Source organism: Fistularia commersonii, chromosome 26, assembly GCF_037954325.1.
Source record: "Fistularia commersonii isolate RoL2024-O1a breed Wild chromosome 26, RoL_Fcom_v1.0, whole genome shotgun sequence".
NCBI lineage: Eukaryota > Metazoa > Chordata > Actinopteri > Syngnathiformes > Fistulariidae > Fistularia > Fistularia commersonii.
In genome coordinates, this window is record NC_141309.1 from 13002789 (window position 1) to 13291146 (window position 288358).

General features: G+C 39.2%; 5 protein-coding genes across 9 annotated transcripts; 3 read left to right on the plus strand and 2 right to left on the minus strand.

Moving 5' to 3' along the window:
• Positions 1–1585: 1585 nt before the first annotated feature.
• Positions 1586–138526, plus strand: LOC147218673 (transmembrane protein 132C). The gene is made up of 9 exons (XM_086174143.1): positions 1586–2397; positions 30776–31664; positions 66872–67018; positions 94205–94391; positions 112153–112296; positions 126889–127097; positions 131126–131399; positions 133156–133347; positions 135970–138526. The coding sequence occupies exons 1-9, from the start codon at positions 2352–2354 to the stop codon at positions 137134–137136; spliced, it is 3255 nt and encodes a 1084-aa protein (XP_086030269.1). The 5' UTR covers positions 1586–2351; the 3' UTR covers positions 137137–138526.
• A 10399-nt stretch (positions 138527–148925) lies between these two features.
• slc15a4 (solute carrier family 15 member 4) lies at positions 148926–177059 on the minus strand. 2 transcript variants are annotated; one of them, XM_086173613.1, is made up of 9 exons: positions 176763–177059; positions 175967–176581; positions 172488–172780; positions 171425–171566; positions 171106–171186; positions 168466–168646; positions 165318–165476; positions 161183–161341; positions 148926–150721 (listed from the first exon to the last, which is right to left on the minus strand). In XM_086173613.1, the coding sequence occupies exons 2-9, from the start codon at positions 176543–176545 to the stop codon at positions 150567–150569; spliced, it is 1749 nt and encodes a 582-aa protein (XP_086029739.1). In that variant the 5' UTR covers positions 176546–176581; positions 176763–177059; the 3' UTR covers positions 148926–150566. The 2 variants fall into 2 exon arrangements, with proteins under 2 accessions (XP_086029739.1, XP_086029740.1); XM_086173614.1 differs by having other exon boundaries at positions 176820–176958.
• Positions 177060–177273: 214 nt separating this feature from the next.
• On the plus strand, positions 177274–196179 carry glt1d1 (glycosyltransferase 1 domain containing 1). Of its 4 annotated transcripts, none has more exons than XM_086173615.1 (12): positions 177274–177487; positions 179540–179691; positions 180346–180451; positions 182679–182727; positions 183558–183594; positions 185326–185382; positions 189402–189500; positions 190147–190196; positions 192824–192867; positions 193174–193456; positions 194024–194122; positions 195694–196179. In XM_086173615.1, the coding sequence occupies exons 1-12, from the start codon at positions 177420–177422 to the stop codon at positions 195844–195846; spliced, it is 1197 nt and encodes a 398-aa protein (XP_086029741.1). In that variant the 5' UTR covers positions 177274–177419; the 3' UTR covers positions 195847–196179. The 4 variants fall into 4 exon arrangements, with proteins under 4 accessions (XP_086029741.1, XP_086029742.1, XP_086029745.1 ...); XM_086173616.1 differs by having other exon boundaries at positions 193336–193456; XM_086173619.1 differs by lacking the exon at positions 180346–180451 and having other exon boundaries at positions 177275–177487; positions 193336–193456.
• Positions 196180–197161: 982 nt separating this feature from the next.
• On the minus strand, positions 197162–228575 carry LOC147218676 (transmembrane protein 132D). Its single transcript, XM_086174256.1, has 9 exons — positions 228103–228575; positions 221589–222465; positions 214730–214867; positions 208214–208406; positions 203857–204000; positions 201073–201278; positions 200553–200817; positions 199091–199282; positions 197162–199010 (listed from the first exon to the last, which is right to left on the minus strand). Exons 1-9 carry the CDS (start codon positions 228173–228175, stop codon positions 197682–197684), a joined length of 3417 nt encoding a protein of 1138 aa, XP_086030382.1. The 5' UTR covers positions 228176–228575; the 3' UTR covers positions 197162–197681.
• Positions 228576–262826: 34251 nt separating this feature from the next.
• fzd10 (frizzled class receptor 10) lies at positions 262827–266134 on the plus strand. Its single transcript, XM_086174221.1, has one exon. The coding sequence runs from the start codon at positions 263646–263648 to the stop codon at positions 265395–265397; it is 1752 nt and encodes a 583-aa protein (XP_086030347.1). The 5' UTR covers positions 262827–263645; the 3' UTR covers positions 265398–266134.
• Positions 266135–288358: the final 22224 nt, after the last annotated feature.

The following is a 288358-nucleotide window of genomic DNA, read 5'->3' on the forward strand; positions in this document are numbered from 1 at the left end:
GTTGTGTAAGTTATGTTCCAGCCCACCATAGCTCAGAAAGTGACTGCTCTACATCAACACACTCAGTCTCTCCTCCCACCTCTAATGTGTTTTGCAGCAAATTTGTTTCCAGGATCAAATTGCACACATTTAGCAAAATGTTGAGCTTCGTACAGAAATCAAGTAGAGAAAAATGTAAAAAAGAACAGAAAAGACTACATACACTTTAGTGGTCATAATTTTACATTTTCTTCCACCACGCTGCCAAACATTTCCACTAGCAGCTGCAGAAGAACCTTCCGGTGCTTCTTTTGTCTTTTCCAGAACTTATTAGACCCAATTGCTGGTGGCTCTACAGAGACAAGAATTGTCTGTGACTAAGTCATCAGCTAGCTTTGCTTAAAGCAAGAAGTGACATATATAACGTACTGACTGACAATACATGAAATCAGTTGCGCTCTTTTTACCATAATAAATGCGAATTGTAGTCAAACATCGATTATACAACTGCATGACCGTACTGTAAAATAGGATAAAACAAAAGCTTTGAACAACAAATGATTGTGTTACGCCTGAAATATAAATGCGTTGCAGAGTATATAATTTGTGTAGATTTGAATGAATTACAGAAATACGCTGTTGTGAGATGCCAATGAATATTTACAAGTGTTAATGTAACTGCAAAACCACTCAAGGTCAGTATGGCTGTCTATGTCACTTTCAGCAGAGGTGAAAGGACTACAGTCATTGTCCGTCCATGGGATTTCTGTATTAAGGAGCTCATATTATAATTACATTGGCAAATGAGTATATTGGATTATACGCTTTTGTTCCTTAATGTGCTAAACAGTGATGCTCCTATGCGAGATGTAAATGAATTATGACTCCCAAGGGTAGATGTTAGGAGACAGTATTAAAAATTTAAAACATACTTAAACACACTGTATGATTGCATGATCTCTATCATTAATTACTGCATATTTCACCCATCTATCAGTATCCAGAAGGTTAAATGTCTTACATTTTTTATCCCGCCTGAGTAGGACGGATTGGACTTTCAGTTCTTTTTTCGAGCCACATGGGGACGCTGGTGCCTTCCAAGTGGCACGTACGCACAGTCAGGGTGACACGTCTCATGCACACTTGTGTCGCCCCCTCTTCTAAGGAACCGGGGTCGGTAACATACTATTAGAATATTCTGCAAGGAAATCCAAAGGTTTAAAAGTACAGAACTCCAGCAGATACTAAAGGTAGTTGATCAAACAGTGTTCTGATTGCTCCCAAACCCACTATGTATGTGTGTGTGTGTGTGTGTGTGTGTGTGTGTGTGCGTGTGTGTGTGTGTGTGCGTGTGTGTGTGTGTGTGTATGTGTGTGTGTGTGTGTGCGCTGCCGGAGCCCCACACGTCCTCCCCTGTGTGTGCCCGTGCCAGTTATTGTCACTGCCACGGGGCTGCCTCTCTTCCCTGCGCTTGACGCGCATTGGATGGACTGAGTGCGCGTAAGCTCCTCCGCAACAGTAGCCTATTGTGTTCCAGTATAAACATAAAAAATGATGAATTGAAGTCGGACTCAGAAGATTTGAGCCGCCAGGTGCCAAAGTCTCACCGGAGCTGGGAGCTGAACGCTTGACTCCCGAGAAGAGCGAAGTGGTTTGCAGCTGGAGTTGCGCTCATCGGGACTTCACGAAAGGTTGCCAAGGATTACTGCGAAGTGTTAGGACTAACTTCTGCGCTTTTTTACATCGCATCTGCACGACGGCGACATGATGCAGGACCGAAGCTTTTCATCCTTCGTCCGAAAGTGTCAGACTTTACACGCCGCGCAGCAGCCAATGTCAAGAAGCTGTTGATGCGGAGGAGACAGAGAAAATTGTCTCGCCAAACGAGGAGAAGCTATTCAACAATTTCGCCCAACTACCTTGGATAGACCTGCTCGGGAAAGTCTGGAATCAGGCGACAATGTACCGCGATCGAAAGTTCACCGTCATCCCGCACATGAAACCGGCCGCGTAAAGGTTTCACCCCCAAACATGCAGGAAAGAGGCGCAAGGCAGCGCGCAACTTCCATTTCTTGAATTCCTTTATTTCCTTGAGAAGGACGACGAACACGTAGATAAGGCTTGAGATTATTATTTGTCTGAGGTTTGGATTGAATAAGCAGACTTTTATTTTTTTGTTTTTTTGTCATTATGAATCAATTTTTCCAACCATAACCATTTTTTTAAGAAAACAACAACAACAAAACACAAAACAAAAAACAAACAAACAAAAAAACAATGAACCAAGAAGGGGGATTCCCTTGAATTAAGCCACTTGTGCTTCCATAAATATCTTGTGGGGGGATCCTCGTTCCCCCGACGGCTCAAGAAACATGTTGCATATTCTTGTGCTTCAGTCGGCAGTGTTACTTTTGGGAGGTAAGCTCAATTTTAAGCACATTGGCGTGGTTTCTTTTCAGGACACTTTCATTCTCTTTTTAACCGAATGTAGTAGAAACAGGCAATCGCATAAAAGTTAGACAGGCTTCAGATAAGATTGAGAGTCTAAAATACACAAGGAATGTCTGATTTCATCTGGCTGCAGCATGAACAGTGTTCACTTTGATTTCACACATATACTAGTATTATACTAGTGTAACATCCTCGGAACATCTGTGGACTTAAATAACATTTATGTTATTAATATTTCAACCTGACAGTGATTCGCTTTTGCAGTGCCAGCTGTGTAGTTTATTACCACTAGACTTGTTAAGTTACTATTCGCAAAGCCCATATTTATTTTATGGGAAAAGTTATAGAGACCTGCAGTACTGGAGGATCCACCTGCTCAAAAACACTGCATGACATGAAAAGCGTCATTGCAAACTGTGGAAGAAAAAAAGCAAAAACAAAACATTTATGTAGGGGGATTCTTTTGGAAGGATTCTTGCTGAAACAATGAAAATGTAAATTTCTCTTTCTGTTCATGACATTGCATCAGTCATGTGAAGTCACAAGCAGGAGAGCACATACACAACCTTGCAGTCAGAGTGTTGGTGTCTAAGTGAAAGTGGTGGTCTAATAAAGCCCCCCTACCTAAACTTAAATTGATTTTAGAAAATACATACAGTGCCATATTTTAAATGGTCTCCGATGCCAATGCCCATTTCTTTTTGCAGGCGGAAATTTTTGAAACACCTCTTTTGGTTTGCAGCTGTTCATTAAATGTGACTTGACACATTATCGGTTAATATGTATATTTTCTTCCTTTTCAACTGAAATATTCTTCCTGTTCACCTGAGAAGAAGACCTTCTAATAATTGCATTTTGAAACTGGATCTGACATGTCCATTGAGCACCTTGATGATGCTTTATTTTTGAAGCAAGGAGACCTTTATCCTGGGTGCTGACTCACTGTCTTGAAGTGGCCAGTAATGATGTTTGCAATATGCCAAGGCCTTCTCAGTAACCATACCCAGTGTGATCCTAATTGAGCGGTGCGTCCCATGAAGCTGCAGGACACAGGTTCTCACTGTGAGAAGTGAAAAAAATTGATAGCATATTGGAGGAAATTGAAGGATCAAATTGTGAAATTGAGCCACAATTATATGGAGAATCTGTAGTGACAAGCCTCAAAGCAAAACAAAAGATCCAGATGATATTTTCCTTTTCCCCCTTTAGATCATTCATTTTTTAAAAGTTTTATGAACTTAGGTGTTCCAGAGAGATGTCTCATGGGACTCCTGAGAGGAATATTCAGGCTTATGTCACTTTCTCTTATCCTTGAGCTCAGAAAGATCCAAAAAGGGATCAAGCATGGACAGCCGCCAGTCTACATCATTAAGCGCTCAGCAAACAACCCATGCTGTCACTTGTCTCTGTCCTCATGCATTTGTGTCTCTGCCAAGGATTGCAGCGCATCCTTTAGGTTTCTTCAGCAGCATTTCATATAGATGAAGAGATTCTCAGGCTGCCTCTCAGCTGAGGATTTTCTCTAATTGTGAAACAACACGCAGCTGTGGTCTTGCTCTCCACTGATGTGGCACAAAGCAGTGTCTCTTCTTTGCCCCTGGCAGACCTTTAAACAATGCAGCTCGTGCCCTTGAGCAAGAAATGAGAGGGGGTATGACCAACTTCATTCACTGACTTACAAAGGCTAGTATGCCGCCAGTAAGTTATCCAATATGGTGGAATTGGTGTAAAAGAAAATGTGCCTTCATTTCAACAAGACTACCTCCAACCTATACAGAAAAACTGTCTGCGGCCGCTGTCACGGATCTCTGGATGTCTGGTGTGAAATGTTTGCCTGTATCTCAGTGTGTGCGTGCGTGAGTGTGTGTTATTTAGGCTGTCAAATGTCCAAGTGAAATTAGTTGAATTAAACACAAACAGGTTTTGAACAACAAGCCTGATTTCATCACTAGTCCTGTGAAATTACAATCTTTACTCTGTTACAGTGGATTTTTGTCAGTGAATCTCCCAAGGAAGCACTAATCTCAAATTTAATTTGAATGCATTGACAGCTCATGAATTATACTTGCGTCAGGAGCATATGGCTGTTAGGATTTAAATTAGTCTCTCTTGTAATGGAGCTTGCGTTGGACAAAGATGTGTAATGTCATTTGGCTGGTTTGTCAGTGTTAACACAGTTATGGTGTTTATATAGATTAGAGGATCTGAAAACAGCAGCCAAAGTCCCCGGCTTGGTTTACTTATTTTTTTTCTAAATCAAGCCTGTTTTAGGGCAGCGCCTTGAGCACACTGTGCTTCACCTCATAGATTTTTGATGATTGTAAAGATGGGCAGAGTTTTACTTCTCCCGGATCCTATTAAGTAGACCTTGGGTGTTGTTGAAAAGAAAAATAATCACTGTAACTTATAAGTAGTACCGTGCAAGAGGGGGTTTGAACCCTGCTGTGCAATTACTAACCATCGCAAATGATTTAGGTCGCAGGTTTGTATGTCAAGCTGCATGCCTTACTTTAATGATTTCACGAGACACTGAGGAGGTGGACTCTCATCTAAATCCCCTCTGCTGCTCTTTCATGCTCGTCGTGTAAGTGTGAGTAGGAGGCATACATTGTAGTCAGCCAATCATTGAGTGAAATGAGGGTTTTTGCCCCCATAAATTCATATATCATCAGTATGATGTCCCATAGTATCTCCACAGAAGCCCATCTGCCCTGTGTTAATTTGTACTTTATAACTGTGACTTCTCATCCAATTTAATCAAATTTCGTGATCAGGGAACAAATGTGTGAAAGCTCGAAATGGAAGACTTGTATGTATGGGGTTTGGGAGGATTTGTTGACAAACATGCTGATGCAGTGTTTGTGCACTCTTGTCAGAGGATAGTTGTGTCTGAACAGAGGACCCCGTTCTCATAAATCTGTCGAGAAGCTCACGGCCAGACAGTGTATTTCAGTCACGGATGTGCAGATGAAATGTGGTGTAAGGGAGCGGGGGGGTACAAACACATGCAACAATTTCAGATTGCAATTTACATCAATAATTTCATCATCTTTCAATTAATTGGATAATGTCATCTCATTTAAAATTCTGAAAGAAAATCAAATTGTAAATATAAGTTATCTTGTGTTTGGAATGACATTTATTGTTGGATGTCACATCTTGTAGTTAACTGAATGAGGATGCTGGGTGCTGGATGCTGAGTTATGTGCTGAATATGCAAAAGAATATCCTAACTGATATTTTCTGTTCATGACATATGCCTAAGACTTGAAAAATCCAAGACAGAAAATAACAGGTGAGAAAACCGATCTGTTTATCAGCCCTCATTTAGCAAGTAATAATATAAATCCCTTTTGCCAGGTATTATAAATATCCACAATGGACTATCAAATTTAGATTGGGTTGCTGCATCTCATTGTTTGAGTTGTATGGCCAAATATGATATAAAGAAAAGCACTATTAACTGATTTCAATTGGCTGTATGCATCCCGGTTGTAAACATTGAATTCCTGAAAACAAACAAACAAAACCAAACCTCATTTTCTCTTTTTCTTTCAAAATGACTATCGGTACATACTGATCAGGCAATCAACCCCTTCCTAGCTGGTGCTGAAAGTTGTTGCAGGTTGTGTCCGTATTATTTAAAGGATTTATTTTTTTATTAAAGATAGCAGAGCTGTAGTCTAATTAGTATATTAATAATTAATGAAAAAGGAACAGTTCAATATTTTGTGTTTCTTATTTATGCTGTTCCATCCCAAACCTACAAAGAGCCAAACTGATCTGAATCTTTAAAGCTGTAGTTTATTCATGCAAAATGTAAAAGCTTTGTCAAACACATAGAAGCATTACAATTGACCTCTAGAACACATAAGAGCAAGTAAAAGTTAATTGTCTACAATGTTATCCTTATTTGAAGGCTTAATAAACTACAGGTGTGTCCCTTTTTAATGGAATATGGCAATATGGCTTCATTTTGCCACCTCAGACTACCTTGGAATTTACATTTCTGTATGCGTGCTGGCGTGATGGTTTGCACAATTTTTAATTTACTGGATTTTGGGTTTGGAATATCTGATAAAGATGGGAGTGGCATCTTTTTTATGGCAGTATTGCAGTCCCTTTCTTTTTGTTACAACTTTTGTTTCACAGCCAAAGATTCCTGATAAGCAAAAATTACCTAAAATTGGTGTTTTGAGCTAAAACCAAACATCAGCAGACCATCTCACATACAATTGCCAATATGCCGATGAATGCGTTGGTCAAATACGTCTTCCTATGTTAAAATTTATAAATCCAACTCCAGGATGTTTTATTTTGATGGCGTGTTGTCTGGATGGTAGGAATGGGTGCAGTTTTTAAACATTATTTCCACTTTCATATAAGAAATGCATTCCAATTCACTCACCCTGCGGTCGGATTATGACACGTATACGAATTTCTGTTGGCATTTTCAAAAGATATTTGATTTGCAAATTTATACCAGCCCAATACATATTACGTGTAATTTTAATATTTCCATCACATAGGTGGCAAAGACGGACTAGCACGTATGATGTTCCTGTGCTAACATCATTTTCATGTAAATATATATTAAGTGTTATTGAAGTACAGACTGATGCAATTAATTTCTTAAAAGTCAGGAGTATGCTAAAATAATTTAAGTTATTGTCTGGTGTCTGTTGCACAGTTTGAGCCAATCAATTCAATAATTAAAGCCACATCTGTTCCACTACCGTTAGAGTCAATGTGCCATCATCCAGCTGCACTCGAAATTTAAATTCTCTTTTGTCACTTAATATGCCAAAGCTGAAGTTCTCTGGTTGATGTGATTATATTTTAAAATGTCAATTTCCAGTGGTTACATTAGCGAGAATCAAATTCATGTTTTAACCACCAACTGATGCAACGTCTCTGCAACGGAAAAAAAAAAAACTACCACTGAGGCCAGCTCGTGCATGAAAAGGGAAAACCAGGCAGATTTTGTGCCCTTGTGAGAGAATAGATTTAAGCAATCATCCTTTCTAACAGCCAGCAGGGGGCGAAACTACTAGATGCAGTAAAAAAAAAAAGGATCTTAGTCTTTCACAAGGTTTTCTGTCTGTTTCTGTGGATATAATTTGAACAAATCAGAAGACAAAACCACCTGGTAGTGAGGTAAAAATCATCTTTTCACGAATTCAGTGAAAAATAACATCCAGTCTTTATAATACCAGTGCTACAGCAGATAATCCTTTTTTGTGGAAATACCCTTTGTTTAGGTCTTTTCTACAGATGCTTCTTTCTGTAGTCACAGCTCAAACTGATGCAGACTTGCTGAAGCACCTAAGTCTAAACCTGGGAACATGAGATGGTGTGAATCAAACTGCCGCACCATGGCATTGTATTGATTTCTTCTATATATTTTTCAAATACTTAGTGACAAGTTTAGCATTCAACATTTATGAGACATTTTAAAGACAGTGCTGGTCAGCCAGTCACTTCAAAAACATGAAAAACATTTGTATCTCCGGGAAATAGATTGCAAGTGAAAAGTGTATGAATGTGTAAAGTATCTAATATTTTTTGATATGCAATATTTGTGCATGGTAATTAATAATGTATTGTGGGGGCTCTGGAGATTCCAATCCTCCACGCTGACCATGTCATTGGGAAGTTGCTAACAAAGTAATCGGGTTCAGAGGTGTTCCCATATGGTCACTCCAATGGCGAGACGTCAAGATAGCTACACCAAAAAATGTCATTATTGTCAAGGCTACAAAATAAATGGAAATTGTCACACTGACTTTAGTCAATCCTTTTATAGATAGTGATAAACTGGAATGCACTTTTTGTCAGCAGAAAATCTTTCAAACATCTACATTGTTTTTTCAAGTTATTCGGTAATGTTTAACACCTCAAACTAATGTAAATACATTGCACTTTACAGGATTTTTTTGACATAAATTGTTAAAAATCAAAGTTTATTTTTTTCCGTGGCATCTTTTATCTATAATGTTCTATTTATTGTTATTCTTATGCTTGTATACTATTTATTTGCTTCTCATTTTATTTGTTGTTGTTTTGTTTTTTATGCTGTGTAAAACAGTAAAACAGATTACCTTTCGAATGAATTGTGTTTTATCGATAAATCCTCCCCTTAAAAATCTGAATTTACAGCAATGTAGTATATTGGCTGTATATATAGATATTTGATATATGTATATATGCATTATGTGTGTGTGCGCGTGTGTGTGTGTGTGTGTGTGTGTCTGTGTGTGTATAATTCTGTCTCCTGACGGTAAATTTTACTTTGTTTGACACTTGTATATTGCGTTTGGAAATCCCTAATTAATGGGATGTCAGCAAAACAGCATAAATAAAGAATCCTTCCCTATGGCAGACATATTCTCTGTTTCTCCTGCCAGTTGCAGGATTTGAATTTAGGCTGTTATGTGGCTCTTGCTTCCTTTGGTCAGCAGTGCTGCATCTAAACTGTATTTTTGTCTGGAGCATTCACAGGCAAGTAGCTGGTCAAAGAGCTGTTTCTACACCTGAGAGACTGAAGTACTTGCTTGTGTGCAGAGATGTCACTGTCTATCAGAGGCATTAGAGCCTAATGCATTCGAGGCAATGATCTGACAGGTACATATTGTCAAGGCCCATTGACTTCTTTGTGGTGAGGTGATTGATTGTTGAGATTATGTTGAAAAGGGAGTTGTGCGCCTCTTTGTGATTCAGAGTGTCATGCTCATGGTGTAGAATTCTGATCAGTAGAACTGAAACTATCCATGAATTTTAATTTTGAAATATATTAGTTCTTTCCCTTGAGCAGTTTGTTTGTGAATAATCGCTATTGTGTGCTGTAGACCAAAGAGTTTGTTGTGGGCTCTCATCTGTGATGGTAAGTTGACGCACAAAGCATAAAGAATGACTTATGGCAGATGCAAAGGTGCTTCTGACACAGCACATTTTAGAATTTCAAACAAGAGAATTGCCTAAACATAAGTGCATGAAATGAACATATTTATTGCCAGTGGCGCAGCGAAGAAATTACTTCCATGTGACATCACAGATAAAAGTTTTAGTCCTGTGACTGTTCGGATGAAAATATTAACAATGTGAGTATAATATCTTTGAAAACGTATCCAATTATTAACCACAACAGGAAATTTATTTATTTGGTTGGGACAGTGCATGTTAATGAACACACATGAGACATGCATGTAAACACACCACTCCAGGTTGTAGCCATAGGCCAATTTGCATCCGTTGTCCCACAGTTGCGCTCACAAACACACTCTCATTCATCCTGACCTATTGTACATGTTTTTAGTGGTAGGGGAAACCGGAGTACCCCAAGGAAACATACGCAGACACGGGGAGAACATGCAAACTCCACACGTGGGAATCAAACCCACGAGCACTATCCGCTGCGCTGCCGTGCTAGAGAGATACCAGTTGGCTGGCATTTAGTTAAATGTAAATTGTTCAGTGTCAGGATATCCAATGCTAACCATTTCACCTGTTAATATGGCAATTACGGTAGTTGGTCAAATGGTCATTTTCAATGAAAGTTTAGTGTCATTCTGACATCTTTCTGATGTCATTTCTTATTGTCAGATGGTGATTTCAAATTTTCCTAATATTAACTTGATAGATTTTTGACATTTATGAATTCAATTGGTGCTGTTTGTGATAGATTATTCATTTTTTTTCTTACATTACCTATGATGTAGCATTTACATGAATCAATATCAGATGATTCATTAAGTCAGTTTAATTCTCCTGAATATTGTAATTATATTGACTCATCAGTTATTTTATTTTTAGTTCTTTGATGTAATGTTATTTGTGTGTTTCCATGCTGCCTTTAATATTAATACTCATCAGAAATACCACTTACACCTATTCATAATCAATGTCATCCCCCCGATTTATTGATTGAAACTGATTGAAGTACATATTTGCAATCGACGCAATGTTACATGTGTTACTTGGTGTCTTTGAATATTTGTGTGTGTGTGTTGGTGCGCAGTGATAACACAAGGGCGGGCCATGTTCTAATTTGTGTAAATCAGTGATTTTCTCAGGAGTGTATCCAACTTTTCTGGACATTGAAGGAGAAACTCAGAGAGTTAGTGTGGAACTATTCATAGTGAGAGTGCATAAATGTTAATGTCTCTAACTGAAAAACATTTTCTTTCTGTGGATTTAAAATACATGATGTGAAAATGGTTGCATGCTCTTATTGTTGAGCACCCTCTGGTCCTCAGTTTTTGGCAGCGGCCAGGAGTGTTCATGCTGCTTTGTCGCAGACCAGAAGATTGGGAGCTGATGACGAGGGACTAGAGTCGCAACGCACACAGCGGCAACAGTGAATCAATGGTTGTATAACGCTTTGCGAAGCCACCATGGGCTGGAGGGCCAACGCTGCGAGTAAGCACATCCTACCCCAGCCTGCTCTGAATCGCTATCTGGTCCTGCAGATTCCCTTCTTAACCTCGAGGCCCTCAATTTCACACAAATTGGGCAGAGCCACACCAGGCTGAGAGGGAATGACCCTGATGATAATGAAGGATTAACTGAAAAATATTACAGTTTTATTCAAATTGGGAATAAAACTGTAAAAGAATGTTAATGCAAGACTGAATCCCATCATTTGCCACATGTTCAGAATTGTAATCGGACTGAAACATGGTTATTAATATTGAAAAGGTAAAGAAGTATACCAATAAATGTTCCACTAAAACAACAAATCTGATACAAAACGTGTCTCTGCTCCTAAGACAAAGACATGATGCAAACTAAGATATTCATGTTTTCTGCTTTTTCCTCTCGTGGATTGTATCTAAATTAGACAATTTTAATAATTAAAAGTGTAATAATAATAACGTATTGTTATGCAAGTACAATGAAATAAGAAAGTCACAAAATTATTATTTGAAGGCCCCTACATCTCATAACATCATGGATAATTTCTTAATATAAGATTGAAGGCACTGTTTTTAATGTAGTTCCCATGATGACAACATAGTAAATGCAGTGTGACTCAGATTTTTTAGTACCACTTACAACCAACAGCATTGTAGATTGTCTAGGCCTGACTAGTTGCACTTATATATTGTTTGCAGTTGTCATTTGCAAGTATTTTTAACCCCAAAATAATTTTGCAGGGATACACAGAATAATCATCATCTTCACTCTGGTTCTTGTTTTCCATATTCTTTTCCTTTCGGCTACTCCTCTCAGGTTTCGCCACTCCAAATCATCCTCTTCCATCTAACCTTGTTTTCCGCATTCTCGTCTCTCTCACCGACTAACTCTGTGTCCTGTTTCTCTCCATCCAGAATTCTGTTTTTTGTGTCTTCCTCCTGACAGTTCCAACCTCTGCATCCTTCGACCAATATATTTATGTTGCCTCCTGTTGTACCTGTTCAAACCCTTCAGTATAGCCTCTCTGACTACCTCCCTCTGCTGGACTCATTCCTCAGACTAACCATCTTCCTCACCCAAAAAGAGAACCTCTATTTTTATATCTTCTATCTGCAGCTCTGCTTCTTGTCTTTTCCTCAATGCCACTGTCTCTAAATCACACAACATCACTGGTCTAACCACCGTCATGTACAACTTTCCTCTCATTCTGGCTGATATTCTTTTATCACACATCCCATTTGACACTTTTCTCCATCTGCTCCAACCTGCTTGCACACATCTCTTCACTTTTATCCATATTTTCCTTTGGTCTAGACCAGGGGTCCCCAAATTTCCTGTAGTTAGATATTCTGGGACTGGTGTAACTACTGGAATATAAATTGATGCAATCTGTGCTCGGTCCTAATTGCATATGGCATTTGTAGAATGGCTAACTTCTCCCACTTTAACCTGGTTGAAACTTTCCAAATTCTGTCCAGATATTGGATTTGTCTGTCATACTGTATTTTCCAGAGCCTGTCTGGAAATACAAGTTTATAATGCCTTAACGGAGCAGTAAATGTGCTAACAGGCTTCCACAAGGTAAGCACCAATATCTGTGCAAAAGGATAGAAAACAGGAGTAAGAAAAAGTATTGTAGATAAAGGACATATAAAACAACCGAGCATGTCAGGTGTTGTATTTATCTGGTCTCTTCAGAGGTGGAAGCCAGTGTACTTTATCCTAAGAAATGTGCATGATCTGACCTGCATGTCAAGAAGGCTGCTTGTGTCCAAATGGGAAATGTGTCTGGAAATACACTGTGAGTGGACAAGCAGGGGGAGTTGGGTTGATCTGAGACAGCAGCCTCCTGTGAATAAAATCAGATCAGAAGTGAAAAATTATTTTTTGCTTTAGAGCAGCACAGTAAACTCAGCCCAGGAAAAAATAAGAAAAGAATAAAAGATGCGTAAAACATACGTACAGATCCAGCAAAAGCATACAAATGACCTGAAATATGAAAACATTCTAGATAGAGGGATTCCATCAATTATTTGATAGTGATCTGGAGTCGCACACAATTTTAAAGGGGGAAGTTGGAAGTGAACTCATGATTTAATTTGGTATATATCTTCTGGAAATAGAAGAAGGTCATTTGGGCAGTGGATATGCAGTAAGGACTGGAAATCCTGTCCAAAGTGCATTTAACGACATTTGACAATGAAGCTACAAAACATTTTCCACAAACAGTTATTTTTAACCACTTCTGTGACATAATGGGTTCACCTGAGTAAACGGTGTGTAAATAGAGATACAACCAACTCAATTGTTACTGCCTCATTTCTGCATTTATTGCAGTCCATCCAATCCGATGGAGCAAATCATGGCTGCTTTCTCATGTTATCTTGCACTTATAGCATGATATCACATGTCCTACCACCTTCTCCTGCAGGCAATGACATTGCTAATATAAATGAGGGGAACATGTTGTTATACAATATACAATACAATCCGTGTGTGTGTTTCATATGGCATTCGGTGTGGAAAATTTGATCAAAAACGGTATATTCCTAAATCAACAGATTGCTGCTCTGTATTGCAGTAGCAAACATCGCAGTGAGCACTGGTAAACTAGGCCTTGATAAGCCAATGGAGAATGTAGCATATATCATTTTACAATTAATCTGATACAGTAATTTTATATCCCTTTAGATAATTAGCACATTATAATAACCACTAACTGATTATATGCTATCCTCAGCAGTCTGCAGAAGTCTTTATTGTACTTATACTGCATTGTATCGCTGTGCAGCCCTGTGATACAGTAGACAAATGCATGGTTCAGGTCCAACCCCAAATCTTACCAAATGACAACACCCATGTGTCCCTGTGTAAAAGATAAGTGGGGGAAATGATAAAAAAAAATTGTACCAGATACAGCAACAAACTGACTTTTCCTGTGTAAAATATTGGAAAGAGTCATAGGTCCATTGCATTGTATATCTTCAAAAATCATCCAGTTATATTCACAATGTCTACTTTCGTTTTCTATTATGTCTGTCATGTGGTGAAATAAGACGCAAATCAAGTGTCTTTATTTTTTAATTGGCTGTTTATATCCACAGAATGGAGCCTTATTACTAATGCAGGGATGAACAATGTGCTCCCAGTTTTGTTTTTCCCGCAGGAAAGTATGTTACAATGAAATACAGCCACCAAAGCACCAATAACTAAGCTACTAGTCAGTCCATGTGATTTCATGCTTTGGTTGTTAATGATCAAGCACTTGTGAACTATGATTGCATTTACCTGCATTCTGGGGTCTGGAGGGAAGGAAATGAATATAGGCCAGAGGGTTTATTGAATATAAGAAGGAAATGTTCTTGTGTAGTAGCTGAATTTTCTACACCTCTCCATTAGCAACTGATTCAGAAATGGTTTTAATAAGATACCAGGAGCCATGGATTTTTTGACAACTTTGTGAATGTGTTTTTGTAGCATATTTTACAGTGCATCACCTAAAGGAAGCAGCTGTGTCAAAATTATATTGTCAGACATATTTTACCTCTGCATGGAAGCACTTTAACCCTGGCTGAATGACTTCACTGGAGCAATAAAAAGTTGATAAGGAAAGGATGATAGCATATTCTCCCACCTGAATATTTACTGTTCCTGAAAATAATGACAGGGTGTAAAAGATGTCTGGAGATTCAGAGGCCTGGTGGTCTATACTATCAGCAAAAAAACATTTTTTACCTTTTTTTTTCAGTAATCTATTTTGAACATGGACAAAACATTTCTGGTTATATTTAACCTCCACAAAGTGAGTTGATTTTTTCCATTCCACTGAATTATCTGAAACATCTATATATGTATATATATATATATATACACACACACACATAGTAGGTGGAGGGTTAATTCCATTCCATTTATTTTCTAGTCTGTGGTTGGCAAAAACAATTCTGGTTCATGACATTAATGCAAAACAATGAGATAAATACAAAAGTCTATTATTTTATATCTACATGTTACAATAGGTTCTTGAAATCTTTCTTTTAATTTTGGTCAGATTGAGGTTGCTGCTCATTTTTTTTAGATCTAATTCTTGACATTACAATTGAAATACTGTAGAATTTGTGCTTTTTTTATTGTGTTACTGAACTCATTAAGTAACTTCTTGTACAGACTGGACATTTTTGGAGCATGTTAGAAGCAAGGAGGATTTAACAGTTAAAAAATAAATATAGAAAATCGCAGTGCAATAGAGCTGGTTCCTCTACTGCAACTGAATGTGGGAGATTGTCTTGGGACTGTAACTGTCTTGGACTAATAGAACCATCTGTTTTTGCAGGCCCCACAAACACACATTGATATGCATATTTTCCCATCAGAATGCCTCTGGAATTATCATGTATGGAGTTCTTTGTCATGAATTACGAAAGGATCATTGCCTAAACATAAGTCTCTCACTATGTGCCCATGGCACCCCTTATGGTCAGATATAGGTGACTGCAGGTCGGTACCGCAGAAAGCTTGATAAACATAATCATCTCACCAGACTCCTGACAGGGACAGATTGGTTTGACACAAAGTATAACACAGTTGGAGCAGGGGAAGAAAAAACTAACAGTAGAGAGAAAAAACAATATTCCACAATACAATTATTGCAGATAAATTTAAATTTAAATGGTATCCACTGTAATTCCAAGAATATCCTTGCACTTGCCTAATATTGGTTTATCCAGTGTGTTGACTTTTCAAATGAATGAATGGGGTAAAAAATATGAAGGTACTCTTTTGCAGTCACAAGCCCATGCACACACAAACTGCTGGGACACAACTCTCAAAGAGAAAGAACAAATTTACGGCCTGTCTCTGCACTAAAAGCTAAATGAATGAAAAACAAATCATATTAATTACCCAGACCACTCATTAGGAAAAGCATAAATGTATAGTAAAGACTATTTGTTCATTACATTTTATCATGAATCTGAATAAAGTAGCCTAAACTCAGAGTTTAGGCTAGTTTGGCCAAACTTGAGTTGGCTAAATTGTTTTAAACATGTATTCTTACATATTGAATAAACACTGGTTTTGAGAAAAAAAAAAAGTAAAATTGCTCTATTGCTCTTCTATTGCCCAGTTTAACCAGGCACATGAAAACCTTATACATCTATAGGCGGTATCCAGAACTTTACTTTGCTCTCTTCCCTAAATGTTTCATTCCAAGTCTCTGCTGATGCGAACCACAACCTTGACATTGAACTAAGATGTCGTAACCTCATTGCAAGTCATTGCAATGGGTATCATTGCAAGTAGCAAAGAAGACAGTCTCTTCCCCCATCTCTCCTCTCCAGGGCCTTGCCATGGTTGTTTGTACTGTGTCATTTGCAAATCAAGTCAAAACTAAAATTTCTGACAGGGGTTTCCAAATGAATCAGACACAACCATGCCAAGATAAATTGAAGTACTTAATCATCTCTCTGTATGATCCCCAGACTCAGTGCGTCTACATTATTGTCACAATGATGTGGCCGTGGCTCAGTCTAGAGGGCATCCCTCCTATGTAAAGGTTGGTGGTTTGATTCCTGGCTCCTCCTTTCTGCTTGCTTAAGTGGAATTGGGCAAGTCGCTAAATCCCAAGTTGCTATCAATGACCCAATTAGCCCCTTGCATGGCATTTCGCTGCCATTGATGTGTGTGTTAGAATGGATGAATGCAGTCGAGTGTAAGACGCTGTGAAACCACAAAGTTGGACCATGTGGTTGAATTTTACTAACCTCATTGAACGACTTCAGCCACGTTACTGGAGTCAGTTTTGAGCCAGAGGGATGCAGTCATTGCAGGATCCTTAAAAAGTTCGGAGTGTATGTTGGCGATCGCAAAGATGGAGTAGATACTGGCAATTCAAGAATGACTCAGAGAGGTACAGTTTACAGCTGTAAGGGATATCAAGATGCGTTACTGAGTCCAAGAATTATTTTGTTGCGCAAAAGAGAGCCTTGAGTGTGTAAGTATAATGTGGATGAGGGTCTGCCACAGTTTTCTTATGTGAAGGTGGTTAATGTTATGTTTGGAGTGTTAGAACAGTTTATTGAAAGGTCTTTCAGGCTGGCACTTCTTGGATGTCATTTGTCATAGTTCATAATTATGTGAGGCAGCTTATTGAATGAATGTGAATGAAATAAAATAAAAAAATATATGAGCTCACCAAGCATTGCACATGTTAAGTATACTGGAGCTCAGCCATTGGAAAACAGAATGAAAAATCCACGTTTCTCAAACTAGAAAGTAATGGCCTCTATTCTGACTTTCACTTGTACAGCAAAGAAATACAAGCCATCTCGACAAAGTACTGGTTTGGTCCTTGCAATGAAAGGTCCCTCTCTGCCAAACAGTGCAAAAACCTGATAGTCTGAAAGGGATGCTACTGACAAACTGTCATACTTTTTTTTAGACCTACCACAAAAAATTCATGGCCAATGATCTGGACTCATTCCAACATTATTTGTACATTTGCCTTTTCCAAGAAGAGTGTGAACAGAATCTTTTAATATCTGACAAAGGAAATGCAGAAATAATGACATAAGGAGGGAAAAAAAAAACGATTATTTAACTATTTTATGAATCACTGCATTTCCAGAATAATCCTGTCACATCTTTCATTCGGGATATTCACTGTTTTTGGCATGTATGAGTAAAATGATGAAACAACACTGCTTATATTGCCAGAGTTGAATGTTTTGTTAAAATGTCATCAAGCAGCTCAGTTCTTTCATCCTTTTTCTGAATTTCTTCTGGCTTTTCTCGACCCACCCCAACCCCCACATTTCTTCTCCACACAAACTAACTGATAATTTCTGCTAAATGAAGAAAAACACATGCTGAAGAAGCCTCAGTTCATAAGAGCCGAAAAATGGGTCGGTTATCTGTCGATGTTAGAAATTTGGAGATGGTTTGGATTTACATTTTGAAATATGCACTTGATATATTTTATCTGCCGAGAACGCCATTAGCAGTGCCATAAACGGCAATACGAGGGAACCTAACTAGTCAGCACACAGCAGGGGTACTGGAAGATCTGTTTTCTGTATTGCAGAGGCAAAATGGGACTATCTTTAACAGCTCCACCCTTTTACAAGATGGATAGAGAATAAAACCATAAAACTATCTGAAGACGTCAGCAGTGCTAGTATAGGAAAACTCTTAACAGTTGTTTCTGCTTATGGCTTCAATGTCCTGATGAAAATCCCTTAAACTGCAAATTGTTATTTTCTCTAATTAAATTTGTAGACATTGTGCCCATAGTTGTAACACCCCCCCCGAAAAAGTGGCCACTTGTTTAACTTAAAGCTGAGACTACCGTGTAAATGGCAGTGATTTGAATGTAAGGCGTCTTCTTTGCCCATCAGATTGTTTTGCCAAGAGTGGAGATGCACCCTTTTTTTTCCTGTTATCCTCATCCGTCCCATTTGGAATAGATTCATGCAACTTCTAGATTTTATTGGAAAACCAGAATTATTCCATTCTTTTTAAAAGATAGCATCCATTTGAAACATTTATAATCTAATTGCACAGAGTGATATTTTCCAATCAAGCCCATTATTTATGTAATTATGACATTTGAACTGAATAGACCTCCTGCTGTTACTGATTATAAAGGAGAAACTCACAAAAAATCTATACTGAATTCACAAACACTGTGGTTTCATATAATTTCAGTCTTGCCAGCAGACCTACAGGAAGAATTTTCCAAGGCTTGTTGGTGACAACCAGTATTTTGAAAGGATGGGCTACAAAAAAAGGCACTTGGGAAAGTGACGATTCTCTGTTACAGAAACCTCAATTTACAATCTCCTTTTTTTTTTTTTTCCCACACCGAGCTATAAATATAGGGATTTGGGGGAAAATTTCTCTGTACTTGCTATAAAAAGTGATTCAATTAACTAAATAATTTTACAACTGTCATCTTCCACTTCAATAGTATCTGAAGAAAAAGCCTCGCTATTTTGGCTTTAAAATACTGTTGGTAACAAGAGTTAAATGCAATACATTTTTATTTGAAATTTAGTCCAAGGCGTATGCCTTTTTTATTGACATTCCTTGAACCAAAGAGGAAGAAAAATGCCTTGGTTTTTAGTCACTCATAACTTTCATTATAAAGCCGCGTCAGACATATTGGAGTGGAACAGCACTTAATTTCCAAGCATTAGAAGCACAGGCACAACCAGTCATCGTCAATTTTATATTTTCCTAATTTGGTTTTCTCTGGGTTCCTGATTAAGAGTAGTTTTACCTTAACATCCTGGTGATCACAAATTGAGAGGATGAATGGAGTAGTACAAAATAACAAATTATGGAATGATATGACAAATATAAATTTTAATCATTCTGCGATATACTGATTATTCATGCTCAAGACTTTTAATTTAGCCTGTTGGATAAGATCATTGTGGGCTATTTTAACAGGGCAGATAGTAGGCATCAGATTGAATGTATCTTAGTGTAATATTCTAAAAGTGGTACCAATTTTCCATTTAGTTTTAAATGCTTCTTTTAACGTATAAGGTCACAAATATTTTACTAGGAGTCTTATCATCCAATGATGCCAACGTAACAATTTTGCCCACAATTTCAGCATATTTTACTACATTTGCCAGCATGTCAAATTAGGAACACTTTTCCAGTTATTTTTGGTTAAAAAGATAGTGTTTATGCAAGACCAATATTTCATTACTGTCTATCCTAAATCAATATAGACACTTAATCAATCAGTCATAATATCTTAAAAAATACAAAGTACCTTTGGGAATACTCGCCCTAAAATGTAAATTATTAGTCAATAATGCAGATGTAATCAATCACTTATTGACTGACTAAATGAATAAATACATAAATAAATAAGAATATGGAGAAAAATGTCTCCATATATACTGTAATGCAAAGTTCAGGCATTTTAAATCATCTTTCAAATATGTAATTCACACTCTGTTTGAGCGGCACATAATATAGCCCCTTAGATCATGGCTTATAGAAAATCCACAAACATCACAAATTGTTGCACAAACAGCGCATGACTAGATCAAGACAAAGTCGCAATATTTATTACATTTGAAAATAGGTTACCTTTGACTTTAGCTGTTCGGGAGACGGCTGCAATCCTTTATTCCTATGACACTGGAGTGATGTGAAGACTTAAAAGGTTCACCTCTTTCTCAGCATGAGAAAGAGTATTTAATAAGTGAGACACAGAGTAAAAAGGCACGCATGCACGCACACACACACACACACACACACACACACACACACACACACACACACACACACACACAGAAATTCTTTGAAACTGCTGATGTTAGGAGACATGCCTTTACAATAAGCCTGGAAGGACAGTCTCTCACTTTGGGAAAATCTAACTTGTGTCCTCTGACAGTAGATCATGTAGTGTTTTTTGTTTGTCTGTTTTGTTTTTTTAAGCATTGAAAATCAGTGGACAGAAGAAGACATAGGGTATTTCCAAATTAAAATTATGGCACAATTTTTGGGATGGTATGGTGGCGCAGTGGTAAGCACTTTGGCCTCACAGCATTAAGGACACTGTTTAGATTCCAGCAGGCCTCCCTGTGTCTTCGTTGGTTTCCTGCTGCTTCTCCCGTTTCCCCCCACAGACTGAAAACATGCAGCAGGTTAATATGTGAATGGTTGTCGGTCTGTATATGTACAGCCAATCTGCGATCCATTGGTGACCGGTCCTGGGCTCCAGCATCCCTGAGCAGGATAAGTGATAGACAATGGATGGATAGATGGTACAATTTTTGGGTGAGCTTTTATCCCAATGCCAAAATCCACATTAGGTTGATATATATGGAGAGGAGTGGTAGGATGAAACCTGATGTAACTTTTCTACTGCTGCTGGTTGTGTCACCAGTGGTGCCATAATCCAATTCTGACTGATGGAAAAATCTTTTAACACAAATTAATGGAAAATTTACCCATCACAACAGAGCTTAGTCACAAATTAACATCCAATCAAAACGTGGCTAACTGACTCTTGTTGCGAAAGTCTCCGTATTTATCCTGATTTACAACATCAGGGCCCGTGTGAGGAGAGGAGATTCATTTAGGAGGCCAGTTTATGTTTCAGAGAAGTCCGGAGGGGCCACGAGAATACTGATTGGCACACAGAAATGAGCTTGTCTTGACCATGCAATTCAAGCCAAGTGCCCTCAGCCCTTTTCCCCCCTAGCCATGTGCATTAGATGGCACAAAGGGTGTTTTGTGGGCCCACAACATGCCCAGAATGCTGAGGGTTCTTGCCACTCACTCTACAGTACTCTGCTGTGATAACACTGTTTCAGACGCATCAAGCTTCCTTAGAGCACCTGGAGGCTCTTCTCAGGCCCCTGCAATGGCATTCCAACTGACCTTCCCAGCTGCTAACAGCCACGCCTATCTTAGTCTCGGTTTTTAATCCGTAAATTTACCAAATAGGTTAGGGGCACAGCACTGCAGTATTTACTCTTCAATGGTCGATCCTTCTTAATTCCCAAGATGATGCTTTCTCTCATGATCTCAAAATAGCTTTTTCCCCCTCCCAGTGTAACCACAGGCCCATTAGTCTTTATTAGCTCTTAGTGTGTTAAATGTGGCCATCCATTAGAGGTGAGGCAACAAACACCCCCAGCAGGTCTCTCCATAGCCTCTCAGCAAGCACACATACACACACACACACATACGTACACACAAAAATTCATAGTGAACTGTGATCAAGAGCGATAATTGTGCATTGAATTTGACTCGTGTCAAAGATGAAGGACTCCCTTATGTAGCATGTTCCCGTTTTTGAACTTTTATCATGGTGCTACCTTCCTCTTTGATGACTCTTACTTATCAGTGAGGCCGACTCCACAGACCTCTATCTGCCTGAATGATTCCTTTTCTATGGAGGCTGGCATGAAGTAATACCGTACTGTGTTGTGTATTGATTTTTTTTTTTCCAGTGCCTCTTTCTTGAATTTCTCTGAGCTTCGAAAGCATAAATCATCCAAAAATGATCCTTGAAGGAAATATTGTATTTATTATTCTTGACGCATGGTCACAAATTCAATAGCTTTTATTAATAGAACATGGTGAGAAATATGGTGTGGGTAATTCAATGGGACGAGAAAGCTTTCTCTCATCCCTCATGTTTAAAGCTGAATGATTCAGAGTCTGGGTGAGGGTTAATGGGGTTTCATTGTACCATTCTGTACCCAGTAAACCTTAATAATCCTACAGATGTTGAAAGAAAGCCCTTTTCTATATATAAGTTCATTAAGGATATTAAGGAAAATAAATGCCGAGATAGAATGCGATGATACTCCTCCTTTCTTCCAAAATGTATACATATATAATGATACAGTGGGGAGAACAAGTATTTGATACAGTGCTGATTTTTCAGCTTTTCCCACTTGCAAAGCATGTAGAGGTCTGTCATTTTTATTATAAGTATTCTTCAACTGTGAGTGACAGAATTTAAGACAAAAATTCAGAACAACACATTGATTTTTAAGCAGTGAATTTGCTTTTTATTGCACGACATGAGTATTTGATACATCAGAAAGACAGAACTTAATATTTGGTATAGAAACCTTTGTTGGCAATTACAGAGATCAGACGTTTCCTGTAGTTCAGGTATGCAGATAGTACTGCAGGGATTCTGGCCCGCTTCTCCAGATCTTCTCCAGATGCTTCAGGTTCTGGGGCAGTCGCTGGGCAATATGGACTTTCAGCTTCCTCCGAAGATATTCTATTGGGTTCAGGTGTGGAGACTGACAAGGCCACTCCAGAACCTTGCGATGCTTCTTACAGAGCTCCTCCCGAGTTGCCCTTGCTGTGTGTTTCGGGTCGTCATGCTGAAAGACCCAGCCACGACGCATCTTCAAGGCTCTCACTGAGGGAAGGAAGTTGTCGGCCAAGGTCTTGCGATACATGGCTCCATCCATCCTACCCTCAATACGGTGCAGTCGTCCTGTCCCCTTTGCAGGAAAGGATCCCCAAAGAATGATGGCTTCCACCTCCATGCTTCAAGGTTGGGATGATGTTCTTGGGGTTGCATTCATCCTTCTTCTTCCGCCAAACACAGGGAGTGGAATATAGACCAAAAACCTATATTTTTCATCAGACCAGATGACCTTCTTCTATTCCTCCTCTGGATCATCCAGATGGTCTTTGGCAAACTTCAGGTGGGTCTGAACATGTGTTGGCTTGAGCAAGGTGACCTTGCGTACGCTGCAGGATTTTAATCTATTACGGCATAGTGTGTTATTAATGGTTTTCTTTGAGACTGTGGTCCCAGCTCTATTAAGGTCATTTACCTGGTCCAGATGTAGTTCTGGGCTCACCTTCTCACCCTCCTCATGATCACTGATGCCCTATGAGGTGAGATCTTGCATAGAGCCCCAGACCAAGGGAGGTTGACCGTCATCTTGAAATTCTTCCATTTTCTAATAATTGTGCCAACAGTTGTTGCTTTCGCACCAAGCTGCTTGCCTATTGTCCTGCAGCCCATCCCAGCCTTGTGCAGGTCTACAATTTTATTCCTGATGTCCTTACACAGGTCTCTGGTCTTGGCCATTGTGGAGAGGTTGGAGTTTGTTTGAGTGTGTGGACAGGTGTCTCTTATACAGGTACTGAGTTCAAACTGGTGCAGTTAATCCAGGTAATGAGTGGAGAACAGTTGGGCCCCTTAAAGAAGTAATAGATCTGGGAGAGCTGCAACTTTTATTGGTTGGTAGGTGCTCTAATACTTAACTCATGTAATACAATGCAAAATAATTTCTTAAAAATCATATACTGTTTTTCTCTGGATTTTTGTTTTAGACTTCATCACTCACAGTTGAAGAATACCTATGATAAAAATTACAGACCTCTAATGCTAATGTGGGACAAGCTGAAAAACCAGCAGTCTATCAAATACTTGCTCTCCCTACTGTATATCTGATGCAATGTAGATAATCTTAACATTTTCTGCTATTCATCTAATGCTTTCTTGTCTGCTCTTTTTTTGGTTGCTTTCGGGGATTAACCTCGGAATATTCAGGTGATTTCATCGAAAAATTAGATAATTTAATACTTTTCATTAGTTCATGGTTTGGTGTTTTGAAAAGCGGACAAATCTACATACTGCATTTACCCACATCTTAGAAAACAATTAACTGGTTACACTGAACAAGGAGGAAAAAATTAACCTAATGAACTTGATAAACCATCCAAGACCTCTCAGAAATAAAACCTAAGATGATCTGGATGGATACAGTAAAAATTATCCATAATAGGTTAAACAAAAAATAAAACAACAAAAAAAGGTGTAACTGCAGTATTATGGTATACAGTAGTCCATATAATTGCACATCCCTACATCAATCACTCATTATAATGTAATCTCCCTGGAGCATCAAGTAATTCACTCATCCTTCTCCCTTTGACTGCTATTTCCTACTTAGTTTTCTATCCTTGTATCTCCCATCCACCTTGATGTGCATCTGTGCGTGTTCGCCATCCATTTACTTCTCTGTCCAGCCATATTATTGCAGGTGTGGACAGCAGGAACATGGCCCCACTTTCCCTGGTGTCCCCTATTGGTGCTGGCCATTTATTCAGCTTCTCTTTAGGTTTAAAAGCTGCTCTACGCTCTGCCGGCCCTATTCCAGCTCTACATAACCTTTTGTGGAGCCCTTTTGGTGGGATGACAGGGTCTATATGAGGGTGGGTATAAAAGGTGTGCTGCTTGGCTAGTTAGGACTCATTTAGGCTCCACCTCCCCTCTTCACCTCTACCCAGCCTTGACTGACAAGAAACTTCTGCTTGGTCACATCTGAGAAGCTTGCATTTAATATGTAAGTGAGCATGGCATCAGATGTCATGAACTTGATGACCAAATTAATTGGATGTACAAGGTTTTGCGAAGCTATTAAACACGGCACTTTGCATATTGTTCAACTTGTAGGATACAGTGGCAACTGACAGAGGTTTGCAAATATTCCCCGAAATACAAATATCTGGTAAATCTGGCAGGAACAAGTAAACAGGAAGTAACCCCCCCATCCCTTGCCCCCCATTAATTACTGTAAGTTGGCCTTTTAGATTAAGCTTTATCCACAACTGCTATATCAGAGCAGTGTTATGTCCAGCACTTAAATCTATGTTTAATTCCCAGCGTGACTTTATGAACAGCACGAGGATGTTCTGGATCGTTCAAGTGCAACTTACAATAAGGTTAGAACTAAAAAATAGTAAAAGCAGAAGTCAGAACACAATTTTCCCACAACAGTTTCTACATGACTAAATTGTGCAGCCAAAAAAAGTAGCATTTTAACTGACCAAAGGCACGATGACACTTGGATCTCAGGATTGCCCTCGGTGGCAGCGCCGATATAAAGTGGGTATTGATTTGCATCATGGGTGTGAATGTTGTATTTGAAATGCTTTCCCTCATTTCATCTGCTTTACACAAGCTAGAGCTTAGATTGGGTGAGACATTCTGATTTTAAGTGCACTGATATACACTGGCCTTAATATGATTTTGTCAAAAAATATTTTTAGATATATTAATATTTCATTGCTTTATTCAGCTCATACTACTGATAAGTAAAAAAAAGATGATTTGATGAGAGAGTGAAAAAAACACATGGAGTATCAAAGAAAATAAACCTAGAAATGTTGCTGTATTGCAAATTTTGCTCTAAATATATTATTTCTCATAACTCCACACAGAGACAACATACTAGTCAGGGGAATATAACAACCTTTACGTTTCAATTGGGCAGCACGGCGATACCGAAGTTAGCGCTTCCGCCTCACAGCGCGAGGTCCAATTCCAACACGGGGCCTTTCTTTGTGGAGTTTGCATGTTTTCCCTGTGTCTGTGTGATTTAACTCCACGTTCTTGGGTTTCCTCTCACATTCCATAAACATGCAGTAGTTTCATTGGAGACCCTAAATTGCCCAGATGTGTGAATGAGAGAGTGAATGGTTGTATTTATATGTGGTCCTGCGATCATCTTGTTCAGGGTGTGTCCCGCCCGTCACTCAATGACAGCTGGGACAGGCTTCAGCTTTTACCCGTGACCCTCAGTGTAGGAAAAAAGGTATAGAAAATGAATGAATTAATAAGTCTAATATTATCTAGACCAGTTTTGACAGCGTATAATGTCCCTTTTGAGAATATCATACTTTGTGCACCACTTTAGCCCGAGGGGCTGTGAAAAATGTTACAAAACTTATGAGCTTTAGCTGTTAAATTTTTGGATGACGAGCTTCATTGAGATGTGAATCAAGGATGGGATGAATTCACAATTAAAAATACTGTCATTGCTGCTAAATTCACAACACAGGTTCTGGAAATGAAAGTGAACTCATATCTGTAGAAGGCCTTAAAATACATTTTCACAAGAGTGTAATCTTCACCTTGTCTTATGGGGCACAAATGACATGACTTGAAGTCCTGGGTTTTGGTTAGCAAGTTGCCAGACAATTTTTGTGGACTGTCGTCTGTAATGCTGGTCTGCGAACTTCAAGTCAATTAAAATTGTCAGTGTTAAAAAGTAATGGGATCTTTACTTCAGTGGCAATGAGAACCCAAAATAGCTCTCCCTATGTCTCAGCTCTGTAAAGTAGATTCACTATTCCCTTTCACATACAGTATGTCACATTTTCATCTACTACACTTTTGTAATTATGCCACAGCTAGTGCTCTTACTTTCTGAGGTGATGTTCAAAATGAAATAACTGACAATATCTTGACACAAGTCAAGTAATCACCCAAGTAATTACAATTCCTCCGTTGCCCCATGAGGATGAATATACGTCCTCAATATACATCCCCTTTACTTATATACCGTCTGGTGCTATGTGCTATGTTATAATTGGATCTTTACTAACGTAATGTGCGATTTAAAATAATTTTTGACTGGTACTATTATGTATAAATTGATCTATTTTAAGATATCTTAAAGATATTTCAGATATCTTCAATGGTAAGAAAGGGAAATTTTGTTGCCCCTAATCAAATGGCCAGGTGCAGTGCAATACAAGTGAATTACACATATAGCCATCTTTTTCTGTATTTCTTTAAAATATGAATCCAAATTCTGTAGGTATATATATAGCTAAATAGATCTATCTATCTATCTATCTATCTATCTATCTATCTATCTATCTATCTATCTATCTATCTATCTATCTATCTATCTATCTATCTATCTATCTATCTATCTATCTATCTATCTATCTATCTATCGATCTATCTATCTATCTATCTATCTATCTATCTATCATTTTTCCCCTTATCCTTTTCAATTTGATTTTTCAAATTTCTGATTTCTGTCCATTTTAATTTCCTCTTTGTTTTAATTTATGAAAGTATATATTTAGATTCCTTATATATTCTGATGTATTCTATATAGCATGAGAATCCCTGCACAATACAATAGGTGAATTTGTGCTTGGACTTTTACGGAATTATTCTTCAGCAATCACATTTGAACAAATTGTGGTTGCAGTATTAGTCTGCCACAAATTAACAGAGGCATTATGACTGAACTTCTGTTCATTGGATCCTTTTTTTTGCATTGAATTTGATGAGCCATTTCTTGGATAAATGTTTATGTCTGTGTTGTTCTCCAGATGGTGTGAAGTCATCAAAAATATGTTTTTTTCATACAACTATTTTTATGTTGTTGTTGCAAAAATTGCCACAAAATATTGTGATGCAATTTCAAATCAATATTACCCCCCCTTTACTTTTCGCCAATAACATTTAATGAGGCAACCCATTCCCATGGTTTGTGGGGAGGAAAACAGCCTTGACAGTATTTCAATATATAGAGAGACATTCTTTTTATTAAAACTTGGAGATAAACAGACTCAAACATTTGAATTTATCTTGCTCAGCATAATGATGGCTATTCTATTACCATAAAATTTCACACAACAGAGGAATTTAATTATACATGATGTGGATCGTAATGTGTGTGCTGAAACAGACATTTTTCTCAGTTGAATTATCTTTTTCTTTTGTCTCTGCCAGGAGAGAGGACTGTGTATTTCTCCTTGCAGAATGGAAATAGAACCAACCCATGTGTTATCTTTTAACATGGCTTTCAGATACAGTTCAACTTGAATTCACAGTGCTCTTCTCTATTGTTGCTTTGCTACTTAAAACAATGCGAATGGTGATATATCTGGAGTTGTTATAGTTGTTAGAATTCTGGGCAAGTCACTAAAAAAAGGAGGTTACTCAGTACATTTGTCAAATCATCCACTGTTATGCCGAAAATTCAGAAACAGAAATGAATGTAATACTGTTGATAAGAAGTGGCATGCATTTTCTATATTCTACTGCCCCTAAGCAGTTAGTTCAACAGTCCTTCAGATCTTATCCTCCCTCACAGCCACATCACAAGAGTCCTAGGAGTAGGGACTCAAAATAGAGAGATGCATTTCCTCTGCCAAGCTGATATTCGACTACTCAGTACACTTAACTGAGAGAGACTGATTGATTACCAAACCAATTGTCATGATTAGTGGTGGCACGGACTCAAGTGCAACAAAAGACTCTGCACCAACAGAGAATTAAAATAAATGCTTGTTCTGTCATTGTCTGATTTTTTACATTTTTATCCACAATTCAGGTTTGTATATTTTGATTTGGTTGGATTTTGGTTTTTGAGATTTCTAGGTTCCCTTTTGAGTTGAAAGGGATAATATGTAGTTTATTAAGTCAACATTATTTTCTCAGGAAGCAGTTTTTAGCAAAGTTTGTCCCCTGATGTTTGGTGAAGTGGTTTTCAACTGTATTGGGACATCCATTCCTCTGTGGACAGTGGAGTTACGCTGTCTGAATTGATGATGTTCATGAAGAAAAAGCATGTATCACCAAAGGTTTACAGCTACCCTAATTAATAGTAGTCTGCACATTTTTTTTTTCCATTAGTGTGATATGTTCTAAAGTAACCACTGAAAGCATAATCATTTGGAGAAAGTGTCCCAATTCAAGATGCATTTTCGATTATCTGTTCAATTTCGTGTTTTTTGCTTTAACACTTTGTGTTGCCTATTGCTTACTTGATACTTTGTAGCTCGATAAAACTATTTTTCGAGTTTTTCCCCAATTTTTTTCCCAAGGTGCTACCTCCAGCTTAATTTACTTCAGCTTAAATAATGTGACGCTCATTTATCTTTTGTCTTTCCTGTGCCGGAAGATATCTTTATTATCAGAGCATTACCCGAACAGCCTTCCTCCCAACTTTCAAGAATTTCATTACTTGTGATAATGATTTTTTTTTTTTATAACATCCTGAGTAACAACCTCAAAATGTAATTTGTTTTTCCCACTTTTGATCTGAAAATACAATATGCCATTTGCAAGTTGGAGCTGCACGGTGTAAAATATGTCATAACACATGGGTGTTTCTTAGAAAGTAAGACATTTAAATGTGCACTTTTTAATGATTCACTGATAAGCGGTGAACACACTCATGAGCCTGTATGCATAAGAGTCAATGTGAACACACATTCATTCCTTTTTTTGTCAGCTATGAAGAGAACAAATTAGGGGTGCAGTGCAGGGGGCTTTGCAGGGAGCTTTTCGCTTTAGGAAGACACAGGCATGATCAGTACTGTCATTACCCAGGGATTGGGTCAAACTTTGTCCCTTTCCGCTTTTCTGGATTTGCTGTTACCTGTATTTGCTGGCAGTATCACGTCTACTACAATGCCATTTGCCAACACACAAAACAAAGCTTTTGCTTGTTTGTAAAAAATGCACAGTGCTATTTAGTGCTCTGTTGTTTCTATGTCTGTCTTCCCTGTCATTTAGGATCCAGACAGTAGTATCTGATATGAAGCAGCTTACTAATGCTTTAGGAAGGAACAATAATACATCTGGGTTAAGGGTTGAAGATTGCCTGTGTCCCTGCATCTCTCAGTGGGACAGCCCTGAGGTCAAGAGGGGCACAATGAATCAAAAATCCAGTCCGATTTGTCGGGACATTGATTTACCGAGATGATCAGAGGGAAGAAATCATCCGGTGGCCTGCATGAAGATGGGAGAGGGCTGTGGGAGTATCATAACACCACCAATTGCTCTTAGGAAGAAGGTCAAAGCTGACTCTCACTGTGATCAAAACACTCCTTTATGCGCGGCACACAGTCTTTAACAAGTGGAGACAATTTATGACAAAGAAACAATCAATCTGTTTAGTTATATTATTAGAACTGCTCTCGAATCCTGAGTGGGATGAAAATGTACATTATTAGCCACATCTTTAAAATTTGCTGTGATTCAATCATCAGTGTTGCCAAATTGTTATTTGTTTTAACTTTCAAAAGACAAATCAAATCAAACAAAAAAAAAACACAGATGCAAACAACAACAAAATTTCATTTTTTGGCATAAAATCATAAACTAAGTTATTATAGTAAACTAACAGCTGTTTACTTATTCTGCCATTCATTTGAGTGTAAGGTTTCTAATCCTATGGTGAATTAGTCAGTTTTAAGTCTGTTTTGGTCAACATTAGCTAATACAGTGTCACAATTTTGCCAACCAGTTTTCTGTTTCTTTTCTTGTTTTAGTCATGAGAAGTTTTCAGTGAAGTAGAAAATGTTTTTACCTTAAATGGTTCATCATCAGGACTCAAGCGTATGTAAATGTATTTGAACAAACAATGTAGAAAGATATAGAGATGTTAGATGAAAGATTCAAGATGTAGAAACGCATGACAACATACTTAGCGGATTACCATATGAACGAAAATAGATGTAATGAAAATCAAAAGAAAATGTGTCTCTTCTGACCGATTTTCTTCTTTTGAAACTGCTGTCAATCACAATGAGGTCTTACTATTGCTGAGAGCCTTTATACAGTATGCCTGTCCTGACTCAGCTCTTCTCTTCTCTCTTGCAGTAGGCGACTGCCGAGTCTTAGAGGGATTGCAGAGATATCCCTCGATCCCTACATATCTGCCTGTCAACTATCAGGTGCTCAACGCTGACTTGGCATTCTTTCTTAAAGAAACAAATCAAGATTTCATGAGGAACTCTAGCCTGGTGTCCCGGACTGAGCCTTTCTTCATTTACCAGGCTCGAAGTTTGCCCTCAGTGAACTCCAGCTATGGGCCGCTATCTGTGGAGCAGCCTGTCCCATTAGAGCTCCTGCAAAGCCCAGGCACCTTTCCTGCCTCCTCAGTGTTCACATTCAACTGGAAAGTTCAGACCTTTGTCATGAATAACAAAATTCATCTGGCCAAGCCAAAAGTCCAGGTTCTGTTCTATGTTGCAGGCAGGGACTGGGATGACTACAGTGCCATTAACAGTCTGCCCTGTGTGCACATGTTTGCGTTTCACGAGACCCAAGAAGTGCGTGGCACTTGCCAGCTGAAGGGGGACCTGGGACTGTGTGTAGCTGAGCTGGAGCCTTTGGCCAGCTGGTTCAGCCCCCCCAGTGTGGTGCCAGGACGCCAGAGGAACCTTGAATGGTCTGAGGGTACCCCGGTGGAGCTGTACTACATGCTCCAATTCACAGAATCAGGGGAGTGCCACTCAGAGGAGGCCAGGAAAGAAAATGTTATCCGATCAAGCCAGGAAGGGTTGTTTGGCTCCTTTACCTCCACACCGCTGAGAAGGATCGGGGGTGTGAGACTCTACCAGAACCCTATGCCTCCCCAGCTGGCTGAACATAGACTGGATAATAATTTTATGGTCCTGGTGCCAGCCACACCCATGAGACAAAGAGAGACCGTGTCAGCTTTCATCACTGTGTCAGCCTTCTCTCCTGTAGATATGTTCACCCTCAGGTAAGAATGCATTTTCCCCTCTTTCAGATTATGAACAACAAAGTGCATTCTCATTGTCAATTTCACAATTTGGTGCACGTAACAGGGAGAGTCTTACAGCTTCACATATGCAGGCTTTATTTTGATAATATATATGTATATCTGGAGATACAGAGAATGGGGTTAAATGGAAAAGGTTGATTTGCTGTTGCGACCCCTGAAGGGAAAAGCCCAAAGGAGAAGAAGATTTGTGTTTCTTGTATTTACTACTGTTATTTTAAACATAATCATATCATGCATTTTTTTTACAGTCAGATTCTCAGCTGAACACAAAAAAAGTGTTTTGGGCTCATGAAGGACACAAAATTAATGTCAAGATACGCAACCTTTAACTTTCACTAATTTTACGCTTTCCTCCCCTGATGATAAGGTTTGTGACATTTTCACTCCTGCCTGGCTCCTGTCTGCTAGACTTAATCACTGTTGTTTATTTTGTTTGTTGTAAAACCGCCAGTTCCAGTCAAGGGAGGACAGAATAAGGTTGACCCAGCCCTTGTTGTTCTATTGACCTTGCAGTTTGAAAACACTTCAAAAATTGAGTATAATTCTGTTAAGCAAAATTGCCACCCAGGGTTCAGCTAAACCACTTTAACCAATATAAATCTGCACAACAACAAAAAAAGAACAAAAACAGTTATGACTAAGTACCAAGTACTTTAGATCAATGACATATAGTTACTGAATTTACTTTTTTCCCTTTTCCTTTTACAGGTCTGTTTAGTCCGAATTAATCTGAATCTGTACACATTTGCATTTTTTCTCTCTTTTTTCCCTGATGGTTAGTTAATCCAAAGCACAGCTTCCTGGGTTTTTGACCTTGATGTATATGGAACTGATGTACTGTCACCTGCGCATTGCTATGTGATAATTTATCCCCTGAGATCATGTTGAAATATTTTTATTTGATATCACTGAAACGTAAAATATTAAAATAAAGGCATGTTCAGTTAAACTAGCTAATGTGCTTTTATGTATGTATATGTACTGTACATTAGCATTCTAGTAAAAGTTATTTATTTTCTCCCTCTTTAAATGTTTGGTAATTATGCTTGTCTTCCATGGTGAAATAGTAGAGACAGTGCAGGCGAATTGCATGGAAATGGCTTGATTCAGTGAAGCTGCTGATAGGTTGTAATTACTGTGCACAGATGAGACAAAATGATCTGGATAATTAACATACAATGTAAATTAGGGTGTCATTAAATAAAAAGCGTGTCCTATAGAGAAATGGGTGATGCTGATCTTAATCATTCTGGGTAAGTACATTTCTAAAGTCGGGAAATGGTCCAACAGAAGGGTCAATACAATGTATCCCAAATGTTTGAAGAAAAGAAAGCTCTTAAAAAATAAGATAGTATACCGCTCCGGCAAATTGAAAAGAACAAACAGAATGTCAGTGCTAGATGTAGAGATATACATTTTTTCAAGGGTAAGGCACTGTACAATCATTTTGTCGCCCACGATATAATCAAAATCTGAGTTTGCTTTGCCTTCAAGTTTACAGTCAATGTAAATTGGAGAAGTTGACAAGCAGGACAAATGAGACAGAATTCTGTTTTTCCCCTGTTTCATTTAATTACTGACGAGTTGTCTTGGAGTGATTAGGCATTTAAAACTTTTTTTTTTCATTTTTTTCCAAAAGTTAACCTACTGAATGACTTCTTTCATCAGTCAAATGAGCTGGTTGGCCACATGGGCAATGCCCGCGGTGTTTCTTATTTGGCAGCATAGCACATGGCATGCACAGGTTGGCCATCTGAGAGCCACAGATATGCAAAGGCCTCTGTGTGGTCCTAAGTGATAAGGCTGTCCTCATATATGCATTTGTTAGAACACTTAATCACCAGAACAAGAAGACTTTGATCTGTACATTCACAACATCATTATCATCTGTGTACGACACACTTCTGTATCAACCGTTGTTGGCTACGAAGGCCGTGGATTTTGGGGGGAAATGATGATCTTTCTGTTTGCAGACTCTGTCTGTCCTTCTGTTCAGACTTGTTTTACTGCATAATCGAATCAAATCATTTTTTTATTTATTACCTAGTCAGAATAAGTATAAACTACATACTCAGTCAAGTCAGTATTTCCTCCATAGTTAGAGATGAAGTATTTTGGATTTGAAAGAATATCAGTATGGCTAGTCAGTCCCTCTGAAATGCTTCCCCTCTGAGTTTTCACCTTCATCTCATCAATTATGCTAAAAGGCTCAAGCTGCGTTAGATGCCATGAAAGCTAATTTCACATATTTTAATAGCCAATCATCTGGCAAATTTGTTTCTTTGTGGAAGCCCAGCATGGCATGCCTTGCTGGGGTATTTCTGTCTTGACAAGCTACTTTTAATTTGATGGGCTCTAATTTTGATGTGACCTCCTCTCTGTTAATAGGTTGTGCCACTCAGAAACAGGAAGTTCTTTACTAAGTTTTTATGTTGTTTCCCTTGATTCGGGTAGTTTGGTGTAAAAGTTCATTCATTTACATAGCTTTGGTTTTTGTTCCTTCATGATGCCTTTATTTATTTGAGAAGATGAGTACATTTAGAATCATATATTTAGAGGGATTTGTCTCGACGATTTCATTAAATGCCACAAAATGCCACTTAAAAACACACTTGTGATTGCAAAGAGGACTGCTTTCTTATGATGAAAAATAATTTATCCGAATAAACATTCGAATGATGAGTATTATTCTTTTGATTATATATTCCCTAATTGAAAAAGGTAATTAGAATAAACGCTTCCTAATCAACTTTGTTTAATTCTGTTTAGAAAATCTATTTCAATTTCATCATTCATTTACTGGATGGCCTTTCCTGTTACCTTGACCTTTTGATGTATATTGAATTCATTATTCCCTCTATGTATTCAATGTATTCATGTATTGTCAGTGTAGAAACGTGTTTCCTAGAACATTGAAATTCTTACTTTGCTGTCTGCAGTGCATTTAGATGAATATTAATAATACATAATGTTAGTGATAAATGTACTGTTATAATCTATAAATGATAAATTATGGTAGTGATAAACATACCGGTACTGTTATAATCTATAAATGGTGGAGAGAAATGAAAATGATAATGCAGGAGAATTTAAACATATGCAGAGATGTGAACATTATTATAAATATGAATAGTGTTGGTAGTGCACATGGTACTTGGCAGTGCTCATGACAATGAACATGGGCCAGATATTGGTGCAGCCATATGTGGTTGAACCTTTAAGCATTTGAGCTTTTCAGCAACAACATTAAAATTAAATAACTTTCAATAATAATAATAATAATAATAATAATAATAATAATAATAATAATAACAATAATAATAATAATAATAATAATAATAATAATAATACGTGTAATTTTTCATATTTCTGGCAGGCTTGAATAAACATGTTGACCTGCAGCTTCTGAATTAAAAGACAGTTTTGATCGACAGGAGTGAAGTTGTGAAATGTAAGGTATTAACATTATCATTCCAAATTCTTATATATAAAGCCACATTGGCAGGCGTTTTAAAACATCAAAATATTTCATTTTACATATAAGAGCACAGCCATTTAATTTACGATGGTCATTAAATCTTGTAGAGATCGAAGAAACTTCATACTTATATTGCTTCATAGTATTGTCAGTGTCAAACGTATCATCACAGTGTATTTTATTGGGAACAACACATGAGTGGGAAAGGTGTATGTATTGATTGCAGTGTGTTCCTTTCGTGCCGTTCGAACGGTCCTTTTCTGTTCATTCTTTGATATTTTCTTGCTTTGTTGTGTTTGATGAAAGGCATTATTAAAACACTCTATTGCTGCAGAACTGTTTTATCATGAGCGCCAGTTACTTCTTGTAATGGCTTCAAGAGAAGGGATTTCTACTCCCCAGCATATTCTCCACAGTTGCGGGAGTCAAATGAAGGAAAAGACATTGAAAAGGCACTTAAGACTTTAAGACTATTAAATTTAATATGCAAGTAATGTATATGCCAGAGTCATTATCATAACATGTTTTTGTCTATCACTATGTGAGCAATTCCAATTGTTATTTGTCATAGATAATTCATTATTATCTCTTGGTGGTAGATGGTTCATATGCAAATGAAATGCAATAAAGGAAATCATATCATAAGACTTTCCTCTTGCAGTCTCTAGTGACATAAAAAGTGAAAAAAAAAAAAAACTCAAAAAGACATTGCTCCATTTTCAATCTTGTGCTGCTCAAACTGCGTGTTTGCAAAGAGAGGTTTGTTACCTGTGCAACACCTCACAGAAGTGATCCAACATTCACACACCTCTGCTGATGGAGGCTTGTGTGAACAACTAAAAACCTTAACTGCACTATGGATCAAATTAAGGTTGTTGTCAATTTTCTCCTCGCGAGGAAAAAATACATAGAGTTTGTTAGCGGTGTGGGTGATGTATTTACTTGGCAGATACTCGGGATGTCACTAACTCCTCCAGGCCCTGTAATGTGAGTTCTTAAAAGGCTGAAGTTAGATAGTTACAGAGTACATCATGGCTGTTGATGAGGATTCAATCACAACCCGCTGCTACCTTTTACAATGCTCATGCATGTGTGTTATATTTGGGTTGTTGATATGTGACCCCCGACTTGACCAAAGGGAGTAATTCTGCATTGAATGTTTCTTGGTAAAGTAGTTTTCATTTGTATTAGCCAACATGTTACATGTTTTTCCAAGAAGATAAACACCGCCGGCCCACTGCATGTGTTCCTAATTGTTTGCTTCCCACAGAGAACATCCTACCAAACATTTGCCTTCACACAGATGTCAATGAAGTGTCAGCCTTTTGCAGTCACTTGTTATATACATGATACATGTTTGTCGTCTGTGTGTACAGACGAGTTTATGCACACGTCCGTGCGTCGCACACTGTTTGTGCTTGTGTGCTGCCATATCTGAGTGCACTGCTCTGCTCCCACTGAATACCAAAAGTACTTCACGAGCATTTGTGAAAAATCAATTTGCCTTGTCTTTAAATGGCAGTGCAACAGTGAACAAATTTTCTTCCATTACTCTCTCATTATGTGTTCTCATCGACAACAGTGGCTAATTCAAGAAGCAGCCTAAAAGTCAGTGAGCATGATAGCATGGGACTTTTGGCAGAAGGTTAGAATATGATTTTCCTTTCATGTCAGTTTTTTAGGCACTTAAAATCATGCTTTCATAATTGTAGCAGAAAACCTTTTTACATTTCTCATCATGATCTCTTCCTTTTCACTGGTTGTATACTGTTGATGAAGAAAATTTACACCGATCTGTACAGGAGTATTTTTTGTTTCGTTTTTTCCGAGTCAGAAGGATTATTCATGAAAATGTGTTGCAATTTTAGTTTCAGTTATTATTCTAAACGAGAATTCCCCACATCCAATCAGTTCAAAGGCTGGAGAATGATGATATGACATTTGATCTAATAGTGGAGGGTCATGTGTGTTTCCAGTGATTAACCTATGTAGTCATAATTTTTGCTTTATTTACACAGAGACAAGGATTTGAAGACCCCAATTTTTTAAATTTTTTTTTAACAGAATGGTGAACTATATGCCCTGTTTTCTTACTTATTGGGACGGCTTCTTTTTACAGTGCCTTCCATTGGACATTGCTTTGACTTCCATTGACTGTCATCACCTGAACTCTAACATCACCTCACCTTTATCCATAGCTTTAGAAATTATATTTTGTCACATTTGACAGAAAAAATGTCCTTTCAAGGTGCTCTAGGCAAGGTCAGCATTTATACCAGAAATGTGAGAAAACACACAGACACGTGCATGCACATGCACACACGCATGCACACATGCACGCACACACACACACACACAAACACATGCAGTCACGCATCCTGTAGCCTATGGTCTATAATATGCTACTGTCTATTAATTGGTGTGTTAATTGTTTATTTTAAAATATACTGTTTTTCTCGCAGGATGCACCGACCTAAATGCTGGACAAAAAAAGCTAAATATACTAACCTGCTTATGATGACAAGTGGAAGGAGAGAGACAGATTAGTTTATCTTACTCTAAATGCTGGATCCTCTCTCTTCCAGCAAAATCACAGAAAAAAATGATCAACTCACTAGTCACACTTGTATCCAATTTATTATAGTCAGCATGCCCTTGGGTGTTTCTGCAGGGGAGAAGATGAAAGACTGAGAAAATGCCTTGCCATTATTGACAGGTGTTGAAGTCATGATCAATTTCATGGAAACTGCTAAGACATTAGAATGCAGGAAAAAAAAAGCAAGTCTTGTGACCAGTTAAAGATGGTTAAGACCAAACAAGCTTTTTGTGTGTTATAATCCACCTTGTCAGGAGACTTAGGCACGAATAACTTCTACATGGTTTGATTTTTTTCTCCCTTTTTTCTTGATAGTCGATGACAAATTTTAGTGAGATTTAGCAGCCTGAATCATGCTGCTTATACGTCTGTAAAAGAGCCCCCTTTCCCATTAAATAATGTCAAGAACAGACATTTTATAAAGTTGTTGATGCGATGCAATGAGACACTCCTGTGCAGGATAGCAACAGCTTGTGAATGTAGCCGAGGGTTTTTTGCTGTTTTTTTCCCCCTTTATGAAGTCTACTCACGTCTACGTTAAAGCAGTAGCTGCACGGTGTCAAACTGTGGCATCTATGATGCTGAGTTGACCGATTTTAATTTGTCCTATTATGTTTGCTACATTTTTATCGGCTGGCAGATGTGTGGCCTTGCCAGTGGCTGACTGATGTTATGTTAGCTAGTGCTGCTGCCAAAATTTGAGCACACAAAGAGTTATATATTCTGTTACGAAGCATAATGTCAAATCCACATTAACCCCAATCCTTCCATTCGGGATCGAAGCACCTCAGCTCTGCGTGGATGTGCTCTCAAACCTCTCTCAGACATAGGATCAGACAGGCTTTTTAAGAGGAACAATCCTAATTTACGTCAGACTCATGATATTAGTTCAGCTGGTATTATTGAAAATTCCAGATTAGAATATTTGGATTACAATTAGAGAACAAAACATACTTGTTACATGAGGATTTTGGAAATTAAAAAAAAAAAACGTTCATGCAATACAGTAATTGTGGCATTTTCAGTCCAGAGATAACAAATAATGCATAGACAATAAATACTGACTATTCAAGTTAGATATCCACACATGCTATCTGTAATACATTTTAACACCATTGTCAGGTTTCTGACAAAAGTTGAATTTGCCCACATATTTGTTCCTTAGAATTATACAGTCAATAATGACTGAGTTTAGTCTATTAGTCTAAACAAATACTTTTTAAGCAAGCAGTTAAAGCAAGAAAACTCTGCACTCTGGCAGCTCAAAGGAGCCCTCAGTCCAGAATGGGACAGGGCTTTGCTGTGCAGAATTTTCATATTGTCTCTGTACTCATGTGCTGTTCCTTTGGAGGTGACATTTTCTGTCACTATAAAAAACATGGCCATCAGGTTAATTCTCCTTTCATTGTCCATTACCAAAGCACTCGCAGAGAAGTGGATATAGTCCTGAGACACGATGGCAAAGCTGTTGAGATGGGTCCGATAGAGGGACTAAATAACTATACATGTCAACGCATGGCTGCAGATGTACCTTCTAAGAAGTAAAATCATTCATACTTGTTTTTCACTTAATAGTTTATAAATAGACTGTCTCTGGACTTATACTCAGATTATCTTCAACTATTGATGATGTGCCAGTAAGAGAAGCATCATTTAAGAGAATTATTAAAGTCAACTGAATCACAATCACATTATAATGTTAATAGAGGTCAACCCCATTTGTCATGAATACATTGACAAAAAAGATACTTATATCCCATTAAGGTTCCTTCTAACCATTTATCTGTAAATAATTACGATGTATGATGTATCTGCTGTTGTGTGTTAATTATTGGGTCATATTATTGAGCCTCCCAATATTTTACTTAAACTACGTTGTACCATGGGTTTATTACCCTCTATGCACAATATGATAATAACTCATTTGATAAAATGTTATGAAATTACTTTTAGTAATATTGTGGAATTATCTTGTGTAATCCTAATAATTCCCCATTTCTTGAAACAATTCAATATACCCTGACTTTTAATATCTATAACTTTTAAGGATAAGGATCTTACAAACACACATGCACATGCAAATGCACACACACACATGCACAAACACAAAAGAGACATGTGATAATAAATCATGCTGATGTTATGGTAAGTGAATAACTTGATTCTAGGCCATAAACAGATTTTCGTCTTCATGAGAGGATGTAAATTATTTTTAACTGTGTGTAGAGCTCATGTTGATGGTTTCTCTCCAGTGAAAAATAGATCTCTTCAGTAGAATTTGTACTATTTTCGACAACAAGACATTATTGTTGAGGCATAGCCACTTGTAAATAATGTCTGCTGTAATTCCTTGCATCAAAACAAAACTTTGCAGATTTGTTTATTACCCATCTGTTCTTCATGCAAATAAATTACATTTTACGTCGTGTTTTCCTCAAGTGGCAAATCCAGCAGATGGCCTTAAGCTCAGTACCTCCTTTTTAAGCTCTTAAAGTTGGCAAGAGACATGATGTGGCTATTTATTATATTTGGATAACAAATGTCAAAATTTCCTTTCATATTTGATTTTAAACGCCAATACTCTCCAGTGTATATATGACTGTACTGGTGCAGCAATTAGCACTAGTTAAGCCTCAGCACATTGTGACTAGCTTGGATTTAGCAAAGGTTTAGTTTAAGTCAATAATTACTTGTTCTCAGGATTAGCTCTTTAGATGGTTTTGGTTCACACTTCCATTAACAGTGGAAACCCTGGTGTGGTCTTTCTCAGCGCTAACAGTTAGACTGAGGGTGCACCTCCCTGTTACGAAACTAACCTGTTCTGTTAGTTTCACACATCAAGCACAACATCGTACAGCTGTTCAACAATGGAGTTCTGTAACACAGAACTACGAAAAGCGCCAAACAGTCATCATAACTCACAAAGGATTCTGGAGTTCCGCCGACCAGTCTCCCCACCACATGCTACAATATTATCCTACAATATTTCATTGATGTATCATTCATAATTGCGCTGTAGTTTCCACTGTCACTGAAGGAAGACGGTGAAGGATTTCATCCTGCATTCTCCCCGGTGCCTTCCTTCTGTCCCCTCTCTTTGGATGTTCTGGTTATTTAAAGACTGCATGATTAAATTGAAAAATACATAGGTGGTGTCTTAATGTTATTCAAGTGACAAAGTGATGACCAGTCCAATGTGTAACCCCACATTCCCCCGAATTTGAGCTGGGATTGACTTCAGCTATTGTGAAGGATAGGCATTGTTTAATAAAAGATGGCTAGTTGAATGGACAGAAAGAAGACCCTTCATAAGCAGCTCCATAATGTGTGCTCAGACTGCTTTTAAGCCCACAGGGATGAACAATGGGTCTAAATTAATAAATGAATAAATTAAAAGGATGAGACACCATAAGACTGTCCCTAAAATTTCAGGTTTACTGACAATACCAGTACATAAAAACTATGACCCAAATATCGTACTTCATTATAATTACACAGGCCATCTAAAGGTTGAGATACATAATAACACGCATCAGTTTATGGAAACAATGAAAATGTATATACATTACATGTAAATCTATATGTTTCATTTTTACTGCGACAGAGGTACAACTATAATTGTTTGAATTTGTATTTTTGGCCTTACATGATGCTCAATAGTGTACTGTGTGAGAAAAACCCAAGGACAGAGGTTCCTCTGGGAACAATGCAATCAGTATTTTTACTTTGATTTAAAATTCTCAAAGTCTAGTCAAAGTCTAAAGGCAAAGTAGGGCACACTTTATTCTCTTTAGCTGCTCTAACCTCTGTATGATTACTGTATTTCTATGACTGATAAAGCATATGTCCACATTCTGTTCCCTGACAGTTAATTTTGCAAGTTTGTGTCACAGATCTAGTTTTGTATTGCTGAGGCAGGAATTATGTTGCATCTAGAGGTGAGCTTCCTTTCTCACTTTTTCATAATCCTCCTGTTAGATTTCTTTGCCCTACAGGTTGCCTTGCCAATATAACACTGAATACTGAATCTGTTTTGGTTCTGATGACCTCACTGCCACTGTTGTATCCTCCATTTATCTCTACTTTGTGTGTCAGCAATATTCCTGGCTTCATTCTTGGATCGAGAGACTAAAATATAAACCTAATGTAGTAACGCAGCTGCTTTGCATAGAAAGGGCAAGAGTTTTACAGCCCGATGCGATGGCATGTCCCCCGAAATATATTCAGTGCAATAATTAATTGGTTTTAATTAGTCTATGAGGATGTATGTGTTGTACGTGTGGTTTTGTATGCAAGGACGGGAGGTGTGTCAGCATAAAGTAATCACTTTCCAAAATGTAACCAAATGTCAGCGGAAGGTTAGATTTATTAAAGCAAACACTTGTCTTAGTCTGAGACAGCTTTTGCGAATGTGTTACCTCTCTCTCTGACACAATTCCATAGTGTTAAATAAGTAAGGCATACAGTTTAGTAAACATCTGTAAGTCAGGAAATGATAACTGTCAACCCATTCTTTGATTGTTATGTAGGATTACTTATTATTTTGCTTTAAGGATCAATGTCTTGAAGCTTAATTCTATTTACTGGCATTCCAGGCGGCGTTCCTCCACATGTTCACACAGTATAGATTAACATTACTCATCATACACCAGTCCAATACATTCCAGCCTCCTCTGTTGTGCTGTACTGATTCAACCTAAACACCAGCCTGTCCCTATGTAGGAACACATTTTCTATGATGTTAACATGTACTTTTATTAATGGAAAGGTTTGTCTGGGAGGGTCTATGGATGGTATCCAACCTGGGTATGTATTATCTGCAGCGACAAACTGTGTCCTTGCGGACATTTTATGGTGGAGCACTCAAAGATGTGGAATGAGAATATCTTAACACTTTGGTGTTCTACTTAAAAAAAAAAGGTGAAATCGCACATTTTCTTGACCTATTTTTGAGAAATCTATTTCATTTTTGTCAAGTATGCTATTTTGATGAACAATTTTCGCTTTCACCTGGTCCCCAGATGGAAATTGAACAGAGCTCTACATTATCAAATTGCAGCTTCCTCCTTTAAATTTCATCCTCTTCTTCCTGTAATAATCTTTGGAAGAAACTGTTATTAACCCAAGGTGACCCTGCTTTCGTAAAAGGAATATGGAGATAGGATGTGAAACTACTTAAAGATAAGATTATATGCCAGGAATTTGCTGAGAAATAATGTAACATTTGGCTTTAACTTACACTGTGGCAGTCAGTTTCCTTTTTTCAATGGAAGATATAAAGGAAATACTGTACCCCATGATGATTTGCTTGATCTTAATAGTATTAATATACATCGACTATGTATCAAACCTTGCTATGCATTTTTTTGCTAGAGTGTATTTTCACCTTCCTGCTAAACATTTCCACCACCCACACCTTAGGATTTTAACAACTGAACCACCATTGCATGGCATTTTGCATGCACTGCCAAATTTGGTTATGTTATCTAACTATCTGGCATTTTCAAAGGTCACAACCTTTGCTTTTTTATTTGGTGTCTTCAATGTCAGTACTCCTATGTTCAACATGACTTTTTCAGGGTGGAAGCCAGAGGTCTAGGCCTTATTAGAACTGCAAAAGGGGCTTCTTCAAGATTCAAAGTGTTTATTGTCACATGTAGAGTGTAGAAATGTGTTTCCATGTACAGTGAAATTCCCACTTTGCTGTCCGCAGTCACAATCAATTTTCTGCAGGTCCTCTGTGGTCTTTTCTGCCCATCAGTCCCAGGCTTAATCAATGTTTTTACAGTTCACCCAACAGGTTGCAAGCGTACAGTTATAATATATCTGCTAGAGGATACGCTGGCGCAAAGTCGGAACTCACTGACTTGACATAAGAAATGCAAGAAAAGCAGACTGTAAATTTCAAGTTCCAATTAATTGCACTTCACAGCTTTACATAGCACTCTCCAGGAAGGAGAGGACGACTGCCCTCTGCAGTTAATTTTGCACATGTACTGTGTATATCTTAAATCAACATTAGTCAAATACCAGCTCCTATTGCAGCCTTATGTAGTATCTGACAATGGGCAGAGACAAACCAAGCAATGAGGTTGGTCTGAATGGCTAAAGATTGAAAGAGATGAACCATAGTGGCTTCTTTCAGCCCTGTGAGGGGATCTTACAGGCCCATCATGCAGCGGGAAGGTTAGGGATTCATCACTGACTAGAAAATTCAAGTGTGTGTGTGATCAGGGTGGCTGGCCCGGCATAGGGCTAAATGGAAGACTAATGAGTAGTGGGAGCAGGTCCGACTTGCTCTCAGGAGCCCTGCTCCCTCTCCCACCACATGTTATCCATCACATCTCTCGGTGATACTGGGAGATAGCTGTCCCAGACTGGCGGGAGGTGGCCATAGGAGCCGAGCAGGTGTTGGGAACCTGGCTGGCGGTGGATCGAATATGTTTCGGAGCAGTCATTGTTTAGAAGCCTTTTTCATCCCCAGAATGAAACTGTCTGGGTCAAAATGATGCTGCGGGCTGTGCTCAGAATATAAGTGCTCTAAAGGAACATGTCGCCAATGCACATCTTTGAAAGGAAATAGAGGTCTGCAAGTATTAATGAGGTACTCTTATTTTATTATCCAACATCAAAGGGATGAAAGAGGGATGGAAAGGCTGACAGTAATAGAGAAGTCAAGGAATGGCTTAATGGCAGTCGTGATCAGCACCGGAGCTTACTTAAGTAGATTAGAGTATTTTGTCTCATTGTCAGTACAAAAGACATAATGGTTTTCATGCAGTGTGAGGGTTTAGCTGTTTTTGTCCTTGTGAGAAGGCTTCAGAGGAACCTTTTCACATTATCATGTGTGCTTCTTTTCTCTGTAGGACAGAGGACACCAGGGGATCTTCCTCATAAAGACAAGCACACACCCACGTGCACAAATATACTAACTCACAAACATTGAACAAAAGCCATTTAAATGGCTTTTGAAGCCGCCTTTTTACTTTGGCTTAGATAAGAGTTCTTTTCAGACAAATGTCACCTTGAGGCCAAAGAAAAGAGAATATGGATTTTTTTGGATCGCCTCTTTACTAGGAGTCCTTTAACATGGCAAAACATCCTCACTCCCCCAGGCAATATAGTCCTTAAAATGAGCAATAGTGAGAGACGATGTTTCGAACTTCAGCTGTTACTTTGCCTGCTTGAATAAAATGTGAAATATGTCACGCAAAAACCATTGTCAAATGAAAAGCCGAGAGGTATAGCAGGCTGTGCTATTAAAATGAAAATGCAGAGCACTGGTAGCTTGGGAGTAATTGTAGAAACTTATAATAGTCGTCATCATATGCTGTGATGTTTCGTATGATATTTAGATTGATTTTGAACCAGAAGCAAACTAATTTTTGTGCTGCTTTTGTCTCTTGTGCTAAGAATTTAAATAAAATGTCAGTCTTAGTGGTGGCTGGTTGGACCGAATGTTCCTTGTGGTTTTCAGGCTGTTGCCAACAGGTGTTCTTTAAAGCAGTAGATCTCCAAGTCGTTTTGCATTTTTGATAATGTCATTACGTTAAGATTTTCTATAGTTACTTACATGGGTTTCATGGGTTTTCCCTTGCTGTTCATCTGCCTGGTCCTTTCTTCTTTCCAAATGCAGCGTATCCTGAACAAAGAATCATGAAGAGAATGCTGGGAATCCCAGTTGAAATTAACGATGCTCAAACCTCAAATCTTTTATTGTTGTCCTTGTCTCTCACAATGAGAACATCATGCTTCCAGAAGCTTTGATGAGTTTGATGATAACGTCAAAATAGTTTATGCGCAACTGCTCTGCAGGATGTTTAGGTATTAAAATAATGCATATTGCCTGAAGGGTTATTACAACGAGGGATCAAAGGGAAAATTGTGTGTTTACATGAAGTTCAAGGAGGTTATATCTCATTTCCATTTTATTTTCCTGTCTTAGTAGACTAACTAAAGACAACTCCACGACAGAGACATCGAAATATCCCATTTGATCATAATCCTACCATCTACCTGTCAAAAGGCAGGTTATGAAAAAAGTGCTGAATAATTTGTCCAACATTTTGCAACCAAATCACTATAAATTGGTGATACACAGTCATTTTTCAATTGAAATATGTGTAGGTGTCAGATAAATGGCCCGAGGAAACTAATTACAGTGGGTTACTCACTTTCTGAATATGCACAAGCACATTATGCCATTGTGCTGTTTCGAAAGAATACAGCATAGAATTTGGATTTGGAAACATGTAGCTTAATAGAGGCTAGATGGCTTTGGATAAAATATAATTTATTAATTTTCTACAATCTCCAAAAGTTCAGAGTATTACTGAGTAATGATTAAAGATTTATTGCTGACTGAAGATTTTCAAAAAAGCTGTCAACCGGCTTTTTCTTAACCAAATGACTTGATCTTTCAAAAGCCTTTAAATATGTTCTTCTTTGACTAGCTGGACATAGACTGTGTCAAAAGATTGTACACACTTCTTTCTCTGAAACAAAAAAAAAGGTTGTAACAGATGAAGGTTGCACCTTCATCTGTTGCTTCAAAAACACTGGAACTCTGGTCAGCCAGACACACTTTCAAGATAGAAAGAAGAGGAAATGACATCATTTTGCATTTTCAAATAGAATTCAGAGATAAAATTGAGATTTTTTGGGAATTTTAAATTCACCAGTCTGTTTTATCATTTCAAATGTGTTTGTGTCTGGGTTGCAGTGCATTTGAGGGTCAGTTCCATAATGCCAGCTTATTCTGCCAAATATCAAGGGGTTAGTTAGCTGGTATCTGGTATTATTATTAAGATCGCAGTCTTCTGTGGTGATAACACAGATTACCAGTGTCAGTGGTGTAGAAATGGTTAACGCACCTGATCAGCTATACAGTATATATGATAAAAAAAGCTCTTAGGGTCTTAATTTTTTAGCTGAGGCGTCCTGCTAAACAGTTTTTTGATATATTTCGACATTCGCTGGCTTACTGTCATTACATTTAGAGGGGATTTACTTGAACACGGGTATAAATACTTCTATGATCTGCTCCTGCTAACAAGTCATTTTTACCACTTTCAAGAATCCCTTCATTTACTGTATCTCTTCTCTTAGTTCTTTTAAATTTTTGGTGTAATCCATTTGGATGGCAGAGAATCCTGACACATTTGTTTACTTCCGTTGTTAAAAAGCAACTTTTAATATGTTTTAACTTTTCTGTTCTGTTGGTAATTCACTGTCTGACATACCCATCCTCTTGCCACTGAGCAGAGAAAAGCTATATTCATTCTCAGAGGCACTGGTAAAATTCCATGAAATACCGCAATTTGCTCAAACTGCTGTCTGCCTTCGCAAAACATAATGAGCTGTGCAAGACCAGAACATTATAAGCAACTTGCTCTCATCTTTTTGTTATAAATGTTTTAAGTTCACGGCAGTCAAAGGACCTGAAACTGTGTTGTTACTTAAGTGTGAGCAGAGTCTGATAGCTCAAGGTAGACTTCAAATATCCATGTATAAAAAGTGAGATTGAGCCACTGCTTTGGAAGTACCAGGTAAGTGCATACAATCAAGCCCCTTAGTCTTTTCCAGAGTAAGGACAAATTTGAGTTTCAAAAAGTCAAAGGTCTTAATATGTGAGGTTCAAGCTATAAAAGGTCATGATGCATGATGCTTTTTTTTATTATAATGCAGATTAACTGTGATTGGTTAACAAAAGGACCCAACATTTGCTTAGGGACGTATGCAGGGCGCATTAAGTATTTTATGAAATAAGGCTCAAGTCCGAGGTATCAAACCCCAATTACATGTGTTTTATGTTTTTGTCAACGGTAATAGAATTGAGAGGCTTAAGAATTCCAATCCAGGCATGTGAATCAAATTGACCCCTCACATACATTATGTGATAGTGCCCGGAAAATCCTTTACACTGATGTAAGGGAAGATTGAAATCAAATTAAAAGGCTACATAAGTGCAGATTATGGCACACACTCAAGTGTGTAGTGTGGGAAAACAAGCATTATTTTGAAGTCATAATCTTTATGACAGAATAGAAAATGCCCTTTGCGCATTACCTTCAATGTACTGTGAACATTTCCGATTACTATAAATGTCTGAAAATTTTATGCAGGTCTTTATCCACGCCGACACACTTCATGAATACCTCTTTCTTTGTAGTGTTCACTGTTGCAACTGTAAAGAATTCATCACCCTCATTTTAGCAACAACATCGACAGTTTGTAAACAAGTGGCATTAATTGTCACTGTCTCATTAGCTCTCAGTGCTGCAGAGTAAACAGCCTTAGCTAAGGTGAAATGAAGCATACTGCAACTAATGTGCACTTAGCAGTCAGAGAGGGGGGGTTGTATTTATGTGTGCTTTGGGGTCTGGAGTATGCATACCTAAAATGGTTAAACTCAAGGTTGTTTCTGCATGACAAGTAGTAATAAAAATTGAATGTCAGAGACAGGAGATTGGCTTTGAGAATTGATAAATTACAAACAAGAAAAAGACAGAGAAATTGAATGTCATCATTTTGAATCTACTCCTTTCCTTCTGTCTTTCCAGTCCTTTGCTTAGGTCAAAACATCAGAGACAACAGACGATAAATCATCCTCTTATCATCCTATATGGTTAATACGCTTCCAGCAGAAAGTATTAATTATTGCACATCATCAATCCTCATACAACATGACATCCTCATACTGACAGCCGATGCTGGCTGCCACATTGAGAGTGCATGGGTGTGTCATTCGGTTTCTGTCGCATGGTATTTCAGTCGGACTCGTAGATGAAAAATGTTGTGTCTCTACCAGGGCTGTAATTTTTAGCTCCGTTGACGTGTTGTTATTTACTGCCACTTGGTGGCCACAGAAATAAGCTATAAACACAACGTTGACAAATAACCACCTTTGAATGCCAATATTGCAAATCTTTTAGCAAACGGTTAGCTATTTACAATAACAGGAGATGAAGACCATTTGTTTGGGGCTTCTTAGAACACGATAATCAACAGCCCAATATCTAATATTTATTGTTTTATTTTCATTTAGCTATCAACAATACTTGAACAAATTAGGTTCTATAGTTGCTAAATGCTATCTTATAATGCTAAAATAAATATTCATTTCACATGCTTTTATGAGCATAATCTTGATACCGTGCAACTATCGATTTGTCTCATTCTACTTCATGTTTGATACAGTTCCAAAAGGAAAAAAAAACATCATATACATGATGTATGATAAAAGATAGCACATCTCATTCCAAGACATCAATGTGTGTCAGAGTGCCGTTGTTATACGAGAAAATTCTGTTTCAGTCAGACAGCCCTGTCCATTGATTGAGTTTTTATATTATGCCTTTTCAACATCTTTGAAAACCTGGCGGAGAGATTATTTTAATTTCTTTTATTATATTTTATTATATTTTATTAGTAAGATCTCACTCGTTTTGACAATCATTTTTTGTGGAACTGATAATTAAAAATTTACATGTGTGTAAATGCTGGTAAGCACATATTGATGTTGTGATAAAGCTGCAGCATCAGTATCATCACAGCAGCCTGTTGTCTCTGTGTTTGTGCATGTCTGTTTGTAAAGCTCTATGTTGGAATGAGAATGTGGAACCTGAAGGACACTTGTCCCTGGTGAAATGGAAAAGAGCCTTGTGCCATTAGGGCTCCAGGACAGCTGCTCAGACATGCATCTCTATCAGGTCTGCACAGTTCTTTGACCAAAGATACAGGACAAGGACACAACCTCCACAGTCCAATTCAATACAGTGTCACCTGGACTGTCATGGGCTCTGCCATCTGCCAGTCACAGCTGTGAAATATACTGTCAAGTGCACAGGTCAAGGGTGCTGTCAGTTGCGGCAGTAATTCATACAATACCTACCTGCACCAATTGCAGGTGGTTCATCGCAGACCCGATACTGCCCGGGCATATGAGCAAGGGAGTATGTGTCCATATGATGTGTGAATTAGACGGTAAATGGTTGCATGTCTTTGTATGTGGGTCTGTGATCAACTGGCGACTGGTCCATGGTGAACTTTGCCTCTTGCTCAAAGACAATTGGGATAGGCAATTTTATACATATATATGTGGAAATACCGTTCCACACTGTACACATGACAATAAATGCTTTGAATCTTGAATATATATATGTATATATTGTAGCGTTTTAGTCAGAGAAAACACCCGGTTGACGGTAAAACATCCGTTTAATAAGCAATAGCTGTTGTTGGCCACAGCCATGCCACACAAGCCTGCAATACAACTAAATATATATCCAGGTAAAAAAAAACACAATTCCTTGCACCCCAAACCACACACACAAAATTCCCAGCGACCTCAAAATCACATAGAAAACAAGCATCAACATAAACCCCTACAGTCGTGACTCGCTACAATATATATATATGTATATATATATATGTAAAGAGAGAAAGAGAGAGAGAGAGAGGGAGAGAGAGAGAGAAGAAGCAATCACAAGATGTCTTGCATAATGTTATTCTGATTGCTGTAGTTTTCATATTTTCCTTTTTATTTATGCATTTGCTTATTTATAAATAGTTTCTAGCATATGAGAATAACCACAACTCATCTAGTTGGCTATGCAGATAAGCACTGGATGACTGAGTCTTAATTCCAAGGAAATGGACAGTCTTTAATCGACCATGATGTTGAGTTTGCTTTTGAATGTAAGTGCCTCGCCGTGGTTTTGCATGATTTAGAAAGTTGTGTCATTACATTGGTACAGTCAAGGTTGCAGAGCAGGCAGTTCATGCTGCATGAAAAATATTCCTCTTTCAGTTGAAGTCACATATTGCAAAAGAAAGTAGCCTAAAGGATCAAGTGCAATTGACATTTAAAGAAGCGACAAAAATGAGTGTGTAATCTTTTTTTAAGTCTCCAACTGTGTACCTCTTATCTTTAGTTTTACCAGGGATGCAAACAAACATGCTCCACTCCAAAGCACAAAATAACAGACATTACTGTTCCTACCACTCTGCTGGTTTTGTTCCTGTCATGTCTTTCTTTAAAGGTGCAGACTAAAAGTAGCGTACATTCCAGTGAACTTGTTTCAAGAAAATAAAAAGTGAATCTGGTCCACTGGTGTCTGTGTTTCCCTAAGTTCCTAAAATTCTGTGAACATTATGTAAATCCTTTTGATGTCATGTGGAGAAGCAACACAAAGTAGCACAATAGAAGGTGTAGAGCTCCTTTCACGCTGCTGTTGCTGTTTCCCAGCGGAATCACTACGTTCTCATGTGATTACTGTTTTTTTTTTTGTTTCATTTCTTTTCATAGGTGACTTGGGATGCATCAGAGAGTTGGGAACTATTTAAATGATCACGAATCAAGCACTTACCTTTTTTAATGCACATGTTGGCTCTCATACTTTTGAATGACATTTTCAAACATCCAAAGTCAAATTACATAGTCAGGTACTGAGAACCTTGTTGAAACAAACTGGGTGAAGATGTGTGGGAGATTTCTTATTCTAAGTGTTGGCTGATTGATTTGAAGATTGGTTCAGAGACTTTGAAAATCCACAGTCTTGATGTCTAAATTGCAACAACAAGTTTTACAGTTTGGGTAGCTCGGTAGTGCCATTAGTCTGCATGGGAAATCTGACATTTTTTCCATGAATTCGGAAAATAAGCAATTTTTTCGTTCACAAATTTGGTACTTAATGTCTGTAGGATATGCGGCTTACACCTCACAGTTTTCTTTTGGCAGACTTAAAACTGGCACTCGTAAGGAAATCATAAGGAAATCTTAAGAGTCATAGTGGATTCGCAGCGCATTCCCCTTCATGTGTGAGCTGGTGGTCTTAACTCTTAAGCCCAGTTGTAGCTCAGTCTTTTCTTTGTTTTTCCAAGTCTTAGCATTATAATACTGGAAAGAATCAACAACCAGATGAGCTCCAACAAAACTGGAAGAAGGAAACCTGGTAGACAAACAATTGGCATGTCACAGTGTCAGTATCAACAACAAAAACTGCAATAATAATAAGAATAATAATACATTTTATTTAAGAAACCTTATTGATGTTGTAGCTATTATTTTATCTTTGTTTAATATATGTATATTTTAAACAGATTTTTAGATGCTATGCTATACCTTGTGCCCTCTAATTGCCTGTCAGGGTCAAATAAAGTTTCTCTGATTGTGATTCTGATTGAATATGGTTTCCTATAAGTCTTTTCAAAATCTTTGCAACGTTTTCAGATATGGGACCCACAGTCTTTGACTACACTAAGACTGAAGACAGACTCTAAGTAGTCTTCAGATGTGAGCTGGTGTGAGTTGATAGTTTTACTCGAGTCTTAAATCTTCAGACTTAAGGTTTAAGGTATAACCCCAACCTAAGCTAATGAATGAATGGGCAAATGGATGGGTCAATGCAAATGAAATGGTCTTTGAGAGGTGCAGCTCTATTGATGCACCACCAGAATTCTCAAAGTTTGGATTGTAATATCTCTTATTTTTTTAGGTGCCTTGTCAGGGTGGGTGGGCTTCTTTGATAAAGATCAGTGAGTCATAGATGAAGTTATGTCAGCGAGGTGACTCACTAGTGTGGGGGGATGGGGATGGTGTCAGTAGCCTGCTTCATTGTCTCTCTTCTCTTATTCCTTGCTGATTACTGACACTTATTGATGAACTGTTTAGAGGTACGTCTCGCAGTACACTTGTACCCTAGTTCACTATGCCGTGGAGACAGACGATGGAAAAAAAAAACACTGAAGTGCTATAGCATTTTCATTACTGGAATAGTCTTGTCAGGTGATCAGAATCTGCTAGTGTCTGTTTTCCCTCTGAGTTCTTCTTTGTAGTTTTCCAAACATTGTTTACAGTGATGTATTCTCCATCACCAATCAAAAGGCAATTTTGCTTGCATTAGAGTTAGATATGCTGGAGGCTGCTCACTGCGGCAGGCCATTCATTACTTCATTCTGTCAGTTTCTGTGAAAAGTATGCCAACTTCTTTTTTGGAGTGTCTCCTTTTTTTCTTAGTTCAAATGTGACTGCATATGTATATACACTATACAAACATTTACCAGTTCCTTCACGATTAGGTATCGGCAGGCGGACTGGTATGTGTTTCAGAGATTCTCTGCACGTGTTTGGCGTTAGTTTGCTGCTTCCGGGCTAAATCCTTATGTTGTTCAGGCGAAGCAGCTGCCTCTGCCACAACACAAAGCTTATCTTTAACCAACTCCTGTAGCCCCTTGGGAAGGGGAGACAGGGGGGTGAAGCATGGAACAAGGGGATGTGTGAAAGACAGCTAAATGCTACAGACTGGTGCAAATAACTCTGGGCTCAGACAGAAGGTTATGAAGTCAGTTTCATCTGGAATACTAAGTGTTATCCCTGAAGGACCCGTACTTTCACCCTTTAATTTAATGTACAATGAAAATGGTAAACAAATAGCTGATTGAAACTTATTTTGAAAGATTGAAGATGAAAATGATTGTAAGATAAACAATCCTTTTAGAGTTAGAGTAAAACAAAACAAACACAAAAATCTCCAATAACATTATAATGTGAATGATACCTGTTTTGCCTGTATAGATCATGATAATTCTATGAAGAGTAACTTGAATGATGGGGCCAGGTGGTATATTTCTTTCTTTCTTTCTTTCTTTCTTTCTTTCTTTCTTTCTTTCTTTCTTTCTTTCTTTCTTTCTTTCTTTCTTTCAACAGCTGTTCACTTGACACTTTAAATATCGGGAACAACAGCAATAGGGCAATAAATAATATAAATATACATGTACCTTTAAAAATGTAAAATATCCTACAACACCAATGAAGGCTCAACCTACAATTTTTTTGTAATTGAGCATGTTATGGTTCTCTCTATCCAGAAAAAGAATAAAATAGAATTGAAAGAAAATTTATTGTCATTATGCCTAGGACAAATTCTCGGTTTATATATTTTTTCCTGTTAACTTTTTGGGATATGGAGTTTTTTTTTAAATTATTTTTACCCCTATACATGCAACATGTTTTGTTTTAGGCCTCTTATTTTTCTTATAGATTCTGTCTTATCTTAATGTTGCTTTTTTTCTCCCCTTGTATTTGTTGCTTTCACCTGTCAGCCAATATGTTATACTTTTATAATAGGTTCTTGGGGAGCACATACAGTTAGTTTCCTCCCTTTCTCCACTACTATTCACCTATAATTTGTTCAATTTTATGCTTTAGAGCTTTTCTATAAATACAATTATTACCATTGTTAAGTACGCGCTTTTTGTCAGTGAAAAGTAGGCTTTTGGATATTATGTTACTTTCCCATATCACCCAGTCCTGGTAAGAACAGTATGCATGCATTTAAACTCAAACACAGTTGATTTTAGGGTTTTTTGGTGATTGTGAGACTGCTGCAGGAGCATGAAGAGAGCTATGATTTTGCCAAGACAAATCTCATATCATGGTTTGATGACTTTACTTCTTGCGTACATCCACCTGTTGTGGCGGGAGTTTTATAAATGCCATAGCTCTTGAGACAGTAAGCCAGTAACTGTCTGGGACATTTTGATGAAATGTGTTGCTTGACATTAGCCTTAAAAGTGACAATCATTGACTGTTTATTTGACCGTTAGGGAAATTTAGTGTTGAGATCACTTTCAAAAAATTGCTGCACAAGTTTTTTAATAAACTATGTTCTAGAAAAATGACAAATGTTGCATAAGCAGGCAATAATAGTAGGCTGCCATCCATCAGCACCTCAATCAATGACACTTTGACACACTAGGAGGAGCCAGGAATCAAACCAGGAATTTTTGGTTCCAAAGACAATTGCTCTACTTCCTGTGCCATACCGTCCCCAAATGAAGTTCCCAGACTGGGAATTGAACCTAGGCCATGGTGGTGGGAGCACTGAAGCCTAACCACTAGACGACATTGAAACATCTGTGTTTTTTATTGAGTAGGAATTGATTAGGTTTTTTTCTAGACCTTCTAAACATTACCCATATAACTTCTATTTTTCCTCCTCCCCTTCATGAGGGGAATTTATCTATTTTATTTTTTCAAATTAAATATTTCTTTGAGGTCATTTTCTCCTTCAGCTATCCTCATCTTTCAGACAAGTTAAGCATAGTTTCACCGTCTAAGTCTAAATCTAACTTATATTGGCACTTATTGTGATGGTTTCATACTTTCATTTATTGTATAATAATAATAATAATAATAATAATTATTATTATTATTATTATCATTATTTAATGATGTGCATATAATATGCATTAGTTGTGTTGTTGACGGTTGCAAACCAAATTCTAGAAAAAAGCAGTTTCCAAATTAATCCTCTAAAAAATTGGTTTGCTTGGTTATAAGTAAACAGCAATTGTACAGATCCCCCGGCTCAGTCCTTCTGGGGCGGTTTGGTTCAGATGTGGCAGGGAACATAATCAGCCAACCAAACAAAACAAGGCAATCATGTTTTGCATTATTATGATTCAAATAAGTGAGAGAACTAGCCAAAAGACAGACATTCTGTGCATAGTGTGTGGAATGGTCTGATGGTTAATGATGAAATTGTAATAAACACAGCTGTAGCTGTGGTACAAGTATGCGATACAGCAAAACATACTCTCATCAAAAATACCTTTAGGCAGCATAACCTTATATTTGAGTAGGCAAAACAAACACAATTGGTGTGAAAAACTGAAAATGCACTCTACTCATCCTCTGTCGGAAAGTGACACTGTTAACATTGTATCTGAGTTTCAGTTTATAATGTTTGTGTTTATGATATATGTTATGATTCTCTGTCCTCGAGGAGGACTACAAAATACTGCCGGTATTCAATAAGAACAGTATTCAAGTAATCGCCCTTAACCACTGACTTTTCTTAAGAAGATAAGAAGAGAAGTATCATCAAATCTTTTATGTAACCATCTTTCCTCTTGACTTTCTGCTACTGCTATGATGTCTACTATTTAATATGTATAAAAAAAATGTTTGAATACTAGCCTGGAGCAATTACATTGTGCATAGCATAATGTGATACGTTTTTATATCGGTTTTAATCATCCAAAAGTAACTATGGTAATCTATTGTCGTGTTGAAGCAAGGAAAAATGCCTTTCAGCTTTTCCAACATTTATAAAAGTTGTCTGTACAAGTTATTTTTCACAAAAAGCATTCAAAGTAACCCTGTGAATTGCATTCATCACCTGAGTCATCTTCCTGTAATGCACCCTCAGGCATTAACTATAATATCCCATGAAGCCTGGAATGAGACATCCATGTCAGAACTGCATGAGCTTTCAGTGTAGCTGTTCACTTATTAACAATTTCCTCGAGGCTTGAAACTATTAAATCCACCCATTCTTAAATGTGGAAATTTAATTTAAGGAGTGAAAAACAGAATAAAAAAAATGAAAATCTCTCTTGCCATAGGCACCGCTAGACATATTATCTCTTTGCCACAACTGAGAAGGGCCTGTTATTATAAATATTTAGAGACATGCGCTGTACAATCCACATATGTATGCATTTATAATGAATTTTTACTCCAGTCTTCATCTGCTCACATACACTTTTGTAAAATATATTTTTACTTGTGCTTCTAATGAAGGCACCATCTTTCAATTTCTATAAGTTTAGCTCTTGGGCTGCCTCCCTCCCTCAATATACAATCCACTGCAAATATTTTCCAACAGCTTTGGTTGTTTTCCATTACCTGGTATTAAAGAACCTTTAATATGTGAGTGAAAATATTGCTGGAACTATTTTCATTTCTCTGTTATTTTGTTTTCCAATTCCCTCCATATTTTATCTCTCACTTGGATGTCAAGGAAATCCAATTACGTGGACACATTCTGTGACAACGCCACAAAAACACACTCCATGATAGCAATCATATGAATTCCTGAAATGGGATTTTCAGTGTCCTCACTCATTGCTTAGGCCATGTCTACACAAAGGTAATTGGCAAACAGATCTCCATACAATGTGTTTTCCTCCTTTCTTTTATGTCCACTCAGCATAACAATGTGTACTTCTGTAATCTCTGCTGAGCAACTAAGAGCTGAAAAGCAAAAGGAACATGCCTCCTGGCATATGGGAAAAATGACTGTCACTTTAGAGGACCGGCACTCAGCAGCTTCCAAAATGACACGAGCAAGAGGCAAATCCTGATCTATTTCATATTGTTCTTGAATGTTTTGGCAAGCCTTAGCACTTGCCCTACAACAACCTTGTTATATCACAGTTACAGTCTCAGTATGCTTCTCTGTACATACTGTGATTAAATCTGATAATTACATAGTCACATGTGTTGAATCCTAAATGCTCTCTTATCTATCATGGTTGCATTGTGCTGCTGAAAGAGCGTAAGTCCATTAATAATTCAAAGGTTGATTGTGTGAGAGTGTTGTATTTACCTCACAAGAGTAAATGTGTACCCTACTACTGGCATTCCTTTCCTGCATTGTAATGCCAGCATTGCATTACAACTGTCTGTGTATGACAATGTACAATTTTATAGATTATTTCTAAGAACCAATTACTCATTTTAATTATGTTGCCATTTAAAATCATGGACAACTTCGACTCTGCATACAGTAGTTGTTATGATGTCTGCATTGTTTTCCTCCTCTGCTGGGTAATGGTGATGAGGAGCAAAAACCGACGGATTCCAGAAACTGCAGGCTGCATTGTCAGGCTCTTCGCCCGCAAGCACACTGAGATAGTCACTCATCTTTCTCCCCAACGATCCTCTGCTTTATCATTTTTTGTTCTCCTCCCCTGAAACCTAACCAAGGTCTTATATATAGTTTGGTTCTTTTCTCTTCCTTTAAAAAAATAAGATTAGAATTAATACAGCAGTAGTGACACTGGCAGCATCAACTCTGACATATCTTCTGCTTCGACATTGTTGGCATGTGGAATTTAACTGGATGCTGTGCTTACCATGTTTAGCTTCTAAATTTTGTTTGTTATGTATGCAGACTTGTTACCTTTGCACAGGGGACACAACTAGGATCAAATTTGTTGGTATTTAGTTTTTAATTGAAGTATTTGAAATAACAAGTTGATGTCAGGATACCAGTGATAATAATGTGGCAGATGAGTTTTGAAATATTGCTTTGCTCACCAAATCCCCCTGGAGACCATCATTATAGACTAAGAGATACCAGTGTATCAAAAACAAGGTACAATGCACTGATAACACAAAAACTTTTTAATTACAGCACTTTCACAAACTTCTAAAACATTTTTGTTATAGAAATTTTACATACATTGCTGATCAGTTCATGTATATATTACATTTCTGTATGATTTGAAATATGGCATATTTCCATGTCCTTTTTTGTGATGGCTTTTGTGATGGCTTTGCAAGTTCTTGAGTTTTGCCGTTTTGCCATTCCCCATAATTTTAAAATCAAACTGGGAAAATATTGTGCAGACACACACACACACACACACACACATGTAACATTCGTTGTTGAGACACTTTAAATCACAGGAAAAGGACGTGTGCAGTAGCATTGTCATTCCGTGAGTCACATTATAGGCTTAACTGAAATCTGTCAGCATAAACAGTCATTCACCTAAAATCACAATCAAGCAGAGGTTGCCTAATAAGGGAGGCAGGTGGCTGAATGCATTAGGAATAATACAATATAAGAATAAGAGATGCCCTTTGGATGTAGACACACAGAGATTTATACTGACAGTGTCTTCTTCTTTTCCTTTTCTTCTTTTCCCGTCAAGGGTCACCACAGCAAATAAGCCTTCTCCATCTAACCCTATTCTCTGTATCCTTCTCTCTCACACCAATTACCTCTCTCACTACGTCCATTAATCTTCTCTTTGGTCTTCCTCTGGACCTCCTGCCTGGCAGCTCCAATTCCAGAATCCGTCTACCAATATATTCACTATCCCTCCTGTGTACATGACCAAACCATCTCGGTCTGGCTTTTCTGACCTTCTTTTCAAAACATCTAACATGTTCTGTTCCTCTGATAGACTCATTCCTGATCCCATCCATTCTGATCACTCCTAAAGAGAACCTTAGCATCTACATCTCCGGCTCTGCCTCCTGTCTTTTCGTCATTGTCTCTGTTTCTATACCATTGGTCTCACCACTGTCTTGTACACCTTTCCTTTCATTCTGGCTGATAGTCTTCTATCTCATAGTACGCCAGACACTTTTCTCTACCCATTCCACCTTGCATGTATCTATTTATTTACCTCCTTTCCACACTCTCCAATGCTCTGGACTGTTGACCTGAAGTACTTGAAATCCTCCAGCTTCTTGATCTCCACTCCCTGAAGCCTCACAATTCCACCTGGGTTCCCCTCATTCATACACATATATTCTGTCTTGCTGCGACTAACCTTCATTCATCTCCTTTCAAGAACATACCTCCACCTCTCAAGATTTTCCTCAACCTGGGGTAGCAGAGTTGGGGGACTCTGGAGTGGACACAACTATTTTCGGGGCTGAAATTAATGAAGCTGTCAAAAAGCTCTTCAGAAGTGGGGCCCTGGGGGCTGTCCTTGCTGACACGCCTGTGCCGCATTGTGTGGATGTTGGGGACAGTGCCGTAGGAGTGGTAGACGGGGGTGGTGATCCCCCTTTTCAAAAAGGGGAATCGGAGGGTGTGCTCCAACTTCAGGGAGACCAGACTTCTCAGCCTCCCTGGTAAAGTCCATTCAGCAGAGCTGGAGAAGAGGGTCTGCCAGATTGTTGAACCTTGGATCCAGGAGGTTTTTGTCCTTGCTGTGGAACAGTGGACCAGCTCCATACCCCCAGCAGGGTCCTCGAGGGGGCATCGGAGTTTGCCCAAGCAGTCGACATGTGTTTTGTGGATCTGGAGAGGGCAGTGACAGTTGGACTCCGCCAGGGCTGCCATTTGTCATTGACTCTGTTCATAACTTTTATGGACAGAATTTCTAGGCGCAGAGCTGTGGGGTCTGGTTTGGTGGACACAGGCTCGAGTCTCTGCTTTTTGAAAATGATGTGGTTCTGTTGACTTCAACAGGCCATGACCTCCAGCTCTCACTGGAGCTGTTCCGAGCCGAGTGTGAAGCGGCCGGGCTGAGGATCAGCACCTCCAAATCCAAGACCATGGGGCTCAACCGGAAACGGATGGAATGCCCACTCTGGGTTGGGCAAGAGGTCCTGCCCCAGGTGGAGGAGTTCAAGTATCTTGGGTGAGGGAAGGATAGAGCGGTAGACTGACAGGCGGATCAGTGTGGCATCTGCAGCGATGCGGACTTTGTACCGGTCTGTCAGGGTGAAAAAGGAGCTGAGCCAAAAGGCAACCGGTTGATCTACATTCCCACCCTCACCTATGATCATGAGCTGTGGGTAGTGACCGAAAGAATGAGATGGCGGATACAAGTGGCTAAAATGAGTTTCCTCTGCAGGGTGGCCAGTCTCTCCCTAAGAGATAGGGTGAGAAGTTCAGTCATCCAGGAGGAGCTTGGAGTAGAGTCACTGCTCCTCTGCATATAGAGGAGTCAGATGAGGTGGCTTGGGCATCTGGTCAGGATGCCTCCTAGACTATGTCTCAGGCTGGCCTGGGAACACCTTGGGGTACCCCCAGAGCCCAGAGGAGCCGGACCATGTGGCGGGGGGAGAGGGAAGTCTGGGCCTCACTGCTCCGGCTGCTGCTCCCAGTCGTCAGTCCTCGCAGTGTCCCACTTCTTCTTTGTTAACCACTTTTTCTCTATATACTCCTGTAGTTCCTCTTTCCACCACCAAGTCTCCTTATCTACTTTCCTTCCAGATGACACACCAAGTACCCTCCTCCTTGTCTACTTGATCACATTAGCTCTAGTTGTCCAGTCATCTTGAAGTCTTCTTGACCACCCACAGCCTTTCTCAACCCCTCCCTGAAAACCATACACCACTCCCCCATTTTCAGCTTCCACTACTTAGTCCTCTGCTCTGCCTTGTCATCCTACAAACCACCATCCTATGCTGTCTGGCTACACTCTCACCTATCACTACTTTGCAGTGACTGATCTCTTTCAGGTTACCTTGTCTATACAAGATGTAGTCTACCTGCATGCTCCTACCTCTGCTCTTATAAGTTACCTCATGTTCCTGTCTTTTCTGGAAAAAAAAATGATATTCTGCATCACTTCATCTCACTCATTCCAGAACTTCTTCTCCTCCTCTAACTCAAATCCCACCTGTGGGGCATAGCCACTAACAACACTGTGCATCACACCTTCAATTTCCAGTTTCAGCCTCATAAGTCTGTCTGGCATTCTTTTCACCTCCAGAATATTTCCAACAAACTCCTCCTTCAGGTATCACTCCTACTCCATTTGTCTTCCTGTCAGTACCATGCTAGGACAACTTGAAATCTGTCCCTAAGCTTCTAGCCTTACTACCTTTCCACCTGGTCTCCTGGACACACAGTATATCCACCTCCCTTCTCTGCATCATGTCAACCAACACTCTGCCTTTTCCTGTTATCGTCCTAATATTCAAATTCCCAGACTCTTGCCTTTCCTCTTCTCTCTCTGCTTCCAACACGCCTTCCTCCTTCGTTCTCCTTCGTTGTTCACCCCACAGTAGCCCAACTTCCACTGGTACCCTGTAGGTTATTGGCGTCATTGACGTTGTTGTTGTTAACCCAGGCCTCGACTGATCCGGTATGAGATTCTTATGTTTGATTTATGTTTGATTCGTATATTTGGTTTTGGCAAAAGTTTTACGCCGGATGCCCTTCCTGACACAATCCTCTGCATTTTTCTGGGCTTGGGACCGGCTCAGGGAGACACTCGCCTGTTCCCCCTTGAGGCTGCATTTCATACTGACAATCTCACGATAAACTTGATCTGTAACGTTGGGAATGGAGAAGAGACATTTGGCTGGGCATAGTTGAGTTGTGTGTATGTGTGTCTCCTGTGTGTGCGATTTCAGTGGTAGTTTTTATAGCAGCTGAATTCTACAAAAGCTTTAGTCTCATAGATGATCACAGTGTTTTACACAATTTCATTAGCTGGTGAACAGTTACAAAGGGCTGCCCCAACTGCTGACTCACTCTTTCCTTTTGACACTGCTGCTTCTTTTCCCCCTTTCCCTCTTAAATTGCACATTCACTGCTCAATGTTTATGCAGAGCGGATGGCACAGTAAAATAGGGATTTCTTTATCAGGTAGCTTGAAGGTATGGATTACAGTCGCCAGAGGAGACAGCACAGGGAAAAATGCTTGAGAATAGGTCGAAAAACCCCATGATGCACACGTGTTGCTCGATAGAGATGGAAACTGGCCACAGGGGTAACTGGAGAGCTGCCTGGTTTGCAGGATATAGACCACTGGCTGGGGACTCCCATTATCTTCCACCCTTATCATTATTGGATTTCCCTGGAAATGTTTATTTCTTTTAGTGCTCTGCTGACAAGCAGCTCTCTTACTTATCTCATTACTATTTATTAAGGAGCCTGAGCATGCTTTCGGGTGAGACTCATGATGCTTGGTAGAGGGATCGAGAATGTCGAGAGAGTTAAAGTATGAAGGTATGAATAAACAGTCACTGCAGGTGGCTTTTCCTAGATTTTTTTTCACCACAGAAAGGATTGTGATGACATGAAATAGCTTTCAAATCAGGAATGAACCCCCTGCTCCCTGATTGCCTCAGCAGTGCATGCATTCCATGTCTTTGTACGGCTCAGTTTGGCTCAGGCTTGCAATGGTGCAGATGAAACCTCATCTGGTTCTCTTATGATTGCTGACAGTTTTACAAAGTTGGATTGTGTGTGACTTTAAAGGTTCAAGTTAAAACTCTTACATATTCACACTTCTCTCATTCCTTTGGGAAATTCATTGTTATTGTGTCTTCATTACTTCAAGGGTCAGTGCAATATTTGGTATTCTGGACTTTCACTCTTAATGTGCGTACTGGTTTAGAATGTGCAATACTTTGGATTAATTTTGCAGTCTATTTGAATCTTTTTCTATTGTTTTGAGAGATGACATTACATCTCAAATATCAAGAGTAGGTTTTGAAACTTTTTTTCTGGCGTTATTTTTACTAGGCTTTAAATCATAGGAGGAATCTAACTTTTGTCTAATGAAACAAAGTTGAGATGAATGTCAGAAAGAACTCCATAACAGATTTTGCTATTGTCTCAGTTAATTGCCTCTGCACAACACCTGTTTTTCTTTGAGAGATTCCTTCCAAAAAAGAAAAAGATTTTTTTCATAACAGAAACACAAAAAATAACAATCTTTCCTGTGTAGACTATAAACATCTGGTGAGTATTGAGTGACTTTTACTTAACCTACTAGGGGTGACTGGTTGCAGAGCCAGATTGATCCTTAGGTCAATATAAGATACTGCAAACACACTAACGGATATGGTCAGAAGACTAATGACTGGTTCCCCTCTGTAATTCTGTTTATAGCATTCAGCACTGTAAAATGTTGTGATTATCAAATTGTATGCTTCAGCTAGAGGCTTTCAAACACTTCATAAGGGGTTGATAAATTATAGTTGCCTGCCTTCTCAGCACTTTCATTTGAGATGAATTTGTGTTGTGGCTCACTCTTTTTATTGGAATGTTGGGTCATACAGCAAACCTCTCTTTGGGATGTTCCGAGTATTTTGGACCCTCCCTTGAGTAAAGATAGTTAGGGGTAGAGGGAGACCCCTACACTATGCTTCAGACATGACAGTGATTTATTTACAGCAACCAGACACAAATATACCAATTCTTTCAATTTAGATATATTTGGGGTTTTGTTGTGCTTTTGTCGGCATCCCTTGAACAAATTACTTTGAAGTTTTCATTCTTCCAGGTCATGATTGATCCTTGTTTGACATTCCACTGAGCTTCTTCACTTGAAGACATTTCACCGCTCATCTAAGAGTTGCTTTGCAGAAACAAGTGTGAATGGAGTTGCTATGATAATAGGAGTGTTGCTAGTCTGAGACTGCTCAAGTGATCTAACTGGTTCCTCTCTTTGGATTCACACAATCTGAATTTATCTGTACCTATTAGAATTTTAACTCAAGGAAGTCCAGAGAAGGTCTACCTTTGTTATCCCTAACAATGCCACGGAGTTATATATGGAAACTTGCCACCATCCATTTGAACTGAAGAAGCCTCTTGAATGAGAGAGATTCAAGTCCAATTGACACAAAAAGATTTCAACAATAATTACTTTTTTAACCTTGCATGTCTTTTTATTTCACTGCAGTCAGAACATATAATAATCATCCACAGTTATACTGTGCATCCATGGGAAGAAGCTGTTTAATTAGATACCATTTACTGTCTGATCTAACTTCTGGCCTTTTTGCGCACAAATACATCTCCTCTGTGTGATATCAGGATAATTTGATGTGTACATTGCAGAGAGGGGATTTACATTTCCCATAATACAGGTACTGATGTGATTTCAGTTGACCCTCTCGATTGCAAATATCCTCTGTACAATAAGGTTATCTGATATAATCCTCCTGTCTTCGACATGATATTAGTTGTAACTTCAGCTCTGATTCTGGTGGAGTCCAATCATATAAGTGCTAAGGTTGGGGTGATCTTGGTTGAATGGGGTTTGTTATGTATATGAGTGTGTTGTTTGGAAACAAATGGGTCGAGTGGTGAAATGTCTATGACAAAACTGAACAAGCCAAATTGCTCCAACAACGTTTGACTACAAACACCATGGCCTGGATGACAAAGAACCTTCACAGACTCATAGTTGTAACAATATCATTTTGTTATCATTATCATTACATGTGTTCTTATCTTTGTTTGTGTTTGTGTATGTTTCGTATTTGTTACGTAGATTCCACAACTACAAAACGTAGCTGTGCTTTCCTGTGGAGAAAAACTCAAATGTGATAAAAGACGCAGAAACTATAAATGTATACATACATACAGTACATACATAAAAAGAAGGATGTACATTTTGTGTTCACCTGGGAGATAGAAGTGGTTAGTCATGGAGGAGTAAAACAAACAAACACACACACACACACACACACACACACACACACACACACACACACACACACACACACATATATATACTGTGTGTATATATATATATATATATATATATATATATATACAGAGAGAGAGAGAAAGAGAGAGAGAGAGAGAGAGAGAGAGAGAGAGAGAGAGAGAGAGAGAATATTTCATATTTTCACGTTGAACACAACCCCAACACAACATGATAAGGCATCACATCAAAGAAAGAGACTTGTCTGGAGAGGGCAGATATATTCATTGCCACTCAGACAAGCAATCTCATAGTGCATGTTGAAGTGCAGCAACAAATTCAAGATGAAAGCACAGTACTATCTTTGGTCTAACCTGTCATCTTGGTATGGATTGGATAGGTAAAGTGATTTGCTCCTGTTGTAATTTACTTTTGTATTCTATCCCAGAACTTTGCTATCAGACAAAGTCACTCAGAAGCCTTTTACAAGGGTTGGTTCTCTTTTATGGGTTAACGGCACTGATCATATATATATAGCTGTAGTGTTGAAGGTTGAGGAAAATGTACACTGAGTGCTGAAAATGTGTGTATCTACTTTGCACAACATACACTACGTTGTATGTTCACCATAAGCTAATGTGTTAAATGCTATTACTAAGGTGTAAAATGATACATGGGAACATAAGATGCTCTGCCCTGTGGATGTGAAAATGCTTTGTGAAACTAGGTTGGAAAAAAATGGATAATAAATGAGGCTGAATGCAAGGGGGTTCATGAATGCAATGAAAGCATCATTGTCTGTGGATCTGACAAATTGAGTCGGGTATCTAATCCCTCTTCTCTTTCTCTGTGTGCAGAAGTTTTAGTTTTTATATTTTTAATTTTTTTTATATTTTCATATCAGTTATTTTACTCTAATTTACAGTATTCCTGGACCTCTAAATAGTCATAGGTTTATTGAAATGTGTTTGCTGGGGAAAAATTAAAGGATCATAGAACATTCAGAAATACTCTCATATTTGTCAGCATTAGCACTTTAAGGATCTTGTGTCATAGCAGGTAACCTTTTCTTTTACAGTCCGGTTTACTTTTTAGCTTTTATGAACTGTATCTCGAGATTGTTACCATTTATTAGCACCGTTTCCTCAAAAATAATCAAGCAAACAGGAAAGAGTGTATGAATGCTAAGGGCTCTAGCGCATGTCCTCTTTCAATAACGTTCTTTTTACAAGTCCATTATGCCCTCCAGCTTTTACATCATCAATTTGTCCTGCACTACAAAACAGTCACGACTCAAACTGAATATCCTCCCATAATTTAAAAGACATTATATGATACATTACTGAGAAAAAGTGTGGGCGATTGTGTTATGAGTCTCCGAGCGAAAGGACAGGTTTGAAAAAACAGAAAAGCCACATCCTACATAAATGATTAATCTCACTTTTTCTCCTTGTTCCACATTTTCTCCTTTTTGTGTTTACGCATATAGCGGACTTTCAGATATCCCCCATCAAAAAAAATTACATATAACATATATGTAATTTATGTGTGTGGGCGTGTATTTGTATGTGTGTTTTTGTGTGTGCGTGTGTGTGTGATAAGATTTAAAAAAACATTGAAACAATAGATGTGAATCAATGCAGTTGCCCTATAGAAAGTGACTATTATACACCTTGGAACATTTTTTTTTCATTTTTTACATTAAGTAATGATGAAATTCATAGTAAGAGAAATAATTTAAGGGACTGCAGTTGGATATTTAAGTTGTGGAAAGGGGAAGAGTGTTTTTAGCTTTTTAATTCACAAAATGGCTTGATTTGATCAAAAATATACCAAAACCAGAATGTTTATAAAGCCAAAGTGCATTGAATTGCCCCTATTTATTAATGTGGTCATGTGTGTGTTTTAAATAGGTGTCTCAGGAAACAAATGGTGTGATTCAAACCAAGATGACATCTCTTGAATGCAAGATATTGCTATAAACCATCTGAATAATATGTTGTTTGACAGAATGACAGGGAAAATCATTGCCTTTCTGTACGCAGCTGTCATATACAGCTCAGCAAGGTGCATTCAATGAGTCACTTTCCTGTTAGTAAAAGAAAAAAAAAAAAATTCTTTCTTTCTTATACAAAACATGCTTCTCTTTCTCCACAGAGTCAAATTAAAAGAAGGATTGACGTTTCTCGGGGCTCGTCCCAGCAACCCCACACAGTGGATTGTGAGCCAGGATGTGAGAAGTGAAGGCCACAGAGTTGTAACTCTTCATTGCCGTCGGAAGGAGCCCGGCTACGATCAGCAAAGGTCAGCAGATGAATTACAATATGAGCAATATGAGAGAAGCTTCATATTGTTGCACCGTGTTACCTAATTAATGTAATAACCTGGGTTCGCAGTATATTTGACCAGAAGCAGCAGCAGCACAATGGCATACCATAACAGAACAGTTAAAAGTTTAGTCACAAACATGAAAATAATCTCAAATTATCCGGCATGGTCTCTGCTTTGCTGTTCTTTGGTTCTTCACCAACTCCTTTAGAAAATATCTGGATTTTATCAGTAAAATCCACTCTGCCCACCACATAATCTTCACAAAGCTGCCGACGTTTTCCAATCGGCAACCTATTTGAGAAAATGCCAGGTTTTCCATGAATTTTGGATCATATCTGCCTGGGATTGAAATACGAATTTTTTTTTTTTTTTTTTCTGACATAAAATTTTTGATATGGTCAAATTTGAGACATGTGAGGAGAAGCACATCAGATCTGTTCCAGAGGTGACCACCCACACTCAAAAGCCACACCCAACTGCATTAATACCAGGAGGGGTGTGGGTAGGGGAGTCTTCATCTTTTTCAGGCTAACTTTATCACTTTATATATTCCCTGATTCATATTCATATCAATTCCCATAGTTTTTAGTTTGTAATAGAAAACAAAACAAAACGGATGCTAACCTGATGGTATCTGCACCTCCATCCAAATAAAAAGCACCAGATCATTTCATGGCTCACCAAAATAAAATCTATGTATTCATATTATGGATGTCCCCTCTTGGAAATAGTCTTGGAAATAAAAAAGAAAAAAAAAACTGTTTGGGCTCCTTTCAAGTTTTAATGAGATCTGTGCCCTTGGTGAGATGTGTCCATTGAGACCACTGCGGTCTGATAGACGACTGTAATACCTGCTCATTTTCTTCAGTTATTCTATCTTATCTTATTTGCATATACTTATTCGCCATCATTGCTGTATTGTCTAATTTATTTTGGCCATATCAGATCAATGTTCGAGTCCTTAAAAATAATCCGACAGATTCTGAAGTGATTTCCAGCACGAGTAATAGGTTACTGTGTTAATTAAATGCTGAGAGAAGGCTGTTTTGATTTTAATTTTTTTTTCTCTCTGAGAGCCAAAAGTACTTTCAATAAATGAAACTTTCCAATGACATGCATGATTTTGTATTTGTGGTTAGTGGGACTATATATTTATTTTTTTTCCACTTTGGACATTCTAAATTTTGGGTGCAAGAAACACAGACACTTTAAATATGCAATTTTTCATGGAATTTTCTCAAAGTTTTCAAGCACAGAGAGGTATATAAAAAACTGTGCACATATTAATATATACATACTGTATGTATGTGTGTATATACACACACGCATATATACTCCAAATCCAAGAAATACAGAAAACTCTTTATCCAATGAAGGCAAATGAAATGTTTTCGTATAATTATGATGCGTGCATCGTGCCCGAGCACACCTTTTGACTTTATTTAAATATGTTTACCTTAGTTATAGTATGAGGTAGTGACTAAACAAGGAGCTTGGTCATAAATGTTAGTGCTAGTTACTTTAAACAATTTTGAATTAGCAGTATAAACATATATAAAGTGTAAATATATGAAAAAGAGTTATCATCGAACTGCAGCAGTGAGCGGCAAAGCTTGGCAGCTGCCTCCTCTTGGCCTTTTAAGTCAGGAATTATCCGGGAAGTATTATTCTGTCTTGCAGCATCACCTTCCCCCCTCACACCTGTGCACCAAAGTGCAGTGATTTCATGTTTTATTGATTTATTAATTGCAGAAGCTAGAGTCATGAGTGAGCATATTTAGTCTAATCCCTGCTGTTTGGGCCATATACAATGGACTGCTCCTTAACCCCCACAACTGTCAAAGTGACTTCAGATAGAACCCAAAGATGTGATGGGAATAAAATATACAATGCCCCAATTTTTCCTTTCTCTTGTCCACCATGGTCCAAGTCATTTCAATGAAGATCCTTTAGAGGGGGATTAGATGTAGCTATCTCATCTCTTGAGCTGTCAGTCAGCCTGCTTTCCTCCCTTTCCTCCTTCCTTGAGGCTGTGAGGATGATGAGGTGTGTGAATGCTGGATGGGTTAAACAAATGCTGATCCTATCTCTTATTCTGCTTTGGTTTTTTACAGCAGGGTAAACATTATTATCCTTTTTTGTTGTTCATCTGAGGCAAACTGTAGAACTCAGCAGTTTTTGCCATTCACATAATCTCCACTTTCTAAATCATGGACCTTTTTTTCTTTTTTATCATTTTAAAGACTAGACTGCTCTGCAATGCATCCCGGCACCATTGATAAAACGTTTGAAGAGAATGTGGCGTGCCGTGTTTGCTCATTACTTTAAGTAATGAGCGAACGCGTTGTAGCTCAGGGAGTAAGAGCGGTCGTCCTTGAACCCTAACATTTGATTTCTGCATTCCTCCTAGCCAGTCGAAGTGTTGTTGAGCAAGACACTGAACCCTTAACTGCTCTTCTGGCGCTGCCGTAAAGGTATCTCTAAATTGTCAGTTTGCCTACTCAGTTCAAACAAGGGTCATCGGGCTCAATGTGCTGGACGAGAAAAGGGAAAACAAACTTGGTATAACACAAAGAATTATTCTCCAACTGCATAGTATAGTATTGTGTCTTTATATCTCTTCAGGAACACCTTTCTACAATATTGGCATATTTTAGGAATAGTATAAAAATGTGCAGCCATCTATTTTTTGGGGTTGAAATGTGAGTGTCCCCAAATTGTTGGTTTAGCCATGTTCAGCCAGATTGCGTTTGCGTTGTTTAGCGGCGTGCCTATCAATCATGATATTTCTGGAAAGCCGCACTATCTGTTGTGTCAAGAGTTCTCCCTGTGGATGCACCATGCCTCTTTTTCTTAACACTCACTGTTTTCTACTTAATACTATCAAAAATCTAAATAAACCTGTATGCAATTATGCCCCTGACAATTAATCTATGGTTATGTTGATGAAAATGAGCTTCCTTCTTTCCCTGCTCACTCAAACTATGATCATATCAAATAATTTCATTAGCGCTTGTCTTGTCTCTATTATGCATCATTATGACCCATTCCCATAGAGCATGTTTAGTTGTACATGGATGGTAGAATGATTTGGACAAGTACATAACTGCTAATCCCCGGCACCTGTACAACTGAATATCCCAGGGTAACAACAATAGCTTTGTTTGGACATTTTCACGCATGGCTCAGGACCTCGAAGTGTATTGGATTTCTATTAATTCTAAGAGGGGTTAATTCAACTTATACCAGACGCATGGTTTGCAGGGGTAGTCTAATCTCTTCTGTTTATTTATGAGAATATCATGGGCCGTATGAGTTGGACTCGCAACATCCCCCTCTCCAAAAGCTGATGAGCAGTGAATTTATTCATATTTTGGGATACTGTCAATAAACAAAATGAAAAAGTATCATTTACAACAAAAAACCCTCCTATGCAATATATCTCTCCCACATACTCAGAATAGAAACACGGTTCATTATCATCAAGCATACTGAAGAGTTAGATATGATATCCAGATACACCGTTGATGTGAACAGCAAACATAGACCAAATTCACCTTTTTTATTAGTTACAAAATGCTTTTGCTGTTAACAACTGTTAGAAATTCTCAATACTCATAAAGATGTTCATATAGATCTTCAGTATATAAAAAAACCTTTAAAATGGATTATTGTTGGCAGATCCTGTTGTGGCAAATATGCCGTAATCTCCAGACTATTGAGCGCATCTGAATAAAAGCTGCAAAAGTTAAAAATAAATGAATAAAACATTGTGTCCATATATAGGCTGCACTCGTCTATAAGCCACATGTGTCCACATTGTGACATGAGATATTCACAAGAAAAATATGTTACACAGAAACATCTTTTAAAACTTTTAATCAAATACATACTGGTTACTTTCACAAATATGCACTGGAAATGATTATTTTCTGAATAGTGCCCGTAAGACGGTTGATGAAAAAATTTAATGATAAGTAACACAAGGCAGGCAGCAAGGGGGCGCAGTGGTTAGCGCTTCGATCTCACAACACGAAGGACCCTGGCTTGATTCCGACAGCTGGGCCTTTCTGTGTGGAGTTTGCATGTTCTCACTGTGTTTGGATGAGTTTCCTCCGGGTTCTCCCACAGTCCAAAACCATGTGGCACGTTAATTGGACAAAAATGTTGTCTGTCTTTGTATGTGGCCCCGCGCCTCTCGGGCGAAGACAGCCTGGATAGGCTCCAGCCTCCCACGCAACCGTGAGTGCAGGATAAGTGGTAGAAGATGGATGGAAATAACACAAGGAAAAGTCCATCCATCTATTTTCTATCCCCGCTTGGTCCTCCTCCAGCTGATCACTATCTCTGTCTTCCTCCTGCGCATTAAAATCATTAAAGTCCTCTTCTTCAATGACGGTATTGAACGGCCTCAGAATTTCACGGTAATTTCATTGGTCCGTGTGATGAGGCTAAATGTTTGGCAGCATGGAGCTCGTTAGCCCTAAAAAAAATCCATAAATTAGCCGCATCATTGTTTCAAGCCGTAGTGTTCAAAGCGTGTGAAAAATGTAGAGTTACCTTTGTTTCCCAAATGAGATACAGATAACGATGCTCACATTAACACAGCAACCCTATCCAGCCCAATTGCTCCTCAACTACACACTCATTAACATAATAAACCCCGTAATTGCCCACCCCCATCTCGAGCAGTCATATGCCGGATACTCCCTGCAGTATTTTAGAAACAACGAAGCCTCTCAGCTGGTAGGAGAAATGTCTTCAAGGAAATAAACTAAGTCAAGTTGCCACAACAAGATGTGACAATCATAGACCATGGCCTGGGAGACTGAGAACGGTCAAAGATGTTCAAATATATTAGAGGTGATTATGTGTTTTAATGGCGACATTTCAGATTTTTTTTTTGTTTATTTTTGAGATGCCAAAAATTGGTGGAAAGTAACAAGTGTGTTCTGCTGAATGACTCACTTTTCAGTCTTTCTCGAACATTCTTGGTTTTGTTAGGGTTTTCCTGTGTCTTTGTCCTTTATTTTTAGTTAGCTGTATGTGTTATTCCAGACCTGCAAGCGTTGTTTAAGAGGGAGTGTTAATAGTTACCAGTAGGTATTTCTGATTCTGATTCTGACACTTTTAGTCTTAGTTTTCCCTTGTCCTTGGGCTTATCTTATTTTTGTCAGCTAATCAGTTCTTGTCAGCCCTGGTCTTCTCCTCGGGCTTCTTCTCCATGAAGCTTCCTACCTGCCATCATGTTGAGAATCTGACATATGTTGTGTTATATCTGCAGCTTTTATTTTAGTTATTCACCATCTTTGTCTTTGTCTTTGTCTGGTCTGTTTTGTTTCGCTTGCAGTTAGGTAAATGCCCTTTTCCTGGAATATTCCTCTGGTTTCTTTTCATTTTATTTGTTTTCAGATAGTTATTCAGTTTCCAGTTTTAGCACTTTTTTCAGTTGTGCCACTGAGCCCTGTTTTTGTTGAATACATTTAACATCACATTCTTAGATAGCTGCCTGAGAACTGTTGTGTTCTATTTTGGGGCATTCAGCCTGTTTTCGATTTGAACGTCACTAGATTTTGACTGGTTACTTTTATTGTTTTTTTTTTACTGTAGTGTTATCCCTCCACAGTTTTATTTACTCGACCAGAGTCTAATCCAGTGTGTGCATCATCCTCACATCAAGGGAGCCTTTTACGAGCCCTGCCAGCTTGCAGATGGTAGCAGCTGAACTAATGACACAAGCACAATATTATTATCAGTCACCGCGCTCATGATCACAGCAAGATTGGATGCATACAGATACTTTTCAAGAGAAAATAGGAATCCAAGGTTCAACTGTCAGCTATGTAGCAGGTGAACTGTTGGTACTGTCTCTGAATTTTGAATTTTAGACATACTGTATGTGTTGTTACTGAATAATGGCTTGGCTAGGGAGTGCATATACAAGCCTCTGTGTAGCCTTGAAGTGAGTTCCCCCCTCCTCCCACTGAGGATAAAAGAGCAGGGGAACCAATGGGTCAGGTGCACAGTGTGCAGCTTCAGTCACTCAGTTTAAGCTGTTTACTCTGGCCAGCTGAACCAGCCATTTCCTCTTGTTCACAGCTAATGCTCCAGCCACACCTCCTCTTCACCAATTTGCATTAAAATATAAATAAAATTGTCATGCGTGTTCGTTCTTTCTGCTTGCTCATGCTCGTACGGATAGAGTACTTGCCTCACAGCTAAAAATAACAGAATAGAATACAACACAGATATTGAAAATATTGACCAAATAGCATTTCTTTTGCCCCTGCTTTGCATTAAATTTCTTTCTTGGAATGATCCAAAGGTAAATGCAGACGAATATCCTAAAAGCATTACAGGGGTGACTGTTTTGCTGCCAGTAAATAGGGATGAGTTTGACCAACATCTTATATTGGAAAAAAAAAACATAAGAAACAAAATAAAACTGCATTCTTTATATTCTGTGCAGTGGACCTGCGATGTTGAATGTTGTATGTGATAAACCAATGAACAGGGAAAATGTAATGATGTGAATATATTGAGGAAGCGGTGAAAAGCACAAGAGACCAAGGAGGTAATTCTAAAACTGCCTGTATGTAACTGTTTTCAACTGTAATGTCCCCACTTGTAACTCTGAGTCAACGGTGTTTTCCATTTACTACTGACATTTAAAATATCACCATGAAATGCACATAACCTTCAGGAGGTGGTAACTTAAAACAAATTATTTTCTTTTCCTCACTTAGTTTTTTTTTTTTCCCAAACCAACCCAAACAAAAGCTTAAACATAGTGTTAGCATCGCCTCATTTTTCTTGTCCACCCTCTGTGCAGTGTATCTAAAAGAGCACTGCAAAGCACAGTATTGAGTGCCTACAGAAGTGAAAACATAAGGCGTGTGAATTTTTTTAATAACTGTAACAAGTACCAAACTTTTTGTACATGGATCGGTAAAAAATGGGTTTGATACCAAATGATGCAAATCTAATAGAAAATGAATAAATCCACCAACATTTGAGTGACTGTACAGCACTCCAGGAGCTTCCAATACACAAATGATTTAATCAAAGTAGAGATTTTTAGGCTGGCATTTAATTTTAATCTTAGAAATTACATAATTTTATTCCGTTACTGCACAACTTTCAATATTTGAGGGAAGGTGAGACTCTTTGTGTGACATGCTGGGAGTTTTAGAGAGAGTTTGTCAAGAGTTCACAGTGAGTCTCTATAGAAATGGGGCAAAATTGCCATTTGGAGCATACATTAAATTGGCTGAAGAGCACTTTGGTAGATTGAAAAGTTCACTTTGTCACTGTTAAATGCAAGCCCATTCAAAACAAAGGCAGTCTTGCCTCCTCAGCATGTCGTAAGCCATAAATGGAGACCTCAGTAAAAAGTGTCTTTGCAGTTCAATAAGATAGTTTTGGGGGCAGATGAGTTTCCCAGTTTCTCTGTCAGCTGCCACTTAATAAATCTTCCACACCACACCAAGAAGAGGGACGGGAGGGTAGTTCCCTAAGTACAATAATTGCTGTATTTTTTGCATACCGTCTTTTCTGACTACGGGCAACAACGCTATTACGATGTCTAAATAATCTACAAAGAATTAGCACAAATGTAATGACTTGATACATTTGATATACATTTTTTTTTAGCAAGATTTTTTTTTCTAGTTAATTTCACAGATATCGTGTATTAGTAAGAAGTGTGGATCAACAGGTGAAATGTTGCAGTATCGATTTCTAATCCCTTTTTTTTACATTTTTAATGGTATATCATTTTGGGCTTCTAACATGAATTACCAAGCCCTTGTGTAGAAACATTTATTCATGCAAATTTTCCCTGTAAAAAAACACAAATGTGCATCAAGCGAGGCATCAAAAATCAGATTTATCATGAGCCACTTGTAGACAGGCTGTTTAATTCAGCATTAACAAAGGCAGAAATAAAATTGCTTGGTTGTATCACAGGCAAACAGGACCATTTACTTGCTAACTTGACAATGTTATTGCTGACACGATTAATTATGAATCTGCCCTATCCCCTGTGGCCTACTTCTGACAAAAACAACCTCAATGGAAGAACACTGACAGTATATACCAATAAACGACTGTCTCCGTTCCTTGATTTTTGCTTATTTCTCAGTAACAGAAATGTTGTGCAGTCAGCGCTTTTGTGCGTGAGCAGACGTGTCACTGCTTTTTTAACACTTATTTTTCCAAAACTCTTTGATACATGTTATGATATGGTGTGAGCCAGAAGTGATAACTATACAAATCGAATTGAATGTAATTGTAATCTGAGGTGGAGAAGAGACATGTGATATTTTTTTGTCCCTCCCATAATACAAAAGTATGAACATGGGATGTCTTTGTGATAAGATATCACCCCCTCTATTGCCAAGGAAACAAAATGGGTCATGATTTTTTTTTTACAGATGTTTCATTGTACTTTCCCACCATCTTACCAATTACAGAGTAAAACATGCTGATCTGGTCTGTGTGTTATACAACAGGTGGACAAGATATTGCTGTGGGAATACCTTGTCAACAAATGAAACCTACTCATATATTTATTATCTGTGCAGTGTGTTCTCAGCGGCTTTAAAATGAAAATGCTGGATTGCATGTAGCAGACTTCCGCTTAAATCAGAGCACAGCGGATGCTGTCCGTCAAAATAGATTCGCGGTCAGCACCATGTGGTAAATGGTGTCTGTGTAGACAGCTCTGTACAGTGGGGGGAGACAGATTGAGGCTTGCATGTGTCCCAGAGAATTCATGTGTTTCAGATTTATAAAGGGTTTATGGGCGCATATCCTGCTCTTAGAGGTTAATCTGCCTGGGGGATTAGATTCTTGCCGCCAGTGTTTGTGGGATTGCATGACAGAGAATGGATTTCTTTTCATACTTAAAGTAAAAGATTGTAATAGACAATTCGAATCTAATTTAACGTAAATTGCTGTTTTTTTCCACTCTTCTTGTAGATTTTTTTTCCTTTTTTCCAAAAGCCAAACCAGGAACTTTGCCAGCTCTGTCTAGCCCTAACTTTGGATTATTTTAGTCTCCACAGCCCAAAGAAAACTTGAGTTAATAATGAGAAAAATAATTAAATAGTGAAACAGAAACGTTTCAGTTCCTTCCTTGACATCAGCTTATTAAAAATTTAAGATTCAGGTTATTATTTTCAACAGTGATAAAATTTCTGAGATAAATCACCCCTCCTTCTTGTTTTGTATTAATTTTGTTTGCTTTCAGTGAATGTGCATGTCTGGAAAAATGTGAATTGCAGCCCCTGGATACTCAGACTATGGTTTAGAGTAACAGCTGGTCCAGTCAGTAGGACAAGTAGGTCAATATTTGGGTTTGTTTCCCTGTAGAAAAAAAGAAGTGAGTGAGAGAGAGAGAGAGAGAGAGAGAGAGAGAGAGAGAGAGAGAGAGAGAGAGAGAGAGAGAGAGAGAGAGAGATACTTGACTGAGATGATGTCTTTTAAAGTAGTGAGGTAACACTGCTCAAACATTTCATCAAATCCTGCCTTTTCTGCACTAAAATTGAGGAGGATCTTAGATCCATGGCTATAAAGAGATTTACATCAATTGGCTACTCAGGATGGTTACATTACTCTAAAAATGAATAAAGCCATAAAACTAACATTTTCAAGAAGACAAATATAAATTTGGTATGTAAAATAGGCGACCCATTGAAACTATACTGTATATAAATTTCAGTATGACATCTGTCCCCTTTTGTTTTCAGTTTTTCATTGCCACTTGCTGAAACTGAAGATTGGCCACTATACCAGGCACACACGTGTCCAGACAGGGGTTGTTTTTCTTTCCAGATAGTCTTCCTGGGCATTGCTATTCTGAATATTAATGCTCTGTTGGCCAGGGCAACAGAGCATGTACCCAAGCTTTGCTCACAGTCTTTGCAGTAATCACAATGTATATATATATATATATATATGTATATACTGGACTTTTTGTTATATTGGGCCCAAGGAAACTGAGACAGGAGGAAAATTAGAAATATGTTGATAATTTGATGTTGATGAGATTGATGATGATTCAAACATTCACAGACTGACTTCCTGAGCTAACTGTTAACTAAAGACTATTGCACACGACAGCCAATCTGGTTTATCCACCAGTTAAGTGGCTTGTTACACCTCCAAGGTTAAAACGTATCATTAAAACAACTCTTATCTCTCAACTCAATCACTACCCTATCACACAGGTGAGCAGTAGGACTATGCTCTGATGCAATTACTTGAGATATGTCTGCAAACTTTGGTGTTGTAAGTGGGGTAACTGTTGCATTTTAAAAACAGGTTAGTAATTTAAGCAGACTGGAACTTAATATTTTCCATTCCCTCATACCATATTGTTTTCATATAGTCTTTGGATAACATTGTCTTTTGCAAGAGTCTTGTATATTTTGAACTCATTTTGGGCCCGTATTACTCAATAACATTGCAAGCAAAGCAATTGTAGGTGCTCACCAGTACCCAGATGATCTTTTTCTGTCTAGTAATATACTAGAATACATAATACTGGTGACCTCTTGGTATTCCCATCCTCCTGCCTTGAACCACCAAAACAAACACACCAGATATTTGGATCACGTCAGTCAGTAAAAGCTTTTTACTGGCAGTAACCCAAGCTACCACTTTTATTATCTAGTGTCAATGTTTTATTGTGTCTTAAGGCAGGAAAACATGCCATCCGCTATGTATCAATTTATTCATATTTTTTAGAGGAGGTTCCATCACTCATCATTTTTACACAGTAATATTATGTTATTGTCTTTCAAACATTCAATAAATCATTAAATTATTGTTCAGTTTACAGCGTAAATTGAATAGCTAAAGATCAAAAGACGTATTGTTACACAACTACGCCAATATATTTTATTGCTTCCTCTTTTTTAATCTCATCATATGTTACTATGATGCTGCTTTTTTGGTGACACAGCTAATTACGTTTATTCAATAAACGACAAAATCACATACTCATGGCTGAGCCAAAAAAAGAAGAGGAATAATGACTATACTGTATATACTGTATATACTGACTATACTAATATGTTTTACATTTTCAAACAGACCTTTACATGATTTAGCTTTACAACTGTTATCTTTTGCCTCACCTCCCTGGGCCTGGTTGAGATGAAGGTAAACTTAATGGGTCAACCGAGGCTTTCCTTTCCCCCAAGACACGCTCAAACTCCCCCTGGGGACCTCAAGATGTTACCAGGCTAGACTGGATATATAATCCCTCCAGCGAGTTCTGGGTCCACTACAGGGCTTCCTTCCAGGTGGATGTGCTTAGAACATCTCTAACGGGAGGCGCCCTTGAGGCATTCTTGTCAGGAGCCCAAACCACCTCAACTGACTCGTCCTTTCCCTGTTCCCCCTGGACTTCTGTGCATCTTCCCCTATCTCCAAGGCTAAGCCCAGCCACCTTGCAGGGGAAACATGTTTCAGCTACTTGTGGTTACGACTACATTTTTTTGGTTGGGATCCAAAGTTTACGTTCATGAGTGAGAGTTGGAGCACAATCAGTGACAAAGTGCAGTCATGGCACTGGAAATTTGTTACACTTTGTGCTGCGATTGTTGACACAGTGATTGTTATGCTTTCTACAGAGACGATTGCAAGTTGTTTATGCTTCTTATTTATGATTAAAGTGGGGCGGGGGGGGGGGGGGGGCAATACTGAGGCCTTAGAATGTGAAACTAATGTTCAAACCACAAACAGGTCTTTTTGAGCTCTGATGTCACTGGGCCATAAACAATACATTTCAATCAAAACTAATGCAGTTAAACAATATTTAGCAACAGTTTGACTAATACGGCAGAAAACTGAATGTTGGGGGACTCTTGCTCTCATTTAAAATATCGCTTCACACATATATTGTAGTCCCTTAAATGTAACTTAACTGCTTTACACACTTTCTACCTCACAATCCTTTCCTTGCTTAATCTTCTCTAGTAATGCATGATGAGATCTTTTTCGGAAATGTTATTATATAGCATTTCACCTTTTATTAACTACATCACAAAGGAATAAATAACTTTACAATGTAAATACTATAAATAGTTTTGACACCCTTACTGCTCCTTTTCATAAGTAAACACAGCTCTCATTTGAGTTGGATTTGACAGATTGTCTTTTTGGTTTACGCCCTGCTGCTGTCAAGCATCACACATATTCAGTTGTGTTCAGTGGAGTGAATTAAAGGCCACCATGAATTTTCCTTCTGTGCTTCCCAACCTTCATCCGGTCAACATGAAGTCTCATCAATGCATAACCATCATCCATACAAATATTTTTACACGCTTTGAACAGGCAGCTAAAATGTGAATTTAAACTGTTCTGTGGTCAATACAAGTGTCTGTCATTCAAAGTGGATTGAGATGCAGGCATGCAATTGTCTACAGGCATTCTGACAGACAATAATAGTTGTTTCTCTTCTAATCGTAGGTATTTAACAAGTGTCAGATTGGTATAGCAAGACTTTGGCTGTAACAGCCTGGAGGACAATCACATTCCACTGGAAACAGAGACTTTTACTTCCTTCTGAATGAAAAATTACACATTACTATAATATTTTGATAATCTTGGAACTTGGCAACTGATTCAGCACAAACGTAGGAGTTTACAAAATATCCTCATCATAACTTTTATTTAAGTGAATTTTCTTTATTTTCTCATTTAATCAAGCATTCTTCTTGAGTAGCATAACTTACGGTTTAATTTCCAAATTTTATAGGTAAAACAGGAAATTTAGTATAAATACATTTTTATCTTTTAGTCATATGCTTTTTCATAAGCACACACAAAAACACACATGCACACACAACCTTGTGTTTTGATTAATTTTCCATTCTGTAATGTTTGTCTTCATTCTGCTTTCTGCCTGTGTGTTAAACAACAGCAGGGGAGTGAGTACAAGTTCAAACTATTTACTTGCCAAAGGAATTTGAGTTCACATTCTGCCTACACATTGATCTAAGTGTTGAAAGTTAAAGAAATCTTGGCCTGAAGTTGGCTCCAATTAACCTAAGTTAAAATTGGTCTCCAAAAAATTGTTCTGTCCCCACAGCTGTTCCATTTTCCTAACCTGCACATCAGAAATATTCAAATTAGACTGTTAGGGTGGGCTGCAGACAGAAGACAAAGGTACAGAAGTGCCATTTGGTGGCAATGTGTAGGACAGAAGCTAGCAAATCTGCTCTAAAGCACTTGTGTAAACACTTACAATCCATCTTCTTCTATCATCTCTCTTCCTTTTTCCATTCTAGTCTTACAGGCAGATTTCTGTGAGATACCACAGTGGACACTCCTTTGATACCACCCAACACCTGCTTATCAGGACATACCAATTCTGACATGCAATCAGGCCATGTTTTGATGTAAGTTGCCTAGAACAGACCCTAGCAGGTGGATCTTGAATGTCTAAACAGAGCAGGACCAGGTGATACGCCTTCCCTCTAGATGAGATGTCACAGTTTGTACATGTCACCCCTTCAGCATGGAACTGTGCATGTAACCCTTTACAGTTAAAACCTCACATTGGAATCAGTCACATCTCTCCTTGACTTTTGGAGGTCCCTCTGAAAAGGTCTTCAAAAGGTCCCCCATGACGTCAAAAGCGTTTCTACCTAGACCGGACTTATCAGACCTCTGCATTTTCCGACTGCATGTTTTCCTCAGCTAATGTATCCGTCAAGAGTCAACGCAATTTTCTTGTGTTCATTTTGTGATGGCTGAGGCGCTATGATGTTTTCTGTTGATCGTCTATCACTGATATCAAAAAATTTTAGCTCCTCCTCAGATCAATCCTCCATCTCTCACAGGCGGTAGTGGATGTGCAGCATTGGATCTGTGCTGAATATGTAAATGTAAGCCGTTAACAGCTTTCTTTGTTTAATTAGTCTTTAGATTTCATGAGTGAGTGCTTCCAATTATGGATCAATGTCTCATTTCTGCATACAGACCCATGGGTGCATGGAGCCTTTTTTCATTACAAAATGCTTTATAATTTTGCCTCTGCCAAGATGAGAGCCAGCATCTCTGTCCCTAACTGCTGATCAATGAGAAATTCTGCTCCTGTATGGCTGATATGTGCATTATGTCCTTGCACAATCACATTTCAACAAATATGCAGTTTTCTTTATGGAATGGACTGTCTGAATTTGCACTGCAGTTGATGTAGCGTGCCGTGAGATGCAGGGCTGATGATTGTATAATTGCTCTTGAGGTAATTTAGCTTTGAGCTCGTTAAGTGGAGCATGAGAGGCCTCTAAATTCTGCTTAAATACACTCTTGACTGCTAGTTTGGTGTATACTGGCAAGTGGTCCTGGCATGATGCATTGTGACTATAAAATTAAACGCTTATGCTTTAAAAAGTTACCACAAGGTGTCCTTGATTCAGTTGCTAGAGCCATTGCTTTAAAGGGTTTGTATTACTCAAACATGCTACCCTTATCTTAATATTTGTTGTCTTCTGACGAACAGCATGGACACATTAATGCTTTTTTGGCTGGTTATATAACTACACATTACAACTCCTCTAAGGTCATGCAACACATTTTGAAATACTTTGATACCTGGTTTAGATGGTTTAGCAAAGAAAAAAAAAAATGAATTAATGACTAAATAATCATGCAATTGTAATTTGATGCCTCAAAATTCAACTCGTGTGCAAAAATGTTCTCTACTTCTGTACAAAGTCTACATCTTAGGTTTCTGTGCTGAGGCCCTTTGATTTTATGTCTTCTTTCAGCTGAATTGTGGATGAAAGCAATCTGTGCTTTCACAAATAATGTCTGTAAGTGCAGATGTTATAAGCTGTTTCTCATTAAGAGCAGATAAGCTTTACTTTCAAAACACTGGCATTGATAACATCAGTATTTGACATGATTACTGATTTAGTACTATGATAGGAAATATAACACTTCCCAGCCTTCCCAAAAGCATTAAAATGTTGAAAACAGGCAGCCAAAATAAATGGTTTTCATTCATATTTGTACTGAACATAAGCATTTTAATTAGTATCATAAAAATGTTTATTTTCCTATAAAGCAAAGTGACGTTGTCTTTTTTTATTCTAGTCTTTAAGTAAAAATACATTTTTTTCCATTTCAAAAATAATAAATAAATGCTGCCTTGACAAAGCCTGAGAGAACTGTCATAAAGAGGAACATATTATTGTTTGGTGTGATCCCTGTCAGAATCACTGGATTGTTTCTGAAAATGTCCTAGAAAAGTCATGGCGAATGATTTCTAGAAACGAGTGGGAGACCTGAATTCATGAAAGATATATTCGCCTCCCATTCATAATCCAGTCTTAATATCTAGTTTGAGAAATGAATAATACCCCTATACTGTATAAATCCTTGGAAATTGCATATAGCCCCTGTATTACACAAACTGAAATGAGGAGAAGCACAACTCTTGTTTAAATATTTTAATAAAAAAAAACCAAAAACAAGTGTGTGTGCATACTTGTTTGTACATTAGTATTGGTAATAATTTGTGTTGTTAGAGCCCAAAAAGTTTTAAGATGTTTCCAGGGATCTCTGAAGTATGTATATGAGGTCTTCCCCATTTTTTATCTCTGTCTGCGCTTCATTTATTGGTGTCACAGCTTTACTGTAGCCACAAGTTAGACCTTTTGCTCTACCGTCCTTATTTCATGCTGATCTGTTTGCAAAGGGCATGCTATAATTGAATCAGATCCTCTATGTGACGCTTTTAGCCCTTTTGTGTTTTAAAAAGCCAGGACTTAACCTTTCAAATCCTGTAAGCAGCAGGTATAAAGTCTAGATTGCAAAAGCGTACCATTGATCTGATAATCTTGGCCCTTCTGGTCAATGACTGGTGTGTTCTTCAGTTTCTGTTGCCATGCAACAGTGGTGGAACTGAAAAGACCCGGGTTTTGTGAGTATTAAAGGACTTTCCCAAGAAGGATGGGCACTTATAGTGTCACGGGACCTGCAGGTGCAATGGCAGGCACGGGTGGTCACATGACATCGACTGCAGCTCAACCATGACCAGCCTAAGACCAGCGGGATCCCTTTTTCTGCAACATCATTTTCATCACAGCTTCAGGACTCAGTGTCTGCTGCCCCCTAGTGTGTGTGTGTGTGTGTGTGTGTGTGTGTGTGTGTGTGTGTGTGTGTGTGTGTGTGTGTATGTGTGTGTGTGTGTGTGTGTGTGTGTGTGTGTGTGTGTTTGTGTGTGTGTGTTTGGGTGAATTATCAATGGCTACCGGTGTTTAATGTCTGTTAATCAGCTTTGAGATAAGTGCCATGTTGCAGGGAAACCATTGTAACTATCGTTTATTCACAATTTGTTATTTGTAATTGGCTATTCGGATACCTTTCCTGCAAATGAGGCAGATACAGATTGCAGCTGACTGGGAAGTGATGCAAAAAGGTCTGAGGTCACAAGTGATGATAACTACTGTCATTAAGGACCCATTACACAGTGGAATCCACTTCAGCTGATTGACTTCAATGTTACAGAGGAGAGAAGCATTTAGTTTGGATTAGACAACTGTTGGCAGAGTGTATTTCATTAACTCTACAATGAAATGTTGTTCTCAGGGATTTGATAGGCCCTCATTTTAGAATGGGCTAACACAAGCATGCCCAAGCTTCCCTCAAGGTAATCTGGATCAATGCTGAATAGAAAATGATCAACCACGGTCTCGATTAGGGGTAGTTGGACAAATGGATGAAAGGCTTTTAAGGTGCAGTAGGTACTGCTCAGTTTCACAGTAGCTCAGGTGGGTTCTGTTGCAGGTTAATTAGATGTGAATGCAAGTATACAACTGTCAAACACAGGCGCGCGCGCACACACACACACACACACACACACACACACACATAGACACACACACATACAGCTATTTTGATGCCATTTCTCTTACACATTCCAGTGAGCCTTACCATGTGTCTTTACTATGATATGCTAATAAATAACAAGCCTAGTGACTTTTGTGATATTGGCAATCGTGGTGTTATAAAATTAATACACTCCTTACATAAATGGTGTGTGAAAAAAGCAAACAGTTTTACCTATATGAGGGTTCATAGGTTCTGGTCAAGATAGTCTTTGCATAAAATTTCCCAGCCACACAGTCTTCACATAAAAAAGCCCTAGACATGAAGACTTAGTCTTAATATAAATTATAATGAAGGGCAGTTCATCATCATTTTTCCTAAAGTAAACATTTCCAGCAGCTTGTATTCATCACATTTAATATAACCTTCTTCCTGTAGTAGCCTGCTTGTAGTATCAGCCAGTTTAGAAAGCTGCGAAAATGAAAGTCAGTTGCCGAGCCATAAATCAAAGGTATTGGTTTAGTATCTTGCAGGAAGTGATACTGACATGAGGGATGCTCCAGACTTGTAGCACAATTCTTACTTTTGTGTATGAATTTCAAGTTCAAAATACAATAATCCAACAAATATAACACACACACAGAGTGAGAGAGAAGTAAAAATAAAATATGTAATATAATATAATATAATATAATATAATATAATGTAATATAATATAATATAATATAATATAATATAATATAATATAATATAATATAATATAATATAATATAATATAATATAATATAATATAATATATATATATAATATGATAAAAATAAACACAGACAACATATTTTGCCTCATATTCACATGTTAATTTTGGGCAATGGTGGTTCCTGTCACTTGGACCTTTGCACAGAAGGGTCGTTATAACATACAATCTGGAGAATCTAGAAACATTGAACACAGTCAGCTGGAAATATTGCCCTGTGAAGGAAAAAAAAAACAACAAACATATAGAATAATTTGTTTTGAAAGTTGCAAAACAAGATCTGGCACCGATATAGAGCCATTATAACTGTTACAACTTCATTACACATATAAACATTGGCTTGTTGGAGCCTATCCCAGCTATCATTTGGCAAGTGGTGGGCCCCTTGGACCAGCCACCATATATAGACATACAACCCTTCCCTCTCTTATTCACATGTCTGGGCAGGACTCCAATTAACCTGCTGCATAGCTCCATAGCTGTCTTACACACATGTTGCCACAGATTAAAGAATATTTTTATCTCAATAAATTGAACTGCTGAATTGCTGAACTATTATTCTCTCATCATTTGAAGCTACTAATGTTTTGTTTTTGTTGTTTTGTTTTCAATGATTTTCTTTTATTACTTTCTCAGCCTTTTCTTCATTTGCTTGTTAGTATTTGTTTCTGTTTCCGGTTCATATCATTTTGGGTGGTATGACGAAAATTTGTTCTGTTTTGATTACTCTAAATTGCCAGTAAAGAGGTTGAAATCACTTTCCCCAGTTAAGAGCCAATCCTCCATGAACAAGATTCGCCTTCTTCTTCTTGGTCTTCTTCGGGTGCGGGTGTGCATGAGGGAAGCAGAGACTGAAAGCGTCTTTTTGGCCCATTTGGGTCATTTTTTTCCACTCATCTTTATCCGTATATGTGCTTCGTTTTTTTTTAGTTTATCTCTGTCTGTGTTTTTTCTGTTCATGCTCGCAATTTTTGGATTGCTTTGCTTGATTGTTTGGTTTGGGAGGTGTGCCCACACATCTGCCTGGTGATGCCAGCTAATCGCAGACATGGCTTCCTCCGAGCCCCCCCTCCGTCTTTCCGCCACGGAGTACAGATAATGTTGCCTGACAGCCTGGTGTCCGTGGAGGGAATACTGCTTGCAGTCAGCGAGCAGGTAGGACACGAAAATCTGACATACGCTTCCAGAGTGAACCAAGCTGTGTTTCCCTTCCTGAAGTCGGAAGCGCTCGTGCATCAGCTGATAACTAACGGCATAGTCATCCGTGATACCTTTGTGCAGGTGTCCCCCCTGTCCGCACCCTCGACGTGGATTACCGTCTCCCATGTGCCGCTGTTCATTCCAAAGTTCTGGAGCCTGGGGTGCAAGGATCCTAGGATGAAGTATGTTCAGTCCCTGAGGAGGCAGGTCTTCATGTTTTTGGAGGCACCGTCACAAACCCTGGAGGTCTCATTCAGGGTGAAGTATGGACGTGCCTCATATCTGGTGTATGCCAGTTCAGGGCAGATGAAATGTTTTGAATGTGGCGATGTGGGCCACAAACGAGACACAAGAAGCACAAGAAGCCGGAATCGGAGAGCGATTCAGTTAATGATGGCGGAGTGACGGCACTACAGGCTTCTGCTGCGCTTCCCGCGGGGGCTGCATTTGCGCCTGTGAGGTAGATGTCCAGGGGCAGCGCCTGCGCTGGCGGGGTTGGCTGCTGCGCTGGATCGGCGCCCATTGCAGCTGTGTCGGCCAGTGCTGCAGGGCAGCACAGGGCTGAGCCGGCCGATCACCTTTAGACATGGAATAAACAAGGCTGCCCCATTTCCGGGCAGCTCTATGCTCTCACGACTTGGGAACCGGCTCCACGGCTTCCCCTTACAGGGGCCAAGGGGACAGGAGCACTCTTTTAGTCTGTGTGCTTATACTGCATGTGTTTGTTTCCAACCAGGATGATGTCCAACACCTTGTGAATGCTCTCTATTTGAGAGGGCAAGCTCAGCAAAGGTGACCTGGGAAAAGAGTAAAGCTCTATTGCTGGGCCAATGGAGTGGCCACATATTGCCCACCCTGCTCTGTGGCCTCAGCTGGGAGAGGGAAGGCCGTAACATGCTTGGGGGTACCGAGGGACTGAGGCCTTCAGGAGAAATAACTGGGAAGGCGTGAAAGAAAAGGTTAGTGCACGGCTGTCAAAGTGGAAGTGGCTACTGCCTCAGCTGTTCTATAGGGGAAGGGCGCTAGTTAGCAATAATGTGATTACCTCGATGGTTGTGCACAATCTTATTGCGCTAGCGCCACCAAGGGGCTTGTTAGAGGAGATCCAGAGGCTCATCCTGGACTTTTACTGGTCTGGAAAACGCTGGATCAGAGCGGCAGTCCACTGTCTTCCGGTCACTGAGGGAGGCCAAAGCCTCACTTACATCTCTATCAAGGTTTGAGTGAGTGAGTGAGTGAATTTTTTCCAATTAACCTTCCGCATGTTTTTGGACTGTGGGAGGAAACCGGAGAACCCAAGGAAACCCACACAGACACGGGCAGAACGTGCAAACTCCACACAGAAAGGTCATCTTGTCCGAATCAAACCAGGGTCCTTCGTGCCGTGAGGCCGAAGCGCTAACCACAGCAATCAAGAACAATGCATATAGTTTTCTTTTAGATGAGAAATTTTTTATGTGATTCAGAATATTAAACTTGTGTGTGTGTTTGTGTGTGTATGTATGTATGTGTCTGTGTTTTTGAGATAGCAGTATACTTGTAACCACATACAGTGAGCCTGCAGTAGTGCACTCTTGCGCTACTGTGGAAATTAAAGGTACCTATTAGATCTTAAAAGCAATGTGACCATCTATTCAATTACCTTAATCGACACCAGCACAACTACACAAACATCACATGCCACAATATACCACACAATACAACTCTTACTCAAGCCCATAACAAACCAAAGAAAAAAAGATTGGCAGACAACAATTGCTTGGAGAGGCTAAACAGCAGGGTTTCCGCCATCGGTGACCATCACTCACTTGTGTTTGGTAAAATGGTAAAAATAAAATCTGTCAACAAGCTGTGGGAAGAGAACTACTCTTTAAGCATTTGGACAACAAGGCTTTGACGTTATTATCAAACTTTTTTGAAGTGAGAGAGACACTTCCTGTTCCAAAAAACAATACAACTGGGGATTTTGTCATTGTTGGATATCCTGTCGATAATCCAGCTGACAGCTCTTGTCCTTCAATTTCATCCTATAATCCCAAATTACTACTTACAGTGTCCATACTGCGTTTTCTTCCAGGATACAGTAAGCACTATTATTACATGGGAGATATTTCTGTGAGATTTGAGTCTTGTTTTGAAAATTTTTCATCTGAAACCAGTCAGAAATAGTGTGGCCTCATATATGAAATGTGAGTATCAGAATGTGTCTTGATGTATGTAAACATAACATCCTCAAACACCTTCTGCACGTACAAGACTGTCACAGAAAATTTAGAATATTGTGATAAAGTTCTTTATCTTCTGTAATGTAATTCCAAAACAAAAATTTCATACATTCTGGATTCATTACAAAGCAACCGAAATATTGCAAGCCTTTTTTTATTTTGATATTGCTGATTATGGCTAACATCTTAGGAAAACTCAAAAATCATATCTCAAAATATTAGAATATCATAAAAAAGTAATTTTTGTTTTTTTAATTGCATTACAGAAGATAAAGAACTTTATCACAATATTAAATACAATATTGACTACCGGTAATTGCATTTACAAAACACAGTGTAAATCGCAGTCCTGACGGACTAAGGGTGGTGCAGGCAATTGAGGGAATTGAATATTCCAAGATGTAGCTCTTTATGAGTTTTTTAAATATAAATTTGGCTTTAAACTGTCAACTCAGTATAAATTGTATACCTATGTAATGGTAGTATAAGTTATAGTATCTGCATTCACAAATGTCTGATTACACAGCAAACTCGAGAAGAGATGGGCCAAAGGAACACAAGAGATGCTGCTTCCGTTTCACGATGGTAACTTCTGAACAAATGTTTTTCAAGACTGATATCCAGATGTAGAGATATCGGAATAGTGCTTCATTAAGATTAGAAAAATGCCATTTAAAAAAGTTTGTGCCTTCATGAAATTAATCTAAAAATGTCTAATGATGATGAAAAGGCCTAAACTGGAATAAAATGCCAGCTCACTCCAGTTTGAGCAACTGATCAGACAGACTTTTACATCTTCTATTATTTCAAGTTTTCTATGCTTTCCTTTACTATAAACTGTGCACAAAGAGCCTCAGAAGAAATTACATGATAGTTTTGCAGTGCTGCCTAAAAGGAAACTGTTAATACAACTCACCAACACATGATTTAGTTCATGTACATAACTGGTATAATTCATTTGACAGCTAATTGATCCTGCTGGCCATACTGTGTTTTACTTGCCCTAAATATAAGCGCACACAAAATACAGAAAGGCCTGAATATTTAATCAAAAAATGAAATTCTGAATTTCCGCATTCTGACATTTGTTTTTCAATATTCCCGACATGTCTGCCCTGTGTTGTTTTTCAAAGAGCTTTTTGTCCTATCCACTTTCTTAGTTATCAATTTACTTCCAAATCAACATCAGTGAACAAAGAAAATCAACTTTTACTGCAAGAACTTTGCTATAGTCTTTTAATTTTTGGGTGATTTCTGAATTTTATTTGCTGCTGCTTGAAACTCTCTCACCAAAAAAGATTTGATGTAGAACAAAAAACCGAGGCCTGGTTAAACTATTTTTAATAATCTACAAGACCAGTCCAACACCACTAATACACGGGCAGCATCTACAGTACTTTATTGCTTTTGTTGTATGCATTTGTCAGAATAAAGTCTGCTACTATACAATGGGACATTGTGGAATATGTCTGTGGAGGTTCTCAGTCATCCAGGTCACGGTTAATTGTTGTCAAATCTTCAAAATCGTGGCAAATGGAATTGATTTTCTTCCCTTCGAGCAGCTTCTTTGGTTCGAATGGACTGCAGCGATATCCTGCATACAACACCATGGTTGGGGGTCAAAATCAAAACCAAAATTATGTTAATTTGGCACGAGAAGATTTTGACAATGATATTATAGAATATCATAGGACAGTGTTACGAAACAGTTTTTAGAAGTCAGTTACCAGATCAGACAATTAGACACTTTAATTTTATGGAATTTGATCCAGATGTCGTTACAAAAGACAGACTTTGATGAGCCTCGATTTCTCCTGGGCTAAAGATATCTGCTATTGACAAGAGCATAATTATGTTTGGTTCTCTGAAAGAATGCTTTAAAGCAAAAGTAGCCCACGCAAATAAGCTTATTAGTCAAGGATGGTTGGAGTTAAAATTTTTCTTGAACAGAAAGCTTTTTAGTGTTTTGCTTTCAGGTGAAATTACATTTTTTCTGTGCGGCAAAAGGCTTTTGCTATCATTTTCATGCAAAATATACTGGAAAATGCTCTCAGTGAAAAGACAGTTCTGAAGCTACAAGTAGCATGAATTGGAATTAATCAGTTATTTGAACTTCACTCTGTGATTACATGCACAATTTGCAATACAGCCACAGGACATCTACAGCTAAAGATTGAGCAGCATATTAGATCAACTGCTTCTTATGTAAGGAATTAAGTCATCCAATTACCTACCTACCTGAGTCTAAACCATAGTTTTTCTTAAAAAGTCATATTGTGAATGCAAATTTAACAAACATTGCAATTGCTCAGATTCTTCAGTGTCTTGTTCATGTACATATGTAGAACTGTGGCAGGATAACACTAACTGGTTTGTTACTGTTTTAGGTGACGAGGCGTGAGAAAAACAGAGTTTCAAGCACCACTGAAGCTATAAATTTGCTTTTTTTTCCTCAGAAGGAGCTTAGATTTTGCACATGCACAAACCACCATCCAGGATCCCTTTGGACAGCTTGACTTCAGTTTTCACTATCTTGCAAATTATGAAACTGCCATTGCTGTTCACTTTCCATTCAACATTTCTTGTTTTATTGACTCAGTTACATTACATGATACTGGGCTGGGGTTTGTCATAGCCCTCTGTGGGCCCACACACACACACACACACACACAGACACACACACACACACACACACACACACACACACACACACACACACACACACATAGTGGGTTTCATCATGGGAAATGGAACAAAAGCACCTCTTTTAGATATAGCTTTTGCTCTGGAGAAATCTGTTATAATGGAACATTTCCATTTTCTTCATCCTTTGTTTGACCTTTAATTTTATTTTTAACCTTTTTTTGTCCAAATTCATGGACAACTAAAGTTAACCTGAATAACCTCCAAGAAGATCAATTAGAATATATAATGGATATAATGTTGCTCTACCCCCTGCGCTATCCCCCCAATTATTATAATTGCAGTGCAGCATCATTTTAATAGTGCACCCTTCTTTATGATATGTGGCTAGTTTTTTGTCTCAATGTAGCTCACACAGCGGCGCTGAGAATGATTTGCCATTAAAAAAATTAGACAAAAAAAAAAAAAAATTCAAAAGGCACCTTAAAATACAACTACACCTGAAGGGATTTTACTTATCCTTCACTTGGATGTCACTGGGTATCTTAAATATCTTTAAACAGCATTTTCATTGTGCTTTTCTCACTTGTCAGCCATCTTTGGCAGCATCTTGTCATGTCCAATTTCCTCTGGTGTGATCTCTGAAGCCAGAGGGCCAGCTGCCCCCAACTGTAGGGCCTGTTATCTACAGAGCCTGTCTGTCGCCGTTGGCTGTCCCGTCTGGCTTTAGATTTCGTCAAAAAAGATCACCAGTTTGCAGATAATTATCGGGCCGGGGCCAGCTATGTTGCATGCGTCCACGGGCCCTTTGTTAGTAATTGAATCAGACCCCATGCTGGAAGTGACAGTGAACATGAGCAGTTTCCCCCAGCGAGCAATCTGATTAGCAAACTTCAAGAGAAGCCATGCCTGCGTTTCAACATTGAGTCTGATTCAGCCTGGCATGATTTTTCTGTCAGCTTTTATTTTATGACACCTGTCACTAAGGGTCAAGTGCATCAGACAATCACAAATGAACAGCTCCAGAATTTGTGTCGAGGTTGAAGGATATGTTAACAATTTCCCAACGGCCACCATTAGTCCGACTAGTAGCAAATGATGATATATTTGTGAATGCAATGAGCTGAGCAGCAGTGCGGTGTCTGAGAACTGCGTCTGTTACAGCAGCTGCTTCCATGTGTGTCCTGGTGTAGAGTAATATAACCGTGCTACACAGCTCCACTCTTCTAATGGCTGTAAATGGCTACAAATTAAAGAGCGGCTTTGCATATTATTATGAATAATGACATTTTATCAGGGGCTGTCTTGAGCAGAGCAACAATGATGCATTGTTGAAGTACGCCTGACGAAGCCATTTCTTTTTGATGTATCTTTTGGTGAAGTCTAAGTTTTTAGTTTAGTTTAATTTAGCTTAGTTTAGGTTAGTTTAATTGTCATTTACATGAAAAAGTATTGTGTGCAGTCAAAAATTTGATAAATAAAATCCTACTTGAATATTGCCTAAAAAATACAAATTAAAGTTAAGCTGAATGAAAAAAAAAAAAGTTTTTTGTTGTTGTTGGAAAATCACAACTTAACTAAATCTCCATATTTTTGCATGTTTTCACCCTTTGTATTCCATTTCCCAAGCACATGTGTTCTCTTGTCGATCTCCTATGAAATATAATATTTCTGTCACAACCACATGTCTGGATTCCAATTATTAGGACTCCATACTGTACATGCTCATAACTTCAATAATTCTTTGGCATTTTTATTGTTGGAAGAAATATGAAAATCTCATAAATTTCATAACATCTGCAGCCGCTATTAAAATTTTCCAAATGAATCATGGGAATGAGGGAAATAATTGACATCTCCAGTATTTGGTGGTGACGCTGAGTACAATCAAACGGTTTTGCTGCACAGTCAGTTTTATTCTTTCATTCTGTCTCGCAGGCTGCCTTGGGCATGTGATGCTTAATGCAGAAACCATTATGCAATTGAAGTCTGCTTGTGCTCTAGAAAGTAGGCCATTTTAGCCAATAGCTGACACAGGTCCTCTATGGAGAACTCAAGAGGTTCATTTCTGGACGATCGGTGCATCATCTCTTATCTCTGTTTGCCTGACACAAAAAGCTGGATTTTATTACTGTGTGAACAGAAATTTGCATCTGTTACTTTTACGTCATTGCTCAGCAGTTATTTAAGGTCACAATGTCACACAGCACCAATAACCACTTGGCACTCAAATACACTGTTGTGACACAGAATATTTTCTTGTCATCTCAATTATTTATACGCTCCTCCACTTAATGTGACTCTTACTGTGCTGCATAGCAAATATGCCATTTTCTCACAATACACCTGTGAGAATCATTTTAAAATACTGTCTGACACATGCAAATACATAAGAACAAAGCATTCTCCATAATTTAGACATATTTGTTCTTTTCCATTTCATATTTATAATTTAAGATGTGTCATAGTACATTTTTGAGGTTGTCTTTCCAGGATGTATCAGGTTTGTAACTTCTGTCTCCTGAAAATTTACCAACCAGAAATGAGGTGTATCGCTTCTTTTGTGCTTGCTGTAAATGTTTTCGTATCTCTGTGTCTTTATAATATATTCCACATGTTGCATGTGTACGTGCACTCTTTTCCTAGCAAAGCAGATTTATTCAGACTCCAGCTCTCTATTTTTCTCTCCTCCTTGCTATGCTCAAATTACAAGATGCTGTTTTGTGCCAGAAAGCCACATAGGCCATGCATGAAATTTATTGGCCTCAAGTCCCTCCATTTGACATGGCTAACAGATCTTGTGCCATTTCCCATCTCCTCCATTTCCCGTGTAAAGCTGACCTTTTCTGCCTCTAGGCTATATTTAAACGCTGAGCACCAGAGACTTATAGCACCATGGGAAATTTTATTATCAACACTCTCCATTTGTCTGACTTAATTCAGCCCTGTCATAGATTGTACCAAAGAATCCTGTATGTATACACTCTCCTGTGGCAAACAGGGCCACCGGTGTGAAACCTCAACATCAACATCGTAGCAGGGGTGATCCCTGTAGAAACATTCTTTTGAACTGTTTTGCATAACAGCCAGAAGATATAGATTCTATTTACAGTGCACCTCACTTAAAGTAACTTGTGAAAGAAATAAAGAGAATTGAAGTGATATAATTTCATGAGGCAAAGGGTGGACCAGAGACAAACACAAAGGGACTTGACATTTTAAAGAATCTCAGTTGGTGAAATGTCATAGATTCCTCCCTCAGACACATTCATCAGCCTTTCCTGTCTGTTGCCTTTATAGCATACAAAGGTAGAATGAGCTAAGTAACACATTCACACACACACACACACACACACACACACACACACACACACACACACACACACACACACACACACGGACTTAACACACACAGACTTTCCCACTTTTCTTCTTGTATACATACTTTGCCAGCCATCACAAACAGTTTTTCCTGTACTCTGGCAGGCTTGAAATGGGTGTTCAGAAGGTGCTCCAGGTGGACCTGAAAATGGAAAGCTTCCCAGAGCTGCTAGGTAGCCGCTGGACGGCCTGGCAGGTAGAATACCCTGCGAGCCACATCGTAACACAAGAGGCCGAGACTGAGATCCGACTGGCACAAGAGGACATCGCAGGCATCGTGCCCCTGGCTATGGTGAGTAATGGCACGCCCCCATCTCAGTGGAACACCGAAAAACTTAAAATTCTGCATATTGATAAAGGACACGGTTATCTGAGAAAATGAAGAAAACCTTTTTCTTTATGTACTTCTCTGTCAAGATAGTTTTGGCATCGACTTTCAGGTTCAATGGCCGAGGAGCTGCTACTGCCTCATAAATAAAATGTGAAAAAGTGAAATCTTAAAAAATAATTCTCCTTTAAGACATTATGGTCTCTTAATTTAAGCTTATAAACAGACTCTAGTGAGAGCAGCTTCATTTAGTAGGAATAGTGGTATTTAGCTCAAAACAAAATAGTCCTCCATGAAATTGCTGCCAACAAGGTTTCAGTCAGCCTTTGTAACTCAGTATGTTATTTTCAAGAGAGTCTCTGCTCTTAATTCTTTTCTCAAGTTACTATTGGGCACATTGAGTACTGTTAGATCAGGCCATCCTATTCCATTATGTTTAAGTAAACCATTCTACCAATATCTGATGTTATCAGCCCCTGTCGATGAATAGATATAAAAATAAACACTTTTTAGGAAAGGGTGACATGAACTGTCTGTGATTTTACAGGTCATGTAATTGAAGTGACTTACACTAAACAATTAGATGCTTCAGACTGCACATAGCATTGACACTCACAAAGGCACACAGTGGGTTTATTCTTACACCTCTTGCATCTTCAAATGAAAATCTGAAAATCAAAAACATATTCAAATCACATTCAGTGCAATAGCTTTTTCATCTTCTGGCACATATTTTTGTACTATGTAAACAATGTCATACTTTTTAATTGCTTCGGAACAGACGGAAGAGGGCTATTGTAGATTTTCGGCCTACAGAGTGTATTTAAGAGCAAATGAGCGAGATAGCATCTTTCGCTCCCTGCAGACCTCACGTAGGGACTGGAGGCTTTCTCTGGCCTCAGGCTAAGCCTGCAGCTATGTGTCTCCCTCAGCACAGTGAAGGAACTGTGTAGACTGACCAAAAATCTCTCGTATCAAATCTAGCGTAGAAATCGCTTCAACCACAGCTTCAATCAGCAACCAAGAGACCAAGGCCTCCCATTTGGATCATGGACACCTTTGTTAAAAATGAGCCGCATCAATGGTGTAGACGAAATAGAAAGACGGTGTCATATCAGTGCTGATTACCAAAACAAAGATTGGATTCATTTCTATTTCTGTGCTTCTGATCTACATGATACAGACCTGACTGCTGTGTCAGTGTTATTCTCTAAGTATTGCCTGTAGCTGTATAGACGATAGATGCCTGTGGGTGGCATTTCCTGGATGCAGAAAAATGTGGCTCCTCTGATCTGCTCTCAGGATAATTGAAGCTATGGGTTTAATGCAGCAATATTATTTGAGTCTCTTCTCTCACGTTCTTTTCATGTCACTGATCTATCACCAGTCAGCTTGCCTTGCTCTGGGAACATAGTTTGCACCCACCACCTTCTTCTGTCGAAAAAGGCAAGGATGATTTGCATGATTATCTAGCAAAAGGCTATGCAATTCTTTATTTAAATTTGAAAAAAAGGAGCAAAAAAAAATCAACAAAGCTTTTGCCTGCTTGTGGAGGAGAAAGCCACACCCTGTTTAAAATAGGTATTGAACTGATTCGATTTGGCTGTTGTATAAGCCCCTTTGAAGCACTAATCCCTCTATTTTCTTGTCTAATTGTATTCTGTGAATAAGTGTTCTACCCTCCAACTCTTAAACATACAGTCATCAATCAATTCTATCTTTATTCTTTTTTTTCACTGTAATTATTCTGCTCATTTTACATCGAAGAGAGATTTTATGCCTCCTCATAAATCATGTGGCTGTTACCACAGTGGCAAAAATCCATCTCAATTAACCTGATATTACAAATAATTTGCTCAACGGGCAAAATCAATTAAGGACAGAATCATTTAGTCACCAGTTTCAAAACAGATAAGGATGAATGGCGTCCCATGTGTTTGATATCAGATATTACAAGTGTGTGTGATTTTACTGATACGCAGTCAGTGAATCCATTGCTATCACGTCAGAGAGCATGTGTATTGAAGTGGATCGAGTTCACTGATCTGCATGCACCTTTAAAACTCATTTCAAACACTTTCATTATTGGAAATCAATTTAAAAAAATGATTTGGGCAATTGTATTTGCCTCACCATGTGAATGCACACATTCTCTTCAGTTTTCTATTTCATTTTCTCCCCGTTGCTTCACCCACACAACTTCCAAAGGTGCACGACATCTCCATCCACCACATGGTACTTAACACACAACGCAAATACTTATACATGCAGACACATTCAAAACCCATTAGGTGTGTCCGTCTCCTGCTGTACCCTTTGCTTGCTCGTGTCTTCCTCCTCCCATATATACACACTCACACCCATACTGAGAAGCACATAGGGCTTTCGCAATCAACATGCACCAATATGAGAGAGGCACACAAGCGAGGAAAGGACAGGCTGAATTAGATTACTTGGGATCACTGTGCCATGAAAGGCCCACAGATAAGTTGGTCTCCCTCCCCTGCGACACTCCTTGCTGATAGAAAAAAGGAAGTAAGGCAATGTAAGAGCCGTGCCGTCCTCCCTCTTACATACACACACCACATACTACTGCCACCTTCCGCCTTCCCAAAAATCTCAGGGATTCAAACAGAAAACGGACCTCTGCACATTCAACCGGAGCCAATGTAATAGAGTGAAAATGGAGATGTTGGAGAGCTTGTGCATGGAATATTTGTGGACAGCATATACTCTATTATAATCTGATGCATGATAATGGTAAATGTCAATAGAAGAGAGTGACCCGGAGGGCCTTGACTTCATTTTAGTGCAACAAATTGTGGAAAAGGGAAAGAATGACTGATTGTCATGAAACTGAGAAAATGTTGTGTTTGTATTGTTTACAGATGTTTCTAGTTCAGAGAACTAATTAAAGCTAACATAGGATTATATGATTTTTAAGATAATTGTGGTATGTCAGTCATAAGCAAGAAACCAAGAATGTGTAAAATTTCCCCATGAGACAGCACACAGTGTTTTATTTCTTTGTTTTGGTTTTGTCAAATAATAGATTAATAGATAAAGTAAAAAAGAAAAAAGGCTCACAACATTTTGATTTATGGGATAGCTTATTTAGAATCTCTCAATTAATACGTTTCTATTTATCCTGATGAAATGTTTTAGCTGTTTGTAGGTCTATATCTTGGCTCTCCCCCACTCTAACTACCGGTAAATGGCTATTGCTCCAGTATCTTAAGTGCATTCTGTGACCCACTTTTGAAATATGATATTATGAATGTATAAGGGAAGAACAAAATTTAAGTTTACTGTCTAGAGTCCTCTTATCTTGTAAGTGTTTCTATCAAAGCAGAGGGAAGTAAATAGCAATTATACCTCTACGAACCGACTCTACGAGCCTTCAAGAGAATGCTGGGTTGAATGCGGGTCAAAATCAACACAAATCGGCTTTCTAAGGATGGTTTGCAGTGCTCCCTTCTCCAGCATTATGTGTTACAGCTCATTCATAAGTCTGCTTTAAAATGACATAATAGGCTGTGACTTAACATGTGCCGTGTCCCTAATTAAACCTTGATGTCCACCTCTCTGGAAATGTTACCTGGCTTTGTGGGGAAGCAGGGCTTGATTCACATTTTTAAATATGATTTGTTTTTAATTTATTTCATGAATACATACTAATTCCTGGAAATTGCTTTCCACATTTTATTTGCCATGGGTGAACGATGAGGGTGGGCAGGCACTGAGGGGCATCCGGAAACAATTCGGGGTTCATTTTCAGTAACAGTTTAGGAGGTGCTTGAATCCAATGAAGAACTTTTGATACAAATGTAATGATGGACTATGAATGCCTGTGTCTGATCCAGTTTGTAAAATGAAATTTCCTCCAACAAATTTTCATTCTCATGTCGCATGAATTGCCAGCATTTCAGTTGTTTGAATTAATTGAAGACACTAGATTTTGTCGCATTAGCTCTTAAGTCATTCACTTTGGTTTAAGAAACATCAGTGGTAGTAACCCACACGGTGCCAGTTAACATAGCCCATTTGTAATTTGCAAGGGACTAACCCCATATATTACATACTGGTATATAGAAAAATAAATCAGTAAAATGCTATTTTTCTTTATCACTTAATTCCACAGAATCATTTATCTGAAACGTGAACAAATAGTTCACTGTTGGAATTGTGCTGAGGGTTGTGAAGTTGTTATTATTGCTTTACCAACCGTCAACAGAGAACTTTTTGTCACATGTAGTAAACTCACATCCAGAAATATATTAAAGGTCTAGTTCTGGTCTTAATTCAGAAAACTGACAGCCAGAGAGATGAGAAATTCTGCAGTTTGATTAGACCGACAAACTTCATGGTTGTGATTGGCAGATGATATAAAGAGTGTTATTTGTAATAACTATGCAACTAATCTGACTGCCTGACACGGGTCATCCTCCGGCTGAAGCTGACCTAACGAATACTGTCTTCAATCAGATGAGGAATATAATCCCTGGGGTAACATTATTACTGTAACTTCTAATTTGTGTCCGAAAATTTTACAGATGACCATTTTATCTTATAAACCAATTTATCCTGTGAGACGTTTTGAGATTTTTATGGTTTAAAAATAAAGAATGTCAATCTCTTTATCCGTGCCTCCCTTTTGAGATTATAAAATCTAAAAAAATGTTTCTGTAATACATATCTATATTTACACACACACACACACACACACACACACACACACACACAGGGAGATATAAATGTGTGTGTTTGTTGGAAACACATACATATGCGTATACATACATAAATATTAGTTGCAGAAATAAAAGAAACAGCTCATTGCAGTTTTCTCTACTTGGTTCCTTTCCTCACGTTTTCCTTTCCGAGTCCCTTCTCCTCTTTTAACATACCTTCTTTACTTTTGCCGTCTTTCGTCACTCCTCCCACTCCCCACAGGTTTTATCCTTCCTTCTTCCCTCTCACCCTCTGCAACAAAGAATGGAGTCTGAGATTGCACTTCATTGGATGCCGGCTTGCTCTTTTTGTCAGTTACGGTAGTCACCTATGATTGACAGCCTCGCTGCGCTTTCCAAAGCCATGCAAGTCAAACATGGTTTATAATGTTTCAATATGGTAACAGCTTTTACTCTGTTCAAGTTAGATGGACTAGGGAGAAATGATACAAAGTTTAAATTAATTTGAAAAACCCAAAGCTTCAGTGTTAGAGCTCAAAAAGACAAAATATGTATAGTATTCTTGCAAAAAATTAGAATTGAATTATATATATATAGACAGGACTTTCTCAGAAAATTAGAATATATTGATAAAGTGATAAAGTTCTTTATCTTCTGTAATGCAATTACAAAAACCAAAACGTTATACATTCTGAATTCATTACAAATCAAGTGAAATATTGCAAGCGTTTTATTATTTTAATATTGCTGATTATGGCTTACATCTTAAGAAAACTCAAAAATCCTATCTCAAAATATTAGATTATCATGAAAAAGTTTTTTTTTTTTTTTTATTCATTACTGAAGATAAAGAACTTTATCACAAAATTCTAATTTTCTGAAACAGTCCTGTATATATGTACGTACATATTTAAACCTTGTAGAACCTTATTTAGTAAATGGAGAGGTTGAAAGGAGAAAAAGAGTAGTCAAAAGAATAAAGAAAAATGGGAGTGATAATGGAGAGGGAGAGGTTACAATTTTTTCCGGTCTTTTTTAATCAATTTTGAGAGGGAATCCTGTTGAAGGCATCTGTTGCTGCAACATTTTTGTGGTTCTGGTCCTTTCATGTGTGATTAGCAATAATTAGTCTAATAAGGTAGACTGCATTTTATCATAATGGAAGAACGGGTTGTAATTGTGTTTTGACCAGAAATAATCTCATAAACTCAACTGACAGTGTCTCTTCAGGTTATAATGTAATAAGGCTAATGACTATTAGCAATGGAAAGGTTGATTATGGGCTATTACTTCAATAGCTACTCAGACCTCTTCCCTCTTAGTTTATGGCACAGTCCAAATTACCGCTGGAGTTGATTATATGTTTTTTTGTTTTTTTTTCCCCAAATTTTCCCAGTCAAGTGATGGGTTCTGTCATGCGGTAATACCTCTGGGGAAGCAAGAATACTACTTGTTTTCAACAACTCGCTGTTTTCTGTTCCCTTTGAAGAGAGCTCCTCCTGTGTGTTGTCACAGACTCACCTGCACTGGGAGGACTCACAGCACCGCTCACTACTTTGTCACCAATTTCAAACTATGAGGCAGGAGCTCTACAAATGCAGCAATTATTCAAAGAAAGAGAAGGAAAATGAGGTGTATTCAGAAGTTTTCTGTGAGCTTAGGAGTAAATGTCTCAGAACTTGCTCTGTCAACTATAATTTCTCTCTTTCTTCATATCTTTTTCTGCTTACATTGGGACAAACATACGCTAATATATTAATCCTGCAGATTAATCATATCCCTTGGTCTCCCTGCCATATGCTGGTATCTTCTATTTCACTTAAAGGATGAAAGACATATTTTTTGGGTCATTTTCAGGTGATCTCAAAGGCAGTAATTGGATGTCAAAGCATATTCGACTGCACAGTAGGAGGCTGGTCCATTATCTTTTACTATTGTGAAGTAATATGCTCCTGTCCAGGCTGCCCTCATCATCATTACCCATGCTGTGCAAGCTTGGTGATGGAGAGGGTGCAGGAGGACAGGGCATACATCATATTGCAAGTCATCCGTCTTCCTGTTCCAGCTGAGACGCCAAACTGTGCTCACTCATACGAGCATTTGCAGGCACAGAGTTGGGGAGAAATGAAAGCAGCCGTTTGTATTCACGTACCACTCCAATGTATCGTTAAACAATACATCATCACTCCGGCCTTCTCTGGCCACTTCTACTCTCACATGATAAAGTCATCTATCAACATCCCCCAATGAATGTCTCATTTTACTCTTTTCAATTCCATTCCCTCTGTTGCAATGCACATCCTCTCTGCTCGGCAAGAGAAATCCGGCAAACGATTTATCAAGCGCTCAGGAGGACATAAAGACAGTTGTATCCCAGCTAATCCGGCACAACCTGAAGATGTAAGCTAATACGATGCAAGCTGTTTATGTTTTGAAGCTTTTCTTTAACACTACGCACCACGGAAAAGTGCCTGATTCCAGTCAATCTTTTTACCACAGCCACTTAGTCTCATAGTTAGAGTGTACCTGCTGTCAGGCTAAGCTATTTCAATAATAAGATTGGAATACCATTCTTCATAATTGAGTGAGTTATATGGCATATAATACGGGCTCCAAGTGTGCGAACCTTTAGCAGATCAGAGACATCCGATGAGGTGGTGGCAATAATTGAGACAGCTGAATATGCACATGTGGCAGAGTACATGCAATGCCAATTAGGTCAACACACTGAGACAAATGTTCATCCAATACACTGCACTGTTATAGTCCTTCTCATTGTGTTCTGTGTTCCTTTACCTATCCGTCATAACAGAATGCTAAAGGTTCTCATTTGACCCAAGTAACAGCCGAGGAGGTATGAATGTGAACTACTTCAAATTAACATAAAAAAAAAAAAGCATGTTGCAGTTTAATGGGAAATGATTCAGTTTCACTCAAGGGTAGAAGATATATTCGAACACGTTATGAAAATGAAAGGGAAAAGGCGAGTTAAATGGTTTTGTTACCTTTTTAAATCCACTCATGCAGCCTGTCTGTGTTTGTAGTATTTGATTAGGTAAACTCACAGTGATGCTGCGGAACGTTTTACTGCTCAGCTCGCTCATTACAATGACATTAAGAAATTATCTGTCATCTTTATGAAAGATAACCTTTTTTTGGAAAGCGTTCAAATCACTTGTTAACTTTGTGGCTCTCAGAGGATGACCTGCAATGAATGACATTATTTTTGCATAAAACATCGCACTGGAGTAAAATTTAATTTTGCCATGCCCATAGAATATCATCCAGACCTGTTCCCCGCAGAACCACTTGTAGCCTAGTTTCTCAAAATGCACACAGTGAACCTTCAACCCTGTCGCAGCTGCCCTTTCTGTTCTGCTTAATCCTGTCAGTTATGGTGAAAAACTTTATATGGAAAGACAAAAAAACAAGGATGAAGCGACCGGCAGGATGCAGACTGACAGATCAATCTCAGAGTGACAGGATCTGCAAATGCCCGTATCTCACATTTCTGTAATTGTTAAAATCCAACTTCACATTCATGGCCCAGTTCTATTCATTGTAACTTTAATCCTGGCTGAGGTTTAAGAGGAATGTGCGTACTTTTAGAGGTAATGAACTCTATGGTGGAACTGACCTTTGTGCCTGCCAAGAGAGGTCTATGTCCAGAGGGCAGCTAAGCCAAGCTAAGCCAAGCTAAGCTGGCAGTATGGATCTCGATCAGAGTTGGGTGAAGAAATCAGACAGGAGGTCAGGAGGTCATTCCCTACAGGCATGGTTGGCTGTTGGTGAAGAACTCTTCATCGATCGGCCGGGTGTGATAGATATGGGCCTGAAATTGAGCAAACAAGTGTAGGCAGAGTTGCTTCCCTTCCTTATGGCCTCAGGGTCAATGGCTCAATGGCAAACAGCAGGGGGTACCAGCAAAGGCAGTGCTGCACCAGCTTCAGCATCAGTCAAAGGTCCTGTTAACTCCCTCCCCTGAGCATCTGCAGCTCCCTCACTCATCAGGTGAGCTGAGAGTTGTGTGTATCCCCTGTGCCTGACCTTGATTCCTCTAGGATGAGCTTGACTGTTGTTGAAATCACCAGGGTCGCCTACCTTGTGACACCCTGATCTAGATGTACCACAGGAATTGTATTCATGAGAATTGCAGGGGATTTGTCCTATAAACTTCGAGTATAGTATTTCTACATCAGCCATGTTTTATTCACAAGCTAATTTTCACAGCATGAGATGCAATTCCTGGCCGCACAGCTCCAGAGGGTGGCTCTGCCCCCCTGACATCAAGCCTTAATAAACTTTATGTTTCTAGTACAAATTCTTATTCACACTTTGTCAGTGTTCTGCTCTATCAATGAAAGGAATGTTCACAAGAATCCTCCTAATGATATGCAGATCTGCAACACAAGCTGCTTTCATTAGATTTCTACGCAAACCATAGTAATAGTGCACCTGGCTTTAGATCTGTTCTCTTTTGATAATCAAACATCAACTCTTCATCGACCTTTAAATGTACATTGTACCATTGAAAGCAGGTACGTGTGTCCCTCTACTGTAGGCTTATTAATATTTGGAGTGGTGTTGCAACGCTTCAGTGCAGTCAAAGTTTACCATAAATCATGCATGATCATTAATCGTTCACCCTTCAGTATGACTGAAAAATCCATACTATCCACTAACTGTGAATAAGTGACCGATCACCAATGTAAGGGATGACATAGATTTTTTTTTTCTATACGTAGATGGTTTTATTCAATTGTATGTGAGCTTTGGCAAAGCAGCAGAGCAGTTTTAATCACCTGTTGCATATGAGATGAGATGAGATGAGATGAGATGAGAACAACTTTATTTATCCCGAAGGAAATTGTTGTGCCAGAGTTTCAAGCAAAAAACATAACAGTAACAGATATTAGTAGGATGGAGGGAGAATAAGAAATACAATAAAATATAAATATAAATACATACACCCATACACCCATTTCGTTCAAGGACATCTTTTTTAAAATGTCTTTCATTTATTTGCTGTTATTTTTCTGACCACACTACCGTTTCTAAGACATAAATTCAGATTCAGAATTTACATTCAGAGAGTTTCAATTCAATGGAACATTCACAGCTATTGATAATATCTGTGAGAAAAAATCTTTGCTAGAGGAGGTCTAACTCTATTCTAAGAATAAAATAATACAAACATACATAAACGTTAGAAGTTGGTCAAAAAGGGTGGGCCTTTTCATGTAGTAGAGGAAAATATATCTGCTTTGCAGCTGTCAACAGTACAATAAAAGTTCAAACTATATTACATGGCTGCATCCAGCCGAACCCTGGCCACTTCACTCATTGGCACTGCTTTGTGTTGAATTTTTTTGTACACTGACAAGTGACCTTTCTGTTAAGTCTCATTATTGACAGAGATACCTATTAAAGTGGTCTGAGACACACCTGCTAATTTGGGGCTGCCAATTTTTTTCGTCCATGTGATCATCAACACTAGCTCTCATTACCTCTCCTTTCCAGCTGACACTTTCAAGGAAGCCAGTGAGTTAATCTTCTCCCTACCAGCCCTGGCCAACAATAATGAGCTCAGTTCTCTGACCGGCATGGATCTCAGACAGAGTGTTCCTCTGAAAACCATTTGGAGATGTTTTAGGAGGCAGTGATGGGTGACCGCCCAGTAGAGCTGGGTCTTTGTGCACCATCCTGCAGCCAAGACGGAAGAGATGAGGACAGGTGAAGTCAAGGACAAAGGAAGAACTGGTTCATTCTTGGAGAGACACCAATGGGAAGAGTAGAGAAGGGAACAAGAGACGGACTAATTAAAAGGCAATGTGTTAGCTTCTCAACCATCCCTTCACTTCAATGCGCTGTCATGCAGTGATGTATCGCTCTGCATGGAGCGTCCAAGGCCTTTATTCCCAGTTTCTTCCATGTTTCTCGCTTCTAGCCAATTAAACACCCACTAAAATGGAAGGGGAGGAATTGCCATTTTGAGCATTGCACAATATAGAAGGAAAAGGACATGAAAGGGTGTCTTTAAGAGTTTCGGGATAGTGGTTGATTTGTCCCACTCCATTACCATTTTAGTTTCTGCATGAAAGTGTGTATAGGGTTTTATCTCAGGTTTGTCGTGTTTTGGCTGAGTCGCTTCCCCTGAATAACATGAAAAGCAACAAAGTGGTCTCTGTCCATTGAAAATTGTCATTGCTTTGGAGAGTCAAATTTGGTCTGTTTCATTATATTCAGTGAAATTTTCTGGCCATCTTTTTTTATACAAACAGTGGACGATTTAATAATGCTAGACATACAGGTATACATCTATTTTGTACTCACTTCTCCTCTTCTATGAATAATGCAGGCTCTAAAATTCTGGGCTTGACCTGTTTATTTGTGTGTTTCTGAAACAGTCAGGTCAAAATACAGACACATTACCATAGACTTGAAGCAGAGGGTAATCGCCACAGGAGGACAAACAGCTCTGCTACTTCTTATGCTGCCTGTGTCACTCAGGCCGACACAATAAATCTCACTTATTTTCAGATCCAACTGAGACATGGTCAGAAATTATGGCCCAGAACACATTACCAGCCTCTGCAGCACGCTGAATGCTAACAAAGAGATCCTTGATAAAGCAGACAGGTAGTTCTTGCACAGATTATTGAATACAAAGACATCTCTGTGAGTCTTGAGGTGGCAGATTGAGGAGAAAGTAAAACACAACAAAAGCACCAATAGCTTGGCATCAAATAAACTACAAAGCATGTTACATACAGAAAAAAAATGAAGGGAACTGGAATTCCTCTTGTTTATAGGCTGAATCTCTGTATCCACATAAACAACACATTTCCATCAAATTTTGACTACCTTGACTTACCTAAAAATACTGTATGTGGATTAAGTATTAATTTTTCAGTGCTTCAAATGAGGACACTGGAGGAGAGCCATAGAGGAGAAAGCAAGAGCATTTATTCATTTTAATTCTTAATGTCACATCGTATCACAATGTTTACTGATGAATAGCTCCTGCACACCTTAGAATATTTTTGGACAGGCATTTATTGTGGTCTCACATTAGATTTCCAATCAGTCTCTTCTCTCCTGATTCTACCCGTTTTGAAATGTGAATCGGGTGATGGTGCATTCAATCATTACACAGTCACTGTCTGGAATCAAATGCTTTCTGATAGCAGTGTGGCAGATGCAACGGGGCGTGGCCGCTCACCCCACAGGACCAGGGGCTGGGGTGCGGGGTTTAGGTTTAGGGAGATCATGGTCCTTGTAAGTCCACAGCCAGTTGGTGTTTGATGAGTAAAGTTAGAACTCGCCTTCACCTCCACAATCCTTCCTTTACACAACACCTTGGTGACCCAAGTGTGGGACCACACTACAGCCATGTCACCACAGTCCCCACAGCTGTCCGTTCTCGCTTTGGCTTTGACACTCCCAAGGTTTTTGCGCAGCGACCCGGCTTCCTGGTTCCAGCACAGGTCGAGGTGCTTTTCCACCTGCGTGGAATTGTTTCTGACAATGCCAGGTACTTCCTTGTTGTCACGACGCTGGACTAGCGGTCCACAAGGCAAGTTTTGCGGCTGTTGCATGACCCACTGTGACACAGTAAATACGCTCCCCTCAAACAGCCTCTCGGAGGAGGTACAGTCTGTCTGCCACGGACTCCTGTTCCTGTTTGGCCAATGGGACTAGCATGGATTTGATGGACAACGTGTTGTCGCTGCGCAGATCGGACAAAAGTGGTTTCCTTTTCCTGCATGTCTTCCTACGGCAGCTCCTGCCTCTGGTGTGTGTAGCGTTGGCTAACTCCCGGTGTTTGGCCACCAGTGACTGGTGGAGGAGGCCGACCACATCCCGCTCATTACCAGACGGCTTGCTGTCCAGAGCATGACACCGGAGCCCTCGCATATGGTGCCAGGGAACGTAGACCCAGCTATGGTGGCGGTCCAGAGGCAATGCCTCTGCTTTGTCCACCAGCAGTTCGGCAGCAAGGCGTGGTGCTGTGTTCCGCTGTGCTCCTTTAAGGTAATGAGGAGATCCAAGACCTGCCCTGAGTGGCAGCTGTGGACACCGGCAGATAACCCAAGCTGCTCTTCATCAGGGACGCAATATTAGGAAGACAGTTTCTGGTCAACTCTGGACATACAGGCCAGAGGCGGCGTCCTGCTGCTGAGTGTTGCTAACGGTTCGTCAATTGGGACATTTGGCTCAAGGTTGGTGTCTTTTATTTTCCACGGCTGCCATTTTGAGCGGGATTTTGTGATTGCCTCCATCATGGTCCCCATCATCGTCGCAGACTTCTTGTGTGCTTGTCGACATGACGAACTGTCATTTAATTGACCCTGTGGCTTTTGCCACTTTTCCATGTGTAAGAAGGGGAGCTGGGCCGCTAGCTCATGCTTACTTTTTAGCATCAGGGGATGTTTTTCAATGTTTGCTATCAGAATTTCCGTCACTCACTTCACCCCCTTTCCACTGTGTCTACTTAACATGGTGTGGAGCATTTCATCCCCATGGTGGGAGCGCATGGTGCCTTGACATGGCGCCTTGACACGGTCAAGCTTGCGACTACCAAAGAGGAGTTCGCCACCATAGATCGTCTGGGGTTTGTTAGGCAGTCCAACAACCTGTGGACCTCCCTGCTCCACATGGTGGCCAAGGCCAACGGGTCGTGGTGCCCTTGCAGCGATTTTCGCCGGTTGAACAATGTCACAGCAAATGACCCCGTCCCCCAGATTCAGGATTTTTCCATGTGGCTGTCAGGCATCACCATCTTTTCCAAGGTGGACCTAGTGCGTGGTTAGCACCAGGTTTCCGTGCATGCAGAGGACGTGCCCAAGACCTCAATGATCAACCCAGTTGGACTTTTTGAGTTCCTGCGCATGCCTTTTGGCTTGTAGGGAGCTGCTCTTGAGCAGTGAGGGGTGGAACCGTTCACAAAAAACGTTAGCTTGAGGGTGGTATGCTCATCAGCCAACGGATGGCCACCAGCAAGGCTCCTGGACTGCATACGCAAAACTTATGCAGTCCAGGAGCCTCTGTAAGGTTTGAGCGGCTCCCTGGGAGGCTTCTTCAGTTCTGAACTGAAGAAGCCTCTCAGCTGAAGGGTGAAACGTGAAGACATTCAAGTTCAGTTGCCAAGACAAGAAGATTGTGACAAGAATTCACCTTGACTTGGATGGCTGAGAACCTCCACAGATACCTAATGTGTTATTTATTTATTTATTTATTTATCTATTAATGCTTGCCTTATTAAAGATAGACGGAGCATATAAATGGGCAATTTAGATCCATGGGGAAAGTACAACAAAAGGTCAAAATACAAATATATAGTAAAGAAAAAGCTAATTAAATACCATTGTGGTTAGAACTGCTCACGACCTATTGATTAATGGGAAACTGTTACAGAATGTTACGCCACTTGGCTTGCTGTGGTAGCAGCTTGTTAGTCAAAATGTAACACCTCACAGCTAATAATCTCCCTTACTGCAACTAGGTACACGATTTTCAAAACAACCTAATCTGATTTACACAAAATACCGAGAGAGAAAATGGGAAATTACTAGATAATTAATTTTGGGTGGGGACATTTTCCCTCAGAATTCACTTATTAGACTTTTAACAACTTGTAGAATCACAGGCTGCTCATCATGTGAAACATTAAAAGAACTCTCACAACGGCTATAAGAATTGATACTTAAGCCATGCATATGTGAACTCAGCAAAAAAATGGGTTCTGTTGAAGCTGAGACTATGTAATGATTGGTGTCAGAAATGAAATTTAATCATCAAGTAAAACATGTGTCTTAATTAATATTTTTAAACAGACTTTCTCATTTGATTTACATTTCATCGGATGTCTGTCTAGACTTACCTTCAAGGAATCTAAAAAATGCATGAGGAAAAAAAAGAAAACATTGCTCTTCCACTTTCCTAACACAATTTTATAGTTAATTGCACTGACTATGTTAGAGCGTGTGGACCATTGATGCATCACTGCAGGATCCCTCTGTGGCTGATTACTGCCGGGTCCTGCTTTCAATGTGCAGGGTCATGTCCTGCTGTGTAATCTAACATTAGCCTCCACTTTGACCAGGTCTCAACCATTTACCTCATCATTTATTATAGACGACCCCCTGGAAATGAAGGAATCCCAGCAGACACAGATTTAATTTACAGCAATTCTCAATTTAAAGGGGAATTGAATCAAAGTCAGTGGCATGAGAGCATATTGGGCAGTCTATAAAATTGTAATGAAAAGCCATTTGAAGATTAAATGTTTTTCTAATGTATTAGTATCTCTTGGCTCAATTAATAATCGTTTCACTCCAAAGTTGAATGGACTCAGTAATTGATGCTTGCTTACAAACCTTTCAACTGAGCTTAATCCGCCTTCTCCTTCTTTCTCGCTCTCTTAATGATTTGAAAAGTTCACAAACACAGCGGGAAGTCTTCAAATACTAAGTTGCCAAGCAAAATAGGATATGAATTCTAAATACTTCCTGGGGATGAGGGAAGACACAGCTCAGACCCCTTAGATAAGTAAATTCCCAATTTATACATTTAGGCGGTATTACCATAAATATATATAATTTTATGAAGCAGACATAAATTACTGTGCAAAATTTCTGTAAAGGAAATAATAATAGCCCACAAGGAACACAGAGCTGTATTTGCGCCTGGTTACTTGCCATCACAGAGGGAAAGTTTACAGGTAGTTTCCTTGGGAGTTCCTGCTCAGAATTTGCAGCTGTGACTGCAAGGCTTTCAGTAAGGCCGCCACAAAAGTATCCCGTGAGAAGCTTTTGTCATACAGTACAATTGACTAATGTCATTTCAGCTCCTGAGGAGGAAGCAGGTGGTACACAGATCAAAATGCGCCTCAATGGCAGGTATTTACTGAGCTGTGCTGCTGAGGATTTCATACTTATACGTGCAGCACAGGTTTAATTTCTTTAGGCTTCAATAGACAATCCAATGTGCATGCCTTGGCTGAGCTGAGCAAGCCAAAGTGATCTCCAACTTATCTTAATGGGCCCAATTATCTTCTAGGTCAGCTTCAGTGTGTGTGTGTGTGTGTGTGTGTGTGTGAGACTGCGTTTGTGCAATGAAAAGGTTAGAATTTGTGTTCAGAATAATGAAGCTGTGCACTTTTACCTAAATAACTAGGTGTCTGGACTCTTCAAATCACCCACCTAATAGCAAATTGCAGCATTGTTGCTTTTCGCAGGGCCAGACATGATTTTTGATAAAAGCACATGACCAAATGACCACATTTAAATGTCACCCACTCCTTTTCCCTCTGAAAATCCCAGAATTTATGAATATGCTTATATTTTGTCATTTAACTATTTGAACTGATGGACATACATTATTTCTCTTTTCAATGTTACATTTCTAAATATTCGTACTTGGCGCTTCAATTCAAAAGTGCGCGTGTTAAATAAACAACCATGATTTGCTTCAAATGATCCTCTTTATGTTACAAATCACACCTTATGACTGAACATCATCAAATAACATAAAAACGGCTTCTCAACTCTGCGGTCACCATTAAAAACATAAACTTTTGACATTCGCTGGTGGAAATTTTAACCATTTTTGTCTCTAGAGTGTCTGTCTGTTCCATTTTGGTTTAGTTTTTGCATTTTTTTTTGCCCCTAATTTCTTTTCACCACACTTTTTTTTGTCTATGAAAGTAACAAAAAAATCATCAGGCACATTTTTTTATCCATATATGGAAAGTGTCCCGACAGTTGATCTAATGGCCAAAGTGATTTTAAAGTCAATTATACCGCACGTTACCAAGCTGGGGCCAATAACAAATTAGATCAGAGAAATATTCACATCTAGCAAAATGAGAAATTGTCACCAGAGTTGCTAAATGTTCTTATTATTGCAATACATTTACCTTGTATTACAATGGCAGGGTGAAGAAGTTAAGGTTCTTGTACTTCAATCTGTGTAATGAAAAAAAAAACAGTGACACGACTAACAGCAGAGAAAAAACTGCCCAAAAGTAGGTCAATTTAAAGTGGAACTTCAGAAAGAATATTTCTTTATCCAAATATTGGTTGAAATTTTCTTCTTGCGCTATTATATTCAAACCCATACCAAGGATAGCATCTTTTATATAAAATGCTATTTTTATTTTAACATTTCACTGTGTGTTTGTTTTTGACTCAGGCATTCTATGATATCCTCCTCAGCATTTGTAACTTATAGCATCCTGCCGGATAAAAACATTTTCATGCCATCATGGCTGATTGGAAATGGAAATTCTCTGGCATTAGCAGACAGCAGAAACAGATATTGGTTCCCAACTTGGCAGCGTTCAAGATTTCTTGTTATCTTGACGAAGCAATTAAGCAGCTGAGAGTAAGCACCATCACAAAGTGACAGTGATAAGCATGAATTAGAACTGCATTAACACTCAATTGCATCCTTGTGTGATTTGACTTCCAATGCATTAAACTAGCGGTTCGTTTCAATAGGGCATGAATTGTTTCCCATGTGAAGTATAAGTTGATTTAATTTGTCCCCTGTCGATAATCTAGTCAAAACTCGAGTTAATATTACCTTCTGTTCTGTAATTATGATGACTAGCCAGCCACAATGTTATGTTAATGACTTTCATCAATTAGCAGGCAAAGGAGAATAATAGTTAGAGGGATGTTCTTTGTTCATTCTAATAACTGCATTCACAATACTTAAAATGGTGGTAAAATAATTATCACTACATTTAGTTTTTTTCAACTCCCTTGCTTACAAACACCACACATCCTAAGGGGCTGATAGGATTCTTTCTATATAACTCCAAAGGCCCTCTAGGAGCTTAGGAGAACTATTTTCATCATTCATTACACATCCACTCCATCCGCTGTGGTTCTGATGGCTCTCTTTTCATATTCACTGCTGATTTTCTCTGCTACATTCCTTATTCCTTACATTGTTATTTGCAGTTCCTGAGTGGATTAGGTTGTTATGCATTGATTTGCTGATCTTGTTCTCTTTTTCTCTTTTTCTAGGACTCTGAGATTTTGAACACAGCCGTACTGACCGGGAAAACAGTGGCTGTCCCTGTGAAGGTGGTGACCATTGGAGTGGATGGCGCTGTTATTGATGTCTCTGAGGCAGTCAAGTGTCGCTCAACAGACGAGGATGTGGTCAAGGTGAGTAAGATGGATTGTTGGCAAAGAATATAAACCCTTGCACCCCTTTCTTTCATGAACCTATTACTTGTCAACAGCCGGATGCAAATATAGTTTGATGAGGGATTTATCAATATAGATTCATGAGTCTTTTACCGCACCAGCTAGATATGATTTACATTACATTACATTACAGTTATTTAGCAGACGCTTTTATCCAAAGGGACTTTCAAAAATTGCAATTCAATAACCGAATCCAAAGTACCGGTAGTTGTTATTAAGAAGTCACCACCCTGCTAAATAACCATCTAATGTCTTTGTTTTTTTTTTTCTTTTTGAGGGGGTGGGGGAGCTAAGTGCGATTAGTTGGGTAGTGCTCGGTGAAGAGGTAGGCTTTCAGATCACGGTGGAAGATGGTCAGCAACCCCGCTGTTCTGACCTTTTCCGGGAGTTCGTTCCACCACTGAGGAGCCAAGACTGAGAACCGCAGAGACCGGTTCGATCGGTAGCCAGGGGTTCTGAGTGATGGTGTGGACAGTCGCCGAGAGGTGGCAAGTCGGAGGGGACGGGTAAGGACATGTGGCTTGGCCATATCCTGAAGATATGACGGGGCCGTCCCATTCGCTGCCTGGTAGACGAGCACCAGGGTCTTGAACTTTATGCGGGCGGCTCCCGGGAGTCAGTGAAGGGACACAAGAAGTTGTGAGGGAGAATTTGAGACGAACACCAGGCGGGCTGCGGCTTTCTGAATAAGCGCCAGAGGCCTGACGGTCACCGCTGGGGCACCGGCAAGGAGGGAGTTGCAGTAGTCCAGACGAGAGATGACTAGAGCCCGGATGAGTATCTGCACCGTATCCTCCGTGACGAATCTGCGATCTTTCTGATGTTGTGACGGAGCTGCTGGAACGACTGCTGTGACGTTCGCTGAGAACGACAGTTGGTTGTCTCGGACCACACCCAGGTTTCTCGCAGTTGTGGTTGGCCTTACCACAGTGTTGTCGATGGTGATGGTCAGGTCTCTATGTGGACAACCTTTCCCTGGTTGAGCTTCAGGTGGTTAGTTGCCATCCAATCTGAGATGTCGGACAGGCGAGCTGAAATTCGGGTGTCCTCCTGTGATTGTGTGTGTGTGTGTGGGAGTGTGACCGCATGCATCCGTCCGTGCAGCATCATGCAATTTAAAGCGCAAGTAATGCGCATAATCAAATCAATTTTCTTAAAAGATTCTCAATTTGATGAGCTTTGTCTTGTTTGTCAGATTGTTACTACATGAGGCATACTTTGGATTTCTTAAACAATAAAGTTGTCCCGCCTCTGGTGTGCAGTATTAAAAATGTTGAATTAAAGCTTATTTTAGACAAATCAACATGAAAAATCTTGGAAAGAACAAGGTTTCTATGTTTAGCGCATCTATAAAATCACCAATAAAGGTTAAACAAACACCAGTAAACAACATGAAAGTGTTAGTTTGATGAACAGCTCCTGCTGACAGCTTGCTCGAGTTTTCTCGTATTTATAGAGCGCCTTTAAAACCTCGAGCACACGGCACAACATTATAAAGTACCCATCAGTGTAAAAATATTTAGCCGTAGTCTCATCTGGTTTTCTTTTCACTGGTACAAGTCCCAAGAATCCCAATGATGATTAAATTATCTAAAGGATGGCTCAGTCAAGATTGGATGTATTAAGGACAAAGCTGGCCAATGGTCTTTTCAAATGAGTTGTTCAGATGACACAGTTTCTAACCATGATCTACCCTGCTGTGCAAAAACTTCCCTGAAATATTGTTCGCCTGGTTGAAACATCATGCACACTAAAAGGCACAATCAAAAAGACAATATTTTGCCTCTTCGATCCACTTCATCGTGCCCGATATGTGAGTTTGGAACTATCGTGAGAGATTCAACTACAGATTTAAAAAGAAGTTTGAAAGAAAATAGTATGAGCTTTGGCTGTGAGATTTTGGGTCAGATCGTTCATCCAATGCTTTCTGCTCTCTCAAAGAAAGTAAAGCCAAAGTAACATTAAACTTGCTTAATGAATCACTGCATACATAAAATGATAAACTTGCAGCCTTTTGATGACAGCAAATCTAGAAAACATAAACCAAGTTCACATCTTTCTGTAAACTTCTTCATAGATTTGTCTCAGCTAAACAAATTTTGTCTGACATTCAAGCAGCGAAAAGGCGCTGCTCTCTTTAATTTGCATGCACATATTCCTCTTTCTGTATTTAATGTTGACAGTTTGGGGGCTTGATATATTTGTCCCAAAAAAACATGCATTCATGTTTTTGCGTTCAATACATTAGTAGATTGAGGTTGTGTATTTGCACGTGTGTTTAAGATCGTGCATACCCAAATTTACAGAGCAAATTAAACCTGTTGCAGTGAGGTGGAAATGAACAACAACGCCTCCTCCATGGACACATAACCATGGTGAGACATCAAAAAATAAAAATGATCCCATTAATTAACAACAACAATAAAAATGATAATAATAATGATTGTTTGTCTATATATTTGGCCCTGTGATTGACTGGGGACCCTGTACCCCGCCTCTCGCCCAATGACAGCTGAGATAGTCTCCCTGACTGCAAGATAAACGGCAGATGATGGATGGATAATTCTTATTCCTATTCTTATCATAAAAATAAATTGCTGATATGCTTTCTATTTAACAGTGTTTCTTTCTGCCAATTTACGTGGGTATTTTAGAGACATCTCCAAGGAAGCAATGTGAAATGGAGGGGATGGAGAATGCAATAACCAAATGGGCTGTTAGTCACCTTATAAATCATGAAAAAGTGTGGCTGTGAGCTGCACCAGGCCCTTACCTCAAATTGCACATTGTCACATGTAATATGACTTAGTCTCCAAATCAATAGACACAATCACGCAGTCTTGATTTGCAAGCTTATTTAAAATGCAGAATATCCCATTTCTCCGTCTGCCTGTCTTTGCTGTACCGCCCAAATTCATAGAGCATTATTTAGCACTCGAGTTTGTTCAGTCGACTGCATCTCTCGTGCGTGCATCATCTTACCTTCTAGCTTTGTTGCTTGCAAGATTGCCAGTGCAACTTGGAGACAGTTTCAGCCCTCAGGAGAAAAATGCACTCTGAAACAATGGATCATCAAAATCACAGATGTTTCATACTGTAACTGTATAACCTGGAAACCACTCATCTACTAGCCAGGTTCTTTGCTGCCAGAATACTTCAGTTCCATCTGGTTCCAACCGCAGCACCTCTTGAATACCCTTGATCCACAGCACCAGTGCTCAAGAATCTTGTGAAGGTTTAGCCAAAACTCCTTCAAAGATATGCTCCACTTCTCAAAATGCTTCTCCCAAGCCTCTGGAAAGTGTTACTCCCAAAAGACTGAAGCTGTCAAATCTCAGCCTCTCAGTTGAAGCCGCCATTCTTTCATCTCTCCTCAAAATGAAGTATAACCTCATTGTCATGAATGCAGGGATTATTGCCCTTGAATACAATCCCATTTCCCCCAGTTCAAAACTTAATGTCTCAGGGGCAACCGTGCCTGGAATACTCTTGTAGCAGGGCTCCCTATTGACATCAGAGCCCACAGGACCCTGGGAACTGCTGTCCAAGCTCAAAGTTTCTTACCCAAATTTAAGACTCCCCAAAGAACCAGGCTTCATTTGATATCTTGCAAATTTTATATTCCATTAAACCCTTTTTTCAACCAGGAAAACCATTATTGAGATCTGTTTGTCAAGTGTGTCCTGGCCAAAACGCGAAGCAGAGCATCAGTTCACTATATTTTGTATACTAATTTCACAAGATACCATGAAATTAACTTGATGAAAATGATCCTGTGGGTTTGTGGCAAGATCTCTTTCAGACTTGCTCTAATTCTGTATGCCAGCTTCAGGGGCACTCTGTGTATTTTCCTTTTGGTCAGAAGTCTTGTTTTCCTGTTGATTTGAATGAAATAGTTTTACATTCATTCATCATCTATACTGCTTATCCTGTAGTCAGGATCGCTAGGGTCCTTTAGCCTATCCCATCGGTCATCGGGCCAAAGCGGGGTACACTCTCAACCTGTCTCCAGTTGATCAGAGGGCTACATATAGAGATAAACAGCCATTCACTCTCTCATTCACATGTCTTGGTACTTTAGGGTCTCCAATGAACAGTATTTGCATGTTTGCAGATTGGGTGGAAACCAGAGAACCCAGGAAAGACAGATTCCTGCATGTCATGGTCAAACCAGGGGCCTTCTTGCTGTGATACAGAAGAACTACTTGTGCCACCTTGCCACCTATTTTTACACATTTAGACTGTAAATGTATGTGTGTTTAGTCGGTATACAGATACACACTCAGGCTCTGTGTAACTGAGGAGAGTCAAAACTACAAAATAATGGGATATTAGTTTGAACCATCCTTCAGTGTCAGTGAATGCTCAGGCTCCCGGCACGCCTCTGTCAAACTACCCAAACAGATGCTTTGTTAAATATCTTATTAGTCGCTCACTTTAAAAATTTCATTTAGAGCTTTGAATGTGACCCGTGTTTGTAAAAACACTGCAGTTTGCTTTCAAGGAACAAGAAGTATCACATATGCCTCTAATAGAAAAGGTTAAAAAAAGGGTAGGGAGGTTGGGAGGGCTGGTCTATTGTCATAATTCCCCTTTCTTCAGAGTAGCACTCAGAGGTGTCACTACGAGGGAGTTTAAAGACTTATTAAACTCTCCTACTGATCTGTTAGCTCCTCCCAAATCCTGTTTCCAAGATTAAATAGGTTCATTCCCCAAAAGCCATTTTCTTTCTATGAGGCATCTGTAAATAATGCTTTGCAGATGAAAGTTTCTGAGGTTAGTGCATGGTTAGGAAAAGCAGATGTAACATATGGGTTTCAAGTCATTCACTTTTGTGCCTTTCTGCAGTATTATTTCTAATATCAAAAAATGATGTGTTAAGTAGCATCGTATTGTAGTATTTGTAGTTGTACTTCAGCTAGTAACAGTTGTATTGCATTGTTAGCTAGCTGCAGATTTTAACAGTCTAGCCTTAACTAACTGTGAACTCCATGTCTGCTTTCACAGGAAAGAGCCCTTGACTGCTTATTAGCCTCTTTTGTTCCTTAACATGTCATTAAAATAGTATTGCGCTTTTAAACATATCAGTCCTGTGTTGGAGGAGATTGATTTACCTGGGTTAGCGTATTTCTCAATTAGTTGAGGTGTAATTGGGTAATTGCTGCATGTATCACAGAACACTAATAGCTCATGACACCTCAATATATCGGAGTAAAAACATATATTTGGAGGTTTGATGCCAGGGTGTTTTTAGCTATGTGAACATTACTCTTCAATATATTCATCCAAAACCATGCAAAGCATTTTTAATTATTAAACCACAAGGTTTATCACATTTATAAATGTATAGAAATCTGCAAAATATTCTCTAAAAATCAGATTAGAAATTGCCTTGATATACATATGAAATCACAGAGGTTACAAAAAAATCTATCATTTAAAATTTTATGTGATGAGATACAAGTAGAAATCATCTGTTTTCATAACTAACCTCTCCAAATAAATGATATAGTCGTAGAAATTCACCATACACATGATGATAGACAGCACCATTTAAATGCTCCCGTTATGAATGTTATCAATATTTTTATATTACCAGTGACATGCAATAACTTTTGAAAACCCACGAAACACCTGGCCAACAAATCTACATGGTAGCGGTTCACTTTCAGTGAATTACTGTGCAAAAAGTGAAACAGAGGTGAGAAAAGGTGAGAGATTTTCCAATGTTGCACAAAATAATAAAAAGTAAAACCATTCTTCAAATTAATTTTGTTTGAACATTCCTGAAAACATTAGTCTCATTTGCAACTCTTCATCAGATATATTCTCCATAATCTGCAGTCATAAAATTTGAGAAAGAGACTGATGTGAAAATAGTATACAGTATACTTATACACATATATATGTATACGATGTTTTAAAAAACTAATTAGCACCTGCCAACAAAATATTGAAAATATTACTTAAAATTTGTTGTACCGGTATTTAATTGTTTGAGTCATTTTACTACCTGGTGATGACCAAAAACAACTCAAATATAATTTTCTTTATCACCAGGTGGCCTGAAATACAACCAATCTATTTTTTTAAAGATATTTGCAAATAACAAATTTGCGCATTGATTTTCCTTTTCTCTTTTTCCTATTGTTTTTTTTTTTTTTATCCCCCTTGTTTCAGTTACGTTGGTTCTGTTCACACACAAGTATTGATACCATAGTGAGACACTTCAAGCAGTTGTCATAGCTTATTTCAAATTTTGTTTGCCTTGAACTATATTTTGTGAAGGTCATGCTTTGAGTGTGCGTTTACAACATTGGAGAGGAGCTATGATAATGTGAGCAGTCACTCCCTTTGCCTTGAAGTGAGTGGTTCAGCTTATGCAGAAAATTCCAAGAGGCTTAATTGCTTCTGCCAAGCAAACTCTGTGTACAAGTCATCGCTCATATCTGCCATGGATTCTATCTGTCTGGCGAGTTGTTAATTTCTTGGGCTACATTCGGAGACAGCCTTAATGTCCTCTGTAAGTATTTTCCCGTTAGCTGTTCAACGTGTCTGATTTATGTAGCAGACTCCTGGACTTACAATACTTCACAATTACAGACAATGTTGAATTCACAGAATGGGTCTCATGAGTGTTCAAGGGGTTAAGGTGCAGCTGTTGAAAAGGAATAGCTTTGCATGAAAAAAAGAGAAACATTAGAGACAGCAACTCATCAGCATAATAACTTTGGATGGCTGCATGTCAGCTGTCATGTTTCCCTAACTGTTTCTCCCTGGACTGTTGATGGAAATATTGAAGAAATGCCATCAGGCAGTCCATTTATCTGTCATGGGACACACTGCACCAGAGCTGTGTATGATAATTCCCAGTCTGAATTACACATTCTTTTGTTCTCACATAATAAATAATAATAAATAATAAAGCAACTTTGTGAAGCTGTGACAAGAAAAATAACAGATGAAAACTATGTCACCTGCCTCAATTTTAGTGATTTTTCAAATGATTATTTGATGTGTTCCCCGAGTATATTTATTTCATAGGCCTCTGCGAGTGACACCCATTCAAACAATTGAAACAGACCCTTTGTGAATGCATTATCTTTGAAATGAAGGGAGATTCTACTAATTAAGCAAAAATATCCAGGGATATTTCATGGCCAGAGGGCAAAGGTCAAAGACCCTCTGACCTAATTTCCATTGCATGCTTTGGGATGGCTCAAAACTGACGTTGGAGGAATTGCAACAAATAAGTTTGCATATCTTATGCAATTTCTGTGGCATCTAAATTAATCAGCAATGCCTGAAAATCGTATTATATATGTATTACATAAATATCCGCTAAGACTCAGGGTTAATGGATTTAGGACTCCAATAAGACTCAGGATAAAGTGATTTTTCACTGGTCATAACATGTCAAATTTTCCTTTAACATTTTCCCACATTCTTTACAATTATTAAGTAAATTATTATTTTGGCCATATCATCATTTTATCCTTGATTTCCAACTCCAAGCTGTATAAACTTGAATTTTTATTGGATTTAATGCATATCAGGTGATGTGTATTTGTGTAATGAGGGACGGTATTGCCTGAGGAGATCAACACCCTATATCAAAGTGCGCATAATAATTAGACAGATTCTTCTCCTCAGGAAAAATGGGCCAAAAAAAGGAGATTTAACTGACTCTGAAAAGTCAAAAAATGTGAAATGTCTTTCAGAGGGATGCAGCACTCTTGAAATATCCAAGACACTGGGGGCGTAATCACAGAACCATGAAACGTTTTGTTGCAAATAGTCAACAGGGTCTCAAGAAACGTGTCGAGAATAAAACATGCAAATTGACAGCCAAAGATTTGAGAAGAATCAAACATGAAGCTACCAAGAACCCATTATCTTCCAGTGCTGCCATATTCCACATCTGCGACCGACCTGGCCTGTCAAGAAATACGAGGTGTTCAGTTGTCAGAGGCATGGCCAAGGTAAGAAAGGCTGAAACCCGACCACCGCTGCACAAGACACATATGTTGAAATGTCAAGAATGGGCCAAGAAATATCTGAAGACAGATTTTTCAAGAGTTTTGTAATCTGATGAGACGAGAGTGACTCTTGACAGAGCAGATGGATGGGCCCATGGTGGGATCAGTAACGTGCACAGAGCTCCACTTCGACTCAGATGCCAGGAAAGGTGGAGGTGGGGTACTGGTATGGGCAGGTATTATTAGAGATGAGCTAGTTGGACCATTTTGGGTTAAAAATGGACTCCAAATCAACTCTCAGACCTACTGCCAATTTCTAGAAGACGCTTTCTTCGAGCAGTGGTACAGGAAAAAGTCTACATCTCTCAAGAAGACAGGAAATTTACAATGTAGGTAAACAGGACACCTCTTTGAACAGTGTCTGGGAGGCTGTGGTTGCGGCTGCACAAAAAGTTGATTCTGACCAGATCAACAAACTTTGACTCCGTGAATGGAGGGCTTGTGGCTGGATTGATCATTGAGGTTGTTTTTTTTTTTTTTTAATTTCAGAAATGTTTATTTATAAATTTTGAGTTTGTTTATGATCCTCAATTTAACAGGTGAAAATAAACAAGTGAGACGAGAATATCTTTGTTTTTCATTTAGTGGCATAATGGTGGACATATAGATATTCTCTTAAGAAAGCCAAAACTTCACTTTTACTACTTAAATGTTCAGGTTTGGGGGTTTGTTAATATTTCTGATTGACCAAGAACACTGTAGTTGTACATAACAAAATTAATTCTCAAAAATACAACTTGCCTAATTGTTCACGCGGTGCATGTTTTAGAATATCACAAACATGGTATTAGTATTAAAGAGAACGATACTATTGGACAGGTCAGCATTACTGTGACCTCATGATGTTCTGGAAAGATGTTTATCTTGCTACTCTTAAACCCTTTAAAACTGTACTGTGAGTCTGAATGGATGTGAATGATGAGATGATGAAAGCAATGGCTTATAATTACGATGCCCTATTTCTGTTTGACCATTTGTTTCATTTGATTTAACACAATTTATACACATCATTTTAAACATCATTGATTATATGAAAAAAGAACACAAATTAATTATAACAATGTATAACCTGATTTGCGACACAAATATACTCCTTTCCATGAACATGTAAATGGATACACATGCGTAGAAAGAGAGGTATTTGTAAAGCTTGCTTTATGTAACAGCAAAGTTACAGTTAATCAGATATCATCGGGCAGTCAAGTGTTATCTAGCCAGCAAACTAATGCTCGTGCATACAAGTTGCGGAACCATGAGATAAGTGTTGGAGAACAGGGGGCTGTCAAAGGCACTTCAGTCTCACCAGACTGAGTTCAGTGAGAGAATAGACGAGGAATGAGGGCCGATAAGGAGCAGGAACTCCTCTGACATCATTATCAGTTCAAACACATTCTCACACTGGGATCCAGAGCCCAATCTTCTCCGTGACTGACTGCAGCCAGGGGAGTGACACTGCCCTTGTAGGAAATCTTTAGAAGCTTCATTAGGCAGTTCTCTTAGACCATGTTATAGTCTTGAGGGGTACCACTGTATTAGCAAAAAATATATCCCTTTTTCCTTTGCTATTTATTGGCTCGTGTTACATTCGTCTATTCACCAGTCATCTTAGCAGATGAGCATAGTTGATGTGTTTTCACTCACCATTTTTACTGCTAAGTGTAAGAAGTTATACAAGATGTAAATAACATTTTGATCCTCGAGAACCTTCCCTTTCGACCAAGGTAAATGGTGTCTGATATTCATTTATAAGTTGTTTTTTGCGACCGTCAATGCCATATCAACAATAAAATTTAAGATTTGGGGTTGTCTTCTAAGCTCTGTAATAAAGGTCGGCCAATATGTTTTTGTATGTTTTTCTTGTAGGCTAATGCAAATCTGTTAGATAATCAAAAAAACTCATATTAAGTTGCTCAAAATGGCAAAAAATGACAGCAGAGGCGCATATGTGCAAACTGAACAAACTGTGAGGGACCCAAGTTGTACTTGTCCATGAGAAATAGCTTATACTAAATTCTTGTCTAAATCTTCTTGTTGTGGCAACAACAACACCCCTCCTCTTAAAGGCTTCTTCAGTTCTAATGACCTCTGGGGAGTTTGTAAATATAACGGTTTTGGCCAAGAATTCACCATAACCTGGATGACTAAGAACATCCACAGATATGTAGCTAATAATAAAGCATTACTAATGTGAAAATGTATAAGAATTTTCACCTTGAGGAAATATAAACGTTGGATCATGTTTTTCTCGTAATAATGTCATCTCCTAACCATGATGATGAAAACGTACTTCTGAAATTTCTCAAGACTGCACATTATAGTTTTCAAAGGGCGTTAATCCTTATATCAGGAAGATATGTTATCCTCCATGTGGTTTACAATTGGAAATAAAGATTAAGCTGTTGGTCATTCACATGGTTAAGCAGAATTGCATCACTTTTCTGCCAATTAACCCTGTTACAAGAAAGCTAGTCCTTTAAACTCCAAAGGTGTGTGTGGTAAACTACAAATGCCAAAAAGGGGAAAATCTCATTCAGCAGGTTTGATAAACAGCCTCATCACTGGAGTATGGAATATGGAGTATGTGGATGAAACTGTCCTCGGGTCTGCTTGTCCTGGCCTGGAGACTGCAATTTATTCCCTAACGGCAGCAGACTTACGAAGCTGGAGAGGAGTCATTGACAACCTCCTGAGCCTCTCTCACACAACACTAGAGTTTCAGTGAAGGCGTCATACCGCACAGCTGGTCCTGGTGCTCTCAATGGTGCCTCTGTAGAAAGTGCACATGATGGAGGCTGGGACTCTGGCTCTTCTCAGTTTGCAGAGACGCTGTCGTCCTTCCTCGGCCAGTGATGCAGTGTTGTGTGCACACCCAGTAACTTGCCGCTCCTCACCCTCTCCAGCACCGTTGATGGGTCAGGAGAGCACGTCTCGGGTGTGAGCCCTAAAGTCCTTCACTGTCTCTCACCCAACTTGATGAAGAGGTTTGAGTTTGGTGTTGACGGATGTTCTGCTGAGTGGGGGGCAACTTGATATGCTGCGACAGCCCCTCAAAGCATGTCATGAGAATCTGAGTAAGTGCAACAGGATGTTGACCGTTAAAGCCAGGGAGACAGCGTAATGGGGACTGAGCCAGTGCTGGTGGCTTTTAAGCACTGTTGGGGACAACAGCCTGACTCAATGATATATTGAAGATGTCCATGATAAAATCTGTGCGCTCCTCAGCACAGTCACTCAGTACATGGCTTGCTATGTTATCAGGACCCGCAGCTTTGCATGTATTGATCCTGAGGAAGGATCTCCGGTGTCAATACCTCGTTGCTAGGAATGGGTGGGTTATTCTGCGCTGTCGTGTACCTCAAAGCTAGCAAACAATTCCTTCCGTTCACTCATCAGAGGCGTGTTGGTCGCCGGTCTCTCATGTGTGCTTAGTAGTCCCAAATAGTCTGTAAGCCCCACCACAGACTCCAATGTCTCAGCTTCACTGTAGCGATGGGCTATCCTGGAGTGCTGCCTCTTGACCTCCCTGATGCCCCAGGACAGAGTGGTCCAAGCTGTTCTGAGCTCTGAGCCATCAGGAGTCTGTTGATCTTTCATATCAGCCAAGGCTTCTGATTGGCCCAAGCAGTGATGGTCTTGGTGTGTGTGATATCATCTTGGATCCTTGAGATGTAGGCCGTGAAAGAGCTCTGTATACTCCTGGGGTTCTGTGTTGTTGTCTGAGGTGGCCACCTGCTTCAGTATATTCCAGATGTGGTGAAGAAAGTTTTGAAGTGCTGGCCACACATGCAACTGCTTCCAAATTGGTCGGGTGACTAATCGGTTTGTATGCTGGCATTAGCATGACGTTGATGTGACCAGAAGCAAGGAGGTGGAGAGGGGAAGCTTCGCCGGGTGGTGAATACATGGACTATCTTGGAGAACACACTTTTTGGGCCGGCATGATTGAAGTCCCCAGCCAAGATGAAAGAAGCATCTGGACGGGCTGTCTGTTGCTCACTGATATGCTGGTGCAGTTCATTCCATCCCTCACTCTTGGTGTTGGTATTGGAGTTTGGAGGGATGTAAACAGCCACGGGCAGTATAACCGTAAATTCCCTTAGTTGGTAGAATAGTCGGCACTTGATAACCATAAACTCCATCAATGGTGGGCAGTATTTGAAGACCCAAACAGTGTCATGGCACCAAGCATCACTGATGTAAACATTTGCGATGCTTCCTCTGTCAGCAAGATGGAGGAGTGGAGCTCAGTGATTGTGTTGGCCTCCGGAGCAGACCACAGTCTCATTTCTCTTTGGCTTGCACGGAGTTTAACTTTGAAGATCTGTTTCTTTCGATGACGGGAAAAAGCTCATCGCTTGATGTGTGTCTTAAGATGATTAGATAAGAAGAAGACAAACAAAAACACTGCGATTTTCAAGACAGAAAAAAATATGGTTTTGTCACACTATGTGCATATGTTGCCATACATCACAGCCTTTTTAGCTTAAAGAGAGATAACCAGCAGTGACTCCTACCTGATATATGAAAATAAACTATTTTTTCTGGGTATTTCAAGTCTTCTATTGTATTCTCTTCAAAAGGCATAGCTGTTGTGCATTCGCCTGCAGTTGTCTCATTGCTTAGCACAGACTGCATGGCACTGATTGATGATATGGCAATAATATTGGTAAATGATGTATTTGGAGAGGCATTTAGGTAAGTCTTGAGAACTTTATAAAACCAATATTGAAACTGTTGACCCTAGAAATTAACAGTTGTGTCCTTTAGTAGAAACCATAAATTCTGATTTAGAGGTGGCTCTTTTCTGTATATCCTTTATTCGTGTACCACAATGCAGGATGTAACATTATGTTTAAGAAGAAACCATCGGTTTGCTTTAAAATTAACCGATTCCCCTCCTTGAAATTTACAAGGAACTGTTTTGTTTTTCCAAAACACATTTAATGAATAAAATCTGATAAGACTTAATGAGTGATCTTCCATGTATTATTTTATGTCTTAAGGTTGATTATCATATTTTAACTGTGGCATTTATGTTTAAAAACAAAATGTGTTTCCTGAAAAGTTAGCTTGGTGACCTGATATTTTGGATAGTAAAGACGGCTGTCATAGCTGAGGTGGAAAGGCTTTGTGAATCCACTTCTTTGCCAGGATACAATGATATGGTTAGTATAGTTTTACTTGATTGATACACTCAAACAGCAGCTTGAGATTTTCATTGAGGAGAAAATTCTCAATGATATTATGTGAAAAAATTGTGCCTGGTGAGGCCACAGATTGCAAAAGTAACTGTAGTTTTGCTTAATGTTTTACACATTCAGGCTACTGAGTGATCGTAGCGTGCGATACACATAAAAACTGAGAGTAAATACTTTGGTAAGAATTAAAAATATGGATAGAATATGGAGAGAAACAGGAAGGTATTGGATTCCAGCTTTGATAGCTGATTTCTTGACATAGAAAAACTGATGCGTCTTCCACTGGGCACTCGAGGGTTTCTTAGAACTTGTCTGGAGTCGATGCAGAAAATCAGTACACATACAACGCTGTTTAAAAAAAACAACGATATCCAATGAAAGTTTCCTGCTGGCTTCACTTGAGAGGGAAAACAGAATGGTGGAAACTTACACGTACGAGTTACAGACTCTGTCACACAAAAAGTTTTCATCCTGGTCAGACAGGGTGTTCTGCATCAAACTCATGATAAATGGGTGTTTATGTTTTTATCTCAGAGTGCAGAAATAACTTGGGAGCAGAAAAAAGACATTTCCCCAGACCATCTAATCCATCTGGTTTCAGCCATAGTAGTCTGCTATATGATGGGATCAATAACATTGACAAAGTGCCAAAAACACTATCTCTGTTCAAGATATACTGATTAATTACCTCTGTGATTGTGTTTCCATTGCAAACGCCTCATGAGACACCCTATGGTTTTTCTGTTGTTTGTTTGTAGTGGTTGCAAAAGCCACATTATAAGGTCTTTATCGGAAAAGAGAGAGAACATTCAGGACATTAATCAAATTCTGGTTATAATGAAAAAGAAATAAATGAAGGGGAACTTCAAAGAGAGGAAGCCAAGCAACAGCAAATTGCCTCTTGTGATACCACAAAATTGGCTTGGTCATTCCCTCCGCAGAGCATTTTTATGAAATAGATGACTTTGAGTTTGATCATTTTGGTACGAGATAGTTGTTGTTTCCATCTCCCGGTCTCTCCCTCAGCTGTAGGCTGAACAATAATAGAAGGGTTGGACCACAACCTGTTTTACATCAGGTTCAAAGCTGTGCTTACCTCCATCCTCCCTCTTTCCCTGAGTGTGGAGCAGATAGAGAGGACCTTTCATCTTGTTCAACGTTACAGCAGCACTGTATCACTGGAGAGCTCTGGAGTAAAGTCCAATAATCAGCTTGGAGAGTCAGTCTCACTTTGTGCACTGTGCACAACATCATCTAGTGCAAAGGTCGTCATAGCTCAGCTTAAATGCCGCCTCTCTTTTCCTCCCACGCAGGTGTCAGAGAGGTGCGACTATGTTTTCGTGAATGGCAAGGAGATGAAGGGAAAAGTGAAGATGATGGTGAACTTCACCTACGGATACCTGAGTGCTCAACTGGAGCTCAACGTTTGGATCCCTCGACTCCCTCTCCAGATTGAGGTGTCAGACACTGAGCTTAGCCAAATCAAAGGATGGCGGGTGCCTATCATGGGCAGCAGTCAGAGGTACAGTACTTTATGAATCTCTTTGTAAATGTATTCACAATCTCAATCCGTACAGCGTCACATCGCAGAATGCATATTTTCAACTACTTGACCTCAAAATTTGCCCCTTTGACATTTTTTCGATGGGGCGCCTGAGAAGTTATTCATCAGTTCCTTGCACATTGAATATGACTTTTAGATTTTTCTTTCCACTCCTGGGTTTCAAGTCATTTCTTAATACAAATAACTAAACGCCTTATGTGGTTCATGAGAAAAAGGAATGAATTTGACTTGAATTAGGAGGACATGAGACAAGAGATGAGATGTGTCACTGAACATGGTGAACAATGCAGCTTACCTGTGCAATACAGCTTGTCATTCTGGCTGGCTTAAAGTGGCCTGCCATTGGTCGGGAAGACAAAACTTTATTAGAGCTGTCTGGAGGTCAGACCTCTCCCCCAGGGCCTCATCAATAGCAGGCTCTGCCAATGCCGCTATGCAGTGCTGCTCAGCAACAGTTGAATCCATCAATTGAAGGAGTAGGTATCTGCCTATACCTACAGCAATTACTTCTGGGAGAACACAGACTGGACTTAGTCTATTTCTGCTCTTTTCCTATGTTGAATGACAGAGGTAACACATTCATCTAATGCTGTGGCTTGTTAGGAATGTCACCTCCCAGACTTGTGCCCAAGTCTGTCTTTATTTGTGGGAACAGGGTGTTATGTTGTTGTTGTTGTTGGCTGCACCCTGTTGGCTGCACCCTGCTTTCCCCGTCTGCGCCCAGTTTTTGTTGATCATGGGATAACAGGCATGGCCCTACGACATATAACCACGCTTGTTGGCGAAAATGATCTGCTGTCCATAAGTCCAAAAGAATTGAGCTGGTGAGCAATAATACAAAAGTGCTATAACCTTCCTTATCAACAAGACTGGCAAGTCGTGGACACACTGAGAGGAAGACGTATTAAGAAATAAAGAGACATTGGGCCTGTTAGCGCTAAAGTGCTTCTCACACTGTTTTGACTGACACTTTATATTCGCCTCCCTCCTCCCTAAGATTTGAGAAAACGGAGACAAGATAAATCTTAGGATAAGGTGTACACCACACCTCTAAGACTACTTTTGTGATATTTATATTGAGCCTGTCTTGGACTTTTTTTGACTGTGTCCTGTTTATCATTTCTTTTTCAGAACTTGGTTTTTCATCTTCTTTCTGTAAAACAGGAGGTTGTCTTTGAATTCCCTGCAAGGCAGTTATACACCATTGTCAGGTGAAGCTTTGCTATAGAAGCAGCGATACTTCTCCCCAAAAACCTCCATCATAGTGTTGGAGCAGACATTAAAATGCAGCATGCCAAAAAAAAAAAAAAGCCAAAACAAACAGCGCACACAATCCAGAGGGCGCAACAGAAACAATTATGACAAATACGCAAATATGCAGTATATGCTCTGAACTCAAATCTAGCCTTGAACGTAAATGAAGCATAAAGAAAAAAAAACTGAGTGAAGCAGGTTGTTCTTGGCACTGGGAATGATTTTTTTATTAGATTAACCTTAAGATTAGGTTTTGAGATGCAACAAGCACTGGCATATTACATCAATATAGAGTTAAACTGTCAGAAATGACAATCAGCCTGTTTACTCATAATTTCATTACATCTGACTCATGGACTCATACGCCAATTGGGGACAGCGAGGCAGTATGAATCCAAAAATTTTCATCATGTTAATCTTTTTAAGATTCTAGCAGTTTTGCAGTATTTTTTGATGACGCATGGGTCACCATACAATTATGTGTTAATCACTTTTGTCTTAGAAAATTGAAAGCTCTCATTTGAATCCAGAAATTGGCTGACAAATTATCTCAAATCACCATTGAATAATAAGGGTGTTGCTTGAATGTATTTGCCTTGTTTGCTCTGCTTCTCCTCCTGAAGTTCGTGTAGCAGGAAACACCAGATAACAGAGGGAGCATTGAGACCGAATGAATAAATCGAAATAGATTAAAAAAAAAAAAAAATTGTGATATAATGCTGCACTAATAATATCACACATCCCAAGCTAATGTAAACCGATTTTAGCGTAGCTTTGGTATGATTTATTGACTGTGAATTTCAGATTGTGAGTATCATTAAAATACATTAAACCATCGCAACCATCAGCACTATCATTTTTTGCCATTTGGGTAATTAAAATTTTTTTATCAGATACCCTGGAATATGTTACAGGACATTGATTTACAACACAAAAATTAAATGTGCATTTAAATTGAAGCTTCTTTTTTTCAACCAAAAAGTCTGTGGCTAAGTGGATAAGTGTGATTTTATATGCTTCTGTTGCATATTTTGCTTACATGCGAATTTGAAGCTCGGTAATTGATGATACGTGGTGGACTGTGGAAGGCTAACGAGATAGTTTCACACAGGAGAAAAAACAAATATAGTGAAATGACTGTAAAACAGAAAAAAGGCCCTTGAATTTGGCACAGTATCCCATATCTATGAAAAATTACATGGAAGTCTTGAGTAGGGAAGATAGCATTCATGAATATGCATTAAATGTGTCAGGCAGTGCCTGCTTAGAGACAACAAATCTGCTATTTTAAGATGATGCTACAAGCGTCTCCAAATTGGCACTGAGGACAGAAATACAACTTTTAGAATACAAACCTGAAACATCCCCCAAAACTGCATTTTACACACATTACTGGATAAGAAGCAACACATCATTGTCTCGCAATGTCATGCTCCTCTGCTTTGCTTGCAAAATGTCTCACTCTCATTACCGACAGTTCAACACAAAGGTCACAAGATCATTACTTATGTGGTAAGGTAACACCAAGTAACTGGAGTTGTAAACTTTGCAGGGACTTGATATTTCTTAGTGTTCAAAACTCATTGAAGCTTTGACTTGAGTCGTCGCAACTTGGATGTATCAAATGTGGCCCTTGAACATTGTTGAATACTGAGTTGTTTTGTGTGGTAACCTTCCGTTATCCACAAAGTGGAAGGATTTCCTCTCTGAATGGAATGGTTGTCATTCCATTTCACGAAGAGCCGATCGAGCCAGTAAATTGTTTCAGTCCTCGATACCAATTCTAGCCATGTACAGCTTACATCTTTATTTTCATGGTTTTTCATGCATTCAGATTCCTCTGAAGATTTACTGCGAAAGGGACAAGCAGAGCGGATAATCACGAGCCAAAAAAAAACAAAAAAAAACCTTTGTAAGATTAATTTATTTCTTCTCTTTATCATGATCACAGCCTCTGCTAATGTGTGGTTGAGTAAAAAAGAAAGGAACAAATGACGGGATGAAGAAGTGGGCGTAAATCTACAGAGCAGTGCAGAAGCAAAGCACTTTTTTGTTAGCCAATATTCAAAGCATTTATTCTCTCAGATGAACCATTGATAATTTGCTTACTCTGCATCTTGCGTTACGTTATCTGTAGTTTTTATAAAGTTTTTTGTTCAGGCAAAAATTAAAAAAAAGGAAAGGAAATACATGCTTTGAGGCATTCAAGCCTTTTTGTGAGGTGTCAAGCCTCTGTCAGCTGATTTGTTGACTGGAGTAATAAAATTAGATTTAGTAGCAAGAAAGCAATCAGGAAAGCTATTCAGTAAAGCAGTGAGGAGGTGTACACGCATTCACAGTCCAAACTGGTGCTCAAGCTTTGTGAAGGCGGGACAGTGAGGATGAAAAACGATGACCATACACTGGACTTTTTAATCTACAAGACTGGATTATTGCTTGGAGGAGGAACTCAGCTTTGAGCTGAGTTCTTAAAATACCACAATCCACATATCAATGTTTTGTACAGCTTATGTTTTCTTGTAGTTATCTGTATTTTAATAGTATTTATTGGCACCGATGACTGTCTTATTGCTTTATTTAAGCTATAGTCAAGCAATGAAAATTAAACAGTATATTTCTATTGATGCTTTTGTGTTGAATAAATTAGGTTGTGATACCCGCACTAGGCAACACCCCGGGCAGCCACACAAAAATGTAGATCCAAAATCTCAGTCTTGCTTACTGATTGCCAGGATGACACGGGACAGCGAGGAGGAGGAGGATGAAGACAGACGAGGACGAAGCTGCACCCTGCAGTATCAACACACCATTGTCAGAGTCCTGACTCATTTTGTAGCCGAATCAACAGATCTTCGAGGCCAGACAAACTTCATGCTGGGTAGTGATTGGCAAGTGGACATCACAGAGCTGGTGTGGGACTTCCTGAAAGTTGAAGACCCGCAGATTGCACAGCTGCTAGACAAACGAATATTAGCTGGACTGGACACAGGAATGACCACGATCCAGGTGAGCCATGTGTCAGCTGCAATTGGCCTTTGCTCGAAGGAGTTAGAGCCGCATTCACAAGTGAAGGGGTCTGAGGTCAATTGACTGAAAGGTTGATCTAAATGTCTATCCATCTCCACAGTGAAAGGGTCATTACATAATTTAATGTGGGCCTGCTTCTGTTTTTCTTTTCTTTGTTTTTCATTAACCTGTTTGTCTCCAGTGGCTCACCAAAATTAGAAATATTTCATTTTTTATGCCAGCAGCTGTACTCCCAAGTCTTTCCCAATCAGTCCCGCGCGCGTGTGTGTGTGTGTGTGTGTGTGTGTGTGTGTGTGTGTGTCATTTTTTACCATTTATTGCTTCAATACAGCTTTGTTCAGAGACTTTTCTGCTGCAGTGGTACACAGCTTTTGTGTTCAATAATCCCATTTTTGTTTTGTTTTGTAAGTCCAATTTGATTAGTGATTATAGTTAAATCCACAGAAACTTTTGTTAATAAACCAGATGTGTTAGATAAGATATAAGGCATTGTATTGAAGGGCATGTAAGCCGGTAGTATTACAAGACTAATTCATTTGATATTTTGAGCATTTGATAGGGGATTAGGGTATTGTGGTTCTCCCTGAAAAAAAACGCCTTGACTTAAAATGGTAAATGATCTCTACTTATGTAATGCTTTCACACCTTGAGGTTTAGTGGCTGCACCGGCTTCAGATTGCTGTAATGGTAGAAAAGTGATTGCAGGAACAAAAACATTGTTCATTCTGAAGACAGTAATGAATGCGACTGTCGGGGCTACAGTTTTAGATGTTTACAGGTGGTTACTGGTGCGTGACAGCTGGTACTGCAGGTTTTCAGCAGCTTGTGACACAACGTGCACTCCCCTGTGTCCCCTAGTTTTGTTTTTTTTGGCTTGTGGGACATACCGGATAAAAATCGGTCTCTGGTGACATGCGGTGATCAGGTCCCTGACATTATGAACTCATGCTTTATACTCTGTTTCTAACTGTTTACTAACCTTCTGCACTTTGGCAAAACATGTGAATTCTGCAAAATATGGCCAGAACAAAAGCCTGGGCCTGTCTGTTGCCTTCCCCTTTAATAGATGAATGAGCATAACTTGGTATGCATGGAGTTAAACTAACACATAGCTCCAATGACATAGAGCACAGTATGACTTCCAACCTTTGCTGATGGTTATAGCAAGTCACTCTTAAGAATTACCAGTATTAATCAAAGGGAATGGATTCCTGCCTACAGGAGGTAAGAGGTTATGACTGCAGCCAAGCAGGGCTGTTGTTTGATGTACATGGCCCAAGAATTGTTAAAATAAAGTGGGTTTCGGGTACTTTTTTGAATGCTGCAAGGGTACTTGCAAGACTTTTTATGGTAGATGAAACACCAGGAAAATATTGTCTTATATCACCCATAACTCTTGGTAGTCGTCTGTTTTTGAGTCAAAGACATCTGCAACACTGCATGCCAAATTATCTGTTTTTAACTTCTTCTCTCAAGAAGTCGCATGTCAATGGGGTGCTGACTTATTTGTGCTTGGATTTCCAGTTGATGCATCCGTAAGGTAGTGCACTTTTCTCTGTTTGGATTTTGTTGAGTTTTTGTTTTTCTGTGGGAAAGACCCTCTGAACCCTGGCAGCAAGGGCAAAGAAATGAAAAAGCTTTCCATAAGTGTGTGTAGAATCCAAATACTGTTGTGCAGAAGAACATAAACGATTTGTAAAGTTTATCGATATTTCCTTCCTTGTTTTTGTGGCAGGTGTTGTCTCCTTTGTCTGATTCTATCCTCGCAGAGAAAACCATCACCGTGGTGGATGAGAAAGTGACCATCATAGAATTGGGGGTTCAATTGGTCACAGGCCTTTCCATGAGTCTGCAGCTCAGCCCAGGAAGCAACAGAGCCATCCTGGCAACTACTAAAACACAGGAAGTCCTACAAAGTCCTAAACAGGTTTGTATGACATAGAAATAGGATATGCAATCACAATTGTGGTTGAGAGTATACACATAAACATAGAATGTTATGAATTTAAATAAATAGATATTATACGACAGTGGCTGTGCATAAAACCCTCAATACAAATACATCAAAATGACCAAGTGCACATGATGTACACAGTGCTCAGTGATCTGCATCTAAATAAATCTATAATGTGATCCAGCCCTTATAGTTTGTTTGGAGTCATCAATTTATTAATCAAATAAAGAGCAGACAGGAGAGGGCTTGTGCAGTTTTGTAGGTGTGAAGAGGGAAAACAGTTCTTTATCTGTTCTTTATTGCACAGAACAAAAAGAAACAATTCATGCAATTGGGGAGTGTTTACAATTCTTTTCGGTGATTACAATATCGTATGAATCAGATTATATGTTCTCAACAATAAACGGATCTCAACCCAGTTAAAGATCCATACAATATTTTCAGCCATCTTGTGACAGTGTTTTCCCAACCTGTCAAAACAAACGGTACTCCACCCTCCAGAAAAGACTTGACGAGTCTGCGTAAATGTATTTATTGGCTCATGGTGACCCAACAACTTATTGAGACGCTGTATTCTGATTTTTTTCTTGCTTTTTTCACCAATCTATATCTGCTGAAGCTGAAAATGTACCTTTTTCAGTCTTGATTACTGCACTTTCCAAAACAAAAGACTTACTTCCAGATTCCATTTCACACTATCAGAATGAGTGATTTTACAATCAAAGAGAGCTGTGAGTGTGCATGTACTCATGTACTTGTGTCTATTTGTTTTTTCTCCACCATCCCTAACCCTCTTAACTCCAAAGCTTGAACGCCAGAGTGTGACAGAAACTGTTTCCTTGGGCACCTAATAGAAACAGGAGCTTAATCTCAGAGCATACAAAAGCAACACCCCATATTCGGTACAAAAATAGCTCAAACTTGGCCTTTATATCATATTTTGTTTGCTCTGTTTGCTTTACCTTCTATTATTGTGATCACACAATCTAACTTCTCTCTACAAACTACTGCTTTACACTCTTATTCAGTTTTTCTCCAGCTGTTGAATGACAGGGAGGTCATGTATCTACACTGTCACCATGTATCAAATATCAAGATAAGTAAGCAGCACTTTGCTGTAATTCATCTTCCATCAGTAATTAGGGAGCATATGAGGACCACAGAGAACATTTATTTGAACTCCTTCAGAGAATTGTTCTTCTGTGATGTAAAAAGAACATTTTGAAATGGCTGTATAATAAGACCTTAAGATGCTTGTTTGTCAAATCCCCATTTCTATTAACGATGAATATTTTATTGTTTGATCATTTCCCCATGTCTTTTAATTTGCATCTTCCTTTGCATAGAATCAGCATTGCCGTAGTCAGCAAATACATGTTATGTGGTAAGGTGGAAAAATGTTGTTTTGAATGCAAACAAATCATGTTTCATTTTCACCTATTCACAAGACTGCTAAAAGTAACTACCAGAAACACCAGGAAATGGGATACTGTACTAACATGATCAATACACAATATAAAAATCAATCCACACCTCAAGAAATAAGATGTGCAAACACAAGATACATCTTTTTTTGGTATGGCTGGATGTCTTTATGCTTTGAGAAATATTATTATTTTAGGAACATGTATTAACATCTTCTTTCAACAATGATCGGAACTCGTTTGAAAAATAATTTTTGCAGGCCTTGATGGAGAAACAGGGTTAAGAAGGTGAAATGACTCATAACTACAACACACTTAATGTTGGCAAAGCAAAAGTAAAAGACATTGTAAACACTGTTAATATATAGGCTGTGTGAAGATTTATCAGAGAAAAGGAACTGAAAGCTACTGCTGAGCAACAACAAATCATGCATCTGTGAAGGCTCTCATTCATCCTGGTCATGGTTCTCATTTTCCTGTCTTCTGATGGGAACTGGACTTGTTCAAGATGTTTTGCCTCTAATTTGATTGACACTTAAGATTTGCAAGCAAAACCAAAAATTGTGTCTGCTGTAATTGTCACTTTTTCCTGATTGAACACTGTGGTTTCAATTCATAAAAACAATTCGCTTTGTGTAGGTTAATATGAGGAAACCTGTAACGTTCCTTCTTTTTAGACTGTGAAAGTCTATCACTTGTTTGATACTACCAATGATTCAGGCTGGTTTCCAGGATAAATAGTCAGATATATCACGGTTTTACTTTGAGAGGTATGGGTAACGTGATAGCAAGAATGATACTGAATTGTGTTTTCTAAAGGGGCATATAGCAAAAGTCCACAATATCCAATCATTCATGGAAATGATTTGCTTTTTTTTTTTTTACTTCATGGTCCATAATGGAAATCCTAGCTCTGTTTTAAACAACAAAGATATGATTTTCATTTTTGAAGGAACACTTTATTAGACAAATATACTTGGCAGGAACTTTGTTTTTCAACTGCGTATTTTCTAAATAAATTTAACCGTAAACATTGAAAACATAAAGATCCGTCTTCCAGTTTTACTGACAAATGAATCTGTCCAACATTTCAAGTTTTGGTCTGTAGACTATGTTTTACTGTCTTGTATGTGATGGCTCTCTGATTACTTTTTTGTGATTTTGCATGCAGGAGGCCTTGATCAGCGCCTGGCTACAGTTCAGTGATGGCTCTGTGGCTCCTCTAGACCTGTACAATTCAGACTTTTTTGTCCTGACAGCCACCTCCCTAGATGAGGATGTAGTGACAGTCCAGCAAGACCCCTCATGGAAATGGCCTGTCATCATGACAGAGGCAGAGGGCCAAGGCCTACTGGTTAGAGTGGAGATGACTGTTTGCGAGATTTGCCAAAAGTTCAAGCGGCGCAGTATCCTGGCCGCAGGGAACTGCAACGTCAGGGTGAAGTTTGGATATAGTGACAGCTCAAGGGGAGGGAGCAGTGATTACGCCACTGATGGTGAGGATATGGAGAACAGAGGCAGGCTCCCTTCGGCAGACAGGACAGGCATTGATACCCACTATTACGGCAGTTCCATCTCTGACATGGAGGACGGGGTTTTGAGGAGAGCGACCACCACAAGGAGCGCAATTATTCGCAGGCCCAGTGGGGATAAGCTGTCAAACGATGGTAGCCAAAATGTGCCAATTGACATCGCCAACTTTCCCGCCCAAGTGGATCTGCCTCGTGGCCATAACATAGACGACGACCTCATACAAACTGCTCGTGGACTCACGGACTTGGAGATTGGCATGTATGCTCTACTGGGGGTCTTCTGCCTTGCCATCCTGGTTTTCCTCATCAATTGCATCTCCTACACACTCAAATATCGCCACAAGGAGCTCGCTGTTGAGGGCCAAGAGAGTATGACCCATGCCCATGACTGGGTGTGGCTCGGAAATGAGACAGAGTTGTTAGAGAGTGAGATTAGCTTGTCACCTCAGCAGGAGGAACAGACATCCATGATCGAGTCAGGCAGCGGCCTCGAGGAAGGCAGCCATTTGCTGAATGGCGGTTCGGCGCAGAAGAACGTGCAGGGCCAAGTGCACCGGGCAGCAGAAACAGGCTGTGTGGTCAAGGACGGCAAAGGAGACTCTCCCACCACCAAGAGGAAGCGAGTCAAGTTCACCACTTTCACCACCATTCCCTCAGACAATAGCTACCCCACTGTTAACACGCTGACTGGAAGTCGGAAGCAGGACATTAAGTGGGTGTGCCAGGATGTGGAGCTGGGAGACTCTAAGGAGCTGCGCAATTATATGGAAAAGCTAAATGACAGTGCTTTTAAAGAGGAGGAATAATAAACTACGTGCACTTGTTAAAAACTCACCCTTATGCCTTTCAAAAGGAAAGTGGGTCTGGATATAAACCTGATCTCTAGGTAGGTAAAAGATAAGGACATTTACTTCACCCCAAACTGCCAAAGGGTCATAAAAATCAAGCAGATTGTCACAATGCCACGAGTGACTGGTGTTGAATAACTCAATGAAAAATATTCTAATAGTTGAGGTTGTCCTGTGGCACTTTATTGTTTTATTTCATCTATCAGAAGATTAACTTTTTATCAGTATTTTATTACCACAGGGTTAAAGCAGAATCAAGAAACAATCCTACAACTGATCCTCAGCAACTCTGGCCTGTGATGTTCAGATACATTGTGAATTTTAAAGCGAACAGTAACATGACTAGATAGATGTTCCAAACGTCTGTGAATATTAAATGATTTTGGAAGTTTTGTAACATTCTGGAAATTAATTTCTTGCACCATTTTTTTCTGTTTTGAACAAGTTGTGGAAAGGTCAATGCAAGCCAACAGAAACTCCTGCATGTAGTTGGAAAAATAGAGGCACACTTTCCAGTTCCTGCTCATGCAACTCAACCTAGCAGACATATTGTTATGTATATACTGAACAGTCTCCCACAACGCATTGTATTGTTGCTCTGTATATTGTATTTTCATAACATTTAAGGAATATACAACAATGTCAAGAATGTGTATCAACTTTTATTGAGTGCAGTATCTTGAGGCTGTTCCTTTTAACTTCCTAAGAATAACTGTGACATTTCTTAGCTGAGGAATAGGACCGAGAAAGGGGACCAAATTCGACATTCATCTCAGTAGAATACTTTATGAGACGCAGTGTGCCCAAAAACCTCATGACAATTCCTTCAGCACTTTATTGCTAACCAGTGGAAGAAGACTGTGAACATTAATGCTAAGGTTTTGTCAATTAGAACACCATCCAAACATGATGGCTGGTATATTGAGAGCATTTTATCGTAAACGTCAGAACAAAATTATAATTTAACGTTTCTTATATCGCCCCATAATTCATAAGCTTTAAGGAAATCTCAATCAAGGTCCCCTTAACCCCTGTCCAAGAGCAACCAGGAGAGAAGACTGATGGACAAAACGGATGTGAAGGGCAAGAAGACTCTGGTATTGTCTGATAGAAAGACCTATAATTACAGACAAGGTGGGAAATGTTTTCCTTCTGGAAATGGATCTATACAAATTTGCACAAAAAAAATAATTCAGCGATGGAAAAAAATGCTAAACAAAGGCAGTCGGCTGAAAAATTGCATTTTGCTCAGCGAATACAATTATCATCACAGTGGCACTGGCTGATTGCATTTTCTGCGTGTGTGTGTGTGTGCTGGCATTGTTACAAGCAGAACAAATGTTCCCCTTATGTTAACTGTTGCAGCAGTGTGGATCAAATTCTTAATCAGCAACACTCAGAATGTTGGCATGGCAGAGGGAATCTGAGACACCTAAGCAAAAAGGTAAAACTACCTTGAGAATTATATAGGAAGCAGTTGAACTCATGTCAGTCATGTCAAAGAGAAGCGTTTAATGGAGCCTCCCAGACACCTCTAGGGAAGTGGTTCTTCTACTCTCATTTAATTAGTTCAAATCAGTTTGCAGACTGATGTATTCTTCCACTGCCTTTCTGTCCTTTTTGTGTTACAGATCCATGCTATCATGACAGAGAACTTGACATACTTAACTGAATAAACATGATTTCCAAAGCAACAAACAAGACAACCTGGAAATCAATTAATGCAGTGACTTATAGGAAGACAAAAACCATTAAATATTGGGAATTGCTTTTTATTCTGAGTGTGGAGGATAGCTATCCAGCTACCCTTATTTGAGTCTCAAAGGCGCTAGAATAAAAGTGACTAGATTTTTATTTGCTGTTCCAGCGTTTATTGTGTTTTTATTAACATTTGCAATGATGGACTTTGCAAAAAGGATGGAAATGGCTGTAGTGAACACTATTTTCCAGAAAAGACAGGAACATAGAGTAACCTCAAAGAGCGGAGGTAGGAGCAGGCAGGTAGACTACATCTTGTATAGACAAGATAACCTGAAAGAGATCAGTGACTGCAAAGTAGTTGTAGGTGAGAGTGTAGGCATAAAAGCAGAGGATGGTGGTTTGTAGGATGACTGGTGACAAGGAAGATCAAGATGACAAAGGAAGAGCAGAGGACAAAGTGGTGGAAGCTGAAAAGGGAGGAGGGTTGTATGGTTTTCAGGGAGGAGATGAGAAAAGCTCTGGGTGGTCAGGGAGAGATTCCAGATGATTGGACAACAACAGCTAGTGTTATCAGGGAGACAGGTAGGGGAGTACTTGGTGTATCGTCTGGAAGGAAAGTAGATAAGGAGACTTGGTGCTGGAATGAGGAAGTATAAACAGAGAAAGCAGTCAGCAAAGAAGAAGTGGGGCACACTGGGGGGACTGAAGAGAACAGACAGGAGTGCAGGGAGATACAGCTAAGGTAAAGAGAGAGGTAGCACAGGCAAAACAAAGGGGGAACAATGACCTCTATGCACAGCTGGACAGTAAGGATTTATACAGGTTGGCGAAACAGATAGAGATGGAAAGGATGTAGAGCAGGTCCAGTTGATTAGGCATCGAGGGAAATGTATTGACAGATGCTAGAAAAGTGGTGGGAAGATGGAAAGAGTACTTTGAAGAGCTGATGAATGAGGAAAATGAGAGAGAGGCAAGGGTAGAAGAGGTGGCTATTGTAGACCACAAAGTAGCAAATATTAGTAAAAGTGAAGTGAGGAAGGCATTGAAGAGGATGAAGAGTGGAAAGGCAGTTGGTCCTGATGGTATAGAAGTGTCTAGGAGAGGCAGCAATAGAGTTTCTGGCTAGATCATTCAACAGGATCTTAGAGAGTGAGAAGATGCCTGAAGGATGGAGATGAAGTGTGAAGGTGCCCATTTTTAAGAATAAGGGGGAAGTGCAGAATTGTGGCAACTATAGAGGGATAAAGTTGAGCCATACAATGAAGTTAATGGGAAAGAATAGTGGAAACTAGATTGAAAGCAGAAGTCAGCATTTGTGAACAGTAATATGGCTTCATGCCTAGAAAGAGCACTACATATGCAGCATTTGCTTTAAGAATGCTAATAGAGAAGTACAGAGAAGGGCAGCGGGAGCTGCATTGTGTTTTTGTAGACCCAGAAAAAGAGTATAACGGGGTGCCAAGAGAGGAACTCTGGTATTGTATGAGGAAGTCTGGAGTAGCAGAGAAGTATGTTAGACTGGTGCAGGACATGTATGCTAGCTGTGCAACAGTGGTGCGGTGTGCTGTAGGGGTAACAGAGAAGTTCAAGGTGGAGGTGGGACTCCATCAGGGATCAGCTCTGAGCCCCTTCTGGTTTGCAGTGGTGATGGACAGGCTGAAAGATGAGGTCAGACTGGCATCTTCATGGACCATGATGTTTGCAGATCACATTGTGTGGTGAGAGCAGGGAACAGGTTGAGGAAAATCTAGAGAGGTGGAGGTATGCGCTGGAAAGGAGAGGAATAACGGTGAGTTGCAGTTAGACAGAGTATATATGTGTGTGAACGAGAAGAACTCGGGTGTAACGGTGAGTGGAGGAGAGGGAGTGGAGATCAAGAAGCTGGAGGATTTCAGGTACTTGGGGTCAACAGTCCAGAGCATCGGAGAATGTGGAAAAGAGGAAAAGAGATGGGCTCAACCAGGTTGGAATGAGTGGAGAAAAGTGTCAGGTGTACTATGCGATAGAAGACTATCAGCCAGAATGAAAGGAAAGGTGTACAAGACAGTGATGAGACCAGCGAAGCTGTATGGCCTAGAAACTGTTACAACAAAACAACAAAAAGACAGGAGGCAGAGCTGGAGGTCGCAGAGTGATCTTGATGGATAAGATCAGGAATGAGTCTATCAGAGGAACAGCATGTTAGATTTTTTGGAGAGAAGGTCAGAGAAGCCAGACTGGGATGGTTCAGTTATATACAGAGGAGGAATAGTGAATATATTGGTAGACGGAATAGGAGCTGCCAGGCAGGAGGTATAGAGGAAGACCAAAGAGATGATTTATGGATGTACCGAGAGAGGATATGAAGGTAGTTGGTGTGAGAGAGGAGGATACAGAGAATACGATTAGATGAAGAAGGTTGATTCGCTGTGGCGACTCCTGAAGGCAAACGCTGAAAGGAGAAGAAGGGAAAACCACACATAATTACTTGTTAAACAAACACAATTTTGATGAATTATTTGTGTGATAATATTTTAGAAGCCTTGAAAAGCTGTAACATTAATTTTATGCCAAGGAGAAAAATCCAGTTGCTGAAATTTGTCAGTAATTAAATTATAAAGACTACCTCGTATGCAGTACTCTTAATAAATCTATATCTGCACTACATTATACTTAGTAGGACAAAACCAGCAGAAATGTCCATGAAACAGGACTACACGAAGACAGCTGAGTGTAACAAGTAATCGCCCATTGACAATTGTACCTGTTGAAGAAGTTACAACTCTTGTTAGTTTTCTTGAGCCTGATTGACAAAGAACAGGATGAACCATAAGTTAATAATACTAATTTATCCTTTATTAATTCACGTGGGGAAATTCATTCTCTGTAATTAACCCATCAGGGATGAACCATGAGCAATAGGCTGCCATTCCCCAGCGCCAGTGTTCAGTTAGGGGTTCAGTGTCTTGCTCAGCAACACTTTGACACACTAGGAGGAGCCGGGAATCAAACCAGGCATGTTTGGTTCCAAAGATAATTGCTCTACTTCCTGTGCCACGCCGCCCCTAGGAGCTTCTCTTTAAGAAAATCTTGCTGGACAATAATCTAAAGAACAAGTTCTCCTGTAACTTTCCTGTAACCATCCATTAACTTTCGGTATTAGCATGGACCAACTTCCAAGGTGACACTTTTACTCTTTACATTACCTATCGCTGTAAGAAATGCCAAGCACGACAGAAAAATTGGTCTACAACAGTCTTTGCCACATTGCTGGTGAGTAGCCTTGCAATGAACAAGAAAATAACTTGGGATGATAATGTGTTAAGTGTGTTTTTTTCCAATCCAAAGATGGAACTTTTCATTTTAGAAAACTAAATAAATAAGTCCAGACAAGAAAAGACAGACAACGTATACGGGACATTGAACAACATAATTAGTGAGCTTACATTCATGCAAAATGTTTTCTTGTTAAGCTGATCTGGAGGAATAGCCCAAAATCACACGCACACATGCATTCACATACATACACACATGCATACAAAAACATTAACAAACTGAGAAAGCTCACTTCTGTCTTGATTTCGTCATCAATTGTGATTATTTCACTCTCGTGTGAATCTGCTCCCTCTGTGGTTCTATTAGTGGCTGCAGGGCGTTGAAGAGCCATCCATGTGCACAATATGTTGTGTGCTGGGACCGCGGCTGCTCAGCCTGTGGACTGTGAAGGGCGTGGAGAGTCACTATAGGTCTAAGAGGATTTAACTGTCAGCCACAAGGGGCATGATTGATGGAGGGCCTTGTGTAATTAAAATACCACTGTGACTCTACCCGTAACCGTCATTGTTGGCTTCAGCCTCTTCCGGTAAGAGCCAAACATTTGGAATAACCCCTTTACTCTACGTTCCCTTGGGTTCTAGAATTAGACATGTGTTTGCCTGCCACGGTCTTACATATAACATGTAATGAATACATTGGTGGAAAATCATCCCTTACCTTGGTGGACATCGTCTTGACATAAATCCTCCACCCCAGAAACAAGACTTAAATCTCCCCAGGCTTCCTTATTAAATTGATTTTTTATTAAATTCATGATCTGAAACAAACAAATTCAGTAATGGTTAGTTGTGTTCCCTGTGGTCTGTTTTAGTAATTTCCATATAATTCACCGCTTGATTTGTGCTCTGTCCCCTCAATATACCCGTTTTCAGTAGTTTCAAGAGGAACGAAGGATGAGAAGGGTAAGTTGAGCTTGAGATCCTGGTTTGACTGACTGTTATCCTCTTCAGTCTGAGCATATTGAGGAAACTAAATTTATGTGTTCTACAATAAAGAAGAAATATTGTTAAAATGTATAAACAATTAGGATAAAGAATTCTGGTCAGTAAAATTTTCTTTACACGCCCTTCCAAAATACCTCCCCCTCTGAAAAAATAAAGGATAAAGTAATATCGTTTTTCTACACAGCAAATAATGATATGTTTCTCAGGGCATATTCCCTGTTGATTACTCAAATTTTGCATGTGAAATTGAATGACATTAAGCTACAGGCTACATCTTCATGGTAATGACAATAAACCACTTTTATGGCTCAGCTTTTAAGCCCTAGAATGATAATGAAATAATGAAATAATAAAATGAATGAAAATGAAACAATAATAATGATACAGTATTGAAATAATACTGATGTTACTGGGCATAATTTAACATCACTGAGATTTTCACAATTACCTTTATATCTTTGAATGTCCTAAAAAAATGTTCTTCTATTGTCTACCTAATCCCAATTCAAGGTCTTCCCATATAATGCTCCTTCTGCCCAAAAAATCTATATTTTCCAGTGATCAATTTCAGGTGCCTTTGACACTATAATATTTGTAGACATTTCTCTGGCTGGTCAAGGTGGTGACTCTAAAATGGGGGGTCCTGGAATCAGCAAAATTCCAGTCACTTCTGAATCTTGTCATCAACTTTCATGACAACCAGTGTGCTACTCTGAACCCAGCTGATGGGTCCTAAAGAAATAGCTTGACTGTCACTGTAATTAACAGAAAATTCAGATGCACTGTGGTAAATTTGAAGGGAAAATTAAGGCCAACATTTTGGATACATTTCTATCAAAGATCAAGCTGTAGCCATGCAACTCTTTAGTCGTGGACATAGGTCAACAGGGTACCAGCTCAAGAACCAAGTGTTATTTCCTGATTCCTAAGTCTCTCTCAGGAGTGTTTGGAAAATGTCAACATCAACAAACAAGAAGGCACGAGCATTGCACGGCAGACACTAGTGATATCACCTCCATCCTGGTATAGACATCAGGAAAGGAGGGACAGGGGAGACATAAGCCATTTGTTATGACAAATCAGGGATACACCGTTTCTGATGACATTTATTTTCCTTTTTAGTAAGCATTAATGTTGAACAATCTGTAAAAGAAGATTTTTGGATGAAAGAGAAAATGTAGTTAGTTGGTGTCAGAAAAAAGATACAGAGAACAGGGTTAGATGGTTGAAGTTGATTCGTTGAAATTAAAAGTTAAAAGTAAAAGAAGAATCCTTAAAAAATAAATTAGTTTTAAAATACAAATAGTACAAGGCTAACATGTTGCTACCCTCTAGCCTCAGTTTACCTATCTGGCCTAGAATTAATTTAGAGACAATATTTTTTTTTGCTACATAAGATTTGATCGTTTGTCAATAAACCTTTGAACCATGAACCATAACTTTTTGCAGGGTTTTTAAGCACCATGCTAACTGTAACAAACATAAAAAATAACTTGTAACAAATGGAATGATTAATTATAAATAATTAGATATTTTTGAACTATTGCGTTCAGAGACTGTAATGGAAGTGAGTTTACAGTATCACTGACCTTTAACCCCTTTAATAACACACTCCTATGTCATGACCTGCACCGGAAGGCACAAGGGAGCTTCTGTCAGAAGGCAAATAATAATTAATTTACATAAACTATGAAACTATGAAACTAATATAAAAGACGAGGATAAAAAACAAAGTTAATATAGGGCTTAAACATCCCCTAAGTCACTGGTTAGAATGCATACGTTTGAAGTGAGGTGAGGTGAAGTGGTCGACAGCCGACAGTTTAAGTTGGTTCACAACGTTTCCAGTCTGGAGAATATGATTCCTAGTATCGATGAATAGTTTTCATGTTGAACTTATATGGCTTTTTTTGTTACTTTTTACCATTGGTCTCTACTTGCAGAGTGTGCATGTTTCTGAATTGAATGTCACCCTCAGAGAAAAAGGATCAGATTAGTTTCATACAACAAAAAGTGTGATACACTCCACACTATAGTACAAGCTTTTTGAAGTGAGCTTGAATTTCATCACAGGCACGATCTTATATCAGTGTAAATATGTTAATTACAAAAATATATCATTCAAAAATGAAAAAAACATGAAGGCAGTAAATGATTACAGCTGCAAGAGAAGCCCTTTAGCAGAATAAGATGACTACTCAGACGCGTCATTTAGATGCATTGCTGAAGAACGATGCGTGGTCTCCACGTAAAGGGAAGAACAAGTGAACCGGTGCCCTGAAGCAAGCATTTTTCTGCCCGCTGGAAAACAATAGAAGGTCAGGTATTTCTGGCAAGATATTCCCCTGTGTGACTGAGAAAGATTTATCTCAGTACCTCTACTACTTTCGCGAGAGTTGAATCTTTTGGGCTGTACCAAAATGACAGTCTACATGCAAGCCCACGGGGTTTAACCAAAGGCGGTTCTTTAAATCCAGGTGGATGGACAGTGTAAAAGCCAGTTTTAGGGTTGCTCAAGCTATAGGGCTGTCCTGGCTGACACGCCTCTGCAACAATGCTAGGAAGTCTGGGACAGTGCCGCTGGACTGGCAGACCAGGGTGGTGATCCCCCTTTTTAGGAAGAGGGATCGGAGGGTGTGTTCTAACTGCAGGGGATCACACCTCCTCAGACTCCCTGGTGAGGTTTATCCAGTGGTGTTGGAGAAGAGGGTCCGCCCGGTCATTGAACCCCGGATCAAGGAGGAGCAGTGTGGTTTTTGTCCTGGTCCTGGAACAGTGGACCAGCTCTATACCCTCGAGGGGGCATGGGAGTTTGCCCGACCAGTCTACATGTGTTTTGTGGACCTGGAGAAGGCATTCGACCATTTCCCGTGGGCAGTACTATGGGGGGTGTTCCGGAAGTATGGGGAACCCATGCGGGTCGTACGGGCTATTCAGTCCCTGTATGATCTGTGTCAGACCCAAGTCCACATTCCCAGTTGTAAGTTTGACCCATTTCCGTTGAGAGTTGGTCTCCGCCAAGGCTGCCCTTTATCACCGATTCTGTTCATAACTAAAATGGACAAAATTTCTAGCCGCAGCCAGGGCGTTGAGGGGATTCGGTTTGGTGGCCGCAGGATCGAGTCTCTGCTTTTTCCAGATGATGTGTTTCTGTTGGCTTCATCAGGCCATGATCTCCGGCTCTCACTGGAGCAATTCGCAGCCGAGTGTGAAGTGGCTGGGATGAGGATCAGCACCTCCAAATCCAAGACCATGGTGCTCAACCGGAAACGAGTGGGATGCCCACTTAGTGTCGGGTAAGAGGTCCTGCCCCAAGTGGAGGAGTTCAAGTATTTTGGGGTCTTGTTCACCAGTGAGGGGAGGATGGAGCAGGACATCAACAGGCAGATCGGTGCAGTGTCTGCAGCAGTGTGGACTCTGTACGGGTCTGTCATAGTGAAGAGGGAGCTGAGCCAGAAGGCAAAGCTCTCGATTTACCGGTCGATCTACTTTCCCTCCCTCACCTATGGTCACGAGCTGTGGGTAGTAACCGAAAGAACGAGATCGTAGATACAAGCGGCCGAAATGAGTTTCCTCTGTAGGGTGGCCGGACTCTCTCGGCCATATAGGGTGATAGGGTGAGAAGTTCGGTCATCCAGGAGGAGCTTGGAGTAGAGTCGCTGCTCCTCCGCAGAGAGAGGAGTCAGATGAGGTGACTCGTGCATCTGGTCAGGATTCCTCCTGGACGCCTCCTGGGGGAGGTATTCCAGGTGTGTCTATCTGGGAGGAGACCACGGGGAAGAACCAGGACACGCTGGACAGACTATGGCTCCAGGCTGGCCTGGGAGTGCCTTGGGTTCCCCCCAGAAGAGCTGGACCATGTGGCAGGGGAGAGGGAGGTCTGGGCTTCATTGCTCCGCCTGCTGCCCCTGTGACCTGACTCCGAATGAATGGATGGATGGATTATATTTCACAGACAATCACAATAGATAGCCTAAACGAGACATCACCTGTTCAGCAGAAAACAATTTTTGAATCAGGACAGGCATCATTTTTTGAACAGGACCTTTTTCTCAAAGACAGCACTGATAACATAATTAGGTCTATGTTAATATAGATAATTGGTATAGAGATTGATATGTCTGCCTTTTTTAAGCATTGTGTCTGCATTAGCTTATCTTAATTAACATGATATGATACTGTCTAATTCTGCAATTACATGGGGAACATTTTCGGGAAACTGTCAAGATGCAGTAATACAATTAAAAGTAGCATAACATTTATATATATATATATATATATATATATATATATATATATATATGTCTATCGTCTGCCGCTTATCCTACACACAGGGTTGCAGGGGATGCTGGAGCCTATCCCCGCTGTCATTGTGCGAGAGGTGGCGTACCCTGGACTGGTTGCCAGTCAATCTCAGGATACATGTATAAATATATATGAATTGTTGGACTGCCCATTCCTTTCAGTAATTATTTGGGGTTTTGATTGCGCTGAGAATTATTCTCACATAGAGCAATATGGCCCTTTATAAGTTTAATAAACAAGTTCCCTATTTTTTCTTTAACAAAAATTAAAATCTTAATTAAATTGATGTTCTTCATCTTGTTTTTTCACATTTTTTTTCTAAATATTTCAATTAATAATTGAACCTCTTTCAAAATATTGAACGTTTTGTTACAAAGGAAACATTACAATAACAAACGACAAACTCATCGTGTATAGTGCCTGTTGGTAGATGACATTACACTTCAAGAGAAGAAATGGCTGTATAATTGTATGCAGAAAGTGGTTTCTCTGAGGTACAGCTGTTTCTATCCAAGCCAATAAATCAACTTGAAATATTGGAAAGCCAGTACATACAGTATTATTGCCTTGCTATTCTGCCTCTAAACTTGGATGGGTCCGAATTTTCTCTCAACATGAGAAACTAGCCGCCACACTAGAATTATGACCCAGGGGCACATGTATTGGTCTCAAACATCAAACTGTCTGTTCAGTCATGGCTATGTGGGTTCTATGACTAAATGAAAGAGGAAGTGGCCCTTTCCCATTCTCATTGCTAGGGGCCTTGGTGTTTAAGAATGATCTGTGATGACGTGTTGATTCCAATTTGTCTCTGATGTAACAAGGAAGAAATATGTTGCCTTCCCATTGGGAAGGCAAAATGAGGCTTAACACTGCTGCAGCTGAAACTATTCTCCTAACAGCATGCCTCAGGGTGTGTTTTTGGTAATATAAATAATTTAGCCACTACACTTTGAGTTTGCCTTTGGGCCTGGAAACCCATACCCAAATCATGAAAGCATCACATCAGGGTTTAAAGGCCCAATCTATGATTAAAATGTAAACAACAAGGTTGCCCCAGTGCAAAAATTCAAAATAAAGAACTACAATGACATTTCATAGCAAACTCACATTTTTTGATGTTGCAAAATGTTTGTTAATGATTAATGTGCACAGACACAAGGGTAAAATATGTGTACATACAGTGTGTATATTTTTTCTCATTAAATATATAATAGATAGATTAAATCCGGCAAGCATACTTTCGATCTTGATCGTCTGGAGCCTGACCTGTTTTGATTACTTCTGAAAACATACACTCAAAAAAACAATTTTCATCATTTAAATACTGTTGGGATCTGGGTGGAAGTCTAATGAAAATGCAGCTACTGTACAGCTACACAGGTTGATTACAGCTGTCAACAATCAATAAATGGGCTGGGTCAATATTTCAAAATGGGAATATGTAATTTGTGTAAAGATTTGTTTAAAGACACTCCAAAACACAGTTGACAATTTTTAATACTTCAATGGCAACAAACAGATTTATCACAAAATGTTCTGGTACTAAATGAAAACAGAAGGAAACCCTGAAATACAGTTAACAAATCGTTTCAGGATGACTGATGACAAACCGAGTGTATGCTGGATTTACAACAAAATATCGACTCATTTATTCAGCCACCGAAACACAGACAGAAATAACACAGATGATGTATCCGCCAGCTTCCATTTTTAACGGCCTTTACGAAACAACAAAACACAGATCTGAGGTCTCGGAGGCCATCCTATATTCTCAAGAATCACTGACACCATTCCTCACCTCCTGAGTTTTCTTAGTTTGAAGGAAATCTGTACCTGATGAAAAAAAATACTGAGGGGATATGATGAATCAACGCACTGGCAACATTTATTTTTTCCTTAAAAGTATAAAGCTATAAACAAATGGATGACAGTCTAATAAATACAACAAAAACAAGCTTTTATGTTAAGATTTTGTGCGAAACAACAGAACCATAAAACCACCGCAAAAAACATCGTAAGAAATACTGTCTTTGTGAGTGAACATTGTTAGCATTACTGGTTATGGACATAACGAGACATAGTTACTGTTATTGAATGGAAAACCTAAATGCCACAGATGTTTTGAGAGATACTTAAGATTACAAGTTTGATTGAATTAATTAGTTCCTGGGGAAATTGTTTGTCAAACTGACTTGTTATTTGTCCGCTTTACCAAAATATTTAATCTTCTCTGAAGCTTCAGAGCAGTTGTGAAGTATTTCAGCATGTGGCATTATCACTGTTCATGCATGGTGCTGCCTGTGCGTTTATTGTGGATTTATGTGGATTTACAGAGTGTAATCGCCCATAGTAGAAACAAATGTGAGAAATTATTGATATATGGGCATAATCATCAAACACAAATATGTGGTTATTTTCTATCTCCTCCAACAAAAGCACTATCTTAATTCTACGTTCAAAAACCAATTAATGTTGGGAATTTGGTTAAAAGAGCATTAAAACAGATTTCTCATTCAATGTGTTACAATATCTCTGAGAGTCCAACCGAAAGGTGAAAGAGTTAAGTAAAAAGGCAAACAAGTACATTCAATCCATTGATGTCCTAGATCTAACTGGACATCTTCTACATATCTCACCACATACTGATCTATCATATCAATGTCAAAAACAAAAGTGGTTAGCAAAAGTGCCATGGCAAAACAAAGTTAAAAAAAAAACAGTAAAGGTAAAAATAAAATTTCATAACAACTAAATGATGTGTTTTTCACGGCACCACCAAGTGTGCAGAAGATCACAAAAGGCAACAGAGTAAAAGCACAAGATTATGGGGGTGCAGCAGAAAAACCTGAAGTGGTACCCATCCATTCACCCGACGACGTAAAAAGAGCAGTATTATTTGTTGTACACAAAAAAAAACAAGGTTAGAGAATCCAAGGACCAATTCTACACCAATATCACTAAACACAAGCACACAGTGAGATGTTTGACATTTTGCTCTGAAGGAAGTTACCCACTCTTCAGGGCGATCTGACTGGCAAGTGCCTCTACAGGCTCTTTGGATGCAAAGGCTGGACTGGAAAAGGCAGGTGTGGTGAAAGCAACGTGCAACCTGTGGTGTTGTCAAGATGAGGAGGCGTGCCTTTGCCTCTGGCTCCCTGTTCTGCTCCTCTGTTTGTCGTACTTGACCGAGACAATGAGGAAGACCAGCAAGGTGATGCCCTGAATCCCCGCCAGGAGAAAGAAGTAGTAGTGCAGAGAGCAGTCATTGATGTTGCCTACAGAGAGAGAAAACAAGTAATTGTGTGACGCTGGAAAGCAGGACACCTCAGTTGATATGCAAGAAAGGCTTTAAGTTGACATTAAAAAAATTAAAGCTGCATGAGAAATATAAGAATAGAACAGTTGTGAATAATAACTGAGGTACATTAAAAGAACCGCGAGGCAAAGGCTCAGGAACAATAGTAGTATTTTGCTTGTGTTTGACATGTGCAAGTTGAACGTGGGAATGGCTGGAAAACACAGTTCTGGCAGGAATTAAGATTCTCCACTGTCCTATGAAGATGAAGACGCTTACCTGACCTCACACTTCAGAGTTGATAAAAAAGGCAGTTCCAATGACATAAATAGGGAGGCACTGTTGGTAATGATTTTTGCCAGGGAGTCTTCATCAATATGAAAGGAAAGATTTGTTTCCTTGTGGGAACAGGATGAAATTAAAAGGAAAAAAAAAAAGATGCTTCCTATGACTTGCTAGAACTTCACTATGTGTTGTATAAAGCCGGAGGGGAAGCCGAACAGAGAAAGCAAATTACAGAGTTGATTAATTATACATCTTGATGGTCCATGGTACTTTCACAGCTCTGTTGGCTCAAGTGATTGTTTCATAAGGCAGCCAGCAAGTTCAAGTTAAAAGCTGCACTTACGTTTTTGTTTTTTTGTTTGTTTGGGTTTTTTTTGCCTTCGCTATGATTTCAAAAACTGTGCTAAGTTAATGACTGTTAAATTATCCGCAGTTTTTAAGTATAATGACAAGTATTCTGGCATTCAGGTAGCTCATGTACTCATGAGCATGTAGAGTGGACCAGCTGCATGTGGCCAACTTCATGAGAATTGTAATTCTGCCGGAAATGGCCATGTTCCATTCGCAAGGCTTATAAAGGTTTCCTCTACTGCAGCATACTGAAAAACATGAATTCAGTTTATGTAACAAGTGCTAGGTGAGGATCAGCTACACGACTGGATAGTGCTACTGATATCTAACAAACCACGTTATTGTCAATAGAGTAAATGTGAAGACCCAGAGCAGTCTTTTTTCTGAGGCTCCTATTAGCTTATCCATTACAGGCTGTCACATTGAATAAAGGGCCACAGAAAGAGAGGCTGACTTGATTTTAATTAGATATTTCAAATTCTACCTTTTTAATGGATTGGGGGATTCTGCGTGGCGGTGCTTATGAGCTAAATATTGTGCGTTAAAATTCTAATTAATTTGATTTTCTACTTCTACTTCGTCATTTTTGGAATGAATCTTATTAGATTTTTTGCAGAGAATGTATGATTGTTACAGGACCATTATGTTGTTTACAAAGCTGCAGTGGCCTCTGCTGACTACAGATGGTCATTTTGATTATTTTCTGAATGCCGCTCTTAGATTAATTATTAACCCTTACTTGAAAATCTCTAATCAAAATGTACCGCACAATCTAGAACTGTGAAATTTATAAACTTTTAAATAAGATACCAATGCAACATACATGGTTTCCATAGGATGTGCAAAAAGCAAAAACAGGCTTTAACACCATCACATCATACAGCTACAGTGCCTCTGCACACCAAATAAAATTGCAGCTCAATGCTGAATCTTCCAGCAGGACTGGTCCGGTCGAATTGAAATTGAACCCTCTAGATAAAAATATTTTAGAATTTATAAGGTATTCTCTTGAAGTACACCACAAAACATGAGGTTCGTTCCAAGTACTTTTCCTGTACATTTCCAGGTATTCCCCTTAAAATTTAGGTATCAAAGGAGTTCTGTTCCTGTGAAGAGCGCGCTATGCTCAGGTCATAGAACAGGTCAGTCAAGAAACACTGGGAAACATATGTACATACCGGTACATATGTTTAAAACCTTTCTCACTTAGTAATTAAAAGTAATAATGCTTTTAAAAGATGCTGGAACAGTCCAGTCTAACTATCTTTAATGTAGATAATTACTATCATACTGAAATACAAAATAACGTTACTCTATTGAGTTTGACCATATGGACCACAGTAGAACAGAAATACTTTAAATGAAGTAAAACAACTTGCTTAAACCACTGATTTAGAAGAGATATGCATCTGTAATAACATCTTGCAAAGTTCTGTGATGACACTTTCAAACTTACACTAAGTACAGGGAAGCTGAACTACATGCTGGCTTGAGTTTTTTTGCTCTATCAGCTCAAATTAAAGTGTTCAGAGATGGATGCTGAAAATGAAAACAGTAGTAGTCTTAATCTTCTTAAATGTAATGTAAATGAAAAAAAAAACATGCAACTGAAAAAAGGAGCAGACTAACAGTAGAGAGGTAAAATATTGGTGCTTTAAAATAATGTTAGCTAAAATGCCGTTCATAAGGTTAGAGCGAAATATTGATAAATCTTTGATATACATTTACATGAGGTTGTGGAAATCCAAGAAACTAGTCAGAGAGACGGCAAAGAACAACATGGGGTCTGAATAATAGAAAATAATTCCCCCCAAAATAGATAATTACTGAAATTATTCATAAAAGGTTGAATCAATACTCTATCAGACCTAAAAAAAAGAACAAGCTGCTGTGTATCTAACATGAATATAGATGTGGTATCATATTAAGAACTCCATCAATTAACTTATCATCTGCTGTTTTACATCATGATATGTAGTTTTTTTCATAGTCTGGCCTGACTTAATGTTCCTTGCAACGTGTATAAACGCAGATAATAAGCTATAAACCGAACCGTCTCGTACCTGCAGTTGTTTAAACATGCATTTTTCTTCTTTCCAAGAAGGCCACAATAACACCCACCTTTCAGTATTAGCACCAGCTGCGATACAGTGTATTCTGGGCTAATATTGAAGCCTTCATGTTTTTGTGCATGATTTAACAGGGTGTCCTTTGCTGGAGATCAAAGAGAGGGATTAACTCATTTGAAACAAGTGATCCCACAGCTTTCCATGATCACTTGGGTTCAGTGGAGCAGATCACGCTCACTCTGTGCACCGTGCTTATAGTAAATTCTATTCCGCATCGCACTGCTGAGTGCAGGCTTTTGTTGATAATTAGAAATTGAGGGGAACCATGAGACACAGTGATGATAGGATACAACACACAGGACTGATTCTTCTGTCGATGTGTTGTGCAGCGAGCCATTTACAGAATATAGCTTGAAACCTTTGATCTCGGAAGAGAGAGCCAGGCAAATGACTGATGTTCTGCCCATACATTAATTAAATGACTGGCAAATGGAAAATCCTAAGATATCGGAAAAATTATTTTGACCCGTGTCACACTCTTAACTTATGCTGTTGTCATCTTAATCTGGTCAAAGGTTTGAATTGAGAGGGATAGATTGAAAACAAAGCACCATTTGAATAATTCATGATGTGGAAAAAACAATGTGGTTGAAGGCGAGCAAGGGAAGAAAAAGAGAGAGCACTTGCAGGGAGGCCATTTGTATATTCAATCGATAATTCACTTAAAAGGATAATAAACAAGAGTCTTGAGCAGCACTATTAATTAATGAAGCAGTATAGCAAAGAAAGCACAAGGAATGATTAACTAATGAGAAAGGTCGGAAATATTTATACAGGGCAAAATATTCATGTTGTTTTAGTCCCACTCAGGTTTTAACATGGACTAAAGATTTATTCACTTGAAAGTGAAGATATTCATTACTGCAAACCTGCTTCTAGACACTTCATCACAAATCAGAATTTGGGACTTACTTCAAAAGTAAAAAAATAAATAAAATTAAAAAAAAAGTTAAAAACTACTGCAGCATTTAGATCACTCTGGTAGACGACTGGATCTCAACCTAATTATACATTTCTAAACTTGTCTTTTGTTAGTTAGACCTAAGGAATAAAAAAGGGAGCCTGGACAATTGTGCAAGGTTTCAATTTTGAAACTCTTCTTGCTCTAATTATTACACATTAAGTCTTTTCAGAATCGAACCCTCAGGCCTCATTGGGTAACAAGAACCCTTTCAGAAATAGGGGAAGCTAATTACAGCAGCGAAAAACTAAACAAGGACTAGCCATGAAAATCATTAGAGAAGTCCATAAATATTTGACAGATGTATTAAAGGATAATTTCCAGCAATAAAGGAAATAAGTACAAACGAGTTGGACTAGAGTATTATGGAACAAGCTTTGCTTTTGCATGATTCTCCTGGGGGACTTCCAGTTGTGATCTTTAGGGGTCAGTTTTCTATCGCTGTGTCCACAAATGACAGAAATGTGATTTCAAGGAAGTCCTTTACATGAAAAGTTTATGATTTGAGTGATAGAACCCCCAAGCTAATTTACTTGTAAGTGAGTTTAAGGAGACCACAAGAGTCCTGATGAAACGGGTCAATAACAATTTCACAATTGAAAGAAGATCAATTAATTCAGAACTTGAGTGCAATGACCCTATACTTTCATGTTTCTGTGCAATCAAAGCCATCCATCGCATCATATCGAAATTAAATAAAGAATCAATGCATTTATGTTTTAAATTTTAAAATATTCTGTGGCCTACATGTACTCTGTGATTGAGCAAATCACCACAACATGCCAGGTAATTAGCTTTTAACCTCCCATTCTTGTGACACACACACACACACACACACACACACACACACACACACACACACACACACACACACACACACACACACACACACACACACACACACACACACAAAAGGGGTCTCAATGAGTGCTTATTTCATACGATTTTATAAGCAAGCAGACTTTTCTTTCCCCATTATTGTTTGCTGGGCTGGGAAATCCAACATTTGAAGTATTGGCTACCTCTATTCATTTGATAGGGAAATATTTGACCTGATTTAGACCCTCTGCTCCGACTGGTGATTCCTGTCTTTTGTTAGGCAGTGGAGTTGAGCCTTCTTTAGAGATGCCTGTCAGCAGCAAAGATACACAGCTTAATGGCCATCATTTTTATTGTATCCGCTTAGTGCTATTGAGATGAGAAATCAACAGCACAGTCCATTCCTGCTAAGAGTCCTTTTAATTGCATCAAATCAAAGATTTTAACTGCATGAATGGTATTAACATTGAGTTTTTTTTTTGTGTGTTGTTTTTTTTTTTTTTTTTTTTACATCAAATGTTACCAATGTGGGTAGGTTTAATTAACATTTAAAAATGATAAACACAACTGAATATGTCCCCGTTCGTCAAAATGATCCATGTTCAAGAAAAGTTGAATACAGTCTTTGCCACAAACTCTGTAACTGACAGACTTTTTGTCAACTTAACCAGTTGTGACATTCAGGGCTTCCATTAAAACATTGACATTTCACTGAATGTGATCCAAATCCGTGCGAGCAGGATGTACGAATGTCACTCACTCTGAATGTCATAACATATCCAACACAAGTGATAAGAAGAGTCAAGACCTGGACACTGGTCAAAGAGAAGGTTATTTCCTGTCATATGACCATATTCACAGAGAAAAGACATGATTAAAATGCAAGATTAGAAGTTAATTGACAAAAAAGTCAATTTTCTGAGAAGAAAAATTATATTCTATGGGAAGTACATGCATGAGAAAAGGACTAACAGCTGATCTTTGATTTGATCTCTTTAATTTGGTCAAGAATATTAAAAGATGTTTTATTGTGCTTGACTGAGGAGTTTGAAGATTGTATTGACCTTAAAACAACATATTGATGCCAGTATGTTTAATGTCCATCATTGACACAGAGCATTTACTGAGCAATACAATCTGTGAGATTTTTGATAGGGATGGAAATATACATACTAAAAAAGTAGCCAAGGGGTCATTAACCACATTTGGCTGAATGCAAGTTCTTACTTGACAAGCATCCAACATCTTCTGAATCTGGTTATGCTCTCTTCTCAATTATAGGTCAAGTGCAGACGTTTGCCAGTTTGAAGTGAGGGGATTAAATACTTCTGATTGCAACGGTGCATATACAAAACCCATTGAAAACTTCATGAACAGAGATGTGATCTGCAATCGTATCTACAAAGTTAATGGATGTAAGCCTTTATTAAAAATATTTATCTAAGTTGTCAAATTGAGGACACTATTACACTGTTATTTGGTAGGCATTTTATTCACAATAGAATCTATACCATAAAGAGGGAAACTTAGTGCTCCAACACCTCTCAAGTGCTTCAAAAAGTTCCCGTTGTGAACAGTTGTGTTGCTTTGACACAGGACTTCTGTTTTTTTTGTTCCCTCTCTTATTTAATAAATATCAGGGAAACTGGAACTTCAAAACAACTCAAGATTAAATACAAGATACTAATGTGTGCTGCTCTAATTATTTATCATAATCATAATGTCTCGATGATGCTTTGCTTGGTTATAAATTCGCCATTAAAACCCATTACACTAGCTAAATGTTAAGTGAACTTTGGAGTTTTTTATGTAATTTATTTAACTAATTCAATATTGGCAGCCGCACCAAACCTAAAATGGCTATTTTAGTACTAATAATGACTTCCTGGATTGACTGAACTATTTTAAATGTTATGGACACATGTGTTATTGAAAAACCCATTTAAACCCAGGGCTCATCTAAAGTATTTCTATACATTTTCTATTACGTCCTGGCAGAGAGGACTTGGATTTTTTTTTCTGCGTCAATAAATTAGAAAGTAGACCTGCCACAAAAAAGAAAAAAACAATCCTCAGTCCAGGGAAACTCCTCTGACAGGTCACAACTCCAACTTATTACAAAGGAAATGAACAGCTTGAGCAGTCACACCCACTACATATGTGTCCGGTGTATTCAGCTTTGTTGAAGTCCCAATACATTCAGCATTTCATTTTGGATTCTTATTTCTCAGAATCAAAGGCTTCTTCAGAGTAGAACAGTCTCAGAAAACATCTTGATCCTGCCAAAAACCTCAAGGAGGGTTTTGTATGTTTGATTCATAGCTATGTGGCTTCTGCCCCTTCAGCAATGTTTCAGGCATGCAACAATTGTGCAAACCTATTCAGTGAATATCAGAATAAAAATATCCAAGTATGCAGCTGGAAAAAAATGCATTTCTCGTTATGTTCCTCATAGTGTTTTTCATGCCTTTTGATAAAGGTCTCTGATGTTTCCTGAAAACTTTCTTCTAGATTCAACAAAAAATAAAATAAATTCTTCAATAAGTGCAAAAATCAAAACCAAATCCATAATGTCTGATATGAATGTCATGTAAAACTCTATTTTAAGAAAAGTGTGCCCCAAATTGAAAGGGTTCATTCTTGGCACTTGGTCCATCCTTCTATAATCCTGCGTAGACACACAGGGAGACAAACAGAGGCTACTTGGCTATGACAAAAGTTCTCTATATACATATAACTTTTTGGTAGAGAATGTTGGGACTTTCAAAGGGTTGCCCGACTTTGATAAACTGAAATTTGTCTCATTGAGAAATGTCTATCCATCCATTATCAACCACTTTTCTTGCACTTAAGGCCGCCGGGATGCTGGAGCCTATCCCAGCTGTCAATGGGCGAGTATAGAGTACACTCTGGACCCGCTGCCAGTCAATTACAGGGACACATATAGACAAACAACCATTCACTCTCTCATTCACACATCTAGACACTTTTTCCAATGTTCCTGTTACCCTCCTGAAAGTTTTTGGACTGCGGGAGGACATTAAAGTTTTATGTTTTGTTGAAATCTTCTTGTCCTAGCAACAGGTCTTGAATTTCATCTGAGAGGCTTCTTCAGTTCGAATGGGCTATGGGGAATTTCCAAATATAACTGCCAGGGTTTTGGGCGAGTTTAGGTTATGGTGGCTTGGTGTGTAAATGGAAGAGTTGATCGGCTGAAACTAGGTCTACGATGGTTGTTATGCTAATGGAACAAAAGAGCAACTTTACGGGATTACCTGGATTAGAATGTGCAAAGGTAAAGCTAAACAAAGGAGTGAAACCTGTGGGATCACATGAACCGAGGCTCATTTGGACATTACCGGGGGCTGGTTCTGGTGGTGAGTTTCTCCTGGTTGTTTGGAGATGGGCCTGGTCCGTGTGTGCAAATCTGTCTTTGTATTGATCCCGGTACGACGTTATACGGGGGACCCCTCCCCTGTTAAATGTTTTTTCTGTTTTCACAAAGATGGCTTCTTTGACTCCTCTCTCGAACCATCTTCCTTCTCTGGCCAGATTACAGACATTGCTGTCTTCAAGAGAATGGCCCTTGGCCTTCAGGTTCTTAAAGGGTTGTGTTGGTACAACATATGAGGAAAGGCTTGAGATCCTGTGGCTATCCTAATCGGGCGTTCACCAAATCAGAGACCACGGGACCAACGTAAGATAAAGAATGTAGTGTATGCTGTCACTTGCACTGAGGATTATGATGTGTATATATATGTATATATATATATATATATATATACATATATATATATATATATATATATATATAAATGTACATACACACACACAACACACACACACACACACACACACACACACACACACACACACACACACACCGTACATATAAAACCACTGGCACATGGGTTAGCGCTCCAGCCTCACAGTACGAAGGACTCAGGTTGGATCGAGACACGTATGTGTGTGTGTGTGTTTGTGTGTGTTTGTGTGTGTGTGTGTGTGTGTGTGTGTGTGTGTGTGTGTGTGTGCGTGTGTGCGTGTGTGTTTTCATTGCTAGGTTGGCCGTGCCAAAGTATCTTTTGCCAAGAGCCTGAACCCTCAGGCTGTGGTCTGGTTAGTAGGTCCTTGCATGGCAGCTCTGGTAGCACTTGGTAGCCCTGGAGCATCCAGTGTGTGTTAATGGTTCAATGTAATCCAGTGTAAAGTACTGAGAAAAATCAAGGTGGTAAAAGTACCATACACATAGGGATGTTTTGTACACAAGCACAAACTCGCCCACAAACGCAAGAACACACTGCCCTCACACATGCACACACACGTAAGTTGCTTACACAATTGGAACATAATTGCCTCTTAGCAGGTTTAATTATCATATAGTTTAACGTATGAGACAAGTCAATAAAATCCTAATGACCTGCAGAATAGTTGACTACTCAAATCACTCAGGAGATATCTTGTGTGTATCTCTTTGACCCTGCCAACTTAACCAAATTAAATCTTTCAAACTTGATAGTAACTTCCTCATCAACACGATTACCTCTTCATGGAGCACTGCACTGGACTTATTTAACTTTTCAAACAAGCAAGTTGCAACACAGTGACAGCATGACATAAGAGCTGAACTTCCCCCCACTGAGAAGCCAGGTTTGCAGTGCCATCTCCATGTTAACGCTCTGGGGGCAGCTTTACTTAAGAGGAGCTGGGCTTTGTAATCAGACACCCTGCCAGTGATTAATGTTGCTCATCTATCTTCAGGCCTGTAGAGCTCAGTACAACTCAGCACAGCTCAACTGAGATGCTGTTTACTGCACACCATCCTGCCTGGAGCCATGGAAATAAGCTGCATGCATTTTACAGAGAGAGCAACAAGATCTTGAAGAAGCTAACATTCAACAAACTGTGAAAAATAGCCACAATCACGAGCCGCATGATTCCCAACTGTACTTAAAATCAAAGCTATCTGTCACGCATTTTAAAATCAGTGGCCAGGAGGATGTTTTGTTCCATTTATTTTAGTTGGCCTTTGAAATTAAATCAAAACAACAAAAAAAAAGTTTTGGGGGTGATACGGATCCAGTTTAAGTGATGCTTAAGTAAAACTACTTGACTGAAAGATGAATTCGTAGTGTGCCAAGTGTTTTTCTTTGCAATCATGATCCCAAAAAACAACATAGCCACTGGAATTAGGTGTTTGTTAATCAACAATTTATACTGTTGACATGTTTACCGCATGCTCAAGCAAAAACACATCTGTGGTGGGAGTCTCAGCTCACTTGGGAGCCCATCTATTTCCTACAAGCACCTTGCTGATGATTCTTCAACTTGGACTGATTTATACAAACCTTTTGTCTTCAGTTGACAACTCTATTAATTATTGAAAACATTTATTTTAAAACAAGAGAGCTGCACAGCAGGTTGCTTATCCTCTCTGAATGTAACTTATAAACTTCTTCTTCTTCTAAACATTTTTACAACATGTCTTTGGAAAATATATTTCTGTACTCTGAATCAATACCAACACTGCAATGAGAAGTCCACGGACAGAATTACCATGCTTCATCAATAGTCCACTCCAGAGTACGGAAGGCTTGATAACTGTGACATTTATTTGAGGTGGATGTGTGCAAAGTATAGGTAAAGACCAATTACTTCAGTATTGGAGATAGTTCATAAAAGCACAGTATCATTATGTAAATTAAACAAAAGGGAAGGTAAGTCCACAGAAGCCTCCCATGAATTTGCACACACATCAGTTAGAGGACTACAACCAAATGACTGCTCCTTATTCTATATTATCTCAAATACCCTTATTGAGCCAGTATAGGGTGATGACAGGTGAAACAGAAAACACATTAGCTTTTTATGGAGTAATACAAGTTACATGTCTTACCAAAATCTTTGTGTGAGGACATCCAGCCAATCTCTTTGAGGGATACAATAGCCAACAAACCAGAACCCACAAAGGAGCCAATCCCAGAAGAAAAGAAGAAGAGCCCCATGATGGCACTCTGCATAGATTTGGGGGCAGCAGAATAGGCAAATTCAAGACCTGCAAAAAAAGAGTAAACACATTTATTGGTTTTTGGTAAAATGCCATGACAAAAAAAAGATTGCGAACAGGGTACATGCTGTGAACTGGACTGGTGCAATGCCTCTTACATACTGTCTGTAATGGTCTGCAGCAATCAGAGAAAAACAGTTATCTGGTTCCATCTGTCTGCACATTTGCTATGCATAACTGTAACACAGAGGGTTCTGTTGACTGTGAATGTTTTCTTTTCGATATACTTTGTGCAAGACCGAAGTCCCTCTGTACCTGGCAGCAAAATGTCCATGGCTATGCCATTGTTCGGCACAACTTTTAAAAACTGTAATTTCTGGAAAAGATGTCACTTGGTATTTACTAAGATACGAATAAAGAAAAGAACTCAGAAGGTGGGCATGACACACACAAAAAAAGTCATGGAGGGGTGGGGGGACACAATTTTGCCAGAGACTAAATGCCCGACTAAAAGCTGACATTGATGATTTCATGGCACCTCAAACATGTGATTTTTCAAATGAGGCCCTAAAGCTACATCTGTCAAGAGAGATTAGAGTGCTGTTATTGAATATGTTTATTCTTTGAGACCTTCTTTGGGGGGGCTTCATAGCACAAATTAACATGATGAACAGTTTCCTTACAGATACCTGCATTAGTTCATTAGCACACAACAAACAAGTTATTACTCTGTGGAAAATAGGAATGACCTTTTTCAGAACGCACATGTTCATATCCCAAGATAACCTTTTGATAGCAAAAAATGCTGGTCAATAGATATGCATATCCTGGGAGATTGCAAAGGTTGCTGGAGGTTCTGAGGCACATTCTGCACTGCAAAGGGAACCATAAAGACTAACAATGCAATATCATGATAAATCAAACTTTTGTCTCTATGACAACAATAATTCAAAGTATAATAAACGGAGTGTTCACGGCTCCAGCACAAGGCAGACAAGCTTGACCTTTTAGTGAAATAGCAAAACTGGAATGAGAGAAGGTTGACAAAAGTGCATGAAATTTGAAATGTATAAGGCACTATATAAGGGATGACTGTTTAATATCTGGAAAATTGAATTACATAATTAATAAAACCAACACATGGGATAATTTTGCCAAGTTTTTGTATAGTTACATTGCCTGGAAGAAAATAAATTTGGGTGTGGCACATGCAAAAGATTACACATTGTCCTGTGTGCCTGGAGATTGCAATGCATGAGTTAAATGGCACCCAAGGTTTTAAACAGATTTATTCAGAGAGGAAGGCTAAGGGGAAATATTCAATTTTAGCAAACATACTGTATGTCACAATTCTGTCATCCAATTTACCTTGAAGTAAGCCTTGCGGAATAGCATGGAGCGAAAGAAGAGTTTATTTTAAGGATCCCTATAGCTTTGTAATGTCTGGGTTTGACTTTCATAGGCACACTGATAGCTTTCAGTAAATTATAATGTATAACAGGATATGTAATTCCTTTCTAACACCTATTACCTTTTCTAGTCCTCTACATCATGCACAGTCATCCTTTTAAAACTTAGCAACTCGATGGGACATCAATTGTTCCCCTATTAAGGGAGAAAGAAAATCTTAAATGATAATTGCTGAACCATTAATTGTGATATAAAAATGAAACAAGATTTTTATGTACTTTTATGAGCTAACTAGCAGTAGTGATAGGAGAATAACCCAATCATTACATATTCATTCCTCCCAACCATTAAGTGAAGCCTGAATCCGAGACCACAAAAGCAAAGAGATAACATTCAAAAATGTGAGAACACTTTCTGCGATGTATCCTGGAGATTTTAGAATCAGATATTTGGCTACCCTGAAACGTCCTCAATATAAAAACTGCCCTAAAACAATTGCTTTTTTGTCTCTTTTCAGTGTATCAAATGCTTGATAAAATGTTTGACCAGTTTCTCATATTGTCCCATTACTGTATTACAAGACCAATATGCTGTTACTTGTCATGGAGTTTAATGAAATGCCATTTTCTCTTTAGGTCAGTGCTCACAAGAACAGGGGAGCATGGCTGCAGAGCAGGTTTCAGCTGGTACCAACAAAGCTTCAAAAGAAGTTTACAACTTTCCTTTACAAAAGAACCACTCAAGCCTATATTGCTCTACGATTTTCTTTAAAATCATTTTCTAAAAAAGGACTAAGAAATACATTTCTCATGAGTAAGCCAAGACTGCAAAATGTCCAGTGGAAGATTATTGGTTTTATAAAGACAATTCTTCTTAGATTTATACATACATATATATATATATACACACACACACACACACACACACACACACACACACACACACACACACACACACAAACACACACACACACACACACATATATGATTGGAGAAATCTAATCAGTAATCAAACTTGACATTAAAATCATACGAGGAAGACCACTGTCAGCAATATTTACAATGAGAATAAGTCTATTTTTTGCCATTTAAACAATAAAGACCTATTTTTGGTTGATTTTTTTTCCTGCCAAATTGAATCTCTTAAAAAAGTGATTATTCACATTGCAATGAATTGTGAATTGAAACGGAATAATGAAATAAGTTGGTACTTTCTCCACCTATGTCCCAAAAATTTTGTGTTTTTTTTTTTGTTACATACTTTTTAATCAACATTTATAACTGATACGCAAATAAACTTGTTTCAATTTTACGATGTTATATTTAGAAGTGGGAGTTTATGGGGATTAAACATCAACAATAAGCATGTTTGGTCTGGTGGCAAGTAAGGTGGCATGGTGGCGTGGTGGTTAGCATTTCTGCCTCACAGCACCAATGACTGGTCCAAATTCCCAAAGGGGGCCTTTTGGTGAGAAGTTTGCATGTTCTGCCCAGTGTCTGCATGGGTTTCATTCCACAGTTCAAAAGCGGAAGAGGTTAATTGGAATAAATGTGGAAAAAATGCCCAGATGTGTGAATGAAAGAGCTAATGGTTGAATGACTCTATATGAGGCCCTGCAACCAACTGGTAATTGGTCCGAAAGAAAATGAAAGTTTACATTATTATCACAATTGTCTTGCTCTTGTGATTTTAGCCGAGGTGATACATGATAGAGTATGTAATTTTTGTTGTTTTATTCATGCATATATTTTCTATTTGTTCAGATGACAAGCAGAGGAAGAAAATATATTGAAACTGGCTGCCTTTATTATCTCGATAGTAAAAGATTTGTTTTTTTACACCCTATTTGTTAAACTTTCCATTACCGAAGAAGGTCCTGCTGTGGTGTGAGAAAATCAAGATAATCAATATAGATCAATTGTAGATCAATATCTTTGGTTATTTGCTTTGGATTACAACCTGTAATGATGAAGCTGGTGCAGTAAGATAATAAATCAGTGAGCGAAAACCGTTTACACATTAGTCTTCATTGCATTTAGCCCCAGAGATTGAACATTGCAGTTTCAAGCAGATAATCGATTCTGAATAGCTCAGTGTCAAGGTGAATCACTTCATGCAACTGTTAAGACTCATCAAACTAGGACATATTATTAAACTATTAAAACCATTATGTTGACATGAATGTAGAGCTTAGTGAGAACTTCTGATGATCCCACAGTGAGGCAGGTATTTAACAGGTAATATCAAATAAATCATCTTTAAAGCTTTTTTAAATAGCATATAGACATGCAAATGGTATTTTGCTAAACGTACATGTATTCATGCCAATTATACTGAAATAAATATTCATCCAGTCATTGTGTTAATGGTAGTAGTTAGGTTTTATGGGGATCTGCAACTTACCTAATATATACAATAGGTTGGGATTTGAGACCCAGACATCTTTATATCGTGGCAACATTTAATCTAAAATCTTACCTATCACATTTTAGCTAATCACCAAAGACTGCATTTTCCTGCAATTATATACTTGGCCATATCGGGTAACTTTTCCATTCTTTGTAAACATAACTTAACTAAAAGCAGTTACTCTGGCTCAAATAAACAACTGTACCTGCAATACTGGCAAAAATTTCACTGATTCCAATCAGCACATATTGTGGCACCTGCCACCATATGGGTAAATCTGCCGCATAGTAGATAACCTTGCCAAGAACCTGGTCGATGGGACCATTCCTTCTGACGATCTCAAGGCGTTTGGTTTCCAAAATACCTGAGGAGACAGACACAAATAGAGTGATTACTTGGAAGAGAGATTTCTGGGGAACACAAAATATATGATGGAAAAGTTGTGCAAAGTCAGTCATAGACTTGGAATTTGTATGAATTTGTATTTTTTATCCACAGATACTGACAGGATTAGAAGTCTTACTGATGGTCAATTGAGGATTTAACTAGTTTTAGGGCTGCCGTGACATATCTTTATGCTTCCAATGTATGTTACATACTAATGGAAAAGTCCGATGGAAACTAATGGAAATCCGAGCAGTTGTCATCAACCACCGCTGCTTCCTAAAAGCTTTGTTCGATAGCTATTATCATGTAACTTGCAGCTATTTCCAGATAACTCCCGGAGACAGCCTCCTATCATAACTACACTTAATGCGGTCTTTGAGAGGAGTTGTAGCCTTGTAATCCGACTATCCTATAATACAAGACGTTGATCTCGGTCAGTGTGGCCGCTGGCTTGCCCAGAGCAAGTCCTCTACCATAAACACCAGCATGTTTTTTTTCCCCTCCCGTCATGTATCCAACAGCCCAGCGTGATCCCTGGCATCTCTGCACCAGCTTTGTGAAATTAAAAATAGAGATGGTTTGGACACTTAGAACGACAGTGAGCTTTGACCAAAGCCGATTAGCACACACAGTTACGAGACTGTGATAAAAAATGCTTAGAAAAAAAAAAATCACTTCAAAAGCTCTGTCAGCACAGCTCTGCAGTATTGGGCCCAGTGTGTGGCTGGAGTCTGGAACCTTTATACACAAATCAAAAGGGGATCACAAACTGTCCACTGTCTGCATGACAGCATGTTTTCGCCTGTCCCTTTGCGCTGCATAGGAGGTCCCAATCTCCCTGCCATGTATGTCAGTAAGCACCATGAAACTCTGTGAAATATTGCCGCACCACTGTCATAATGACAAATTCCTGCATATTTCTTCCATGATGATGAATGTGATTCTAACTATAACTCGGCCTATGTTGTGGACAGAGTTGCAGGCTGACAGTTCAATGTGTTGGACTGGCTTTACGCTGGGTGAAAGCAGTCACACTTGGTCATTCAAAACTAAACATCTGTTGGTTTCGTGAAAATTTCAGGCAGTAGACACATGTAGAAAAGCATTAGGGTAAAAAATGTGAGCCATAATGCACAGTCAGGCAGCTCCCTGAAATCAGTATGTTTAAAAGAAACGAAGTGGACCGAGACAGTATTTCCCAAAAATGGCACTGAGCCAGAGAAAATCAGCCTGGAATGAATAACTGCTGCTCATCGATGGCATGTGATGGGTACTGTTCTAATTTCATTTTTACCGGACAACACAAACCAAATTCTTGTGCAGATTCTTGTATAGAATTGATCAAGTTGACTTAAAATCCAGGTCAAGACTGGTTTGCACACTCGTTGCGTATTCTGCCACTTGTGTGTGACCAATTCCCACATCACTACACCATCATAAACCCTTTCTCTACATTTCTAGGACTTAAAATTGCTTCCTGCAATATTCTGAATATATTTTCCTAGAATGCAAGTGAAAGGATCGCACTTTCTTTCAGGAAGCCAAATGGAAAAGTACATACTTGAATAGCTTTTCAGCACCAGAAATGAACATGTTAGAACACCTTTCCATCTACATGTTCATGTTCTCTTAAAAGAAAATGTACTTTAAACTGTAAAGTAGATGCATATTTGCTTAGTAGACCATCAACAAAATAACACTCAAAGGAATAAAAGGTTTTTGATGGGCCACGATCAGGCTTTAAAAACCTTGAAACTTGACAATCACAGTATTTTCAGAAAACAAACTTTCTCCTTTTATCTTTATGTACAAAGATTAATGACTGCTATTAGACTTTAGGCTATACATTAAACTTTATAGCATTAAGTGCTGAAAGGAAATGGTGTTAATTTTACTTAAATTCTTCACGAAATGGCACTTCCCAAACTAACCTGTAGAAAAAAAGGTTTCATGTAGATACAAACAGCTTTCCAAACTGCCTTCAAAAATAATCTAGAGAAGTAACTTGAAACAACGGACCTGCCTCGACTTGCAACTCATTTATTCATGACAACATAATGATTATATGACACAAATTCTATAAATTTTTTGTTTTTCTTTCTTGAACACAACATAATCACACTTTAAAAATGAAATTTTCAAGCACAATTGTCAAACTGGTTTCAATCGGTCTTAAAAAAGGCCTTTGTCAATCTTCAAGACCAGCAGTCTATTTCTAAGGTCATTAATGACAGAACATCCTTGTATTCTAAGTGGCAGATGTGTTGTGCATCTGAGAAAGGAGAAAAAGGCAGCAGGTACAAAAAAAATGCTTTGATTCTCAAGACTATTAGTGATTTGCTTTCTTCCTGCCTTCAGACTTGTATCTTTCAAACATTTTAGCCTGGATATATCAATGCAGCAGCACCCACTGACAGGCTGGTCTCAGACTTCCAAAATAATCCACAGGCTGAAACCGAAAAGCACAGTGCAGTGCTGCTGTAAGTGAGTGCAGTCATCCAGGACAGAAAAAGTGAGATGCCACAGCTCCCCCTGTGCTCCAAAGGCTGCAGAATAAAGAAAAAACTGTGTGGAGCTATTCGCCCCTTTTCCTGGTAGAGTAAGGGTCTGATAAAGGGAAAATGAACACAACCATGACAGATCATCTGCCGAGTCCCAAAAAATAAATAACACACGAACAGCAACAGTAGTTGAATAAAAGATCTGTCGAATGAATAGGAGGCATGTCTGGAGTATGTAGAATATGTCAATAAATTCCATAGACTGTGGACCATATTTGTATTATTGCCAGAGAGACAGAATTTAGAAATTACTCTGACGTGAGGGTACCACCTGGTCACTGACAGTTGGATTCACTTTGCTTTGAATCTATGCAAAAAAAAAAAACAACTTGAATTTAATCTTTTCTCAGTTTTTATCTGGGCGACTTGTATAACAGCACAGTGAGAACAGGTTAATACACTCACCTGCTGCCACAGCGGAACACATAACAAAGAACATCCCAACTGCAATGCGCTTCAGAGAAGAGGGTAGCAGGCCACGTCGTTTTAGGATGGGGTCCACCACTTTGTCCTTAAGGGGTATCAGTATAAGGATGAGCACTGCGTCAAACATGGTGAGCCAGGCCGTTGGGAAGCGGAATGTCATCTAGGGGATCCAAGGGGAAATGTGAGGAAAAACTTTACAGAGCAACAAGGCATGAAAACTATAGAGAATGTCAATGAATTCCAACACTGTTTTGTGTGTGTGTGTGTGTGTGTGTGTGTGTGTGTGTGTGTGTGTGTGTGTGTGTGTGTGTGCATGGGTCAGTGTGCAGATAGTTGTACACTATGGTCTTGCTATTGCTTTGGCACCCCCAGGTGGTCAAAATACAACATGAGTAAGTGAGTGGTTGGAACATTATTGCCTCATTCTGGATTTAATCTTAACCACTCACTTCCATTAAGATATAAATACATATTAAGAAATAAAAAAATATATATTTGTGTTCACAAAATGACTCCTATTTTTGCATTGTTGCTGCTGTTGGTAATAGCCAAATTATCTCTGGTTGATCTCTTCTTACTGTATGACTTATTTTCGGTTTAATTCATAACTTCTGGCAATATTGAGTTTCCCAGGAAGTATTCTTCTAGTGATTGTCCTTTGTCATGCTAAAAATGACAAATTATAAAAGGATACGGTTGTTTCCCAGTGCATGACTGGGATGATAAGTGTGTTGGCATTTCTTGGTTGCGGTGGCTCTTGTACCACTTCCTTCTCAGAAGTGGAAGAATCAAAATGAAACAAAAGAAACTTCATTTTCAGTACTTGCAGATACACAGGTGGTCATAGTCTTCTATCTTATCTTGGTTAGATCACTGACAAATAAAAAGAATGAGTACAGGAAATAAATGAGTGCTACATAGCTTTGGTCCCACTGATGTATATGTGTGTTTATGTGAAGTAAGGAGTATTATCGCCTCAGGCACTTTAAAATTAAAAATGGAACAATGGGAGAATGTTGAAACAAGCAATTTCAGCTCTAAAAGCTTGTTGCTAATAGAAAAATCTAATCTCTGATAAGAGGTTTTGATTAACTTCATTTTCTATCCAGCTTGAGGACTTGCACAGTCTGTGGCAGATAGAATAATATGTTTGCACCACATTCAGCCATATAATTGCACTGTCCACCTAACAAGGCACACTATGACCGTACAGAATGTACTTGTAAGAGCTACAATCTTCCTGGTACAAAAGCATAGAATGACAAATGAAACTGTTTTCTTATCAAACCTTTGCTTTCATTGGAAAGGTTACAGAAAAGACAGTTTCTTGGAGTTTTTTTTTTGAGGTGGGGGGGGGCATCTAATTTCTTTATTATTGGCTTAACTATCCAAACCCTGTTTGGATATCCAAACTATCCAAACCCTGTACTTGGCCCTCTGAATTATGAGGTAAATAATTAAAAAGATATAGTTTCAACTCCAATTGGCAAACAGGAAGTAGAAATTGTCCACAAAATATAAGTTAACTTGGGCAGCCCTTCCACACGAACAGAGAAATATTGTTGAGATGTAGCCTAATCATAAATAGTTACTGGGCATTCACTCTGACCACTTATTTCCAGTAAGTAACCTATAACTTATGGGACAGGAGACAACCTTAGACACTCAGTAAGAGACATTGGTTAACATAAAGCCACAGAAATTTTTCAAGGGAGGAAGCGTATCATAGACTAAACTTATCTCACTTCCCTTTTGATGGCATGACTGGTAGCCCAAAAAGGCTTGGTTCTGTATTTGATGTTAGTTATGATCTACAAGTAAAAACCAACACCACAAGAGAAAGCTCTTAAACTTTTTAAACTGTTATGACAGATGAATGGAAGGACAGGCAGGCAGACAGATGGACGGATAGACAGATAGCCTTTATGGAACGAGTCTAACTCTTTACATTCAGAATGTCAGAATGAAAGGCAGCAATTTCAGCAACACTAATCTAGAAGAATCAGCTGGGGGCACTATAGTGGAGTTAGAATGACAGCCAGGTTGCTAATCTGCAAGGTATTAGTGAAGTACTTCAGACTTAATCCCCAAGGCATTACCAACCTTGCTGCAGTCTCCAGCTGTTACCTACCATTGTGTGGCAGTGACCTATTGACCCTGTTATTTTAAGCTGTGACACAATCCAGTTCAAATCACTCCTATACAGGCAGGTTGGACCCACTCTGGCTACTTAAAATCAACTGACTTGTGTTGAAATGTATAATCTCTGTATAATGATCAAGCCATAAATGTTCCTCCTACTATTTACTTTGAATTGCATGCACTTCCATATATTGCATGGATTCTGAAGGCAAGTGAGACTTCACTGCAAAACTCTCACCATAAATGTTAATGTAAAAACAAATCAAATTTCTTACCAACAAACAGCAGTAAATATAGTGTTGTTGAACTTTTGTTTTATTTTAACTGCTGTTTATCTTGTTTTTTTTGTTTTTTTTTATCTCTGATGATGACAACCTGACATTAGCGAATGTTTGCATCTGGGGACAATAAACAACTCTGGCAGAAATGTAGCTCTATTGGAATTTTTGACAAATATTTTCTCCACTTTGATATTACCTGGTGTGAATCCACAGAACTGTTTGAGGCGGTATCAGGAATCCTCAAATGGAGACTCTGCAGGACGTATGTTGTTTGCATCTACAAAATAATGAAAAGGGTTAGAATCTCTGCATGAGGCAATATTCCACTTTATGATCACCAGGATGTCAGGTGCTTGTCCAGTACTGAAACTAAACAAAATCATATCCCTCTCTATTTACAAACTGCAGTGCAATTGTGAACCAAACATTCTTTTTCCCTCCGTCCACCTTACCATGCCCTGCTTTGTGAAATATGCATCATCGGATTTTGACCAAATTTGCACGATGCATCTTACCTGGAAATAAACCGTCCAGTATGGGATGAGGGCTAAGAAAACTGGCAAGATTTTCACCAAGGATTTCAGCTCTTCTACTTTTTCTTCAGGAAATTTCCCTCCATAGGTCACTTTGGCACCATCTAGTAGTGTTGGTTTGTTGCTTCAAAGGAACAAAAAGGAAATAATCTATAGCTTCAATGAGACCAACAGCCTGAAATTAACAATAAATTATAAAAAAAAAATACATTAAATAGAATTATATTACCTCTTGGAAGCAAGAGGCTTAGTCTGCTTTTTTCTGAACAGCTTACCCTTAAATAACATCACTTCTAGAGATAGGAGAGAAACTTTATTCTAAAGCCTATAATACCACTCTCTGGAGAAAACGCTTTAATAAGGAATTCTTGAAAGGCTATGGGATTGTCAAACTTAATATATTCAAAGCCAAGTTTTTGAACTGATTGTGGTACTTTGATTTTAAGTCAAGTGAAAGCACCTTTCACCACAGGGAATGAAGATGAATGCATGAACCAGTAAAAAAAAAGGATCATACAAGGGGATCAAATGGGGCTTTAACATAAAGGTTTGCCCACATCAACTTTCAGTGGTATTCGACTGGATGAGACACTGTTTTATTTAACTCTTCATTGGAAAATAACTTGAAAGGTCCCTCCTATCCCAACCGATAAATGCTTTTTTCTTAAGTGAGAACGTGTGAAAATAAATGAGGTTATTAGTCATAATAAGCTCCTTTTTATAGATGTGTGTAAAATAATTTGTTTCTCTAATTTCCTCTTTGATCCTTGCTCTGAAGTTTACAACAAAGATACTGCATTTCACCTTTTACGTCTTCCCTTTTATTGCACACCAGCACACTCTTATCTTCTGAGGTCTGGGTTTAAATGAGTCAATGGTATGATCTGTTTCTCAGCTCCATGATGTATGATAACATGCTTTTGAATAACACTATGGCGCAACCCAGGTGCATTGTTAAAACCTGACTGATTGTAACATTTGAGTGTACTATGTTCCCCATCATTAAGTGAGTGACACACACAACAAGCGCATATGCAGCTCTCACCGAAGCAAGTCGGGCTCTGTGGGTTTCGGGGAGCAGCAGATGAAGCCCAATATTTTGAACATATCTGTGAATGCACTTCCATCTGCAGGCTTGGTGATGAAAATGGTGCGGCCCAGTAGAAAAACCAGGAAAGAAATCCCAAGGCACACAGTGGGAATGATGTACCCAAGCTCAAAGCTGAAATTCTGCTGGATATAGGCCACCCCTCCCAGAGAAAGGATAGCTCCTAAGTTGATGCACCAATAGAACCAATTGAAGAATCTGCGTGTCGCCTCTGGTCCTCGGTCTTTCACCTGATTTGACATTAAAAAAGGAAAAAAACAAAACAAAAGGATGAAATATCCTATAATATAATATAATAATTACTGTTTTATTATGTAAAATGGGGAAAGTGTGAAGTATGACTCCCAATGTGACCATGCCTCCTGAAATTTCTATGCAGACGTAAGTCATAATACTTTGATTTGAAAGATGTTGTGTCTTTGCATAGCAAGTTATAAACAATAGGTTTTCAAACTAAACATATCTGTATGCACCACAGTAACTTCAAACAACACCTTGCAGATTGGTGACTGGTAACTGTTTTTCTGCAAAATTCAATCGCTCCAATCATGCACATTCATAGAAAATGTAAAGCCACTGAACTGAAAATGTAAGCTCTTACTTGTTTTTTCTATCTTTACTTCCCTTGCTGCTGTTAACACTAAATTTCCCCATCGCAGGACGAATTTAGGTACACACACGCACGCACACACACACGCACACGCACACACACGAACACATTCATTCATTATCTAAACCACTTATCCTGAACCGAACGTGAAGCAGGGTACACCCTGGATACCAGTCAATCACAGAGACAACCATTCACTTGCTTATTCACACATCTAGGCAATTTAGGGTCTCCAATGAACCTACTGCATGTTTTTGGACTTTGGGAGGAGACCAGAAAACCATGTCGACATAGAAAGAATATGTAAACACCACACAGGAAAACCTCGTAAGGATTGAACCAGAGACCTTCTTGCTGTGTGACAGAAGCACTTACCACGAGGGGTTATAAATTAGTCTTAAAATAATCATGATAATGAACTTACATTCCTAAAAATAAAACAGAATTGACAGAAGAACAAGGCTCACCATTTTAGTGAATTTAACAGAGCGTGATTTTTTTTTTTTCTCACAAAAAAATTACTGAAACACAGAGCAACTTTTGCATGGTCTTGCTGTTAGTTTACTTAGACTTCAAACAACACCATTAGTTTGCCATAGCTTCAATAAATTGTTATGTCTGTGCAAGTAAATAATATACATAATGGAGCTACTCAACATGCAGTTATCCCAACAGAGGAGACATTTTATGGAATTGTGATGAAGTGGATATGTCTTTTGAGGGAGAAAATGCAGTGGTCAAGCCAAATTGACTATTAGAGATCATGTGACGACATTACCAAGCTGATACTGAGCATTAGTCTCCCTGGGCCTCCTCTGCATTAGTTTCAATATTCACTGAACTTGCCACTCAACTGCCATGTTAACTACTGAGATATTTAATGACATAGCGGTAGACTGGTTTTTAACACTATATATATGGCTCAAATCTGGCTAATTGTAGAGATGACAGCACAAAAATAGAAATATACAATGCAGTCAGTTTTGACTTCACATTAATTTAGGAATACTAAAGACCTCTGCTGAGGTTAATGATTCAGCTTTTTATTCAACACAAAGCTGCATCCTAAATAGAACTGAACACTGAATCACACATATCAATGGATATGATCACTGTAAATACCACAGACTTTTTCCCCATGAAAGGTTAATGTCAAATTCATATTACATTTTACAATATTAAATAATGCAAAAATTTAACTTATAAAACAACTTTATATTAGAAATGGATCAGCATAAAAAGGTAATGGGTTCTTCTGTCACAACTAACAGAATTGTCAGGTTAAGCGACAAGGACAGTTAGAAGGCAAATGTCTCACATCCTAACTTAAACCAGTGAGGAACAACAGCCTTTTCTACACAGATGAATCAATCCATAATGACAACAGCCAAACTGTAGACTGTCAGAAAATCAAGTGCCTGCAAGATTATTTCCCATGCATAATTCCAGCAGGAAATTGCAGGCATTATTTTTGTTTAAATTAAAAACTACCCTTCAAATATAATTACTCTGCATTTCCACTTTTCTCATTGAAAATTGTGGTGTATCACAATGGATTCACGTTTAATACTTATGCAAAACTTGAATCATATTGTGATTTTTGCTTTTAAAAAGCACTAATGTCTACAAAAACCCTATATGGTGTTTCGGGTGTTCTGAATGCATTTGGTTACAGCAAGATGTTAAGCTTATGTTTCACTACTGTGTATGGAACTTGCTGGCACATGTGTATGTTGTGAGTTGGAACCTAAGTAAGAATTTTATCAGGGTTAAACCAGACTTGATACAAATATGACTGGTCCTTCATGCAAGGTGGGCTTAAGATGCCATCCCATCCCCACTGCCAATCAAAGTTTATAACCATGGCAGGTTTAACGACATTATTGTCATTTAACGACATTATTGTCGTTAAACCTGTAAAAATTGTAAAAATTGTGTTTCTGATTTGACTGAGGACACGCATGTCTAAACTTGCTGCCATGGTAAAACTGAAACCTCATCACATGCCTCATTTGTGACACGCCACATACCCAATCTGATACAGACCTATAACGGAGAGCAGATCTCAATCAGAGGTTTTCTGCTTCTTCTTCTCCTTTTGGCTTTTCCCTTCAAGGGTTGCCACAGCGAATCAACCCTCTCCATCTAACCGTATTCTCTGTATCCTCGTCTCTCACACCAACTACCCTCATACTGTCTCTCTCTACATCCATAAATCTTCTCTTTGGTCTTTCTCGAGACTTCCGGCCTGGCAGCTCCAATTCCAGCATCTATCTAGCGATACATTCACTATCCCTCCTCTGTACATGACCGAACCATCTCAGTCTGGCCTCATCAACTTTCTCTCCAAAACATCTTTTATGTGCTGTTCCTCTGATGGACTCATTGCTGATTCTATCCATCCTGGTCACTCCCAAAGAGAACCTTAGCATCTTCATCTCTGCAACCTCTAGCTCTTCCTCCTATCTTTTCGTCATTGGAACTGTTTCTTCGCCACAAAGCACCGCTGGTCTCACCACTGTCTTGTACACCTTTCCTTTCATTCTGGCTGATAGTCTTCTGTCTCATAGTACCCCAGACACTTTTCTCCACCCATTCCAACCTGCTTGAACCTGTCTCTTCCCCTCTTTTCCACTCTCCGTTGCTCTAGACTGTTGACCCCAAGTATCTGAAATCCTTCAACTTCTTGATCTCCACTCCCTGTAGCCTCACCGTTCCACCCAAGTTCCTCTCATTCACACACATTTACTCTGTCTTGCTCTCACTACAGATCACATAGAGGTTTTGATCTAGACAAATACTTTACCTGATCGGCTCCAAAAGGAGTTATGTTGGACTTCACAGTACCGACGCCGACTGCAATCAAAAAAAGCCCACTGTAGACCGCTGGACCACAATATGGTGCACGAATTGGACAAGTGACATTGCTTGGGGGGGTACTGTTTGTGCTCAGACACTCGGCGGGTTGCACAGGAAACGCCATCTCTTCCCCACATAGTTTTATCCTCTTGTCTTCATTTGAAATCAAAGGGAAAAACAGAATCCCAACAAAGTATAGGATCAAACTTGAGACTATTGTCCAGAATTTTCCAAGGTATGCATCAGCCAACCAGCCTCCAAAAGGTGAAATCAAGTATGTAATCCCCATGAACATCAGGGGTGCCTGGCTGGCTTGAGTGCCCTCCCAATAAAAGGGACTGCTATTGAGAAAGAGGACAAGATTGGACGTGATGCCATAGAATGCGATTCTTTCCAATGATTCAGCCAAAAGGACGGCAGCACACGCTAGTCTTCTGCCCTGGAAAACCGATGGTTGAGGAGGTCGTGCGTAACCCCCAGAGTCCAGAAGCGGGGTGCTCTCGTTGTCATCCTTGTTGATGACCATTTTCAACCAACGCTCTGGTTTAGTACAAGTTCAAGCCTGCAAGAAAGGAAACACCAGGGCTGTTTATCGAGTTAAACAAACGTTACAGAAGCGTTTGTTTATTGTACTTTTCTAGGGATACGGTCAATTGTCAAATTCACGATGTCTGAACGAACAACCGGTATTGTTATTTGTAATATTAGCACTCAACTGATACCCCCTTTAAGTCAGTACCCACCTCAAGTAGGCTCGCTTTAGCAAACGGATAGCTTGTGACCAGCGGATCCAACGTTACCTTTAGTTGCTAGCAAGCGTTCCTGTGAGCTCCAATTATCCCCATTAAGACAAAAAAGACAGACACTGATTCCGATACAAATGTTTACTTTGTCAACGGAGAACTGGAAGTTCACCAACACTGTCACAGTACAACCGCGTGACACACGGCTGGCAAAAAGCGACGGCGCCGACTTGTAAATGAAAACGACCCGGTTCGACATGAGCAGAAACCCATCCGTATGAGATGGAGATTTGTGCCACTCATGCCGGCGTTCAAGCGTCAGTGAAGGGAAGTGATACCCCGCTGCCTAGATTGATTTCACTAACTTCAAAAAATAGGCGTATACCTCGCGTTGGGTTTTTTTTTGTTCTCCCATGTGGTTTGTATTGACAATTTGAAATAACACTTAAATCATCCTGCAGTTGCTGTCAGCTCGGTCTGTTCTCACGTCATGAGTTTCCAGGGAATCATATGAGGGACGGACTTGTAAACACTCCAAGCGTGGTTCATTGCCACATACTACTGTCGTTTCAGGAAATGACAGTAGCATGTCGTGCAGGTTCATGTTTAAACTTATTACTGGCTTAGTTCTTGCGATAGGCTTACATTAGCAAGGACATGAAATTACTATTTCTTGCGTGCCTCAGTCCCAAAACAGGGAATCACACGACAGCCGAGCGAATCAGGTAACTCACGTTGTTGATAGACGTTAGTCTTCCTTACTTTTGTGAGGCATTTTCGTCGTGAATGTTCATGCTAATCGATTAAAATCTATTTTGCTGTCGATACATTCTTCTGCGGGCTGACTCTGCTTTTTAATCGTGTATGTTTATTACTTAAATTAAGTGGCAATGTAAATGTCACAATAAATAGAAAAAAAAAACCAACTATAAATAACAGTGCTTTGTTGTTGTGTATATTTGACAATACATTTACTGTTACGGTTTATTTCTTTGTGTTATATATTTTTTTGTAGGACTTGAGCTTGCTGTATACGCTCTCATCATTGTGCAATTGCAGGCGTACACCATTCTCAATATGTAGTTCTATTAAAGGGATATGACAGCTATTTTTGGAAATGGGGTATTTGTTTTCTTCGCAATAAAGACTACAAGATCGATGCCAATCTCCTGTGTGCATTATGGTGATTACCACACTCCTCATTAATTAATTTAATACAATGAATGCTGACTACAGCTTCCAAAAGCCACGGTGTGTGTGTGTGTGTGTGTGTGTGTGTGTGTGTGTGAGTGTATATATATGTGTGTGTGTGTGTGTTACACATACCAATATAATAAATGAGGAGTTTCTAAATATAATATTGATTGAAAATATTCATAATAGAAAATATAAATGGCAAAATTGGCCAGATGTGACCCATGGCTGTTAAATGCCCAGGTCTGACCTAAGCTATGGGTGTGTGGCTCCATGTGAATGCACACAGGAGGGAGAGGCATCTACACTTGGCCATCAGGATCTTCCATATAGTTGTGAATGTGTGTTTTTTTACCCAACTAAACTTGCTGCAGCAATATTCCTTTTAGGTTTATTTTTTTTTCTTTGTTTTTAAGAATGTACATTCCACATGTTTTGCTGTCAGTCACGAGACAGACCTTGGACTTCTGACAGACTCACTAAAAAAGAGAAGCTTTGAAAGAAAAGAGGAAATTATAGAAAAGAAGTACATTTATTGTCACATATAGTTATACATAGAGCACAACATCAGTGAAATTTGACCACTGCATTGAACCCATCATGGATGAACCATGAGCATAAGGCAGATAATGAGCAACGCCAGGGTAGCAGTTAGGAGTTCAGTGTCAACAACACTTCATTGGATGTGTAGATACATTCATTCACATACCTGTGGAAATGTTTCCTTTAAAAGTTTTCCATGGTTCAGTGATACACAAAAACTCCCAAAACAACCATAAAATCATATTATCAGGAGCAAAGCTCTTCCTTCATGGACTCTATGGCCTCAAAGAATAAAGATAGGAATGTCCAGAAATGTCTTTATTAAAGCACCACCTAGCAACTACTGCTGTCCAGCTGTAGGTATTTTCTACAATACACCAATGCTTCCCACAGTATCTGTTGTAATTACAAAAAGAAAGTCATATTAACTATCAGGGTCGGGTCTCTGCATCCATAAATTGGTTAAATATTTATTATTACTATATGTTGTCAGCTAAGTGCCATGGTCTTCTGTAATCTGAAATAAGGGGGAATCGGGGGGTGAAAATTTTGATGCCTAAACTAGTAAACAGGCCGATACAATAATGTATAGATGAAGACAAAAAGCTATCAAACACCTATCAATTTCCTTTCCATCCTTGTTCAAGTGTTTCATTTAATTTGTGCAACATCTTCACAATCAATCTTACACACACTTGAGATTGTCAAACTATACTGGTAGATGACAGTTTGATGGTTTGATTTGCTCACCGCCATTGATGAGCTTTAGTTTTCAAATATGGAGGTTGATTGGTAAAAGCTCAAAAGTTCAGTGTCTTGTAATTGTCTTCTGCTACATTCACTTTTGTATGCCATTGTTTGAGGATGTTTTGAAGCTCTTGGCAGCTAATTAGGACAATGGAAAAAAATGTTTTTTTTTAATTGTTTGGAAACTCATTTTGTTGTTGGTATGTCAAAATCTCACAACAGTTTTTATTTCAAAAAAGGAAATGTACATTGTGTTCACTATATTAACAACTGAATTCTGGTTTCATTTGTAGGTCCCACATTGAATCGGCAGGGCATGTATGTGAGCTCAGAGATGCAAAGAAATTTCAGTCTTCCTCTGAAGTGGCAAACCTAGTGTTTCAGAATTCTTCATTTGATGGCGCACTGGCCATCCACCTTTTCAAAGCAGGAAGACTTCTCCTAGGTAAATTGGCTTACTTTTCTGACTACTTTCTGTACTCTGTGATAGGGCTGGGCGAAATGGAACAGATTATGAAAATGAGCAAAATCTATTTTACAATGTATTCATTTTTTAAACCTAATAGTGAAGGAAAAATGAATATCCAAAATCCTGTCAACTATGTGTTCCAAGAATACACAAGTAGTTTAATTTGTCTATCATTGTGTTAAGATCAAAAACACATAACTGAGCTTTAAAACATAATTTGAAAATTCAAATTCTGGTTGTGTCTATGATTTAATGGCTTATTTGTTAATGGCTTCAAATTTCTTTTAAGTTCCAGGTGGATATTTCCAGTTTGATTATCAGGAAATTTATTTGAGAATAATTATACACTGATTTTATGGGTAAATCTAAATTATTTATAGTATTTTATTTGCTGAACATGGGCTAATTTTTGAGCATGTTGACAAAAATACATATGTATATGTAAATTGATTTTACATATCAGAACATTCAGTTAGAATTTTTTATCATAAATTCCACTTATCATTTATTGACTGATGATAGTCAAAAAAATGCCCAGCCCTAATTTGTCAACATAATATAGAGAGTAACATTTTGGCTGCCCCACACCTGTCTGGGCCTTTTCTCTTTCATATCTGACCTTTACAACAGACATTCAAGTACCCTTTGGTGTCATCTTTGGCGGAACAGACATAAATGAAGATGTGAAAGTTGCACAGAAGCGTGTGGTTATGGAGCAGGTGCTACTTAAAGCAAGGTGATGTTCCTGCAAGCACATAAACTTGCTATATACCAAAATAGTCACGTTTCATTTTGTGATTGTTTTTAGAAATAGACGTTGACATCCACAGTTTTGGTAAATGTAGAACCTCCAGTCACTTAGGATGCTATGTTTGCAAAAATCAAATACGTCCCCAAAAGAAAATGAAATAAAATAAAAAAACGAAATATATATATATATATATATATGTATATATATATATGTATATATGTATATATATACACACACACACACATATATATATATATATTTATATAGCATCCTAAGTAACTGGAGGTTCTACATTTCTAAAACTATATCTATATCTATATCTCTCTCTCTATATATATATATATGATTCAGTAAAAGTATAGGTAAAAGATTCAGTAAAAGTATAGGAATCAGATTAATTTCCCAGTGAGCTATTCTATAAAGTAAGCGTGCAGTACACCATAGCGGTCATTCATTTTGCTGATTCCATCTGGGCACCACCTGTTGTTGTGAAATTAATGATGCAGTCATTATTGTTAACCAGTATGCCTGCGGTTGTATTGCTATCATATGATAAGATGTGTTTGATTAACTGCAGTTGTGCAGTTGAATACAAAAGCTGAATACGTCTGGTCTCCGCTAACTTTTCCCCTTATCAAACTTTGGTGTGGACACAAGTGGACAGATTTAAGACTAATCAGTTATTAGACATAATATTCTTCTCATTTACAGGTTTAACTCAGTTCTGTTTTGTTCACCTGTTGAGGTGTACTTTCCTCAACTTTGGTGCTGGCTGCGATCTTGTGTTTGTAATAGCCGACTGATGCTCCAGTTTGCTTTTTGCCAGCTGTCATTTTAATCCCATCCCTCCAAGGATATTTGGTGGTATCAGTGTGGAATGAATGATGCAGATGGATCCGCAGAGCGAAACCTAAGCTTGTGAGCTTCATTTGAATCACAGGGCTAGGTGTTGCCACACATCTCTCTCTTTCTCGCAACATCAGTTACCACTTAATTACTATACCTTATGTACTAATGATGTCTCTATCGTCATGTGTAAGTTTGTCTTTGTGGAAATTTGGAGCTGATGTCTGCATCTTTCTGAGAAAACAAGAAGTAAATGTGCAGGTTGAATATGGAACCAATACAATGCATCAGTTTATTGTTGTCAGTCTAGGACACAGTACCAAATCTTTAACTTTGCATGCTCAAATATTATTTTCTCAATGAAAATAGTTTGAATGAAATGTTAATGACATTGTAAATCACCACTTACTTAGCCTTGTGAAGTAAGAGAATATCATTCTGCACAATGGCTGGAGACTTAAATAATTCCAGGAAAGGAAAATGTGTCAGTGACCTGAAATGTTATCATCCATTTGGATATTAATAGGCTTATGATTTACAAAGAAATTAGATACTGGATGCCCACGATGTTTTATTTACTGCTGTCCTGACTAAAACTGAGGGTAAACATACATTACTAACATTGAGATGTCAAGGTTTTCTTTGCCCTTCATGCTTTAAGTTGAAAAGTCATATCGAGTTATCAATATCTTGTCGTGTGTCCTGAAGTTAGACTGTGGGGGGTCTTACCTGTCATCATGAGAATTGGGAGAATGTGGATGTGTTATTTTCCCAAGAGCTCAATTTTGTCTGAGAACACTGAGGAGATGGCGATCTCAAGTATTCAATCAACAGACCATTTCTTAATACTTTCTTCATGCTGACTTTATATGGTCATTGGTTGCTTAAATATGTCACAAACCAGTGCGGTATTAAAAGAACCAATGGCCATTTTACTCCTGTGTCTTTCTTTTTGAATGAAAAACATAATATGCAAAAAAAAGATGATTGAAAAATTGGTTTTGTCTGAAATGCAGATACATGACTCACAGAATACATATGTATCATAGATAATGGTAACATACTACCTGCAGTACCTGGTAAATGTGAAACTATTGCCTAGCCATTACTAGTACCTCCATGTCGGTACTGTCATCAACAAATCTTGACTATTGTATTAATGCAAGTTATCATTTCCTCACTGTTCAGGGCATCCTGGTTTCTGGGGACTAAAGTATACCAGCAGTGTTAGTATTGCCCTTTTCTGTCTGCTTTCCAAAACGCATGCTTGTAAAAGGCATAATGGGATCAACTAAAAGGCCTATCCCAGAGTGACTATTTAGTATCTTATTGAAATTATTTATTTATGTATCCATTCCTTCAACAGGTTTGCTGTTGCATTTACTCACCAAATGAAAAAGGAAGCAGATCTCTGGGTAAGGTCTGACTTTTTTTGTATTGTAAAGAATCATGTTGCAAACAATAAGCATTGGCCACTTGCTTGAGCAATGAGACTAGTGACAGACGTTATCACTTACTCATGATCCACTTTCATTTGTAAAAAAGCATGAAATCAATCATATTGTCAGAGTTAATGTAGATCAAACAAAGAACCTTTAATTTGCATGCCTTTCTGTATATGATAATCATCTGCCGTGAAGAAGTGAGCAAGTTTTTTGGGGTTACGGCACACCACTTACATTAAGGGCGTGATTGCCTCAGTGAACCGCAGAGGGGCAAGGGCTTTTACTATACAAACACCGTGTGCTGCTCTGCCACCTAATAGTTTGGCATTAAAACAATATCACAGTGTCTTATTTTCAGATTAGATTCCAGCAAGAGGCTGTAGAGAGGCGCTAGACACATTTAATCTCTTGTCTGTTAGTGCTGACAGCAGGCAGACAGGACGGGCACTGGGAGGCTTTGTTGTACTTTTTATTGTGACAATGAGCACACATTGGGGATGGATGTTGTATGATGATATTCAGTGAATTCCCTTTCTGTTCCCTTTTGATTTGTTTTGTAGAAGTAATATATTATCCCAACAGCTACCTTGCTGAGTCTAGTTGTTTTACAGGTGCGTACATATGTGGGTACACTGGTGACATGATCAATAATCCCCTTGTTTCCTTCCATTGTTTATTACATAACCACATCACAGTGAAATTATCAGTGAGCTGATTGTCATAAACTGATATATTTATAGCTCATACACACCAATTATTTGGTTTTGCTGTTAAGCAATTCTCTTCTTTCCTCTCTTAAGCTATCACAGAGCAGTAAAATCTATGTCCAGCCCCAAGGTAAGCGCTATTTGACTACTATCCTCATAATGCTGTGTATCCCCCATTCACCATTAAAGTGTTGCATTAATCAGCTTCAAAAGTGTTTTGTTGCATTATATTACCGTCACTATAGAGTTTTTTCTGCCCTTGCTACTGGCTACCATGTGATGCTCGACAAACCTAAATCAGTCTTCCATACGTTTCCTGCCAGAAGCCTTGTCTGGCAAACTGTCCTGTCACAGATTAAAGGGGAGGTCTGAGCCAAATGCATGGCTGAACTCAGACCAGTGAGAGCTTTTTCTTGGCTACTGCTGGAATATGTGTATTTGGATTATCAGTTCTTGTTAACACAATATGTCAGGGTCAGGAAAACTTTATTATTTCTTTACAAATTTGGTTAAATTGGTATCCAAAAAAAAGTTTTACATCATTGTGACCTCTCAAAACATGTGTTGTCCATAACTGTAAAGTGCTTGTTTTACTATATATTATACAGTATTCTCTTTTAATGACAGAATTTCACTCAGATTCCTTAAAAGGATGAAATGACAAGTTGATTATATTGTTATAGCAAGGGTCAAATAATTTTTACCATTTTTGCTGACTGGCAATGGGTAATAGGGAGAGTTTACCCTGACTTTGCCAGCAGTTGATCACAGTTGTTGTAGTAGTAAACAAACATTCACAGCTGGTAACTTACAAATAGGTCAAATTCTTGTCTAAATCTTCTTGTCTTGGCAACTGGACTTGTATTTCTTCACTTAAGACATTACATCCCTCATCCGAGAGGCTTCTTCAGTTCTAATGACCTCTGGGGAGTTTCCGAATATCACTGCCAGGGTTTTGGTAAATGGAAGAGTTGATCAGCAGAAACAAGGTGTAAGGGGGGTTGTGATGCTAATGTGGGTGTCGTTCGATGGAACAAAATAGCAACTTTGTAGGTCTAATACTAAGTGTAAAGGGTGACAGACAAGGATGCGTGTGCAGACAGGCCCCGGTTGGCCCAAAACTTCGAACCCTATTACTGAAAGCCAAAGATTCTCACCAAGACACCCTCTGGAACCCAAAAAATTTCAGGACTACAAACAGGACTCTGAAAAAACACGTATCTGCCCATTAATGGCAAAGGCATATAAATAAATGGACAAGTCCACTGAGTTTTATTGCTTAAATTAGATAATTGTAGAATAAAATATTTTATATGGACTACAGAAAATGTTAAAATTTTTATTGAAATGAATTATGTCTACCTTTATAGGTTACATGAAAGCCAAACAAACATGACATAAATTAAGTTTATGAAGAATGTAGGTTGCGATTAAGTAATTAACTGAGCAGAGATCTGCAAATATCTTGTTTCTTGTTTCGTCCCACAGTCCACAAATATGCAGCAGCTTAAATTAGAGACTTCCATGAAAAACGTAGAGCAATCGTCTTTGGAACACTCCTGGTTCGATTCCCGGCTCCTCCTAGTGTGTCAAAGCGTTGTTGAGAAAGACACTGAACCCCTAACTGCTCCCCTGGCGCTGGTGGATGGCAGCCTACACGCCATGGTTCATCCATGATGTGTTAATTGCAGAGAGCAAATTTTCCCATGAGGGATTAATAAAGGATAAATTATTATTATTAATGGACAGTCACTCTTGTTTCATTCCACCCTACAATTTTTTTCTCATGTATATACATATATATATATTATGTTAACAAAAAGTCTTAGATTTTGCAATGTATATGCTTTTTATTTTAAAGGTATCCAAACGGAGGTTGCAGAGCGTTTCTGCTGGACTGATTTCTTACGGAGCTCAGGTAACAATTTGTTATTTGTTTTTAAATAGACCCTTTATGGTACAAAATGTCTGTACATTCTTGATAATTGCTTTAAACTTTTCATTTAATACTACTGCTATTTATATTACTACTGCTGCGACTGCCCTTTCTAATACTATGAATAGTCACAACAACAAAACTACTACTACTACTACTACTACTGATAATAATAATAATAAGAAGAATAATAACAATAATAATAATGATAAAATTACAAAGGCAATGTATACACAATACAAGGGGCAATTCCAAAAACTTGATTTTATTGTCTACCGTTAAGCTCACTTTTATTTACAGGTTTAGGTTGGTACTCTGTAATAATGTATGAACATCATATATACACCTGTAGACGACTTCAGTAGTGCAGGCTTTCTTACCTGTTTCCTTGTTTTTTTAACATTAGTGAAAGGCATTGTCATCAGTCGAGCCACCTCTATACAAACAATGGGACCTTCATTGACATCAGCCCTTCTCTCTCCCTCCTAGCTCTTTTTACAGTCAATCGTGTATGGTTTTTTTACTTTTACACATAAATGGAACAGAACCTGGACTCTAAATTGGACATTGCAAGATGATATTCTGGAACATTAGTGCTTATAGAGAATACAGTTGAGTCAGGGATGGATGGCTGATTAATAACTCTCCATCTCAGGACCATTTATCACCACATTTCACAACCAGTGCAAGTCATAATAATTGCCCTTAGTCAGTTCTCCTTTTGTTATACTTGAAATGGGAGTCACCACTGGAGTACATTTTCCTCAGATTGGACGAAATTGTGAGTTTTAATTTTACTCACTTGTTTTGAAAATTATAAACTCGATTTAGAATCTTCCATTCCCTTTAAGGCAGTTGTATTGTTTTGGTTATTGTGTGTTGAATCTTTACAGTAACAATACTTACAATTACTTACAATACTTACAGTAACAATTAATATTGATAAGATAAGAGAAGATAAACCTTATTAATCCTCATAGGGGAAATTCCTTTGTCACAGCAATGTTAAAATGTAAAAAAAAAAAAAGCAAATAAATATGAATATCAATATGTGTATAAATAGAAATAGAAAGGCAGAAAACAAGGTATAGCAAGATAAAAAAATGCAAAATAATGTATTTCTTGGTTGAGTTCTGAAAACAAAACTACACTGGACTTTTTTGTACCATTTGTACTGTACAGTAGTAAGGACGAATGCATATTATACCAGAGATGAGAGTCTAAGGAATCCAATGAAACAGTAAACTGCTTTTGTTAACTGTAGATAATTGTTGAAAGATGCATCTGTGAAGGGATACCCATCACTGGCTGGGTTGATATACTTTCTTAAGGGCTTAGTGATCCATTTTCTTCCTTTAAACAGATTAAAAGAGAAGGTATTGAAAACAGTGAGACACCACACCTAGACTGAAGAATTCAATCGCAAAAATGCAACTCAATGAAGCACATTCTCAACACAACTGGATTTTTTCAGGTCAACCTTCATCATTCTCCTTTATCTTGATCTTAACATGCCACGAGGACAGCAGGGGGCCCTGTCCCTGTCCCATGTGTGTTCACTCCTCCCAGATCTTGCCAGATATTGATTAATTTTTTATTCATCCATCACTTGTGGCATAAATTAGTTATTTCTGAATAGGCTGGACAGAGGAGAGATCGCCTTGTGAATTTTCTTTTCTTCTGGGAAAGCCGATGTAGTTAAAAATACATGACTATATGTGTATGGATTCCCAGCAGTATTAATTCCTGCCGAATCTGTCCTTTTTAAACAGCAAGCAAATACATAAGCTCAGGCATCACCTGCAGGCTTGAATGAGTCTAGTTAAAATCACAAAAACAAAGAAAGCACCAACCCAAATTTGAAGACAGACGGATGGATGTAATTCGAAACTGAAGAACACCTCAATGTTTTCTTGTCTTTTTATCCATCTTGAAGCTTTTTGCTCTGACTTTGCTCCTCAATATGATTGACATTCATTCCTTGCTGGCTTCATAAATCCAAGACATTGGTATATGTCCTGGTGAATTGAAACTCCATTTTCACATTTTCTGTATGTCTTATAAGTACTGAGGTATCACTAGTGACCTCAAAAACATGTAGTAGACTTACAAAAATACTGTAACAATTTGAAAAATCGTGAACAGAGGTTTACTAGTACAGATGTGGCTACCAGTATTGTTTTCTTTTACATCAGTAAATAGTTTTAACCTTTGTCAGAGAAGGAAAAGCCATGGAGCTTTGAATTACATTAATAACCTCCTCACTGCAAGGTGATAAGCCACACAATTCCAGGTCCCTGAACTCTTGGCAGCCTCTGGCCTTCATGCATTGTATTAATTACACGTGTGGTTTTCTTGATGTGACATCTAAAATGCCCTGCATACACCAGTGTATGATGTTGCAGATTTTTTTGTCCTTACTTTTGTGTTTGATTGAGAGAAGTGAGAGGGAGATTAATAGGAGCAGTTCAGAATGATATGCGTTCCCACCTCCTGCATACAAAAACACACTGTGATTAAAGCACCAGGGGATTGTTCAGAACGCCCTCTGACTCAAAGGCAAACAAGCACAAATGATTTCTGCATACAACTCAGAGAACAGCAAAGAAAAAAAGAGAGGGAGGATTGCCGCTGGCACAAAAGATGATTTTTACAATATGTTTGCCTCCCTTGAGGAAAGATGAATTACGTTTAAGATCCAAAGGTGTTTCTTTCCTGCTCATTTTGACAGGCCTGTGCACTAGTGTGGTTCCAACTCTTTGCTATTACTTCCCTGCATCTTGCTCCGAGGTTGTGACTGAGGTGTTTACATTAGCTAATGTTCTTTATCCTTCGAGTCAGTGCAAGGAAGTTCGAGTCATCCAGCAGATGAGGAGCTATTTTGACGATAGGCTCTTTGGATCAGGGTCAATGGCCAGACTCAAAGCTGTCATTGTAAGATGCTCTTTAATAGCATTAAAGAGCTGCCGTGGACCCCAGATCTGGACTTTACTAGCTGCAGGGGATTTCACTCAACTGTCACTATGCTTAAGGCATGTGCTTGTCTCTGTTCTTAGTATTATGGTTTAGGGTACTTATCCTTTTTGTAACATTCAGCTCTGTAGACACTTAATTGTGTAACTGTGGTACGTATTTTCTTACTGTCTCGATGTTATTGTATTGTTATTTTTGACAGCTCTTATATTATAAAAAGTTTTAAAAAAGTTAAAATCATACATGTTTGAAAATATATATAAATTGATATACTAAATGTATATCCTTTTTTCAAGCTATACATGCATTAGGTCTTTTCTTGATATTTTTTCACTTCAAGTGCATGTAAGCTTTGACATTAACTTATTAAAGAAATTTGAAAAAAATAGTAGCTCCGTTTTAATAAAAGGGAAGAAAAAAAGACGTTTTCCAGTCTAATGAAAGGATGATCTAAATCATCCCTCGATTTATAACCCTGTCTATAATTTTATTCATATCTCAACATTATTTCAATATTTTTCCACATGAGCATTACTATATTATGTATCATTGTCATTATTATTAATAACAATTATTCATGATAATAAATAGTAACCATGGGAATCATGGTCCAAAGGTTTTGTTTGTTTTACAGACAAGAACTGAGGGGTTATGTGAAAAAAAAAATGGCTCAACCATGTTAACCCTCTATTATTACCACAGTCTCAGAATGTTGCTTTTCAGCTTGTCAATCTGTGGCTGCTTATTTGGCTCATTGTCACCCAAACACAAAGGATATGTATTTTTGATGCCATATTACACAAATATTACACTCCTAACTTTCTGGTGCTTTCAGCAGACTGTTTCACTGCTGAGTGTTACAACTCTGATCAGAAAAATGTGGAAGCACATTAGTCTCTGCTGTCTTATTTTTCTCATGACCTTGGGTGATGTATTGCTTTCATTATCTGCTCATGTACTTGGGATGTTCATTATGCAGTGTTTTGACATTGTAGCCTGGTTGTTGTCTATGTCTGTCTTCTTTTCAGGTGTATGTGAAGAGCATGTAGATCAGCTACGAGTCTTCCTCTTGGTTTGTGGCCTCAGAAGAGTCAAGGACCCCCTCTATCTAGTGGAGGCTTTTTCAGGTGCACCATGCATTTAGTTTAATTCCCTCCCTTTCTCATATATCCCAAACGCGAGCATTTGTAATAACACTACATGTCACAAGAGGCAGATGTTTTTGCTGGCCCAGTTTCAAAATCACCTAAATTTCAAGGCTTTTCTCTCTACTTCTCTTGTATGCTGTGGTAGGGCAAGCATAATGCTCTCATAAATTAGCCATGATGTTAGATCTCTGTTGTTGGGATTCAGCTAATTGAAAATTTATGTGACAGTGCAATAAGATTCTTCCGTCAGCCCATGTTGGCCCTACAGACATTGTTCCCAGTGTTTTATGTGTGTATAGTGTTCCCTTTTGTGATAATCACATTGAGAACAGTAGTGGGAATTTTCCCCCAATTTTTAAAATATCCTAAACCATCTTCTATGTTCTCTCTGCCATTGATTGTGCAAAGGGAAATAAGGCATCACCAGAGGGCATTAAATTGTATGAGGAAGTGTTGCTCACTCTTTGTTTTGAGGAACTATTTGTGTGAATTTTCACATTTCTTAAGGACTCAATGCCTTGTAGTTTGAGGCTTAGCAGTAAAATTAGAATATAAGAACAGATGAAATGTTTCAAAAAGCCGGTGTTTTTTTTCACACTGTTTTGCTTGTTTTTTTGTCTTACAGAGTGGCATAGGAAGAATCCCGAGAATGTGTTTATTATTATTGGGCCAAAGGTAAGAACTCAACTGTTACAGATTTTTTTTTGTTTTGTTTGTGTGTTTTTAATTTTGTTTTTCTTTTCTCAAATTTGTAATTTGTAATGCCTTTCTGTCTGTTCTGTGACTCTGTGTCCGATTGAAATTACACAGGAAAATCTGCCCTGGGACTTCGGGCTGCCTCTAATTGGATGTAGCTGAGATTCCAGCTTTAGCTGTTTACCTAAATAACAGTCAGCACGGAGCAGAAATGACAATCTTCTGTAAACAGGGCGGGCGAGAGCTTGCTCCAGTGTTGGTACTAACTGCCTGACTGCTTGTTATACTGTGGAATTACTTTTAATCAGATTAGCCCTCACCTGATTAGTGACCACATTTCAGTCCTTTTAGCGCAGATGGATGAACCTGATCTATATTTTTTCTGGTATATATAAAATCCAAACTTATTTTACATGTAATATGTGACAAATCACAAACCTCCTGTCTAGTGTCTCAATACTGAATATATAATCCAAACCAGGGCTGTGCTACGTAAAAATGTACTAAAATGTTTGTAATTGCAGTGTCGGAAAGATTTTCATGTTGAACATTGATAATTACTTGGTGTCACAAGCACATTATTTACAAGCAAGAAATACCTTTCAGGAATCAGCAATAACATATCCTAAAATGAAAAGATAGTAACAAGTATCCTCGAAGTGTGTATATATATATATATGTGTGTGTGTGTGTGTGTGTATAAAAAATATTAAAAATATATAAATATATATACACATATATATAAATATATACACACACACACACACACATATATATATATATATGTACACACACACACACACATATATGTGTGTGTGTATTTATGTATGTGTATACGTATACAAATAGTATACATATACATATACATATACAAACCTGAAGCGGCACCCTAAGGTAATAGCTGAAAGGAAAAGAAGATACATATACAAACATAGAGATAGATTAAGGAGTTTAAAGTACTGTTCGACCGAGACAGTTTTTAATTCCTGAGAAAATTCCACAAGAAGGATGGGCAGGATAGGGGGCTAATAATGATTGTTGTCTGAACTAACCAGGTCTAAAGTCAATATTCACTGGGGTTCTGACCTGATCAAAAAAAATCAAAAAGGTATTTTAAAAAAAGGTATAAATAATTCAACTGGTGAGCAAACCAATTTACTTCTGCAGATTTTGACACTCTATTGCTCTTATAAAGGTTTTATCTCCCTGCACGCACGCACACACGCACACACTCACACACACACACACACACACACACACACACACACACACACACACACACACACACACACAACACAGATAGACGTGTGCAGGCACACATGCACACTCGCACATTTGTCTTCATCTTCCCCCTGATTTGTTTTGATACTTCATCACTGTACAGTATTTAGTGTCTGTTCTTCCTTTCATGCTGTGGTGTCAGGCAAAAGGTATGTTCTTCTTTAGTTTCTCTCAAAAACAACTCAATTAGACATGGCTAGGGGCTTATACACTATCTTACTGCTGCTTCTCGCCGTGCTTCACTTTGTTGTTGTTTGATAAAATGGTTCAGTGGAAGCAGAGATGTGTGATTCATCTCGACTCCCCTGAATCACAGGAGAAGCATGTTTGCTTGTTTGCTTGTTTGTCAGAGAAATTAAATGTCTGATATATTTTTTTAAACATGTGTTTTAAGACCATTGTATTTTCTAATGCTGATTTAAGGATTCCACTGTTAAACATTGACATTTAAAGAAGCAACCATGCAATCTGAAAATCTAAATGAAAGTTAGAAGGAAGCTGTCATGCAATAAATCCACAGCTACTTTATTCAACTGGGAAGCACTCATGGCACATGGCGCTGCACAGCATCTGTCATTAAGAGGAAAATTCAGGTCAGTTTGTCACTAATGATGCCTCTGGACTTGATCGAGATACACAATGTGCTGCCCAGTTTGGATTATAATGAAAGAAAATATATGAAATATGAAAGAATGTAGCATTAATTTTCTAGCTATTGCTTAGTAACAGGAATGTACGGCTGGCAGTGTAAAAGATATCCATACTATCAGCAGGAACAGGTATGACAGATTGTTTTGAATAACGATGATACTGTAAAAATCTGTGCATAAACATTTTGGTTTCTGTTTATGCAGTCTTTATCTTTGGCTATGATCCACTCCCCCCCCCCCCACCCCCCCGCTATGTCTACAATGTCTGTCAAATCCCAGATTACACCAGGATGCAAATTTGTTGGTTTGGACTCTTTGATTTGAATACACGTTTGCCTTAAAGCAGATTCAATTTTATAACTCCACCAGCTATATGAAATGAAAGAGGAAAAAGTAGCAGCTCGCTTGGCAGCATCTTTGACCTAAATTGCTATGCTTTGACTTTTCCCTGGGCAAGCAAATGCTCACAAATCCCATACTGCAATTAATCAGATTGGCCACCCACCCCACTCTGACCCCAATCTCTGAAAATGCAGGATTATCAGAAAATTATTTGCTCACAGTAGAAATTATTAGATGTTTTTTTTTTTCAACTTCCTACTATCTTTGATGACTGCAAAGCTTTTGTTATAGAGAAGGGGTTTCACTTTTCACTCTAATCCCTGTCTTTCCCAGATTGATCCTGAGCTTACTGCTGAAGTTGAAGCTGTTGTTAAAAGGTAAGCCCTCAGTTCTCTTTGGTTTTCTTTATCAGTTACACATCTCATCAAAGAACTTGAGATTTGACAGTCAAGAAGCTCGAACTTGGTTCCGCTGAGAAATGTGGAGACTGTTTATCCTTCCATTCATCCCGCATGGTTAAAGGAAATATCTTGAGATTTTTTTCTTACATTTATAGCAAAGTGTGAATGCTAACGTAAATAAGAGTTGTTTATCTCTTTCACCGTTACTCTCAGCAGATTTTTCAGATTTTCACCAAAGGCTTTCACCACAACAAAGTTTTTTTTGTTTTGTTTTTGCATCAGGAAGCTCCTCACCCTGGTTAGGACTTCACCTGGACTGTTTGTGCATGTCAAACATCAAGCGGACGCATTTCTAGCCCTGAGCTTGTCGCTGCTGTTCAATATCATTCACGCCTTTGCAAGCTCACAGTCACATAGAACTAAGCATTGCCTGTGCTTCTGCAGAACAGCAGGGGTCTTTTTGGCCATGGAGAGGAGCCAGCATGAGCTTCACGCAGCCATGAGACGTTGCTTCGCCATGGTCAACACCTCTATTTCAGAGGGCATGTCAGCAGCCATCTTGGAGGTAAACATCATCAACTTGATCAAATTTAAAACTTTGACTAACCTAACTGACAAGGTAGCTTTATCTTCTGACAGTACATAAAATAGGTGCAGATAAACGCAGTATTCAGAGTTTGATCAAGCAAAGAAGGCACTTACCATTTGCCATCCCCATTGCAATTTTTATGCAATTTGAATATTTACACGAGGCCTTATCTTGCCTTTTCTTGCTCAGATAAAATGTTATCTAACCACTTTAGGGACAATTATACACATTAATTGCTTGACTTCAGACTTTCTATTCCTGAGTGAGCAAAACCTGTAAATCCACTTAATCTCTTCTAAACACAGTCGATTAAGACAATCCACAGTAAGCTCAAGGTGTCATTAGTATGTTAGCATGTTTCTCTCAACAAACTTGCTGATATAGATTGTTAATTCTGGAACTGAGCTATGACACAGGGGAGCAGAATCATCAAAAAACACAGTTTTCAAGGTGTCAAGGTGCTCCTGTTATTGGAATGACAGACTGTGCAGAATAACCCTAACCTAATTTTCACTTGGAAGTATTATGCTCTGTTTTTCAAAGGCGATGGATCTGGGGCTGCCAGTTGTGGCTAGAGATATTCCAGGAAATTCAGCTATGGTGCAGCATGATGCCACTGGGTTGCTTTACTCATCTCCTCAGGTACATAGTGACATATATAATAATAACCGGGTCACCATGTTAACTACTCATTGGCTGTTCCACAGTCAGAGTTGAAGAAAATATAAAGCACAGTACCTATTTTTAAGCCAACTGCTACACCTGTCACCATTAGAAAAGCATTTTCTGCTAATTCGTTGGAATTGAATAGGTCCCTTTCATAAATGTAGATACTGCAGTGTAACATAGCCATACAATTTGGAAACCCCCCTCTTTTACATCATTTGAAGTTATATTCTGATTCCCCATTCTCGAAAGACTAGCTATAACAAGAGGCTTATATTTTTTCAGTATCATTGTTTGAAATCAGACATTAAGAACCTCCAAATAGTGATGCAATGCATTGCAGCAAGCATGTCCAGAATGGGAACCCTTTGTGAGGACTGTTTGATTTGACATTTACCGAGGTTTGGAGCAAAAAGAAAACCCAAGTTAAGGTCAGCTGGAAAAAGGGCATAGCATGTTTAAAGACACTGTGCTTTGGTCTGATGTTGTAGCAGCAGGAGATAAGTCATCTCCAGGGGAGGTCACGTTCACTGAGATGAGGCGCAATAAGACTCTTACATCTTACATATACAGTAACTTGGGCTCAATAAACCCCATCTGCCTGTACTGATGGCAAATGGTGAATGGTAGAGTGGGAGCAAGTCCTTTTGTTGTTGTGGTATGCTCAATCCCTTTTAGTTGCACGCTTTGGAATGCTGTTTTGTTTGCTGGATTGCGCCTGTAGTTCTTTAAGACTTCAATGTAATTACAGGGATATGTGTATCAAGAAATGTGTCATAGGCTATAACTAAGCAACATGAGAGCTTAAGAAAGAGAAGTGGTTCGCCCTGTCTCACTCTCTAACTCGTGGTAAGAGTGAAGTGATTATAAGCGTGCTGCTCATAAGTTGAGCTTTAATCCTGTTGCTAAGGATTTATAGCTCTCATATGGCCATACAGAAGAGACATCTTCCTACCAAGAGCCTCTCCAGACATAATCGCATCACTTTGGGGAAGTAAAGTAAAGTGGCTTGCTGACTGGCACTGGCTAAAAGTTTGAGTGCCCATTGGCTCTCCACTGCAATTGATGTCATGTTTTAGAGACACTTTAAGGTACTTTTACTTCATTTTGTTGAGCCGTTCGTCAGTCTTGTGAGACAGCTGATGAGCCACAAGTATTAAGCATGGTATGCAGATATGCTGCATCCTGTCCAATGTTTTCCACTCCCAGTCCCACTGACAGCTGGTGGTTTGCAGTATTAAACTGTGCACTTTTGTACTTTTTTTTTGCTTTCTTCATGAATGAAATGAAGGTTTACAACTATAAAGATAGACTGAAAAGGTCTGCTGGACATATTTAATCCTGGAACCACAAATCCATCTACCCTTTGGCAATACACAGACCCTTTTGAAGTTCGTGTACTCATCAGTGCACAAGCTTTTATCTCAATTCTGTTCTCATGACTTGTAATATCTCACACAAAAAATTGTATCTTCAGGTAACTTCAATGGCAAACGTCAAGTGGCGATTGGCATTAAAATGAAACACATTTCACTGTTCCTTGCCAGGAGTTTGTACATCAATCTCAGAGGCTTTTGTCAGATCATGTGCTGAGAGAGAGAATTATAAGGAATGGAAAACAGTACGTGGAGAAGCATCACAGCCTGAACCAGGAGAGAGAAACCTACCAGAGGCTGGTGGACACTCTGCACTGGACCTAAGCTCACACCTCTCAACTCCACATTCTAAACTCTCTCAGGAATCTAAACAACTATGAATCCAGTGAATACACAAACTAGTGCATTTACAATGTCAGGCTGCAAATGTGTCTGCTCAAAATAATGATTTGCATCCATAGGACAGTTATGCCGCATTGCACTGTTATCCAAATATTTTGCAATAGTGTGGGTGCAATAAGAGGTAAAAGGCTATAGCAATGTGCTTTATGCATTTGAATATGATAATGTATGGTTATTTATTGTCTGACTAAATGTAGAAAAATACTCCACCGGGTGCCATGTCTATTCAACATACAGAATAAAAGTTGAACAAAATACTGACTTGGTATGTGTTTCTGTAACTTGAACTCATCAACATATATTTTCACATTAGTTGGAGACCCCAAATGGCCTAGATATGTGAATCGTTTTATGTCCCTGCAAGTAACGTGCAATTGGTCCAGGGTGTACCCTCCCTCTCACCCAGTGGCAACTGGGATTGGCTCCAGCACCCCCGCAAACCAACAATGTCGGAGAAGTGGTATAGATTATGAATTAATTTTCAAACGTGGCTGCGATTGGGATAACAATAGTAGTGCAAAATTTAACGGCAGGTATCAAAATATTTTTTCCAAAATGTAACATAATTGTCAGTGTCAGAAGTTAGTCTTGAGATTAGATATCCGATAACTGATGACTATCCACTCCAGACAAAGACGTGCAGTAAAGAAGAATATTGCATTAATATTAAGAATCACCCACTTAATAACACTGGCAAAAAATGTTGATAAAAAAATGTCAAAGAAAAAAACAAACTTGGAGCCAAATCATTTAATAGTGGTGATATAATTCCTCATGCTGTAATGTATTGTTTGTACAATTTTAAGAAGGACCAAAAAAACATTGTCACCAAACATCAGCTTTGAATTAGTCAGATGAGTTTAGTAACCATTGTATGCTGAATGAAACTGCCTCCAGGCAGTCTTACTTAATCCTCTCACAGAGACTTAGACAGACAGAATGCAACAGTCACTTAACTATTGCCTCTCCAATTTGAGAAGTTGTTAAAAAATACATATCCAACACGAGTGTCTGATGTTTACTAAACTGAATTAATCTCAGCTCAACTAACCATCTGTATTTTCTCAGTCAGGATGCTATTTTCTTTGTTTTAAACTAAACTACCATGAGTTTTGTCATAAACACACTCGACCATAACAATTAAACTGTTGGACTTGTGACCATCCATCTTGCATTCATTTAAGGACCATGGATAGTTGATGTTTATATGGAGTAGAAAATGAAATCGAAAGCAATATTCAAGATCATAGTGTTTAATGAAAAAACACAAAATAATTATGGACTAGAAATTACAAAGAAAATGTTTTCAGTTTTGCTTGATGGGAAAACACTTAAACATGAAGTCTGATCGAAGATCAACGTTTTAGTCAAGCCCATATTTGACTAAGATTTCTTTATTACGACTGGTTGTAATTTGGTAATATACAATTTGTATAATTTTAAACAGTGTTTTGTACTGTATATCGCAGCATTGAGTGCAAAAATGTAGTATCCACATGCAGCAATACCATTTGTCGCCATTAAGTATTGTTTTAAAAGTCCATCCGTTCAACCATTGAAACATTTCCAGACACATTTACTCTCCAGTTCAAATAGCAATATACAGTACATGAACATTTAAAAAGGCCTTGATGGGTAATGAAATGTAGAGGAAAGTGTTTTTTAAAATCTCTTATTGTTGACATTTATTGGAGTTAACAAAGGCATTGAGGTGATCAAAATCACATTTACAATGTGAGATCTGATCATTTTCTGTGTTATAAGGGGTCCCCAGGCTCTGTGACGGACATTTGGGGTTCCTCTTCACACCTGTCCTCTTTCCCAACCCAGTGGATGCCATGGCCATTCTCCCTCTGCGGAGGATGAGGTGAATGCTGGCGCTCCAATGTGGAAAAGGTGGTGAAATGGACTCTCTTTCTCTTGCTGGTGGGTGAGTGTAGGGATTCAGGGTTCATTGTTTTGCTCCTAAAAGAGCCCACACAGCTGATTGGAGAGTCTGTAACAGAGGCCAGGCAACTAGGCCTCCTGGACAGAGAAGTAGCTTTATCAGGCCCAATGTCTATCACAGTGGTGGCCGTTTGGGAGTCTTGTTGAATGGGGCTACCTGGGACACTCATAACCAGTTCAGCGTCTGTGCCCAGCCACACCCAGTCATGCCTGTGACCTGTAGGCTCCTGGCCATGAGAGGGAGGCTTCTTATGTCTGAACTTGACAACATATGCGATACAGTTTATCAGGAATACCAAGATGGCCAGACAAAAAACCCCTAGAAGAGCATACATACCAATCTCTAAGTCTGTAAGAGGCCTATTACTCAGCATTTCTTCCTCACCGCCAATCTCTACAACAGGTGTCTCCTGTCCAGGCACCACCACCTTGGTGGGAAAGTTGTTATAGTTCACCAGGTTTCCAGGGGCCTTCACTGTACTTGTGAAACTTCCGTCCTCTGCTATCGTGTTATCGGAGCCATATGGTTTGCCGTTGTCGCTAGGGCTGCTCATCATACTCATATTGATCATGCTGGTGGGAGTGCTTCCTGAATTGGTTGTCTTCCCCACTCCACCGAGAGTACCACTGGTCAGGAAAGTTCGTTCTGTAGATTTTATGGTGGTTGTCATTTTCAGCATGGTGTTCTCATCAGTGTCGGAGGTTGAGCTGCTCTTTGAAGGATCTTGATATGGCCTCCTCTGCTTCCTTTTGATGTCCATCTCTTCCCTATTGTTTCCGTCGTTATTGGTACTGTCTTTTTTGTTTCCGGTGCTGCTAAAGTTGACACTATCAGGGGTCTTGGAGTTATCATCTGGACGGCGGTTTTGAACCTGAAACTTGACCTTGAGGTTGCCATTGCCTACAGCCACAGTGCTTTTGCGTTTGGACTTCTGGCAGGCTTCACAAATGGACATCTCTACTTTGACAAGAACTCCTTCTCCTTCCCCCTCTGCCACAACAGCTGGAGGTGTGCCCTGCACTGACACCACCCCTTGGTCTAGAGACGTCACTGTCAGGCGGTAAAAGGATGGATCATATATATCTAGAGGTGTCTGGTTGCCATCACTGAATTGGATCCACGCGCTGACCAAAGCCTCCTGATGGGACAGAAAAAACAGAAATAATTGGTGTGCTTGAATTAACTATTGAGACATATGGATTGATGAGTAAACGTTACCTGTTTGGGGAACTGTAGTACTTCCTGTGTAGTTGTAGTTGCAAGAATGGCTTTGTTACTCCCCGGACTGAGCTGCAGGGTCATGAAGAGGCCTGTCACCATTTGAACTCCCAGTTCTGTAATGGTCACCTTTTCATCTATGACTTTCACTGTTGTCTTTGCCAAGATTGTGTCAGACAGTGGAGAGAACACCTGTTACGGAAAAATAGATTGGTACAGTTAATTCAATGTTAAAACCAATATTACTCACAGGACCAAAAGTATATTTTGTGTCCTTGTAAAAGTTCATCATGTATATACTCAGTGTATTTTTTCTGACACGTAGCCCAAATTAGTTAATATGTCAAATGTTATCACTGTGGGGGTCAAAGTTAAGAAAAGTTGCAGCAAATACTATTTGAATATGTAAATTCTGTACAATATTTTGGCAGCGTATGAGTGGAGTGATTAGGTGACTACCGTAGGTGGAATGATTAATTTTTTCCCCTTTACTGCTGATTCCAAGATAATGGAAGAGGATCCAGTCAACCAAACCGTCTCTATCAATAGTGTACAGCTGGCTGTTAGGTGAGTGTGAAACAGATGCCGTGTTTTCGCAAAAACTTCTGTTTGACCTAAAATTGTTACTTAGTTGAGGAAAAAAAAACTCACAGTTGTTACAGCACTGTGGGTGTGGGTTCACATTTTTGCATGCATGACCAGAGAGCACATTATAAGCTTTCACAGATGGGTCATTTGTGTTTATGATAAAGGGATATAGGGTATGCTCATATCAGAAGATGCAGTATGTACACATATATCCCTGCTCTGTTGGGGAGTACTAAAAAAAATATGGAAATATATCCTGAGAATCAATGTACTGTATTAGGATAGCTTGTTACAGAATTAATAATAATGGTGAAATATAGAAACAAAATATCTAGGACAGCTGCTTGCTGATGTTATGGACACATCCAGAATTATTGCCTTTGCGGGCATCTTTTATCATTTCACAAAATATACATTATGCTGCATTTAGTGCTGCTGTAAGTTTTGTGTGATGTTCTAAGAAACATGATGAACAAATGACATGAATGTTATACGGACCATTGTGATAACCCACTTTTCCTCTCATTAACATCTTGTCCCTCAGATTAAACAGTCGTGACCACAGACACTCCTGAACTCATTTTTTGATCCAGACTGCCCTGAAGTATGTGTGTGTGGGTGTGTGCGTGCACACGGGCATTTGTACACACGTGTGTGTAAGGATTAACTGTGATTCTGATTATAATGACCCTTTCCTGGCTCAAGAGAGGGTGGTTTGCAGTGATAATGGGTTTACTGATCAGAACACCAACCTTGTGAAGCAGGCTATACTCAGTACCCACAACAAAAGTCAGCCTTATGTTTTGTCTTGTTTCATTCTTTAAGGTCTTGAGAAACATTCGGGTAACATTGCTTACAGGACCGAGATTGGTACCTGAATAGTCGTAGTCCCAAGATCTCGTCCCGAGAGTACCCTTCCTTCCTGTAGCTTTACCACCCGAGGGTCTTCCACCTTCATAAAGTATCGAACAAGCCTTGTTACATCCACCTGCCAATCAGCACCCAGGAAGTAAGCCTTCGGGTCCCGAGGGTCTGCTTGCTCTGCCACAAAATGAGTAAGCACGCGAACCAAGGCATGCTGAAACTGAAGCATGCAGCCTTTTCCCTTCTTGTCATTCTCATCACTGTTCCAGCTCGTTCTAGGATGCAAGCAGAAAAACACACATAACGGTCACACCTGTTATGTCATAAATGACCCGAAATAGTTCCATCATTCAGCCATGTCTCCTTGCTTGAGTGGATCACATTGATATATTATTGGACGCTCTGTAATTTGATCAAACTGTAAAGCCCTGGAAAGATGTGATTTGGATTTGTCCCGACTAGATGATGCTTTTCAAAATCCTCTCGAGAAATCAAATAGGGCTTTTATTTCATTCAAACGTGTGTCCCACCTCTTGGAGGTAAGTATAGGAACCCTCCAGCTTTTGATTTGGCTCAGTTCCGTGTCCGACACTTCGATCTTAAGGGGTAGTTGGGGCATCCACACTTTCAGTTCAAGCTGAGCACTCAGGTAGCTATAGGTAAAGTTCACCATCATCTTTACTTTGCCTTTTGTCTCCTTGCCGTTGACAAAAACATAGTCACACCTATCGGACACCTGGATGAGAGCAGAAAAAGAAAATACTTAAGTTTTAATGAGCATTTTAATTTCTCTGATAAGTGTTTACGTAAATGGATTTGCGTGACCAATCTAAAGCAAAGTCACAATTACCTGGTCAAGATAGGAGAGGTTAGACATCTATACAATGACAATATGATCAATTGTGCACATAAATGTCACTCTTTTAATAAACTGGCAAATCTTACCACAACAAATAGCCTTGCAGCAGTTTTACACTGCATGTGTTACCATAGTAATGTCAGCTACCTATAATAAACTACTGTGATGATCACTGGTCCAAAGCTTTAGAAGAGGCAGCATTGCAATTTTATGTTAATCAATGTATCATGTGGTGTAGGACTGAACATCAGTCCTTCACAGCCAAGTGAATTCATTATATTATAATATTAAAAGTCACCTTGGAAAGTTTAGGGGAATGCTAAAGGATCTCATGGACATATTAAGCCAGGAGTCACAAGATTTTCCTTGGTTCTCTCAGCATACTCTGCTTACAACAAATTAAATGATTAATGCGCCATTTAAAGTCAGTCAACAGCCCCTGGAAAGTGCACATAAGAGTGGGAGAAAACGAATGTGACTGACAGATAGCCTTGGGACAAAATACAAATAGCAACTGTATTCTCGCTCTTATTTGTGTAAATCCTGCATTGGCCACACAATATGCCGTCACTCAAACATGCTATTTTTGAGAGGCTTTTGTGTCATCATTTGAGGGTCATCCTGTACCCATGACCTCAGCTCGAATCTTCGATGACTACACTCCTATGTGTCATCGTTGCCACTATATACGATGCCCTATCAACTCAATCTTATGGATGGTCTGTGTCCAAACAGAACACACAGTTAAAGCCCTCAACAGCTCTGAAAATTTCTTATGAAAGTATAGAATGACAGACAAGGCTTGAATTATGTCTTCAGAAGGCGTCTTGGGCTTGCTTATGTTAAATCTATATACAGTCGGTGCATTCAGCCATTCATCCCTGATCTTTGTTCATTTCATCATTTTTAATAATGTCACCCAAGAGCTCAGTGCTTATGCTAAAATCCGATGATTCATGATGTTGAAAAATTTCCAGGAATACAAAGAAATACAATCTTTATGTAACATCCACCCACTCTTCTTAGTCACAATCTCATTCTGTAGCCATTATTACCCTGAGTATTTTGGGTTGCAATAGAGATATTTTTTTTAAAATTGGATTTCACTTAAAGTGGACCAAATCAAAAATATAGACACAAAGTATCTACTGACAGTCGTTATTGAATGCCCATGTGTTTGTATTCGAAAAGAATTTTCCCCCATTCATTTTACTCCTGAATGCTGAGATGAAAAGGACAAATTTGCACATTTCAAGTCTCTCTGACAAGTTTGAATTTTGTCTAAGCATTAATCATTTGGCTGACTTGGCTGTCTCTTTGTTTTACAACAGCTGGCCATTCTTGGTAAATCCTACCCATCTAACCATATCAGATCCGATATTCTTCTGGCACACTAGAAATGATATCTGAGTCAAACTGTTAGACTAAGAAGATTAAAGAGAATACTGTTGACTTTAGTGGCAGTCTGGTCAGCACATACACTGATAACTGCAGGAAGCTTAAGCAACAGCAAAGACAAAATGATTTACAGCATATTCAGCCTCTTTACATCATCATGTAATCCAGCTTCACTTATAACACCCATTAATACGTTTTCACTTATCTTTGTACTTGCCTGCAAGTCCCATTGTGGAACACCAAATTTATTCTGCTATCTAAGATATTTGTAGTTTTCTAAGCCCGTTTGGAAAACCTATTTGAAGAGCAAAAAACATATTTGAGGACTGGTGCTCACAGCAAGCCTTTATTCTTTGTTTACAGCCCCGTTTTACCCTTGAGTAATATATTCGCAGCCTCTGACCTCAGGGGCCAAGAGCCTGACTTTCAATTTCATCAGTAAACAAAGCCGGCTTTTGGCAGTCAGCCGTGCCCAGGTTCACAGGATAAAAGGGACAAGTCACGGGATGGAAGCACAACAGCAGACTGAGGTCATTTGTGGCGAGCGATTTAGCGCAGCGGCTGGTCATTGTAGGGGAGATTGATGGGTGCCGTGTTTGGAATCCGGGTGACCCCTTGTTTTACTACATGAAAAAGACATAGCAAGAGTGACTTTGGAAAAAAATGTGTCCATTGCTGTCCTTCCCATCATGCATGGAGCGAACATTGCCACAATAGACTGGTTGCAGCAGGTCTTCCAAATCGCCCCCCTGCCATTTAGTCACACAGCTGACATAGGAAGCACAAGTTCTCACATTCTTTCATTTGTTGTGTCAAAACCCTTGACCTTACCAAGCAACAGCTTCTAAACTTTTTGCCACTTTAGTTAATACTTCAAGGAAAATACTTTAAGGCTATAATCAAAACTAAAACAGCTCAAGGCAATTTCACCTTTAATCCATTGGCTATCATTGTTACTCTTTAATTGTTTTTTTCGCTCCAATCATTTCAAACAAAAGAAATAGCCTTTGCAATGTATACAGGCGATATATTAGGAGAGAGTTAAGATAATTCCTACCTTGAGGACATCTTCATCGCTGGAGCTGCAGTCTGTGTAGTCAGACACATCAGTAACTACTCCATCTTCTTCAACAGCTACTATCCGAACAGGCAGTACTACCTTCTTTCCAGTAAGTACAGCTGTGTTCAGAATTTCTGTGTCCTGCAAGAAGGTTAGAAAGGCCACAATCATTAAATACAAACATATCACAAGATATCAAACTATTTTTGGGATAGACGTATAATGGAACCCAGAACGAGGAGCAGAGCCAGAAAGACTTGAGCAGTAAAGTGCATCTCAGTGACTCAGCAATCCTGATGAGATTGTTTTACTTGTGGATCCAAAAGGTGATCCACTGAAGAATACAAACTTCAGGCAACATATAAGTACCACATACTCACACCCTCTACATTTATTGAGATAATGTCACTTGCATGAATATCAAATAAACATAATGTGTATGAACGATGTTTTGCATTTGTGGATTTAATCAAGTATCAAGGAAAATGTTATTTAGTATATATATATATAATACACTGGACGAGATGTTACAATCCCTTGTGCCAAAATGTAACTAAAGCAAAACATATTCAAAATGTATACTCAAATGTATATCCATTCATATTCTGTATTTTTTTCTGAACATTTGAAATGTTTATGTCATGTTCATATCTTTTACTGACTTTCTTTGTACTTTTTAGGCTTTGCTTAAATGATGATGATGATTTTAATGATTTTCTTCATGAACAGTTAGACGTTGATTATTAAACTTGAAACTAGAATAAATCAGATAATCTCATAATCTCATTTTACAATTCACAGTATCAGCCAATATTTTATATCTTACATATACCATATGCAAATATTCATTATGCAAATACTGCATTTATATAAGAAAGTGTGCTGGGTAATGATCAAGTCTTGTGCTTTTGGTAATGACATGCCCCTCAGAGCTAAACCTGCTTCTTCCTCTTCTTCTCCGTTCGTCTTTTCCCTTCACGGGTCGCCACAGCGAATCAACCCTCACCATCTAACCCTATTCTCTGTATCCTCCTCTCTCACATCAACTACCTTCATATCCTCTCTCACTACGTCCATAAATCTACTCTTTGTTCTTCCTCAAGACCTCCTGCCTGCGAGCTCCAATTCCAGCATCCGTCTAACAATATATTCACTATCCCTCCTCTGTACATGACTGAACTGTCTCAGTCTGGCTTCTCTGACCTTTTCTCCAAAACATCTAACATGAGCTGTCCCTCTGCTAGACTCATTCCTGATCCCATCCATCCTGGTCACTCCTAAAGAGAACCTTAGTATTTTCATCTCTGCGACCTCTAGCTCTGCCTCCTGTCTTTTCATCATTGGAACTGTTTCTAGGCCATACAGCATTGCTGGTCTCACCACTGTCTTGTATAGCTTTCCATTCATTCTGGCTGATAATCTTCCATTGCATAGTAACCCTGACCCTTTTCTCCACCCATCCCAACATGCTTGAACCCGTCTCTTCATCTCTTTTCCACACTCTTTGTTGCTCCGGACCGTTGACCATTCCACTCGCCGTTCAACCCGAATTCCTCTCATTCACACACACATTCTGTCTTGCTGCGACTAACTTTCATTCCTCTCCTTTCCAGAGCATACCTCCATCTCTCTGGATTTTCCTCAACCTGTTACCTGCTCTCACTGCAGATCACAATGTCATCTGCAAACATCATGGTCCATGGGGATTCCTGTCTAACCTCATCTGTCAGCCTGTCCATCACCACTGCAAACAAAAAGGGGCTCAGAGCTGATCCCTGATGGAGTCCCACCTCCACCTTGAACTTCTCTGTTACACCTACAGCACACCTCACCACTGTTTCACAGCCAGCATACATGTCCTGCATCAGTCTAACATACTTCTCTGCCACTCCAGATTTCCTCATACAGTACTAGAGCTCCTCTCTTGGCACCCTGTCATATGCTTTTTCTGGGTCTACAAAAAGACATTGCAGCTCCCTCTGGCCTTCTCTGTACTTCTCTGTTAACATTCTCAAAGCAAAAACAGCATCTGTAGTACTCTTTCTAGGCATGAAGCCATACTGCTGTTCACAAATGCTGACTTCTGCTCTCAGTCTAGTTTCCACTACTCTTTCCCATAACTTTGTTGTATGGCTCATCAACTTTATCCCTCCCTTGTTGCCGTAATTCTGCACACACCCCTTATTCTTCAAAAAATGGGCACCATCACACTTTGTCTTCATTCTTCAGGCATCTTCTCACTCTCTAAAATCCTGTTGAATAATCTAGCCAGAAACTCTACCGCTGCCTCTCCTAGATACTTCCACACCTCCACAGGTATATCATCAGGACCAACTGCCTTTCCACTCCTAATCCTCTTCAATGCCTTGCTCACTTCACTTTTATTAATCTCTGCCACTTCGTGGTCTACATAGCCACCTCTTCTACCCTTGCCTCTCTTTCATTTTCCACATTCATCAGCTCCTCAAAGTACTCTTTCCATCTTCCCATCACTCTTTTAGCATCTGTCAATACGTTTCCCTCTCTTGCCTTAATCACCCGGACCTGTTGTACATCCTTTCCATTGTTATCTCTCTGTTTCGCCAACCTGTACAGATCATTCTCTCCCTCTTTACTTTCCAACCGAACATACAGGTCATCGTACGCCCTTTGTTTTGCCTTTGCTACCTCTATCTTTACCTAACACTTTATATCCCTGTACTCCTGTCTGTTCTCTTCAGTCCTCTCAGTGTCCCACTTCTTTGATAACCTCTTTCTCTGTATAAACTCCTGCACTTCCTCATTCCACCACCAAGTCTCCTTATCTACTTTCCTTCCAGACGATACACCAAACTATCACTTAAAATATGCTGGAACACTTAGAACCATTACCGTAAGCTACAATGTGCAATATTTTATCAGTGTTCATTGTATTTTTAGTTACCGATGAGTAACTAACTAATAAAAGGGCTATTTAAACAAATATAACATTTTAATTTGTAGTAAGTTCTCCAATGTCTGTCCCTGTGTTTGTTACAGATATGCATGATTGCAGCCACAAATCCTTAATGCATGAAATTGAAGCAGATGGATATACGTCCCTTCTGCGTAAAAACACTGCTGTAACTGAAGTATAAATAATGAGTAATTTTGTGTGATGTGCGTGTGTGTGTGTGTGTGTGTGTGTGTGTGTGTGTGTGTGTGTGTGTGTGTGTGTGTGTCAGAGAGAGAGAGAGAGAGAGAGAGAGAGAGAGAGAGAGAGAGAGAGAGAGAGAGAGGGATTTGGCATGAGAGCACTGGAGCACAGCCTAGTCAAATTCTGTGGATGATCAGTGAAATATAATTCACTCAGAGGAAGAGAATAAAGCAGATGGATACATGTCTTTCAACTGTAAAACTGGCCTAAATGAGGCGTAAATAACGCAACATGATTTTTCTTTCGCTGCAATTACAATTCAGCTAAAAGCACAGACCTGCAGCCTGTGTCAGAGGGGCTCTCGGTATTATATCGAAAGAACTGAGCAACGGCCCTGGTGGGGGTTCAGAGAGTGTGGCAAAGAGTGATCAGTCAGCCTGAATGTCCCCTCAGGCGAACCATCAAATCTCTTCATGTTTGGCCCTCAGCCTAAGGTTAGCTTCTAATCCAGAGGAGATGAACCAAATTCCCAAAAAAGCATAGCATATCTCCATCATTTAAAGCTCCCTTGCTCAATTATGAAGTAAGTGCAGCAGACAACAGCATGGCATAACCTCCTGCCCAAATCAGTGAGATGATTTGAAACTTTTAACCGTTAATTACTTCACAGTTAATCTTGATAGAAAGAAATGAAATGACTTGTCTGTTATACGGCCGCGAATAAAAAACATTTCTGCATACACTGGAGTACTAAGTGGTCATTGGCCCAGCTGACAGATAAATCTGTTTCATTGTTGTGATTCAAAATGGTGTAAACACTTGTGTAATGTTCCGTTTATAGTACCGGGTTTATATCATAGATTAATTATAGAGGTAGCATGATAAAGAGCCGTCGCACTAAAATAGAACCACACTGAAGCATCTGTTGGGAGGAGAGGATGACCACATTATTGTATGCCTGAATAGAGCAGAACAACATAGAAGAAAGGCATCAGTTAGCTGACAGTCAGCAACACAAGGTCATTCTCTGCCTAAAATAGAAGCCATTTGCTAAACAGTCCAAAGCATATTCAGTCCTCTGAGTATGCAAACTAGACAGGACTGGATCAGAGTATATTGCATTTTAGATTTTCATGCATCAATGCTCTGAGAATGCAGTCCAGTTGTTGGCTTTATTGGAATCACTCCTGTCAGAGACATCAGTGCTGGTTTATGATGATGGGGCATGGCTGTTCTCACCGTTATGAGAGGGGCTAGGCCGACAAAATCCCGCTGAGTAGTATAGATCCTCATTGCTCCTTCAGTCTTGGTCACGGTTTTTGAGCCGGTGGGTAACTCCAGCTTCCAAATAATGACCTGACTGTCGAGAGGACTGCTGAGCTCTTCAACCTCGAACTCCATCTGAAGAACTTCCAGAAGGCTACTTTCTAGTCTGGATGGGATGCAGAGAGGTGCAATGATATATAATATATGATATACACATACATCCCACATACATAAATCCAATGATGTATGGCTCGTGTTTTTGATTTTTTATTTCTTTTCATCTTCTATTTTTTATTTTACTAGTTGAAATAAAGGTATACCAGTTATTTCCATAAATGCATGTGCATACAAAACACATAAAATGAGCAAATAATAATGAGTAATTACTAAATTAGATGTGCCTAATGGAAGACAATGCCATCCATCCATTGTTTACTGCTTATCCCATTTAGGCTCGCGAGGGCTGCCAGAGCCTATCCCAGCTGCCGTCAGGCGAGTGGCAGTGTACACCCTGGAATGGTCGTCAGTCACTTGCAAGGCAACATAAACAGACAGTTCACTCTCCCATTTTGCACATCAGGGCAATTTTCCCCATTTTCTTCCTGATGCATGTTTTTGGACCGTGGAAGGAAACCGGAGAACCCGCAGGAAACCCACCAAGACACGGGGAGAACATGCAAACTGGAATACTATGTAAATATGGTATTCTATGCTTAAATGTGCTAAAATGTAAGCAGAAATTTGTGGATTTATTTATGAGTAGAAATTCTTCACAAAAGTCTAACTACAGTTTTGAAGGATCCTTGGAAAAACTGATGATTGCAAAAGTGTAAAAATCATTTAGTATTCATTTTGGTTGATACTGGCCGATGCTAATAAGTAATGGTGGTTTTCCAAGGTATTCCTTGAAAATGGTCATCCATCAGTTCATCGTCTACCGCTTATCCTGCACTCAAGATTGCGGGGGATGCTGGCGCCTATCCCAGCTGAGATCGGGCGAGAGTTGGGGTACACCCTGGACTGGTCGCCAGTCAATCGCATATATATAGAGAGACAACCATTCGCTCTATCACTCTCAGGACAATTTTCCCAATTTTTTTTTTTGATTAGCCTGCTGCATGTTTTTGGACTGTGGAAGGAAACTGGAGAATCCACGCAGACACCAGGAGCCCTTTGTGCTGTGAAGTACTAACCACTGTGCCACTGTGCAAATAAGTTTGATGATTCTTTTGGACAAAAAAACAATTTAAAGTAAGAACATTGGGTTTTCCGACTTAAACTTAATTAAATAAGATTCAATTTAGAATTTAGAGTTCTGTCTCTAACAACCTTTCCCTGCTGATACTTATGCAATATACAACTTTACTTTAAATTTAAGATCAGCCTGGAACGAATGTTTACTTTTTCCTCATTTTTTTTGCTAATGAATGAGGCAAATCAACCATCTTTTGGCAGTGTTTGGCTTGTTCTCATTGTAAACCCTGCTTTCAGGCCTCACTCTTTATAGCTCAAAAACATTTTCTATTCTCATGTAGATTGAACCAAAATAACCGATTTTATGCTCATTTATAAAAATGCAATTTCCGTGTTTCTTTAAAATTATTTTATTTTAATTTGTCTCAAAGCTTTTCACTCTCATGACCCTTGGGACTTATCCTCAGACACATGCTGCACAGCAAGAAAAAGATGAGCTTCTAAATAGCATGCTTCTCTAAAGTTACTTGGCAAACATCAAATAACTGGCATCAGTAAACATTACCTTGTGATTCAGTAGCAGCTGTCATAACTCGCAACCCCCCGCCCCTTTATTTTTAAGACTTTCACTTATATGCAACTCCTCCCCACTCACCCAGTTCTGCCAACTGGCTTTTGAGACACATTCATTTGCTTAACAAAGACTAAACTAAAAAAAAAGAGGAAAGGAGAAACTTAATCCCGTGTTCGATCCAAACATGTCCAAGACTTTTGGGCAATGACTGTCGGTAAGGCAAAAGCAAGATATTGAGTATCATGCAATGTGCAGGTTTATGACTTAGAATAGTTCTTTTCTTGATTTGGATTGAGATGTATTTCAAAGTTGCAGGAAATCACCAGTTCTCGATCAAGGAAAAAATTTACTTGATTCAAGTCCAGTTGCCGCAAAAAGATTTCCGGAAGAATGAGATTAATGATTAGTTACAAAAATATAAAGGTGCAAAAGGTCAGCGAATGGCATAAAACAAGAGCACAGGTTTTATTTTAACAGGTGATCGAACATTAGGTCAAGTGACCTGCTAATTGGGCACTTTAAAGACAGCAACAATATAGGACAATTCATGATATGATGAAACACAAAACCGAGAAATTTCTACTGGCTTCCACAACTATGAGAATTCCAAATGTATGAATTATTATTTGTTCTCTTTCCTGGTATCTTACTCTCCATCATTCGTGACAGCTTTTTCCTGTTTCAGTTCATGTATTAGTAATATTGCCATTATGCATGTGATACGCATGTTCAAACGAAGCAGCATAATCATTAATCAGAATCGTTATTTTTTTCTTGTTTACTACCAGTGAGTGATTCAAATTTCGGACTTTGCATATTTCAAAAAATATTACGCGACTTGTGATTGTACATCCTGGCTGAAGTTCTAACTGTCAAACACTTTATCATGTCTGAAGCAAAATGATTGATATGTGCAATAAAAAATGGGATCTCAACCAGTTGATGCAAAACTGCATTACAAGTCCACATAAAAACGGTAAACTAGAAAGAGCAGAGGACATTGAGTTAGTCGGTGCGAGAGAAGCGATACAGAGAATAGGGTTAGATGTAGGAGGCTGATTCACTGAGGTGACCCCTAAAGGGAGCTCCCAAAAGGAAAAGAACAAAGAAGAGGATGAGTAGAAACAAAATAAAAATTAAACTTTAGACAATTATTTTATTTCACTATATTACTCTCATTATAATCTATAGTGAGATTAATTGGTGGATATTTTCACGGCACCAGACTGGAGCAACAACACCTTTCTTGTGATAAAAAGGAGGATTCTTATATATAAGTTGCAATGAACTGTCAAATATTCTTGCACAGTCTAGTAACAGTACATAAACACAGCAGCTCCATCAAACTTTGATTTTGTGTGAGATATCCAGTATGGACATCAGCGTAGCCAGCTGGTTCTAGCTGATAAAACCTGGCAGTTATCATTTAAAATGGCAAAATCGATGGTCGCTTAGGAATGGTAAATTATTTCAATGTATCAGACTTTAAATCTAAACTATTCTCACATTTGTGAAATTTAGGTTGTTGGGACTGGATTTTTGAAGATCACATTCTAAAAATGTACAGTGTGGTGATTTTGACCCTGTGGAAATAGCATGTAGAGACTCTGTTGAAAAATACAAATCCAAGGAGACCTTTTTTTTTTAACTCAAGAGGCCTTTGCATCTCTAGACAGTTTTTCAAACTAAACCAAAAGAGAGCAGAGCTGAATTCCAATGTACCGGCAATAGCCTTGAGTTGCTTGCACTGGGAAATGTGCACAGAATAAAAGGTGGTCTGAGGACAGCAGCACCCTGCATGCACAACTAAGTGCAAGCCTTTGTAACTTATAATGGCCCTTTGGTGATGCCAGCTATAAAGAGCGTCCTAGCTATGGATTCAATTTTCTCTGGTGGCCTGTGTTATTATCAAGTGTTTTATTTCTTGGCACTGTATTGAACCATAGAAAAGATAAATTGTTAGACAAAAATACTGTACACATAAACATGCCCACACAGACATTATCAGGGCCACTGTGTGCGCGCATGTTACTTTATAATATGGTATCACAACTACACAGACACACACTAAGTCCTGCTTATAGCATGCAAATGACCTCAAAAGGACTGCATACCAGCCGCCTCTTTGCATTAAAGCAACAACAATGGGAGAAACTGCAAATCATATTTTGTTAATCCCCCATTAAGTTCCAAACCCAACAACAAAGAGTACAAAAGTCCAGCTCTGCATCCCTGTCTCTTCCTCCGTGATATATTATGTTTGCAGACTTTATATAATTGAATAATCTTAACATATGGCTCCACAACTTGAGATTAAAAGATAAAGTCATTCTGATCAAAACAAGATATTGTATTGATATAATCACGTCTATATCCCCTTAAGTATGCATTAGCACAGATACCCATAAGATGGGATGCTGTTTACACCCTTGTTTAGTCCTGTCAAACTAGACTGGGGGTGTTAAAGCCTTACCAACAGCCTGTCTGTAAGCACAACTGCTGTTATACAGATGTGATACAGGACAAAAAAACACTAACACGTTCAAATATAGCAAATAGTTTTTATCTTCACTAAATTTAGGAAGACAAAGCGTCAAAGGAAATCCCCACAGTGGTGTGATCGTAGTCAGTCTCTGAAGGGGTTGTGCTAGTTTTATGACACTTTAGAAGGGATTAGCTGAAATGACAGAGTGAGGAAAATATGTTAACCCATAAAGTTTTGATAAACAATGCCATAATCCTCATCAAATGGGGAAAACAACTTAATGAGGTCAAATCAACAATGGCAAACACTGATAAGGTCAGTGTTTAGCCTTGGGTTAAAGAAAGCTGTCTATTGTTTATGACCTCTATAAGTGTTTGACAAACCTGAGGAACCGTCACAACCCTTTTTAAACATGTTCAAAATGCTTATATTTACAAAAGTGAAGGGAGTCATTTACTCAAGCAGCTGGACCAAGCAAAATATCGAGGTTCTTGTATGTTACGTCAATATTTGACTATGGAACACTAATTTATACCTCCAATTGATCACATTTCACTGAGAAATACTGTGCTTTTAACCCATCTACATCTGTATCTTAGCGCTGTAGTTACTTTTAGTTAAATTAAATATCCATTAATTAGATATCTATTAGATATCTATTAAATAGCTATCTATTACGGTGTTTTTAATGTGTTATATATTTGGAAATTAAATATATTAAGAACAGTACATATTACTATTAATAGGATATGAAGGTAGTTGGTGAGAGAGAGGAGGATACAGAGAATAAGGTCAGATAGAGAAGGTTGATTCTATGTGGCGAACCCTGAAGGGAAAAGCCGAAAGGAGAAAAAGAAGAGGTACAATTACTATTAATCAACTTAAAGTATCTAAAATTGTCATCAAGTCAATCAACAGCAAATGTATAATACCTGGTAAATGCCCCAATAAATCTTTTGTTGAGATAATGTTCAAGGAAATAGTCCAGATGTGCAAACAAGAAGGTGAATGGTTGTCTGTCTATATATGAATCTCAGTCCAGTCCAGGGTGGACCTTGCCTCTTCCCCGATGGCAGCAGGGATAGGCTCCAGCATCCCCCGCAACCCCGAGTAGGATAAGCGGTAGACAGTGGATGGATGGATGAACATAAATCATTGAAAATGATGGCACTTTTAACATTGAATGATTTTTTTTCATCTTCCAAGCAGATGATTTAATGGTTCAAACTGGCAGAGATAATGTAGATGCAGAATTGAGTGAGACGTTTGAGTTCAGTCTTAGTGAATCAATTGTTGCAGCTTTAACTCAAAATATAAAACGAAAATAAGTACATAAAAAAGATCCCATATATTCTTATAAATATTGCCTGTATCAACTTCAGGTTGGCAGCATGAAATTTGAAACAAAGCGAAAATCTTGGAAGGGTATAGTTTGCATAATGGAATGTATGTGAGTGTGTGTGTGTGTGTGTGTGTGTGTGTGTGTGTGTGTGTGTGTGTGTGTGTCTGTATGGTTGTATAAACACTTAAATGAGCCTAACTCATCGCAGTTCAGTGAAATAAAGCTGCACTCAAGTGAACTTGCAAGGACGCCTGGGATAAGCTGCTTTTACAGGAAGGGTAGAGCCCCATTAAATGACTTTATGGGGTAAGTTAAGTACATCTTAGACACTGAGTTTGCACATGCACATGTCTTAGTTGTAGTTTTACTGTCGTCATCAGTAATAATGTTATTTTGTGCATTTTGGTGTCATGTTTTGCAAAGCTGACATTGATGCTTTTATCAGAAGTGCATTGTTAGCTTACAAATGCATGACCATGTTAACATGTTAAAGACCAGAAGAGAAGTAAGCAATCAAATGAAAAGGGGATATATATCTTTACATGGGGAAGTTTTACAGGAACCCCTGCAGCAGTCTGCTTAAGGAATATAAATAAAACAGCACAGCGTGTCTGCGTGGGAGGCCATTGCCAGTCCCTCAAGGTGCGGCTTTTTTAAAATATTTTTGTCACATAACACATAACACATATAACACATAAATGATTTGCAAGAAAAGCATTACAGTTGAAGTTTTAACAGCTAGGGGCTCTGACACAATGTATGACAAAGTTCTTTTACCATTCAATGCTGTTTTTCTATTCAAACAGTGGTGATCTGGACTGATAACGGTGAGATACATTGCGCAAAATTTGACCAGCACACACTTTTGATATTATAGAAACACGACTGACTTGCCTTTTTCCGGGTACGGGAGCCTTCCTCTGACAAGTTACACCGATGGATCCATCTGCACCCATATCCAGAGTGATGTCCCACAGTAAAGAGTTACTGGGTGTTGCGGTTCGAAAGGTCACACCTTTCTTTATTGTCACTCTGTAAAAAGTCAAAGATGAAAAGGTCAAGAATGTAGTAAATAAAGTCAAGTGGAAAAAATATTCAAAGATGTTTATTAGCTGATTATTTTGTGTGTCACAAATTAACCAAATTTACATTTGTTAATTATATTATAATCATGAATTCAGGAATTCTGATGAAACTGCTTTGGTCCTTCAGAAGTTTATAGTAGCTTGCCCCATTTTTTCAAACTGCACAAAAAAATGTTAGTCTTCATGTTCAACTATCTGTGCACTCATTAATTATACTACACTAATGAGCCATTAGCTTTCTGTGCCATTAATTTGTAAATGAAGTGCAGCGTGATGCAGAACATGTGGTTCTTCCCAGTGGGCTTCCACAGCACGAACAACTTAGAGCTCAGGAAATATTCTTTTGAAAAAGAGGGGGAAGCAGGCGTGTAAAAATATAAAACCTATATTGCTGGAACCAACAATCCATGATTAACAATACCCCAAAGGATTGGATTCTTATCAGACTGTATTTACTGAGAGTTCTGATAATACTCAATAAAATCTCAGATAAGTTCCCAGAAAGGTTTCAGCGTGACATCTTTTGGTTTTTATTTACATGCACAGCATTGTGGTTTTATCTCTGAATCTTAGAGATAATGGCCCCATGTTGATTATATTAAGAGTCTCTGGGGAGATGTAATCCATGATATGAACAACAGCAATCAACAGCAAGCTCCTCTTTGAATTAATAGTTATTTGAAAAGTTAACAAGGTGAAAGGAGTTGTTGGGTTTTACCCAAAGTGATAAAACAAAATAGTATAGAATATACATTTTCCCCTGATTGAAATCTATGAGGACACTCCTGAAAAATGTTATAATGCGTTTCTTTGTATACTTGTATGTTTGTGTGTGACAACATCTGCACTTTGAGCTTTTCCAACATGCAATATCTAAAGAAGGTCTCAGGTGGCAACTATCATGGCATGCATGCTACCGCTATCTGTTTGCACGGTCTAACAAATCCCACGTTTTCCTTCTCAGAAACAACAGATTTGGGTCAGACAGCTCAAGCTAGATGTGACTATTAGTATATAAGGGATGAGCTGTTTGTTTCCTCTAACAGTGGTATTATTTTTCTGCCATAATAACCGTGAAGAGGATGGCTTAATTTGCTTAAAAAGAATTATGTGCTGCAAATTTTAGCTCTAGAGTCAGAAGTTCTAAACACGGGCAATAATGCCCAAGGATTTGGGTTGAGGACAGTTGTGGAAACTGGACAGTTGCAGTAAAGTTGCCTGAATACTCTGGCAACTCAAATTAAATTCAAAGCTACTAATGTTTGCCTACAACATGGCCTCTGGGTCTGCAGCCTCTACCTGAACTCACACAGGTTTATAGTCTTTCTCAGCAACTGTGTTCCACTGATGACCATCCTATGCACAAGGCAATCTAAGTCCTGGCCTCTTTTGTTTGTAATTCCTTCATTTTGGGACAAACTACCTAGTGTTAGCAGAGGTTGTCCTCCTTTTATTAAACTTTTGTTGTATACTTTTGTGTGTGTGTGAGTGTATTTGTGAATATTTCTTTTTTTTACTTTTTATTAGAGGGTCTAGCGCTGTCCTAAAGTTTGACTATTTAAGTTTAAGTTACAGTAGCTTGAATAAAAGTCACTTACAAAGTATATGCTCCTATAATTTGCGTTACAACTGCACTAAATGCTGTCTTGAGCCTGATATAGCAAATATTTTTAAAAAATTTTTGGTTATAAGAGTAAATAACAGACAATGACAGTATAGAAATGAAAAATGTAGCAAGTCCATTGTTATCAGTAAGATGGTTCCCAGGACGCAGTAAAGCTAACAGCAAAGACTAAATGAAAAACTGTAAGATTGTTAAACATTTCGGGTGGACAGGCGATATCAAGCCTGATGGCAGTTCTATTCACTTTCCTCTGCTTTGCAAACATAAAAATTCTGTTCCATAAAAATAAATTGGGCATATAGTCAACATTCTTTGAGTATAAAACACTGGTGACTTACAACAAATTACACACAAATGCAGAATGTCTTTTTTCGAAATTGTTTCCCGGCTCAGTCTACTTTCCTTTCATGCATTGATTATTTGCAGCACAGATGCTGCCTGTATAAATACAAAGTGATAATTTTCTTTCAATGGGAAAAAACGTTAATCTAGCATAATGAATGAGATAAAGAGGATGGCACGCTCGTAGTATTAATGAGAAAAGCCAGGTTGGTTGTTAATCTAGTAATGGCTTCTGAATAATGTGCCTTGCTGTGATGAAAGACCCTTGTGTATTGAGCTGAAAGGGGCAAGGTTTAACTAATAAAAAGTGACAGTAACAAGACGACTTATCTGCCTTTTCCCCCCACTTTACTCTCCCCGTATGTGGAAAAAAAAATCCTTAGGGACTCAAAGAGTTTTTCTTATGAGAGGTTTGGAGTAAGAGCCAGTGACCATAGCTTTGGTTAGCAGGCCCGAGGAGGCGGCAGTCAGGGGGAGTCACCGGGGCAGAGAAGATGGATGGTTGTGGAGACTGAAGCTGACAGTGTGTGAGAAAAACAGCTCTCAGGTGTTGCACCTGCCATCCATCTCACTTCTGACCAGGCAAGGCAGATCTGACACTATTGTTTCGCCCTTTACATACTTTTCATTCACTCACATATAGAAATGATATAAAACACAGCCAGCAACCGGCACAGAAATGTGTACAACATGTTGCAAGAGACATTCAAGACAGACCCCAGGCTACTTTCCTCAGTCTAACACCTGACAAAGAAAAAAAAAGCAACAATTAAAAAACAAAAATCAGAGACCTAAGGATAGAGAGAGAGAGAGAGAGAGAAGAACAGCGAGGTCCAATAGCACTTCATCACTAAAGCCGATATCAAGATGTTACGCTGGGTTTGAAATTACTTCCCTGATATAATTTCAGCTCCCATAGTTGGCTTTGCAAATGCATTGCTGCAGGGCCACAGTGCCACCGTGCCACCTGTGAACCCCAGTGCAATCAGAAACAGATGCAATCATTAATTATGCAGGCAAATGACCACCGTTTAGCCAGTCTGATGGCCAACCATCAGCATCGTGCTTATCGTACTTATGGAGCGGTTAAGGGAGTTGGGGAGACATTCACGTCAACAGTCCTGCCAGATGGCAGGCAAGGCGGCACTGAAAGTGATGTAAAAGTCAAATATGTCCCAAAGATGAATGATCAAGCACCCTGTTTGAAGCTCATTGACACATTGTCGAGTTGATTCAGTTTGCATTTAAATAACATCTATAGAACATGACAAGATATTGCAGCTTTAAAGGGAACAAAGAGAGTTCAAGGTTTTATGACAATCAGATGAGAGCATAAACCTTGTAGTGAGTGTTGTCAGTTTGAACTTCAACCTTGATCAGATTCTCAATGAGAAAGGCAATTTCGTTCTGTCGGAACGGACAGGTGTGGCTCTTTCTTAATCGACCTCACATCTGTACTACTCCTTGCTTCAGCCATTGACATGAATTACAGGTTCATCAAGCAAAGTTTAATGGCACATTCAGACAGTGATAAACCACACAGACAGCTGTTGAGAAACAAATGCACATGCTTTTTTTTAGAAAACCTGCGAAGCTAAAGGACCGCAACCCTTTTATGCAGGGGAGTGTGAACATAATGAAATTTATGTCAAATTTTAAAGGATGAAAAATGTCGATTCTAAGAGTTTGCTCATCCGCCATGTTTTAGAGGCACGACTGATTCATCATACTAATGAAATTACTACAGTGTCTCCTAATGATGTTGTAGAGGAAAGGAATTTAAGGAATTAAGCAGTTAAATAGTCCATTCAGACAGTGTTAAACCAGAAAGACAGCTGTTGAGAAACAAAAACACAGGGTTTTTTTTTAATAAGCTGAGAAGCTAGAAGGACATATTGCTGTCATCCAGGAGAGTATGAACATCATAAGTGACAGATTTTAAATGGTGAAAAATCTCAGATATAACAGTTGGCTACTGAAAAGATAGCATGTTTTCTCAGGGCACAAATGACTGATCCTACTGATGTAATGACTGGAATGATTGCCAATCATGTTGTTGAGAAAAGGAAAGGAGAGGAGAGTAGATGAGAGGAGAGAAGAGCGACACAAATTCAAAATAACATTATAAAAAAAAAAAATTGGGATTTCTTTTTTATTGGTTTAATCACCTTGCTCAGCATCAAAAGTATCTGAAATACATGGTTCTATCACAAATGCGCTATAATGCTACACAGCTACAGAGCTATATTCAAACCTGTGAAGTTTTGCTGCTTCAAAGAAGAATATCAAAACATTAGAACCATGTAGATAACCTCCTTTCTGAAACTTTTCCTGCAATCAATGTTTACCTATTCCAGCATTTGCAATTGATCTGAATAAGCAACTGTCTAAGTGAATGAATGCAGGAGTGAGTGAAAGAGGAATAAATAATCCATGACTCCCCTCTTGTCTCCTCACTTCCACTGAAGCATGTATGAGCATGTCAGGGCAGAGGTAACCCAGAGATTATTTATTTTTCAGGTGGTATTGATTGTGTACGACCGCATTTCTCGGTCTGTCTTTAAGAAGCCCATCCACTATCCTGGGTCCAACATATTTTTGGGTTGCTGCCTTCAAGGGCCTTGTCAAGCCTGTTCTTTCAGGCTAAAAGGCATAACCGTTACACCAAAAGAAACACAGGCATTCATATCCTTAATCATATGATTTGAAACCAGACCACACATTGCATGACTGAATGATCTAAGCATGTAAATCTCTTGGAGTAACTACTTTGTGGAAGATTAAGGAATCAATCAGTATCTAATCAAGCTGACAGAAGTCTTTGACTCACAGTATAACTTTTTTGAGACAACATTCCCTTTGATAAAAACAGAGAAGACGAGGATGTTTAGATCAAAACAGTTTTGACATATGATTCTTCTGTGTTGCATCATCTCAACTTGAGAAAGAGGCCCTTGAGTAACAAACTGTGGTTATGAGATCTGGCTCTTTTCACTTTTATGTTCTTCTTCATTCAGAAAGGTTAGAGGTCAAACACTGAGCCTAGTAGTAAGTTTGCCTCAAAGATGATCGAAGAATTCATGTCAGGGAATATTTTTGAAGATTAGGATAAAATGATCATAGCTCACCACCTTTGCTAAAGAGATACTGATTTACAACGGCTCTGAAAACTCAGATACAAGCAGGAATACCAAGCATTGCATTAAGCTAAATCTGTAAATTTTCACGATCATAATACATTCAATGTTACGACATTCTTCCTACATAGAGGAAGAGCAAATCCTTTAAAGCAGAGTGTGAATGTGCCACAGGCTGCATGTGATTTTATTTGATCAATGTCAACCTTGATGACTACAGCTCTAGAAAAACTGCCTTAATGTTATCAGGCTGTGCTCACTCAGTCATGTAGTTTTCTAATTTAACATGAATAATCTACCATGGTTCCCAGACAGACAGTGAGCCTGCATGACATTTTCAAAGAAAATGTAATAATCTGTACTTTAATTTTGTCCATTATTCCCTTATTTTTAATGATGTAAGAGTTCTATAGGAACTAAAGGAAAGACCATATACTGTCACTCATCAGTTCCCTGTCCAAGTTCTATATTGACCATTTAAAGTATCCTCGGTAAAACTGCGCTCTAAAGAGCAGAGGCTTTCAATGTTTGAGTTTTCAGTCTGGGTTCTATAAATACAAGTGATTTAATATGACATAGGTTTTCAAAAAGAGGTCGCGTAGACTAGCTTAGATTGCTGCCATTTGTCCTTTAAAAAAAGTTTGTGGTGAATAATAAAGCTTTTCCTCTGCAAAAACAGACTGTTTTGATATACATTTTTCACGACTTTCATGCAATTTAATGAAGTGTAAAATGTTACACTGGTTAGTTATTAACTACCTTAATTAATGTTATGGTGATACATTAGACATCCATATATCTTGATAAATGGGTTATATATCTTATCAAGAAAAAAAAAATATTGTTTCCATTAGTTGGTTATTTATTCGCTAATTTTTTGAATAGCTATTTGGTGGTTGATCCACAGACCAGCAACAAATGAGACAAATCCTTGATTGTAGTTTCCCACAGTAAGACCCACCTTTAAAATCCTTTCACCAACAACAATCCAAAGTCTCAAAAATGAAAGTGAAATTATGGACTACCTGTGTAAATGTAACTCTTTCCAACTTGACAGTGTATCTAACTTGCACTTTTATGGTTGACTATATTCTTCTTATTTCACACTTTATCTGAGGGTACAAGCCAGCCCGAAGGTCAGGAAAGACTGTGTGCATACGTATGATAATGATTAGGGTGTTTCATTGTTAAATTTCATTACAAAATTATATTGCATCAGTTATTTGGATCATGAAAACAACATTTGTAACCATGAAAGAGCCTCTCTCTGATTTTAATTAACTTAAGAAACCTGAAATTGATCTGAAGCAATAAATGTTGATTTAACAGTACATTTATATCACTCTAAAAGATAATATATGTTATTATGTAACTTTTAATTTAAAAAAGGAGTGCTTTTAGTGTGATCATGCAAAGACAAGGAATTACAACACTAATATCAACAGGGCTTCAACAAGAATGGAGACCGAATGCAAGTGGTTATTGGTTATAACTGATATATTGATCCATACTGATAGACCTGTATACCCGGGATAATGACTGCAAAGCAAGAGAAACCATCTTACCTGAGAGTGAAGTTAGTCAGCTGACCAGAGCTGGCCATGAGGATGTAGAAAGTGGCGATGTCTGTTTTCTTCAGTGGTTTTGAAGATGTCCTTATGATAATGGAATTTCCGAGCTTCAGTCGAGAAAGGGTAGCCATTCCCTTGGGCACCTGCAGGAGCCTCACACTGCCAATCCTTTGCATGGGGGTGACAGAAGCAAACTCTGCCTGCTGCTGCGAGCTTCCCCAGCGACTCCCGTCCATAGAATTACATTTCCCATTGAATTTAGGCTGAGCCTGGTAGTACAGCTCCACAGGGTTCCCAGCAGACGGATTCTGCCTCTCCCTGCTGGTGCTGTCAAACCCCGGAGCAAACCAACCCCGAACAGGGGCCAGCTCTGCCATGCAGGTTCCCCTGTCACCTCCGAGGGCACAGGAGCCCCTCACCTCCTGTGTTTGCCAGAAAGCATACACTGTCACACACGGTAGTTCATCCAAAGCTCCCTCCTCCCTGCTCCAGTCTCTCCCCGCAATGTAGAAGAGCACCCGCACTTTGGGCTTGGAGGAGAAAACCAGAGGCGTCAGAACAAAGGCCTGGATTTTCCAGTTGAAGGTGAAGACCTCTGGAGCGTTGAAGAGCTTCACGGACTGGACCAGATCTAGAGGCACAAGCTGCTCGGTGGACATGGTGCCATAACTCGCCTTGACAGCAGGCTGGCGGCTTGATTTTAAGATAACAAAGGGCTGCGTGTGACTCTGCATGCTGCAGTTCCTCATGAAATCCTGCCCAGCTTCTTTTAGGAAGAGGTAATCAGCATCCCTCACCTCATAGTTTACTGGCAGGAAGACAGGAAAAGGCACTGGGGTCCTGGTGTCACTTATGTCTTTCGAGCTTAGATCTGAAAGGTAAAGAAGTACACGTTTTTTGTTAAAAATGAATTCGGTTCTCCTCGACATTTGAGAATAAAATAATGCGTGAAGACCAGCACTTTTTCAGCAACACAGAGAAGCCAGTCACGGACACCTGATCAACTGAACTGGGCCTCCAAGTATTAAAGAGGCCTTTGGGTAAAACCTAAACAAATGTGCAAACAAGCAAATAATGTGAATTACATAAGAGAACCTTTTTTTTGAGGCAACAGACTCATGAGGAACAGCAGTTAAGCTATGTTGGCTTAATAAATATTTTCCAAGAACTTAATTACAAAGAAATAGCAGCGTCACAAATTTTTACGTAATTTCTTATTGAATCAACATTTTTAAATACGTGAATTTTCTTAGTTTCTATTTAAATGCAGTTGTTCATCTCAGGTATAAATAGCCTGTTGGCTCCATTTGCACAGCAAAGGTTGATACATCTGAAAATTTCCTCAAATCAACCATCCAAAAGTAGGATTTTTCTTGCCATTTCTTGTCTTTGTTTGCAGTTTTGCTTTCTGTTTTTTTTTTTTTCATTGAAACAAAAAGGAGAACAGGAATGTGCATTTTGTTAAGTACAGGGCCAAATACAGACAAGTGTACATGTGACCTAATAACCGTAAGTAGTTCACTAAAAATGTAAGTATCAGTTATTTGCAGCGATTACAAGGATTACCGTTAAAGCTTATGACACATAAGATATAATAACATTTTTTAGATAAAAAAACACACTACTGAGCCGAATGAACCAACATCATAAATAATCTATGATCTTCTTTAAAAAGAGTGTTTGCTCGGTGTAAATATTCAAAAACAGGAGGCCATCCAGTCACCATGTGACCTCATTGAATATCCAATTTGATGGCATTATAAAGGTTATTGCAGCTGACCCAAGTGCGTGGCATTTATCTGACGGTTAATTGCCGTACTTAGAGAATTAAGGACAAAAACACCAGTGTTTACTTTGGAGATTAAAACAAAATGGATGCCGCTGTCCTAAGCATGGAAGTGCAGAGGCGGCTGTAGACGTAAACCCAGACCACAACAGCGTCTCATCCCATCATTTACATGAATATCTTCACTAAAACTGTTACGTGGCAAGCGATCAAAATCATTATGTCTGATAGAATTAGATCAAATTTAATCTATTGAACGATGAAGGCTCAGAGGTGTTGGATGTTAAACTCAGTCATCATGCCGGTGAATTTGGCATTTGACGGGTCAACCTATCTAGGTCTTGTCTGTTTTTTCGTCTCTTTACATCATGACAGCATGCAGCCAGCCATGGTGGCTGATGGCTCGCCGCAGTAACTTAATTGTATGTCACAATCATGTCAGCCAAGTGGCCTACAGATAAGGGCAAAGCCCCCCGAAACCTTTCAGCTGTAGACATGAGTCAGCTGTGTCCTGTGCAGACAACAAGCTGCATGAGGCAGAGAATGGTGCTGAGAGCTCGATTGTCCTGGCTTAGTCTACTAAATGGCCCAGTGGCAGATGTGGACTTTAAGACCAGGGCTGGCATTACCTCAGACTGGAGGAATATAAACTCTGACATTGTCTCCAGAAGAAGGAATGTACTGCCAATGTAGCAGCATTGGTTTGATGGTCCATCAAGGGTCCGGTACCCTTGTCATTAACTCACATGCATTGGACTTCATGAGATCCAAAGAAAAGCAATATAAAATTGTTACAATCAGCTCAAAGACCATAATATAAGATGTGAAACATAGTTAGAAGCCAAATGATAACAGTCATGCTTATTGAGAAAAAACAGATTAATGTGATCCTTATGCCATTTTTGGCCAGTAAATGTGAGCAGATTTCTCTGAAGAATGCTCTTAATTGGGATTTTGATGGTTGAGTTTTTATTTACACACTTTCATGCTAAAGCTATTATCAAGTCCTGGCACTGCTGACGAGTCTATAACAACCACACTCAAGGGTTTATAATAAAATGTCAGAAAGAGGTTGATTTAATGTCTGAAATATTATGGACAGGGGGCAGCAAAATCCAAGTTGAATTAGAAAAACAACAAGATATCAATATCAAAAGGCAATAAAACAACAGGTCCATTTGGAAGCTGTGTGATTTTTTTTTACCTAACAGCAGAAATTAAAAACAGGTTAACAATTTCAGTCATAAATCTTACTTCCAGACATTGATTTCAGAATCCATTAACCTATTATTGTTGCCTTACTACTGTTCCCACCAGAAGCCCGCTGGACAGGAATCCAACACAAACTGATCAGATGATTATATTCTAAGAAATACAAAACAGAAAAAAACAGTTTTCAATTGATCGTTATATTGTTGACACCAACAATATGTATTTGTGAAAATCAGCTGAACATGTTCCAAGATTCTTTCATGTCATTGTAGATTCTTAACAAGTGAAACATTTCCCATATAATGTACAGCTCTCGTGTTTATTCAGCTGATAAACACGAGAGCAAATCCGTTGCACCAGCTGTTCCAGGCTCTTAAATTACTCATGTTGAAAAACCATAGATTCGTCTCTTCCTTGGCTGAGTCAGAAAGCATCAGTGTTGCCAAGCAGATGTTACTACTACCTCTAAAAGCCACCTCTCCTGCACATGAACAAGTTTGATGACTTGCATGGTTTGTATTCCATTTCTTTGTGTGCATCTGTGTGTGTGTGTGTGTGTGTGTGTGTGTGTGCATGCGTGTGTGTATGAATGTTTGCATGTGTGCCTGCGTGCATGTATGGGTGGAGGTGTGGGTGTGCAAAGTACAAGTACAAGGGATTTTAACAACTCCTTGTTGCCAAACTTCAAAAATACATTTGGTCCACTAAATTGATGGTTAGCCCTTATTGTTTCAAAGCAGGATATTTTTAAACTGAACATGAGATTAAATCTAAAATTTAGAGACAGTAGACATCCTTTCAGATAAGAGCTGTATGGCTTTTCAAAGTGTAACTTATGATGATAATATTTCTCTAAATTATGATAGGTTTTTACCCACAGTGAATATATTGGTAGACGGATGCTGGAATTGGAGCTGCCAGGCAGGAGGTCTCGAGGAAGACCAAAGAGGAGATTTATGGACGGAATGAGAGACGATATAAAGGTAATTGGTGTGAGAGAGGAGAATACAGAGAATAGGGTTAGATGGAGAAGGTTGATTTGCTGTGGCGACCCCTGAAGAGAAGAGCCGAAAGAAGAATAAGAAGATGATGATAGGTTTTTACCTTCAACATAATGAATGAAGGTAGTGAAGCCCATGGGAGTTTTAATGTCATTACTTGAAATAACATCATTATGTTTGAACAGTATTGGTTCTTAGGGACTACAAAACTTGACATCTTACACAAATATCAAAATAAATTTTCTCATTTCCCAAAATGTTTTAATTTTAATTTAATTTTCACAAACTCTTTATATAAATTTAATTCTACTCCAATTACTTAAATTCATTTGCCCCTCTATTTTTTTTATTTCAATCAATCTTGAAATGCGCAGTTAAAAATAAAAAAATATATAGTCAGATGAAAAAAAAAAGCATTTTAAATTAAAATGTTCATTAATGGCTTTCACCATATGTGCAAACCAGCTTGCAGAATTCAAATGACTCCTCGGAGAATCACAAGAGACAAAAACAAATCTCTTCATTTTAATCGGGTGCCTCAAGAGGCAAAATACCTCTTCTTTTCATAGCATTTTTGTTTTTGCGCTTTGTTTGAATGCCGATTGAGTATAATATTTGACAATGACCGAGATAGACAGGATCACATATCTGCAGCTTGGCATGTAAGAGTTTTCTTGTTTTGGTTTTGCTTCTCTCGGTCAGTTTGTTGCTTATGGTAAATGGCCTAAAGTTTCATTGCATTTTACACTAGATAGCATTCACTCTTTCACACAAGACTCACATCGATGGCAGCAGAGCTGCCTTGCAAGGCGCAAACCGAACCGTCAGTTTCAACTCGGGGTTCAGTATCTTGCCCGTGGATACGTCACCATACAGACATGAGAAGTAAGGAAACAAACCGGCAATCTTCCCATCGGAGGGGCGCCTGCTCTACCAACTGAGCCACAGCCTCCCCTATCCGGTTGGTTGCTCGGTTTGCTTTGCTTTGGTGAGATTTTTATGCATCTGCAAACAACCGCCTGTTGTTTTTGCTGTGCATCTTGCTGTGGAATGATAAGAGTAAAGAGATCCATTAGGATCTGTCAGCTTGCTGATGAGTAGTTACTTCAATGCAAAGATTTGGGTCCTTGGTGGGACGCTTGCAAATTTAGCAACCATTCTGGAAGGTAAACAGCAGCTGACAACTAAAGAGTGACAGGCAGTTTGTCTCAACACATCAAAAAAACAAAATGTAGGAAATTCTAAATGTCTGGATGGTAAAAATTTGAACTAAGCAGTGTGTCTGCTGCTGCTGCTTAACTTAAGGTTGTTGTTGCAATTGAGTGAGGAATGAGAGTAAGCATTGTAAAAAGAGTAAAAATCTGATATCACCAAATATTGAACTTATTTGTTCTGATGCCGCATAGTGTCGTTCATAATAGCCTATCATGCACTGCGAAGCGGGAAAAAAGGGCCTTGACTTGAGCACTTTCAGAATAAAAGGTAAACCATTGTAACATCAGTAAAAGGTACTCATATTGTCTCCTCACATAGTCATTTGACACCATTATATCTCCATCGTACACTTTAGGAAGCGCTTTTTACCAATATAAAAAAGATGATGTAGTACTGATCATACAGCCTGTAATACTCTGAGGGGCCGAGAAGTGCGAGGATGGAGAGGATAAAGAGAGAGGGAGGGTGAGAAAGAGAGAGAAAGAAAGAGAGAGGCTTAGTCTTGTACAGTGATTGGTAGGGATTGCTGTGTCCAGTGTGATTTTTAAAGCTGCTTTAAAGAAGAAGGGGAAAAACACCTCGAATTATACGCTATTTCTTTAAAGTAATCTTTTTAACTTGATGAATCAAGCCACAATGCATTCCCCGGGAAAGCCATTTAGGAGGTAGTTATGCTGAATACAACCATGATGTGTTTTTCTTTCTCCATTTCTCTATCACTCTCCTTATCAAAGTTGTGAATGCATAATGCCAGGTTCGTATTTGCTTCACCGCGCATGAAAATGGAGCGCCCTGGTTTATAGTAATAGCTCCCAGAGAGCGAGAGAAACACTGGATTAGGCAAGTTGTAATACAAACCCATCAACTCTCTCAGCCTACTCTGATTTCATCCTGAATGTTTAATATCCCACTTATATGTCACTACAGTGACATCCACTCGCTGCGTGGAAGAAACATATGCTCGGCGCGCTGGAATGCTGTATCACTGTGGAGCCAGATGTAAGTTTGTGACAGAAATGAGGACATTTATCTATAATTAAAACTTATAGAGTAGCCCGTATTTTTTTTCTGCTCACATGACAGCCCCGAGATACGGCCACATCCGATTAAAGTGGGCACGCAAACGGACATGTTTTTATGCAATAGAGAGGACTGCAACTGTAATTGAAATCGATGTGAGATACTGCATGAGACATCAAGTTAACCCATTGTACTTTGTCGCTCCGTGAAGTGGAGAGTAATATCCCAAAGGCGTGTAAATATTCCAAGGAAGCACACATTTTTTGCCACTTACCTTGCGCTAGAACTACCGCGATTGTAGAAATGATCATCTGACAGGTCCTCCATCTCTCCCGACGAAGACTCATTTTTGACGCCCGGTGCGGATCGCTGATCTGCAAGTTTCCGGTCTGCGCGGTTTGCTCTTGTTTCAGCAGATTTTGGAGCGGATCGTTTCATCCATCCCCGCGGCTCGGCTAATTCATAGTCTCACACCTGTTGGGGGATGTGTTTAAAGTGTCCTCCGCGGCGACGGAAACAATAGCAGCGCATCGATATCTGCTCAAAGCTCGATCCACGGCTGTGCGTAAAAGTTGTGCGTAACGAAAATTGTTGAAAATCTCAGCCCCGGAGACGGTGTCCGGTCAGAAGATGCGGATCTCTCGGCGAAACGGCGCGACGGATAGTGTTCAGTTACGATTAATATTCGACCTCTGAGCGAATAATCTCAACAAGTCCTCCAGATTTAGTCGGTCGCAGTCTGCTGCCGCAGCTGGGACTCTGCGGAGCTGTTAGCAGATCACTGACTGTCTTGTGCGCAATCCTGAGAGCTCTAAACTCATCATCTGTCACTGCTCATCCGCTCAGGAAACCACGTCCACCATGCAGCTCTTAGGATTAACCCCGAGATGGTCCGACTGTAGTGACAGGGGGAATAATCGAACGTGTGCAACTAATCAAGTAATAGTTTTATTGATATTGTCAACATTGTGTTTTCGTCACTGTGCTTCTACTGGTCACTGTGGTTTAGGGGTTGATGGCGTCTGTGGAGTTCAATCACTAACCACCTTTCAGTGACTCCCTCCCTCAGTACTCCTGAGTATCAAAAGACATTTCCAAGACCGATTGTTCTTGAAAAAAAAAAAAAAAAAAGAAATATCTTGCCAATCCCCGGCCACAGTTTTAGAAACCTTTAATCACACGAGGACTATGATGTCACAGTGAGCAAGCACAGTTTTGGACAAATAGTCGGCATTCTGACACCACAGCCTGAATGTGTTTACTGTTATGACGTCACTGACAGCCGTGATCTCAGCTATGACATCACTACACTGCCACAAACTGTGGATTAATGCAGGGGTTGTGCAACTCCAAAAATGTTCCCTATATTTAAAATGGTTATCATTATTATAAGTGATATTGATAAAAAAAATAAATCTAGAGAATGTCACTTGCATGAATGTGTTTTAAGAAGTGCAAAAGCTCTTTTTTGCATATATGTTTTATGAATTTGCTGAGTTGCCTAGTACATGCATTTTATTTGTTTTCATCTGTGTCACTGATGGTTTATGGATACATCCATATGAATTAATTAGTGCTGTTGCTTCCCCAGGATCCACTTAATTCTGGAAGGAGGATGTTAAATCAGTTGTCTGCCTTGTTTAATGTAGATCATGTCATTTCAGCAGGAGAATTTTCCTACTGTCAAGGTATTGTAACCCTGTTAGATCTTGACAAGTGGAGAACATTCAAAGTAATCAATGCGGTTTAAATTGAACCCAGACAAAGTGTGTTCAGTGATCTTATCACATTTAGCTCTTTGAACATTCTTGTTCAGGATTACCATTACTAAGATGGATTACATGTGTTAAATGCAACACTTTTAAAGAAAGTGATCATTTTTATTTAGATTTCACTGGTATCTGCGTGTTGAGCATCAGGGAGGTTTTTAGTGCCCTCTGATGTTTGCGAGCAGTGTATATGTCATCTCCAAGTAAGTGATTGTGTTACTTACACCTAGTTGCATCAGAAATGATCAGGTTTTCAAATAATTTCAGCTTATTTTGTCTGCCTTCAACCTAATATTTGGGGTGGAGGAAGGTTGAAATCGTGTGTCCATGGACCGACGTAGTTTTCAACACACAAGTATGTACTTTGTGTCTGAAAAAGAGACAATTTTGCACGGAAGCCATGTCCGTCATCCTTCAGGACAGCATTAAAATGTATAAGTCAACTTGGCTCATTTGCTGGATCCTCTCACTCCAACAAATTGTTTAAAGGCATGTATTAGTAAATGTAATAGGGCTTATTTGTTAATTAAGAGGATTAACCAACAGACTGACTAATAATGTCACCAAAACTCACGCCATCCGACTATGACTTTAGGAAGTTGCCTCAATCTGCTGCTGTGAGCTTCTCTGAGCTCCTCCCCAGCTCTGCAGTATTGTGATAAGCACTACCAACGGCATTCATGTGTTGGGGTTGCTCCAGTATGCAGTAGTGCTGCTATAGGGTGATTTAGATCCTCTCCTATTTACCTATTCCTCACACATGGAGAAACACCGACAACACGATGCATTAAGGAAGGTTGAGGAGATTTAGCTCCTAAAACTGCTGCCGCAGAAGCTCTTGGAGCAATAATGTGATAAAACATTCAGTGTTCACACATGCGTGCAGACGAACCCACAAACAAAAGGGGGGAGTGTATAAAGGGCAAAGGAATGCAAATATTTTAGAGACATTTGGCAGGCCTTAATAGCTGAAAATAAACTGGAGCGCGATTTTTCTCTGCTATGCAAATTAGATCATTTTGACTTCGACTGACAGCTGAATCATTGAGTGATCTGTCAACCGGCCGTCATTACACCAGTCTAGCATATTTAAGGCTATAGTGATTTTTTGTTTGTGTTTAATTGGAGACCTGATGTGGCGCTTTTAGCAGATCACTTGTCGGGGGTGCTACATGTTCAACCGCCACTATATATGATATTATACTGATGTCATGTTGTAAAGCCCATCTTCTTTGCCAGACGCATCCAGAGTAACTTGCAAATACAGAGAAAACATCTGGTGAAACCTGTCAAGAATATGTTATGAACATTTAAAGGATCACAAAATAAGGCCTCCGGATATGCGAGTTGGGATGCTGACACAGATGGATGTCACAGCTGAGATGTGCTAGAGTGGAGAGAGCGGCCATAAACTGGTGATAGATGTGTGTGCCACAAGCTAAGGAATGTGTTTTCAATGTACATCATCTCTCTGTTTGACAGATAGAGGTAGCTTCTGCTGAGGTGCATTTAGCCACACGCAACACTTTATTGTACCCAGTCTGATTTTCAATGCAAACACAGAAAGTGAGTGCACTAAAATTTACATGATTCTACAATTATGCTGTTACCAAGCATCTGAGGTTGAATGTATGGAGCCCTGTGTAATAGTGTGAACCTATCACCAGCATACTCCTGTGCACGCCTTTACTGAGCCTGCTGCATAGGTCTGAGGGCTTGTGGTGTAATTTGTGTCATAGTGTACTGAAAACCACTTAAGTTGATTCTAATAACAACATAATTTCCCAGTTTTTCAGCTTTTATTTAGCTCAGTTGAGGGCACCGGTTTAATGTGAGAGGTCGAGGGTCCATACTTGATACTCGGCTGCCGACACAGGCAGCCAAGTATCGGATGCCTCTGTACTTCAGTGCCTAATTAAGGATGAGTGCTTTCATTTATCGAAAGAAAAGAAGCTTTTCAATGCCAGTTTTAGTTGGTAGACTTACTGATGGTTTGCCTCTTGTTCAAGTTCAGGGCCAAAATATATCGGTGGCTCTATATCTCGTCATCAAAAGGTAACGATGCTGATCTGCTGCCTTAGAAGATGGTAGAAAACATGCAAGCTAGATGAAGAAAAAGCATACAGTTTATCCATTATTATAATGGATGCTAAATTATATCAGTGGTCACATGGAGTTGTGATAAAACTGACACATATTTTCCATTAGATTTTCAAATGGATTAATCAGCTCAATGGATATTGATGATGCTTTAGAGCAGTATGATCAATGAATCTGACAATGATGTCTGCCAAGAATAATTACTTTAAATTGCACTCACAACACCGAGTTTCCTATTTAGTATGTCCCTTGGCAAATCCCTCAGCTGAATGCTGCAGCACAAGAGGTTGGTGCAGCAGGTAGACAGCCTCACTCCACTGTTCTCCCACTAACTGTCTGGAGGTGCACTGATGATAGGATGCCCCCAATCCCGCAACCCTTTCTGGGGCAACTATCGCAATCCATCTGACCTGTCTTGTATCTGGGACCTTAAGGGAATAAGAAAAATTCTATAGAGGACAACTAAAAAGACACTGTGCTGGTATTTGCTATGTAGCATGGATCAGGTCTGACATCATAAATGAATCATGCAGCTAATTTGACTTTAACTAGCCCGAAAGCTTTGCTCACAGCGGAGTAAGTAGAGCTGATAAGTATTTCAATTTAACAACTGACATCATATCTAAGTGGCTAAATCAATACATCTACAGATAGGGCTCATTATTAAAATCTGCTGAGGGTGTTGAAGTAATTCAAAGAACTCTGGAGCTGTGTTGATTTTTAACCCCCGCACTTCCATTCCTAAGCATGAAATCACCCAGAAAAAATGACATTTAAGCATTTTCCCCATGAATCAGGGCAGTCAAGTGTTAGTAGAACTTTTAATGATGTTCAGTGAAATGAATAGCTAAAGGCATTGCCGCTTTTACAGGTAGTGGCTCTGATAACTCTTGAGGACGGGCTACACACGAAAAACAAACAGCAGTGATGGTGGGAGTTAGAATGGTTCTGGAACAGTCAAAAACACCCACTAAAGTTGCAGATCAAACAAGGTACAGTCTCAAAACTATATCACCTACATGCAATTAATGTTAAGGATCCACCCACCTCCTCTATGCTTGATACCTTCACATCCAATAAATCAAAAAGTCAAATATCTTGTGCAGCCTGCAATGAATAATGAGCTCTGTATATATAATACTAAGGCACAGCTTTCCATTATGTTCTTCAGTAGATAAAACAGTGCTAGGCAAATCTTTGATATGCAGGAAGCGTTCTACCTATTATCTCTACAGAGAAAATGGTTTTCTGTGTCCTTCATAGGTGGGAGACAACTTGAGGGTTTTCTTTCAGATGTTTGCACAGCATTCCCCTCACTGCAATGTAGACCGTGGCCCAAACATAAATAGCAAGTAGACTCAACTGGAAAGGTATAAAGCAGAGATTTGAGCAAGTATACAGTAGATGGTTCAAACGCACACCGGAGCATGATCTTTATTTGAAAGAAGGGTAGGACATTATAGCGGATGAATTTGACTTTAACATTCCATCATTTTATCTCTTTATATCCATGGAAGCGTAAAAATAAATGAAAATATGCATTGGGCCCAGTAGATATAATATCAAAGTTATGTCTCTGTTGTGTTTCTCTGTTCACCCGAGTGTCGATGTATGAGGAAGGTTGATATTCCTCTTCTCCTTCTTCAATGTCCTCTTCATCTTCTCTCATTGAAGCCATTCCTAGATGCTAATATGAATCATTTTCTCCTCTATTATATTCATTTGTGGCTATGGCCAGGAGGGGAGTCCATTAAATTATCGCAATTTATCCTGGGTATTTTACTCGATAACTGACATCATTGCTTTGATACAACGCCACACAGGTTTCCCACACATCTAATCAGAACCAAAGGAGCCTCTTGACAGCAAAATATTTTTTTGAAAATCCAAAACTAAGTCTCATTGTTTTATTCAATCTTTTCTTGGATACAGTTGGTATGGGATGTAGACGTCCATCAATTCTGATTGAGCAGAATATTTGACCCTGACTGACCCAACCCTAACTGCTCATAATAGGTTGTTCAATTTTTGGAAGTGCTGACAATTTCTTAAGAAAGGTTAGCCATGCAAGCATAGAGAACAGTCGCTCGAATTCTTAAAGGTAGATGTTTGTGGAAGACACATACTTTCAACTGCAAACACATACTTTGGTGAATTCCTTTAGATGAATAGTTCACTGGCGCATGGCTTTTTTTTTTTCCTTCCCCAATTTCTTGCACAGAAAAATGCTTAGCAACTTCCTAATCCAGCTTGAACTGGGCCATGAGAAACAGCTCTCTATGTTTGGGATGAATAACCCCAGGCAACGGAAGAATTTGTTTAGCCTAATCTCTGCTGTGTGCTGTGTGACTTCTTCCCCTACTGTCGTACTCATGTAATCTGCTGTTTGTGCTGCTTTATGACCATGCAGTAGTGAGGGTTGTCGCAGGAGACAACATGATGGGAAACCGTCATCTCTGTCCCATCGATGTGTGCTGCCAGTATCCTGCTAATCCCCGGAGTAATCCCACCACCACAAGAGAGAGCACACCACAGCGGGCAGGACAGCCCTCTACACAACACAGTGCTCACACAAGAACTTCACACACTGTTTAACACTGTGACAGCAGCCACTTCATGTGAAAATTGGTGCTCACGCTCGACTAGGGATTGAATTGATGTTCACATATGTAGGGGAATAATAAAAATGTATGAAGCAACTGGGATTGTTTGCATTTAGAGTGAAATTGAATCATTTGCGGAGGTGGGGGGGGGCTCGCAAATTACACTTGCAGGAATGTTTTTCCTCAGAAATCTTCAAACTTTGTATGTGGGTGTTCGTTGTTTTTCCTCCCCTCCCTGTGAGGATGAGACCACTGAGGCAAAAATCCAATGTTCTCTCGCAGAAAAAGCACAACCAAATGGAATCAGATTCGGTGGAACCAGATGTATGGTGGCCATTTAAAAGCTGCTTCTCATTCTATGATGCATATATCCTCCCATTTTCTTTTTTTTTTCTAATCAAGAAGCTTTGTTGGTTCTGTAACACAAACCATTATTACGAGAGGCAGCCCTTTGACAATCTTCCAGAATATGGTTCAGATCAATGAAAGGAATAACATATTGATAAAGACGAGAAAGAAGAACAAAATGCAATTAAGGCAATTTTTAAATGAGTACTTTGTTTCCTACATTGTTACACACGGAAAAGTCATCTTTTATTAATCTTCTCATTAATTTCCAGTTTAGTTTTCCCAGGGAAAAAAAAGAATCAATGATGCCACATCGAGGCCCTAATTAAGTATGGAGAGAAATCATCATTATTCCCCCATTTATCTCAATCGTTAATCATTTATTTCTGTATCCTTCAAAGAGAGATTTCCTAGGATCTTCTCCAAGAATATCTTTGCTTCCTCTCTTTAGTTCCTTCTTTTGTCAAAACTGTGAAGGTAATGTTGTAAAATGAATTAAAAAAAGTACGTGTTTTTTATGGAAGCATTACTGGATACACGGCAGCTGCAGTGGATTAAATCTCTACAAAGCAGTGTGGATGTCAGAACTGGAGGTCAAACAAGGAAAATAGACTCTTACTTTAGCTGTTGGCATACTGAGGAGCCCCATTCCAAACTCAATATTTTTGATAAAAGGAAAAATACAGTATTGGGAAGTTGTTGACAAGGCAGCTCTGTGATGATAAATAACTTACAACAAATGATAAAATGATGTCCAGCCGTGTCTGATACCAAAAGTGTGGACTAAATGATGAAGATGGCAGGTTATTTAAGTGCAAGGACGGTTGCGTTCAATGTAGGCCGACAGCGGAGATATTAATTCACTCTGAGAGAGGTCCATAAATGCAACCCAGAGGACCTATGAGGCTTATGAGGTTGATGGGACAGGTCAGTGTGAGTGAATTTCAACACCCCACTGGTTGAACATTAAGGTCATGAGGTAGACCTTTGTGCAATCAGATTGTCAAGGATGAGGGGTGCTGGGGGCAACGTTCAATAAAACATGAGAGCAATCTTTTCACCAAGAGGAAAAGTGCTTTGCAGTTCAGCCCAAACAGATTTCCCCTGTGAGCCCACTGGACTGCAGCTGCTCATTCACCACGGCTGACAATCCAAGCTACCATCAAATCGACATCTGATGCCAGAAATACTGTTGGAAATTGGTCAAACAGTATCTGACCTCTGACAAAGCTTATCTCACACAAGAAAATGTGCACAGCTGAAATGATAGTGTCTGTCTGCGCCGGCTCCTCTTTCTGCCTCATTAGTTGCAGATATTGGATAGGTTATGTCAGCTTACAACCCATTTTAAGGTTGGAGCCACCTTATATTATCCTGAATATGGTGCACTGGAACTCCTCTGGAATATGATGATTAAACATGTTCCGCGCGTCTCCTGTGTAACAGTCAAGGTGTATCAGTGTCGGCTCCATCCTAACTTTGGTCCATTGCTGAAGACCGTCTGCTATGGGGCATGAAATGGAGAGAGAGATGATAAGCTTCTCCGCTCGCACTCTGGGGAACACAGGCAGCCATGATGAAATGAATCACGATGAACAGGGATTCCAGATCCAGATTAGATGCATTACAATTTGAAGAACGCATGGTCACGCAATTCTTGTGTAATGCAGGATGGAGGGAAGACCATTGTGCAGCTAATGTATGCACGTTATGGCCGGCGCGGATGCAAATGTTTTGTCTTACTAGGCTGTTCTCTGCGAGCGCAGTTAATGTTTTATTTGGATTCCAGTTAAATGTCATCAAAAAAGCTGTAGCGAAGCGTGTAAACATCAAAGTTCCAAGTCCTCCCCTTCAGCATTCTTAAAGACACTCGGCAAGGCCAGAGGAGCAACGCATCTCATGCCCAATTTCATTTCCACTGATAGTGCCAAGTTACTGGAAATACCTGGCAAACTGTGATCAGGTCCAGAGGATTAACAGAAATATTCTCTTCCAAAAGTCAGACTTTTTTAACTCTGGAGGGTGGTTTAGGTAAAGGCCAATAAGTGGTTGTCAGAGCTCAACTTTAATTTATGTATATTTCTTTCAAGCAAGTTCACAACAGTATGGCATGCAGGCTGAGCAGTTAGTCATCCATGTTATTAGATTTTTTTTCCTTCTTTCTAAGGACGGCGGTGTACACACACGAGGAGTCTTAGGGCAGGCGGCACGTCAATCTCACAGCACAGGTGAATGGGCAGATATGACATGTATGGAATCACGTTATGTCATAAGTGATGCGGTAACATGTTTAAATGTCTAAATATCAAGGAGATAACGCAGGAGTGCTGTTGGGGTGCCATCTGGTGTTATAACGTTGTACTTCACTGCACTGCTTGAGCTTTGGGTTGAACGTAAAATGAATTCAACCATGGAATGCATTCATTTTCCTCTTATTTATCTCCTTGAAGGGTGTGTGTGTGGGTGTGTGTTTGTGTGTGTGTGTGTGTGTGTGTGTGTGTGTGTGTGTTTGTGTTGGGCCCTGCCTGCACACACATTTTTATTCAGTGCATTTGAAAGTGGGAGGAGGTTGAATTTCTTTTGTAAGGCCAATCTTGGAGGGAATCGGAGCCTCGGGACTTTTAATGACATGCTCCATCTGCTCTGTTGTCTTTGACAGTCGTTAGTGGACGTGATTGTTAGACATTGCAGAAGTCAACATCATGACAGCTACTGATAATGGAATCACTGTAAATAACATTTTTTTATGTTTTCAAGGTAGTAACGTTCAGTAATGTAAAGGTAGTAGCGGTCCGATGAACGATGCATTAAGTGGCTGTTTTTCTGTTGATTTTTTGGTTGTTTCTCTTTTTTTGTCTGTTTGTTTTGTTTTTTCAAACAAACATTGTGGTCAAATGTCAAGGAAGTACGAAATTCATCATTTGCGTCATCTTTTAATGCTTCTCTGATGTTTTTAAGCAGCTAATAACTGATTATAACATTTACAAAATACATTTAGCCACTTTCATTAAAAAAGGAATTACTACTTTAATAGTAGATAGAATAGAATAGAATAGAATAGAATAGAATAGAATAGAATAGAATAGAATAGAATAGAATAGAATCCCTCATTTTGATAGGAACTATACAATTTAAAATGGTTTTATTACAAATAATGTAACTGATCTCAGGCAACGATAGTTATAGCTATTGCTCATTCTCAGCTCTTGTCCCAAGATTTCACATTATTGGCTTCTGAAGACATGAATCTCTCTTTTTCCTCCATTTTCCTCCTCATCGTAGTGAGATTGTGAAGAGCATTTTTAAAAAAAATGGAATTAAGATTAAAAAAAAAATAAAGAGAAAAAGAACTAACACTACACGGCAGTAGAGTAAAACAGGAGATACACCACGCTTCAGCATTGGTCAGCAATACACTAAATATCACTGGCAACCACCAGATCTCCCTCAGCCCTTCTATGATTTAAATTTATATTTATTAAATATATAAAAATAGCGGCCATGAAGGAACTGTTGGGATCCGGCATCATGCCCCTGGGTGCAGCTCCTTTCACCGCAGTCTTTCACCAGTGAGGCTGACTGAGCGGGAGAACGCCCCAAAGTAAGATCCATTTTCATTCCCGAGGCCACCCGTCCCCGGCAGGACACCTTCCCTCATTGGTTTATGCCCTGGCCAGTCTTCCTAGCTCCAGAGCACCTTGCCTCTGAAAATCTTGACAGGAATAACTTTATAATTTGAGGAAACGTCCACATTAACTCTTTTGTTGCCTGCTACAAGAATAGGAAGTGAAGTGAATAGCAAGGGAAATATCAGGATATGTCAGTACACTAAGAATGTGCACAGAACAGCTTCTTATATTATTATAATAACTATGACCTGTTCATAAGATATCATAATTTGACCAGTTTTGAAGAGTTAAAAACACATGTAGTATAACCAGTCCTTTTTTTCTTCTGGCAATAGAAATTCCTTCACTGATACAGATTTCTCCAAGTTTTGTTATTGTTCTGCTGTCTTGCACATGCTTGTATCGTGGTACTGACTGTGTGTATAGCAGGATGAACGACACCAGGAAGGAGCCACTTATCACTGGGGCAGCTTTGGATAACCGGAGATCTGCGACTCAGCTCAGGGCACATACACTGTCATCTGTCATCAAATGGTGTAGATGAACTGGAGAAAGAGAGGAGATGAGCTGAGATTTAAAGCCAGCCATCAAATTATCTACTTTCTTGCCATTGATCATTGCTGTGAAACTTTCTGAAGTTTGACACCAGTGGAGGAGACTTCACAACTGGGGAATATGGCTGAAAGATATCAGGCTTGACTATAAGGGTTGTACTGTAGTGGTTGTTTTCTTAATGAGAATAAGCCTATATTTATCAAGTGAGAGTAGTGTCAGGGAAATTTTTCAGACACAAGGACATATTGGCAATTCCATAGCATCTGCTATGAAGGCAAATCTCTGCGCATGTTCTGTCCAAGTAGAAGGGGAACCAAGCAAATGTCCTCTTCATTCTTCAATGTCGCCTGTTCCTCCAATTTTTGAATCTGTAAATGAGCCAGCGTTAATCCTCCTCTACAATGTGGTGTAAAAGGAATTTCACATCAATCCGAAGGACTGTACAAAAGTACAGGGAATGTACATCGGTAACTAAAAACAAGCCCCTTTCATGATCATGTGCGGTTCAGTCTGCTGTGCAAGGCGAGGTAAGTTGAGGGGACCATGGTGCGTTCAGTGGAGATGACAGCTACCTACCAGTGATTTAGTATGATTTATTTCCACACAGAGCTCGAATGTGGCTAGAGCACCAGCAGGTCAATTTGGCTCGGAAGGAGAGGTGTGTGATTGATAGAGAATGGCCAGCCATTTTCTCTACGCTCTGCTCCCTCTCTATCAGGGCCCCTGCTATAGCCGATTAATCCCCAAATACACAGAGCACGGGCTCTGGCAGGGATTTTGTGTTCATGTAAGCTTCCCTCTGTGACCTGAGATTGTCTGCTCCGGGCGGCAAAGAGCCATCTGGTTGATTTTTGCCTGTGACCTTGTAGGTTCAAATGTTTGCTAAATATTTTCATAAAATTAATCCCAAGACAATCTGGAGCCCTCTGATGACATTCTGTCATGTGACCACTAGATGGCAATGTCAGCTATTTCTCTAAGTTCATCCAGGCCTTTGTTTTTCTTGGGAAAGAAGGCTTTAGAATAGAAGTCTAACTCCCTTTCCTTTTGATCTGAAGGACTTTTTGATCTTCTTTGACATCCATATCTCCTCTGCAATGCTGGATTCATCAGCATTTGGATGACTTATCAATGTCTTTGAAATGACTGTTGCAACCATGTATTCTCATGGTGTCCATCATTTCTTATGTGATTATTCAAAGTAACGCACCATTTACTTTTTACAGTTCATTAAAACATTTTAAACACTATTTTCCTCTTAAATTTCCACAATTCATTTCATATTTTCTTGTGGACACAGAACCACTGCCTTGTCTACAGTACCCAATTTTAATTCAAATGCCCAGAAAATTGAGTGAGATTTCTGATTAAAAAAAAACAACAACTTAGGTTTGTGGCTCCAATATTTCAAATCAAATTGGAACAGTGTAAGGAGGCAACAAGCTAGAGTAACGCGATCAACGAAGTTCTTTATCGCTCAACTACAGTCAGCCTGCTCCCTGTAGTTCACTTCGGCCCCCCTTTCCCGGAGTTTCCACTCGACGCTCACCATGAGCCTGTCTCTTTTGGGTTAAAAATGAAAGGCCCTCACATCTCCAAGACTTGATGCGGTCAAAGCGATGTCCTACTGTCCCTCCCCACCTCTGAATATCTGGCCAAGGCCTCCCTTTTGGCCTCAACCCCCAAGGGGTATAAATCCCTTTATGCAGGCATGAGATCAAAATTCTAGATCAGGATTAGGGTCAGTAGCTGGATCAGTTGTTTCAGATATCTGTTGAAGCGTATCTCTTTCTCCTCTTTAGCTTTGCTGGTCCACCAAAAGATGTTTTATCTTGTGTTCTCCTCCTCTTTCCTGGAGATGAGTGACACATCAGAGATAGCCTTCAACTAATCCTATCCTTTATGGTCTGTGAAAGTAAGTTGTCAGTCTGTAGCCCTTTCACACTATTTGTTGTCGTTTGAAATCATACTTAATGTCATGCTCAACGTCAGATGCAAGTCGAGGTGCCTTTTTAAGATTCAGTCCGTCGATGATCTTCCTCTGAGAAACAAACTTAAACATCAAAGCGAGACAAGAATTCTTTCATTCAAAGAGTTAGTTATTGTTGGACTTGCTCCAGGAAATACTTGATGAATGCATTGGGAATCTGCATTTCAAACTTTCTTTTGAGCCAACCCTAATCAAACATCTTCCTATTAATTGTCTTGATTAGAGACGTCTATTTTTGCCAGCGTGACATTGGAGGTGGGGAAATAACCTATATACCTGTCCTCCAGCAGGTGGTGCTTGCACCCTGGAGTGGGAGTCCTGGTTTCATTGCCGTGTGTCTGCTGGGGATATCTCGCTCGGAGAGCTTTACCTGACCTCCCCCAACTATGTTCCATGGCACTCACCTTGTCTGCAAACTGGACCTTATCTGTGTCTGAACAGAACCTTTCAGTTCACACTTGACCTTGTCATTATCATGTACTTGGCTTTGTTTTCACTCTTTTCTCCAATAAGTGAGGGTTTTAAACTTTCCTTTTCCACCCTATTTGAACAGAGATAAGAAAAGCGTCTGTTTGCAATCCCTCTGTGGCACAGAAAAACGTACACATTCTATCTTGTTTATAAAAGAAGCCTTATGTTTATTAAAGAGGTCCTGACCATGACCCTCCATAGCAGTTCGAGAAACAACCAGTTGTCTCACACATTTGCAGCATAAAGTAAGGACACCGTAACATACTTTATATCAAGTACACAGCACAATCTTTCAATCGTGCCATTCCTTCCTGTTAAACATCATTCATATAATAACCCAATGTAAACTAAAGATAAGAGTAGCATGCTGACACATGTATCTGCGAGGCAGCAAAAGTTGATTAAATAAATTTGTTGTACAAAGATTTATGCCAAAAGAAGAGGCTTACGTTTATGTCGACCGAATGGTTTGGCAGTACAAGAAATAAATCTACTTACACTCTTGTGAGAAAGATTATTGCAAACTATTTGTGACAGTGAACTTGAGACTTACTGATATACAGTGGACCCTCCCTACTTCGGATTTTTTTTGTAATTCGGTTCTCCCAAGTTATCGTTCTTAGCTTTTTTTTTTTTCTTTGCAGTACTCTGCAGTAATCTAGAATAAACACAGGAAAATTAAAAAAAAACATTTTAAACTCCCATGGCAGTTTATAGTATCATTTTCAACCAGGGGGAAAAAAAGCAGATGCAGCAACTGCCTATAACAATGATTCTGAAGGAAAAAAAAAAACCAAAACATCAGTTAAGCATGCGCATTCAGCAGAAGATCCACAAAAATTTTAAGATACTGTACCAACCAGCGCCAGAGCCACCATCAAAAGAGTTGTAAAGCTCTCATTTGCTCTGCAGTGCCTCATCAGTAGTCATCACCATAACTACTGCCCAGCAAATTCATCATTCAAGTTGTTTTTAATTTACTCATTTACCGGACACTTTGTATTTTACTTTAATGTTTATTGAATGTTACAATTATCCGAAAGAGTTTAGTGTACTGTATGACTGTGGGGAGCGTAATACAGTCGATGGTGGGTTGATAAGTTTGCGGGAGGTTCGTAAAGGGTAGAGTGAGGTTTGTTGAGGGTTAATATATCTGTAAATACCATCAAAATTATCATGTCTCTACTTTGTGGAAATTCACTTTTTGTGGAACGTAACTCCTTCGAAAAGTGAGGGTCCACTGTAATTGGAAAAACAGCTAGTCCCTGTAATACATGACCCATCCATTGTGTACAGATGAAACAAATATGTTCAAAAGAACATGAATGTGGTATCTCAATAAAAGGCACAAACACGCATGTTATATGTGCAGTGAGATTTGATGCATCAAGAAGAGGGACAACTCACCTGGACAAACTAGTGAGAAAGGTGGACTCTGTTGTGGACACAAAGCTGGATAGTGTGGCTTCTGTGGCAGAGCCACAGAGACTGAGCAGGGTCCGTTCAATCATGGACAATTCATAGCATCTACTGCACAACACTATCTTCAGGCAGATGAGCAGCTTCAGTGAGAGGCTGCTGTCATTGTCCTGCTTCACCAAAAGACTGAAGAGATGGTTCCTTCGCTACGCCATGCAGCTCTCTGACCCTGCTTTGGGAAGAAAACATTGTTGACATTCCACACTGTTCTGTTTCATTCTGATTGATACACTACACACTGTGCTCCATGTATCTTAAATTTTCACTTGTGTGGCTGTTTCACTGTGTATTCTGCCTCCTCACTTCTTTTTTGTGACTTGCCCGATGCTTGTGGATACCGCTGAAGTGGTCATTTTCCCCTTGAGAATGAATATTAGAATATGTTTTTTGTTTACTATGTTTTCTACAAAACACTGAGCATATAACACGTGTATGTAATTAATGTGTGGACAAGACAGCTGCCCATTCTCAAAGAAAGTAGGTATTCCTTTGGCTGATGCTGGAATTAAATGTTTACCACACATCACGTGACACATTGTGCTTCAACAGCGTAAGGAGGTCATAGTCACATGACTTTGGAATTACATCGCATATCTGTGACATTTTGTGGAAGGTTATGACTTGAACAGTAGCTAAAGGGAAATGTATTCTTTCAATGTCAGATAATCACAGTGACTCTTGAGGCTAAAATGTCACATCGACATGTTAGAGCAGCCACGAATTGAGGTATTGGATTCAACACTCATAATGACAATGTTTTTTTTTATTATTATACAGCGGATATTGCTCTAAATTTAGTCCCATTTATATATATTTTTTCTCAGTATTCTTCTGAGATGAAATGAATAGGGGAAAACTGTGATGGTGTAAGTTCGCTCTCAATATAACCAAGGGATTCAGTCAAGTTTCAAAGTCGCTTTTGGAATTACAATACGCATATTCTACCCATAAAGTAAGTCTCAAAATATCTGTCCATCAAAAAGTTCACTGAGAGCGTGAGGAGAGATGGCGTTTGCCTTTGATTCTAATGCTGAGAGCATAATTTATGTAAGATGTTTGAATGGCTTTTTTGTAAGAATAGATTAAAGGAAGTTTCATGTTTGAGGAGCCAAAAACTGCCTGCAAAGCAGTGTTTTTAAAACCCCTGTGGCTGCAAGAGGGTTGATGAAGAGGGCGGTTGCAAATGGTGATTAGGTGAAACCATTTATTGTTATAACAAAACAGTATGCCAATCATGGCCATCCCTTGAGTTTTCATCTCTTTTCTGTAAATATGAAAGACCCTGTCCCTACAGTGACTTCAAACATGGATATGGCAGGCCCCATACCAGGCCATGGCGTCTTCCTTAGCCCTTCCCCTCCACACATCAAACCCCATCTGACAAAGGCAGCTCTAGGTGGCATAATGAAACCCAATGCCTCTTTCAACTATGTGTGAAGTGTGACATTTTCTGTCTTCTGGTGTCTTGTGTTGACATTGGAGCGTGTGTGAGGAGCTGACCAGACAGTCCAGACAGCTCTGCTCTTCTTGGACACCAGCCACTAAGGGCAGCATCAAAGCTTGCCAGTTCCTTAGGTCAATAGTCAGGCTTGTGTATACACAAGAGGCGAGCGTGCACGCACGCACGCACGCACACACATACACACAAACAAAACTGACACAAGCGGAGGAGGGGAACACCCATTTTGGTCCAGTGCTCCTTCGAGTAGCTTCCTTTAAAATTGTTTTTTTATGTCCATCCAAAGGAAAGAGTCAGACCAGCTGTTTTTTTCTTTTTTTAAATCAAGATAGTTAGGTGGGAGTGAGCGGAAGTTAAAAGCAGTTTTCGATCTCTGGATTCATGGACATATGTCTTGATGTAGGACATACATGATAACATGCCTATAGCTCATGTATTTTTGGAGGTGATGAAGGCCATTATGAGCATGCACTGGCAGAAACTAAGATGGTGGGAGCTCATGCGGTTTGAACATACTGTCCTAATTCTGCCTTGCATGTACCCAATAAATCACCCATTTCCACTGGTAGGTAGATGAGTTATCATGGACATGGACAAGCCATGCAGCAATGTACCGCATCTCTCAAATGACAGAGCAAAAATAGGTTTAGTAGGTGCAAATCAGCTCCCGTGATCCATTCCACATTCATTTGACATCATCTTTGGTTCGGATTTTCATATGAAATAGCACTGAACATGTCACAACATGGCCAAAAAAGACAAAGGTTGGTTTTTGCTCCCTGCAGCTGTATTCATATTCATTCACCATTCACCATTCATCGTGATTCATGGCATAATACAATTGGACAGGTGGATTGATAATCTAATATGGTTGAGTGTGTTTTTTTTTTTTTTTTGTTTTTTTATCCTATTCCTCTTACTTTTCAAATAGTTTACTTGGAGCCCGAGGGTGTGAGCCATCCTGTTTTCTATGGTCGCCGAATTACCTCAGAGCGCACAGTGCCTCACTGGCTGCCAGAGTAGGAGGCGAGTATTGTTTTCATGACAGAGATCAATGGGTGGGTGAATGTGCTTTAATTCTGCAAGAGCTCCTCTCCCAGGCTAATAAATGCAAGCCTCCCTGCTGACTGGGCTGTCGTGCTGAGCTCAGCAGGGGTCAGCCTTTTTGTGTTCCTGTGCCCAAATTATGGAACCATCAATACGCTCCCTGGAATCAGTCAATAGAAGCCTGCTTTGTGGCTGAAGGGAGACCAACTTCAAGGCTGATCCAAAAAAAAACAGCAAGCTCTGACACATTTACCAAATAAATAGACACATCAGACAATCAAAAGTTGTGAATCACCATTCTTAACTGTCCATATTCTCAATGTCTCTCTGTCATATAGTTATATTCATAATTATGAAATATTTATTTGTTGCAGTGCAGCCTCAGGGGGGCAAAGGCCAGTGTCTCCCTGAGCCGGTCCCAAGCCCGGATAAATGCAGAGGGTTGCGTCAGGAAGGTCATCCGGTATCAAACTTGTGCTAAAACCAAATATGTAAATTCAACCTAAGAATCTCATATTGGATTGGTTGAGGCCATTGGTGGCGATAACCTAGAGGGTACCAGTGGAAATTGGGTTACTGTGGGTCGAAGAAGGAGAAGAAGAAGGTGTGTTCGGAAGCAGAGACAGAAAAGGAAAGGCGAGCGTCTGGGACAGTTAAGGGACTTTGAATATTGGGACAGGACAAGTTGGAGAGTTGGTTGACATAATGCAGAGAAAAGAAAGTGGACTTACTGTGTGACCAGGAGACCAGGTGGAACGGTAGTAAGGCTAGAGGCTTAGGAGCAGGTTTTAAGTTGTGCTATCACGGTACTGACGGTGAGAGAAAACGAGTAGGAGTTTTCTTGAAGGAGGAGTTTGTTAGGAAAGTTCTGGAGGTGAAAAGACGGTCAGATAGACTTATGAGTCTGAAACTGAAAATTGAAGGTGTGATGCTCAATGTTGTTTGTGGCTATGCCCCGCAGGTGGGATGTGAGTTAGAGAAGAAGGAGAAGTTCTGGAATGAGTTAGATGAAGTGATGCAGGATATCCCCCGAGATGAGAGAGTGGTAAATGGTGCAGACTTCACTGGATACGTTGGTGCAGGCAACAGAGGTGATTAAGAGATGGGCAGATTTGGCATCCAGGAGAGGAACGCAGAGGGAGAGATAGTGGTAGACTTTGTAAAAAAGGATGGAAATGATTGTGGTGAATACTTTTTTCCAGAAAAGACAGGAACATAGGGTAACATTACAAGAGCAGAGGTAGGAACACGCAGGTAGAATACATCTTGTAAATACGAGGTCAGTAACTGCAAAGTAGTGATCTGTAGCCAGGCAGCGTAGGATGGTGGTTTGTGGGATGACTCTGGTGACAAGGAAGATCAAGGGGACAAATGCAGAGCAGAGGACAAAGTGGTGAAAGCTGAAAAGTGAGGAGTTGAGAAAGGTTCTGGGTGGTCAGGGAGAGCTTCCAGATGACCGGACAACCACAGCTAATGTGATAAGGGAGACAGGTAGGAGAGTACTTGGTGTATCGTCTGGATGGAAAGTAGATATGGAGACTTGGTGGCATGAGGAAGTCCGTAAGAGTATATACAGAGAAAGTGGTTAGCAAAGAAGAAGTGGAACACCAAGGGAACTGAAGAGAACAGACAAGAGTACAGGAAGATACCACTTAAGGTTAACATAGAGCTAGCAAAGGCAAAACAAAGGGTGTACAATGACTTGTAAGTAAGGATGGAAAGAATGATTTGTATAGGTTGGCAAAACAGAGTGATAGAGATGGAAAGCATGTACAGCAGGTCTGGGTGATTAAGGATAGAGAGAGAAATGTATTGATAGATGCTAGAAGAGTGATGGAAGATGGAAAAGGTACTTTCAAAAGCTGATGGACGAGGAAAATGAAAGAGATGGAAGGGTAGAAGAGGTGACTATTGTTGACCACAAAGTAGCAGAGAGTAGTAAAAGTGAAGTGAGGAAGGCATTGAAGAGAATGAAAAGTGGAGAGCCAATTGCTCCTGATGATATACCTGTGGTGGTATGGAAGTGTCTGGGAGAGGCAGCGGTAGAGTTTCTGGCTAGATATTCAACAGGATCTTAGAGAGTGAGAAGATACATAAGGAGTTGAGAAGAAGTGTGATGGTGACCATTTTTAAGAATGACAGGGATAAAGTTGATGAGACATGCAATGAAGTTATGTGAAAGAGTAGTGGAAACTGGACTGAGAGCAGAGGTCAGCATTTGTGAACAGCGGTGTGGCTTCATGCCAAGTTAGAGTACTGCAGAATGCTAATAGTGAAGTACAGAGAAGGCCAGAGGGAGTTGCATTGCGCTTTTGCAGACCTAGAAAAAGCATACAACGGTGCCACAAGAGGAACTCTGGAATTGTATGAGGAAGTCTGGAGTGGCAGAGAAGTATGTTAGACTGGTGCAGGACATGAATACAAGCTGTGAGACAGTGGTACGGGGTGCTATAGGCGTAACAGGGAAGCTCAAGGCTGAGGTGGGACTCCATCAGGGATCAGCTCTGAGCCCCTTCTTGTTTGTAGTGATGAAGTCAGGCTGACAAATGAGGTTAGACAGGAATCTCCACGGACCATGATGTTTGCAGATGATTTTGTGATCTGGAGTGAGAGCAGGTAACAGGTTGAGTAAAATCTAGAGAGGTGGAGGTATGCTCTGGAAAGGAGAGGAGCGAAGGTTAGTTGCAGCAAGACAGTATATGTGTGTAAATGAGAGGAGCCCGGTTGGATCGCTGAGACTACAGGGAGTGGAGATCAAGAAGTTGGAGGATTTCAAGTGCTTAGGGTCAACTGTCCAGAGCAACGGAGAGTGTGGAAAATAGGTAAAGAAACAGGTTCGAGCAGGTTGGAATGGGTGGAGAAAAGTGTCAGGGGTACTATGCGATAGAAGACTGTCAGTCAGAATGAAAGGAAAGTTGTGCTAGACAGTGGTGAGACCAGCGATGCTGTATGACCTAGAAACAGTTACAACAACAAAAGACAGAAGGCAAAGCTGGAAGTCGGAGGGATGAAGATGTTGAGGTTCTCTTTGGGAGTGACCAGGATGGAGAGGATCAGGAATGAGTCTATCAGAGCGACTGCAGATGTTAGATGTTTTGAAAGGTCAGAGAAGCCGACCGAGATAGTTCGGACATGTACAGAGGAGGGATAGTAAATATATTGGTGGACGGATACTGGAATTGGAGCTGCCAGGCAGGAGGTCTAGAGGAAGACTAAAGAGAAGATTTATGGATGTAGTGAGAAAGGATATGAAGTTAGTTGGTGTGAGAGAGGAGGATACAAAGAATAGGGTTAGATGGAGAAGGTTGATTCTCTTTGGTGACCTATGAAGGGAAAAGCCAAAAGGAAAAGAAGAATATTTGTTGCAAATTGTCCAATAGGGAAGACATCCGGTTCAGGATGGGAGCACATTATGACGCAGTACAAAAACTGTCGCTGCAGCAGCATATGAAGCGATGAAGAGGAGCTGAAGGTTTTAGAGATTTGTTCAGACTGTAATTTTTATGAGCACAATTAATAAAATCTATTTTCAAATATGCGTTTTTTTTGAGGATCTCTGAAACATCCCTTTCTCAGTATTTCTGCAGCCTGAACCAAAGGTTGTGACATACTTTACTTTCACAACAAATAAGAGATGAAAACTGTCATGCATGTTTCCATAATGCCTACTGCCGCTTGTAGCGTCAAGTGAATTATTAAGTATCCAGCTTCAAAAAGCTTGTAAAACTCTGTCCTCCACAAAATCTGAAACTCTCCCCCCCCCCCCCTTTATTTTTGTTGGCTTCTCAAATATCAAGTTGTCTCTGAATTTTCAAACAGGTTGAAAAATAAGAGTTTCCCCAGCTTGCAAGCACATTCAAAGGGCTCGTTTCTCAGATGTGCCACCTTGCAGCGTTGTGGTGGCTGTGCAGGAACAGGATCATTCAGATATGCTAATGGATCAGCGGGGTAGCTCCAAGCGCGGCTTACCCTGCTTTAAAAGACAGCTGCCTTTTCCCTTTCTTTTCATGCCCTACTCTCAGTCTGCCTCTCTCTTCCCTACTCTACATTGATAGCAGGTTAAATTTTAATAACCGTTACATTTCTACTAATTAGACACACGGAGCAATTAGCCGGGTCCATGTAAATCCAGGTTGTGAAATATATCGGACAAAGAGAGTTCAGAGGATGAGTTTGGGCAGTCGTTGAATGCGGTCGAGGTTCATCGGCGCAGTGTAATGATATCATGCTCAATGTGGAGAGCCATAGATAATAGAGCTGGTGCCCACTGGCCCTGCCTTCAGTAAAGTGGCCCTCTGTGTCAGTGTATGTGAGCCATTGGCTCTGCTGTTGAAGCCCCAGTCCCACACTCTCCTGGGCTATCTATTCTGTGCAGCTAGAGTCATGCTGCGAAGGAATCCTGGGTGATTGGGTTTCTTTCAGGGGGCCTTATAGTCAGTCATAAATCGGAGGGGATCCTGCCCGGCCCCTCGCTCTCGCCCCTAACCCTGGCTCCAGCTGGCAGGGGACGATTGTTGGAGAGCCGAGGTCATTGAAGGGTCGCTCTCTGTGGCGCTTCTTAACTCTCCCTGTCTATTTTTTCCACCCCTCCCCTCCAGTACAACAACCCAACCCCCCTTTTCTCTCTGTCTCTCAGCTGAGGTTGCTAGGGCTTGGTATTTGCTTTTTAAGACCATGTTGTAATTACAGAGGAGCCCTTCTCCCCTTGCCGCCTCTGGCTCCCTCTACTCCATTTTTTTATCTCTGCTGATTGGTGGTGGGCAGCTATGCTGAGGCCATCTCACCCCACAAAAAGCTTTTGTACTGCTTTCTCCCTTGTCATACTGATTAATTCACATAGTGTAACCTTTACAGAGGTAGACAACCAGCTAGATGCTAGTGTCACCTGCAAACAGGAAATAGGTATGAGAGTCAGGACATGAGGAAAAAAGTTGAGTTATGACTGCATAAGCCTTAGACTAGTTATTGCAGAACTTGTGAAATTGTTTTGTTGATGACTTCGTACGGATATGCTTTCGTTCCGTGCCCCAAAAAATCAAAATGGGCAGTATCGCTTGCATAACAATAAAACCTCAGGCTGTTCTTGACCAATATGTACAGGTTGCCATGGGCTCAAACCCTTGTTATTACTGTGCCGGCCTACTGTTGCCTCATGTTTGCTGTTTTAGCAGCACTTTACTGGAGAGGCAATCCGTCACAGCACTGAACTGTCTTTTGTGTTAGATTGCACCCCTCTGCCAACATCTGGGACCATAAAGTAAGATCAAAAAGTGATAATAAATGGGACAGGAGACCCCTTCAGCCACAACGCCACCAGGGGGGCCTTCATAATAAGGACAGCACTAATTAAACTCTCTAACTGCTCTACTGCTTCAGTTGAAAGTGTAGGATTTAATCTTATTTATAATGTGATGCAAAATACAAAATGACGTTGGAGCAAACTGTCCAAAGGCCATCATTTAAAAGTCTGAGATGCAGCAGTTAATCATAAATATACTCTACGTTTATAGTCCATTAAATTATGGAGTATAACTAAATGATTACGTCTCCATCAAAAATACTTTACAGTGAGCCAATTGGTTGATACTTTGCAAAAGCTAGTGTATTCCCCAGCATATTTCAAAACAAATAGAACCAAAATATCACAAATGTGTACAGTGCATAACCTGGTTGTTGCATGGCTTGTCTTTTATGTGTATGGAGAAGTGGCACAAACTAGGTATTGCACCCTATGAAATGGGATCCAGACTTGGAAGAGTTATTGTTCTATTTCAGTTTGCTTGAATCTCCTAACACTGCACACTGGCTCCCTGCTTCACCATCCTGACTTCTGACAAACAGCATCTGCACCCGGGACGCCACTTCCTCCCATGAGGCATATGGGAACCAACCCAGTACAATCACATCAAATAAACAGGATGCCATTAATTGTTTACCCCCATCATTTGAAGCGTGTCCCTTCGTATGCAATGAGATCTTGATTAATCATTTCAATGGTTGGATTTATTGGATGCCAATATGGAAAGATAAATTATCTGGCAAAAGAAACTCATTGGTTGAAGCCAATTTTATTTAGCAGAGACCTGGTGTAAACATTTCTATAGGTGAGCTATTTATATGGTTGACACAACATGAGTTTGTCAAAAATCAAATGTTTATGACAAAATAGGATGAACATTGGAGTTCAGTATTATTTATTGCCAGCCATGCCATTGAATTAGCCATATTTGGCTTTGAGCAGCAGCATGGCTGCGCAGTGATTTGCACGTCTGCCTGATTCAATTCCTACGGGGGGCCTTTCTGTGTGGGGTTTACATGTGTTTGTACGGGTTTCCTCTGGATACTCCGGTTCCTTCCCACAGTCACAAATATGCAGCAGATCAATTTGAGAATCAATTGGCCAGCAGTATGAATGAGAAAGTGAGTGGCTGTTTGCCTATATATGTGGCCTTGCAAATGAACTGGCAACTGCCGGTCCAGGAAGTATCTTACTTCTCGTGCAGTGTCATCTGGAATAGGCTCCAGTTCCCCCGTGACCCTGAGTGCAGGATGAGCAGTAAAGATAATGGATGGATGGATGGATGGATGGATGGATGGATGGATGGATGGATGGATGGATGGATGGATGGACCCACCAGGCAGGAGGCAAGAGGCAATTTGGGCGGGGCACCAAATGATGAAGATCACCATAACATTCCACATGTGTCCACAGCTTGTGTTTTTCAACACATGCTCTTCAATGAAGCGAATATTAGCAGTGAATCTACTTAACCAAGATTGTTTACAGACTGTAAATAATACCTTTGTAATTAAACATAAAATTGAAAACTTTTTAAATTATTTGGAGACAAAAAGGTGACCATTGTGTTAATTTGATCATTTGCATTAGTTGATAACATTAAATGTAAATGGTTTTTCAGTTGCTTATATAGCTGATTTAACTCACAACCAGCATAAAAATGACTGGCCAAAAAGGGACATTGAATTAAGTTTAGACTAACTATTCCATTTGCATCCCTTAAAAAGCAAGGGGAAGATAGAGAAGTGGCAAAAGGAGGAGAAGAGTAGATGATCAGTCTCTTAAAGTGGGAATTCTGCAACATGTTACCGGATAAAACACATGTCGATTGAAGTGACAATGAAATGTCAGTTTATCAAGCTGGGAGCACTTTTACAGTCACAAAATAAAATGAACAGTAAGAACCAGGTATGTTTGGTTCACCAGAAAGTATCATGAATTAGTTTCCAATGTCAGTAAGTGGGTTCATTTGAATTTACAATAATGACCCAGCAAGCAGGCTGAGGTTTAAAATAAAATAAAACATGAATTAACATGAAGGAGAAACTGTTTTAGTCTGAAAGACCAAAAAGTCAAGCAATTACAATATATAAACACACTATATAGGGGTAATGCAACAGAACCACCGCTTATCACTTACGCAATTAATAGGCGGGAAATATCAATGAAGGGTTTGTGTTTGTCTTTCATATGCCTGTGGTAAGGAAATACTTTGACCAGGGAAAACCCTAAGTCAAGTGTCAAAAAAACAAATAGCCTTAAAAACTGAAGTAACACGTAGTATCCAAGAGTGAGGACTGATGGGATCTTTACTGACGTTTGTCCATATGCCTTCACACTTGTGGGTGAACAGCCACAGTCAGAACTCAGGAATTGTGTTGGCTAGATGAAAGGGATCACCAAAAGGTGCAAATGGAAACGTCCTGAACATGAAATGCCAGCCAGTTTTTCAAACGTGGAGGAGGTGAGAGGGTGGGATGAAACACTGAGGACACTGAAAAGTAAGGAGACAACAGTTGCTTTTCAAGACCCAAAAGGTCACGGTGTTGACAGCATGTTCTGCTCTTTACAGTGATATCCAGAGGATGGGGGACAAGGATTTCGGTGATCACAAAGACAAAGACCTGAGGACTGGAAGAAGCATCAACAAGGTTGTTTCAGCTCAAAGACAACACCAGCTGAGTTGGTGTTGACTTTCACTCTGTATGACCTGTTTGAACTTCAGTGTAGTGTTCTGGTTGTGTGCGTGTGTGTGTGTGTGTGTGTGTGTGTGTGTGTGTGTGTGTGTGTGTGTGTGTGTGTGTGTGTGTGTGTGTGTGCGTGTGTGTGTGTGTAGCAGGGGAGTATTTAACAGGTTTCGATTTGATCAGCCTTTTGTTGACTTTTTTTGTATGTTATTATTGCTACTTTGATATGACTTCTATCTGCCATTAAGTCAAGTGACTGTTGTTTCCTCCTCTTTGCTTACAATATGTATTCATGAGAAATTATTGAAATAAAATGCGACTGCTCTGCATTGGTTAAGATAAATGTGGTTATTGAGGTGGTTATTTTGTTACAAGTAATTACAATCTTATAAATGTTTCCAATGTATTAATGATTTGTAAAACATATTTGACCTTTTAAATTTGTATTGAAACTGTATTGTTTTAAATGGAGGAACTTAATACTGTAAACTTAACACTAAGCCTTTTTGGCAGTTGTATCTTATCAAACACTTCCTTTCCATAATCAGCAAAGTTGATGCTTGACAGTAAAAACACTTAGTTAGAATTCTCAAATATGCAAATGTTATTTTGCATGTCTGCCTTGTTATTCATACATTACATGTTATTGTTATATGTAACTATTAAACACAGTGAACTTGTTCCTTTAGCAATTTTTATTTCTACTACAGCAATGTTCTCCAAATTTCACGTAAACATACCTAAAAAAAAGCATTTTTCAGTCTGACTGGAAACCTGTTTTGTTCAATTGCTCCAAGTGTGATAGTTATGTCCACGAAACACCCCAAGGTATTGTATAACCCATAAGTACAAGCTTAAGAGGTCAAGTCATGAGTGTCTGTCTCACCTCGACTGAAAAAGTAATTCACTGGCTTCTCAAGAAAACCATCACCAACAAAACAGCTCTCAGATCCGCAGACTGATGTGTCTCATCACCATCTTACATCTCACAGGTTTCCACAATATTCTTGTTGGTGATATCTCTCTCTCTCTCTCTCTCTCTCTCTCTGTCTTTCTTTCTCGCTCTCTCTCTCTCATGTGAGTGTGTGAATGCAAACTTGCACGTCAAACCGCAAAAGTTATGGCTGATTGTCACTGCTGCTACTTCTTTTTTGTGTCACAAATTTGTCAATTCATCCCTTGGAAAGCACTGATGTGAGGTAAAGTTTGATATCAGTAATGAGGACACCTCCTTAACACCACACATGTAAAAAGTAAAACATGCCCTTACAATGCAAATTGAAGAGGGATTTAAGGCCACTAGTACATCCCATAACTGCGTTACCAACAGATGTCTCCTAAGTCAAGGATGAAAATGAATAGAACCACATTTTTAAAAAATCTTCCATCACCTTCCTTTATGTCTGAAATAGTATACATATGTCAACACATATGTTTTATTCAAGAATAAAATGTATGTATGTGTGTGCACACATACATACGTGCACATTTCAAAACCCAAATTAGTTTGTTTTTTACGTTACACATACCTTTACATGAATACCATTTGAGGGTGTGATTCACCCCCCCATAAATGAACACATGCTTAACCACATAGTAATGTCTATGTTCTGGAGAGGGAGAATGACAGGCTATTTAGTGCTGTTTTGATATTTGAGCCAAAGGAATGCCTACAGATACAGTGATCCCTCTGTTAAAGGAGGAAACTTTGTGGATGAGGTAAGACTGCTCACAGCTATGAAACAATATCTGAAACAGATTAAAAGACATTTTCCTCAGCTTGATTCATGTTCCTTTCAGCTTGCCCAGGTGTTACACCTCACAAGAGAGAGATGATGGGAGCAGGAGAGATGGGCAAATCCAATCACTCATGTAGCAAGATGCGGAAAACAAAGAAAGTTCTTGTTTTTCACTGTTGATGCCTCTAGTGCCGACAGACATTTTGGGTTTTCCTTCAACTTTTTTATAACTATGGTTGATTGTTCCGAAAGTACTGATATGCAAGAATGTGTAACGATCCAACAAGAGGGGAATTACATCACAGACAGAAAAACCCTTGGTTTGTGGTGTCTGCAGACACTGATTGTTCCAGCTTGTCTACATACCTGTTCAGGTTTCACTGTTAGGCTTTTGAAGGACCTCAAACAAAGTTCTGAATCCCACACCTGGACCTTCATTCATTCTTTCATACCTTGCCAACAACCTGCAGGATGAGCAGTGCAACAGTAAATACCCATAATTATCTTGATTTCAGTTTAATATTACAAAGACTATGCTGTTTGCTGTTCCATGTTTCCTGAAGTGTAATGTTCAAGCGTGCTTTGTGTGATTAAGGGTGACGACTTTCCAATGTCATGTTATCTACTATGTAGTATGGAGAAAATGTGATCTGTTGTTCGATTGTTTTTGTGAGGACAGAACATGAAAGAATACAAGAAATGCAAATCCAAAAAATTGCAAATGTACTGTTAAATAAACTTCTGAGAGATGGCATCTTCATGTGGTTCCTTAAGAAGAAGTCCCAAGCACAGGATGAGAACACAATGACAAACCCAAGAGATGCACCTCATTTTTATCACCAAAAAAATCCCAGCTCATAACAGAGCAAATCAATGCCATTTCCATGCTCGTGTTTCCTGTCACGTCCATGCTTGCCATAGAACTTTCCCATTATTCTTCTACTTGCCATTAGATTTTCTCATTATTCTTCTACTTGCCATTAGATTTTCTTGTTATTCTTCTACTTAACTTAATTCAAAGTGAAAACCGATTTGTTCAGCAATGCCGATTGAAATTCGTGTATCCCAAATCATAACGACAGTGTTGTTCTGTCTTTATCATTGACGATTTCCTCACTCCCCACAGCAGCCTCACAGTCTCCTATGCTGGTGCTTAGCACAGCACAGCCAATACAGTCCCAAGTAGTGCAAGGAAAGGAGGAAATCAGTAGGGAAAATATTGCTGCAGGCTCAAATATTTTTTATCTTACTTTGAATGAGTCAGCTTAAATTTCTCTTTGATCTCAATTTGTTGCTTTTGGGATAGTTTGGCTTCACATTGAACCAAAAGGAAAAAGCTTCCACAAGGGTTTTCTCACAAAAGACCCTTTCAGTCTTTATTTTGCTCCTATGTGTCAGTATCCATTGCTGGTTTACAATGAATTAAGATGTAAGGAATCAAAACAACTAATACTACAGGACTAAGACACTCTGGTCCACATCCCATGCAGGCAGTTGGCTGAATTCCCTTTATCTATTTAGTCAGGGAAATTTACAGGCAACCAGAGCAAATGTTGGACAATGTTAGCGAGGGGGCACATTAGACAGATCCTTCGTGTTGCTGTCTGAAATGACTTCATGTTGTTGTGGGGTAACAGGTTGACATTATGCACAGCTGGTGTTGTTCTCCCTTCTCTGCCGCTCTCTGCACATCATTAAAACTGACACACCAAAGGGTCGGTGATAATATTGTATCACCTAATGTCTGCAAAAGTTGCCCTTCCCTTCATCCTTTTTTTCAAGACGAGTGCGTTCTGATGAGATGTTTGGGAATTTTTTTCTCTTTTATAAAGCAGAGACAAAAGGGTAGGATAAATGGCTGGGCAGAGAAAAGACCAACGACTTGTGGGAGAGAAAGGGAAGGGTCTAATCTAATTTGGTTAGAGGAGGATGTGTGTGTACTGTGTGGGTGTGTGCACATGCATGTGTGTGTGCACATGCATGGCTACGCTGCACAGTGTGAGGGGACTGTGGGAATGGGACAGGAGGGCTGCACTGTTGAATGGCGCCTCCAGAGCCAGAAGCAGTGGGGAGTCTCCCCAGACGCGCTGATTCCAGCCGACCACTCAAAGAGGGATTAGATCAGGGAAGGCCTTCCTGATTAGCAATTCACACTCAAGTGCTCCCACAAGGCCCCGGAGTAATAATATTGCCATCAGTGTCCTTCACCGGTGCAGCCAATAAAATGTTTACATTCCTGTTTTTCCTTTTCACCCACATTCTTTATCTCCAAAGCCAAGTAATCACTCTCTTATTTCTAACAGCACAGAGGAAAAGTCAAGTAATGCTTGAACGCATTCTTTCTCCACTGGGTCTGTTGGGATCCCTTTAATTAACAAAAAAATATATATATTTTTGACAATTTGGAAACAAGTTGACTGTGACTGTAGAGACATACACACAATTACAAACACACATAAACACGCACACATGAACACCCTCCTCCACACATCATCTTCCCCTCGTGTCGTTGCCTTGAATGGACCATCACACGGAAGAGCAGATGAGGAAAACCCCAGTAAGCTAACATTGCCTTGAATTAAATGTACTTGAGCTTGAAGGCAAACAAATTACAGCAAACAGTGTTCACTGCAGGTTTGCTGACAGCCACCCAGTCTTACAAAAGCTTACTATTGCTATAATAACACCAATCTTCTATATAACACTGAGAGTATTACAATAATGCAGTGAACTCCTCTCATCCACCTTGATGCACATTGAACGAGGTCAGAGGAGACCCTTTTTATAATAACGGGCTGAAACAAAGCAGATTTTAATGGATTAAAGAGTGAAACAAATTAGTCCTCATTAATAAGTTACTTTATTGAACTATTTAAACCATATGAGCAAAGAATACTGCAGGCTTTGATGTTGACAGGCATCTTCAATAATTAATTGCTTGATTCATATGCGTTTCCTCAAAATGTCTGACCCTTTACTATAACTTACTCAAATTAATGAGAGTACGTTTCTTATTAAAGCGCTAGCATTTCAAAAAAGACTAAGATATACCCTGTGTAATATTAAACTCAATTGTTACTTCAAGTTGTTTAACCAGATTTGGGGTAAGACCAAATTTGCCTTGATGATCAAGCATTCAAAACATTTATCAAGTGTGAATCAGACCATAATAATAATAATGCTAATGCTAATAATAATAATAATAATAATAATAATAATAATAAGAAGAAGAAGAAGAAGAAGAAGAAGAAAATAATGATAATAATAACTAATACAAATGGGTACAAATTTCAAAATACTGTAAAGTGTGCAGGTATAACTATAAATACAATTTCCTCAAATCGTTTAGTCCTTGAATAATAAAGATAATAATAATAATTGTGCTATTGATTATGCTAATAATATATATTAATTATAATATAGAAACCATATGTGTATATTGTATTATTGAATAATAATAATAATAATAATAATAATACAATTATTGCAATAGGTTCTTCATGAATTGTTGAGTGATAATAGAGGAGAAAATAACAGATTATGTTAATAATTAGGATCATCCAGAGCTAAACACTGAATGTGTGATCATGAGGGAGAACAGGATCCTCGGACAATGTGCAGGGCATGTGGACAAATAGTCTCACCTCCAACCGAGTGTGTTGTTTCTTCTCATTGTGCCCTATGAAAGGGAAGAGGAGGGCCTTGGTTAAGAAGATTATAGCCCTACCCCACCCGTACGTTTAATCAACATGCCCTTTCAATGCAGACAACAATGCCAAACATGTCTAAAATGTCCCCTGTTTCTCTAATAGCATACCTCACATTCTGAAGCAGTGGGCAAGTCATAACCACCACAGTTAAAAGAAATAGCATGATTGCACTTGGTGTATATGCAGTTGAGCAGATCATGTTTCGCTTGGAATGAATGATGACGCCAATTTCAGAAATGTCACCCTCAAGATGGTGGGTTTGATATCAGTCTGATTTCAAGCAAGGCAAACAAAAATGTATTAGCTTCAACTCAATTTTACTGATCAAAATTCCCTTAAGAACCCAAGCAGCTTTGCATCCTCGCCCTTCATTTCTTTCATCCATGGTTAAATATGTAAATAAAATGTCTAAAGTCATTCTTCAAAGGGGAACAAAAGAAAAAAGGGGGCTGAGGGAAAAGACAGCCATAAAATTCCTCCGATTCTCCATAACATTAGCCGGAGGGGGGCCAGCTTCCAGCCAGAGCCTAGCAGCAGGGGAGCGAGCTCGCTCCATAGAATCACACATCTCAAATCCCACACACAAAAAAAATAAAATATCTTTTCAGCTTCAGCCATCAAAGCCTCCTCCTTTTCACTTTATTAGTTACAGAATTATCTCACAGTTGCTGATTTCTCAAAGATGGAGTTGCGCTGCTTTTCTTCTGTGCACTGTTGTGGTTACAAAGATGAGATAAAGTTTCTCTTTGTGCATGTGTGTGCATGTGCCTGTGTGTGCGTGCGTGCCTGTGCGTGTGTGTCATGCACATGTGTGATTGGGAAACAGCTATAGGCGGGGGTTGTATATGAAGAAGTGGGTGAGACAGAGGGGGAACAAAATCATAAAAGACCTTTTGCAGCTGAGGCTACAGATGCTAAATACTGAGCAGGCTTGATCCCTCCCCTTTTCTTCTCATTTTCAAAGAGATATCATCATGACCAGCAAAACAACCATGAAAGAGAGGGAGCCAGGAGGAAAGACATGAGCGAGAAAAGAACAAAGGTGACTCATTACAACAAACCAGCAGACTGTGTCTTCTTATTAGACTGGGCCACAATGTTATCTTGTCAGTTTCATTACACCAAAGGCAGAGATAATAAGGGCAGATATTTGCTTTAGAACATGTCAGACAGATTTCCCTGAAAGACACAAGATCAGTAAATGGAGAGCAGAACTGCCCCGGACCTGAAACTGCATTGATATTACATGGTTCCTATTTACATTGAAGCTGTCATCTCTTTTTGTTCTACCTCTATGCATCAGCTACATAATAAGAGTCTAGTGGAGAGGAAGGGTGGCTGAAACAGGCATGTCAGCTGTTGTCTCGGTCTTTACAAGGGGTCAGATGATATATATACCGTTGACATATCTTGCCCTTATTATCATTGGAATATCTGAATTTCAATATAATAGTTATTCTAATCCCACATAGGCAAACCGAAAAACAGAATAGCTGCCTTTATAGAAGTCTGCAAAAAAAAAACTTGAGTCCGACTGCTTACACTTGATAGACACTCAGATGATTTTTAAAAATAAAACAATTAAAATCAGGATTGTTCAAGTCTAGATCTTTTCAATAGTAAAAACTGGATTACAAAAATCTGTGTAGCACTGTGTATGTGCCGCATAAGAGGTGGGTATTGTGTTTATAAGTGTATTCATATCCTTTATTCATGCTCCTGCCACCCCACACACACACACACACATACACACACACACACACACACACACATACACACACACACACACACACACACACACACACACACACACACACACACACACACACACACACACACAACACACAATGAAGACAGCTGAAATGTCACCGGTATGATATACTGTGCTTAAACCATCTATGCATACTGATGCCAGGCTTCTCCAATTGCCCCTCAAGGTCAAATAAAGTTTCCTGATTTTGATTGTCATCGGTACGGGGGAGACATTTCAGAAATATCTCTTCATAATAGTGTACATAAAATGTATTAAAAGCCCTGGTGTTTACACATGATCAGTCTTTGATAATTTTCTGTTACCCTTCTATTTTTTGAGATTCCCTGCACTTTTCCCGGTAGTTTTCCACATTCGTTCTTTATCTGTATTTAATAGCTGTTGAAGACTATGGTCTGTCAAGAGCATACATTTGCAACAATGTTTTTACAAGGTAACATGAGTGAGGTCTGTGACTTCTCCAAGCAGACCATGTAAAAATGTCCTCCTAAAGAAGGTTCACATGATATAATGTGACAATGGTCATTTTTATTCAGACCTTTTAATATGGATATCAATGTGTTTACTTAATTCTGTTCATTAAAGCGTTTGTTTGCTTTGGTGCTGCCATGTCTTATGTAGGTCTCCTCACTGCGGTCACTGTGTAGTTTGAAACTAAAGTTTTAAACAGGCATCTATTTACTCTGGGCCACAACTTTTATGTCAGGTCAAAAATGGCTGGTGAGAGGCCGGGTGGGCATCAAGGAATCACACACATGCATGCACACACACAGACACACACACCCATGCATGCACACACATATGCACATAAACACCATACTAGAGGAAAATTGTTGGTTCCCATAACCTTGCACTCTTAGGGAGTATACAAGGAGCAACCACAGGAAACCTACAAATTGGGAAAACAAACAAACAGACTCATAACATAATCTCAAAGAACAAACACATACAGTCATTACCACTGACGCTTTTAGTACCTTTTTAATCAGAGCATAAGGCTAGTTCTTGATTAATTCTATTTGATGACATCAATAACCATTGGATGCTAAACTCTGAAATCTGAATGAATTTTTTGTCATCTAACTTCAGAGGTAGAATTCTTTTCTATGATAAATAATAACAAAACTTGATACCAAAATTAAAGGTGTAAATAATGCAAAAAGGAATATCTTAACATTCCATATGAAGCTTTTTTCGACTGCTGTGACTATGAAATAGCACTGAACAGTTGTTTTTTATAACATTAATGAGGGTTCTTGGGAACAATTGTTCTGCCCTTCTGTTTCTTGTCTAAAAGGCTTCTGTGGGAAAAGATCAGTTTGTCATCTCGTTTTAAAAAGAATAACTTAAATAAAAGGTTCGTGTAAGGGGCATGCAAAAGTTGCCCATGATTCAAAATGCGCCTTAAACTTTCAAGGATGAAGAGTTAAATCAAATGAGTATAGTCTGCATTCTCATGACAGATCAAACATCAGTGAAGTGGGCCAAGTCTGAAGGTTTGGTTGTGACGGTTCATTTGTGGCTTTAAGCGTTGCACTGAAAACAAACATGACTGAGAAGAAATAGCGGAATACTGAAACAATTGAGAATAAATGTCTGCAGTTTTTGACAGAAAAGTCCCCGGCTGCACAGTGGTACAGTGTCAGCACTTTGGGCAGTAATTTGAAAAAAGAAAAATCAGCCGTCTTGTTTATGGTTGAATTACTTCCTTCTTTGACAAAGGCAGGATATTAGAGCAAGGTGTTGTTATCCTCAGCTCCTAAAATACACCTGCGCACAAAAATAGATTCCAAGTGTCAAAATTCAACAACAATGAGTGTTATAAAATACAGCCATATTTTATAACTGGGGGAATTTTTGAATTTAGCACTACCTGTTCTAATCAATAATCAGCCTATTTTTCTTCCCAGTCATAAAAGATGACTGTAGTAAGTCGATAGGAAGTTGTCCTTCACTGAGGAGCAGCTCTTTTTTTCTACAACCTTCATGATTTAGAATGCAAAAGCCAGTGAAGTTAATTATTTTGGGATAGATTCACTCAGTGTGTCTGTAGGCAGAATAACTGAAATGATTTGAAGCGTTTTCGACTTGGACGGAATCACGATTTTACCCAAGAACAGAAAAGACGGTGCAGCTTGTCTTTGCGAGCTTTTTGGATGGGAAAATAATCCATGAATTATAATAAACTATTTCTGTCTCATCTAATATGTAAAGCACTGCTGTGACTGAGACTTGTCATTTTTTTGTGCGCCTCTGATTCAGCGCGCCTTTGAGCCATATTGCGCAACAAGGTGGGATTCTCATAAAACGTGTCTGTGTTTTGCAAAAGCCCAAGTTTGTGGTTCAGCACATAGAAACAGAGAGTGGGACGTTTGCTGTGGGCCTTTGAAAACGCAGTAATGAACAAGCTGTTCCGCACGATTAGAAAATAATCCGCGTGTCAGTGTCATCTTTCTTATGCAAAGTAGCTGTCTTTGAAGGCGGATCTTTTGGCAGGTTAGATCGGGACGGAGGCTCAGACCGGCTCAGACGAGCGCTGCCACCAAACGCGTCAACAGCACCGGAGCCGAAGGAGCAGCTTCGTGAGTTCTTCCGGGCAGTGGTGTTTGAGGATCTTTATGTTATATATCTCTCCGTAGATATATGTTCGAGCGATAGATTCGGGATCCTGGGTGCAAACAACCCCCGCCGAGAGTGGATCCGTGTTTCTCCAACTTACCGGGCTGGAATTGGAGCGCCGCACGACCGGAAGCCCCAGGAAAGTGAAATGAAACGCGAGGACGTATAAGTGAGCGTTCCCCCCCTCCACCCCCCTAACATTTTTTTTAAAGGAGAAGAAGAAGGGAAAAAGGAAGCCAAAGACGTTGTCCACATTACTGGATATGCGCAGCTCCATCGGCTTAACAAGCGCGAACCCCTCAAGCGCACACGGAGCGCTTAAAAGCATGGACCGGAAAGGCACTGCAAGGCAAGACCACATTTTCCCACCATCGCGGGATTTATGTTTCTACCCTTTGCATTTGAATTAAGAAAATTATGGTCTTGCAACAGATAGCACTGTGAGTTTTCTCACCCCGGACTCATTACAGACTTTCTAATGATTTAAAGTAGTGAGAGTGACATACATTTGCTCTACATTCTGTTTAAAACCAGAAGGAACGATGTGCTTTGCCATTAAATTGAGCCTCATCTGTGTGCTTCTTGTTCTGCGGAGCAATGAAGGTTCAGCAATCAGCTCAATAGATCCTGACTGGTCAGGAGAGGGGAGATGTCAACACATCAACATCCCCCTGTGTAAGGACATTGGCTACAACATGACCCGTATGCCAAATCTCATGGGTCATGACGACCAAAAGGAGGCAGCCATGAAGCTGCAAGAATTCGCGACGCTGATCCAGTACGGCTGTCACAGTCATCTTAAATTTTTCCTGTGTTCGCTGTACGCGCCCATGTGCACCGAGCAGGTGTCCAACCCCATCCCAGCATGCAGAGTAATGTGCGAGCAGGTGAAACTTAAATGTTCGCCGATCTTGGAACAATTCAACTTCCCCTGGCCGGATTCCCTGGACTGTTCTCAGCTCCCGACCAAGAACGACCCCAACAACCTCTGCATGGAGGCGCCGAACAACGGCTCGGATGAGCCTCCCAAAGTTTCCCTGACCCAGCCTCCAGATTTCAGGCCACAGCGACCCTTGAGTGGGCAGGACCTGCACCTTAAAGACAGCAGCAGCAAGCAGACATGCAGTAACCCTGGCAAGTTCCACTACGTGGAGAAAAGTGCATCGTGCGCCCCCAAATGCTATCCGAAAATGGATGTTTACTGGAGTCAAGGAGACAAGCAGTTCTCCCTGGTGTGGATGGCCATCTGGTCCATCCTCTGCTTTGTCTCCAGTGCCTTCACAGTGCTCACATTTCTCATTGATCCGCAGCGCTTCAAATACCCAGAGAGGCCAATCATCTTCCTTTCCATGTCTTACTGTGTTTACTCTGTGGGCTACCTCATCCGACTTTTCGTGGGAGCAGACAGAATAGCCTGCGACAGAGACAATGGCGTCCAGTATATCATCCAAGAGGGTCTGGAGAGCACCGGCTGTACTATTGTGTTCCTCATCCTGTATTATTTTGGCATGGCCAGCTCCCTCTGGTGGGTTATCCTAACCCTTACATGGTTTCTGGCAGCAGGGAAGAAGTGGGGTCATGAAGCCATCGAGGCCAACAGCAGCTACTTCCACTTGGCGGCTTGGGCCATCCCAGCTGTAAAAACTATCATGATCCTGGTCATGAGGAAGGTGGCTGGGGATGAGCTGACAGGTGTTTGCTACGTGGGCAGCATGGACGTCAAAGCTCTCACAGGCTTTGTGCTCATTCCCCTCTCCTGCTACCTTATTACTGGTACTTCTTTCCTTCTGTCTGGCTTTGTTGCCCTCTTCCACATCCGGAAGATCATGAAGACAGAGGGAGAAAACACAGACAAGCTCGAGAAGCTGATGGTCCGCATCGGGGTCTTCTCCGTACTCTACACTGTCCCCGCTACCTGCGTGATCGCTTGCTATTTCTACGAGCGCCTCAACATGGACTACTGGCACATCCTGGCCGGGGAGCAGAAATGTGTGGACAGTCATGGACCGGAGTCAGATGGGTGTGTTATGAAGACCTCCATACCTGCTATTGAAATCTTCATGGTTAAGATTTTCATGCTGTTGGTGGTGGGCATCACTAGCGGCATGTGGATCTGGACCTCAAAGACCCTGCAGTCGTGGCAGAATGTGTTCAGCCGGAAGCTAAAGAAGAGAACAAGGAGGAAGGCTGCCAGCGTGTTCACTAGCAGCAGGCCTTACATCAAACCTCACCCATCTCTGAAAGGGAACAGTACTAAGTATGAGCCTACACGGCCCCCTCCCACATGTCTGTGAGCTACCTGTCTTTGTATAAACCGCAGAAAATACTTGTAAAGCCCTTACCTGAATGAGACATTGTAATCAAGAGTGCCATGAAACAAGATTCATGTTTTATTTATGCAAATTGCATAGAGGATAATGCAATATGTTTTTGTTTGCTTATTCGTTTGTATCTTGAGCCATCTCGTGCAACAACAGCTGCCTTTGGGGGTGGGGACACACACACACAAAAAACAAACAAACTTGATTCAGTGATCCCATTATGAAACACGGTAAGAAAAAAATCGTATTGTTTCATTGACTAAGAGATGAATAAACCATTTGGGTGTGCCACGGGTTACTTGAATAATGTGCAATATATGTTTTCCTTACAGGATAAAAAGACACTTTTACTGTGTGTGCTAGATTCAAAGCAATGAGTGGACCCTATAGAACAATGGAGGCAAATAGAGAGATGAGAGTTGTATATGAAGGCTTTTTCATAGAAGCAGTGTCATATATGTTTGGAAGGGAAGGAGAGCAGCTGTTGAAAAGCGCCCAAGTCCTTATGAACTGCCCAGTTGAGAGGCAAATCCATGCCATAAATTAATCAAGCACTCAATATGGAAATGTTATTTGTATACATGGTTTTTGTTCTTTGCTGTTTTATAGCACAAGGGAATGTTTGTGAATATTTCTAAAACTTCAGATTTTATAGAATAAATAATAAAACGTTATAGTTTTAAATGTTTATAAAGTTCATATTGTGCTGCAGCTGTGTTTTGTCATATGTCCTCCCTACCCAGCTGGGGTGAATCTCCCCTGAATTTTAACCCTGTAGCGCTTGGAGAAATTCACCTTAAAAATCAATTTAATGGCATGACAGGTGATTTTAGTTTTCCATCCGTCGAAAAGGAAAGCTTCAACTATCATAAAGTATGCATGACAGAAACATGTCAAATCTACCGCGGTTCAAATTCCCTTTGCAGATGACCTCACTGTATTGATAAATATTGCACAATTGTTGTCTATTGCCTGTAATGAGAAGGAAAAATGCCCATTTGATTGAAAATACTAATATCACATGCTTTAGAAACCAAGGCAAGACTGTATAAAAGAAGCAAAAGTAGCAGCATCCATATTTTTTTCTGAGCTAATTCCAAATATCCTTAGCCATATCGCTACAACATTGAATAAACAATTTTCATTCTTTGTGTTTTTAATTTGAAAAAGCATAGGGCATGTTCCTTTTCAGAAAATACCAGAACTGCAACTAGCATTGAAAACTGGAAAGATTTGGCCAAGGATCTGAATGCCTCTGTCACAGAAGGTAATTTTAATTTAAACCGAGGTGTGAATGTGACGACGATAAACAAAAATAGCGCTCTGACATATTTGCTTTGTAAATGGCTTCCTCATTGTTCATTTAAACTATTCATTTTAAGTGAATGCTGACAGATTTTAATGCTGCTCAGTGCTTCCTCACCTGTGGCAGCACTACTTTGTTAGCCTTTTCCTTCCTTTCCCCCTACCATTTTACAGTGTCGCATGTGTCGGTGCGCATCAACGGGGGGGTTATACAATAATCCAGCTCTCATTCAGGACAGGATTAGACTGTTTGAAGGGTTTGACTTTGAAAGAGGATTGCTGCAAACCAAAATACAGAATATCTGTCATCTCTTCTCTTCTTATCACCAAGGCATAGTGACATTTGTAAAGACACATCTGGCCTGGATTTGAAGTAGTTACATATTGACGGAAGCTGTATCCTAAAGCTGCAGTAAACTGGATTCATTGTATGGCATTTTGACATGTTAGGTTTTAAACAATCATCACATTGTCTTCCAGGGAAAGGTACAGGCTGCAAGATTCACATCTTGTCCTCAAGTTATGCTATGTCAATAATTTATTTCCGTTGAACAAAAACAGAGTGTTGGAACCATAAAATACGGAAAAGGAAGACCGACTAAAAGTTAACTGTAGATCTAAGATGAAATTCTCCTTACGGATATTTGAGAAAAGATTTTTCTAGCTTCGTGTCAAGCAAAATTCTAATATTTCCTGAGTTTATAACCTACTGTAGAGAGTCCTCTGTGGTCTAAGAAAGTTTCAGAAGTGTAGTAATGTGTTATCCCTGAGGGCATTCAAGTTCCAACATTAACCCAACCCGTTTTAACAGTCAAAGGCATATGACTCACAACCTCTATATGGCTAAATCAAAGTGAGGCACTGTCTGTTGATACACTAAATTGCAAAAATGGTGTGAGTGCTTGTGAGAGCTTCAACAGAGGCCACCTGGATAACAGCCCTGAAGGTGTTTCGAAAGGCTGTAAATATAAATGACAGTTACCACCACACTCCAGGGCTTCTTTAGCCAAGCAGACTTCACTTTTCTTCTCCTTTCTTCAAAGGAAAAAAAATTCTGCTCACAGCAACGGCAAAGTGTTGCTATTGAGAAACCTTCCTTTTTTTAGTTGTGACGTGGGGTGGGGCGCCGGGCGGTGAGGGTCACACTGAACTGTGTGGATCATTGAAAATAGACAATTTTTTACTTTAAGCTGTGATTTTAAAAAGTTCGAGATATTCCAAGCTTTCATCATTTGGAGGTATGATAGTGCAGTTGGTCATAAAATGACCCACCATATGATGACACGAATTATTTGTCCAGGAGAGGGATCCCATCGACACTTCGACAAACTGTCTCTGATCCACCTTCTCTTCCAATTCTACAAAAACAAATGCCCCCACACCTCACCCGTGCACTTTCTGCCCCTCCGTCTTTAAGCTGTGCCACGCATTGATAGTGTCAACCGATCTGAACGATCCGCTCACAAAGAGCAGCTGCTGCTTGTGATCATCATTACTGTTGAAAACACATCAAACCTGCGATGAATGTTTTATTACGGTCTTGATTTCATTTTGTCCGACCGGTTTAGCCCTGGATAGATTCTCACTCTGTTAGCTAATGTTAAGAGTCCCTGTGGAATCACGCAGAACAAGTTTCATCGGTGTGATTTAGTAAAAATCCAACTCTCCTTTGGTATAAGTAAATGGCCACACCTTCCTCTCTAGAATGCGATTGTATGCGGCACTGTGGAGAAACCTGTGTATATTTTCTTTGTCTGCTAAAGTTGCAAGCAGCCACAATGTTCTATGTCACCGTGACATGAATCAAGTTACGGGATGACTGGCAGTTGAAGCAGCTTCTCTTTGATCACTCTTTCTGGAGACGCCCCATGTACTCATCCTCAGCTGCTACAGCAGCACCTGTTCACCCGTTCAGGCCTGTCTGTTTGGAAAGGAGTTTTTAGCCTTTCGATGTCATAGTTTCATACATGACACACTTATACACATACACAACATACCCACAAAGGAATCTGGTGGGTTCTCAGTGATGGGTGTGTTCTTTCAATATGTTCCTAATGTGCTAGGCCCTTACTGATCGCGGCTGTTTGTTTTACGATAACAGACAGCTGTGCTTAATGTAAATCTGGCACCTTTTAGAGAGTTCTCCCCCTTTTGGTGATGCCAGAGAAAGGAAGTGGTTGATGCGTTTCAAGGCACCGAGCGGTTTGTTTTCTTGTTAAAGAAATGTTTGTAACTCGGAGTAAAAAGCGTATTTGAAAATGAAAGAAAACAAACTTTGCAAAGAGATATATAACTTTCATAGATAGAAGCGTTATCAAAGAATTTAATGAAAGCGCCGTCTCATCCCTTAAGTTCCTCTGGTACATACGTTCAGCGTTCCGAGGATGACGGTTGAAGGATGAGTGGGTGGCCTTGTTCAGAATTGATTTATACAGCACAAATCCAAGGGCAATGCGAGAGTACTGTATACATGCCCAATCTGCAGTAACAAGCCGTGCTGATAGCTCGCAGACACACATAAACGCTCACCTCTGTTGTTCCCCGTAGCAGTTGAAGGTGAGAGTAATTATATGAAAACCTGGAAACAATAAGCGTTCCTGCTGAAAGTAGGGGGCAGGGCACATTTTCAAATGCATAATGACCTGCCTCGCGGGTCCTCTGCTGATCAAACAAGTGTTTGATACTGGCTTTGGTTTGAGAAAGAACTGAATATGTTTATTTGCATGTGGAGAAGCGAGTGACTTTGAGGTAGAGATCAGGGAGATTAGTCGTAACTGATGGAGACCTGCGCAAACATACACTCCCCCTGCATATTAGTAGGGCAGCGACACACTTCCTCTGTGGACCAGTTCAACGAAATAAAGTCAGTTCAGAACAACCTCTTGTATGTTTTAAGACAGACCCCCTTCAGCCTGACTGCCATTTTTGTGCAAACATTCAGCTGGTTTACATGAGAAATTAAAAATATGATTATTGCATGACTGAGGCGGTGATTAGTCCAAAACATAGAGCTGAACAGGTGCAAAGGCAACTATTTAGCATCCCAATATCAAAGTGTCATAGTCTCACTTTCTCTAATGTCATGCTGTTATATTTATTCTTCTGTTCTTTGATTTTTAAATCTGTATTCTGTGGCATACTGGAATAGCGCTGAGGTGATATGCCCAAGTGTTAACACTGAAAACAACTTCTTAAACAATCAGAATTAGACGATCATACTGAACCAACACAGAGTTTGCTTGCTTTGATTTAAAACTGCAAAACAGAAAGCTTTTATTCATACAAAGATACAACAATGTTCATATTCAATTTTTCTTGCGTGCTCTTTTCTATACTATGCCTATACTATGCCTTTTTATAACATATTTAACCTGACATGCATGCACATAGCAACCACAGACACACAATAACACACACACACACACATACACACACGTACACAGACACACACACTTGGGCTGTTCCTCAGGTGCTTTCCCATGCAGGTCCAAAGAACAGGTCCACTTCCAGGTTTGGTGACAGGTCTACTTCTCAAATAGGTATGACAGTTTCTCCAAAGGATAGAACAATGAAGCACTTTAGCCAAGTCTGAAGTTCTAGACCACGAGTTTACTATTTTCATGCTATGCCATGCAAGTAAAATGTTGAAATTAAAATGTGAAAATGAGAATTTAATAACGATGTTCCGTTCTGTGAGAGCATTGTTCTGCACACGTCAAATTAAAATTAGCCTATCATGTAAACATCATTTTGAGATGGATATGATGCACATGTACTCTACCATCACAGTGACATAGATGTTCAACACAACAGTCAGATTTAACCAAAGACGAGAGATGCTGTTGTTGAGGGGTTTGCAGCTTGACTGTCAGAGGTAGTTTTACGTTTAGCAATACGTCAACCTGATAATTTAAAGTTGACTATATTCTGATATTTCTTAAGGAAAAATGAATGATCAGAACTTGGGATAATTTCATGTGGGCAAACTAGTGATGCCAAATTGCATTTAAAAGTGACTCTCTTTCTCTCTCTTTCTTTCTCTCTCGTCTACGTCTTTCTCTCTTGTGTCTGTCTGTGTGTGGGGGGTGTATACCATGCATGTGTTTGTAGTGGCATTTTTAGATGTTATGAAGGAAGTGACAACATTGATGGTGGAGTGGAGGGTGCAAGCACAAAGGGCTGTCTACATGTGTTTATATTTTTGTGCGTATCAGTATATACATAGTATAGGAGGTACAGAAGGGTGCACAGAGGGATGGAAGCAATGATGGATCTGCCAGGGATTATGAATGCTGCAGAGAAGAAAATGCCTGTGGTTCAAAGACACTCTCCACAAACTTAAAAAAGCGAGATGTCGCAAGGGGAAGCACATGAAAGAAAACAGCACTATCAACTGTCACAAAAACCTGGAGAAACGGGATGGCCATGTTGGCAGAAAACACTATGCAGATAAGATACCATTTCTATGTTCACAATCGACACTGATGTGAAAAAATGTGCAATTGCAATTCTTCCACTGCCATATATAACCCATTTGACAGGACTTTGACAGACTCAACTGTACTGGTAGGAATAATAAACCAATAAAACAAAAGGATATGATGTTGAAAACACCACAATAATTGACATTTTCATATTTAGTCCTTGAAATAAGGTAAGGCAAGGGCACCACTCGGTTAGATTTCTTCTCGATGCTTACTACAATTTTATACTTCTTAATTTGCCAAGTGCAACCTATCACGGAATATTGATCAGGATATTTTAATTTTCAATTTTTCACAATTCTAATTGTGCACATGACAGTTAAGTTGTCATACTACAGTTTGTTTTGCCACAGAGGGATACTTTTTTTTTGGAAAAGGCTATATACGTACTTATGTAAGTCCATGCAACAGGTTTATTGGAAAAATAAAAATGGGAAAATTTAGAGTGAGTGAATGGTTGTCTGTCTATATAAGTGGCCCTGGCGACCAGTCCAGGGTGAACCCCGCCTCTCGTCCGATGACAGCTGGGAGAGGCTCCAGCATCCCCCGCAACCCTGAGTGCAGGATAAGCGGAAGAAGATGGGTGGATGAAATATTCCATTCAGTGACACAATACTGTCATACATACATTTAATGTAGAGATTCTTGAGGGACTACTTGACACTAGTACTTGTTAGGATGATGGAAACTAGAGCTTGTGAAATTCTTCTTGGACAAATTGTTTAGATGGACAGTCCTCATTCAGAAAAAAATATATCTATGAAAAATGCAGTATTGTTCACAGGACAAACAGCTTTTCTGAGTGCAGGATAGGCGGCAGACAATGGATGGATATTGTGGATGATTATTAGCATCCCACTATTAGCGACACTGTTCACAAGAGAAGCAGTTTTATATATTTTAATTCATGCAGAGATCTGAATCGATGATAAGGTGATAAGACCAGGATAGCACAAAGTGATTAAATGCTTGTTTCCATAGTTGGTTTGTTAACTCTTGCATTCAACTTACATATCAGAAAGGCATATTGAGGCAATTGTCAAAAAGAAGTTAACACACTCTGGTTGGCTGCTAATGTTCTTACTCCTTACGGTTCATTTATTCAAAACACAAAAGTTTTGAAACACAAAAGTTTTCCCTCCATTTGGAAGCTATGGTAAGTTGGGGGGCACAACACATAACATATGTTTCGCAGTGGTCCAGACACTTGTCCATTTTGTTCCACCTTGTTTTACCCAGTGACAGGGCTGGAAGCACTTTCAAAAAAGCACAGAGGAACAGTTGAGGAGATGATGAATGAGTTAATTCTTGATTTTGCAAGTGTATCTGATACAATTATGTGTTTCTTTGAGTAATCAAGCAAAAGCACGGGAAGGGAATCTCCGTTTCCCGGACACTTGTGGCAATCCAGATTGTCTGGTCCTGATAATAGTAATGGGGTGATGGCAGCACAGCTTAATCGTTGCAGAAAAAGGGGTCAGGACCCACTTATCTGCTCTTAGTAGAAAATAATGGACCTCTCAATGGGCCAGGCAGTGATTGTGTATGACAACCTGCTGGAAACAGTGTTGATACAATGCCATCTTGGTTCACATAATGACCTCCCGGCTTTACACTGAACTGTACTTCCTGAGGTTTAATGTAAAATTTGTGGCTGCTCTTGCTTTGTTTCCATTCATTCATGAAGTTGGCAATACATCAAATAAAATCCAAGTGCTCATGTATTTTCATGAATTTAGAGAGCAAAACCAGGACTAGCTTGACAAATAATTAAAAGTAATGTAGTCTCTAGTTCACCTGTCAATAGTGACAGTTGCTTTCCATTCCACAAACAGAGGTGTTCTACATAAGCACGTAAGCTATTTGTCCGCACATTTACTCCACACCTTCACACCATACTTGTGAATTTTCACAATACAGTCTATCATAAATAAGTAACAATGGCTGGCATAGAGAGGAAGAACTAAATTTAGCTCTCTGTTTGATCATCGCCTTGGGTCACAGACAACACTTTGATCCAACATGGCTACATAACATAGATCTAAGCCTCTGTTACTCTGTTCTTCAAAGGAGAGAAAGTAGTTACACACAAAATGTTCTGTTAAGCAGGAAACACATGACTTGATGGTGATGAGAAACAAAAAAAATAAGGGGGGACACTATCATAGAAAAGCTGTTTGTCCCACGAACAATACTATATTTTTCATTTCATACATTTTTTTCTAAATGAGAACCATCTGTCTAAACAATCTGTCCAAGAAGAATTTCACAAGCTCTAGTTTCCATCATTTTAACAAGCACTAGTGTCAAGTCATCCTTGACGACCCATCTTTCATTTTCTAGATGTATTCCCTCAAGGATCTCTACATTAAATGTATGTTTGACAGTGTTGTGTCACTAAATGGAATATTTCATCCATCTATCCATCTTCTCCTGCTTATCCTGCACTCATGGTCAAGGGGGGATGCTGGAGCCTATCTCAGCCGTCATCGGATGAGAGGTGGGGTACACCCTGGACAAATCGCCGGTCAATCGCAGGGCCACATGTACAGACAAACAACCGTTCACTCACTCACCCAATTTTTTCCAATTAACCTGCATGTTTTTGGCCTGTGGGAGGAAACCAAAGAACCCAGAGGAAACCCACGCAGACACGGGGAGAACATGCAAACTCCACACAGAAAGATCCCCTCGTCGGAATCGAACCCAGATTGTGAGGCAGAAGTTCTAACCACTGCACCACCACGCCGCCCTGAATGGAATATTTGTTCATATAATTTTCAAATCCTCATTCTGCTGCACCTTTCTTCCCTTTTGATACTAACTAAGAACATGGCTCACATGCTCATGGTTGTTTGTGTGTTCATTTAGATACTTTAAATATACTCAAACATCTTAAGTCTTTCACCTGAACCCTAGATCACAGATGGGAAGGGCCTGTTGAAGCGATCTGTTCTCAAGTAATTAACTGGACTGGTTTAGACAAGAAGCAGGAACACATGCGTGCCAAATGAGTGTTGTTCAACCTTGCAGATTCAGACTGTAGTCTCTGAAAGCATCAAGAGGCTGGAGGCCGGGTCAGGAGAGGTCAGAGAGGACAGCAAGAGTGCTTTATGTGAACCGGACACTTTTGAGGATGACTGCAAGGGGCACTGAGTCAGTTCATTGATATTCAAGGATTTGACCCACTAACAACAGGGATGTCACTGAGGTTAAGACAGCCGTACCTCTCTGTATTATGCCCACGCCGAAAAGCCAGTGGGTCCCCTGGCCCCCCAGCCCCCTGTCTTTATGGTTGTCATGGTGAGCAAATCACTCCGACTGCACTTTGTCACACTCATGTGAACACATTCTCTCTTTCTTCCTCTTTCGTTTTTTCTCCCGTTTTCTATCGTGCTGTTTCACCAAGGGGGCTGCCAAAAAGAGCTTTCTGTCCACTGACAATGCCTGGTGTGTCATGGACATCCCCACACATATACAGTCCAAATAGGAGCTGGAATTCACTTCCCAAAACATGAAAGACATCTGATCTGCGGGATTTGAGTGTGTGGATTGTTTTTCGTACCCGAGGGCATGTTAAAGCTGCTGGTAAATCCACACTTCAGGCAATTTTTTTAAAATATGCTAGTTATCAAAATTATCATCATATGTGATGGCCATGCTTATGCAGCTGTCAATTGTGTACACATATATCAGATATATACATATATATGTATATATGTATCAAATATACAGTATACATATACTTTATGTTGACTCAAAAAATTTGAATATCATAAAAATCTTTTTTTTTTGTCAGTCATTTCAGAAAGTGAAACCCATACGTCATAGGGAATCATTACATTTAGAGTGATGTATTTCAAGCCTTTATTTCTTGAAATGTTATGAAAGACAATAATGGGTGTCTCAGAAAACTAGAATATTAAAAAAAAAAAATTAATATTGGAAAGCCATAGTGTCATACCCTAAACAACTGTATAATTAACTTAGAACCCATGCAAAGATTTCCTGAGTTTTTAAATGGTCCCTCAGTTTGGGGCTACAAAGTCATGGGGAAGACTTCTAACTTGGCAGATGTCATTGACATCCTCCACTAGGAGGGTATGCCACCAAAGGTTTTTGCCAAAGTAGCCAGTCGTTCACGGAGTACTGTATCCAAGAATACTAATAGAAAGTTGAGTAGAAAGATAAAGTGTGGTAGGACAAGGTGCACCAGAGGGGATAACCACAGCCTTAAGCGGATTGTCAAGCAGAATCCATTCAAGAATTTGGGAGAGCTTCTCAAGAAGTGGACTGAGGCTGAGTCAGCGCATAAAAAGTCACTACGTAGAGATAAATTCACTCTTGAACCACGGACGAAGCATCTTAACTGGGCTACGGAGAAAAAGAACTGGACTGTTGCTCGGTGGTCCAAAGTTCTCTTTTCAGATTAAAGTAAAGAAGCCAAGAAGTCTTTTAGAGTGCTTCATACTTCCCTCTGCTGACAAGCTTTATGGAGGTGCTGATTTCATTTTCCAGCCAGACATCTGCCCACACTGTCAAAGGTACCAAAAACAGATTCAGTGACCATGGCTTTTCTGTGCTTGATCTGTCAGAGAACTCTCCTGACCTGATGGGGTAACATCAAGAGGAAGACATGAGACACAAGAACAGCTATGCAGATGACCTGAAGTCCACTATCAGAGCATTCTGGGCTTCCGTTACACCAGAGCAGTGCAACAGGGTGATTCATGCAAAAGCAGGCCCAACCATGTATTGAATGCATAGAAATGGACATACTTTTCCAGAGGTCTGACATTTCTGTTTAAAATATCCTTTTTTGATCTTGCATAATCTGAATTTGGGGGTTGTCATTATCTGCCATAATCATCAAAATGGAATCATATTTAATAATAAAAGAAATAATATTTCACTATATGTTGTGGTTCCGGGGGTCAGACCCATGTCTCCACACAGGATTCTGCACCAGAACAGAGAGGTGAGTTCAAAAAAACTAGTTTAATCAGGATCAAGCAGCAAATGGACAGTTACACAAGAACAGGTAAGGGCAGGAACGGGAGGCCAGGTAGGGGGATCCGGGTACCTGACGAGACACTGATGAAAGAAGCCCGGTCGGGGAACAGGCGGGCAGGTGGAAGGCGCTGGCATACACCGAGAGAGGCCCTTGTCGGAAACGGTTGGCCAGGGGGGAGGCACTGGCATTCACCGACAAGAGATGGAAGGATGAGGGCTACAGCTGCTGGTCTCCCATTTTTGGTCTCCAGATGCAGAGGGAAATGAGCGAGGATACTCAAGGACTTGAAGATCTAACTTTACGGGGGCTCGCACTCCATGTAGGGAACGAAAGCAAATGATGAGGGATGGCGTGGGAAAACAGGAAAGAGGAGCCAATGACCCAGTGACAAGTGAGACTAAAGCTCCAGCTTTTAAATTCTCACTGATAGGTCATAACCAGCGCCAGCCATGCGCTTTCCCAATGCATGGAAGCATATAGGTATCATAATTCAAATTAAAACGCATTAACAGAATGCTTTTTCATTTTCAGAAAGTAGCAGCGTATTTTGACTCATAACTAAAATGAGTAATAAGAAACCCAGACAGCATTTTCATTTTCCTCTTCCAGCCTGCTTATTCTGTGACTTTCCCAATTAAAAAACAAATTATGTTTAAGATTTAATTTTCAAAACATATCCAAGCAAATTGTTGTCAAATTAGAAATCTAAAATGATACCTACAGTATATGCTTCCATTTTGAAATAGGTCTAATAATGATACATCTCATATATCTGTTTTCATATAATATCCTTATCCATATATGTCAATACTTTCATAAATGTTTAACCAAATACAAAAAATGATTGCTGGAACAAAAGGATAACAACAGAAATATGATCAGTAACAATATTTCAATACAAATATAACTTTTGTTTTCTACCTGTCAATTATGTTTGTTTACATCAGTTTGAAAAAAGAAAATACAATTTTATAGTATGAGATGAGGATAAAAATCCATCCACAAAAATTAATTTAATTCACTATCAGAACATGCATTCTTCATAACCTTTCGTGTCATCTAATGGGAAACAATTGACTGATATTTGGCAGTGGGCCTCTCTTTGGTGTCTTGTTGTCACACAAATATGTTCCTAAGGCCAATGTCAAAGAGATTAGGCTGAAAGGAAAATTGCAGCTGTATTTGCAGTAGAACTGGCAAGTCATTGCTCTCAGGTGGTGGGACATGTCTGTACTTCACCCCATCTGAACCTGAAGGCTGCTTCTGTAATTACAGAGGCTCAGTGTAAATCACAGAGAACAAGAGGTGAAAGAGGGCGATAGTGCAGCGAGACCCTGAAACATATTGTTCCTCCCAAATACTCTCTTCTTATATCCCTTCCTTTTCAGTCTTCCTCGATAGCTCAAGCACTTGTAGATTGACACATACATCCTGTGATTGTTGCAGTCAGATTGTTCTCCACTGGTTTGTTCCTGATTACGCCACTCTCCATCATCCTGAACAAACTGCAGTAAAGAGCAAAAGACAACATGTTATAATGGTTTTTACCTGCCACTCTCCCTCTAATGGAAAAACACAGAAACTGCTGCTTTTAATTGAGGTAAGTATTGTTAAAAGTCCTCAGTGAGAATGTCCACAGGCAGATATTTAAGGCATGTTTCATTTGAAGTGTAGTCCAAAGTCTGTCATAATGTGTAATATTAAATATGAACCCTTTTTTTTCCATTCATCTCCATCCATGTTTCCTTTTGTGAAGAACGAATACCAAAACAATCCACATTCCATAACACCTGAATTTTAATTTAATTGTGTTCATTTTCAGAATAGTTAAAGCACTACGAAATGTCAAATGGCTTAAATGTAGCCCAGTGTCTGCCGCAGTATTTTAATGGATCTTGCCATGCACCAGGTAATATAAACACCAGTCAAATAGAATGAGTCATGATGTTCTACAACAAATATAAATATATGTGCTTTATTCGGGCTACGTGGTGGCCATCTGAGGTGGATATGTGTTAAGGCATTCAGTCTTACTTTAAGTCAACATTGAAATGGCTAAAAAGAAAAAAAAAAAAAGAAAAAATGAACTGAATAGATGAGCATGGCCCTAAAGGTCATTACCATCTCTACCTACATATGTAAGTAAACACAAAATAAAGCCACATCATGCAGAGGCTATACCCTCCCTTTTTCTTCTTTCTTTTGGACTACCTTGTTACAAAAAATGTAACAGTGTATGCTGCCATTTTTCAAAAAAGGCAAGGGATGCAGACTGAGCACGATGCTATGAAGATTTCTATTTTCTTTATGGGCAGTGCAAGATTTCTGGATGCTGTTACAACTGAATTTAAAGGCACTTTTATCCAAAGAGACATGCAATAATATGCTGATCGCTCAGCATCAGGAGCAATTACAATTTCAGTATCGCACTCTAGGACAACTTAAGAGGGTCTTCCATGGAGCTGGGGATCGATCCTATTCCAAGACAATCCAATTACAAGACGGACACAAAGTGAGAGACTGACAAACTAGTGAGAAACTCCAAAGTGTTGTTTCTCATCAATTGAAAGAAGTGCTCGATACATAATGATGGAAGGAATAACCTTAAATAATGCCAATCATTTTTCTCCTTTGTTCATGATACTAAACTATTGCTTAAGGTGCTGGTAAAATTTCAGTTAAAAAGGGAGTTTAATGTTACTGCACATCTTATGCTGTGCCAGAGAATTTATAATCTCAGAGAGGAACATGTACTCTTCAGTGCAGATACTACACACTGCTCAGAAACCACAATTATTGGAAATAGTACAAAACAAGAATTATATTGTCGAAGAACAGACCATTAAGAATATAAATTGCATCAAAGTCCCATTTTCGCACTTTGACTTCTTGTGATTACAGGGGTTAAAGAAGAATTCAAGATTATTTCTACTCATGACTGGTGACCTACAAATTAGTAACAACAAATCATTAACGACCTACATATCTCATATCCACACTTACAAATTTATAAAACACCAGCTGTACTCTGAGTCATAATGATGACTTTAAAAAGAAAAAGGTGTTATTCATAACCTATTTAAATGCTCACGTCTTTAATTAGCGCATGTTTTTATTTCCAGAAACATTGCTGACACAGCAGTTGAGAAAGTGATTTATAGCCTACATTGTTTACATTTCTGCATAGTGTACATCGCTACAATGCCTTTCACATTCTATCCTTTATTGCGTTGTTATGTATCTACTTTATATTATCTCTCTACCATGTTACTTTGTTATACTATCTGGCATTCACTGCAAACAGTGCTGATTGTACAGGGTGTCAAGTTTCCAAGAATCCTGGAATCCTTGAAAACACCCCTGGCTGGGGGCTACAGAGGGGTTTATGTATATTAAAAATTGTGCATTGATGTAAACTAAAAATAAGAAATCTGAAATTTCCTTCCTTTAGCTGCCAATACTAAAAGGAGCATTGTCAGTGATATGCTGCCTTTTTCACTGGAGTGGGTATCAATGTCATGGCAGAAGGGAATTAATATCAGAATATGCTTTGTCCAGTCAAATAAAAGTCAACCCTGGCCTCTCTTTTTTTTTTTTTTCTCAGTTTGAGGGAGTACAGGCAGTGAGAAGCGTAGGCCCTTGCTGACCACAGCTGAGTCCTGCAGTGGCAGAGCCCCCATGAAGCCTGTCTCAATGAGGATGCCATGTGATCTCTAGAAAGTCAACAAGGGTTGGTCCACAGCTGGACTGCTGGAGAACAGAGAGCAGACACATAGCAACACCCTCCTACTGTGAGCAGCCGAACAGACGTAAAACTCACCCTGAAATGTGAGAGGACAGCAGGGAGGAATCTTCCCAGATTCAGTTTTAATTCATCTTAGAAGCTATTTCTGTTTGTAATGCTTATTTCAGTTTACATATTGGTTTAATCCTTGGACTCCAATTCCCTGATATTGGTCTCTTTCAAGCAAACTCGCAATCTCTCTCCTCTGCGCTCGGGAGTCACCGCATAATGGGAGAGCTGCAGATTTAATTTCCACAAAAGATTAAGCTGCCTTCTGCATTGGCTGAAACTTTCTAGGGTTTGAAGTTGCTACGCCTCTCTTTGTCCAATGTATCGGTTTGAACACAGGTGCGGCAAAGCATCAGCGGCAATAAATCTAATAAGCACAATGTGGGAATAAAACAGAGGGGAGTGAGCATCAAAGGCAGCCAGGCACAGCAGGACTGGCATAGGCCTGAACTCCCAACCTAGGACACTCAGCATGCTCTCCAGCAATCAGCCCTTTAGAGCAGTCCTGGGCAGTAATTAAAACCATCATTCCCACTGCTTCAGTATCTCATTAGCCACATGACCCTAGGCTTTTATTCCTGCTTGTCCAAAAATATCACAACTCCACACCAGCAAAGACACGGCCCACACAAGCATAACACACTTCTTTGACACCTTGAAACTCAAAGGAACAGTGGGAGAGTGCACAGGCTGGTCTCTACATCTTGGCTATACTTATTATTGCAGCTGTTGTAGATGATTCCAAGAGAAAACACATCGCGGTTTTCATGTCTGTCACATCTACCTGTGAAAAAACACATGAAAAGCGAGTGTCGGTTCTGCTGGGAACATGGTCAAAAAGACGTATAATGCCAGACTTCTTTTGAGTTATTGTGTTTTCAGCTGCAAAAATCAACCAGCGCTTGTGACTGAGACCCATTACAAAATGAGGACAAACTGATACATTTGAAGCTCCTACGCTTTCACTATCAAAGGGAGGATTTGAAGTGGGTGAATATTGGTTGCAGTGGTCAGATTTAGCACTTTGGCTGTAGATAAAAAGAATCTGTTCTTCCCATGTTTAATTCAGTATGAGCCATGACTAACGCATGTAATATACTGGGCCTCTGAAGTCAATCAAGGCTTTTTCACTTCCTTTGTGTGCTTGAGAAAGAAGTGAATATGTCACTGTATTTTGACAGTGTTTGACTCAAGGAGGCAGATCCAAAAAAATGTATCGGGAAAGGTTTATTTTATTCTCTGGTAAAATAGCTTTTCAGTATAGCAGCAGTGCGTAGCTATACTAAAACCTTAATCCATTGCATGTCATTAACCTACTTGGCATCGCTGCCAGGCTGTTTTAGCGCTTTCAGTTCACAGCAAGAGAGCTAATGGAAAAGACAGGATGTCAGCAAAACTATCATTTGGGTTTCGTTCAGGGCCAATCAGCCTTTCAGTGGGCATCTCTGTAGTACAAGTATGGTATGTAGAATGCGCGGTGAATCAAATCAGCACTTTCAGAAGTAACAGTGAAAGAATTTTTATGCATTCATTTTGAAAATTATAATATGTTCGTCCATGCAGGAGTTTCACGTTGCCCCACCCATGTTTTCAAAGTAGGGGCTATGAGGCAGGATCAGAATTGTTACATAGTCATCACAGACATGCCAACTCCTCCTCCTACTTTGCATGTTTTTGTGTGTGTGCGTGTGTGTGTGTGTGTGTGCGTGTGCGTGTGCGTGTGCGTGTGTATGTGGTGCTTGTTTGCATTGACATTTCAATGACGTAAGGACGAGCGCTCATCTTTTCTCAACATCTGATACAGTTGCTCCTCTAGTGCATTGTTTGTGTGAGTGTTTGCTTAAAGGGCACTGATGCCACAAAAAGCATTATGGATCCTTGTCTCCTTGTTTCCTCCTCTGTGCCTTTATGAGTCAGTTGAAATTAAAACCCTACCACCAGCTGGTTCTCAGCCAAATTGAGCCAACTGACTCTCTCCCTCTCTGTTTCTCTGAGGAGCCTTTGAAGTTAGCAGGGGGGCTTTTGGACTTGCAGTGATGGTAAAGAATGATACTTTAAGCGATTCTTTTTTATCTGGCAAGCTTAATGAAAGATTAATGGGTTTGATAGTTTCCCTTGTTTGTATTTTATTTTGAAAGAAGGTGTGGTCCTTGGAACCTGTTAAAAGCTTCTTAGTAATGATTTTATGGACTAAGGAAAGTCATATCATGGTCATTAACTCTAAATGCTGTGAGAAGTTGTTATTGCCTTCTTTGCAATATGATGTTGCTACTGTCTGATATGCGTGGATTGCTGCAGTAGGGATATCATTTCCATAAGTTTTATTCTAACTGAAAGAAGACTGCATGTTTGACACTATTTTAATTCTCAAATGATAAAATGTGCATACTAAGGGGAATGTATAATCTGATGCCTTGGAAGAGACCAGATCTATCTAAAGAGTATTGCTTCTTTTTCACAAAATCTGCAATGCCTCTTTTCCACCACTTTGCATGTGAAAAGTATATTCTATAATTTTTAAAGCTTTTTATTTGCTTTCCTGTATTCACAAGCCTTTGAGAACATAACATTTGTAGTTCAAATTAAATATCCACTGAGCTGGCACCCAGTCACATCATTTGGATGATCTGATTAATCAATTATTTTTTTCTCAATTCTTGGATCCAGTCATTTGCTATATGCCTATAATAATACTTTCTTATTAAAAAAGTGTCAAATACAGATATGAAATTAAAAAAATTACCAGTGTTTTTGAATAAGATTAAATGCACCGATGCCAGGTCAATTAAGGTTTTGATTGTCCGTGTTCCACCTTCTTGCACTTTGTAGTAAACTGCTCGATGTAAAGTATAGCCATGTGTTTTTAGGCTCCCCCTCCCCAGCTTGCTTAGATAGACCACACAAACCAAAAATGGTCATTTTCTCTTGCTGCTTCAGTGGCAGAGTATCATTCAGGGTATGTATTGAGTATTGAGATGAAAGTATCTGTTCTCTGTGCCTCTTCTTCTTTTGTGTTCCATGGACACTTTACTAAAAATAAACCAGTATTTACCAATGTATGCCAAAATGCATGGTCTTAGTAAAGTAAGTTTAAGTTTAACTAAACACAGTTTTGTTTGGGGAAATATTCAATTTGATAAATGCAAAGGGAAATATATTATTTTTTCTATTTGTTATTTCTGAGTTTCTCATTCAGTTGCATCCAGTTGGTGATGGCGATGGCAGGCAATAAGAGAATGTCTATTCTTGCACATAAAATGCCAAATCTGACTTTGAATTACAAGAGCAGAAAGAAAGAAAAAGATGAGCCCATGGATCTATCCTGAGGTCTATCACCTAGGTCACTGCTGGATCTTGTGTTGTTCACTTGTGGAAACAGTTTGCTTTGTTGTCATAAAAGTAGGTCAGTGGACATATGATGTAACCACTGTAAACTGTTAATGTGTCATCAAATAATTTAGCACGAAAATATTCTACTGTTCAAACATATAATGCTGAATCCAACCGATGTGCAAAGTGTTATCACGTGCAGTGAGTTAAATTGTTTTCAACAATATCAGCCGAAGGATCAATTCGGAAGTCTTGAATGTTAAATCAATTATATTATTGCTTTAATCTGTATCATTTTCAAAACTACAGTTGTACTACCATTCAATTATTCAGTGTAGGTTAATGTGAAACCACTTATTTTTCTCTCTTCATAATTATTAACATTTTAGTCATTATTTTCAACTAAATTTTCTTGGCTAAGCTACTGTAATTGACTGTTGCATTTTGCATCAGTTCATGGGAAATATTGATTGGCCTGCTGGATGTTGCAAGAAGTATATATTGCCATTATACTACTATGATATTACTATTTCACAAAACAGGCCATTTTCAGGATTGTAGAAAACAGCTTTACAAAACAACACCAGTCATAAAAAGATTTTAGAAAACAAACAAACAAAAAGAAAACATAGTTTTGGAAGCAGAAGCCTTTTCTAGTTAATGTTATGTCCTGTCAATGAATGTTGTCAGAAGAGGCTGGCAACATTCTGAAGCTTATTGTGTATATGGTTTTGTATTTTGTAAGTAACTTCAAATTAAACTTTTTTTCTGATTTATGTATTTTTTCCCTAAAGCTTTTATTTATGTCTTTTATTTCTTATTCTTTATTGAACCACTGAATTTCCTGATCACCAGAGAGATTAGGACTGTGCAGGTGGACAAATAACTGTCCCACATGTTCCTCTCTGCTTCTTTGGTTCTCCAGACGGTAACCCACTGCTCGTTTTATAATGTTGAATAAAATCAATACTGTATTTTACTGATTGAATATATGTGCATGATCAGTTGTTGTCAGGCCTGAGAGCTCAGTGCGGAAGATTCTGTCAATATTAGAAATATTCTACGTTTTCTATCTTTTTTTTTTAAATAACTGAACACGCTTTTCTGAGTTAACTTTTACTTACTAATTTCATGCTAAATTTTTAATCTATTTCTACCATACTTTTATCATTTTGTGATGATTAAGATAATTTCAAATGATAACCATATGGTTGACTTGCAGATTTTCTCATTTCTTTTGGGTGGGGGCTTGAATTTATTCGTCATTTGCGGTATCACGCATCCCTAAGTTTTCTACGATGTATCACTAATGCTTTTACCTGCTTTGCACCTACATATACCCTAGTAAATAATTGGAGTGAATATGATGAGACAAATTCTAAAGGTGTAGGTGTAGCACTAATCACTTTGTCAAAAGCATGACAATGTTGACCACTTTGTGATACTGCTGACCACTTAACCAAGACCACATCTAGATAATATGGCTCAAGGTGTAAAAATGGTAGCAAGGGAATAAAAGATGTGTGGTTAGTAACTGTGGACCTGCTTTGACAGGATAACACAATTTACACACATAAACTTTGATATAATCACGTGTTTCCTTTCATACGCACTGCACCTTATATCTGCATGAACATGCTCAGTATGTGCACGGAATAAACACTGCTTGGGGTGCTGGATGGTGCTGGGCAAGCTTGAAGCCTGAAGCGTATTCATCAACATCCATGGCAGGGTGCTGGTCTCTCAGTGTCATGTACCGCTCAGCTTTCTTTCCTTGGCCATTTTATCCTTCACTTTCTCTCATTTTAGCCTCTTTCAACCATGTTTATTATTTTGGTTCACGATTGCATGGATTTGAAGAAAATGCTTTCTTGCGTTTTAACAAACAGCTCCGCGGCAATTGTGTGGTCTTGTAATATAAATTACTTAGCAGTCTGTAACTGCAAACATACCACACTGTAGTTTTGTACCCTTCATGTTTCTTGGTGTGCCACTCACTTTTTCACTCTCAATACTGCTTGATGACTGATATCCCTACCTTTCTTCATCTCAGTCCTCTTCCAGGAGGTAAACAGTGACTGAAGCAGGTCCTCGCAGACTGGTCCCTCAGATCTCAATCTGTAATCACTCTTAGATCTCACACATGAAAGCTGTTCATCTTTCTCAAAATGCCCTCTGAGGTGCCAAGTTCTGTTTCAAATGTAAGGACGTGGAGAGTAGAGAAGAACTTTGGAAAGAAATAATAGCTTGTGATCAAATGCCTCTTCAAAAGAGTGCCAAAGAAAGATTTTTGACTTTGCAGGGGCATCATTAACACTTACACTTCTTGGTCATAAAAGTTTAATCATATTCATAAGTGACACTTGATAAGAAGGGGAAAGATCCATTCCAGACACAAAATTTTCCCAGAAAGTCTAATCAATGCCGACATCAATGTTTTGATTTTAAAAGAAAAAGTCACAGATCTATTTATCATAATTTTTACACCAAGCTAAATAATATAATTTATTCACAAGATTGTGGGGTTCCCTTCAGCTTGAGCTTTCATGTACTCATGTTTACCCTCTTTTATTGGTGGCTGTTTATACAATTTGTCAAAGCAAGAAACAGTTTTGATTCACTCTTTTAATAATATGTTCTAAATTCACACATTGAAGAAAGATGTGAAACGTCTTCATGTAAAGAAATTGAAGTCCAGTTGCCAAGACAAGAAGAGTTTGACAAGAATTAAAGAAATATGTTCCATTAATTGTAATCACAAAAGGCAGGTCAAATGACAATCGGGGAAATGTCTCACAATATCATTGCACGTTTCATTTTATGAATGGACCAAAGAGCTGTCCCACAATATTTGGATTAAAATTGTTAATTGCCAGTGCAAACAAAAGTATCATTCAGAGGCCAAGACTATGAATCTTGGTGGGTGACTGTGAATTCACAGGCTGGGTTTTGCTGTCACTTAGTGGATTGCCTTGAAACTGCATGAGCCGAAAATAAAAATAAAACAATAATAATGATAAAAAAATCCTATATAGCATATATAAAGTAACACAAAACATTACTGAAAAAAGTGCCCTGAGCATATTTGTCAATAAGTTGTTTTTTTTTTTTTTTATGTGCCAGCTAGTGATGGGAAACATGATTCTTTTTTTCTGACTCGATTTTACGTGAGTCACTCACCAAAGAGAATCGTGTTTTTGAGTCATTTGAGTCACCGAGTCAGTCACCCATAGTATGTGTAAATGCATTTGCACACACATGGTCCAACCCTTCCCAGGTCTCATGGATTCATTCAAAACAGGGAAATAATCAATTTCCTTGTGAAGGATTATTGAAAGAACAAAGAACTCTTAGAGGAGAAAAAACGTTTTTTCTGTCCTGGATCATTTTGAATATGGTAAAATATGGTAAAAAAAATGATAAGAATTATATATTCTAAAGTCTAACTATGTCATGTATGCACTGCGGCATGCGGTGGTGAAACACATACAACAGTTGTAGTCTATCTTCAAAAAAGACAGTGGAGCAGGCAAAAGATTTTTTTATTTTTTGTGTTACTTATTCCTGTATTTATTTATAGCCTAGTGATTGCCTTTGCAGTATAAACATAACATTTATAGTAGGTTATTTCTTTCTAACCATCACTGAGAGTTGGAGCATTGCAGCGGATTCCCCTCTCAGGTAAAGGTGGGGCTCTCCCAGTGCTGAGAGTGACAGCCCGCTGCTGTGCTGGGAGTGAATCCTTCGGTGTGTGATTTGTTTTTTTCGCCAAAGGTTGGGCTGCGCACCGATTTCTTGTTCATTTTAGGATGTGTTGAGCTGCTCTCTGGATCTTTGCTCATTTCAAGTGGGGGAGGGGTGGGCTATGCTCTGAGTCCTCATTCATTCGGGTTGTCTTGGGTTGTCTCTTATTCCTTCCGGTTTGATTGGACTGTGCACTGATTCCAGGTTCATTTTGGGGTTGGTTCAGCCGCTCTCTGAGTATTTGTTCAGTTTGAGCTGGGGAGGTTTATTCTAGCTGGTGAATGCAGTGTAGACAAATGAACTAATAAATGCACAGTCATACATCTCTCTCTATTGTAGTATAGTGGTTACACAGGCGCTTTGATATGAGTAAGTTCAGAGGTGTATGAACTAGCTCCAAAGTAAACAGATGATTAGTCCTCCGTGTCTGTCTCTCATTTCTCTAACGTCATTACAAAAATAACACTGAATGAGTTAATGGAGACAAAGATTTCGAGCTCATAAGTCCGTCAAATGACCCACGAGTTTTGAATTATTTGTTCAGGGCACGCACATCACAAGTGCCGGCTTCCCATATTGAACAGGTGTGCTGAGAAACTATCAATTATACGCTGCAATAATCAGCAAAAGGAAAAACTACGCTGATGAAAACTCAAGTTTTCTTCAGAGTGGAAAAGCTTTTTTTTCGATCCCTTTTAAGGACATTGTCAGTATAGTATTTGTGAAGTTTTGTCATTTAAGTAGTCATTTAGTAGTAAGTAAGTAAGTAAGTAAGATACCCGTGTGTGTCAATGAAAACACTCAAGTCTAAGCTTTGTGATGCGAAGGTCCTATTCAATATGAATTACTAACATTCATTTTCAAGTGGCGATTCGTACACGTACATTCGGATAGAAACAGATCTGTCTGCTAAACTTAGCAGGCTTATTGCTGTGACCCGCAAACTCCTCAAAACAGTCCAAAGGCAGGGGACAGTACCCATTATGCAAACACATTTTGGGGAAAAATTGTCAACAGATGTATGGTCAGAAAAAGGACGAATTAAGTACAAGCTAAATAATGTTTCACCTCTTTCTCCTTCTGAGGACACTTCGTAAGTGGCTATAGAAATCACCTAATCCAAAACAAGTGTAGGGGACAGACATTTATCTGAACTGTACACTCAGTATTTTCTTGAACCCTAGATATTTCTTAGTTTCATGTCTGCTTGTGACACAATTAACCATTATTTTAAACACATTAGTTTAATGAATTTCAGCCCTGT

Bases quoted from the DNA above. Each gene is read 5' to 3' on its own strand.
- fzd10 (XM_086174221.1), top strand. From the start codon at position 263,646: ATGTGCTTTGCCATTAAATTGAGCCTCATCTGTGTGCTTCTTGTTCTG.
- LOC147218673 (XM_086174143.1), top strand. From the start codon at position 2,352: ATGTTGCATATTCTTGTGCTTCAGTCGGCAGTGTTACTTTTGGGAG. The intron at 94,392-112,152 runs GTGAGTAATGGC...CTCTTTTTCTAG, and splicing joins GCATCGTGCCCCTGGCTATG to GACTCTGAGATTTTGAACAC. The intron at 112,297-126,888 runs GTGAGTAAGATG...CCTCCCACGCAG, and splicing joins CAGACGAGGATGTGGTCAAG to GTGTCAGAGAGGTGCGACTA.
- glt1d1 (XM_086173615.1), top strand. From the start codon at position 177,420: ATGAAATTACTATTTCTTGCGTGCCTCAGTCCCAAAACAGGGAATCAC. The intron at 177,488-179,539 runs GTAACTCACGTT...TTTCATTTGTAG, and splicing joins ACGACAGCCGAGCGAATCAG to GTCCCACATTGAATCGGCAG. The intron at 192,868-193,173 runs GTAAGCCCTCAG...TTTTTGCATCAG, and splicing joins GTTGAAGCTGTTGTTAAAAG to GAAGCTCCTCACCCTGGTTA.
- LOC147218676 (XM_086174256.1), bottom strand. From the start codon at position 228,175: ATGAGTCTTCGTCGGGAGAGATGGAGGACCTGTCAGATGATCATTTCT. The intron at 200,818-201,072 runs GTGGGACACACG...CTTGCATCCTAG, and splicing joins CCTATACTTACCTCCAAGAG to AACGAGCTGGAACAGTGATG. The intron at 199,011-199,090 runs GTAACGTTTACT...CTGTCCCATCAG, and splicing joins TACTACAGTTCCCCAAACAG to GAGGCTTTGGTCAGCGCGTG.
- slc15a4 (XM_086173613.1), bottom strand. From the start codon at position 176,545: ATGGTCATCAACAAGGATGACAACGAGAGCACCCCGCTTCTGGACTCT. The intron at 172,781-175,966 runs GTAAAGTATTTG...ATGTCAAATCAG, and splicing joins CTCCTTTTGGAGCCGATCAG to GTGAAAGACCGAGGACCAGA. The intron at 150,722-161,182 runs GTAAGACATGTA...CTCTCTCTGTAG, and splicing joins GTCCTCACACAAAGATTTTG to GCAACATCAATGACTGCTCT.